The sequence below is a fragment of the Oikopleura dioica genome, chromosome PAR, assembly GCF_907165135.1.
Source record: "Oikopleura dioica chromosome PAR, OKI2018_I68_1.0, whole genome shotgun sequence".
NCBI classification, from domain to species: Eukaryota; Metazoa; Chordata; class Appendicularia; order Copelata; family Oikopleuridae; genus Oikopleura; species Oikopleura dioica.
In genome coordinates, this window is record NC_137293.1 from 14,761,472 (window position 1) to 15,005,264 (window position 243,793).

Here is a 243,793-nt window from a genome sequence, read left to right on the forward strand (position 1 = left end):
GATACCTTGTTCCTTGCAGAATCCATCTGGTGAAGGCTCAACCAGGATCACATCCTCGAGCTCGTCTTCACCGACAGGAACTTTCACTCTGATTGGCATTAAGGACTCAGGACCAATGGTAGCCGCGACCAAATTGTTTAGTGCAAGGTGTCGGCCAGTTTGAACCATATCGTAGGTCTCTCCGTCAATCTGGATCGTTTCTGTGTCTCGGTTGATCCTCAATTCTTTCCAGCTGTTCATTCCAAGGATACATTCGTGGTTGAGGCCAGGGACGATGAGGAAACTCTGGTAACGAACTCTTCCGTTCAGGCACAATGGTAGAATGATCTTTTCCTTGCAGCGCATCTTGTCAGAATTCGCAACGACAATGCTCGCTTCCACAGGCTCACGGCGCGCGTTAGGGAATTTAGCAGCGAGTTCTTGGGCCAAAATCGAGCAGTTGGCTCCCGAATCAACGAGAGTAAGAAGTTCAGTGTCGAGAATTTGTAGTCTGATTTTCGGAAGCAGGGAAGGCAGCGAGATTTCATGACAGGCGAGTTTTTGGCTTTCTGAGCCTGGAGAATCCCCGCCTAGTCAATGCTGGGATTTTGTTGGGCACATTTGCTTGAAGTGACGAGGCGGGTAACCAGTTGGCAAAAGTGGGCACACCTCACAGTAAGGCTTCGTGTTGCGATGATTCTTGCTCCCACCCTGTCCTTGCTTCTGGCCTTGTGATTGCTGCTGCTGCTGCGTCGAGTTGTAAGCGGACTGGTTCTCAGCAATCATTTCTATTTTGTTCAGAAGCCGCTCAAAAGACGAGTCTTGCTTTATTGCGATCGCTTCCAACTGGTCCAGTCGCGACGTGATTGTTGAAATCTGCCTGATTCCAGTCATCAAGGAACAGTTTCTCATCACGTGCCCATTTTCGCCGCACAGGTGGCAGACGATTTCGCGATTTGCTGCATTCAAATCGTACTCGTCATTCTCGAGATCCACGGCTTCGGCTGGGCTAGCGAAAGTTCCCTCAAGAAGGCTGAGGATTTCTGCTACCGAGGAAAGATTGGTTGGCATCTGCTGGGCGATCCAAGCGAGATAGAAGGACTGAAATTCGCTTGGGCGGAGGATTCTTCGCAGTGCCTGGCGCAACACCGTTTGCTTGGCTTCTTCAGGCAGATTTGGGAAAACGGATCCAGCAGAAGAGAGAAGATTGATAAGTCGCGAAAAGGCAGCAGTCACGGTCTCTTGACGTCCACGAGAGAGCTTTTCGATCAACAACGTCAGCTTCTGATGACTGAATCCCAATCTTTTACGGAGGCGTTCCGCGGCATCTTCGAAGTTTCCAAGACCCGAAATTCCGATTTCTCGCTGAATTTGCGGGCTGAGCTTAGTTCGAAGCACGATCATGCGCTGCGCGTCGCTCCACTCGTAGATACTTCCCAAATTCAGAATTTGGTCAAGCAGATTCTCGATCTCTTGCGGCTCTCGCGAAACAACGAGTTTGATGTCGGAACTTTCCTTTCTTAAGTTGTCTCTGGCTTTTCCAGTGCTTGCACCAGCAGAGTTGACTGCGAATTGATTCATCGGCGGCGTCAGAGGAGGCGAAGTTTTCGCAAATTGCGCTGATTGACCAATCACGTTCCTATTCGAGGCCAATCCAGAATTTAGGCGATTTCCGAAAAGACCATATTGACCACCAAATGCTGCCGATGTAGTAGTAGTAGATCCACCAAGGATGCGGGAGACCGAATCGGCTCTGGAATTGCTCTCCTGAGGAGTAAACATCGAGGACGCAGTCATTGAATCAAGACTTGTCGTCGAGATCGGCACCGTTGAGCAAGGCTGCGGAAATGCAAAGGACGATGATGAAACAGGCGCTGGACTTGTTACCGATGGCAACTCCGTCGTGGGTACTGAAATGATCGAGGACGACAGTAATAGAGCAGGATCAGCGCTACTGACAGTCGTTACTGGTGCATCCTGGTTCTCAGTATCGATGTTATCTGTATTGATAACAAAGTCTTTAAGATCGTCCGTTCGGCGATATCCAATTTTCTTAGCATGAGCCCGAAGTGTTTGTTGTAATTCAGCCTTTAGGCCTTTAGTGTCCAACTTGAGGCGTTTGCAGACTGCTCGAAGTTCGGCAACAGTGAGTTCAGCAACAGGTTTGAGGCCCATGTTGACTTTAGGAGAGGCGCGCTTTTGCTTAGATGAGTGTCCGACGAATCGACAAGCTAGCGAGCGTTTTTTCGGGTAAACGAGTGATACCCTTAAGTTTCGACTGGGAGAAATGGTGTCAGTCGCAGCAGAAAGTTTGCGTGCGAGCTCAGCTCAGCGGGTTCCAGAAATGACAGGACGCTGCTAATGAAGAGTTCTGCGGGATACTTCGTTTGATTGCAACGAGAACAGCAGGAGACTGATAATGAGCAGCGGAATTCTGCGGGTAATCGACACGTGCGACCGTCGTTGTGATCACTCAACGGGTTGCTGATGATCGAGGTTGATAGTCGTGATTTGTGTTAACGGAACCACGCGGGAGCTTGTTACCAAAATCAAAGCGCAGCGTATAGTTGACTACTTCTGTAACTGAGTAGATGTGTATCTGCGTGGCAGGAGAACAACGCAAGTTACGGTAGCGCAGTAGGAAATCAGTCGTGCGGCGATACGGTGCTAAAAATCGGCGCGGCTCGGTTGGAGACCACTCGCGGAAGTTTTTCCGGCGTCGCGGTAGGAAGTCACTCGTGCGGCGATGCGGCGCTCGGAATCGGCGCGGCTCGGTTGGAGACCACTAGCGCGTGTGAGATCGCAACGATAAAGAAGTCCAGGCAATCCAAAGATCCAATAAAGGCGTCCACCAAAAGATAAAACACTTTTCCCAAATTGCCTTTCTTCCCACTCCCAAGATTCACACTTTAACTTACAAGTTTCAGCAACAGGATCTGGATTCGGCACAATTGGAGAGTTCTCTTGATGTAGTTTTCAGTCTTCGTTCGGGGGAGGTCTCTGGGTTTTTTATCTGTGCAGTCGCCAGTGATATACTTGGCTCTTGCGTATATATATTTCTTGATTCAACTGGTGAAAAAGTCGTCCAACTTATACAAGCTCACTTTATTGAATGATCCTAAATGGATCTTGCACAGGGAAGAGCGCGGGAAAAGCAGCTGATTAAGGTGCGCACAGTTGATAAAGAGCGGAAGTGTGCTAATTAATCTAGGTTGCCCGGGAGATTAATTGAGGACTTTATGTCAACACACATCAGCAGTAGTCTTTATTTGTTGCGAGTTCTTTACATGTATTTCTTAGTTCAATTCGGACTCATTTTCTTGAATAAATTTCCAATTAAACCCGATGAAATGTGTAGGAATCTCTCTTCCTGGGCGCTTGAATCACTATTTGAATGTTAATTTCACGATTTACCCGCTTCGTAATTCGCCTGTCATCTTGTAAGAGGCCATTATTAAGCTTTGTAAAGAGAAATTGAAGAATATATGACCGATCAGATATTCAATCTATTCAAATATGTTGCTTTATGAAGTAACAGAATCTTTTTTATATGATGGAAAGATGGGTGAAACAACTTTTTATTCTTGTGATAGAGATGAAATCTTTGGAGCTTATGTTACTGCTTGGCTGTGGATTTGGTACAGTTTCTTACTACTACCTGCTGCCGGAAATGACTCTGAACTCTTGTCCGGTATTTGCGGTTTATCGGGAATTTTCGCGTCTTCCTTTACACTACATACCTACATTAGCAGTAAAAGATCCGATATGGAGCTTGTTTACTTGAGGGCTTCGTTGGCATTGAGCTGTATAACTTATACAGTATAAGTGAGTATTTACGTCCTACGGCGAAAATACGGTGAATAAATTTAGGCTTTATTTTTTCTTTTTGCGCGTTTGCTAACGGAATCCGGAGATTATGTTTGATAAAGAATAAAGAAGTTTTGGAGTATTCAAATCAGCAAGTTGTGCCTCAAAATCACATTATCCTCCAACCCACGGTTCAAACGATTGTACCGGCTCAACCGGTTGTTCCGATTCAACCGGTTGTTCCGAACCCGTACGATGAAGACGCTCCTCCAGGTTCGTGTTTTTCAAGCGTTCATATGATTATTTTCCATAAAGCATACAATGATGTCGTTGAAGGACAAGTTCCCAGTTCACAGCAACCTCAAGTTTTCCCCATTTATGTTCAAGTTGCAGCACCTGGAAATGACGATAGTGCCGGAAAAAGCGATTGCTTTGATTGCTCACTCGTTATGAGTGTTATTGTCACGATGATGCTGAACATCCTCTTCAGTGTGCTCTGCGTTGTGTATTTGTCCATTGGACTAGGAAGATGCAAGCATTAGCGATTTCATGCTTCTGAATTTCCTGTGACCGTTTGTCTTCAATAAAATTTATGAATCTCAATAGAGCACACACGATTCTGATCTCCGCAAATATAAAAATTTTTTGATTCTGAGAGACGGCGAGAGAAATGGAAAGCATTATTCCTGCTTATTCCTCAAGCTGCAGGTATTCAGACATTTTTGGAGCATTTGTTACTGCATGCATTTGGTTTGCATTCAATAAAGTGATTGTTGGAGTGTCTCTTTGCTTGGGAAGCTCTGTGACTCATAAAAATGTTTTCATGGAATACGTTCTTGTTTGGGTGATTTGCGCATTGAATATAACCGCCGCCGTTTTGATTATTGTTGTTTATGCTGATGGATACTACTCTCTTCATTTGCCGATATTGAGAGCATCAATGGCGATGTCCTGCATCGATCTCATTGTCTCTCTGATATTTACACTACAGATAATCAAACTGTTCTGCTCATTCAAAAATCGGCAAGTCAGGGAAAATGAGCAGCAAGGACAAAATAATTGCGAGCCCGAGGAAATTGTCCCTTCCGCGCCCAACCGGTCGGCTTTTGCTACTACAACTGCGCCACCTAGACCACCACGTAAGGATTTTACTTGTCCAAAATCATAAAAAATAAGCACCAAATACAACGACATTCGCCTCGCCACAAAGCCAAGCTGCTGTTCCAGTTTCATTACCCGTCACTGGGCCTGCACCCCAGACAATTCCAGGTTGCTTTCAAAGAATTCAAAATTTGAATTTCAAAAATATAACTTGATTTTTAGTCGCCAACAGCTTACCAACTTACGTTCAACTTCCGAATGGTCAACTGCAGATGGTGCAGCCAATTCAACAACCAACAGTCCAAACAATTTATGTTGCTCCACCACCACCTCGACCAGTCGTCCCTGTCCAAACAAGCGAGGATTTTCTCTATCGCTTTGTGATCGCTCAAATACTTCGTAAGATAAATTATATAATGAAAGGTTTCTATTTTCGATGTTTTAAGTGATGCTGACGAACATTGCCTTTGCTGGAGTTTGTGTTGGATATCTCGCTCATGGAATTTTATCCTGCAAACATGCAACATGAATATAATAAAAAATATTTGAAAATGGGAATTTATTTAGAAATATACAGATAGAAAAGATCGCAAACTGGTGTCAGTTGCGTCAGGCAAGTAGAATGACAGAGAAGTGTTTTTTTTACAAGAAGGGTTTATACTTTTGAGTGTCCATTTGATTGTCTCGAATGAACATGATTCCACTTGAGGATTATTTAAAGAAAAGCCAAGCATAATTTTAAAATTGTGAAAATTATAATTTTACAAGGGGCATGTTCCGATCGCCTTTGTACTTCCATCTTTGCAGCATTCTTGACGCTCCGGGTTAAAGAGATTCACCTGAAGTCCCTTCCCGCAACAATTTTTCACCACTGGTTCTTTGGCGCCAACCGCTGGTCGAGGAGACGTTTCCTTTTGACCGGCACGAATGAGGTCCATTGCATCTGGGTGAGAATCTTCGTGATGAGGAGCACATTGAGTTGATCGATCAAACCCTCCTCGCTGCGTGTATTCTTCATTCCAGGTATCCTCGACTTCTGCGATTTCCTTGGCAAAGTCGGTGTCACACTCGCAAAGATCTCGGCCGCATCCGGTGTCGTTTTCGGCTAGAAATCAATGCTGTCTTAGAAGAGCAAAATATATCTTACAGCAAGCTCCGTGGAGACTGTATGGGCTCTGGGATGGGCAATCATGGTACGTCTTGTGGATGCATTTGTAGCAGTTGATTAGTTTTTGGCAAACTCTATCAATGGCATCGACTGGCTTTCCTTTGCCGATTGTATCGTGCCACTGGAAATCTTTGTGGTACAACTCACTAGCGAAAAAATACCTTAAATGGCCGTGTCACTTTCTTTCTTACCTTGGAAGACAGTAGCATCCGTAGTATTTCAGCTTCCCACTATCCTGAAAACCAGCTTGCTCGATCATCGCATTGAGCGCAAGAGATTTTCCGACAGCTTTGTATTTGACTTTCAGATCATGGTCCTAAATTCAATCAGATTTCCGCTGCCGATATATTTGCTTACCGCTGATGGATGCTCGAAATACCCAGTCTGCTTTTGCCAATCGCCGATTTGGTTGAAAAGACTGAGGCCGATTCTTTCATCAGAGAGCTTGAACAAGTTCTTTGAAAGGATCGCGACGTTGGTCTTTGGATTAGAAAAGGTCGATTGAGGAGCGTTGGAGTCGATTTGCACCACGTGATTTCGATACGCTGCTTTTAGCTCGACGGTTTCTGGAGCAGTTGTAGTGTCATTTCGGTCTGGAGCAGCTGTTGATTCGTCAGCTCTGCAAAAAGCTAGAAAAAAAGGTTGATTAATTCTCTGTTGGAATCTCTTTTTGGGCAATTTACCGAAAACAAACGGAAGCACGCGCATTTTATTGTTCTAAAAAGCCTAAAAATTGAAAACCCTTCTTTTGCGGAATTATCATTATTTCTGTCCTTTTATTGCGCTATTGGTCTTATCTGACAATGTAAAACATAGTCCACGTTCTTGAGATGTAGCTTTTCGTTTTAGCGGATCACGTTCAATCGATATCATCAATTGACATCCTTTTTTTAGGCGATATACTTTCGCCCAAATTATCAATTTAGAACGGCATTTTTTTGATTTAGTAAATATTTTTCAAGCTTTTCGATTTCAAGAGCTTAAGGGTGTCGCCATAAAGATTCAAAACTTAAGCATTTGTAAATAACATCAAACAATCACGCCTCCCAGTTCTGAGCGTTGTCTCCAGCTTTAATATTAACTTGGCATCTACTTAATATTTTGCGCAGAAGAACAAACTATTCTGACCTTTTCAGCGCATTACGCTTGCCCAGAACAATTTTCGTAAAAATGCGAAAATGCGTGGAATATATTTTGATACTTTTTGGAGCATGTTCGATTTCGGTGGGAATCAGCATGGGTGTTTTGTACGGAGCATATGATGATGCGCTGCCAGAGAAAGTTTATGACATAATTGACGGCTTCACAACTCCTACTTCCCAACCAAGCTCTTCAACTTCTCAACCAGAAATAGAGTATTACGAAGTTGATTTTGGAGCGCTAGGAACGATCCGTGGTTACTTGAATCCAGACTATCCGGATGTTGTCGTTATGCGCGGTATCCCTTTTATGAAGCCTCCTGTCGGCGACCTCCGCTGGAAAGCCCCTGTCATCGAGCGCAGCCTTGAGGGATATCCAAGGTCGGAAATCATCGACGACGAATGGACCGGAGTTTACATTGCTGAAGAAGCTACTCCGAGCTGTCCGAATGCATTCAATGTCAATCCTTCAATAACGGAAGACTGCACGTACTTGGATATTTTCGTCCCTCGGAGAGCAATTGAGAACAAAGAAAAATTGAAAATCTTTCTTTACTTCCATGGCGGCGCGTTTTTGGGAGGCACCAACAAAGTCATTTCTCCAAATAAGGGGTCGATTATTGCTCTGGAGCAGAACATCGTCGTCATGTCAGCAAATTATCGACTTGGCGCTTTCGGGTTTTTGTTTTCCGAGTTGCTCGATGACCGAATTGACAAAGAACACGGTCTTGAGTATTACGACGATAAAATTACTTCTGGAAATCAAGGATTAATGGACCAGCAGATGGCGATGATCTGGACTGGCGAATATTCGAAGGTAGGTTGTCATATCGGTTTTTGATAATTCAATATTTCTAGTACTTTGGTGGCGATAAAGACGATATCACCATCGGCGGAATGAGCGCAGGCGGGCAAAGTGTACATGCTCATTTAGTTATGCCGAGCAGGTAATGACCAGCAGTAGTAAAAATTTGCGTACGCTCTTTAAATCAAACGACATATTTGCATATTCCAACTAAATCTGTCATTTCAGCGAAAAATTGTTTCATAAAGCAATCGCCTTCTCCGGACCAAATGGCATTCCGTATTATAATGATACTGAAGGTGAACAAATCCTGCAAGGAATAGCGGAATTGACGGATTGCTGCGAAGGACCTGAGGATGTTGAAGGCATCGAAGGACTTATTCCCACCTGTGATGGGCCAACAACTCCCGAAATAATCTCCTGTATGATGGGTAAGACAACGCTGCAGATAAACCGAGCTGCCTGGACTTTGAGCCAAGCTGCTCCAATCGGAAATTTTGAGCGATTAACGATGATTGCTGAGCCCTACGCGCCAATTATCAACACTGGAACGCTCCAAGACATGCCGTACTTTCACTTTCAACGAGGAGAGCTTCATGACAAGCCAACCATCATCGATGTCGCAGACAATGAAGGCTACGGTTTCGTAGAACCAGTTTTCAACGGATTTTTGTGTCCAAATGAAACGTATCCATCTTCTCAAAAAGTATGCGAAGAAAACTGGGACGCATTCTTGGCTGCACTTTTGTCCCCTTCAGATTTTATAAAGATCATAAACGCTGGCTTTTATAACTGTCCTGAGGATGGCTCTGAATGTCTGCATAAAGTCGATGAATTTTTAACAGACTTTACTTGGTACTGCAATGCAAGACGTTGTCTCGAAGACGGTTACCCTACTCAAGGAGCCGGAAGAACTCGGTGAGATTTGACTCTTTAATTATATTTATCGATTTATTAAAGATTCGGCCGAAGCGACCGTAAAACGGGCCTCTACATCGCACGTGTGAGCCAACGACTTCCATGGGACAAAATTGAAGAGGGAGTTCGACATGGAGTCGGCGAACACTGGTACTTCCACGATGCGCTTCGCAATGATCCACGATACGCTGATGATAAACCCTTCCAGTACAGCTATGTTCAATACTTGTCGAATTTTATTCGAACTGGCGATCCAAACAGTAAGACAAATTTTAAAGCGTGGCGTTATCAAAATTCTAGGGTGCGCGTCGTTTGCTACGGTTTGGGGGGTTTGCGTATATAATATACGGTATATTTCTACGATGCGTATATTTCTACGGTGCGTATATTTCTACGGTCAAAAATGAGTCATAGGGACCGTAGCAATTGACGCACAGTTTAGGGTGGGCAAAAAGCCGGGTCGGTTTTGTCGGTTATTAATAATATTAAAAGAATTTAAAGCTATCTAAGTCGGTCGGAACGAGTGTCTTGTCAGTTTTCCCTTACAAAAAGATAAATAAGTATCATACTTTGACAATGCTTATTGAACCAAGGCTTAAAATTATTTTCCTACATATTGTTTTCATTTTTGTAAGCGGAAACCGACCACACTATCGTTCCGACCGACTAAGATAGCTTTAAATTATTTTAATTTTATTAATAACTGACAAAACCGACCCGGCTTTTTCCCCACCCTAAACTTTGCGTCAATTGCTACGGTCCCTATGACTCATTTTTGACCGTAGAAATATACGCACCGTAGAAATATACGCATCGTAGAAATATACGCAAACCCCCCAAACCGTAGCAAACGACGCGCACCCAAAATTCTAGACTACCTTGGGAACCCTGTCGAAAATGAACACAAAGATCAGGCTGATTGGGAAGAGTGGTCAGTCGGTAACAAGTTGCTCGATGTCGGAGCAGAAGGTAGTGACAGATAAAGATAGTAAATGGTGAAAATAAATTTCAGCAACACGTGGTTTCCAGATGCAAACATCCGATCCCCGCGAAGCTCGCTGCGATTTTATAGACTCTCTCGATCTGTACATGACTATTTAACATTCTGATAAAAGTTCGCAATTAAACTTTTCCAAAACTTTTCAATTCCGATCACGCCCATAATTCTGGAACGCCTTCTTGCATTCCTGAGATTCCACAAGATGAAAAAGTGGCTTGAATATTTGTTGATTATATTTTTTTCATGTTTGATTTCGGTTGGGATCATCACGGGGGTTTTGTATGGCGCATACGATAAAGATGTCGAAGAGAAAATCTACAGTATTGTTTCCGACTCTTTTGACAAGACAACAACGACGGAGCATTCCTCAGTAACTGCAACAACCCAATCGAGTACAAGCTCAACACAAAGACCAACAACATCGACGATTTCTTCAACAACGACAACGAAGACAACTCAAGCTACTCAAACAAGCTCTTCACAAACCACATTGTCTACAGAGGCTCCTGATGAAACAAATTGGTACACTGTTGATTTCGGCCCTCTCGGAAAGATACAGGTTTGTTAACATCAAGTGATATACAAAACAATTATGAGTTAGGGCTATCGACATGAAATCAACGAGGAAGTCGTCGTTCTTCGGGGTGTTCCTTACGCAAAACCTCCAGTAGGGGAACGTCGTTGGATGGCGCCAGAAATCGAAAGGGATTTGAAAAACTATGAGCGGTTTGATTCAGTTGAAGGGGTTTATAAAGCGAAGGAAGCATCGCAAAGATGCATTCAAGGTTTTACGTCTGGCGAGAGGCTGACTGAAGACTGTCTCTATCTCGATATTCATGCTCCTATTGAGGCGATCGAAAGTGGTAGAAAACTCAGTGTTCTGATTTATTTTCATGGCGGGGCATTTTTCTTTGGCAGCAATACTATTGCAGTCACGCCTGAAAAGGGGGCTTTTATTGCGGCTACTCAAGATGTCATCGTTATCTCCGTTAATTATCGACTTGGCGCCTTTGGTTTCATGTTTTCAGAAGCTCTTCAGAAAAAACTAGCCGACGAACATGGAGTGCAATACAGCGATAAACCAGTTTCTGGAAACCAAGGACTGATGGATCAACAAATGGCGATGATATGGGTTGCAGAAAACGCCAAATACTTTGGTGGAAATGAAAATGATATCACAATCGGCGGGATGAGCGCTGGAGGACAAAGTGTTCATGCACATATGGTGATGGAATCGAGTAAGAATTTCTTCCACAAGGCTATTGCTTTCTCTGGCCCTCAGGGGCTACCGTATTATAATGCTGATGAGGGAGAATTGATCACGGAAGGGATCGCGAATCTTGTCGAATGCTGCGATGATCCTTTGGCACCTAGCATTTCCCCTAGGTGTAGAAACAAAATTGACGAAGACACTGTCGCTTGCATGAAAAACAAGACAGCAGAAGAGATCAACAAAGCAGCCTGGACGCTTCAACAGTTTCTACCGATCGGGAACTTTGACCGACTAACGATGATTGCAGAGCCTTACTCGCCGATAATCAACACAGGAATGCTCGAGGAAATGCCCTTTTACTCATTCTCAAAGGGAGAAATCCACGACAAGCCTCTGATCATCGATGTTTCCAACAACGAAGGAGCATTTTTCATCAATTTGATGATGTGGGGAGTTCAATGCGAAGAACCTGGAATTACTGTCTGTGAGACAAATTGGAATTGGCTGCTTGACCATTTGCTCGAAGAGGATGATTTGAAGAAAGTAAAGGATGCTGGTTTTTACAACTGCCCCGACGATCCAAAAGAAGAGTGTCTTCCTCAAGCAGATAAATTTTTAACTGATTTCACATGGTACTGCAATATGAACAGATGCATGACAGATGGATTCCCTGGTATAGAATAAGCGCTAAAAATAAGAAAATATTATTTTAGCTTCGGAGAGAAAATTCAAACGAAGAAATAGCGAGATATTCCTTTCTCTGACTACTCAAGTTTTGCCCTGGCAGCAAGTTGTTCATCATGGTTCAGCAGAATACTGGTTTTTCTCAAGAATAACGGAAACTGATGATAGCGACGAAGATGATCAAGATTTTCAGAAAGCCTATCAAAATTATATCGGCAACTTTATTAGAACGGGAAGTCCGAATGGTAAGCTCAATCTTCTGATTTATTTAAATTTTTGTTTCCACAGATGGAACCGAAGCAGTTCAATGGGAAAGCTGGCTGAAAAATAACGAGTGGTTTGACTCAGGCGATAAAAGTAAGACTTGATCAAATTCAAATTAAAAATGAAAATTTCAGATTCCTACAAATTCGCCATGCAAGAAAATGATCCACGTGATCCCCGCTGCGACCTCCTTGACGAGCTCAATCTGTACATGACCATTTGAAAAATTGTAAATAAATCAGAAAACATTTTGCCTAGTGTGAATTTACGAATTTCGAGAACACCATTATTTTGATGTACGATGTCACCGTAATTACTTCAGTTGCTTGTTTTCGCGTAAAAAAGGGAACAAAAATGAGTTGTGGCAGAATTGTCGCAGGTTTCGTTTGCCTTCTCGTCGTTGTCGCTGTTGTTATCATTACAATACTTTTTCTCGGCGATAAACCAAGAATCCAAAAGAAAATCTCTCAAATATTTTTTGATTAGAATTAGTTGTGACATAAATTGAGAACATTGAAAAGCCTTACACAAACATTTGCCAGGAAGGTTCCACTGCTCAGCAACCTGTTTACTTCTTTGTTGGTGGAGAAGAATGGAATACCACAACATATCCTGATGCAGAAGATAATACGTTCCTCATCGCGTAAGTAAATATTGTAGCCCTGAGGTCGTAGATTTTTTATAAGCTCGCCGAATCTGTTCAACGAAGAAGGAGAAGTTCTGAATGACGAAGAAATGGCCGCGGAAATGTCTGGTGATCCAAAGATTCCCGTAAGCGACTGCTACCTCAAATTGATTCCTGAGGGTGATCAGAAGATCATTGTTGCTTCAACGAATTTTGTCTTCAATCCAAATAGCAATGAATTCACAGGAATGGGCTCAATATTATTAAATAGCATCTTCCAAATAGTTAGGCTTACCGCGGTGTTTTCTATTTTTCAGGCTCTTTTGAAAAATCTCCCCATACTTTCAGAACATATGCATCAAGACAAGCCTTGAAAAACTGCACTTGCAGAATTTTCGATATGAGTCATCTTACCCCCTTTTTTGGGGGATTTTTAGCAAGAAAAAAAGCACTAGTTTGATTAGAAGCGGCTTTTGAGTGCGTGCTAGATCGATTTTGATAATTTGATGCCTACCATGTGAAAGATAAGCGCAAGATGCATCGATACATATGAAATTTATTATTGCGGAGTACTTCCTTCATATGATTCTAGAGCTCCAAAGTTGACGCAAGCAGCCAGATACGATAATCCAATATTATCAACTTCTGATATAAGCATGGTATGATGATGTTTTATAGCTCAAATTGAAGCTTATAAATTACTGAACAAAATGGAGTGGTATTTTTTTGACCAGCCGGTTGTGCTTCCGGTTCGTCGCGGTTCATACCCGGAAATAGGTCAAAATGTAGAAATATGTATATCAAATGAATTAATTTTCAACAGCGAATCTTTTGAACATATTCAGAAGTTCAACCGCCCGGTTATTATTGCGGTTCATGGTGGTTCATGGTGGTTCAAGCGCAGAAATGAACAAAATAGCAGCAATATGTATATCAAATTGAAACATAAATTAAGAACATTCATAAAATCATTTAATAAGCCCGAAGCAACCGGTTGTTCTCCCGGTAAATGGCGGTTCCAAACGGTTCAAGCCGGTTCAAGCTAAAAACATGCTCAAAGTGGTTCAATATGGTTATCAAATGTATTCATTTACAATAGCGAAGCTTTCTAGCATATTAAGAAATTCAACCGCCCGGTTATTCTTGCGGTTCATGGTGGTTAATCGTGGTTCAAGCCCAGACATGAACAAAATAGCATCAATATGCATATCAAATTGAATCTTGTATTAAGTACATTCGTCGAATCATTGAATAAGCCCAAACTACCCGTTAACTCTCGTGGAAAAAGGCGGTTTCTGACGGTTCAAGCCGGTTAAAGCCGAATATATGCTCAAAATGGTTCAATATGTATATCAAATGAAAAATTATTCAAAAGAACGTCTTTTGAAACTTTAACGAGATCCGGACGCGTGATAAAACACTGAATATGCGCAAACCGCCCGGTTTTAATCGATTTTGATCGAGGCCAGGCCCGTTTATTCAATTCAGTCTGAGACGGGGCCAAGCCGACCCGAAGGAGAGGCCAGGCCCGTTTATTCAATTCAGTCTGCGACGGGGCCAAGCCGACCCGGAGGAAAGGCCAGGCCCGTTCAAACAATTCAGTCTGAGACGGGGCCAAGCCGACCCGAAGAGGTGGCCAGGCCCGTTTATACATTCAGTCTGAGACGGGGCAAAGCCGACCCGAATGGGAGGCCAGGCCCGTTCAAACAATTCAGTCTGAGACGGGGCCAAGCCGACCCGAAGGGAGGCCAGGCCCGTTTATTCAATTCAGTCTGAGACGGGGCCAAGCCGACCCGAAGGGGAGGCCAGGCCCGTTTATGCAATTCAGTCTGAGACGGGGCAAAGCCAACCCGAAGGGAAGGCCAGGCGCGTTCATACAATTCAGTCTGCGACGAGGCCAAGCCGACCCGAAGGGGAGGCCAGGCCCGTTTAAACAATTCAGTCTGCGACGGGGCCAAGCCGACCCGAAGGGGAGGCCAGGCCCGTTTATACCATTCAATCTGCGACGGGGCCAAGCCGACCCGAAGAGGAGGCCAGGCCCGTTGAAACGATTCAGTCTGCGACGAGCCGAAGCCGACCCGAAGGAAAGACCAGGCCCGTTTATTTAATTCAGTTTGCGACGGGGCCAAGCCGACCCGAAGAGGAGGCAAGGCCCGTTTATTCAATTCAGTCTGCCACGGATGAATTGTATGATCGCGCCTGGCCTCCCCTTCGGGTCGGCTTGGTTCCGTCGCAGACTGAATTGAATAAACGGGCCTGGTCTCCCCTTCGGGTCGGCTTGGCCCCGTCTCAGACTGAATTGAATAAACGGGCTTTGCCTCCCCTTCGGGTCGGCTTGGCCCCGTCTCAGACTGAATTGTTTGAACGGGCCTGGCCTCCCCTTCGGGTCGGCTTGGCCCCGTCTCAGACTGAATTGTTTAAACGGGCCTGGCCTCCCTTCGGGTCGGCTTGGCCTCGTCGCAGACTGAATTGTATGAACGCGCCTGGCCTTCCCTTCGGCTTGGCTTTGCCCCGTCTCAGACTGAATGTATAAACGCGCCTGGCCTCCCTTCGGGTCGGCTTGGCCCCGTCTCAGACTGAATTCTTTGAACGAGCCTGGCCTCCCCTTCGGGTCGGCTTGGCCCCGTCTCAGACTGAATTGAATAAACGGGCCTTGCCTCCCCTTCGGGTCGGCTTGGCCCCGTCTCAGACTGAATTGAATAATTGGGCCTGGCCTCCCCTTATTTTCGCCCGTTTAAAGAGACAAAATCGATTAAAACCGGGCGGTTTGCGCATATTCAGTGTTTTATCACGCGTCCGGATCTCGTTAAAGTTTCAAAAGACGTGCTTTTGAATAATTCTTCATTTGATATACATATTGAACCATTTTGAGCATATATTCGGCTTTAACCGGCTTGAACCGTCAGAAACCGCCTTTTTCCACGAGAGTTACCGGGTGGTTTGGGCTTATTCAATGATTCGACGAATGTACTTAATACAAGATTCAATTTGATATGCATATTGATGCTATTTTGTTCATGTCTGGGCTTGAACCACGATTAACCACCATGAACCGCAAGAATAACCGGGCGGTTGAATTTCTTAATATGCTAGAAAGCTTCGCTATTGTAAATGAATACATTTGATAACCATATTGAACCACTTTGAGCATGTTTTTAGCTTGAACCGGCTTGAACCGTTTGGAACCGCCATTTACCGGGAGAACAACCGGTTGCTTCGGGCTTATTAAATGATTTTATGAATGTTCTTAATTTATGTTTCAATTTGATATACATATTGCTGCTATTTTGTTCATTTCTGCGCTTGAACCACCATGAACCACCATGAACCGCAATAATAACCGGGCGGTTGAACTTCTGAATATGTTCAAAAGATTCGCTGTTGAAAATTAATTCATTTGATATACATATTTCTACATTTTGACCTATTTCCGGGTATGAACCGCGACGAACCGGAAGCACAACCGGCTGGTCAAAAAAATACCACTCCATTTTGTTCAGTAATTTATAAGCTTCAATTTGAGCTATAAAACATCATCATACCATGCTTATATCAGAAGTTGATAATATTGGATTATCGTATCTGGCTGCTTGCGTCAACTTTGGAGCTCTAGAATCATATGAAGGAAGTACTCCGCAATAATAAATTTCATATGTATCGATGCATCTTGCGCTTATCTTTCACATGGTAGGCATCAAATTATCAAAATCGATCTAGCACGCACTCAAAAGCCGCTTCTAATCAAACTAGTGCTTTTTTTCTTGCTAAAAATCCCCCAAAAAAGGGGGTAAGATGACTCATATCGAAAATTCTGCAAGTGCAGTTTTTCAAGGCTTGTCTTGATGCATATGTTCTGAAAGTATGGGGAGATTTTTCAAAAGAGCCTGAAAAATCGAAAAACACCGCGGTAAGCCTACAAATAGTACAACAAAAAACCCTAAATAAGATCTAACCACTGATATGACCTCCTGTGGAAATCAATATTTGGCGATCAATGGCAACGAAAAATGCGGCGGAATAAATATGGAGGATCCGGATTTTTCCATGACCGATTTCGCAAACGTTGAGCTTGGTGACGCTGGCGAACCGGTTCTTTTGCATCTTAAAAATGACAGCCCTTCTGATGGATATTTCATTTTCATGTTCACAACCGAATAATAACGAGTTATTAATTAAGTAAAATCTTCGATTTTTCGTTTATCGTATTTTTTTTCGTTTTATTAGGGTTACACAGTGCAACTTACACTATAATTGTCACAGAAAAAGCCTTAGGAAGTAGATACCATTCGTTCTTTTTTTGATCAGTTTCATAGGAAAAAGTCGGTCTGTTTGTGGGGATCTGAATCGTTTCACTCCAGTTCTTGAGAACGTACTCATTGTTTTCGATACTGTCAAGAACCATTTGATGAAATCTGGTGGCGCCTGATTCTGGTGAAGATGCAGCAGTTACAGTTAGAGGTCGAGTAAATAGAAAAGATGAGTCAAAGACAACTGAAAAAAATTTGAATGGGTTTTTGTTATAATTAAAATTTACCTCTTTCGAACGAAAATTTTGACTTTGGAAGTTTAAGACAGCTCCTGAGGATTTCCCACCCACTAGCATTCACGTACGTTGGATATTTGAGTCTTCTGAGAAATTTTTCTATTTCTCTTTCTTGACTGTCAGGGTGGAGATTGAATCGAGCCAAACTTCGGGGGTAAATAATCATCGTCAGAATGGAAAATACTTTGAAGAAGATGGAATCATCAGTTTTATATTCAAGGTCGTTTTTGAGAGCATCACAGATTAAGGTTGCGACGGAAATTGGCACACAAAGATGTCCATTAGGATGATCAAGATGACTTCTGAAGATACTCTCTTTCATGACTGACATTTCTCGCAACTTTGTCAATTTCGGGTCATCGAAGTATGCTTCACCCGAGGTAGAAATACAGGCGATTCCAGTAGCTTCCTGCAACTTTGCCTTGAACGGAAATGTTTTTGTATGATTGATAATACCGCAGCCTTTTCCCTCTTTGTCGAATTTTACCAAGTTACATTCCTAAATAAATCAGCAATCAATTCAGCACAGTATTTCAACCTCTAAAATCTCGTCGAGCAGAGCCTTCTCATCTTCGTCAATAGGATCAAATAAAAGACTCCAGGCAGTTTTCCATTCACAAAAGATAAAACGGATGATGTTGTCGACCGAGTAACCTTGGTTGCCAATGATTTGCATCGAGTCGGAAAAGCCAGGAGTTCCAGAATCTAAAGAGGTTCATATGAAAACCCAGGACTTTCTGCTAAAATTGACTTACATAGTGATTGAGCCAGTCTAAACTTCGATCCTCGTCGTGCGTATCCCATTTTTCTATAACTCAATCGATTGGTTTTGTCGGATATGATTCCAAAATCGGCGATCTTGGCAACTTTTCCGATCAACAGAACATTTTCTAGTTTCAAGTCGTAGTGGGAAATCCCCACTGCGCCGAGATATTCGACAGCTCGTTTTATTCCGATCGCAATATTTTTTCTTTCTTCAAGATCTATCGTTCCCAATTCTCTTCTGTTCGAAGGCTACCGTCAGCTTTCTCCATGACAGTCAGCCATCCCAAACAGTCGGATAAATCAGTATCATCTGGGTCGTAAAACTCAATGTTCGCAAAGTGCTGGATTATGTTTTCGTGAAACGGAATGTATCTACTGTACTCTCTCCCTCTCGACATGAAAATGTCGGTCTTGATTTTTGTTGCTTGCTTGTAATCTCCTATAATAAAGAATTATCGAAGTATTTCTACCAAAATTCGGACAAAATCAATTCATGGAAGTGCATTTTTGGATTACCAATAAGATTGCTGTATTTGGCCTACCGGCCAATCAAAACCCGGATCTTTAAAATCACTTCCATAAATTGGTTTAACCCTAAAATTCCTACCTGAAGAAAAGTTGAAGACAAGCTTGACTTCGCCCAAAAAATGATCAGTGAAAAGCGCAGAGTCAAATGCCTGAATTCTCACAGCAAAAGGGCGTTGATTAAAGAATTTCTCGAAGACGATTGCTTCCCCTCCTTCCTGGACACATTCAGAGCCCAGCAAAGTCAAGTCCCATTTTCCTTCTTCTTCCTTGATTTCATCTCGATATATTTCTTTGCCAAGCAAGTGAATGTGTTCTTGGAGTAATTTCTGCTGAAAAACTGTCGATTTCCATTTGTGTGGATTTTCTGGAAGAGGAATGCCATTTGCGAAGAGTTGACAAGTATTTTCATCGTGGAAGATGAAACTGGTGAATTTTCTCGCTGTACTGTCTCTTTCAAACTCGTGTCTTTCCATGGATAGAATCAGACGGCACTTGGCAGTTCTCGTTGTTGTTCTCTTGAGCAGAGGAATTAGATCTTCGGCCCAATATCTGACATCATATCCAGGTAGTCCCGCAGGATAGTGATTTCTCAGCAGAGTTCTAAATTTGGTTAGCTAGCAGCTCAGCTATTTTTCAAGTAATTTACTTGAAGCTTTAAGCTCTCGTCAAATCTTCAAAATTTAGAACTCTGTCCCTCAGGGATTCACATTTTTTCTGGTCAACCCCGTTCATCAGTAAAAAGGCTGTAAAACTGCTGAAATTTCGACTTCAAAAAAGCTCAAATTTTCTTATTTGCTGATGCCAAATAGCGGTTTACTTCTGGCCTACTAGTCATGCTCCAATAATTTCGGTTCTAGTAAAATCTACCTATTTTGAATGGTCAAATCAAAAGGAAAATTCTCCCAACTTTCAATTGAAAAATTCACCTTTTATTCTTTGAAAGATGGCAGCTTTTCTCTCTAAAGTAATATCGTGTCTTTGAAAGGATTTTTATATTTTGCACAGTAAGAATAGATCGTCGACTGTAGCTCGCCCTGTTTCCCGAGCAAAGTCCTGGTCCGGCGTTGGTTCTATTTAAAATCCACCAGACCAAGATTCTGCACTCAGGGTCGCAGAGACGAGCCATCAAAGAACCAGTTCTCCACAATCTGCGTTTCCCATTTTTTCCCTCAGAAGAGAGAGAGCGTGTGCCCAAAGAGAAAGAGCGTGCTCGTTTTATTTTTCCTTTTTCGCTGTCAGTGTCACGTGAAAGTAGAAAATCGTCGCCGCGGGGCAAGCTTGACGCCGCCTCGGGTGCAAAATACACAGAATAGGGCATTGGAATCTATTATTTATTTTGTCGGCGAAATAGCCTTAGCTTGATCTTTCCAATTTGGAAGAAAAAGCTTCAATATAAATTCAATTAAAAACTATACAAAGTAATTATTTCGATAGTTATTTTCTCTATTCTCTATTTTTACAAAAGATTGCGATTGAAAAGTGAAGAATAAAGAACGGTGAAGTGTGTGGCTAGCTAGTGCGAGGGGACTTTATTGAGCTGAGTGCGAGATTTGCCCGGCGGAGGCGAATCTGGAGGTGGCGACCGGTTTACCAGAGCAGCTGAAAACCTGCTAAATGGCAGGGACACACGCTTACCCGCTTATTTGCGGTCTTAGTACAGTAACTACAGCTGCTTTAGTAATTCTAGCATGTTACTTCTTTTTTGGTTGATTATTTTGTAAAATAAAATTGTAAAATAGTATTAATATTATTACTATTTTTAATACGGGTGTCACTAAGTAATCTAAAATAACAATGGTCCGGCTATTATATCGTGAAAAAAATTTCTTTATTTAATTATCTATATTTTTTTTGAAAGAAATTTTCTCTTTTTTTTTGAAAAAAATAAGATTTGGCTCTGAAAAAAAGCCGGGTAACCAAAGCATAATTTGCCTTGTTATTTGCGCTGAGTTGAGCTTCTATGTACTTATGTTCTCACGTGACACTCGATAGTTCTTTTGTTCGCTTGTTAATTAGGTTTTGTGGTTTTTGAAATTTTCTACGAATCGCCTTTTGGGCAATTGGAAAACGCCCCCTGGGTAGTGAGAAAACGCGTGGGAAGAAAATAAGGGTGTGTTCACACATTTTACACATTTTAATCCTTTTTTACAAAAAAATTCGGAGCGATAAATTGAAGATTTGGATGACAGTTTTAGAAAATTTTGGGTTGTAAAAAGCGTCTCTGAAAAGCTCTGAATTTTGCGCGGCGGCAAGAAAAGGAAGAGGAAAAAATGAAGTGACTGGTGTGCCAAGACTGAGGCCCGGTGAGGTCAAGTGCGGCAGGGCGCACGTCCGAGCCGTCGCCTCTCAGCCGTCTTTACTTGCCAAATCTGATTTTGCACTGGACAAAAAAAACGCCAGTTTTTGGAAACTTTTCTCTTAGTCGCTCTTTCGCGGATTGAAGTGTTCTGACATTCTGATCTGAGGCTCCGAATTTCAAATTGGGTCTTCCCAAGTTGTCTAGAAACGATGATAAAATTTCAGTCTAGAATTTTTTCTAAAAAAAATAGAAAGTCTGGAAAGTTAAGTTTAAAACTTTGAAAATTCGAAAATTAAGCGCTTGATGAATTTAAAATCCTGAAGAAAGAAATCTAACCCTGTGAAAAAGGCTTTTTCTCAAGATTAGTCTTCCTTGATTTCAATAGAAGAGAAGTGGGAACACTAAAGATTCCTGCATATTGACGTTAACAGAATCTGATTAGATACTTTCCCATCATTTTAATCCTTGTCACAAAGCTAAGGCTTTTTTTAACAAAGAAATAAACAGGTTACCCATTCCCGAATAGGGTCGATATTTTAGTAATGAAAACTTAAGACTGTAAAAAAACTTTGATCTTAATTCATTTCTGTCCATCAGACCTCGTTTTAATTACGAATTAGCAAGAAAAAGGATCAAGTACTAAGCGCTAGAATTTTTACAACACAAACTAACACCGTAAATGATAGTTTCGCGCTAAACGGTTAAACAACAGCAAACTTGACCAAGACGCTGGCGATGTTTGACAGGAGAATGAGCGATCAGAGCAAGATGAACGTTGATCTTTTCAAACATCAGCATCTTTTATGAATAAAAATATGAGAAAGTCTCAAATAAATTTATTAATTGCTGAATTTCTCTTTTCGCTTGAAAATGAAGTCTAAAAAATTCATCCTTATTGATGCTTTTAGAACCTAAGCCTTCCCGTAAAAGATATGGTGAAAGAATTTACGATCGAGAAGACTAGTTATAGCCAGGAATACTCTTTCCAAAACTATATTATCTTTGAGTTAATTGCAGAAATAAATGGCACAATAAGTCAGATACATTCAAAAATTGAGCGGTAAATTTGACGCTTATAAAATTATTAAACGAGCGAATGAAGCGAAAATTTATTGAACCAAGAGGTGGAATTTTTGATGAAGCAAGGCGAAATAAAATAATAAATAATAATACCAGTTTTATCATGTTTTTATTGCTGAACAACAGTGTAGCGGAGATACTGTTCTAGTGCATTGTGGGCTCGGCAACCTGAGTCAGGATATCTACACAGGATGACTGAACAATATCTGATAATGAAATGATGATGAGGATATCTTTCTAAAAAAAGAGGATCCACTCATGCAAGTCAAACTCCTGTGTATAATTTTCAAATGTTTCTTACGACAGTCACGTCAAAATTTCACGAAAGCCCTCGCATGCGCTGCCTCCACGCTGTCTTCTCGTTCTGTCATCCATCAACTTGTCAAATGTCAAGACCGAAGTGGGCATGTTTCTTTTTGCGGAAGTTCGATGTTTTTGCTCGAACTTGGTTCTTCTCAGCATCGTTTCTAGAACTTTGGTTGATTTGATGATTCGTGGTTCTTTGATTTAAGTCTTTAATGAAAACAGATATGACAACTCAGGAGAATGAAATAAAACAGAAGAGTCCAATGGACTATGGAATGTACCCGCTGTTTGATTGTGGCATTGAGACTCCTGTCAGAATCAACAAAGAATACATCACAGACCGCGGACACTACGGCTTTTGTGAAAGATGCGAACGGTAAGTTAAATGGTCTTGTGAAATTTTCATTAAGGGGGTAGAAACAGCTTTTTCCCGAAAATGGCGATTTTTGACCGGCGCTACAGACAAGAGAATCTTACATTTTCAAATTTTCTCTCCAGATTAAGATAGATACATCTTAGATCTAGGAACATCTCCCTCGAAATTTGTTTTAGTTATCAATTTTTTGAGTAGACGGGCTCAGAAGCAACTCATCTCTCCGAAATTCTCGATTTTCGCCACTTTTCAAACACGAATATCTCGATTCACCTAATAGTTAAATAAATTTCATTCAAAGTTTTGTAAACCTCTACCCCTTTTCTAAGAACATTTATGAGGAATTTTCGTTAACATAAATAAATCTTATGTTTTCTTTTATGTAGCTACAGTCCAAAATCGAGAAAGCTGTTTCTACCCCCTTAAGTCAACTATCATTCTAGTGGGGTTTTAGAAACAACTGATCAACAAGCCATTGACGAATCGGAAGATAGTTCTTTTGAAGAATCGGAAATTGAAAGAATCTGTCGGCATTGCTGTTCTAACAAGTTTCGCTACCTCTATGACGACGATGAATTTAAATACACACCTTCCGATGCGAAATTTCGATGCCCTGCTTTTAAAAGTGGAAAGGGATGCAACGCCAAAGATTTGAATTACCAGCAGTTCGTGGTGGGCCTTTGCTGCGACGCTGGAATTGAGTGGACTGCCGAACCAGAAGGTAAAAATACAGGAAGACGTGAAAATATATTTTTTAAATTTAGAGCAGAGATACAAGCTTGCCTATCTTCAGCAATGCTTTGAGAAGTCGGAGATTGAGCTCATTCAAGCTGAGAAAAATTACTATGGAATGTTCAAAGAGCGAACAGAAAAAGGAGGTAAACTTTATTTGGCAAAGAAAAAGGCAGAAGAGGCGGAAAAAGCGATCGAAACCGCAAAAGAAAACGCGAAAAAAGCTCAAAATGAAATCAAAAGATGGAAAAAGCGGCCAAAAAAGCTTAAGAAGAATTGAAAAAGGCTCAGGATGAGGAAGATACGAGCATGGCGAAATTCAAGATCATCTGGGGAAAAGTAGAAGAACAGGAAAAAATTCACAGCCGTACGAGAAAACGATTCAGCTTCTGCAGCTACAAATATTCGGAAAGATGTCAGTGGGAACCTCCTCGAAAATTCAGAAAAACTCGTGAGCCTTAAAATGCTTACACCTTATTTTCCCTAACAAATATTTTATAGACAGCATGAAAAATTTCTGCTCACTTTGCCCACTTCCGTATTACAACGCCGATGGCCACCAAAAAGCGCTTCTTCCATGCGGACATAGCTTTGGCTACACATGCATCCAAACAAGACGAACCTGCCCGAAAAATGGTTGCAACAGGCGATTCACTTATAAACAAATCTATGTAGAGGCGGAATCTGACTCCGACGAGTAATTCTTTGAATTTTATTTTATACACTGCACAACTGTTATAATTCCAATAAAAATACTGTATTTAGCAATTCAAGAGCTTGTTTCGATCGTTTATAAAAGCGTTTCTGTTCACATATCAACAATTTGGTAGAACCTTAATAGTCTTTAATACGATTATGTCCGCGATAATTGAGAGTCCGGAGTCCGGACTATTTTGACCCATTACATCTAAATAGTTTATCAAAAATTGGGTTTCTATTCGCGCGAAAACACAAAACAAACCTCAAAAATGACCTCTTTTACTTGGTAATATTACTCCACATCTTAGAATCTACCATAATAACTGGCGAAGTCGGTCAATGCCTTGATTTAACCAAAAACACTCGTTGATAATTGACAACAAATTCGATTTTAAGGATCTGCGAAATAGAAAAATTCAAGAAAGACGAGTAGAAAGACATCTTTATTTGCAGGAACTTAAAAAAAAAATCTAAAAAAGAAGGAACAAATAAATATGAAATGAAAGGTTTCTACGCTACGAAATTGAGTTTATACGGAATCAAAGAGGTCAGCCATCATGGTGCTTATCGGCAATGGAAACATGTTGTTGAAGAGCATTCGATCCATTGACTCTTTGTTTACTAAAAATATTCAATGAAAAAGGAGGAAGCAAAACATTCATCAAGCCAGTTACTCAATAATGGTAAGATGGTGCTTTCTGTTCAAAATTAGACAGTGCTGACAATCGAATTATTAACTAATATTCTTCAATAAGTCCTCCAGAAAAACAAATGATCCTGCTCCTTTGCTTTGGGCAAACTCAAAGTTATCCAAGGAACAAATTTTGGGCAAAACAAATTATGCATGTTTCAATTTAGTATTTTGTTCAACAAGTAGCATACAGGAATAATCAACAATTACACTCGAATAACGGATTACTATCACTTCTAATTCAAATGAAAAATTACGTAATTGCTAAGCCAATTACAGTATTAATGGCACTTACCGTCTCGTAATCGAGAGACCAGGGAATCAGTTGTTACGTCATGAATTCCAGAGCTGTTGAAAAAGTCCGACATGGCTGAAAAGAAACGATGATAAAATGGGATTAGCGAAATCTTCATTTAGAACGAAATTATTAGAGTCTCTCAGAGAAGTTCCAGAAAATGATAATACCGAAATAGAATTGACGCAAATTAGGCGCGAAAACAATGGGTTCTTACCGTAGAGAACCAAGAGCCCGCGGGTGGTGATTTTCTCAGTCAAATTAAGCGATTGAACTTCTTCGACCAAGTCCCAAAAGGAAAGTCTGAAAATAGCATTAGAAAATGTGGCTAGTTGAAAATGACTTACGATTGCTGCTCGGAAGTAAGTCGAATCTGCGCTTTGATCATCGGAGTCAACCATTCAACCATTTCAAGCATCATAAACGAGGCCCAGAAATCTTCTAGCATCGCGATCTTAATTTTGATAGAAATAAGGGTGTCAGTCCTTTAACAGCAGGAAGAATTCGATGATCTGGTATTCATCACTTCTCTTACCTTATTTTCCTTAGGCACGGCCGACAAGTAGGGTTGATTCTTCACCCAGCGAATGCAATCAAAGAGCGATTTTGACGAAAATTCAGCAAGCAGCATCCGAAAAGTATGAAGCCCGGCTCTGAGTTGAGCCGCTTGCGGACTCATCTCTGCCGAAGTCGAGTTGTCTTCGTCCTCGCTTTCTTGGGAATTGCCCATGTCGACTACCTAGCAAAAAGACAAAATTATGAAACTCTTATTCGTTTTCGAGTAATTACCTCTACATCGTGGTTTGTCGAGGATGTAACAAGTTCCTCCTCGTTTCCACTTTCCGAGGAAGTGTCCTGGACCTGGCTCGCGGTAGACGAGTTGATATTGCTCGGCAATTCGGGAAGAGTTCTCGGTGGCATCGCGCTCGGTATAGCTTGAACTGGATTCTGGATTGAAAAAAGCGAGTTACTTGATATATGAATGTTTTTAGTCGTTATTCAGCCGTGAAGCAACTAGCTTTTACGTGCTTACTAAACGGTTGATTCGAACTTCTAAGGTAGCAAAAATTAATGATGAAAAAAGTAAGTTTTCAATAAAAAAAGATAAGTTATTATTTCGAAGCGCACATGTTTTATCAAGATTGAATCCTTATTGGAAATCAGCAATAAATAAACAATTTGCGCCGATATACAATCAGTAACTTTCTTTCTCTGATAAACGATAAACTAATAACACTTCTTTATCATTATGATTTATCAAGCGTAAAATAAGAATTTCCATTTTTATGGACAAAAACCGAATTGGTATATATTGCAGAATCCGATCCTGTTTGCGTAGGGGGCAATCTCGTCCGCGCCTGCCCAGGAAACGAAAAGGGCAATCCGACATTACCAAAGCCAAGATTGAGTCCTAGACTCCCATGGGGAGACTGGCCAGCGATACTTCCTTGCTGCATCAATCCGGGAAACGAGTGACCGGTTTTGGCCTGCATCGAAGCCAAGTGCTTGCGAATCGTGGACGTTCGAGGACCACGTTCGTTCTGGACAGCGTCGCGATTCATCCGCACCTGAGTGAGTTAGTCAGTTTGAAAGAGTGACACTATCAGCACTTAAAAAGGCCTTGTCCCGACATTAGACCGAGTGCTGCTAAAGTCGGGACGTCTTCGGTATTAGCCGTGCGATATGACGAATTATCAACGTCGTATCTTATAAGCTTCTTGATCTTTTTCCCGAAACTCAAAATAAAAAAAATAATCAATGAAACTAATTCTTGATTCCGAATTTTCAGATTCATTGTCAACTAGACTCCAACGCAGTTATTAAGTTGAGAATTGTCAATTTTTCTGCTCTAAAATGTGGTCAATCCAGGAAAATAATTCAGTTAGTCAAATTCCTGACTGTACTGAATTATTTTGCCGGAATATGCCCCTTGTTTTCGGCTCGAAATCCTGAGTCAGGGTCCTGAAAGAGACCGTCAATTGACTGAGCCGATCTTTCTGGACCCTGACTCAGGTTTTCTACACAGGGTCCAGCCCTGAGTTCGATTGAAAAGTTCGAGACTTGAACTTGAGAATTCTAGTAGTTCGAGTTCTTGTTTTACTATTTTTCGACTAACCCTCTTTCTTTCCCGGCTAGATAATCCCAAGCACACATCTAAAATTGCTATTATTATATTAGTTTTACCTTCAAACAGCGTTCTAATCTGCAGGCGCGGCACTGGTTCCTGTGCGCCTTATCGATTGGACATTGTCCTTGGATTACGCCCTTGCAAATGTAGCTTCGGCACTTCCTGATGGATCTCTAAAGGATCAGATTTCGCGTTTTTTGATTTATGCGTTCTGGACAAACCTTGAAGAATCCGCTACATCCATCACAAGCATACACACCGTAGTGCTTGCCGGAGCTGTTGTCACCACAAACGCGACAAGGAACCTCTAATATTCGTCCTGAAATAGCAAAATTAATGTTCCCGCCACTGTCTAAACTTCCCCTTGACAAGGGTCCAACAGAGTAGGCTCTTCCGACCTCATTTTAGAATCAAGTACTTTTCACGATAAATAGGGGTCAGAAACTTTCAGAGAAATAAGGGATATAAAAATATCCTATTCAATAGGGTTAGGCTTAGGGTTATGATTTGGGCACAAATCAAGAAAAGGAAGTGCATTTTTGGGCGACCAATAAGATTGCTGTATATGGCCTTCCGGCCAATTAAAACCCAGATCGAGAAAATGCTTTCTTTTCTTGGTGGTAGTAGGGGGTTATCATTCGAGCTGCCCCTAACCTTTAACCTAACCCAGGGGGCTACGCCCCCCAGGACCTCCCACCTAAGGTCTTAACTAGGGGGCTTCGCCCCCCGAAACCCCCCTTGAAAGTTCCTAGTCCCTAACCCTAGCCACTAGCCCAGATTCTAAGATATTGTATGGCTCGAATCATAGGCGCGAATGATAACCCCTCTCTACGTTCTTGGTTCTGCCCATGATTCGGAAGTCCCAACACTGTTTTTTTTTGCGAATGATAATATCTCAAGATCAGAGAAACAATATCCGCTTGTAGATCGATTCTCACTCGCCTAAGGCGGTGCTCTTGAAGTCGCAAAGCGCGCGATTAACTCACCGGAGAGTGGATTACTTTACTCGAAAGGAAATTCACTTAAAAGGTTGAAGCGAAGTCTTAGCCTTCCGTGCAAATCACTAAGTCCAGATTTACATCTTATCCGCCAAAAGAGCACTACTACCTTTCAAACAGGTGCGCTGCTTGAAACAATCAAGCCAAGAGGCCACTGCTCTCAGCTACTGTATAAACGACAATTAGGGAGTTCTTCGTCAAAAGAAAATTCAATTGACACTGTTGTTAATTTTTGGCAAACATGCTTTCTTGCCGTACTAAGGGGCTGTTTTTGTGGGGCGCAGCAGGAGGAGCAGTTTCTTGTCAAGGAGGGCACTTGTAAAGTGAATGACAGCAGGAAACTGGCGTCACTGCTAGAGCCATACATTCAAGATCGACTGACGGTCGGGCGGATAGACTGACTGGAATGTTTGGAACTAGAAAATCTAAGAACAATGTTCTGTCATTTCACATAGAGTAGAAATATGCAGTCTCTAATTTATCATCAGAAGTTTTTAATTAAAAACTTGAACATCGAATCTTAGCCTCGTAATAAAGATAGAATAAATATGATAACAATGAAATTACAAATCAAACGCTTTATTGCTTCATAAAAAATAATTTGCGTCGAAAAAATATGGTGCCTTTCTACATTTTGCTTTTCTGAAGAAGATTTAACATATTTCTTTTGATTTAAAGTTGAGCTTGATTCATAATTTCCGATTTTTAAATTGAAGAATATAGTATGATTGTAATCATTGTGGTCAATTATCGAGAAAAAAGAACGAATTTGATGCAAAACATCGTGAAATTGGGGTTTTTGGATAGATTCAATCGACATTTCAGATCTTTTCTTATGTCAGTTTACGACTTTTCTGTCTGTCAAAGACTTGAAACAGTAAAGCAGACAAATTAAAATATGCACTTTACCTCCGATTTTTCGAGTGTCCATAACTTTCGACTTCTTGGTTTTCGTTGACTTTGACTTTTTAAAAGAAAAGTTTAAAGAAGAAGTGCCAAGTTGCTCTTGCGAAGTCGAAGTTACCCAAATCTAGTCATGGAAAGGAGAAAAGCGCCATCTGTGATGGAAAGTGGCGCCGCTAGTTTTCGAAAATTCTGGTATTGAGATTGTCCAAGATGGACCAGCATGGTGCCAGGAAGCGATTAACAATCGACCTGCCTCGCCATTCGCGTGGCCTCGTATTGGAAAAACTCGATGGAAATCCGCCCGACATCAGGAAGTTAAGCCAGCTTAGAAAAAGGGGATGAAGAAGGCAAGAAGCAGATTTAACGGAAATGAGAGCTTGCTTCCGTTGTCAAAGCATCTTCTTTTCTACGGTAGGAATTCGCAAGGAACCGGGGTCAATTGAAGAAAATGAGATTTTTCTCGATTAGGGATTAGGGAATAGTGCTACTGAGGGGTCCCAGGAGGCGAAGCCTTAGCTTAGGGTTAGGGTTAGGGTTAGGTGCTGGCCCGACCAATGAACTCCTAGTACTCAATTTTAAAGAAAAGAGTAGACGTTTTTACCTAATTTTAACGCCGGAACGCATAAAATTTTTTCAAGGTGGAACGCAGATCGTACCAATTAATTGGTACGCCCCTTTTACCCCTTTTTAACAATGAAACTGATAAGTCTACTGAATAAATGATACAGATAAATATTTCTCAGACGCTTAGCTTCAATTTCATCCCCATATTATATTCATATCATAACATAAATATGAGTAAATATGCGTATTTCCAAATGTGCCGAATTACGACGTAATGGCGATTTATTGTTGAAAGAATATATAAATATCCGAGTTCAAAACTTTGTTCAATAGCTAAAATCAAAAATTTTCAAAAAAAAATTTTTCTGACACCGGAATCAAATTCCTCGATAAAAAGTAGCTCCATAAGTGGGGGTTCATTTTTTTCTACCATAAAGTAAAAGTTGAGTTATGGGGCATTAAAGGGCCCTGTACCAATTAATTGGTCGCCCTGCGTTTCGGCGTTAATTATCTGCTCAGCTGAGCTCAAATTTGAATATGAATCATCAGATAATATCATTTTATTGTGATAATTATTGGTATTATTGGCACGTGGTTTTCATCTTATAGATGAAAGCTTTGCTTATCTATCGATTGTATATTGAGTCTGGTATTTATTATATAAGAAATACAGTAGCTTCCCTGATACAGTAATGAATAAAGGCTTTAAAATTTTAATCAGATTTGTTTGAAAGCAATTTTGAGGCTGTAAAAACTGAAGTCACAACAATTTAGCTTGCTTCAAAATCTGAACTATTGAAATCGCTTTTTTGATAATTAAAACACTTTTTCTTGTTCCGTTTTATTTTGCCGATTGAACAGAAAGACATTTCTATTTCTTACAATTCAAGTTTTCAGCGTAGAAGTGTTGTAAATTGATAACTAGAAAAATGATTCAGTGAACGTAACAAGCAGTACGGAAGTTTAAGATAAGCCCAGGCTCGTTTTGAAACAGAATACGCGAGTCGCTGGATTTTATGAAACGTTTTTAAGCCAATTTTCGGCGAAAATCTAGGCAAGCGTAGAAGCGTAGAACTCGTAAATTTTCGATGCGAGATTTATTTTTTGCCCGGAATATCAACCATTGGTTGATCACTAGAAAATCTAAGCAATTGTGAAACCAATGCTGTTTTGCTTATCAGGAGAATGGCGCTCTCTCAAAATTCGGCGATAAGAAGCTCCTGCTGCGTTTATCTATTTTTACGCCACGACAGCACACTACCAACAGCCAATTAACAATTAACGAGACAAGCTTGCTACTCGAAAAACAGTCGATTTTCTAAAAGACATATTTTTTTTCATTTCAGAAAATTTCCAGTGTAATGTCGAAATATTACACTGAAAGATTTTGAAGAGCGGTAGAGGATGGAGCAGCTCCGCGGTAGTCTTTGACAGGTAGCATCACTCCACTTGTCACTGGCTGTTAATCCTTTCGTTCAAGCAACGTCATGAGGCCCATTAGAAGTCATACATTTCCATAAATTTTCGTCTTCAATATCTCTCCTTTGTAAGGGATCCCGCTTCTACCGTCCAAAAGTAGGTTTTTCATACACAAAAAATTTAAATTTTAGACAACCGAAAAAACATGCTTTGTAAAAACAATCAATTCTTTTTCTCCCGGAAATAATTTTCCTTTATTTATTAATCATTTCAGCGAACAAACGAGTCTGAAAATTATTTGTTGCCGCAAGTACCAAAGCTGATTGACCGTTTTTACTGCTCCCGTTTGTTTTGGAATCAGAATAATTCAATTCAATTGTCATTATTCAATTTTCAACGCCCAGTGTTTTAACAGTTCGGATTTTGACGGGGTTAACATCGTGAAAAAATACATTATCTTCGATGATTAAGGCGGTAGATATCGAGAATCGCCATTTCGCTGCAGCTTTTTCTCCAGAATTTTACGAAGTGACACCCTTATTTTTCTCCAGCAACTAAAAGTTTAGACCTTTTTCTATTTCCTAAAAAGACAAAATCAAAATTTCGAAAATTTTTTTCACAAAATGTACCATCAAAAATCCCCAACATTGCTAAAACTCTTATTTTGACGACAATCCAAGGTGACAGATTCGCATTGTAGCACCTTGAAAACACAAGAAATCGAAATTTTTGGCTTCCATAGAAAATATATTATTGCCTGAAATGTATTTTGAGCAGAAAAAATAAGGGGGTCACTATGATAAAAATTCGAAAAAAAATAGTGCAAAGAAATCTGATTCCTGAGATCTACCCCCTTAATTGTTTGGGAAAATTTTCTTCTGAGGATATTTTGATAAGTTTAATTCTAGCGAAAAAATGTTTTATAAATTTTCTGATTCTTTCCATTGTGCACGTAAACGGTTTATCTAACATTTGGTCGGTTTCAATATTTATTATTGCACACCTTGGCGCGAGTAAATTTAAATAAACTGGATTGAGAACTGCAGAATTTCGAATTTCGTGAGATATCACGACTGCCAGGTGCGCCACAAAATCGGGGACTCATCTTTTTCGTGGAAAAAAAACTGCTTTGAAATCGGAGCCAACGCTCATTTGTAAGGTCACAAATCTCATTGCGCACTAGAAACTTACCAGTTTTAGATCTGAAAGGTCTGCGTTTACCAGCAGAAGATCTGATTTTAGAATTCGGGTTTAGATTAAAGCTCCCAATCAATTCAAAAAGAACACTTCTTTGGTCCAAAAATTAATGTTGATGCTGGTACATTAATTTTGCACTTGATAAGGGCGGAAGAAGCATTTCTGATAAGGTTTCTCTTCCTATCCGATTACACCATCGACAGAACTTCTTCTAGGATTCTAATCTCAAATTCAGATCTATCAAAAAAATGCCGGTTTCGATTTGGATCCCAAGAAAAAACATAATTATTGCGGGCAATTTTCAGATTCAAAATAAGCGCGCTCATCTTTGATTGGCCATTTTTTATTATTCTTTCCTAACAATTTTGAGCAGAAAAAAAAACAAGAAAAAGACATGAAGATTTTCGCAATTGTCTTCAAAGAGTCCAGAAATAAGAAAATTAGGGCACCGGCAAATCGAATTTCGCTGCGAAAAGTTCACGTCAAGATAACACTCTGGACGACTGACCATTGTATTCCGACCACGTTGGTCTATTTTTGCCAGAATCAAGTTGCTCAAATTGATGAAAACAATAACGATGCAGCCGAGTATTGCTAGAAAACAGAAATAATTAAATTGACTTGATTGGATCTATTTCTCGGAACATGATGAGGGTTAATTGTCAATAATACGAGTATAATTGGTAAATGTGCCTTTTACGATCGATTGAAAAGTTTTAATGAGGGAAAGTTTTAATCTCAAGTAGCAGCTGTCTAAAGCGTAGGGCAAACCACCTGACCACAAGCTTTTAAGATATGCTCCTCCTCCTCCTCATCATCCTAGCCTTTCCTCTTTGCAAGTAGATAATCACGTGATACAGCAACTATTCATCCTACGATCCGAGCTGACTTCGGCGACCTGTGTAGAAAACCTGAGTCAGGTTCCTGAGTAGCAATTATGAAATCCCGAGCGCCTATACGACTTTCTATTATAGCTTTTTTAGAAACCTGAGTCAGGTTTTCTACACAGAAAACAGATCTCTAGACTTCAGTTAACCTTCTTTTAACCTTAAAATTCATTTGATCTTTGAACAATATAAAATTCATCAGAAGCCTAATCATACGCGTTATAAAACGCTTCAAAACACATCGGTATGAAATAAAACTAATTGTGATCCTAGTGACGAATTTACTGCTGAGGCAATAAGGGTATCCCTCCCAAAAAAGCGCCGCAGATGGAGAAACGGTAATGAAACGATACATAATTCTGTTCGAAAATTTCGACAGAATTTTAATTAAAAAGTATTCCTTGGCCACTTGATCCGCGCGGCGCTTTAGAAGTTCGCCGCCGCAAGAGTCGCAACGTATTTTACAGGAGCAAATTATGGCGCGTAATTACTCCCGTCTTGCAAGTTGCAGCTTCTGTGGTTCCAGCACACGGGCTTCTATTTGGCGCGAGAAAAAAGAAGTGGGTTAACGTGTGAGGCGAATTAGAAATTGCTCACTAATTAGCACCAACATCGTCGAGAGCAACATCAGCTGCCGTCGGACAAACCGCAAATTACTCAACTCCCAGTTTGCGGTGGAAGACATGAAAAAGCAGGCTGTTCCCAGACTTTTCGCTGTGACACCCTTAATCTATCTCTTACCAAAATAGTGGGTTGGCGTCAGGAACCGACAAAAAATTTCGACAAATTTTGCGTGGGCGACTACTCGGCTACTGATTGGCCGGTGAGCCAAATCCGGGCTTCTGATTGGCTGAAAATTTCAACGCGAAATTTGTCGAAATTTTGGCGGTTCTCTTTGTAGGGATCTGTAAGTCATTATTTATCATCGTCAAAAGCATAATTTCCGAACGTCTTTTTCTAAGTTATCTTCATCCGCTAATTCATCAAATGAAACCGCCAACCGTCGAGTTCGGAGTCCGGCTCAACGCAAATTCTGCCTTTCGCGGATTTTTTCTTATCCATAATCGCCCAGTTCCCGGATTAACACGATTGCAAGAGATAAAATTTAAGCGCTAGAATAAGCAGGAAATAGACAATGTCAAATAAGTTTCTCTTTAAAAATTTTTAAGTAACCAACTTTGGGAGTCTAAAAAGAAGCATCTAAAAATGAGAAATTTTGACCAAAACTTTACTGAAAATTTTCGACCAATCAGATGTCGGCATTCGGCCGGTTAGCCAATCAGATTCCAGAAAAAAATGTCGCAAAAAATAAACGATTTTTTGTCGCGTTTTTCGTCGATTTCTGTCGCAAGCCCTAGATTATTTGAAGAAAATCGACAATTTAGGAAAATAATAGGAAGTTTTTCCGATAATTTAGGGAATTAACTTTTTCAGAAAATCGCCTCAAAAGGCTTTATCAAATTCAGGCCATTTCCCTGGTACTGTAGTATAAATAATTTTCTTATGAAAAAGTTTGAAGTAATTATTTGAAACATCGAAAATAATAGACAATGGAACATTTTAGATAGACATATCGTTGCGCTCGTGCTAAGACTTTTTGTACAGATATCTTGCGGGCTGCAAAACATGTTCATGGAAATTGGAAAAAAGCGACGAAGAAGAGGGCGGAGAAAGTTGTTACTACTAACCGCCAGCGACTCTCTGGGCTACGTACAGGCGTATGTGTTGCCATCACAAAAGTTGAGCTGCAGTTTGAGATTTTTGGATAGACATGGATTTATTTTTAGAACGTTTGGCCGAAGCGAAATTTGCGAAGAAAGTTAGTCACTGAAAATAGAAGAAAGATAGATTCTTATTGGCAATATGTTATTGCATAAAATCATATATCTATCTAATAACTCGAGCATTCAAATTAATACTTTTTGTTTATTGAAATTCGACTTGCTGCAGTTGTTTTTACGAAATGAAAATTGTTTTACAATCGATAATGAAGCGAAAATTAAATCAGATCAGAAGTTATCTTTGGATATGTATATGCTTCTTTTCACGAACAAAAAAGATTGAATATGCTTGTGGCAAGAGATACCATTTTTCTGTTTTCATGTTGAATTGTTCATTTGTCAATTCTAAAAACTCATTATTTGGTCCATAGTAGACGAAATCCTTGTAGCAGTTGTAACAATCTTTCATCATTTCTTCAGAAGCGTAGTACTTGTGAGAAACAGGAATTCTAATTTGAGAGCCGGAATGGTCAATGAGAGTGTTTTGAAGAATGAAGTCGGAATTTTCGAGTCGGTCCAGGACCATCTGATGGAAAAATATTGAGCCGTCGGGATTTAGGTAGGCGCCGGTGACGGTTAGGGGACGGGAAAAGGCGAAGTTGGAATGAAGAAGAACTACAAATACTAGGGTATAATAAAATTTATCATTGATAGATTATAACTTTGGCTTTTTTTTACCTTTCTCAAAATCGAAGTTTCTATTTGTACTGCTGGCATATGTGAGTATCTCCCATCCACTTTCATTCAAATATGTTCTGAATTTCATTCTTTTGAGAAGAAATTCAATTTCATTTTTTTGAAATTCTTGTTCTTCTTTTTTCGGGTTGAGATTGAAGCCAGCCAAACTGCGCGGATAAATAATCATCGTCAGTTGAGTGAAGATGTATTCGAGAGTTAAACTTTGCAGCATACCCCATCCTCTCCAATCATTTTTGAGTGCCCATCTCAAAAGAACTGAAACTGAAATTGGAACACAAAGATCGCTTTCTTTTTGGTTTAAAACATTCTTCGTCACATTTTCGAAGTCGAAATTGATCTGTCTGGTCAGTTTCTGTTTGAGATTTGCCATTGCTAAAGACTTCGTCAAGTTCGGATCGTCCAAAGAAAAATCAGAAGCCGCGTTTTTTAGAGAAATTATTTTTGATAATTTTTTGATTTCTTCGGTCGAAGGAGTTTTGTTTGATAGCCACGCAGCACGACCTGCCTAAAAATATTTCTTCATTCGCAGAAAACAAGCTCTTACTTTTAGTTTTTTCTCTGATTCTCTCCCTTTCGTCTTTTTCTAGTGGCTTGAAAAGAAGACTCCACGCTGTATTCCAGTCACACAAAATAAAAACGTGTAGTGGTGATTCAGATCTTCGGAACTCCCCATAAAGTTGATATTCTTTCGAAAAAGCAGCAGATCCAGCATCTAAGAAAAATTAAAATCAAGAACAAATTTTCTTCATAAACTAACGCAAATACGCTATTGTTCTAAATTTGCTCCCTCTCCTCGCGTAGCCCATTCTTCTGTAGCTTTTTCTTCCAGTTATTTCCCAAATTGTCCCGAAATCTATCCATTTGCATTCTCTATTTTTTAATAAAATATTCTCCGGTTTCCGATCCTCATGAGAAATTCCAATTTTTCTCAAATACTCTCTCCCTTCTTCAACTTCAATCGCTATTCTCTTTCTTTCTTCTAAACTCAAATCTTCGTTTTTCAATCTGCTTCTCAAATCTGAGTCGCACTTCTCCATAATCGTTATCCATCCAAGGCAGTCCTCTCTCTTCTCGTCCTTGATTGAGAAAATTTCGATGTTGCAGAAATTTTTGATCACGTTTGGATGAAGAGGAATTACTTGAGCGTTGTTTTTTTATTTTGTCCTGAGCCATTTTGAAATCTTAATTGAAAATTTAGAATTTCTAGCAAAAATTTCAATAACCTTCAGAAAGATTAATCTCAAACTCCAACTCCTTATCCTCTCCCGTAAACAGGGCTGAGTCAAAAGCCTGAACCCGAACCGCAACTTCCAATTCTCCAAAATTTCCTCCCAAAACAATCGCCTCTCCTCCAGAAGAAATCAATTTTGATTGAAAAAAATCATCAAAAATCCATTCTCCTGTTTCTTCTTTTAGTTCCGAACGTTCAATTTTTCGTCCTTCTACGAAAGGATTTTTGTCGATGATCATTTTCTGAAATGACGTTATCGCATATTCTTCCAAGTATTTTCCAACAGAGAGTTTTCCTTTTCCATTTTCAAAAATAACCGCCTCCCACTCAGCATGAGAATGATATTCAAAATCGCTTCTCTCCACGGACAAAATCAATCTGTCCAAATCGTCTCTACTCGTCGTTCTCTTCAACTTCTTTTTAAAATCTTCTAACCATTTCTCAACAGCTTCTCTTGTCAACTCTTTTGGGTGCGTCGTTACTCTCATGTTGCCAATCTTCTAACTAGAAGTTGTCTTTTTCAGTTTTTTGCTCTATTCGCTCATTTCTTGCGTAAGATATACAATTAAATCCATTTTGATATTTACGTTTTGGCGTCAACTTGTTGATTTTACTCGTTCTCCTCAATATTTATTCTGAACTTTTACTGACTGTATTTATCAAGAATCCCTAGTAGGAAATTTAATCTTTTCTGAGAAAAAAAATTGACGTGCGAGTAAACTCGATGCCCTTAAATTTCCTCCAGCGGAAATTTCATTTTTATTTTTATGTCAAAAAAAATCTAGCGATTCTAGCGCGGATGTCATTATCCTCCAAATTCTATAAAAAGCGACATCCATTTTCTAAAACGCCCAGCTTCCGAATAAATTCAATAAAGAAGTTTTGCATTCAAACAAATCGACACCACTACCGTTTTCGCTCGACAGAAATACTAACAAACACAACTACTAGTAAAGAGAGAAGCCAAGGCAGTGTGTGAGCAGCAAGTTCAAACGAATTCGTGTGGTTGGTACTAACCTCGAGCTGAATCCGAAATTTGATGGACAAACAAAAAAATTGATGCAATTCCAAGCTGATTTTAGATATCCGGGAAAATTTTTCTGAGAAAAAAAATATAACTTTTCTCTGAGCTCGATAAACTGCGTAGAAAACCTGAGTCAGGGTCTAAAAGATCGATTGAACTTTAAAATAGATTGGAATGCGTTTTTTTGGGAAGCCGCTTCGCGGCTTCGTTTTTAAAAAAGCCGCTGCGCGGCTTTTCAGTAGAAATCTTTCAAACCCTGACTCAGGTTTTCTACGCAGGTTTTCGAGCTAAGAGTGTACCAAGATAAACTCCCTCACTTTTTAGTAATTGGATTTTGCTTCAATCAAATCTGCTCCAAAAAATCGTGAGGAGAGCCTTAAATCCTCTCTGTCGACCTGAATAAGCACCGAAGAATCACCTGTTAGATTTTCGCGCTTAGCTGACGAAGGTGCCTCTAAAATCAGTTTTGGACACGGTGAGCCTAAATTGATTCTGTGGAAAGCTCAACCAGACGGCTGGAGAGTGATATTTAGGCGCAAACCGCCACTCATCACCACAAAAAGAAGCCCAAAGTCACAATTATGGCGTTCTCTCTCAAGTGCTTAGAATATCGAATATACGAAATTTGGAGAATAAAGGTGAACAGAGGGCAGTTATTTTGACCCCCACTATGGGCTTGGCTACCTGTGTAGAAAACCTGAGTCAGGGTCTGAAAGAGCTAAAACGAAAAGCCGCATAGCGGCTTTTAATGAAGCCGCAAAGCTACGCGGCTCTTCAATTCTGCTTTCTAGGCCCTGACTCAGGTTTTCTACACAGGTTGCTGAGCCCGGCCTCCATTCGAAATTTTTGGGGGAGAATTAAGTGCAGTCTTTTTGGCTTTCAGAAAAATCTGAATCTAAGTTTTGAAAGGAACAAGATTTTTCTGGAACTCTTTGTTCAAAGGTCGAGTTTTTGACATCAGACTGTACTATTTTCCGAGGTTTAGGCACTTTGCTCATCTGTTTTCAAAGCAAACTACTTCTTATTTGATCAGAGGAGATGATGAGCTTCTTTCCTTTAGAAATATTCATTAAGGATATACCCGATTAAATTGAACTTTCATAGCGTCGAAATGCGACGTAGGATCATTTATATTTCAAAAGCAATTCTAGGTTAAAATGCGCGTAGAACTCAAATTTGGTACTTATTTATATTTTCTCATTTGAATTTTTCTCTTTAGAGCGATTTCAAATCTTACTCTCTCGATTACTCGAAATTTTTGGACTAAATCGGTCGAGATTTTTCGATAGATAAGTTCTTTAGACCTTTATCTACAATTTTGATGGTTTACTTTTCGTTAATTCCGAAGGAAACCGATTCTAGAGCCATTTCATTGAGGGCTACTCAGCGCGTAAAAGCTCTACAAAGCGGCGCGCTGGGAGCTCGCTCACTCGAGTCCTCTTTTCCGAGAGAATGTGCGTGGTTGAGCGCGACGCTCTGATTGGTAGCACGCGAAAAAACGCGCAGAGAAGAAAAACAAGGGTATAAAAGAAGAGAACACTAGAATGAAAATTCGATCGAGTTTAAGAATTTAATCCCATCAATTTTGTAGTTTAGCATCATGGCAATACAGAATACGGTTCAGTTTTAGCGATTTAGTGGAAAAATTTCGAGAAATCGAGAGAGTTTGTTTTCAAATCGCTCTTGAGAGGAAAATTCTTATGAAAATTTCCAAAAAAATACCAGAATTTAATTTAACGCACAATTTTAAGTAGGATTGCTTTTGAAATAAAAATAATCCGACTTCGTATTTAGGCGCTATGAAAGTTCAATTTTATCGGGTATATCCTTAACAGAACGAAGTGTTTACTGATCTTCCTGAAAAAAGTATCATTCTTCCGGGTAAAATTACCATCCGGTCGGTTCACTTTTGCTCTCCTTCTCATCCTCCTCTTATCATTATCTCACGCTCTGAGCACACGTCTCGTTGAAGAAACGTAAACCGCTTGAGAAAAATAATAACCACTTACTTACCACTCCTCTCAGAGAAAGAAAAAAAAGAAGACAAGCGCAAAAAATGACAATTGAGAAATGACGGGTTAACCCCTGCCCGCATATCGACCTACGCGTAGGTAAATTGACTTTTAAACGCGATTATCTCGCGATTGGTAAATGTTTTCTATAAAGCTGACCCCCACATATCGGGCTACTTTTTAATGGAGAATCAGGATCTAAGGTCTAAATAACATTTATTCAAAGATTTAAGATTTTAGCAATTGAGCGAAATTTTGATCTCGGGTCAACATGACAAAACCCAACTTTGATTCAACTGTTCTCGGCAAGATCTATTTGATCAAATTAATGCTCAGTAGATAATAAAAGTTCGGAATTCTAAATTTTTACTGTATTTATGACTGCATGAAAATATTTAAATTTATTTTAGACGAGATTTGGAGCGCTGACGACTTATTCTTTTATCAAAAATGAGTACTTTTGAAAAGATGACATTTGTTGACATTTGACATCTGACATTTGACATTTGATCATGTCCAGGAGAAAGCTCAGCCTTTAATCTTTCCATCCATGTCTTTTGGAAAATTTTATCCCGACTAAAAGACCCCAAAAAGGCCCGACCTACGCGTAGGTCGATATGCGGGCAGGGGTGACCAATTTTTCATGCGGGCAGGGGTTAATGAAAGCAGGGTTGATTGCGAAGATTGTCGATTTTATTTGAGAAAAAAGGAAAAAGATCGTCAATTTTTTCTGCTTAGATAATTTGGTCACCTGGCGCAGAATGTTTTGAAAGAGTAGATGTGTGATAATCGATGTTTGGCGAAATATTCCGCGCCGTTTGGAAATCCCCCGTCGCCCTGTTGCCAAAACTGCGTCTTCGAAAGAGTAGAAGGCGCTTCCCTTTTCTTTTTCGGAAGAACGGGAGATAAAGAATCGATAGATTAAGAAATTTAATCATTCGTAAGATTGATTTACGATCAACCTGGCATATTTAAAACGAAGGAGTTTGTTCTCAAAGTGGCTCATAATCATAAATAATGAGCATCCACTAAATGCCTCTACTAATAAAAGCAGCTGGAAATTCTCAAACAAGATGTCATTGTATAATCAAGCTGAGCCCTTGGTTATCACAAGTGCGGGAGAACAACATGAAAAAGTAACCCTGTCAATTGGTGGTTGATGCGTTTAGATTGCCACTAAAATTCGCATAACTGACCACAGTTATTAGTGAATGTCAGAATATGAAATTCAGAGTCGAAATACTTTCAATTTTGCACGTGCTATTAAATAACTACTTGTCTCGATTATAACGACTTCTGGGAGGATTCTTCAATTTATAGACATTTACAATTTTCCTCCTTGTTGCGGGTAAAAACAGAACAAGGACAATGGTAGAGTCTATTCGTTTTAAGGAACCCCCCCCCCCGTCAACAATTTTCGAAAAATGTATTTTCGGAATTTCAAAATTTTGACCCCAGAAATAGATTCTACAGGTAAAAAAACGATTTTATGGCTTCATTTTTTGGGGGTCTATCTCGACTCTAACACCCTCGCGTTTGAAAATATGACTTTTTGGCGAAAAATGACGAAAAAGTCCCAATTTTGATAAAATTTTAGATTTTTATTGGTCAAAAATTGCTCCGCCAAAATATGGTTGTTTTGAAATTTTGGATTTTTGAGGAAAATTGTTGACGGGGGGGTCTTTAAGCCAAGTTAATTTGCTTTACTGACACGTGATCAAGCTTTTTTGGATGCTCTAATTGGAATTGCTCGAAAATACGAAACAGCAATTTTGAAATGCCGCGAAATGTTCATACTCATACTCCGGTTTTTTACAGTTGAAGTTGTAATTTGCACCTGTCACGTGGGAAAGTAGAAAAAGAATGTCTTGCGCGAAAAAAATATCTTGCAAATTTACACTGTTCTAGTTTCGTGAGCACGTGATTGTCTTATCGCTTGTTCATTAATATCAAATGGAAGATGATAAGAAGTAATTGACGTGTAGGATCTGGGCATAGAAGGTTCATCCCTTTTTAATCACGTTTTTATCTGGGTGAATATCGTGCACTGTTCCGGATTGTGGCAGATTAAAAGGTTCATTTTGAAACTAAAATTTTTGACAGTAGATTTTTTTTGCGTCCTTACGAGATCTTTAGTCGTTGAATCTTGCGTTCAGGCTGATTTCTATCGTGGAGTTTTGTTTGAGTGCCCGTATAATGATGGGAATCGAGCAGTGTATCTTTGTAAAGAGTGCGATAATTATAGATACTTTCGAAAGATGCATCTGGGCAAACAATCTGTATAATTATATTCAGGAGCTTTGTTATTCCGAACACTCATTTAGATTAGATCCAATCTTCGGTAATCTTCTGTTTAAAAATTTCCATAGTCCGTATTCTTTCTTCATTCTAGCGGAAAAATCGAGATAAAGATCGAGATGAAGGTCTGAACTCTTGTTAAAGAAAATGAAATAAGGGAGTCAAAACGTAAAATTTCGAAGACATATCATCTTAAATATCTCGATTAATGATGCCTACCCCCTTAAAATCGACCCCCGGTCGACGAGAATTTTTTCAGGGGTGATCGTTATTTCGCTTATACACATAGTCAGGAATCCTGACTCAGGATATGAATCTTATATTTTCATTTGATAAAAATTAGATTTAGGGGTCGAAATGAACAAAATTGTAAAAAAATTGACCATTTTTGGTGCATTTTCGCGAAAATGGCCCTACTTTGACGGGATTTTTGACCTATTTTTTCTGGCCAAAATTTTTTCTAGTTTTCGCCGCCTGATTTTTACAACCCTTTTCTATCTATCAGTAAAATCAGATTTCGCCTATCTTATCAAGTTTTTCGCATTTTTGGTCACGGAAATTCCGAAGCTCGTCGACTGGGCTCGGCAAACTGAGCTGTGTAAAAACCTGTAACAGGTCCTGTTTCCTGTTTTTGAGGAACCTGTCTGAGTACCTGTGTAAAATCGGGTAATAATTTGGGCCTGTCCTGTGTACCTGTGTAAAATTGGGGAAAAAATTTTCTTTAGCTGTCCCTGCTCCTGTTTCTGTCTTAAACAGGCCTGTGTTTCCCGCTCAGGTCCTGACCATAGACAGGTTCGTGTGTAACAAGGTCAGGAACTGCATAAGTCAGGGAAAATGTATAACCTTAGCCCGCCAAGGTACACCACGACTCTTGAATCGGTCACATATTCGCTCATTGCGCTCGACGCTAAAATGTTTTTCGAAAACTGAGGAAACGCTGAGACGGCATGATCGATTATCTATCGACCAAGGGCTTTTAGGCCTGTTTCTGATAGACCTTTGCGTCTGTAGACCCTTAATTTTCCAAAAAGTCCATGCACCATATTTTCCAACGAAGATATTTGGTAAAATATTGAGAAATTAAATATGGACGCGCTTTTTTTAAGGTTGTGCAAGTTATTTCTCCCACTTTTTCTTTGAAATACCCATAACATCATATATATTTGGAATTAGTGAGAAATATCAAAAACCGTGACCTTTTTGTTTTTCGAAAATCATTTCCGGTTCCGATTCTAGAGCCGGAAGTTGGCGAAATTAATGAGAATGTTATGCTTGAGAACTATCAAATTCAAGCTTAGAACGTTTAAAATCATTTTATCGCGTTCAGATTTGGTTCTCTTTGGTTTAGTGCGCCCTTTTTTCAGTTTGAAATTCGTAAAAATATGCAAAATATCGATTTTTTTTTCTCGTTTGACCGGTCGTTCTGGCCGCGGTTTGATTTAATTTCTCTTCCAAGAGACTGGAAATGTTCTATGCTCCAGTTTGATAGGTCACATGCATGCCATTCTCATAAATTTCGCCAACTTCCGGCTCTAGAATCGCAACCGGAAGTGATTTTCTTGAAACAAAAAAGGTCACGGTTCTAGATTTTTTCTGCTGATTCCAAATATGTATTGCATGCCAGGTTTCGGAATCAATAAGTGGGTCAAATAACTTGCACAACCTTAAAAAAAGCGCGTCATGGTGAAGCAATACAATGGAAGATGCACCATATATGGTGTTTTTGGCGGGTACCCCAGAAAATCCACTTTTGGCGGGCTAAGGTTAAGGAAATCAATAGCGAAAGACGCAAAAAAGAGTTCAACAGTCAAAATAACCGATAAGTTCGCGTCTTTTTGTTTCTTTGTAATATTTTTTTAGGGCCTGTTTCCTGTTTTCTGACCTGCTCAGACCTGTTTAGACAGGCCCTGACCTGTGTAACCTGTTTGATAAGCTGTGTAAAAAAACCTGTCTGAGTACCTGTCTAAAATCAGGATATTTTTGCTTCCTGACCTGTGTACCTGTGTAAAATATGGTACAGAAATTATTTTTCCTGTTCCTGTGTCTGTTCCTGACACAGTTTGCCGAGCCCAGCTCGTCGACCCCCTCCTTAAGGGGATAGCTGATAAAAGACTTCGAATTCTTTTAAATGGGTCAACCCTTTTTTCGCATAAGTAAGCAGTTTTCCTGATTTTATCAAAAAAATGAGCTTTATTCGGGCGTCGATTCGGGGAGTACCAGGTAGTCGCATTTATCTAACGGTGCCCAGCAGCGTGCGAAACTGGCCATAATCGTTATTTTGTTATCGTTGGCCGCTGAGCAGGATAACACGCGGACTCCCATTTTTAGCGTGTGCGCGCCGTGGCGGTGGAGCGCGGCGTTGCTCCTCCGCCGCGCCCTCTCCGCTCCACCTCGCGCGCGCCACCAAGGCGGAGCGGCGTCAACACCAAGCAGCGAACATGGCCGAAAAAATCCAGCGTTAATATTAATTCTACATTTTATACCACTGGCTTCGTAAAGAGCGTCACTTGAACTTGGAGAAAAATTTTCACCGCGAAGACGAATTTTTGAATTATTGAATAGAGAATTTTAATCCAGCTGAAATCAAGGAAGAAAAACAGCAATAACTGACGTCAGGTAAGATTCTCAAAAGATAAATCTCAATTCCGGACACGCGTTTTAGTTAATTTTTCGATTCAAAAATAATTTTTCAAAAATTTTGATAATTAAAATTAGAGAAAAATTCACCCGACTTTTTTGCTCAAAAAAAAAATATTTTTTTCATAAGGGTGTCAACATCGATTTTGCCATTTTAAGCATGACGAAATCCTTATATTTTTTTGCCAAAATAAAGTCGGGACCTTTATCTTTCAAATTTTACCGATGAGTACCCCCTTATTAATCAATTTTTATATCGCTTGGGGTCTCCTTAATCAAATTAGATGAAAACTTATAGCGTACTTTATGACGAGATTAAACCGCTCTACCGGTCATTTCGATCCTCTGATCAGATCTCAAAAGCCACAACATAAAGTCCAATCCGCTTTGGGCTCGATTGCATAAGGCCCCGGTTCGGATGATCTTCGAAAAACCGTAAATTGCCCTTTTCACGGTCAGCCCAGCGACCGTTCATTGCGGCGAGCCACTGTTTTTTGGGTTCAGCGCTAGAATCGATCTCTTCTCAGCTCGAGCATTTTTCGCGCCGCAAAAGGCCGTGAATAAAATTCCGATTCAACCCTTTAATCCAGTTGCCACGTGTGCGCTGCAGAATTCTAGTGGTCGTTTTGATTTTGACTCAAATTTAGCAGATTGAATATTCAGAAAAAGAAAACCGCCTTTATTTTTATTCGTGATTTATGTTGATTTGGCCGTGTGTTAATTTGCGATCAGTAACTTTATTAGCCGCCTAGCCTGCCAACGTTACGCCCATAAACTTCTTCTACAACCAGATACAGACAGCTTGCATTTTAGAAACAGCTCTGTTTTTTGCAAGGCAAAAGTTAAAAGTTGCTTTTAGAAGTTTATCCAAATATTCTTTTGGACAAATAAAAGGATGCTTCTTCCAAATTGTCTGCCAGAAATCATCATTAATTTTCGCCATAAAATGCCGATAAACCTTCATACTATTTTCCTAAAATGTCGACTCTCAGCAAAACTCTCTCTGATTGCGCAGTTGTTGGTGATTCTAGAAATGGACAATCTTTGGGAGTCGTTTTTAAACCTCTATCGACTATCTTGAACCCTGAAATCCGAGTCGAAAAACGGCAAGGCTTGCTAGACCCACTATGTACAGGTCCTTCTGTCGGTAAATAAGCAGGGCAGTAAGTTCATTAGATCAGTAGCAAGTTCAGAAGCGGATTTTCCATCGCTAAAGCAGCAGGTTCAGTTGAAGCTACTGATCGCTATCCATATTTTCGCATCCGATGGCGTACTCACAAAAGCCCCCGCTCCCTAATCAGCTTACGATGTGGTCAAATCTCGAAATCTTCCTCTAGATAAATCCTTACGACCCTTGTGCGCACTGCACAGGGGAGCTCTTATCATCAAAATTATTCTCTTCCTCGTACACTTGGCCGCTAAAAGAATCGGCTCTCGCTCTCGTAACTCGGCAAAACTGCTGTAACAAGCAAAAGTGCCCTTGATCATGCGATGTTTTCATATTAGCGTGTTTGATTAGCCGGAGAACCCTCCTCTTCAACAAATCAAACTTCAAGTGGGACTCAAGCGAGTCCGGCCGACCGGGATTTTCAAAATTGCCAGTACCGGTTTTTTCTTTTTCGGCCATGAGAAAACTTTCTTCTCAGCGGCTTAAAAAAAGTGGCTGACTGAGTCAGAACACTCTTTCTCGCCTTTTTTCTAATCTCGTTTTCTGTCAGAATTGTCTCTCACCTGAGATATTACTATTTGGCTGGTTCGTTCTCTCGAGCATGTTAATGAGGTGTTGCTTTATGTAACGGAGGATGGATTACAATGTCGCGCATATCATTATCGCGCGTGTTAGAGCCGCTGAATCTGTATCGAGTTGATACAGTCTCTCTCTCTTCAGAATGATACTGTTGATTGAGTACAAGTCGTTGTTTTGTTTGATGTCTAACTACCACATTTTTCGTGTGTCGAAACGGTATCTAATCCATTACTGTTTTTGGTCCTCGATAAGAAGGAGGAGCGTTCTCCGAAATTTACAACTATCGTCCGTCAAATTATTTTGTTGTAAAAACCGGCAAATCGTTGATCCATGAGGTTCTGTCATTTGTAGGAAGCCTGATTCAGATTTTGAAAAGTCTTTGATGAAAAGCCGCGGAGCGGCTTTTTTAGAAACGAAGCCGCGAAGCGGCTTCGCCAGAGTTTAACAATTGATTCTAAAAGTAAATTTGAGAAGCCGCTCTGCGGCTTTAATGAAAAAAAGCCGCTTCGCGGCTTTTCCTTAAAGATCTTTCAGACCCTGCCTTAGGTTTTATCATTACGAAAATTTCGTAACGAAAGGTCAAATGTCGTGAAATGATTGATCTGATAATGCAAATCCTCTTCCTCAAAACTAGAAGTTCTGATAAGCCAGGTTCATCAAAGAAAAAGTTGCAGATTGCGAGATTTCTTAAAATCAGTCGCAACCGCCGTAAGCCCTTTTACCAGGGTGTGTGGCTTGTGCTGGTGTTTTTTTGGAAGACCGGTCAGATAACCATGTCTACATCTAAACAAGCGGCTTGAACCACGTTCGTTCTTTTTGCACAAGATCGCAGCTCTGATCTCGCCGACTCAGTAGAGCCAAAGTCTTCAAATCATGTCTTGAATATGTACATTACCGCCGGTGGCTGCGGCTGGGCAAATATGCGCTCTGGGAAAAATTATAAGGAAATGGTTACGACGTTCAAGTCATCTCCAAATTGGCGACTATTAGTGGCCAATTTATCATGGACGTGGCGTGTTCAACCAACTCTTTGGATGATTGACATTCGCTACAAAAGCTGCTGATTATAAAAGACAATCCCAATAATCAAGAAAATAAAAAAAAATGTTCTCAAGAATTGTTTTGACTCATTTTTCTTCAAATTTCCAAGGGAAAAGCTGTCAATAATCGCAATATTCGAATTGAAATCATTTCTCGGAAAATTATCATTGTGACACCCTTATTTTGGAGAGTTTAGTCCCCCTTTTCGTCAATTCGTAAAGTTGATTGTCTAAAATTTCTCCGGAAAGATTCGCTTTTGGGTTCAAAATTCCCGAAAAAATTATGCGAAAATACAGTTGAAAGAATTGAACCACGTCCTTTCCTTCAAGCGACCCCTTGGTTCCTTGGCTCATCATTACGACAAACAGAGCTCGTCCTCGAAAAGCGGAAGGACGTAACCCTTGAGATGCATTTCTGAGTAGTTTTATTGTCTTCTTTTGCTTCTCAGGAGTTGTTTCCGTTTGGTGTATGCACGCGTGTAAACAACTACGTTCGGCCCTTCCCGTCTTAGATCATCAAGGTCAGGGAACCCTCCGGGGTTGGCTGATGTCATCCGGGTATTCGTACCGACAAGGGCTTGTTTCTTTTGGTGGAGCAGAGTTAAAGTGCACTTGCGCTCAGATTGTTGAGGCGGATAGGCCCCGGCTTAGCCGTTTTTTGTTCCGGGAGACAATGACACTTCAGGGTGAAACTTATTCTAGCAGGTTCTTGATTCTCCACAAAGAGAATTTCTTAATGAAGAAAGAACGACTGTAACTATTACTGTACAGGCGGTACGTACTGAATTTTAAGAAAAGAGGGGGCGGTATTTTGAGTCGAAATTAAGGGTGTCAACAACGATTTCGAATAAAAATAGCAAAATCGTTGTTGACACCCTTAAAGCGCTAGAAACAAAGAACCGCTCTTAATTCCGACAAAAAAGAAACATCACGAGTTTTTTCTGAAGTTTCTTTTTGTCTGAGAAAAACAAGTTGTTGAGGTGTCTTTTCCGATAATTTTAGAAAGTGTTGAAGCGTTATGAACGCGGCGCACGCTGTTAAGAACACATTATTTTATAAAAATTTGTGGGTATGCGGCGTGCACCTGCCGCGAAACGGCGCAGGGTGAAAATTGCTGTGCGCATTTTTTTCTTGCTTTTTGCGAAGGCCAAATCGACTCTCTAAATGCGACAAAAATCACCTGAGCCGTGACGACTTCAAATGCCTCATTTTCAACTTGGGCCTTCGATATTGGCTAAATTTGGATTTTAGCCAATAAGAAGCCCGTATTTGTCGTCTCAGCCAATCAAAAAGCAAGTCTTTAAATCAGGCGCTCGAGTAGAATCAAGCAACCATTATGAAAATTCGCCGAGTTTTATCAGCTTTAAAGAAGTTCGAACACGTTCGTTATCAGCCTTCTGCCAGTCTTCCTTTTATCAGCTGAGCTGTGTTTTCCCTTTTTCGACGGCCCGGATGCGATATCTTTAAGAAAACATTTTTTTGAAAAAATAATTCCAGCAGCGTTTTTCTACTGATTTTCTCGCCAAAAATCCTCTTCCAGGACCAAATAAAATCCCGGTTTTACGTCATCAAGGAATTAATTTCTAAGCTCCAGCTGAAATAGAGGGGGAAATAAGCGACGTTGCTAGAATTTCTGATCAGCTTTAACTGGGTCTTCTAAAGATGCGCCATCTAAGGATTCTAAAAGCAAGAATTAAAAGCCGAAAATTGAAACGAAGAAATGGCATACAACTGAAAAGCAAGCCTTTTAAAATTGCGCCTCTCTAAAATGTTCAGAACTGTAAAAAATATCATTACTGATCTGAACTTTTAAACAGGAAGAAAAAGCTAGAATCGGCGATTTCTTGGTTTTCTGTAACGGTTCCTTTTTCTGCCATTTAGACGCCCTTGCTTGTAATTAGCAGAAAAGGTCTTTTTCTTTTCCTTCTTTTTTGGATTCAAATTGAGATTTCCAGCTTCTCCTCCTTTTTCCACGTGTTTAACATGGCCTTACACGTCGCGCTAGAATTGCTCCTATTCGGGATCAATCATTATCGTGAAACTTCGTTTTCCGGATTTAGCCGCGACAAAGAGATTTTTCTCGAAGCTACATCAGATACGTTCCACTGCGCCGGAACTGAACGCTGCTTTTATTTTCCCGATACTCGATTTAGAATACTGGGATCGATACTATTTGTTTAGTAGGTATACAAATTGGCTTCTACGCCTGCCGATCCTATCTACAAGAACCGAACGGGCGAGCATCTAAATGAATGTGTGTGCTGATAATACTATCCCGAAACACACAATTTTGAATGTCCACTTACGTGAAATTCAAGTCCGCGGAGGAGAAACTCCCCCGCACGAGATCCGGATATAATGGCAACGCAATAATCCCGATTAAAAATAGATCAAGTTTAGGCCGGGTTTATCAACTCGAAAATTTCAAGTACGCGATCGTGCAGAAAGTTGCTGGAATAGCTCTTCATGCAAGAATTGTGACTCTTTTTAAAGAATTACAATGGCAGTTAATTTAATCGACATATTTTTACTTTACCTTCGAAAAATAGCATATACGCAAAATATACAAAGAAAAATTTAAAATATTAATTATGGTCTTATTTTGATCGCTATTGGAAAAAAATCGTTATGTTTAATTCTAAAAAAACTTAAAATAGGGTATTTATTCTAGTCAAAATAATAGGGAGGTATATTTATTGCAGATAAAAATTCTACTCAGGTCAAAAGTAACTAGTCATTTTTGATGACAAAAAAAAACTCAGGCAAGAAAAATGAAAAAGCAATTTACGGTGTCTTATTCTAATACTTATCTTCTACCCTTGAAATTTACCTTCCTTGTCCTACTCCGTCAGAGCAGTGTTATCTGTTCTCGGAAGCTATCTGTCCTCTGTCGCTAGGCTGCCCGGAATCTCCTTCATCCCGCATGGGAAAAACTTCGAAAACTTTCGAAATATTTCAAAATCTGACAATCCTAAAATTTGCCGCTAGAACTTCCGACTAGCTCGAGTTCCTTGAAGCTGATTCTTCATTTTTTTAAAAAGAAGATCGTCGCTTCCGGAGGCTTTCATAACAATTATCGGCCCGCTTTCAGATTATTTGAACGAGACTGTCTTCTTTTCTAGCGCTGAAATCTCAGAAACGGGAACGAAAAAAGAGACTTTCGTCCCATTCAAATCGCGTTTGTAGAACGATAATCCGCTTGTCGCACAAATATTACGCTTTTCGGTATTTTCTAAAATAATATTCTCCAGAAAACTTCATGTCAATGCAAGAAAAATATACCTCTTGGTATATCTCTAATACCATCGCACCAAAAATTGTTGAAAATATGGACTAAACTAATTTTTGGAAGTGAATTTCTGGATAACCAATAAGATTGCTGTATTTGGCCTACCAGCCAATCAAAACCCTTTCCATAAATATCTGTTCCAAAAATTGGTTCTACCCGAAAATTTGGGTAAAACCAATTTACAGAAGTGATTTTATGGATCAGGGTTTTGATTGGTCGGTAGGCCGAATAAACCAATCTTATTGGTTATTGAAAAATGAACTTTTATTTTTTGGTTTCGTCCAAAAAATGAGATTTTTTGTTTAAGTTTTTCTAATTTTCTTTCAAAAATTCTTTCGAATTTCGCTCAAAAGTGATTTCAAGTTCGAAGGCGAGGTGCAAAGTGGAGAACTTGACGCTCTGGTTTTCATGAATATTAAAGGAGCTGCAAGAAAATTTTTTTCTAGAGCTCCTCTTGAAAATGCTGAATTTAGCATTCTTAGTCTTTTCGATTATATTTGTTATGGGATTCATTTTTTCTACGAAGGAAGCCGTAGAGTTTAAACTTTTGTTCAACGAAAAGTTTACTGTAAATATTAGCAACCCAAACAAGCCATAGAAAGAACTAGAAATGATAAAAAGTTGCATAACTTGTTGTAGTGTTTCTCATTAGTCATCCGCCACTTGTGTTCACCGCGCCGCGCCGCGCGCAGTTCACGACCCGCGAAGCGCATTTCACCACGCGCAAACGCTCCGCCGCAAACCGCGAAAGCACAGCTCACCACGGACTAGGATCAACTCACGACTCACGAAAAAGTCACTCACCACGATCTAACAGCTCACCACGGTTTATGAAAACCATATATAAACGATCATATTTCTCACTGACAAACAGCTCACACAACACACTCAAAACTACTTGCTCAGAGACATCACAATAAAACTTGCTCTTTTAACACAACGTTCGTCGCTCACTATTTGTATTCCCGCTCGCGAATACGATAAACGCAATTAGTTATCCAACTTATGTACTGTGAGAAACACGTACATATTTTGGTGACTGAAGAAAACGCTTCGCCCATGTAGAGATTAACGATCGAAGAGAGCTGCTCATGAAACATGACTCGATATTTCAAACTTGCCGCTGATCTGAACCGACAAGAACTGCTCACGATCTTTGAAAATTTGAATCAGTCGTTTCCGCCACAGCATTTAATTACAGATAAGCAATCAATTGTTCTGAACATCCATAAATTGGATGAGGGGGTTTTCGCCAAAAATCGCAAGTTCGTGTTCCGCGATAATGGTGAAATCATCAATAACTTACCGAATGATGACGCTTTTGTTATTGATCAAAAGTTCGCTTATAAGAATCACCGTCTGGATGTTACCAAGATCCTCGCCTCTGCTAGAGCAACGACACTTGCAGAGCTTATGGCCTTGATGAAATTGGAAGATCAAAAAGAACGTGAAAACTTAGAAGAATCCCTCTTGGACTCATATTCTCCGGACTGGTGCGAAATTGATAATTATCGACAAAAACAACGATCACATCTGAAGAAGAATAAAAAACACCAAGGACCGAACGCGGAACCAGAAGATCAAAGTCCTAAAAGTTCATATTGAGGATCATTCGAAGCCAAATGAAAGAAATCGAAAACAAACCAGAATCGACACATCAAAGATCAATAGATTCTGTATAAGCTTCGTGAAATGGAGATCATGCATATACGGCTCGAAATGCAAATTTTTCCACTCAGACTATGCTCCAAGTCACATAAAGCAATTGATCAAAAACGAAGATTAAACAATTCGCTCAATTTCAAGTTCATCTCGAACCCGTATTCGACTTAAACTGCTCAATATTCTTCGACCTTCGTTCATCGAAGACGGACAATTTTCCAAATTCGTCACATCACAACAACTGTTAACTACTCGAGATGAAATGGAAAATGCAATAAATATCTACCGTCAATTTTATTAAAAGCTCAAAGCTCAACTCGCAGCGAATCGCCCATGGAAGCCTTGATAGACTGCCAAGCAATCAATGTGTATTTGGACGACAATCATATGTTCCGTTTCCGCTCAAAGAAGCTGCCGTCGACACCTCGGAATCGTTCATCAAAAGAATAAATCGATACATGATGACAATTCATCCTGCTCCGCTCAACTTCCAAAATCAACAATACCAGAAGCTCCTAAAAAGGGACAAGAAAAATTGCCCAACGCTCGAGATCTGCACATCTGTTCTCTGCTGAAAACCAGATCTGTTCCCTGGAAAGTTACCTTTTCAAATGCCCGCTTACACCTAAGACATATCAGCCTGACCCGACCGCTCCAACTGAAACGGCTGAAGATCAAACAAAATTTGTTCTCAATGAAAATGAGGATCAAGAAGCGGAAGAAGATCAGCTCGATCAAAATCTTGCTCCAGCTCCTGCTCATAATGATACGAAAGGAAGATCAAAGTATCAGAAGCCCTCATATAGATCAACATGAGCCTGTTGATAGAGATGATGGACTTTAAGTTCTAGCTCCGAAATGGAAACATCGCCTTCGTTCACGACGATGTTAATCAAGCCATTAAGCTCCTGCTCCTACTCCTAATCACACTTGATTACGAAGTTCGCTCAACATCTGTTTTTCGAAGTCCTGTTCTTAAGGTATACTTGAAGCTCGTTTATTGGATCAAAAACTTCGGCAATGTTTATGCACACTGGAATGGCTCACTTCAGAGCTCGAAGTAATCCCCGCTGATGATCAAAGGGAATCCAGTTCCGCTCATTTGCTGTGAAGAAGTTTAATACAGGCCTCTTTGGACTTGTGTTCTCATGACCCAGCTAATGTGTTTATCAATTGCGCACACGATGGACACCGCTTATCTGAACCTTGGCCCACTCCTCTAAAGATGTGAAGCAATGCGTGCAGTTGCTTTGTCACATTCAGATAATTCATAATCAAGTTACTCAAGGATGATTCTGCTCGCTCGAAGATTCATCTGCTCAAACGATCGAGATCAAGTTGTTCAAATACGTTTCTGCTCGCTCATGGGACCGTCTGCTCAATTCATAATCAAAGACGATTATGACGTTCATGGGATCGTCTTCTCTAACAATCAAGCAACAATTAAGCTCACAAACGATTTTTACGCTCATGAAGTCGTCCTCTTAATGAAATAAGCTGATTCTTATCAAGTTGCTCATAGACGATTTTGATGCTTATTGAATTGTCCTCTCAATCAGCGAAGTTTATTCTTTTAAAGCTGCTCACCGACGATCTTGAAGCTCATTATGTTCAAGTTACTGGCGCCCTCTACTTGCACCGCTATTCCTAACCTTGCGCCGCACTTCCGCAGATGTTGGCGATTGTGTGCAGTTGCCAATCACCTTATTCGAAAATATGTTCTTGCCGCATTCTCCCAGCTCAAATGGAACGATGCGAATCTCCTTGTTCTAAAAGGGGGAAGAAAAGAAATGAAAACTGCTCGTTTGCTCGCAAATGTTCAATTGCTCACTTGGTTTTTCAAAAAGCTCCTGCTCGAGCTCGCAGTCGAAAATCCAAATCGATGAAAATGGCTGTTCAAACAGAAAAACATCTCTGCGCGCTGCAACGCTCGTTAATCTCCCGCGCCAGGACAAAAGGGACCCGTCGTTTCATCCCTAACGTCAAATGGAAATGCACCGACTAAAACAAGCCAAATCGAAAAATGACTTTACAAAAAGAGACAAGAAGCTCAACGGATCAACCACGCTAGTCACAGTTCCTACGATCACACTTATCCGTGTTTCAAGTGGCAAAAAGAGAAGTCCGGAAGTAATTAAAAGAAAAATTGTTTCTATCATGTTAATTGCTAAGCAGAAGAGAAATGCCGACTTACCTTGAAACAGTTATTTTCACCTTCAGAGATGCTGCATAAAACGAAGATACCAACGATTCGCGCTGAATTTCGTCATGGGGATTAAAATACCCATTGTGGAAGAATTTAATTGTGAGAAAACCTTTGTTATCAGAGAGCTCCTCGAAGAAATCGAAGTATCTATCAAAGAAAAGCCTGATTGGTTCCAAATATTGACTCAAAAATCACTCAATCTCAGCACGATCGACAGCAATCTGAAGTGTCTTCTTATCTTCTCTTGCAAAGGCCTCATACTCACCGCTCAAGGATCAAATCCTGAAACAAGAAATTTGATTGTCTCCGAATATGCAAGGAAATGGGCAAAACAAAGGTCCGTTTGGAGAAGATTGGAAAACATCGAAATAACCGATTTACGAATTCTCAAATCAGAAGTCTGCTTTATAATTCACGAACATCTGAAGCACCTAGGGTTAAAAGACTCATCGACAAACACCATGGCTCGTTCAGAAATACAGTTCATCGAAGAAGTAAATGATGTTCCGGTCGGCCAAGCTCAACAGCCGCCCGTTGACTCTCCTGTCAACCAAAACGATTCTTTCCAAACAATCACTGCTTATGGACAAAATGCACTCGATGAAATTATTGGCTTTAAAACACAGGACATTCCTCTACCAGAAAGACAAACGATCTAAAAATAAATGGAGGAGGAATTATGTAGTGTTTCTCATTAGTCATCCGCCACTTGTGTTCACCGCGCCGCGCCGCGCGCAGTTCACGACCCGCGAAGCGCATTTCACCACGCGCAAACGCTCCGCCGCAAACCGCGAAAGCACAGCTCACCACGGACTAGGATCAACTCACGACTCACGAAAAAGTCACTCACCACGATCTAACAGCTCACCACGGTTTATGAAAACCATATATAAACGATCATATTTCTCACTGACAAACAGCTCACACAACACACTCAAAACTACTTGCTCAGAGACATCACAATAAAACTTGCTCTTTTTAACACAACGTTCGTCGCTCACTATTTGTATTCCCGCTCGCGAATACGATAAACGCAATTAGTTATCCAACTTATGTACTGTGAGAAACACGTACATTGTGACTCTTATTTTGGGATCCTAATTACAAAAGTCTGAAAACAAATACAAATAGATAAAATTCTACCTGCGCAAGAACTGGTAACTCATCAAATTGTCCAAATTCTAGGGCGAATGTTATGCATCAGAGGCGCATAACAAATTCCGGACGTTTGAATCTGAATCGATCATTGTCCTTTCTGACGTGCATTTCGCATCAGCACCACGTGTCGATTTTCGACAAGATTAATTGCGCTCTTTTTTTTCGTGTTGTTATCTTAGCCCGGCTTTTTTGAGTTCAGGAGCTTCTTCTTTTACGCGCTGATTTTCGAAGAGTTTTTTTTTGAAAAATCTGAATTTTGGCAAAAAAATCGCCAAAAAATCAACTAATCAAAAAGTCGAAAAAATCAAATTTATCCGGGACATTCGAACAAGCCGGCGACAAGGTCAGGTTTGTCCGTAATTGACCGAAGCTCCCCCAATTTCGAAAAACACGTCTTGATTCGTTCCACAAGTCTTGGACAGCAAGGAAATCATAGAAAGAGCGCCGTGGCTAAATTGCTTCCTCCGGAGGATATAAATAACGAAAGCGACTCGAGACTTATGTTCTTTCGTTATTATGACCTTCGGATTGAGCCGGCTCGCTGGATCCAAAAAATATGACGACTTACATTGACCTCTAAAAATATCTTTAATAAAAAGCCGCGTAGCGGCTTTTTTAACAACGAAGCCGCTCTGCGGCTTCGCAAATATTTGATAATAGATCGAAAATTTCGATTCGAAATTGTTGAGTTGCGAAGCGGCTTCGTTTTGAAAAAAGCCGCAACGCGGCTTCAATAAAAGATCTTTCAGACCCTGACTCAAGTTTCCCATACAGGTTGCCAATTCTGAATTTAAAATCTAAATCTAATTAGAAGTTTATTATGATTATTTCTGTAAGAATTGGGTAACACTTTGTCGAGACATTGATTATCCCTTGATTGCGCTGATCCAGACATATTTTGCTGACGAGGCTGTTTTGCCAGTCTCGAGGACTTAGCATCTTTAGTAACTGCTTGGATATTTGTTCTGTCAGTGAGCTTACAGCTCTAATGATCTACAGTTGATTATCCAGACGAGACAGAAGGTTTAGAGGAGGTCAAAAATAAGGGCGAGAGAGGGTAAATGTCTGTTGCAATCAGATTTTTTAAAGAAAATTCGCGCTTTGAATTTTCATGGTTGGCGAAATTTCGCGAAGGGATTGACCGCGAAATTCACCATCCGGTTCACTTTCTTCGTCATTAATGAAACCACGGCGTGTTCATCTTAAGAATCTGATTCCGTCACAGCGGTCGCTCCTCGCTCTTTTTCCAGCGACTTGGATATTTAAAATTTGGCAACTTTGAGATCCTTGTTGGGAAGAAAAAGTGGACTGGCGCCGCGGGGAGCCTCTGTAATGATATGATTTCTGGATTTGGGATTTCACGTTGGCCAGGAATCGAGCTCAAAACAGCACTGTTTTTGATTTAAGACTTCTACGGAATGTGCTGATTTTAAGACCATCCTGAATAATGTGGTTTCGAAATCGTTTGAGAGCATTTTCGAGCTTGAAATATTTCGTGATGAATTTTTGCTAACAAATATCGAGAAAAGGAACCATTTTCAAGCAGGCTTTACTACCTTATTTTTCATATTGACGACCTTATTTTTTGCCGTCAAAAGTAACCCAGCTTGTTTCGCGAGTATTAACAGGCCTACCAAGTTATTAGATTTATATTCTAAAATTGATATAATTAATAAAACAGGATTGATAACAGCTCGATTTCTTTCTAATCTGATTATCATCAAAGAAAGCCATTTCCATTGCAAAACGCCAGTTTTTGGAAATCTGATAATTAAACTTCAATAATTCAACATCGGCGTCTGAAAAGTGAAACCACTTGCGTCATGTTTAAAAGTTGTGTTGACAACAAGCAGAGAGCGCGCGCAATGTTCACATTTTGGACTAACCTTTCTAACCCAGCGCCGGGCAACGTTACGATTTGTGTTTATGTTCGATACGCTTGATGAAAACAAACGCTAAAATTATTGTCACGAACGCGTTTTTTTCAGTGTACTCTAAAACAGAGCCAAGTGACTTTTCGCGAAAATAAGAAATAGAAAAGCGAGGAATTTATGTTTTCTTGTAATTAGACGTTCCTCGCTTCAATTAGTAGCTCAAGAAAATCGGAGAAAGAAAAAATGAGGAGATTAGAAATCAATGGTGAAACAAATGGTTATGAAACCTGGCCCGGCCGCGAAACCGCAAATTAATAATGTTTATTTTTGGTCGATCACAAGTGCCAAGTCCAACTCTGACAGAAGTTGTTCTAACTGAAGTTCCAAGCTAAACCAGCGAAAATTGACTCAACCCAACTAAGAAGAATTTTAAAAACGCTTTCAAACTATCGCTAAGTTTCGCCAGACTTGGATAAGACTTACTCGAGACCTTGATAACCTCTCGCTAGAATCGCTGACGTTTCCTTTTCACGGACTTAGCTCTACCTTGGTGTTGATAGACTGATTAGCTACAGTACTACAGTAGCTGGAAAACAGATGGGGAAGAGGAATGATCTACGGATTGTCGAGGCAGGGAAGAGGAGGTCAGAAAGAGACTCGCTTCCAGAACTGCTAAGGATGTCTCTTGACATCATTTTCTAGCGCTGCGATAGGGTGAGCAGCTGTTGCGGCAGGTACAGACAGAGTCGAACCCCGACGAACTGGCTGGTGTGGACAGCTGAAGAGAGCCAGCCCGGCAATGATAGACAGGCTACACTTATCGGGAGCACCATGTGTTTATTGTCTCAGTTAGTAGACGCTAGAAGTTAGATGAGGTTGATTCTTTTTCGCAATTTGAACCAAGATGATGGGTTTTTCTTGCTGGGTCGTTGTTGTCTTCACTTTTGGGGTCTAATAAGTTCAAAAAGAGCCTTTTTAAAAAGCTTTTTCTTCAAAATATAGGTTTATTTTTGCTTAAATTGACTAAAAATCCTTATCTTTATTCGCGAATAAATGCGGTACTGAATGACATAATCTCTCCAATTTCAATTACGATAAGCCGGATTAGAAGGACATGTATTGTTTCCTTAAATTTTTCTTGGGCCGCTACGAGTTGACTTCCTGCGGGAGCCGTGCGCCACATTTGTGCGGCCAGATCGGCGGTTAGATAGTTATTCCGACTTATTACGTGGTGCTGCGGTGGAGGGGTGCCCGAGCCTCTCGACCTTTTCAGGGCGACTTGCGGCAGGTCCTTGTGCTCTGATAAGCTTCTTCAAGAGGTGGCTTTGCGCGAAAAAAATTCCGGGAAAATAAGTCGACTAAAAAAGGACTTGGAAATCCAAAATTGCGCAATAATCAGAAAATTCAAAAAAGAAGTCTATTTTCCCTTTTATTTAGTCGTATCAAAAAGTTTTTAAAATAAACTTTTCAAAAAACAACTAAAATTTAATCAAAATTGATTATTGTCCTGAAAACAGGCGTTCTATTAAATGAAAAATAAAAAAAATCAAGTTTTTAGTAAAAACAAAAGTTGGTTACAATTGTTGAATAACTTTTCCATTCTTTGCATCTGCTCATTGCTCACTTGATTACATAAAAAGCAACAAGTTTAGAAAATAAAATCGAGGATTTAGAGGGGAGAAATCGATCCATGCAATTCTCTTTAGATATTTTGGGTCTTAACAAAGGTCCTTTTTTCTGAGTTTTCATGAAAAAAAAATAATGAAGGGGAATTACTCTTTTTATTAACAAAATGAGCTGTTATCGAGTCAAAAAAGACGTTTCATCAATAATTCTAGCGTTTTAATCGTATTTATGATCTAGAACGCGTGTCCTTTCTCATGAGCTTATCTTCCTCCTTCTCTTCACTCTTCTTTCTAAATTTTCATTACATCCTTTAACAGATTATTTTAGAAACAGAAGATACGCCGCCTGATTCACCGACCTGGTTCACCATTATCTCATTTTAATTTTTATCCGCTCAGGGTCAATTCACATCAAGCTCAAATTCGCTATAAGCTACAAATCCGCTAGTTACTTCTAATTCTTGCAAAAACGCAATTTTTACATTTCTTGCAATTTCGTTTTTGATCTTGGTGCGTTTTTTGATCGGAGTTAATTGCGGCTCGAAAATTTACTGGCTTGTTTTTAGACGTTTTCAATCCCGTACAGTTGTAAAAAGTAAGTTGGGCAATTATTTTTTTATTTTTATCAAAATGAAAGCTCGTTTATGCTAATTGAAATTAAGGGTTGTCTTTTTTTAATTGTTCTTAATTATCTTGATGATTTTGATGAGCAGGAACCGACAAAAAATTCGACAAATTTTGCGTTGAAATTTTCAACCAATCAAAAGCCTGGATTCGGCTTACCGGCCAATCAACAGCCGAGTAGCCGCCCACGCAAAATTTTTCGAAAGTTTTTTGTTGATTCGTGACACCCCCTTAGGGACCCGTCTTTTTAGCCAACCCTAACCCTAACTTTTTCAGTAGGTAAAATTTTAAGACATCAAAACCTCACTTTTATTTTTTTACAACTGAACTACTGGTACTTTCGAGTACTGCCAATAATCATAAAAGTAAGCCATTAAAATCCCCCTGAAAGGATGTAACTAATAAATCAGCCGATGAAGAATGTTGATCTCAATAAAATGATTTACCAGGCTTTAATTCTAAATTTACACCTTGTTTTTGCTTTTTAAGCTATTTCAATATAATAAAAAATCAGCGAGGAAAAAAGTTGATTCCGTAATTTCTTCATACTCGGCCGTAAAATGGGAATATGCCCGATAAATTAAGATTTTATGGCCGTTTGGGCGGATATAAAGGAGTTTTACTTATGTGTACTTGAAGTTGAACTCAGTCTTCAAGACGTTTGCTCATTTTTGTCGAGACGTGATGAGCCTCTAGTAATCCTATTATAAAACAGCACTTTGTTTTTCAAAGCCTTTTGATGCTGAAAAATGAAGATACATCCGTAGTTTCTACCCTGACTTGAGCTCCGGCTACCTGTTGCTAAAACCTGAGTCAGGCCATTTGAGGACCCTGACTCAGGTTTTCCACATAGGCTTTCCTAACCCTAACCTTTTGATGATTGGCCGAATGTAAAAATGGAGCCGTCTTATTGGCTAAAATTCTTGCCAAGAATAGAAGAGTTCAATTCTTATACTTGCCGTTGCAAAAAAAGTAAAATAGTCTTACTGCGCTGGCGACCTCACCAATTAGCATAGAATATTCTGGGTTTTGCGGGTTCTTCGCAAGTTAACCACAGTAAAAACCTGCGCCACATTTCTAAACGAACCTTGTTCGAATATTCATGCCTATCTGAACACGTACTCTAGCCACTGGTCCAAAAAAGGGGCAAGAAAAATTAATACCCAGCGAAATATTAACGACTGTACTTTAGTCTGACGAAAAGATGAGCTCTTGACCAGCACTTGGCGATCCGACAAAAAGAAACGAAAAATCGACGACTTCAGTTCTTAAATCCTGAAAATTGAACCCCTTTTATAAATAATTTTTTTTTATAAAATAACTAAATTTAAAATTTACTAACGCTGTAAATAACCATTTTTCCTGCCCTAAATCTTGCAGCTTATCACCTGGCGAAGAAGATAATAAGGTAAGCTAGAATCTTCTGAAACTGTTACCCATGCCTGCTTAACCCGGGACTAACCTTTTACGCTCAGAATTGTCATTCAGAAAAAAAAATGATTCAATGATTTTACATCTATGACCAAGGCTGCATATCTTTCTTTCTAGAAAATTCAACCCTTTTTTCGAAGTCAAGAGATTTTAAAATTTTGAAGAACAAATCGGTTAGTACTAATTATATCTGTTATTTAATTTGATAAGGAGCACCCATCTTAACGGATAAACCCCCTTAAAATGGGGGAGGTGTCTGGAACCAACAAAAAAATTTCGACAAATTTTGCGTGGAAATTTTCAACCAATCAGAAGCCTTGATTCGGCAAACCGGCCAATCAGCAGCCGAGTAGCCGCCTACGCAAAATTTGTCGAAATTTTTTTGTCGGTTCCAGACACCTCCCCGTTAAAATGTCCTCATTTTAACAGATTGATGATTCCTCAAAAGGATCGTCATTTTAACCATTAAAATGACGACCTTCTTGATGTCTCATAAATCCGCTAAAATGAGGACATTCTGGAGGGGGTCTCCTTATTCATTTTCACAGAATGGAAAGTTAAAGTTTATCACTAAAACTCAATTATGTAGTTAATGACTTCCAGACTCGACAACACCATTACTTCCATATTTGCCCCCAAAAAGCGCCAAAATAAAAGTCCCACCTAAAAGCCAAGTCTAGCGGACTTCGTCAACACGGTGTCATTCTTTTGGTTGTTTACCTAGACACAGCAAAATAGTATGTATTTAAAATTGTCTTGATTGAAAATTGGCTGAATTCACGAGTTGTAGCTGAGCACGAAAACAAGAGACGATGCGATTTCCTTTTCTCAGTATTGTCGCCACCTTTCTTTTTGGCAGACGGGGTCAACCCGCGTGCTCGAGTTTGAGTTTGCCCCGCCCGAATTCACCTCTCGATTGTTGCTTTATTTGATTTACGAATTATTAGTAGAAGCAGCTGATCATCAGACTGAGTAGACTCACTATGAGGTCAACTAATCCGTCATTTATGACCTCTTATGAGACTTTTTATAGAGCATAAAAATTAAGGGCTATAACAGCCACTAACTACAGGAACATTATGATTATCTATGAAAACCTTAATTAAGATTTGACACCCTTAAGATTAGGCCTTCTTTGATGTTTACTCCCTTAAAATAAGGACCCCTTATTTTATCACAGTGATCCCCTTATTGTACCTAGCCAAAAATAAGCAACACTTATCCACAAATCGGTTTATCGAAGGCTACTCCCTTAATAATGAACCCTTATTGTACCACCTTGATCATGAGTTCGAAACTGGACCCATCGAATAAAATTTGATGGGGTCATTTTATTGATGCCCGCATCACATTTTTATTTAATCTTCTGAGTTGGAAGACAAAGGTCAGCCGAGTTTGCTCAAGATTCAAAAGGCCTTGCCAATTCTTCTTTTTCGTAATTTATGAAATTCAAATTTTCATTAAAAATTCGATTTGGATTCGATTTTGCCACTTGATTCATTTTCTTCCTGAATTTTGGGGCGATTTTTTAATTAAAAGAATATTGGATTTTTTTCAATCATTTTTCGAAACGGGCTTTTTGGCGAAGATTTCGTAAAAAGAAAATAAAAGAAAATGCTAAGCTCTTCTAATGCACGGGTATTAGCTGAAAGTTTTACTAAAATAATAAATTATCAGCGCAAAAGGCGCTCTTTTTCATCTCGCTCGCGCTCATTTTTACGATAGTCTCTCTCTCTTCTTCTGAGCCCAGTGATTTAGAACATACAAAGCAAACCCACCCCTTGTCTCAGACTTGGAGTTATTTTTCTCGATCATTTTTAGATGAAGCTTATTTTGGAGAGAAAAATTTAAAAGAAAGAAAAAGGTAAAATAAAGAAATGATGTTTTTCTTTATCAAATAATAATTAAGGGTTTCACCTTTTTAACAGCTTAATTCTTTAAGGGTATCATCATGTTAATGAACTCATTATTCCTCAAAAGGAATACCATTTTAACGGACTTTTGACCTTGAGGATTTCAAAATCCGTTAAAATGGCAACCGTTTTGAGAAAGAATAAATCCGTTAAGATGGGGATACCCTTAAAGAATTCCCTATTTTTCTGTTAAAATAGGGACCATCGAATCCTACTAACTTGAACCGAGGTTAACAGATAAACTCAAGTCAGATAAAATTATATAACATTTAATTTATCCCCTTCTGGCTTCATAATTCTCAGCGGGTGACGTATCGTTCTGCTGATAAGGGCGGCGCGGGTGCGGATAAGAACATGTCGAGCGGACCACATCGCTCATCTGTCGCTCCGCGCGTACTGATTTCCGTCATAATGGTTATCATTATCTTGCCCAAGCAGTCGGGCTCTATTTCCAGTACTCAACCGCCCATTTAAAACTTTCAAAAAGAGCTGTCAGAAATGAAACAGCAAATCCAAACAGTCAATAATCTTAATCCTGGGAGCATTACTTTCTTTCGGCGACTTTTTGGAAATTACGCAAAATACGGGTAATTATGTTTGGTTTCCCAAGCTCCGGAAAATAGACGAAAGAGGGTCTGGCTAATTCCGGACTACATCATATGTCGAAATCGATCAAAACAGCCATTTTAGTCGAGTTTTAGTCAAATTTATGAAAACCAATCAAAAGCTCTAAAAATGACCTGCTCTGATTGGATAAACCGGTGCTTCTCAGAAAAGGTCAAAAAGGCTTTTGATTGGCCCAAAAAAATTTGACTAAAACTTGGCTAAAATGCTAAATTTTCGAAAGCGTTGTTCAAAAGGGTCAAATTTTAGTCATTTATTTCCGAAAAATCTTCCTCAAAAAGAAAGGAGTTTCAAAATGCCCACTTTGCATAAAAAATTTTACTACTGCCACAAAAAGAAAACCAACGAAAAAAACAATAAAACGCAAAACCCGCGGACTTTTTCTGGGCATTATTTATCGAGCAAAGTCTGAGTGCTGTAATTTACGCTTTGCAAATATTAGCGCAGCTTAGTCTTCCCGAAAAAAAAACGTTACGATTGAATTGAGTATTTTTCTGTGAGTAAGAAAGAAACTGAATCGAGGCGAGTTCTGTTGAGTGCGCGCGCGCCCCAGGGCAGGACTCGCTCGACTTCGGGCGCCCGAGAGTTAGCGCACGCTGGCATCACGTGAGGCGATAATTTTTATGCGCTAAATTCTTTTTGCGCTATACAGAAAAGCGAAAGAAATCCAAACGAAAATAAGAAAAAGAGATTGAGAGTTTCTAGCTTCTCTTTTTCGTCTCTTCTAGAGAAAATAGGCCCAAATTAACAGAAAAAGGATATCAACTGTAAGTGAATAAATGGCGAACCGGAAATGAACCGCCAACAATTCGCTCTTTATTTTTATTAGAGAGGATACTGAGGAAATCTCTTTATAAATACCTTTTTTCAACAGCTTTGGATAGAGCAGTCGCTTTTGTCGAGAAAGAGATCCGAGGTCAAGAATAGTTTGATCAACCAAAGGTGTGGCCTTGAGCTGCTCTTACTATTGATAAAAGGAACAAGAGAGAGTAAATCGCGACATTGCTGAAAATGTCACGAATGTCACGAATGTACCGAATGTCACGAATGTCACGAAAACATGTTTCTTTTTCGTGACAATTTCAGCAAAATCGTGACATTCGTGACTTTCGTGACATTCGTGACATTCGTGACATTTTCAGTACTGACCGTAAATCGGGCCTCAGCAAACTGTGTAGAAAGCCTGAGCCAGGGTCTGAAAGATCTGAAAAAAGGTCTTCAGACCCTGACTCAGGCTTTCTACACAGGTTGCCGAGCCAAAGAGTACACTCATCAAGAGCTTAATTAGTCCATTCAGCATCTTGGCATTGAGTATTTTATTAGTAGTAGCCAGGACTAATTATAGATTCTCATTCTTGTGGAAAAAGAAACTCGTAAAAACAGATTTTCTTGTGCTAATTTTAACACTTTCACAAAGAAAGTCAAATTGCGGAAATTTGAAATTTTACGTCTTTTTTTCACACATTTTTGCAAAAAAAAAGAAAGTGAGTGAAATGATGATTTTTCGTATAAGAGCAAAATTTTTCGAGAATTTTCGTCACCTTTTTGCAGAAAAATTTTTGAGAAATGAAAATCATTCTTGACTCATTTGAGAGAAAGAAAATTACGAGTCCGGCACTTGATCATAACCTCATTTATAAATCGTCAACCCGCGGCCCACTCAACCCTTTTTTCCCAAAAAACGGAGCACTTGAATATCATCTCAATCGTCTCTTTTTAGAAACACGCAACGACTTCGACTTTGAAAGACACGAAGACAGCAACAAAACGACAACAGAAACAACGATCTTCGAAGGAAGAAAAAGAATGATCCAAGAAAGCATGAACACTGAAGTTTCCGCTGCGGCGCGATTCATCACTTCAACCCTTTACGGAAAACTCCCTCGCCGACGAGCCGATCTTTTCGGCGGCGAGTTCGAAATTGCTGTGAAAAAGAAGTTCCAGGTAAATAAAAATAACGGAGATAAGGGTGTAAGCTTCAATTTCAGGGCAGAAAATAAGGGTGTCACTACGTTAACTCTGTTAGAAATACGGCCTTAAAAATCGTGTTAAAAAAGCATAATGATTACCAATCATTACACAATGAAAAAACGGCACAATGGCTAAATTGGCGCCAAGGTCAATGAGTTTCTTGAGTCATTTACGAGCCACTTAAAAATATTTCTGATTTGTAGGCAGATTAACGTGTCATCTTTTACACGCCATAAAATTTCAACAACCTTTAGTAAATTACGAAATACATCTACCATTGTAGCCGTTTTAAATAATGAATATTTTGGAACGAAAGATAGTTCAACTTTCTCTCTCTGGAATCGTTTAAATCAAGGGCCATCTTTGAATAATTGATTTTGAACAAGTTAAAGGCACGTTTTTCTATGTTTTGCTCAATACAGCCTCGACCCAGATGAGTTAAAATTTGATGAATCTTGTTCTCTGGAGCTCTTTCTAAAAGACTTAATTCTAGTGGCGAATCAAACATGAAAGCATTCTCCCCTTTAGTCACAAAAATTAAGGGTGTCACAACGCTATTTTTAAGCGCAAAGATTTGGGTTCTTTTTCTCTTAATTTTGCCCCCTCTTGACCTCTTTTTCTTACAGTAGAACTGGACGTGATTAGAACAAACATTTCGGAGACAGATTGGAACTGAAAAAACTCAGCGTGTCTTTGAATATGTCAAAGCCATCAAACCGGAAACGCAATAACGAGCAGCGCTGCTGAATCAGCAGCCTCTCTCAATTTGACATTTTTATTTTCTGGGAAGCCCAAGAAAGAAGCAAATACAATTTGATAATTACTTAATTTGATCTTCAGGGACATTGGTACCCCGAGGAACCAGCTCGAGGAAGCGCTCATAGATGCATCAATTTTACGTCGAAAGAAGTCGATCCTGTTTTTCACCAAGCTGCGGAATCTGCTTCCATCGCCTTTTCCGAAATCAAGGTTTGTTTTTCTTTACAAAATTTACTTGGTTAGGGGTAGGGTTAGGTATTATGCTCGGTTCAAAATAACGATAGGTTTCGGGACGAATATGTGGGTTTTTGGCCTTTTTGATTGGCTGAAGTCAAGAATGCGAGTTTCTTATTGGCTGTGGTAAAGAATGCTTGTTTTTGATTGGCTCAAAACCCTCTCAAACATCTAAAAATCTACATTCGATTTCGAGAAAATTCCGGCTCATTGAGTAAATAGTCGATTCATAAATGAGCTGTCTCACGTGCCTCGGGCAAGCCCACACATTTGTGTGTCAGCAGTACTTGCCGAAACATTCTTCTTCCGGCTTTAAAAATGTTTGAGCAAATTTCGCGCAGGTGCTTCGCTGAAAGATCAACAACAACTGTTGATATCGAGCTTATTTTCAAGTGCTTGTGTTTTCGAATGCAAACACATTTTTGCAATTTCCGATCAACGAGTTCGCCAATTTGGCCATTGACCTTTTCGTGGAAGTTCGGATTCGGCAGCATTCGAGCTTCGAATTTTATTTTTGCTACGTAAGGTTTTGAATTTACCGACCAGACGTTGCCCCACGTGGCTAATTGACATCGAGCTCAACGAAGACGGAACAAAGTAAATTCGATTTGTTCGCCTTTCCCTAGACTGTCATCTTGAATGCCAAGAAACTCACTTTCCCCGAATTCTGCCAATAAGATAACTGATCACTTTTGACCAATAAGAACCCATAAAAATGCCCAAATCGCTAATCAAATCAGTCCAATCAGAAGCTGCCATTTCGACCCAATTAATAACTTGATTTTGAGAAAGAAGCCAATCAGATTAAAGCTCTTTTTGACCAATAAGAAACCAAAGATTTTTTTGGAACTTTTGTTAAAATTTATTATAAAATCGTGGTCAAAATATGTCCACGTTATCGTTTTTTCGTAATGATTTCTTAAAAAAATCAAAAGAAAAAACGTTCTTTGGTTTGTTTTTGCAGAAAATAGGAATTATCGTAGGGCCGAGGGACGGAAGTTAGACAACGATGACGGACGAGGCCACGTGGGTGCTCGTGTGATGTTATAAAAAGCGCTTGTCTTGGGCGATAAGGAAGCGTAATCAGCTTGTCTTGGCCATGTCCCTTCTCGGGATTCATGCGCTTCCCCAGCTCTAGTAATTATTTATTAATATTACCAGCAGTCAAGAGTTATTCAATCAAACTATCATAATCTTGTTCTTCAAAAGGGGGCGAAAAAATTTCGCGAAAATGTGAATCGCCAAGTTCCCAGACACACGCGCACTTACAGACGTTTAAATCCACCTCAATCTTGTCAGAGGAGAGTGTCACCTGGCTCAGATTTCTCGAGTATTAATCCAGCGCGTTCATCTCAACCGATTATCCGGAATTCAAGAATTTTCCTCTCGCGTTTCATTTTCTTTTATTTTTCGCGAAAGCTGACGCTAAGAGCTTGGGCTTGGCGCGTTTGTTTGTTAATCCAGCTTATTAATTATCTCTTTCTAGGAAAATCTGCCAGCGGAGTTGAGAATCTGGATCGACCCTGACGAGGTCAGCTATCAAATTGGAGAAAAGGGGACGACTTCGATTTTGTACAAGAAAAAAGGAGCTGAGATCGAATATGGAGCTGATATTACTGCTTCTGTTCAGCCACAGGTACAGTAAAAGAAATGACTCATTTGACCTTTGAACAAACTTTTAAACACGAAATATAGAATTTTCGCGAAAAGCAAATAGGGCCATAAAAATCTTGATTTTGAAAGAAGGGCGGTAGTCGTTGTTGATTGTCCGAAAGACAGGTCGTCTACTGGGAAGACAGTCAGCTGCCCCTCGTTATAGTTTGCCCTTGCTCTCTTTCTGTTTGCTTCAAAGGTCAGCTATGCTCAAGGCAAGCAAGTAAAGTCTCTTTCGAAAATCTTACGCAAAGTTGACTTAGTTCAAGATAAGACCAACATTACATTTACACAGCTTTAGCGTAATAGCTCTCTGTTGCTTTAGGGCTTAGCCGGGCCATACAGTATTTAGTGGATCAGTTTCTTGAGAAACTTTTTGATACAGCCCTTTCTGATAACTGTTACATGTAGATGTAGACCAGGGCTGGTGAAAAGGCCTCTCACGTGGGCTCAAGCCGTTGCACTTGAGCTTGAGTAGATAACGTAGATAATGCGAAAATCAAATCCTTAGGCAGCTTTTTCTTTCGCAGCAGATTTTTAAGTGGCCCTTCAATGGGAGCCTTACCGCCGCGAATTGCCTACCTCTCCAATATCAGGAGAAAATTGTCCTTTCTTGTCTGACCGACACAATATTCATTTTCTAATCTGTTCTTTTCTAGGTTTCCCCAATCCGAGCCCAGCATCAGCGAGTCCAGTACCAGCAGCGTCCATTAATGACTGTTGACGAATTCATGAGCACCAAATTCGGTTCGATGAAAAACCGTGGCGCCCGACGAGGCCAGCACAGCTCTACCCACCGGCCACCTGCATACCCCGCTCCAGGATCGCCCACCGGCTTCACACCACAACAACAGCAGCTTCATCAGCAGCAGAGCCAAAACATGAATGCGCACAATTTGCAGCAAGCCGCAAATCTCGCCCGAGCTATTCCCCAAAGTCTCCAGCTGCCGCAACTCAGCGTCCAGCAAATCCAACTCCTCCAGCAACAGCTCCTTCTTCAGCAATTGGCCAACTCACAACAACAACAGCAGGTACAGTTGAAAGTAAAATTTTGACCCCGAAATTCAATCGTAAATCATGAATGAATCTGTCGCCCCTTCTTCCATTAACTCAAATTTGCTCTTCTGAAATGTTCAATTATTTGTTCAGAGCCCCGTGCAGAGCCCTGTCGAGTCCAAGTGCTTCCAGCCGTTTCCCCGTTCGCCGATCAACCCCAACGCGCGGGTCTTCGAGCCCCAGGTGCAGCTCCACCAGACGCCCTCTGGCGGCCTCTCCCCAAGCTACTCCTTCAACTCCTTCCCGCCCAAGGCTGATTCTGAGTCCTCATTGTCCAGTTCGTTCGACTCCCTCAAAAAGAGCTCGTCCTACAACTTCGAGCACGCCTGGCGAGACATTTCCTCCTCTCCCACGAGATGGAGCCCGACCCATTCCGATCCAATGCACTCCGGCGACGATTCCGGCTTCGACAACGCTTCAGTCGACGAAGAAGCCGATCTTGATCCTCTCTTCTTGAATCACATTTCATCACTTCGAATTGAAACGTAAATCGATGAATCAAATCTTTTTTATATTTATATCTACTGCTACTATCTTTTCCCCCCTTTTTTCTTTCCTAAATGAAGTAACGAATTACTTGTGACAATAACAACTGTTTAAATTTTTAACTGTTTATTTTTTTTCTTCTTTCAAAAGAAAAAGGAATCGAAAAGTCTTTTCATCCCTTTTTTAGCTGCTGGAACGGCCCAAGGTCTACTAGAAAACTGCCTCTAGAATAACCCCGTTTCTAGTGAACCCTTTTTATACAGAACTATATTAATATTGTAATTATGGTGTGTATTTTTAATCAGAAAACCCGAAAACCGGAATTGTCCAAAAACCAAAACCACCCAAAAAAAACCATTTGCCAAAAAAAAGAAACATCGCAATAGTCAAATTCAATTTCCAATAGTTCAATTAACCCTTTTTATACAATTCCCAAAGACTAGAATCTCGAAATAATTGAGAAAAAAGTCGCGTTTTCAACATTTTTTTATCCATTTATCTTTCTACTTTCGGTGTATTTTCAGGTGCTTTTCCGCTCTTTTGATTGGCCCTTTGCTTTTTTGAGCAGCGCTATCAAGCGGAAAACACTATATTTAAAAAAGAAATGGAGCATTTTAAACTTACTTGTAACATAGAATTTAATACTGAACTGTCTACTGAATATTTTTTAATAAAAAAATGATCTGCATCAAAATATCAAAGCTAGAAAAGTGTGTTTGCTTATCATCAAGAGCCGAGGTTTTTTTCGAATTGCAAAAACAACAAAAAACAGCCGCAGGATCTGAATTAGGGTTTTCTCGGCAAGCAGATCTCAGCAAGGAAAATATTGAGCATCGGAGAAAAAGACGAAATAGAGAAGAAAAATGACGCCGAAGAATTATGATTCGATGGGTGAGTTTAAAAACTTCCGCCTTTTTTGAGAGGAACTCTATCGCCAGACAATTGTCTAAGACTATTTCCGCCATTTTTTTAGATAATCAATTGGTCAGTCAATAATCCTCCAGACTGATTTTAAGGTCTTATCGTGTTTGAATACCAGAGAGGGAATTTTGAAGGAAAAAATTTGTACAATGATAGATCAACATAAGTTTACAAGAAAATAGACCGGAAATACTCAGCTTTTAGGACTAAACCAATCCAAGGAAGTATATTTTTGGAAGACCAATAAAATTGCTGTACTTGGCCTACTGGCCAATCAAAACCTTGATCCACAAAATCACTTCCATAAATTGGTTTAACCCGCTTTTTCGACACAAAAAATGATGATCATTAATTCCGATTTTCTTTAATAAAGTTATTTTCAAACCGTTTTTAGTGTTTAAAAAAGGACGCCATAAAGGAAGCTCATTTGGAAAAGAATCAATGCTGGGAGCTTCCTTTGTAGATATTCGGAGTTATTCTTCCTTTATATTTGATTTCCGCTGCTTCTTTATCGTTGAGTATATTTGATTATGCTGGTTATAAAAAGTTACTGTTTCCACAAGTCGGTGAAAATGACTCTTTCAACTACGAGTTGTACAGTCAGCAGAATGGCAGTTTTTTCTTTCGCTAAGTTTAGTTGATGGATTTGTTGTTCTGGGAAATCCCACGATCGTAATTCCTAATGACGATAGTGCCCCGTATCGTAATTCTTCCCAAATATAAACCAGTCTTTTTCCGATAAGCAGCACAAATGTTCCTCGAGAAATAATGACAACATGTCCTGGAAGCAAGTTTCCCTTATATGTTGCGATGTTTAATTTAAATTCCAGCGATTTCTTCATGAACCAAGGAATGTTCTTTTCTGACTGCAACTACAAATTTTCTGACAACATTTTCTGACGTAGCTACTTTCTCATGATGAAGAAGAACTTCTAAAATGATCATCAAAATTATAAATTTAGAAATTTGAGTCAAAAAGGCTTTGGAAAAATCTTTCGTTTTTGTCTGCCAGACATTTCTGCAAGAGATGAGGTTGTTGCATCACTGTTTTCAGTGGTTAGTTAGCTTGCGATCTTGCGGAATAACTGGCGATGTAATCTACCGTTGATGTGGGCAAAGCCCGTATCTAGTTTCAATATCTCCGGTAGTACGAAGGTAGAGAAGGTCCTCCTCTCTGTACGCTCCACCGCCTGATTGGCTCGAAAAAATATACGTTCCAAGGTCTTTAACTCTCGATTCCGGCGTTTTCAGGGATTTTTCACTGAAGAGAAATGAAAGATAAGGGTCTAAAAAGTCTGAAAACCGTCAAATCAATGTTTTTACTCGAGCGATAAGCCAAAAATACCATAAATGAAAGCACTGGAGTTGCCCGCGGGAGGGTCCGCTAGGTTACCGGGCAGAGTGCTGATTCGTGCAGCAAAATTCCTATTTTTCTTCAATCAGGCCTAGAAACGGTGCAATCAGTCTATTCCTAGGCGATACAAGACTCAGGTACTATTTTTCATATTTTCACTTTTCCTCCAATCGTTTGAAACTGTAACAAACACTAGAGCATAAAAAATAAACAGAGAGTTGGAAAACTGGTTCAATTTTTGGATTATCCGCGTGGCGGGAACTCTAGGGACTCTTCTGTCCAGGGTTGATCTTTTGAAAGCATCTATTTTTTGGAGAAGGAGGAATTCTAGCGCGGCGCAATCAAAGCACCGCGAAATGGCAAATGGAACACTCGCCGGCCCCTCAGCCTCTTTTCCCCCTTTCCGGTCATTCATTTTTCACATTCCATTTTTGCCACTTTTTATTGATTTTAATCAGGGTCATTATTACGGCGTTTATTACGCGTGAGATAGAGAGAAAATAAATCAAAGCGCCGAACGATGGCGCATATGAGCGCGCAGAGCCAATCAGCGCTCAGTATGGCTTCGTCGAGGAGCAAGAGATCAATTGCTATTTCGGTTGTTGGGGTGAGATTTTTGACACTAGAATTTTCGCATTTTTTGGATGGCTCCTTTGTCGAAAAAAGAGCTAGAATCGTTGCAAACGATCAAAGGAGAGTTGCAAACGAGACGAGAAAATATTCTAGCGCTGCTGCGAGAAAGAGAAAAAGAAAACCTAGAGATAGAGAAGCAAAAATGTCACTCACCCCAATATCAGGAGTACTCGCAAAACGGCGATTACTCGGAGCTGAGATTCGATCAAAATATTCAAAATGGAAGGGGTCGACTCCCGCCGCTTTCGAACAAGTCCTCGACTTATTCTGGCCGGACAAATGGGACTAGTTACACTTCTGGCACCCCGACGCAGTCTAATTATAGCGCTACTACGGCAACTAATCAATCCTATTCCAACTACAGGCTCGGTTCTTTCCTTCTCCACAATTTTTTTTCATGCTTTCAAAGGGTCAACCTGGCATGGGATTATGAAAACTACTCTTTAGAAAATAAAGTATAATACAGTATTATTAATACTTTAGACAACAGTGACTTGTCTCTGTTCTTTTTCAGAAGCCATAATAATCGTTTACGTGTCACACCTTTATATTAATATTATTTAATAGATATGAACTAATATAATTATGATCATCCCGCAAGTGACGAAGCATAGAACTAGAAATTCCTAAGAACCCAATCTCAAGTCATAGTAGTTTCCAACCCACTACTACTCACAACACACACACCGTAAATACCACTATCTTGAACCAACGGCGTAATTCAGACGGCGACGGCACTAGTAGCGCCGTTCAACAACTTCAGCGAAACTACGAAGCTCGCTCCGGCCCTTATCTAACACAAGCACTTGGCTACCTCGACCCGGCGACACGGGCAAATCTTTCAAAATCTAGCGGCGCGATAAATCAAATGGCGGATAACGTTTCCCTGTCTTCGCGATCGTCTACTCTTGCTGCTAATCAGAAAGGAGGCAGTATGGGGCTCTCCAACAACGTCGACCCCGCGGCAATCCTTCTCCAGCAGCAACTCGCCGGCGGCGCTCCATCAAAGCCACCAGCCGGCGGCTACACCGGCGGTGCCATTCAAAACGGCACAGCCTCCACCACCGCCATCGCACCAATTCCAGAAGTCGTAAAGGCCCCCGAATTCCAACTCTTCAAAGAAGCAGAGCACAATGCTGAGCTTCTATCGGGCCTAAACGAGCTGCGAAACGAGAACTTTCTCTGCGACGTCACTTTAATGGCTGATGACAAACCCTTTTCCGCCCACCGCGCTGTCCTTGCTGCTACCAGTCCCTATCTGAAAACTCTCTTCAGCGACATGAGCGGAGGCAAAATCGAACACGAAGTCGTCGAAATCCGAGGCGTTTCTGCCGAAGGTCTCAAACACATCATCAACTACATCTACACTTCTGAGCTCAAATTGAACATGACAAACATTCGAGAGGTTCTCGCTGCTGCGGCGCATATGCAATTAAAGGCCGCTACTAACTTCGCCATCACTTTTCTCAAGGTAAAATTTGAAATTTGAAAAATCATAAACTCGATCATATTTTTCTGAGTAGATAATTTAGCTTGATTATTATTATGAAATAAGCTTTATAGAATTACAAACAGGGCAACGCCGAAGATTTCGCAGGCGATCATTGATAGTAAAAATTTTAGCACGAAATCTCCGTCTTCAATTGTGTCGACATCATCCAAATCTCCGAGCAATTCGAACTCCCAGAAGTCGAAGAGAAAGCCTACTCCTTCATTGCTCAACACTTGAATGAGCTCGTGAAAACCGAAGAAATCCAAAAACTCTCGATCGAGAACATGAGTTTCCTCCTTGATTCCAACGGCCTGAAAAACGTCTCCGAGCTCGAACTTTTCGAAGCCACTCGACAATGGCTCATGTTCGACCAAAACCGATACCAGTACATTCGGCCGCTTATGGAGAAGATCCGCTTCCCACAGATACCCCCGCGTGACCTCCTGAGATATGTCAACTTTGTTGACTTCATGCGCATCGAGTGCAATTATTTGCTCCTCGAGGCGTCCAACTACCACATGCTGCCACATTCCCAGCCGATTTTGCAATCTGTGAGAACCCAAGTGAGGTCAAACGATTTCCGTATGGTCGTCGTTGGTGGTGTCGACCAACAAGATCGCGTGTCCAATCAGCTTCTCGCTCTTACACCAGATGTTTCCAAGTCCGACTTCTTGCCACCAATGCACGAAGGTCTCTGCTCTCACTGCGTCGCTGTGTTAAATAACTTCCTCTACGTCCTTGGTGGTCAGAATCTCTTTGATGAGCGAGGCAACACAGCTGTGAACAGCGTTGTCCGATACGATCCTCGATTCAATATTTGGATGCGAATCGCGTCCATGAACGATAAGCGAGCTGGTTTCACCGTTTCCGTCGTCGACAACCGCCTCTATGCTCTTGGTGGTGTCAATGCTGCTGGTCGATTGAGCTCTATGGAATGCTACAGCTTGGAAGACGATAGATGGAGATATGTTGCTTCCGTTCAAACTGTAAGTCGCTTCTTCTTGCTTCTATAACTAATCAATAATTTTAGGGATTGTGCGACCATGCTGAATCTGTCCACGGAAATCTGCTCTACGTTTCAGGAGGATTCAAGGAAGGCCGATTTTCTAACCAACTGTTGGCTTATTCTCCTCGACACGATACTTGGCATGAACGAGCTCCGATGAATGTTCCTCGAGGATGGCATACAATGATCGCTTTTGGCGAGGTGGGATTCATTGAAGTTTAAATTTCTAGTTAAAATCTAGAGCATCTTTGTTACTGGTGGTAACGCTGGCCTGAACAAGCGAGTGGACATCCACGAAACTGAAATCTACTCTGTCATGTCTAACCAGTGGACAATGGTCTCCCCACTTCCGCTGCCTCAATCTGAGGGTGGTGTATGCTACCATAACAACAAGTAAATGTCCTTTATAAGTTCAAGTTTTTATCTGCTCCTTCAGAATCGTCATCATTGGTGGCTACTCCTGGACTCATCAGAAATGCGTCAACACAATTCAAGCCTACGATCCAGTCAAAGACACTTGGGAGCGACCCGGAAATCTTCCAATTGAACTTTCTGGTGTCAAAGCTGCTGTCCTTTCTATTCCATACTCACTCTCGTCTGGTGGCAAAAAACCTTCCTCGGTATGATTTTTCAAAGAATCGCAAGTAATAATTTTGAATCAAGGGAATGTCTTGGCCTCCTCGATCGAGCAGATCTCTCAACAACACTGGCATGGGTGCAAACAGCCTTCCACTCGGATCTCTTAACGATCCAATGAACATGGGCGCTCTTCGGGATTCTTTGGGATCAATGTCAAAGGTATAATAGCGAATAAAGGCTAAGACTAAATTATACATTTCAGACCGGAACTGGCGGTTTCGGCGGAGGAAATCGAGGCTACGCCCCATCTGAAGTTGGTTCCATCGCTCCATCGATGAGCCGTCCCGGAACTTTTGGAGATTCTGCATCACGTGCTCAGTCTGTCGCTGGTGAAGACCTTGGTGAAGGAAGTGGAGCTCGAGGATCCTACCGAGGCGCCCCTGCTTTCGGCTCTGGACCTTCTGAGCGCGGTTACAATGGACAGTACTAGTTAGACAAGCTCTAGAAACAAGCTTCCGTATGCTCTCTTCTTCCTTTTCCCTACATTTCTTTTTGCTACATAAACTCATCAACATAAAAAGTTACTGTAAATAGAAAATATTACCACTTCTTTAAAACTGTATCAATACTTCCTGTTCGCTAAGTTTCAAAAGATAGAACACATCAACAATCATCAATATTCGCGATTTACTCTACAACTTTACACGAATAAAATTGCTGGATAAATTTTGATTGAAATGACTTTTATATAGACTTTCAGAGAATAATAAATAGTTGGAGAAAAAAGAGAATTATAAAGATAAAAAGAATTGAGTGAGTTTTGATGATCCCGGAAAAAGGATGAATGCCGTGAATTCCAAAACGGCATATTCACTCGTGCTCTGAGGGATCTTATTCCGACTGCACCATTTATCAAAGTCTTTTATGTACATCTTCATTGAGGACCTTTTTCAACTCCTCGTTTATCAAACAAATGATAGGCTCATAAAATCATTTCTTCAAATGTAGAGTGATTACTTCCGGCCTTTGCTTTTTCCGAATACAGGATTTCGTACTCCTCCTTGTCTTCCGGCAAAAATTCACCCCAGAAGTAATAATTGAATTTGTAAGAGTCTGGTCGATAAAGAATTCAAAAAACTAAATTATTCCTTCTGACGAGGAAAAATGTCTGTTTTCTTAACCTGAGTAAAGTCCGAGTCAAATTCATGGAATCAATATCGTCTCAAGATTGTTATCTCTTCTTCTTTATATAGGATAAGTACGAATAATCACGTGATACTTCGGAGCAGACATATTCTCCATTAGAAAGTCGGCGATTCGCGCTGGAAAATCGGCTTATTCACGAGGCATCTGCCCACTTCTGGAACGAGAAGTACATTTATGAGTATGATCGGTGGACAATGGCGCCCCACTCGTCTGCTTTATTCCACTTTCCTCTTCTGACAAGCGATTTCGGTCTTTGAGTGACTTTGATTTATATTTTATTGGGAACATTTTGGACTGAACCTCTTTGCGCCCCAATCTCATTTTCAAACGCTGAATCTGTCAATTGGAATACACCGCGATTTACCGTTTTGAACTCAGAGAATAAATCGAGCCAGTCAATCTACGACGGATTCAACTTTTGGAAGCCCACAGTCTTCGAAGAGAAAACTCGTTAAAAGACGAAAAAAAAGCGGATACGGAAATATCTTCAGAAAACTAAAGGAAAAACTACAAACAAGACGATGAATCTGAAAATATTCTTGGAAAGTGTTCAAATTAATCAATTTTTACTAAAACCAGACGGCTAAACTTGAAGATTATTTTAATAAATACTCTCATTTTTCCTTCAAAAAAGTCATTTTCGAATGATTTTCGGCTCTAAAATTTTGATGACTAGCCAGAGAAATGATGTCCTAACGATTACGACCTAACCCTAACTCTAATTATGCCAGTGAAAGTCAGGGCCTGACTGTAAGTATCATAAATACATTAAGATTTATGAAATAAAACACTAAAATAAATTGAACACTAAAAGATTTCTACAATAACTGCCATCTCTCAAAAAGCTTGCAAGGAGGGAATATGTATTGCGGTAAGAATTTAATTTCACCTTTTCCTTCATAATTCCTTAATTCTAGTGCTACGAAAAAGTGTTTATCAATTTGGAGAAAAGCCCGATTGCTGAAAAATGCGGGATGTTGTTGCGGAAGCAGTGCTGTATTCAGTATTTGATCGTTTCAAATGGAATGGGCTTGCCCGCTCATGTAAGTTGGCATGGCAAAAACACCGCTTATTTGTAGGAGACGTTTTATGTTAATTATCCCTTCTGTTATAGAACAAATTCAATCAGCTAGCATAATTGTCTAGGCTCAATTAGATTTAATTGCTCTTAGATTTTCGTTTACTATTTTAGCAATAATTGATGATTCATGACTTTTTCTAGGGAAAAACTAATTGCAAAAATCTACCCGAAGAAAATGGACCTCTGATGAACATTTTTTCCACCGAGGAAGAAAAAAAACCAAGCCAAGGAAAGGTTCAAAAATTGAGAAAACCTTAGATCTAATTTATCTTTAAATTTTGACGGCCAGGTCGGTTTCTGCGGATTATGTGCTGCGGTGTGAATTTAGCTCAGCCGGGTTCTTCAAATTGATTGGCCCAAAAAACGAACACAGGCTTTTGATTGGCTGAAAACCCCCATAAAGATCCCATAAAGATCCCATGAAGATTTACCCGATTTACCAATGAAAAAACAAAATTTTTGCTTCAAAATACAAAACATTTTTGAGCTTTTTCACAGAGGAAATTGAACTCGGCCTTGAAAACCTGGACGAAATCGCCGGAGATTACTCGGACACCTATCAAGAAGACCTTGAACGCTGCGCAGCCGAACGAATCGCCCAAAGAGAATCTCAAGGAAAGTGACAGTAATTCGTCTAAGCCCCCTCTAGGGACGTTCTCTTGGCAGCATTGAACTAGAAATTGTCCTACTAACGTACTCGTTGTTTGGCTACAAGGAGGGAGTTCCATACAAAGTGGATTCTACTCAGCTCCGTCGACTTGCGACAGCTTTTTTTGAAGAAGGCAGTGAATTTCGGCAGCTTTAATGAGGTCTAAAACCGATGACTGGCGGTTAAAATAGGAGACAATCACTTATCTCAAATTGGAAGGCTTCTCCAAAAAAATCAGAACTGAAGTAGAAATAAGATAATGCAGTCTTTTAGTTGTAGTTAGTTTAGTTGGTTTTACAAAGGATTTATTTCTCAAAACGAAAACTCTGCGATTTTCTTAGCACTTGGGGAGATGACCACTTGTCAAGGAGCAGTAATGACTTTCTCAAATATAATATTCTGGCGTCAAAAGAGTCACCTGATAAAGTAATCAATATGATGATTTATGTTCTTCCATTGACGGTGACGATTATGACGATTTCTTTCATTACTTACAGGTAAAACAAAAAAGACGATTAATGAACTGAAATTAACAAATGATCAATTAATATTTCAGGTATCGAAAAGGAAATATGCCAACTCTCGGTTCAATAAGAAAATATCCCAAGAGTCCCGTTTTGACCGCAAGTCAGGTAAGAACATCTTGCCGGAAATACGCAACGGTTTCTGTAATTTGATAATTTAGAGTGCGGTCTTTACAGCGGTCGCAGCTACAGATGTCTCAAAGTGAAAAATTTTCTTTCGATTTCTTGCGAATAAAAAAAATCTCAATTCAAAGTTCTTGATTCAAAATTTTGACCAAAAATTGTCAATTTTCCCTTCCCTAACCCTAACCCTAACCGAGAATATCGAGCTAAGCTTCTGAAAAAGCAAAAGTTCAAAACCAAAATTCATCAAAAAATTGGATCGCCAGATGGGTCATAAAGCCGCTGCTGGATTGTCGCTTTCCAGAAATAACGGGGGTCGTTATAAATCGGTTATTGTTTTATTCGTAAAAGCGTAAGTCCCCAACGTCTGACTTTCGCGATCATATTTTTACGATCATTTTGCGAGAGATGAATTCTGCTTCGCTTCGCATTCATCATCAACTTGATAGAGACTCGATAACAATCCTGAAAGCCGACTGAAAACTCCCACTCATCTCAAAGGCAGATTCATAAAGAAGAAAGGAGAAAAAGACAAGAGAAAGAGAGAAACCACCCACGAAGCGTAAAGGTTATTATAAAAATAAAATCAGCAAAGTAAAGATATTTTTCTTCGCCAGATCTTTGAATAAAAGCCGCGCAGCGGCTTTTTCTTGGAATGAAGCCGCGAAGCGGCTTTCCCAAAATGACCATTTTGTTTCGAGACTCTGAGTCAGGGCCTGACTCAGGTTTTAAACACAGGCTGCCGACTCAGCTAATAAAATTAAAATTGAAAATTAAAAGTGAAGCAAAAATCGTTTTTATGGTCCGATCTTGGTCTGGGAAGTTGAGTTTCTAACGCTAGAATCAAAAATATTAATTATCAAATGAAAAAAATATGTTACATGTGCAAATGGAACGTGTTGACCTGCGACGCGAGATCGTCACATTTTCGGCGTTTTCTAAAGTTTTGAAAAGAGTCAATTATGAAATAACTCGCTTGAATTTTAGCTTCTGTTGTGGTTCGTGAAGGTGCGAAGATAGGCTCAAGACGGGTGTCAAGTCCCTCTACCTCTGAAGAAGCTAAGGAGCTAAGGAAGTGGAGATAATGCATTGAGAGAGGAACACACACAGCGAAACGAAACCATGTTCAAGGAGGGCTGAGCCATTCTCTACTAGGTGGCCCTAAAAACATAATTCCAAATAAATTTGAGCAAATTAACAGCGTCAAATAATGCTGGTTAATCTACTTTGAAAGTAGTACTTTCCAGTGGCTTTCTCACAGACTGGAATTGTTTATCAAAGACAGTCTATGATTAAAAGTCTCTGAATTCCGCCCAAATTACTTATTTGAAAATACCTTATCAACTCTTATCAAAATATAAGCGCTTTCAGCCAATCAAAACGCTCCTCGAACCCATCCAAAATAAAAAAAATAAAGGGCCCTTCTCCCTAACCCTAACCAACAGATTGAATCTCTGACCCTAACCCAAATCTTTGTTGGAACCTCTCTTATTCGAAAAGGAAAATATGAATCAGCCCGCTAAAAGGGGGGTGTCGTAAAAAGGCTGAACGGAACATTCAAAAGGAAAAAACAAAACAAAGGTGAATTCTTTATTTTTCAAAAATACAACAACATATCATTCTCTTTCCATAATTGGCCTTTTCCGCGAAATAATGAAGTCGATTAAAAATTGTTTGTGTTGGTCCAAATCAGCGTCAATTTGTCAATTACGATCCATAATTGGTAATAATAGTCCATTCTTTTGGCTCGAGCAATTGATCACTTCTATTTACTAAGAGTTATTTAGGGATAAATAAAGCCACTACCACTACCATTGTAATTCGCAATATGCTATTTACAATCGACAACTGTTACAGTTGTTTTAGCTTGTTTCAAAATTGAGTCCAGAGAGTCCAGTTTTTTTGGAGAGTATTTTTGAAACATCGTGGTTACAAGATATATTCTCAAAATGATAAAATGCAAAACGCATAGTATTACCCCTGCGAGTTATTTATGCCCCTTTCTAACATGCCGCTAGAGACGGAAGTGAAACGATCAAGCGACATGTCAACACAAACCGATCTTCCCACAGAAATTCCTCAACCGCAGCAGATGTTATCGACGCCTTCTCAATGCTTTCTCCTTCAGTTATCCGGGTTGAAACGATAAATATTTTTCAAAAAAATGACTATTTGCTAAGTTTAACTTTCAAAGTTCTACCGGCTTTCAAAAAAATGATAAAACTCAGTTTTTTTCTATCCTGGGCTCCGAAACCTGTGTAGAAAACCTGAGTCAGGGTCCTAAAAGATCTTTGAGAAAAGCGGCAAAGCGGCTTTCTTAATTAAGAAGCCGCAAAGCGGCTTCGCCATAATCACCAATTTTGACGAAGCTTTTCTCAGGTTTTCTCAGTACCCTGACTCAGGTTTTCTGAACAGGTCTCTGTAGAAGCCAGTTTCAACCCGTTTCAAGCCCCAAGTTTGCAACGTTTTGGAAAACTCGCTGGAAGCTACCCTCAGACTCAGCGGCGAGTCCCTCCAGAAATTTCTTCCTTACAATGGTAAATTTTCAAGGCCAGGAAAAATGAGGAAATTTTATTCTAGGAAGCGATTTGCGATCGCGAAAACGCGACCGCTCAGCGTTGGACTTGTCGAGCTCGCTTGAATTTTCGGAATTTTTACGAAGCTCTCAAGAACGCTCGGCTCGAAACTCGACGGCCGATTCTTTCTGCCATTCGAATGCATTCACGCACTCCCACCAGGCGACGACTTTTGGCTTCAATCCGGCGCACAGTCACAGTCAAATGCAAATGCCGATTACCCATATGCAAGCTTATCAAAATAGTAAGTTTCATTCAAGTAATGATTTAAGCGAATTTTAGCGAATTCAATTAACTCAAACTAGGAAAGTATCAATTGGCCAATTGGTTTTGTTTCGCGGCGAAACTTTTGCCTATTATTTTCACGATTGTTTCGAGTGCTTAGTAAACGGGGGAGAACAAGATGTCCGACTAAGACTCGTTTATTTTCCTTCAATGAAAAACATATCTTGTACGGACGTAGAAAAGACCAACATTTCAATGACTTTGCTATTTTAACCAGAGTTGCAAATTTTGCTTTATTTTTGCTGAGCTGAGCTGATCTGAGTAAAAATTTCTCTGATCGGAGCTGAGCTGAGCAGACCTTTTTTTAAGCTGGTTGAGCTGAGCGTACCCTAATTAGAGCTGAGCGGACCTGGTTGAGCAGAGCTGAGCTGAGCTTTTTTTACTGTATTTTAGTAAGTGATAAGTAAAGTGATAATTGTCTGAGCTGAGCAGAACAGATCACGGTCGAGAATAATTGAGCTGAGCTGAGCTGAGTGAAAATAGTGTGAGCTGAGCTGAGAAGATCATATCATTTTCAAAAATCACTGAGCTGAACTGAGCGACTGCTCAGCTCAGTCAGCTAGCTTAGCTCATTGAGCTCAGCAAATTTGAAACTCTGATTTTAACACATTAAAAATATATAAATTATGCTTTACTTAGTTTAAAAAATTATCATGATAACTCATTAATTTTTTTTGGCTATATGATTTGCCCTAAAAAGGATCGCACGATAAATAAAATAATACAAAAATAAGTGACGCAAGAAGCAGGAGTGCTTATTCATTCAGCCACGATCCGCTTACGTTTAATATCGGAAATTCAAGAATTTAATTTTCAGTGTATCAGCAAGCAAACGTTTATGCAGCCTCTCATCCCGTGACGCCAAAGCTTGAGCCGGGCGCAACTCAGCAAAACGCGCATTTGACAGTCGAAAGTGACGAGCAATTCTCCTGCAATTGGGGTAGCTGCGCTGTCGTTCATCACCAAATCAACGATCTCGTCGAGCACATCAACAAAGATCACTTGGAAAGAGATGGAAGAAGAGACCTTGTTTGTCATTGGCAGGGTTGTTCAAGGGGCAAGAAACCGTTCAAGGTAAGATCGTTTAATAACATTTAAAAGCTTAGTTTATTTTCAAAATTTTCTCAAAAACGCCACGGTTAAATTCAAATCCCATGAGCAGAAGATTCGACTCCTCCCTGTTGATATAACGACACTTATTACGTGCACGACAAAATTTCGGAAATTTTGAAAACTCGAAACTTCCTGTTTCAAAGTAGCCTTTTTGGAAGTCCGGAATTAAGTCACTTTATTTTGTTATGTAGGGATTTTGTTTACAATTTATTTACCGCAATTAATCGCATAAAATGGCCAAGAGGTGGCGCTATTTTTAGAAAAGCGCCATCAGCTTTGATTTGATTGGTTGAGCGAAAATTAAGGGCTCTTACCTAAAAAAAGGCTTTTTTTGGAAAAATTCGAAAAATAAAAGAGACTGTATAATTCTGGTACTGTAGTTGGCTGTGTTTGCAATAACTGAGTATTGTTAGAAAGCAACGAATAAGAGGTTCGGGGGATTCAGACAGAAACATACGATTTGTTGGTTTTTAATCTAACTGGCTTGTTTCAGGCATTATACATGTTGCGGATTCATATGCGTAGCCACAGCGGCGAAAAACCTTGCGAATGCCCGTATCCCGGCTGCGGAAAACGTTATTCACGTCACGAAAACTTGAAAACTCACATGCGCAGCCACACAAACGAGCGACCTTACGAGTGCCAAATGCCAGGTTTGAGACCCTTTTTTCTTTTTTTTGATAATCTAAGATTTAAGATTTTCAGCTATAAATCAAGTGATATATAATTGAAAAATAAGCGGCCTTGGAATTTTTATTTTTCCGTTAGAAACTGTTCAATGTGTGTAAATTAGTGATAACATGATTCAAGGGTGCCACAAAACATTTACGAACGCATCGGATCGGGCCAAACACCAAAACAGGACTCATACGACTGAGAAGCGCTACATTTGTGATTTTCCAAACTGCGAGAAGAGATACACAGATCCAAGGTAAAAACCATCATTCTTTCAGAAACAAGATGATAAATTGTGGGGGAGACCAAAGATGGTCAAGCCAAAAATGCTCGGCGGTCAGAAACAATAGATAATGACTAAATTAGCTTCGTCACTGAAATTCCGAACTTGACCGCAGTTCAATTTTGAATAAGAAAAGTTTGATGTAATCTGATTGAAAAATCGGTAAAATTTCATGCTCAGTAATTTTATATTCGTTTGATTGAACTAAAAATCAACGACTCAACGTGAGTCACTGAAGTTCATTCCTCTAACTGTATTTCTAAATCCACTATAAAAATCTCCTTGTAGCTCGCTGCGAAAACACAAGAAAACAGTGCACGGAGATGACTCCCATCGTCCACCAAATCGAAAAATTCGAAAAACAGAGCCGAAGCCAGACTCGATGGGGCAGTTCACAACTCAAGCGCAGCGGAAAATCTCCACTTACCAACCAAAAACCCGTCCTAGCACAGTCCTCGGTTAGTTATCCCTCCAATTGGATACGTAAAAACGATTAATTCAGGTTCAACCGGCTCTCCAATGGGCCAAGATTCGGGAATGGAACGCGACGGCTCTGGATCGGACATCGTCGTTGATCGACTTCATGGCACCGCTGCTACTGGCGACGTGATGACAGTAACGCAGCAAAGTTCCAAGCTATCCGTAGTTGGTCAACGAGCACGATCTGTTTTCAAAAATTTGAAAACGGGCGTCAGCAGCTTGATGAGCCAGAAGAAAGATTCCGCGATTTATATGTCCGAATCAATGCAGAGGTACTTTTTTATTGCTCATTCGTGAATTAAAATATATTCAGTAGTTCTGAATGCGATTTGAACCAGGAGGAATCATCGATTTCTGGATCCCCTAGCAAGGAAAAGGTCCTTACAACATGTGAAATGCAATAGTTTTTAGCGTGAACTTGAATTTAAAGCTTAACCCATCCTTTAATTCGGAGCAGAAAATGCAGTTTTTTAAAGGTTTCAGCATTTACTCCTCTAATTAAAAAGATTATCCTACTTGACCTTAAGCAACAGCCGCTGAAAACCATAATAAGCGCTGAGCAACGGTACCAGGAATGGAATTAATTTTTACGAAATAAATAAATTAAAGATTGAATTGATTAATTAAGCTTGGTTTTGCTTCGGATTTGTCACGTTTTTGCTGGATAATTAGCGGCGTTTTGGACAATAATAAGCTTGAATCGCATCTGTTTGACCCGAAACAAGGGTGGGAAGATTTGATAATTGCTCCATTCTCATCTTCAGAATACAATAATTATCCTTTTTTTTTATTTGAAAAATATCAATTTTAAATTCCAAAAAAGCTTGAAAATCTGCACAATCGAAGCCAAAATCTCCCCCCAACTCCCTCCGCTGCTTCTAGCAGCTATGTCCCCTCAGTCGACGAATACTGGCAAGATCCCTCATCACCATCCTGGCCGATTTCGCCCAAAAACCAGCAAAAACAAAGCCCGACTGCTCCTGCGCAAGCTCCGCGGCTTCACGAATTGGAGCCGCTCTCTTGCAAATCCGAGCGAAAAGAAAATCCATGCCATTCGCTTGGAGCCCCTCAGCGTGATTTTCATCCCGCAAATCAAACTGCAAACCGAAACCATTGGATGGCAATGATGGGGCATCATTCTCCGCACCCAGCAGCGTCGCCCTCAAATTACGGCGCTTATCCATCGCCACCTCCTCAAGCCGAAAGTAATCCATACGTCCATTACCAACCACAAGGTCCCGCGATGGGCTATCATCATCCGTGGGGACAACCTTGGCCGTACAGTCCTTCTAGCGACCCAAATTCGCCTTCCAATTATCCGATGAGTACTGTTTTCAACCCAGAAGGTACGTATCCTAACGTGAGAAACTTCAATGTTTTTTTGATTACTTAGTAAAAAGAAAAACCGTATTTTTATTCGGAAAGAAAAAAACAAGGTGGAAGATTGTTTTACTCACTACAAAGGAACAATTTGCTGAGCGGCCGATCCACGTTTTCAAAACATTCAGGATCTTAAATGTCTAAATTTCGTAGAGAGCTATTAAAACGAACGACTTTTAGGAGCATCATAACAAATATCTATTTCTTATTCCCTTTATTAAATTAACGAAACCAAAAAACGACGATTTTATAAAGGAATACCATGTTTTCCTTCTTTTGTTAAAAAATTTACTTATATTATAAATTATTGTAACAAAATATAAATTATTATTTATATTTTTTTTTATTTTTTTATATCATAAAAAATATTTTTTTTTTCTAATTTTTTTATTTGATAAAAAATTTATTTTATAAAAAATTTTATATTATATTATATTATATTATATCATTAAAAAATTTATTAAATTTATTTATTTTTTAATTTTCTTTATTTGAAAAGTAAATTTTATCCAAAAATTCAGGCTTCAATAAAATGAATGTGATGACCCGAGAAGGCCTGTGGCAAATGTACAACCGAGAAAACAATCTCTACAGTCAGATGCTTTCGGACCAGAATCGACAGAAGCAGAGCTAGAATAATTGTGACACTGAAATTGAAAGTTCATTTGCTGAAAGAAAATTATGTTCAGAGCTGCGTATACTGCCGCGAATTAATAAAATATGAGAAAAATTCAATTTTTTTTTTATTCTAAAAAATGTATTCTTAAAAAATATATTTTCATGATTGAAAATATTTTTCATAATCAGGACGATTTGTCAACACTCTAAAATATTTGCTCAGATAAAAATCGTTCTAGCAAGCCGCAAAACTACAACGAAAAACACCCCTACGTCTTCAAAAAGAATCTTCAAAAAAGTTTCGCGCGCGAAACATTCAATCGCGCCGTGGCGATCAAGACCGCTCATGGTGGCGCTAAGGTCGGCGCGGCGCTCTTATATTTTTTATAGATTTAAAAATTATTGTTTTCTGGTTCTCATTATCAAAAACCAAGTCTAACCATCAGTCTTTTTCTCGAATAGATGGTCGGGCTTTGGCTTCTTCTTTTTATACGTAAGTTTCAAGCAAAAAAAAAGAGAGATCTCAAAAAAATTATCCAAAAATGTCGACAAAAATGTCGACAAAAATCGACAATGCAAACCCTAAATTGTCGACAAATGTTAAAATTAGACTTAATAGGAGTAGGGCATTGTCGACAATTTAGGGTTTCCATCTCGAAAAATTTTCGATAAAATTGTTCAATCAAAAATTTAGACGAGAGCCATGGTCTCTCAAAACTCGAAAGAGACCTTTTCAACGATGCCTGTGTCCCAAAAACAGAAGAAGACTTCCAAATCCTAGAGAAATTCATCGTCCCTCACGAAGACCGACCCGATTTCTTCATCAACAACCCAGCCACGAACAACCAGCTCAAAACCAAATTCAACGGCCGCTCCTATGCCAAATCCAACGGCTACTGCGACATCGGGACATTCGACAGCTGGCAAAGCTGTAGCGAAGTCGGCGAGTGTTACGAAGATTGCTGGGACGGAAAGTGCCACGAGTTCAAGAAAAACGGCACGACTCCCTTTCCGAAAAACTTTTCCGAAGATGGAAAATGCCGGGAAAAAATGCTGCTGTGCGCGAAACAATGTGCAGACAATCCAGACTGCGACGCGTTCTCGTTTTTGATGCTGGAGAAGTCGAGCTACTATCAAGTGTTCAGATGCAACCTCATGGCCGGAGGGCTCTGTAAACCATCAACTATTGATCCAATTCCACCACGCGCTGTCTATCACGTCAAAAGATCCTTCTACGAGACATTGAAACCAGAACAGCTAGAAAATGACGACTCCTTGCAGCAATTTTGGACATCGTGGAGCCAGTGCCAAACCAAGGCAAAGTGCGGAGAAGGAGTCGAAAACAGATCGAGGCGGAAAGAAGATGGCGGAAAGCAGTGGAATGCAAGAAAGTGCCATCAAATGACAAGTACTGGAGAGCCGATTCTCTGTCCGAAAGAAATCGTACTTCCCACAATCGCTCATGGCCTGACTCAATGGTCTGAATGGGGATCCTGTTCAAAAACCTGCTTTGACCCGTTCCGAAAAACTTTCACAGAAAAAGGCCAGCGATTGAGAACCAGATCTTGTGGAACCTGCCAAAATCCCGATTCGTCCAATTTCTGCGAAAACCCAAGTAACTTGCTGTTTTCCGAAGAAAAAGAAGGGCAAGACCTGCCATATTGTGAAGGAGAAAAAGTCGAAATAGAAGAATGCAACGTCCACCAATGCCTTCCGCACTCGAACCTCGGTTGGGCCGAAGATGGCAAAACTAGGGACTATTATAAAGTCGAAGGTTGGGCAACTGCGCCAGAAAATTCCGAAACCGACAACGCCCAGTTTCAAGGAAAATGCCCAAATTACGCGACTGATGCTTACAAAAGTGTCCTAATCAATGGGGATGTTCGAAGAAACCTGAACGCAAAGATCAATCGAAAGAGAAAAGCTGCTTTTGCAGAGTGCATGAAATTGTGCCGCAACGAGTCTGCCAAGTGCAAGGCTGTTACGTTCAAACTTGAATTCGACAGCGAGAGCGGCAGCCCTAATTGTTTCCTTCACGAGACCAGGTGCCACGAGAGCAGCGATTTCACAACAGACGATGCGCAAGTTTGGTACGCTTACAAAAACCACTGCTTTGCGAAAAACTTCTGCGCTCACGCAGGTGACAATTGGCGATCCAAATGCGACGCGTCCGGAGAATTCGCCTATCCAAACTTGCCCAAGTGCTCTTGTCAGGGATCGAAAGACAAGCACACGTCTGGGCGATTCTTCGGAAACGCTCTTGGATGGCGAGAATTCAACGAAACAACTAACATGTACCAGCCGCGAATTCCCGCACCGAAATTTTACAATGAAAAACAGTACTCTCGAATTTTCAACACTGAATCCACGACTGAGCAATATTTGCAAGCCTACGAAGATAATCTGCTGATGTGTCACAGTAAGTCCAATTTTCAGAAAAAGAGACTCTTGAAATGAACTTCTCGATCATTTTTTCTATTTAAATTAAGCTTGATATGATAATTATATAACAATAAGGTTAAATCAGCGCGCAAAATGGCTCAATTTCAAAGTATTATAAAATAATTATCGCGATTGTATTTTTGCCAAGCGATTAGTTCATCATTGAGACAAGAATTATAATCATCATTCAAGAGCAAAAACAGATAGCTCTTAATTTTCCTTTCCGCTAGAATGTAACAACACGTTGTTATAATTCAATTTCTTAGACCCTTGCGCCCATCATCGTTGTGGAGAAAACAGCATCTGCGAACTAGACGCAACCGAGACGACTGGATATCGTTGCAACTGCAAACACCCTTACATAATCAATCCAGAGTTTGACTACAACCACAATGCTTGCGTCCAAAACATGGACAATCGAAACGTGCGCGCCGACTTTTCAGACAGCAAAATTCTCTTTGGCGGCGGCTGGCATCGTCAACCACCACCTGGATTTCAAATCAACGACGAACCAATGCCCAGCGATAGATACTACGGCCTTGAGTCGACGGACGAGCCCGGAACGGTCCAAATCATGCATTTGAAGAATCACGCTCCCAGTCCAACAAGAGAACAAAGAATTGGAAAATTTTACGGCTGCATGATGCACCTCGACGAAAAATCAGTCATGTTGGCTGGAGGAAAATGGGGAGACAGTTTCAACCAGTACGACGATCAAACATCCGTCTTCCGATTTAACAACCACGTCAGCGATGGAAAATGGATCGACACCCAGGGTAACGAAATGCAAAGCTCTCCTGAATCCTGCCAAGGCGAGAGCGGCTGCGTCAGGGGAAATGATTGGCCAGATCTTCCTTCAACCTCAGTTCTTCGTTGCGAAGGACAATGTCGAAATGGCGAAGCGGGAGTAGGCCCGACCAATGTTTATTGGATAGCAGAGTATTGCTACATCAAAACCGAGTTCTTCAACAGCGAATCAAGAAATATGGAAGAGATGGAATTTAATCTCTGTGAATACAAACTCGTTGCGGACGAAGAAAACGGAGAATTCGTCCCAAAACTCGGCGGAAAATACAGATCCGAAAAGCAACCAGAAGCTGTCTGGCGATCGAATGTTGCTGATTACCAACGTGCGTTCTTGAACACGACTGGTGAAAAATTCCGAGGAAAACTCAACCGAATCAAATGGAGTGAAAACGAAGACGTAACGAACAACAGAACAACGGAACATGTTTGGAAAGATTACCCAAGCCCAGAACTCTTTTCTCCCGCTGTTGGCCCCCAAGATCCAGTTAAAAAATTCTACAGAGGTTCAAATTTCATCGACGTGCTGATCAAAGAAGCAAGAAACAACAACGCCCAAGGACAGCCTGTTTGCGGAATTCTCGGTGATAGAGCTTATCTTGGCTCTGGAACCGGCGGTTTTTTGTACTCGATCCCTCGAAATGCATCTCAGCTGTCTATGGAGCCAGTTTGGCGAAGAGAAAATTCATCACGATTTCCTCAAGCGTACAGTAGAGTCGACGGAAGAAGATGCACCGCTCGAAGAATCCCGGATAAGGATACTTACGATCTGTTCCCAATTCAGCGACAGTCTCTCGGAATTGCTTCTACAACGGAAGGTCTCTGGATGCTCGGTGGTCTGGTTCATCCATCAGCTGACGTAGAAAACACCCTCGGCAACATCAAGTACGCAGATGTCGAAGGATGCACCAAAGGCGCGATGTACAGCGATGTCTGGGTGTTCAACCCTCGAGGCTGGAATCGACAGGCAGTTCTCGGCGACGCGGCGGAAAAATACAAAGGACAAAGCGCAAGACAAATTCTTCCCGAAAGATACGGTTTCGGAGATGGAATCGACGAAAAACCCTTCCCTCAGAGCTTCGAGGACTTTACCTTGTGGGACGAAGAATCTTCAGAGAATGGACTGACAATCCAACGAGCAGAAGAAGAGGGTTGGGAATGTTCAGCTGTTCAGGGCGGCTGGTGTAGAAAGCCGTTTTTACCACATCATACAAAAGGTAATTGCGACCCTAAAAATCCTCTCCCCTAAAAATCCTATCTAGCGCCTGAAGTTGTGACTCTCTGTTTCGAATACGACGAAGGAGAGGAAATCTATCAGCCAGAGCACGTCGATGTTTTCGGTAACACGTACTGGGGCCAACCTAAAAAGACGCAAAAAAGACCGCGAGTATGTTCAATCGAAGAAACTAAAAACGACGATAACGATTGCATCTGCTACCTCTTTGCTGTCGGCGGCCAAGCTGGGCGCAAAATGCCCCGAATATGGTAAAATTGATTTTCAACAATTGAATATTTTTTCGATGAAATTTTTTGATCCCTTTTTTCTAGAGCGGCTTCCGAAGAGAAGTCTTCTACCTAGAAATCCGGCGCGCAGATGGCACTTATGGATCCGATCGTCCAAAATACTCCTCTTCTGTTTCTGAAAACTGCCCGAATGCGGAGAAGCTCCATGCTGAAGATGCAGATCTTGTCGTCGATGAAACATCTGCCGTCGCCGACTTCAGTGAATGCACCGACTCTTGCTCCAGCGAAACCTGCAATAGAAAATGGGACAAGACCCTACTCCGGCGAAAGTGGCACGAAGCAGGGCGAATTCGTTTCCCAAGATTGGGATTTTTGTCCGGAACGCTCAAGGGCGAGATCTTCCTCTGGGGCGGCGAGTGCGCTGGATTCTCCAAAGACGACGGAAAATCGGCAAATATGGAGCTCAACGGCACCTGCCGAAGTTGCTACAAGACGCATTTGTGCAAGGCGAAAATCGACGAGAACGGAGTCGCGGACAATCAAGACTACATGGAGCGCTTCGTCATTTTCCGAATGAACAAAGCCGGCTTCTTATTCGGAGCGCCACGGCATGTCGAAATGAAGGGTTGGTATCCGGGAACTGTGACAAATGACGAGTCTCAAGTTTCGCAGCAATTCTCGGCCATCAACAACAATAACGCGTTTTACAGTTAGAAGCAACCTTTGTGCAAACAAAATGCCTGTAAAATAAGTCTGTTAAATATTCTGTAATTATTACTGTACATAAATCTATCGACGGTTTCTTTTCAATAAAGGACCAAACTTATAAGTCTCATGTGTTTTATTCGTGAAAATAATCATTTACATAAAATATAATAACAAATAATATCAAAAATATCGAAGGTACACCAATCTTCGTAGCAATTGTCGCAGCATCCGTCTGAACAAAAATATAGAATTTCAAGAAATTCGATAAAAATGAAATCTCCTCGATTTCCATCAGCAACATTACCGTCATCATCATCGATATCAATCGTAGTCGAGGTGGTAGTAGATGAAGTGCATGAAACTTAATAAAAATTAACTAAAATTTCGTCTTTTTCTCCACTCTTAAAACCTTCAGCAGAGGATTTTGGTTTCACTTCATTTTTCCGACCCATTTTAGCTTCTCAAAAATGCTTCACTCTCCTGCTTGGTACCTGCAAATCAAAGCGTGATAATAAATAGAGGAAGGTGACATTTAAACTGGCAAATAAAATGTACTCAAGGACCAAAATGAAATTTGGAGAAGATTTTCCTGCAGAATACTGTCGCCGCTATGTACTCAAATGGCGAAATAAAATGACGAAAATAGAGTTTAACAACTTTCCGTAGAGTTAAAGCCATACGTTGCTATAGCATAGGCGATAGTTATTGCGATCTGTAGAAAATAATAATGTTTCTATCGCAACTCTCGAGTCTGAACTCGCAAATTTTTTTGAAGAATTTTTTATGCCAGATGATGATTCATTATCAGGACAGCAAACGTACAGGACGCCTCCTACATTATCGAACAGCAACATTGCTCGTCGTCTGAAAACAAATTTCGTCTCTTCTTAGATATTTTCGATTAAGAATGAACAAGGAGATGAGAGCCTCTCTTACCTTCTTCATCACCGTATCTAGTCGAATTATCACTGATCGTTGAATTTGAAGTCGTGTACGATGAAGCTAAATTGAGCAAAAAAAATATATTTTCCGATAATATTTTATTCTTACCTTCCGAAGAACTATCAACCTCCACCAATGCAAAAATTTGGGGCATTTATTCTATCGAAAAATCTTTCTCACTCAGAGTAGACTCTACTGTCAGACAGTAAATAGAAGACAACCCCGCTTGTTCTTTGCAACAAAAAAGAACGAAAGTAATGAATTTTAATCGACAAATAAAGCATTCAAGAAGAGATATAAAATTGACCAAAATTGACTTTTCTTTGCAGTAGATCGAAATTTTTCGCTTTATTTACAGAATGAAAATGTACAGAAGTAAAAAAGTCAATATAAAATCATATGAAGATTTTGCTTCAACCAGTCTTCAAAAGCTCGGATCAACTTTTGAGATGAATAATATTTCTTGAAAAATATTATTTTAAAAATCTGTTAATATTTGAAAACATACAAGTTCGAAGACGAGTCATTGTTCCAGCAGTCGAATTCATAAATCGATTTGAACTTTTTAGGGCTTTTTCGGAATTTTGCGAAAACTTTCTTGTTAAATTATTTTCTGCAAAAACATATCTATATTTTGCACTTGTACTACAAGTTGTAACGTTGCAATGAAAGAGATCAATGAAGAGAAAAAAAACTCATGTAAAAATATTCAACGGTTTTTTCGCAAAAGTGTTTTGGATAAAGCCGTGGCTTGAACGCGGCGTATTATTGGCAATAAGCATATTCAGACTATCGGAGACCGCGCCCAATCTTTCTCCGAATTATTTGAGCAAACACGAATGTGAGGATGATTTTTCCAAAAATAAAGAAAAACGTAACGTTTGCTTTTAATTTAATTCGCCTCCTAGAAGAATATTTTCCAGTCGATTGAGTCAGAGCGGTTGAAGAAGAAACGCTTCCATAGGAATTTGGGGATAAAGAAGGAACTCTGTAGGATCGATCGTAGCGGCCATAAGATGAATAAGAAGACCCTTAAAACAGGTCTTAAGGGGGTGAATTAGATTTTTCGAAAAACCGTGATTTTCGGGAGGCACTTTAAATAAGGAAAACCTGTTTTTACTTATGATTACGCAATTTCCTTAACAATGTTGCTAGATAAAGGGTTAAAATATCTTAAAATGAGATTTAAAAAATTCGGCTAGTCACGTGACTGGAGAAATTTGAGGACGCGAATTTGCGAAAATTGCGATTTTCGAAGAGGTGGGTTGACGTTTCGCTCTCAAGCGCCAAAATGTGTTGACGAAAAAAATATTTAAGAAAAATGTTGTTAGATCTAAGTTTGTTCTATCCTCAGCCGAAGAGAGAATTTGAAAATCTAAGCTCTCCTGGCTTTGAGCGCCGGTCTAGAATCGGCTATTTTCGAAAAACCTAGTTCTACCGCCTTAAAGGTAAAAGGGGTTCAAAAGCCGGTCAGCCCTAACCCTAACCTAGGGGGCCCGGGACCCCCCCAGCGGGAACCCCTCTTTTTTGAAGATTTTTCGCTTTATTTCATCGAAAGTCAAACCTGCTGTCGATGATGAAGATGATGAAGAATAAGAGTTGACAACTGTTTGAACTCGAGTTTTCCGCTCAATGGAATCAGACCTTCTGAAGTATGGAGATCTTTCTCGGCCAAGACCAGAAGAACTAATCGTATTCGACCGGGTGATCGAAGAAGCTGTCCCTGGTGAAATCTGTTGTCTTCCACTTCTTGGTCGATCAGCGGCGTAAATGGAAGAAGCAGAAAGAAGGGAGCTTTTTGATGTATCCGTTCGGAAAGAATAGCCTGAATCGATCGACATATCCGAGATATCGCTTTCTCTTCTTCCGTCTTTTCTGAAAGATCTTCTTGTCGAACTTGCTCTCGGAATTGATGAAGTTTTCGCACTCTGGTTTTTCTCAATAACTTTTTCAAACCCAGCTGATCTTTCCGCAACGGTAACGATTTTCGACTCCTCCGCTGGTTTTGATTTCTTCGCCAATTTTTCTCGAAGACGGGAGAGAATATTTTGATTTCCGGAATTTCCAACTTCTTTTGGCTTTTTCTGCGAGCCCAGATTTGTAATTGTTGAAAGAACTTGAGGCCTAGCAGCTTTTTCTCCATTCTTCAGAATTTGAAGTTGATTATTGTAGGTTTCAAAGAGTTCGTTAGCCAGAGCGATTTCGCTTTTCTTGAGTGACTTGACCAGATGGTATTTTATTGGATATCGTTCTCGACAAAGACGGAAGTCTAGTTCTGCAATTTCGTTCTTTAAAAAAGGTCATCAATAAGCAAAAAAAACCACCATCAATTTTAGTAGTAGAAATTGACGCCTTTTGCCTTGAGCTTTTCTTTAATCGATTCTGTCAGATGAACATAAAAATGCTTCAACGCAATTTTCGTTTTTTGGTTGACACCCATTCTTTCTTTAATTTGCAAAATCGTGGATTCTTTCGTTGTTCCCGGGAGAAGAAATGCTAAGGCTGCTTGATGAAGGTCTGTTGTTAACTCATCGCCAGTTTTTTGCAAGAAAAAGGAGTCGAGGTGGAGATCTTGGACGATTTCTTTTCGTTCCCTGATCGAGACATGCAGATCATCGTAAGAGCAATAAGCGCCAGAAGCTTTGATGCCTGTATCTTGAACCAGCCGAGGCGAAATATCCAGCCGTGCTGATTTATTTTCTCCTGCTGATAAAACAAAACCGTATTTCAGGAAAAGCTGACGATCCGAAAAGTCGCCATAAGACAACTTTAATTCTTCTCCTTTGGTGATATTTTTCTTGGCTTCAAGAGAAAGAAGATATTTTTCAGAGAAGTGGATCTTTTTGGTTTTATCCCAGACATGTTTTCTTCGAATATTTAGGAAGACGTTCGGAGTGGAAGAGTGATTGATTAGGTCAAAGATCGGGAGGAAGCCGAATGACCTCAAGTCGGTAGGGTCGCTTCTTTCAAGCCACTTTGGCAAGCTTGCACTTTGAGATGAACTTTCAGGAAATTCAGGCAACTCGTAAAGACGACTTGACCAGACAGAGTAGGCCCACGCTTTTTGAATGAGGTGATAAAGAGACGGAAATAACTCTACCTAAATTATCATTGTTCCCCTCATTGACCTAATGTATCCCTTGAGAATTTGACGTCATCAATGACAGAACAGTAATGCTCGAAGCGAGAGACGAGCGCGTCAAACTGAGCAGCTTCTTCTTTCATTGCTTTCTGAAGAGACTCGTCGCAAACACATCTGAATTCAAGCTGTCACTGCGGTCACAACTGCACGGTGTGGAAATTGATTGAAAATTACAACGTGCAAAACTCTTAAAGACTTTTCTTGAGAAGATCTTTGAGAAATGTTTGTATTGTCTCCTTACTTTCGAATGTCGATAGGCCAGTTGAATGGTAGATGATTGCTTTCCCGAGGAAAAGAGCCGATCCAACCAGCTACTCGTGATGCATTTTTCTGTGCTGCTTCAGCGATCAAGAAGTGGATAAATATGTCTTGATGGGGAATTGAAACTTTTTGAGGGAATCTGCTGACGGTGTAGGTATCGAAGAACTCATAGGTACTGCAACATTCGTCGAGAATGAATGGAAGATCGATGATGAGCCCAGTGGGAACTGAATTACTACAGTAAGGAGGCAACAGTTCTGATTCAATCGCCTGGTGAACTACTCTACTTTCGAAGGTTGAGTTGTTAACGAGCTCCAATTATTTATCGTGTCCTTGTTGATAAGTACAAATGACGATGCGTTTGGCAAAAGTTCAGCATTACAGTACCTTGCAAGAGTGGTTCGCCTTTTCGAACTGATTTTGGGGAATAAAGGCCTCTTCCAGTGATGTGATTGACATCTTGGTTGAAAGTTATTTCTGATTTTAGACGATTTTTCTTTTTTGAGGATAAAATTCATCAATTGTTTCTTCTATCATTCTCCGGTTTTAATAAAAAAATTGAGAGAAAAAGTCGATTTTACCCATTTTCCTTCGACCAAATTTTCAGTTCTTCCATTTCTTTATTTTTTTTTAGTAAATGACTCTTTATTTATATTTTTGTTGCTCTAAATAATTCTGTAAAATTGGGAAAACATGCGGGAGTGGATACCACTTGAGGTCGCGTGGCCGTGAGAGCCTGTCCAACGTGATAAGTTGATGGTGATAAGCGAATGATAATAACGTGTCACCTGGTTAAGGGTACTTCCGATTCTTTCTGAGTCAAAATTTGTTTTCGAATTATCATAATGAAATGTTCTGCTTAGATTGATCATTTTATTTTGTTGGAAATTTCAACTTGAAATCAAGGAAGAATAAAAACGACACTGAAAGAAACAATTTCTTTAATGATTCGAAAAAATGAACTTTAAAGGATCATAATTATCGATGGTGATCTGGTGATCCAAACATTTTCGATCAACAAAGTCGTGTGATTATGGTCAGGGCAGGGGTGGATATTTTGATGTCAAATCACTTTTTCGACCACTCTTTATTTGAAATTTAAAGAGATAATCTCTATTTCACTTTCTACTATCATGAAGAGGGCTCGCCTTGGGAGCGTAATACGCTTCCACCCTCTTATCCGACTCAGTTATACTTTGCATATACAGTGATTTTCCGAAATACGTAATAAGAGGACTTTTCGTCAGCCCCTGTCATCCAAAAAAGCCTCTTATTTTGGAAGACCACTGTCCATACTTACCCTCTACTTTGGGTTCATTACTTCTGAATTATTAGTTACTAACAGGTTTCGGAATTTCCGGAAATTCAAAAAAGGAACTAAAGAAAGGATTAACTTCTCAATACACGTTGTCGGTAAAACTGACCACGGTGACTTATGCCCTCAATAACTTCGAAGTTGGTAATCCGTTTGACCTAGTTTTTGCAAATTTCAACATGAACATTATGTTCAAGCGCATGACCCGCCCCGGGCGCAGGGTAGGCTTCACTTGGACAAGAACTTCATTTAGACAGAGCTTCACTTTGACTTCACTTTTTTACGAATTTGAAAAACGAGTATATATGAATAACCTTGTTAATAGTAAAAAATTATGGCGAAATTAAATTAATTTCGTTTAATTTCGCTCAGTCTAAATAAAGCTTTTCTCCAAGTGAAGCCTACCCGAGAAAGGGTCAAAGAAAGAAAGGGATGAAACGCAAAGAGATCTTTTAGATACTAAAACATGCCTTTTTCAGTTGAAATTGAAAATGCAGCTCTTCCACCATGGGCAAACGTTGCTCCAGGGTTCGGTAATTTGAGCTCACGCTAAAACTCAAGGAAACAAAGCTTGAGACTCACGTTTTTTAACTTGAGTTTTGAGAACTCAGAGATGAGAGCTCACGTGAGAAATCAATTCTGGCGATCCATGAGCCAATCAAGGAAGCGCTCGCTTAATTTGAGTTTTGAAAACTCAAAACTCTCAAATCTCCCAAAAACTCAAAATTCTCAAAACTCTCAAATCTTCTCAAAATGATTTCTCAAGTCACTTTGAGTTCTCAATTTGAGGAAATTTGAGCGTCTAGCCAAAATGAGTTATAGCTTGAGCTCAAATTACCGAACCCTGCGTTGCTCACAGTGTTAGAGATTTTCCTCTGTTGTGGCACCATCTTCGGCTGGCCAAACTTGATCAAGATCTTGAAAGAAGAAGGTTTCTACTGGACAGAGCGGGGGTGGATATTTTGAAATCAACCATTATTCCATTTTATTCTAGAGCAATTTTGGCTTGATGAATCGGCTTTAAATTTCGCATGTTATCATGCTTTATATATTCGAATCAGTTCTGAAAATTTCAGACTGATTCAATCAAGTTTTGCTCTGGAAAAAAATTATATAATGATTTGATTTCAAATTATCCACCCCTGGGACAGAGACTGGGAACTTTTCCGTCGCCATTACAGAAGCGCCAGAAGAACCAGCTAAAGAAGATGAGAAAAGCGCGCAAGAGATTCAGGACGCCGCATTTACCGCTATTTTCACTCTTGGTAAGTGAATCGAATTGAATCGGGAATGAATCAAGCGAATTCTAGCAATGACGTTCTTCGCCGTTGCAGCATTTCTTGCTGGCTTTCTGATGGACAGCTTTGGATCGATGAAAACTCGACTTGTCGGGCTTGTTCTTTTCCTTGCTGGGTCGGTGATGGTCACTATTGCAACTCCCGGCGAAACTGATGAGTAGGAATTCAATTAATTGGAGGCTTATTTTATTTCTTCTTTAAAGTTATTTAAAATACGGCTGGACATCAATCAGCTGTGCGGGTATCTTTCTGCTCGTCACTCAATTTCAAGTGGCAAACTACTACGAAGCCGCCCGTGGCCGAGTTCTCTGCGTTTTCAATGGTACAATCGATTCCAGCTCTTGCTCTGCGCTGCTCTTCCTGGCAATCTACAACGCTCTTGGATATTCCATGACATGGGCGATTTATGCTGCTCTCTCCGCTCTTATAATTTTTAGAACCTTCTTCTTGCTTCCAATTAACGCTATTCCATATTTATGGTTCAAAATTATTATCTTGAATAATAATAATAATAATAATAATAATAATAATAATAATAATAATAATAATAATAATAATAATAATAATAATAATAATAATAATAATAATAATAATAATAATAATAATAATAATAATAATAATAATAATAATAATAATAATAATAATAATAATAATAATAATAATAATAATAATAATAATAATAATAATAATAAATATTTAAATTTTTCATTTTACGAAAGAGCCTTATTTGAACCGCTTGTGAAGCCCCTTCCTGCCGATTATAAAACTGTCCCTGGTTACAAATCGCTCTGCTCAAAGCCTGAATCTGGAACTGATGAAAACAAGAACAACGTAGAACTGGATGACGTAGAAAAGAACCCCCATTCCAAAGAGGAAAAGAACGGAGCTGAGGAAAATGAGAAGGAAGTTCCAGCATTTTTCAGCTCCGAAGTCGCTCTCTCCCCGCTTTTTATTTCAACGATGTTGTTTTTCATCATTCAGGTGACGCGAGTGTACTTTTATCTCGGCGGCATCGCTCCTGGAACGCAAGAGCTTGTTCAACTCGATCAAAACTGTACTCAGGAAGAAGCAGAATCGATTACCGGAACGATGATGACGAACTTTGCTATTTTTCAATTCGGTGGTGCTGGATATGCTTTTTGACTGGCTTGGTCGTTGATTCAAGTCAGTTCATAAGCTCTTTCCGTCGATTTTCATTCGCTTTTTTCAGTTCTCGCCAAAACTGGCGACAAAAATAAAGCTCTCGCCGCTGGAGTCTTTTTGACAACGATTTTTGGAATTTCTTTTACCGCTCTGACGCTCATCGCAAACACCGCTTTACAGTACGCAACTTTCATCTTATCTGTTCTTCACAAATCTTTTACTTACGGCATCAATGCTACTGTTATCGGCCTTTCGTTCCCGAACGAGCACTTTGGAAAGCTTTACGGAACGACCCAGGTAAGAAGTCACTTCTTATCTTAACGTTACATAGCATTTTCTAGATCTTCACGATTATTTCTGCTCAGGCCACCGACTGGCTCTTCTCATACGCCAACGCGAACAGCTTCGTCGAAGCAAACCGAATTCTCTTCTATTTAGAAATTATCTCGCTCTTCCATTTCTGCTTATTTCTGTACCTCATCCGAAGGAATCCTAATTAATATTAGTTTTTAATATTAAATATTTTATATAATTAATTTTATTAAAATATAATTATTTATTAATAAGATTTATTATTGGATAAGACAATTCTCTTTTGCCTATCAGTATATTTTTTTGCTTTGCAGTGTTACCATGACAAAATCCAAGATTCCAGTTGCCATACTTTCGATAACGAATTGTCTTCAGAAATTGTAAAATGCAAAGAATACTCTGAGGCTCAGAGTCTGAGCATACTTCACGTCAGTTATCCATGCTTAGAGAACTTACAAATCGAGAATTTCGAGACATTGAAGCTAAATTAAAACGCTTATCATCAAAGCGCTTTCCTTCTTTCTATCCCTGAGCATTTTCTTATTTTTATGAGTAATAATAGTATTTTATTATACTGTACTTGCAAATGCATCAATCGTAATAAAAATCAATTGATTTTTATTAAATGACTCTAAATTATTCGACGCTAATCTATTCTAGCTATACTTTCTCTTCAAATTCCTGAATCAAATAAAATCTCACAAACAAAAGTACAATGCTTGATCTTGAAAGTCTTTGAAAAAATTAATTTTTATTTCAAGAAATTGATTTAAAGGCCGGCCTGGTCCCGAGTCCACTGGTTGAACTCTGGGTACCAGAGGTTGGACCAACCCTGTGGGTAGCCGTTGGAGTTGCAGTAAACGTGTGCCCAGGAAGTGGCACCGACGAGCTGGTATTCGCCGTTGACCTTGTAGACGAGGGGTCCGCCGGAGTCACCGGAGCAGATGGAGGCACCGCCGACATCAGCGCACTGGACGGAGTTGTCGATGGTCTGTCCCTGCCAGAAAGCCTTGCATCTAAGAAATTATGATGAGACAGAGAACAATCACAATAATGGGTTTGTTGAAGACCTTAATACTTACCGCTGGACGGAGACGTATTCAGTATCAAGCCATCGGAGGTATCGGGAAGTCTGGCGGTCTGGGAGGACACCGTTGGACTGGTACTGGTAGTAACCGAATCCAGAGGTCATGAGTGGCTAGAAAGGATAGCTTTTCGGCTTCAAGAGTCTTTGCTTACGGTTCGGTCAGGAAGTCGCTCAGCGGAGGGAGCAATGAGCTGGATTGGCTGAGCGAAGTCGTTGAAGGTGATTGGGCTGGAAAGTCGAATGACACCGAAATCGTTGATGATGAGGGAGCCGTTGTATCGGGGGTGAGCGATGAACTGGGCGGTGGTGATTCGCTGACCGGATCGGTTGTCAACGTCACCGACCTGGACGGTGAAGTTGGTGTTCTGCTTGCAGTGAGCAGCAGTGTTGACGAAGGTGGAGCTCAAGATGGAGCCACCGCAGAAGTGACCAGAGGTCTGGAGGGACGCCTGCCATGGGATCTGGCCGTTGACAGCCAACTCGCAACCAATGCAGAAGGGAGAGGTGGTATCGACGGTCTTGATACCGGGGTGGGCGGCTGAAAAGTAAAATAATTATCTCAGACTTTTTTCGACTCAAAAGAGTCTTCTTCGTGTAACTTACCGGAGGCCAAAGCAACGACAGCAGATTTGAGCATCATCTTGAAATTAGATCTCAATGATGAGCTGCGTCAATTCAGAGCGCTGAATTTATATCCGCGCCAGATGGACCCTTCCCATAACACGGTCTACCGGCAATTTGCAATTTCTTGAGCCATTTTTTTACAGGCCACGTGGCGGAGCTCCCATGCGAATACAATAGATTAACGTTAATTTATAATGAAAATACTGGTATTTTATTTCAACAGTGGAATATTTTTTCTCACACTGAAAGTTCCTCTGCTTTTGCGTAGAGCTTTACCAATGAACTAAAATTGAAAATAAGCATGATTTTTTTGTTATGACGATTTACTTGTAATATTCGGCCTTTGAATTGATTGGCGACGCCAGTTTTTCCAGTTCTCCAATCTTTGCAGTTGCTTCTTCGTAGCTTTGCGGTGGATTTCGAGTTGAATGATAAGCTCTGTATGCAGCACCGACAGCAGCGGAGTGCTCTGTTTCGGGTTGATGGAAGATGTCCGCCTGAAAATTAGAACGGGATGCTGAGAAAAGCGATCTTACCTGGAAAATATCAGAGATAATTTGAACAAGTTCTCGATTTTTGCTCGCACCGCCAGTGACAATGAGTCTCTTAGTTGACTTGAATCCAAACTTCTCCACGTGACATCTTTTCGCTAGAATTTGTCCCGTAACGAAAGAGACGATATCTTCACGCATCGTTAATTCCCCGTCAAAGGTCTTCAAAACTCCAGCAGCATCAATCTCATACAGCCATTTTCCTTGCTTGTTTGACGGCGTTATTTCCGGCAGAGGGAAATTGAGTTGAATAATTTTTCGATCTTGAGAATTTTCTTCCAATAATATTTTTCCGAATTCTTCCCAAGAAAGATTGTACTTGTTCTTGATTTCTTCTCGAGCTAGTGATCCATTTTTGTAACAAAGAAGACCCATGAATTTCTTCTTCTCAAGGGGGTTGATAAAGATATGCCCTAAACAGAGTTTCATAGTTAATTCCATTAGTTGTTCACAGACCTTCTGGCTGGGGGACAGCAGAATCAAGTGAGAGCATAACTGTATCAGAAGTCCCAAGAGAAAGACACAAATCGCCAGGAGTGAGTCTCAGTCCTGCCAAGCTCGAAGGATTGTCTCCAGTTGCAGCGACGATTTGGCAGTTTTCCGGAATTCCATATCTTTTCGTCCAGTAAGAATGAATCTTTCCACAGATAGTATCCGACGGAACTGGTCTTGCAAGTTTTTCGCAAACGCTGTCAAAGGACATTGAAATAGCATTTACGCCGCACCAGTAGCTTTTTGCATCGGTTTTGTTGATATTTCCGCTGTTTATTCGCAAGAAATTCATTCCAGAGCCATCAGAAAAATCGATCTGAAAGCAGATTCTCTCATAAAACCATGAATAAAAGCACTTACAGGTGCATAATCGCCAAGAAAAAGGGAGACTGCGAAGGATGAGATGAGCGAGATTCTTTCCGTATTTTTGTAATCGTCTGGATTTTCTTCCGCAAACTTGCTGATCTGGTGAATCGTGAATCTTTCATACGCACTGGAGCCGGTGGCAGCGGCAAGCTGCATCTTTCCGCCGTACGCTGACTCCATTTTCTTGCAATATTCGCTGGTTGAAGAATCCATCCAGATTGGAGACAGGGGTTTTTGAAGGAGCCTTGGAGATTTTCCTTCAAAGTTTTGTCTGATGAAAGATTTCTCAAAGAATGAGCATTTCGCCAGTAAACGGATCCATGTTGTTGACCGGATGCAGAGATTGCTACAACGCGGGATAGCAAATTTTTGTCAAGCTTAGAGAAAAGAACATCGAAGGCTTCAACGAACATCATTGTTGGAGCTCCTACTTCTTTGCCTTTCTTTGGTTCAATACTATACTTTATGTGATGAAGAAAGAATCTGTCGCGGTAACCGATCTTTTTGAATATATCCATCAGTTGATCCATAATTTAAGTCATCAAATCGCACAGTCTGGCAATCCTGAACTTTTAGCGAGCAGTCCACAAATATTGCTGTCCGTTAATTAAAGAAGACAAGCGATCATTATGAAAATAATAAATTATATCAAAATTTTTTAATTTTTCCTTTCAGCTGCTGCGTTGACAAATCAAGCCCCAAGTAAAGCTCTTCGCTCATTTTCTCCAGATTTTAATGATCTTTTTTCTCTCTGTTACGCCCAAAAGCTAATGTTTACTTTTTTGTTGCTGATCTGACTGGGAGAAATTCGGAGACTGATTTTAAGACAAGGCGTGGGCTTTTATCTTGCAAAACATGGAAATTTTCTTGCTCAAGAACATCTAGAATTACTTTCGATAAGAGACAAGGGGCTTTGATCTTGTTGTATTGAAAATTATCGTTTTAGGAAGAAAAAGATGAGGATAAGAAAAAGGGCAGAAAAACCGCTGGTTTCCGCGGCACTCGTAGTCGTGGTTTTCGGACGTTTTGTAGTAGGCATTGGCTTTGATGGAAATCCACAGAGAGACCAGTCGCATCCCTGCTTCTCACCGACTCCAATCATCAAATCGCGAAGGAATTTCTTGTGCTCGTCGTCGATGAATCCACATTGCGCTAGAAAGAATGTTAAACAGGGTTTCGAATAGGGCACAAGTACGTATGTATCTCGCAGTCTCTCTGTAAATATAGTCGCATTCAAGTTCTTCATCCTGCAAAAGGTAAAAGAGATTGTCGATCAGTAAGGTTCCCATTTTCGCTTTCAAAAAGAGCTAGCTTTCTTGGGTTGTATTTCGGCACGAGTCGCTTGGCATTTGAAAATAATCCTTTTGACTTCAAGTCACAATGCGAGCCATACCAGTGCGATGAAGATATTCCGTTGTAAAAATACTTTACAAGATTTACGAAGGTGCAAAGATAACAAATAAAAATGATTAATACTACTAGTAAACAGAATTTATTGGTGACAAATAAACTTTTTCAGGTTGATGGAATTCTGCAAGAAAATGCCCTTTTGTAATAAGACCAGCATGGCAAATCATTCATAAACGATGAGCCAGTTGAATCGTCCCAATAGACCTCTGTACAATCTTCTCCGCCACTTGGTGATCCAGAACCCCAATTAAGAAAGAAATCTGAAGAGCCATCAGGTGCGACCCATTCCGAGCCACTCAACGTATAACCTAAGAATTCTTTCTGCTCCCCACTGTCTGTTGTTCGTCGATTTTTTCGAAGCAAATGATGATAATTAAATTCTGCTTCGTTCTTCCAGAACATGACGTGTCCTCCACGATTTCCGCATTCCGTGACTGCTTCAGCCTTCGTATACTCGCCATCAAAAAACTGAATATCAGGATAATCTACTTTCTTCAGACGCGATGAGCAGGAAACTAGAAATGCTGTCACAATGTCGATGCGTGTAGAAAATCGTTTGAATTTGAACTCGGACGAAGATGTAATTGTTCCTCCCAATTTCTTTCCGACTTCAGATAAAGCTCCATTGGTAAGAACCTCAACTTAGCTAAGTTCAACATAATCAAGTAGTTATGCTAGGGTTAGGGTTAGGGTTAGGGTTAAGGGACCACCCGCACCGAGCTCGCGCGGCTTTTCAAAAGCGCAGAACTTTTTCTTATCTTCCCCAAATTTTATGAACTCCTCATCTCTAGTGTAGTTTTTTATCATCATTCATATCCAGTTCGAATTTTTTTTCATAGCATTATTTTGGATTCAGGAGAGAAAAAGTGATGCTCAACTTCAAAGGCATCAGCTCCTAGAATACTTGTCACTCGAAGTTATAAATACCCTCATTAAAAAGCGCATTCAATTTTGACCAGGACCAAGCTGTGTGGTCTTCGAATTTTATTTGCATTAGATTGTAATCAGGGGATTTATCAAGGAACACCATTCGTGCGGCGGAGAATTTGCCCTATTTGGGCTGAAAAGGCGCGATTCACGCTGCGCAACAGCGTTTTCACACCGAGTCATTGCACTAATCCCCCGATTCTGACCGGATATTCGCAAAATTCGAAGACCACGCGAGCTAAGCCCTGGTCAAAATTGAATGCGCTTTTTAATGAGGGTATTTATAACTTCGAGTGACAAGTATTCTAGGAGCTGATGCCTTTTGAAGTTGAGCATCACTTTCTCTCTCTTCAGAATCCAAAAATTATGCTATGAAAAAAACTCGAACAGGATATGAATGAGGAGAAAAAACTACACTAGAGATGAGAAATTCATAAAATTTGGGGAAAATAAGAAAAAGTGCTGCGCTATTGAAAAGCCGCGCGAGCTCGGTGCGGGTGGTCCCTTAAGCCTGCATTATAATCCTCATTATTTTGAACTTAAAAATGTACGGCCATCCGATGTGACATTGCAATCAACAAGTTCTTGGTTAAAAAGAAGATCATCGGTAAATTCTGCAATTGAGACGATCACATCACTGTTAAGCGTTTCCCCACCTTTAGATTTGATTTATTTCATCAAAATACCATTATATATATATAAATACCATTGACTTCTATTTGCATCTCCCGTGTCTCTTGAGGCATTTGGCCACTGGCTTTCTCATTGAGAAGTAAACGGGCTATAAGAATATTTGAAAAAATAAGGGGGCCCCCTTAAGGGTACTACCTTCGATTTCCCCAATTTTACCATTGAATAACTCAAAACATATCAATAATGATGGAGAACACATAGGCTCTTAAAGTACCTCTATCTTAGATCTTCAATCTGTCAGAAGCGTTTTCGGTTTGCTCAATAAAAACTCGGTTATTTTCTAGCTCAAAGTAATCAACTATTCAAAAATGGCCTAAATAAACGGTCGAATAGCTCAAAATTCGCCTGAAAACTGAGTAATATTATGATTTAAATATTTAATTTGAACCTTTATCTTAAAAATGACAGAAGGTTTTTGTGATTGATAAATTACTTATACCAAAACAATTTTTTTGAAAATTGTGTCTCTACGATTTTGCTAAAATTAAGCATTTTTCAAAACTTGGCGACGCATTCTTGTCTCTAGAAGCTAAAATATCTAACTGTAAGAATTAATAAAGTCACCATGAAAGTCACCTTGCTCTGAGCTTCAAAACAAGCACTTATTTGAAAGAATCAGACAGGAAAAATCTTTTCGGAAAAAATACCTTTTAGTACTGAAATCGATTAAAAATCGTATTTTTATGAAAACGGTAAACGTCATGAATGAAATTTTCGGACCTTTTTAGATCAAAATTTTATGAAGAATCCATTTTCGATGAAAAATTAAACATTCACAGTCATTGGGGAAATCGAAGGTAGTACCCTTAAATTGAACCAACCATCTTTTGAGATGTCCAATGAGATGTTCGGCTCACAAAAGATCTCTCCATAGTTGCCGATTGTTAGATTTGTTCCCTTGATATTAACACTGTTAAGAATATTCGCTGTATAATTCGCTAAAGATTTAATTAATAAACATTGAAATTCTGAAAAAGTTATAACCTTTCGAAGAACTTTCTTGAAAGCATTTATTGTAATCGACGAGATTAGAGTTTGCTACTCGACACTCTGTAGTGGTTTTCCTACTGTTTTCGCTCCGAAATATGGAATTCTAGCGCGCGTGGTCAACGTAATTATGCTCAGTGAGCCGTGACGCGCTCAACGCCAAGGCTTTCACTCCATCATACCTTGACAGCTCGCCCCTCTCTTTTCCAGCGTTGGCGATATGGCCAACGCCGAGTTCATACGACCAAGTCTAAGTCCGTGCCACCGATGGGTGGTGTCCTACACTATAAAAACGACTGTACCCCTATAATTTTATCATTCTTTTCCCTGACTTCACAGGTATAACATAAAATATAATATATATATTTTATTATTTTCTGCTCACACCTATCAGGGTTAATAAACACATTCGAGATTGATTCCCGTGTTCCAATTACTTTCAGTATAAAACCACCATATATTTTGGTGACTGAAATAATCGGTACGCCCATCAATAGAGATATTAGAGATTATTTGACATCCGGTAAGTTTAACAGTTTAGAGACAATTCATCCATCATGGCTGAAGAAATCTATTTCAAAATTAATGTCGATCTTACGGCAAAAGAACTCATGGTCATTTATGACAGGCATCCTAGCCGTGAATATCCACTTCCGATTCCAAGATTCGATAAAACGGGCATTGTTTTGAACCTTTTGGCAATTCAACCCGATTTTCTCGAAGACCGTGAAAAGAAGTTTTACTTCCGGAAAAATGGTGATATTCTCGGATATGATCCTGAATATGTTGGTGAGGCGGTTCAAAAGACTGCCAGATCCGATCATAGAATTGACATTGATAAGATAAACGAAATTGTGACAATGGACCAATTTGGATCAATTATGAAGAAAGTTGATGAAGACTCTAAAATCGATGTCAAAGCGGAACCTCAAAACTCTCAAGAGCAAAAATCTCGCACCTCGACCGGAAACCAAACTGGAAATCAGTTCTCTGGAAATGCCAAGCAGAACGCTCAATCTTCTGCGAAAAATCCTCATGGCAGCTCCCCAAAAGCTGACCCAATTAACACCTCTGGAAAATTCAAGATGAAAACTCCAAAGTTTGACTCTCAATTACCAGTTGAAAATTGGATTAATGCGATGGAGTTGTTCAAGGCATGCTCAATCATCTCTGAAGAAGAACTTATCAAAGTCGCCCTGTCTCAGCTCCTGACAGAAGAAAGCGGAACTTCTTTGATTGAAGCAATCACTCCAGAAGAACTAAAAAATTGGAATGCGTTCAAGACCAAACTTTCTGACGTTCTTGGAAAAGACTCAGAATACTACAAACATCTCTACAACTCATTCCAAAGAGGTGGCGAAACTCAAGCAATGGCTCTGACAAAGTTGCAAGCCTACTTCAAAAAAGGCTATGGTAAACAAACTTTGGATGCAGCTGACGAGTCAATTATCTGTGAACGGTTCATTACAGCTCAAGAACCGCGACTTATGGAACTGCTCAAACGGGAAAAGTCATTACTCAATCTCCGAAACATTGCTCAGCGTGCAACAGAACTTGAACGATCCTTCTTCAAGAGAGAAAATATTTTCGCCGCTGATGATCAATCAAAAGTTCAAAACTCAGAACTTTCACAGCTCTGCTCGAAGCTTAAAGAAATCGTCGCGACTATGTCAAATGCTCCAGAAAAGAAGCAAAAAGTCTCAAGGCGACGACTTTCAAAGGAAATTATGAAGAAACTTGACGGACACTGCATCACCTACACGAAGCATCAAAAGTGTAGATTCGGCTCAAAATGCAAGTACATTCACAGCGACAAGGTCCCAAAAGAAATCAAGGACGCGCTTAAAAATGAGGCATGACTAGCTCAGTCAACAGAAACGTGTAAATACGTTAACTTTGCTCCCGCCTCGCTTAAATATGTCAAAATCTTGCTTAATGGACTCCGATTACCCGCTCTCATTGATTCTGGTTGCAGTAGAACATGCATCCGCTCAGATGTTCTCGCTCTTCTTCCTGCATCCATCCATCAAAAACCGTCAAATATCACTCTTAAGTGTGCGAATTCTGAAATCGTAACAGTGAAGACGCTCGATTCACTAATTGAGGCCACACTTGAGACATCATCAGCACCGCTCAAGCTGAAACTGAACCCGCTCATAGTTCAGAATTTATCATGTCCAATTATTCTTGGTATGGACACGCTTAAAAATGTCACGATTGGAGATAACTCAATCACACTCCAAAACAAAACCATACCAACAATTGATCCCTACTCATCAGACTTACTTCTAACAGGTATTATTGAAATAGATAAGAACTCTGGTGAAGAAAAACAAAAATATAAGGAATTCATCGAAAGAAGATCTAAACTCGCTCAGAAGACAAACTTCTTTCCGGAAATTGGTTCATACGGCTCATCGAATCCTCGACAAAAAGCTCAATTAGATAAACTCATTCACAAGTACAGGCTAAGCTTCAATATGGATAGCGATGATCTTGGCAGACTATTTGGATTTCGATATACACTTCCGCTCTTCGATGAAACAAAATCCTCTCACCAGCCTCCAAGGCCCATTCCGATCCATTCACAAGCACAAGTTCAAGAAGAAATCGAAAAATGGAAGCAACTCAAAATTATTCAAGAAACTCAATCCTCATTCAATATTCCACTTATAATTCTTCGTAAAGGCGATAATACGATCAGAATCAGCCTTGATGCACGAGGAATAAACTCGCTTCTCGAGAAAGATCGATTCCCACTCGCTCACATGCAAACTATTTTCACTGCAATAGGGGAACGACTCACAAGTGGTAAAGAGTGCTTCATAAGTTCAGTCGATTTTCACAGGGGATATTGGCAAGTCTTAATCAACGAGTCTGATGCGCACAAAATGGCATTCAGTTATGATAATCAGCATTTTCAATGCAACCGGATGCTTTATGGATCATGCAACGCTCCTGCAGCATTCAGCCGAATCATGAAGAAACTCATGAACCATCCATCAATCATCCTCTATCTTGATGATTTGATTATCATTGACTCTAATTGGGAAGATCATTTACGCTCATTAGAATATGTCTTCAAAACATGCTTGGATTATGGACTTATCCTCAGTGCAAAGAAGTGTAAGCTTGCAAGTGAAGAACTTGACTTCATTGGTCACAGAATAACTGCAGCTGGCATCAAACCCCTTAAAAAGCATCTTGAAGCCGTGAAAAATATGATGCCACCAAAAGACAAAGCTGAACTTAAAAGACTTCTTGGAATGCTCGCCTTTAACTTAAAATATGTTCACCGAGGAAGTGAAATTTTGGCACCTCTCTATCGTCTCACATCTGCCAAAGCCGTATACGAATGGACACCTACTCATCAAGAAGCATTCGACAAAGTTAAAATGGAACTTCTAAAGGAACCGACACTAGCTCATTTCAAGCCCGGAAGTAAACTCATACTCGTCACTGACTCTTCCGGTCAAGCTGTTGGTGGAACTCTTTATCAAGTTGAAAATGACCAATTCACAACTATCGGATACTTCTCAAAAGCTCTCCAGGGTCCCGATCTCAAAAGACCAATGCGCATTAAAGAACTTTTTGCATTGTGTTGGGGTATTCAGTTCTTTGAATACTACCTAATTAACACTGAATTCGATGTTTATGTGGATCATAAAAGTTTGCTCTTCCTGTTCCGTGAAGCACGCCGATCAAAATTGGACATAAAGTTAGTGAATGTTCATCACTACCTGCTCTCATTTAATTTCAACATCATACATAAAAGTGGATCAAGTCCGGAAATGGCATCTGCCGACTTCTTCAGCAGATTACCGAAATCAAAGTCCGTTGATCTAGAAAGAGAGTCAGAAGACTACTTCGATGTCGCTGACACAACATTTGCTGCTCACGCTCTTTCACAAGATGATGTTATATTCTCTTTCGAAAATCGCTCATTTTCGTCAGAAGAAATGGCAACTGCTCAGAATGCCTGCTCAGACACGAGAAATTTAATTGTCAAATCGCAAATTAATCCAAATCAGAAGCGATTCACGATCAAGGACAATGTGCTCTATTCTCGTGATCGACTTGTTCTCCCAAGTTCGCTTGCTGATGAATTTATACAATACTTGCACACAATAACTGCTCACGCTGGAAGTCAACAGCTAGTGCAAATGCTCACAAGGTTTTACATCAGTAATGTTCAACAAAAGTCAGAGCGATCACCAGCTCGTGTGAAACATGCATCCGACTTAAACCGCTCAAAGAACTTCGTCCATCGCTCATTAAGGACAGAATTTTCGCTCAATTACCCTTTGAAAAAGTATTCATAGATCTCGTCGATTATGGACGAACTGATCGCAATGGAAAACGATACCTGCTCACGTGTGTCGATAGTTTAACTGGATATTTGGATGGCGAACCACTTTCGAACAAAACTGATAACTTAGTGGCAAAAGCTTTCCTCAAATTAGTTCTGCGTCATGGCATATCTCAGAACTGTGTTTCTGATAATGGTGGTGAGTTTGGACCAAAAACAAGAGCGATACTTCATCGATTCGAAATTCGTCACTCAACTACTACAGCTTATCACAGTAAGGCGAATGGAAAAGTTGAACGAGCTCATCGCGACTTGCACCAAAAACTCAAGGTCCTACTCGCAACAAGCCGCTCATGGTCTGATTACTGGCCGTTTGCTCAGTATTATCTAAATAACATGCCAAAAGGAAGTCTCGATGGAATCTCAAGTAATGAAGCTGTCTCCGGGAGACAATTTCACACTCCATTCACGCTTAAAGATCCAGTTGCTGAAAACTCCAAACCATTCATAACTGCTCTGAATGAATATATGAAGAAACTCCATCCTGCGATACTTAACTTCCAAGTTCAAAGATACCAAAAACTCCTTCAAAGAGACAAAAATAATTGCCCTGTTCTCGAAATTGGCACTTCCGTACTCTGTTGGAAACCAGACTTATACTCTGGAAAACTTGGAATTCATTGGTCAGGTCCATTCAAAGTTCACCGACGATTATCAAAGGACAGCTACATAATCAAATGTCCATTCACGAAGAAAGAATATCGGCGTCATATCAGTCTGATTCGACCGCTCAAACGAAAGACTGCCTTAAACAGAACTGAAATTATCAAGGAAGATGACGTGGCCGAATCACAAGGGAAAGTCCTAAAAGACGAAGTTAAGAACAAGTCTGAAATTAATTCTCATAAAGATCAACCGCTCCTTGTTGATAGAGATGAGATCATTCCTGCTCAGAAGAATGAAAAGTCAAAAATTAGCTCTCATAAAGATCAACCGCTCCTTGTTGATAGAGATGAGATCATTCCTGCTCAGAAGAATGAAAAGAAGTTAACGAGTCATAAAGATCATAAAGAGCCAAGTGATAGAGATGACTCAGCTCACGACAACGTTTGGAAAGATCGTCTCCGCTCACGACGATAGTGTTGTCCTGTGATTAGCTGCTCGACTAATCCTTTAATGGTCTAGAAGTTTTGCTCATAACTCGACCTGATTCACAGATAGCTGCTCGACTATCTCGCTCTCAAATCGTCACATTTTCACGACGTGGTGGTGCTCAGATATGCGTTCCCATTATCTAGCCACCGTTTACTCATAACTGGATTGCTCGCTCTCTCTGTAGTCTAAAGCCCTGCTCACACGACATCGATGTCAATTGGTTAATTGGTTCCTCACAACTTCGGCGATTCAATGCACAACTGAAATTGGCTCATAAGAAAAATTTCACTTCCCCGATCAAGCTCAAATGGGAATCCAGCTTACTGGTAATGCTCAACCAGATCGTTATTACGAAGTTTTCATGCAGGCCTCTGTGGATTTATGTTCTCATAACACAGGTAATGTGTTTATCAATTGCGCACACGATAAGCACCTCTTTCCTGAACCTTGGCCCATCCTTCTGCAGATGTTTGGCAATGGGTGCAGTTGCCAAAATCACACACAGAAAGTCCTTTTATGAAAAATTAGGCATCTAACTCACAAGTTCCACTCAAAGCTTCGCTCAATAGCTTTACATTTTCACGAACTTAATCTCGCTCAAGTAACTTATTGTTCTGCTCACAGCAATTTCGGTCTATTGCTCTACTATTTTAATCACATGCCTAAAAGTTTATTGGAAGCAATATCGCTCACTTGCTTCAAAGTTTATCACAAGAGAGTATTTGTTATTCACATTTGCTTAAATATTCTAATCACAAGCAAATTATTCACATTCTCACAGCTCTGTTCACAGCTTTATATCACTCATAATGTAACACTCTCTTCTTGTTGGAACTCGCTCTTAGTTCTATATGTAGTCTGTTCAGTTCTACTAGATTACTGGTCCGATAACAGGTACAAATTAACGATCACCTGCTCGTGATGATCAAATGCTCAATAATTGGCGTTCATTAACGATCTCCTGCTCGTGAAGATCATCCGCTCAAAAATAAAAAGGGGAAAGAAGTAAAAGAAAAATACCCATCACAATAGGCCCAACTCACGACTTTGACTACTTATCACTGGTCACAAATGTTCACAAGAAAAGACATCGGAATGACCTCACAACGTCCGGAAGAAACACTCGATGGCGCATTCTAGCCTTAAAAAATGGTTCTGAACGGAGTACTGGTTGGTCCAATACTCATTTTTAAAAGAGAAAAAATCGAAAATGACCTCTCTTCAAAATGATTTCTTCCTGCTCAACGACGCTCCTCCAAAGCGGCTCATTCAACGCTTTATCATTCCTGCTCTATTTGATGTCACCATTCCAATCCACTTCTTACCGAACTCAACTTCAAAAGAAAACTTGCAATCGCTGCTCGACTTTTTGCAAGAATTGAAAAACGAAGCTAAGTCCCTTAAAGATCACTTTCACTTTGATATCAACCACCTCCAGGAATTGCTTTTTGAAAATCATGACAGTTTGCTCAACTGGATAAGTGAGACAGCAATTCTCTATCAGCTTTTGGTCGATAAAAACACTCGCATCGAATTGATGAAACAATTTCAAACAATCTATGAAAAACGATATTACACCTCAAGGATCGCTTTCAAATTTCTAGAAGCCGATTCAAAATCGTTTTCCGACCAGCTCGAATACGCGAGGACTCACATCAAAATTTTCACAAATGATCTTGCTCACAATTACTCGACTTACCGAATCAATCATGCAGAAACTTCACATTCGGAATCTCTACAAGTCGTAAACTCCATCCAGCACAATTCTCTACCAGAAAATGTTTGGGACTTCATTGAAGAACAATAAAAATTTCTACGCTCAACGGACGCTTCGCTTCAAAAATAAAAAGGGGAAAATATGTAGTGGTTTTCCTACTGTTTTCGCTCCGAAATATGGAATTCTAGCGCGCGTGGTCAACGTAATTATGCTCAGTGAGCCGTGACGCGCTCAACGCCAAGGCTTTCACTCCATCATACCTTGACAGCTCGCCCCTCTCTTTTCCAGCGTTGGCGATATGGCCAACGCCGAGTTCATACGACCAAGTCTAAGTCCGTGCCACCGATGGGTGGTGTCCTACACTATAAAAACGACTGTACCCCTATAATTTTATCATTCTTTTCCCTGACTTCACAGGTATAACATAAAATATAATATATATATTTTATTATTTTCTGCTCACACCTATCAGGGTTAATAAACACATTCGAGATTGATTCCCGTGTTCCAATTACTTTCAGTATAAAACCACCATAACTCTTCTGTAATCACTGTCTCGTTCCCTGATTTGGCTAGGTAGACTACTGATAGATCGGCCGAGAAACTTGGAGAAAGAGCACTTCAAGGCGGTCAACTCATTTGAAACCATTGGAATCACTGACAGTAAAGATTAGATTAGAGACAGATTCTTTATAGAAAATTTGACAAATAAATATGATGATTTGACCAAATCTGTAACAGTCGGTGTCAAGAGTGAGCAAAGCACCAGTGTCACTGCATTCAACGTTGAATAAATCACAGTTTCCATCAGATCTCTTGAGTATAAAAAGTAAAAAGACGAGCATACTTCTCTGTAGTTTCCTCTTTTAACTATTCGCGAAGTAAGAAACTTTATAACTGAAGATAATTAGGTGTTTTGAATGGTATTCAATACAATATGACTTCCGACATGTTGACAGATAATGAGCGCTCAGAGAAATAATTATCATACGACAAATCTGACCACTAAATTAACAGTCTCGAGTTGAGACTCTCAACAGCTCGTATTCTTGGATCGGAAAGGTTTCTATTTTACTAAGATTTTTATCCGATGTATTTCAATGCCCAAAAATATTGGCAAAAACGACTTCAAGCAATAAAGACACGTTACTTATTTTAACTGTCAATTTCTTACAGTAATTGGGTCAGCACTTGATGAAGCAATTTTCATCAACTTCTAAGCCCATCCATCTGTCCTGTAAGTCATTCAATTTGCGCCGTATTGATCCAAGTTGCTTATTTAGATTTATCGGTTTTCAATATGACAAAGACTGTATGAAGTTGTCGGACGGTCGCCGTCGGTCGAGCGCGAGTCTCGTTGCGTGCAGTAGCTTCTAGGCGTAGGTGTCGCAAAAACTTAGGCACAGTCCGAGAGCGAGGGCGCTACATTCGCAACTGTCAGGAGGGTGTAGCTCGTTTTTACCTTGAAACCATGAGCCCCTTCTCGGCACTAAACAGAGAATAAAGAACGCCAAAGATTCACCGCCAATAAAAATACTTTATCATCGTGCAATTAAAGTAATGCACGAGGCGCTACTAGCTGCTTTTGTCGGTATATACTCGGGTTAGAAAGAGACAGAAAAAGAGATGATAGAAGATTCATCTTCAGATGAGGAAGACGAGTTTCGCGACAGGTGGGAAAATAATCATAATTATTTAATTAAAAAATGAATCAGCATCACTGCGATTTCTAATAGTGGAAAAAAAAATACTTTCAACATAAATTCAGTAGGCGCCATATTTTCCGACAACGAGAACTGCATAAAAAATCCATTATAAATTATTATTTATAAATTATAATAAATAGTTTAAATAATAAAAAGGACAAATTTGAGACCATGGTTTATTAATTTTATAAATAAAATATTTGTTATTTTATAAAATTTTAAAAAATTACTTAATGATAGCATGCTGATTCTCCTCCATGATTGCATTTAAATGAGACTTGCCTATTATTTCTTGAAATTCGTCTTGGAAAGAATCTTGAATAATAAGTTAAGCAATAAGAAAGAGAGACATTTTTAATAATTGCATTCATGCGTCATTGACGCACTGTGCGACATGAATATATAAACTCGCTTCAAGTTGATCAATTAATCTTTCAGAGTCTTCGAGCCCGTTGGAACTCGAACAAGCAGTTCCCCGTCTCAGTCTATTACAGTCGATGGGTTTTCCATTTCTTCGTCAGGAACTGGGCTCGTTACGGTTTAAAATTAGGGTCCCTGGGGGATGTGTTGTTTCGACTTGAGAATGACACGAGATATCACATTTATTTCAATCAGAATGCAAGCAAATAGCAAAAAGGGGGAGGTGAGGGATTATAAATATTTATCTTAATTAATATCCGATCTCAATGATTCAGATTTATTGCGCAAACATTAGCAGCTGCAAAACCACATAAATATTAAAAGTAGAGGGTAGATAGGGTTAGTTTGATTGAAATTCTGTTTGATTTTTGCCCTTCAAGTCACAGTAAGAAAATTTTCTTTGGGCAGTCGTCTATGGAAATCGATGTAACAGTGAATGGATCAGTGAGATGTCAGTCAGCCCGATTTTATGCCATAATTTATCACTGCATCTAATAAAGCTGATACCCGAGCCCTTAAAAAGATCACCACTCTGATGAACCCGTTGCTAATGGATTTTCCGACTTGACTCTAAGGAAAAAGTCGACATAAGCTTATGTTGCTTGCAATGTTCAGTGATTTTGACTTTTTGAGCAGTAACACTGGGACGAACAGTAACACAACCGCCACGGATTTTTCCTCGAAAACACAGACAATCGGAAAAGAGAAAACAGAACAACTGGTAAATGGAAGAAAGAGTAGCACGCCGAGTGGGAAGATGTCAGATCAACAGCAGGAGTACCAAGCGATTTTGCAAGCTCCAGACGACGAAGAAAAACAAAGAGAGATAGCGAAGAAACGGATTCAGCTCTATGTCTTTTGTCTCAGAGCCATTGCGTATCCATTTAATGCAAAGGTAAAATAGCCGCAGTTCTAACTCATTTATCCGTTGATCTACCATTGAAAGTGCTGAATTAATTATACTTGATCCCCGCTGGCATATGCCCCGTGAGAGGTTCATCGGCTCAGCTTCTAAAAAGTAGAGCGTCTAAAAAAATCTCATTTTATTTTTCGGTCTTCGATCCAGCATAGAATCATTATTTTAGCAACCAACAGATCTGGTCCGACGGCAATGCAAGATCACCCCCCAACAACTCGAAGTCATCCGCGAGCGATTCCACTCCTTCCTCGCTGGCCATTCAAATATCGTCGCCGACGAAGCCTTTTTCAACGCGATGCAAAGTTTTTACGAAGTATTTATGCAAAGCCCTCGGATCAATCGAATGGTTGAATCTGGCGGCGCCACTGCTTCGGATTTCCGAGAAGTGTTCAAAACGAATGTGCAGAAAAGAATCAACTTGCTTCCTGAAATTGATGGAATGGGCAAAGACAACTTGATCCACAGTTGGCTGACAAAGTTCGACGCAATTTACTTTGGCGAAGATGAGTCGGCCGTCGATGGCAAGCGAAAACGTGCCAAAGAAACTGCTCAATCCGAGCTCATCCTCACCAAAGAGCAATTATACGATATGTTTCAATATATTCTCGGCATTCAACGATACGAGCATCAGCAACTTGCGCAAGGGTGTCAGGTAAGAAAAGATTACAAGAGGCTTTATAAAAGATTGTCGATTAAAAATTGAAATTGATTGTCGTAAATTATCGATTAATCATCAAAAATACGCCCCTAATTGTCAATTTTCGATTTAAAAATCGACAGTCTCATTGAAATCTTAAAAATTGACAACTTTTAGCATATTTTTCGACGAATTATCGACAATTTACGAGGCTAAATATCGATTTTTAATTAACAATCATGGAAGAGCCTGTATAAACAGAAGTAGCGTTTTTGTTATTCGAGTCGGGTAGATGATCGCTGTGGCGATTTCAGAAGATTGACGGTTTCTTCCAACTCGCTGAAGCCTCGGTCTCGGTTTTCCTTGAGCTTGGAGGAGGCTTAGCATTTGTGCGTGAATTAATGAATTATTAATGAAAAAAGTCAAGTTGGTTCCTTGCTAGCCATTCCTTGTTGAGAAGAGTTAGAGCTGATTGACTATTTATCGGGCTGTTATTTTTCTAACACCCCTTTATTCCCACCTATTGAACTCGCTCTCGCTTTAAAATTAAAATATTTTCAACTGAGGTTGATTTAAATTATTATTCACGCCCGAATGCCTTTCTGCGGGTTTCACCTGCTGTGTGGTCGTTGTTGCGTCGCCATGAATACTGAAAAATAATTAAAAGCACTGCATTCGGGCGAAAAATAAAAGCGATAAATCGAGCTAAAAAAGAAGAAGCGCGCGGGAATTGGGAGAAAATTACCTATTAATGAGGTCGTCGATCAGTTCAAGTTCGCCCTTAGTGTCGGCGACATCCTTTTCGGTTTGGAGCAGACGATTGCGGAATCGCTCGTTGTCCGCGATTAGCGCATCGTTCCGTCTAATCAGGATTTCTTTCTCGCCTCAGAAATTGCTATAGATTTGATCAATAGGGGAACATGGAAAAAATGGAATTTTCCTGGAGGAAATCAAGGAAGAGAATCGGCTTTTCTATAACATTTCCTTGAATAGCTAATTGCTTGGAATGCGCCTCCTTGAGCTCTTCTTTCACTGCCTGCGTCCTTGAAAACGTTAATCCCGTGAAATCAAGCAATTTTATTTACCTCAAATTAGCGCGCTTTACATCTTCTTTTAGCTTTTGAACTTGCTTCTCCTTGATTTCCATCATTTCTTCGGCGCAGCAGAGCTCTTCAAGTTTGCTTTTTCGCTTCTTGATCGACTCTAACATGTAATTGTCGACGACTACTATGAGCGAAAATTGCCGGTTTTCTTACCTTTGAGAGTGTCGTTTTTTCCGCACAAGGTGGCGATTTCTTTGTCTTTATTTCTTTCAAGTTCGTTCTGAGTTTGATCATGGTTAGCCGTTAAGGGAGGGGTCGACGAGAATTTTTTCAGGTGTGATCGTAATTTCGCGTATACACATGGTCTGTGCATGAATCTTATATTTTGGAATCTACAGATCCTCACGAATCTGTTGAGCCTAAAATCATTCGATAAAAATAAGATTTAGGGGTTGAAATTAAGAAAAATGTAAAAAAAATGACTATTTTTTGTGCATTTTCGCGAAAATGCCCCTACTTTGACGGCATTTTTGACCGATTTTTTCTGGCCAAAATTTTTTCTACTTCTCGCCGGTTAAATTTTTCAACCCTTTTCTATTTGCCAGTAAATTCAGATTTTGCCTATCTGATCAGGTTTTCCCGCATTTTTGGTCACGGAAATCCTGATTCTCGTCGACCCCCTCCTTAAAGATTCAACATAATAGACTTTAGGGTGAAACAGCCGTTAGAAAAACGAATCTTAGATTGATAGAGAGCCTTAATGAATGATGGAAATCGGATAAAAACTCGTTAATATTAGATTTGAAGTCAGATCTGAACGATTTCCTGAGCGTAGCCATCAGCTTGTTCACATGTTCTTGGTAAATCCTCAAATCTGAAACAAAAGAAAATGTTATTTATGAAAGACTTGGGTCAAAGGCTGACAGCGGGGCAATAAGTAGCGCTCACCTGTAGTGACAGTAGCGTGATGAGCTGCGGCATCAGCTCGCATTTCTGCTGCGATCTTCTTTGGTGAGATTCCTGACATTTGCGGCATTTCTCTGGCGTCGTTGTTGAATGTGGGGTAAATGAGGGCACGCGAGTTTGAACAGTCCGAGAGGGGAAGATATTGATAGAGTAGAAAGTTGTGTACAAATGCAATGGGATAAAAAGAATTCTAGAAATAATTTACAATTTGATTTAGCTTGAAAATGGGGATGAACAAGCTGCGGCGATAAGAAGGGAGCTGGATGGTCGACGACAATATTGTGATAAGGTAAATACAGATGCAAGAAAAAAATCAATAAAATAAGCTAAAATTTTGGTATCTGTCAATAAGAACAGTTCCATTTACGAGTCTAACGGACCAAATCTAACGTAATCGCTATCAATCAGGTAGAGGCAAAAATATACTAAAATGCAGCGCAAGATAAAATATCAAATACAGTATGAGCGAAACTCTTCAATAAAGCCCATTCACGTCGCATTTTTCTTCTTTCGTAAATATTTTTCTCGATTGGAAAAACACTGTTTTTGTGGGTCTGATTTTTTGGACTAAAATTGGATGACTGTATATTATACAGTGTATAACAAAAAAATTAAATGGCCACGTAGCTTTGATTTGAAGCCTTTGAATTTTCGACATATCCGATCTCTAAGATGATTCCGATAAGCAATGAATGGGCTCATGGAATGTAGCTCATTTTAAGAAATGATATCCAGGATATCATATCCTTCATCTGATGAAGTTTATCATACAATACGTAGTGTACAACTTTTCAATCAAGAATTTAGGTGATGCGGGATAGAAAGTTTCCCAAGTTTCTCGTTCCCGATGGGAAGAGTCAACTCGAATGGAACAAAATCTACGTCGAGGAGTTACGGCAGGCCGTCAACGTCCTCATGCAGAATTTGGAATCGATGCCAGTCACGAAACGATTGGAAAACGCAACGTACGGAGCTCGGGCACTTCAAAACATGTCCGGAGTGGTGAAGCCTTTGTCGAGAATCGACAAAGTCAGCGAAACGGACGACTCTACTTTGGCCAAGAGCCATATTAGCTTGATGTTCACGATAGAACTTGTCGTCCAGGTATGTTTCTACAAGCCTTCTTGCCAGTAATCAATTATTAAAAGGAAGTGACAAATATCAAAAACGCCGATGCCAAGCGCAAAGTGTACTGCACGATGGAAATGGACGGTGGCGAGAAAATGGCGACAGATGCGGTTCCCTCTACCGGAGCAAAATGGGATTGCCAAGCCGATTTTCGCTCGAACCAGATTCGGCCTTGTCTGAAAGTCAAATTGTTTCAAAAGTCGAAGAACAAGCTGGCGATTGAGGACAAAGAACTGGGTCGCGTTTTGATCAAGCCTTTGCCAAACACGCCGACTTGTACGGAGTGGTACACGATGTATACAGGTCAAAAGAATAAACCCGAAGCAGATTGCGCTAGAATACGACTTGGTATTCGAATCGACAAGCCTGCGAATCTGAAACACTGTGGATATCTCTACGCTCAAGGAAAACAAGCTTGGAAGAAGTGGAAGATGCGCTTTTTCGCTCTTGTCCAAGTTTCGCAGTACACATTCGCCATGTGTTCTTTTCAAGAAAGAAAGACAGAGCCTCATGAAATGGTCCAGCTGGATGGATTCACCGTAGATTACAGTCTTCCAGAGCCAGGTCTTGAAGGAGGAAATGTCTTTTTCAACGCGATGAAGGAGTCGGATTCGATTATCTTTTCTTGCCAAGGAATTGGTCTTTTTTCATTTTTTGTTCTCCATTTGTATTCAATTAAATTTCGCCAGAAATAGACCACAATCAAAGACGACGAAGACCGCAATTTATGGGTTCAAGCAATTTACCGCGCAACTGGACAGAGCTATAAACCACAAATCCCTTCCAATAATACGCCAAAGTTGAGACCCACATCGATCGAGGCAATTTCCACCTCAAACGCGGCTACAACAAATAGTTCAAGTTCAAGCAAAACGCTTCCGAAGAATCCATATCTAGACGAGTTTATTCAAATTGATCCGACTTCTTGCGATCAAACGCTGCTTTTTGAAGATCTTCTCCGGGAAACACTCAGGTAAACCCTGAGGGCGAAGCCCCTGCGTTAGGCTTAGGCTTAGGGGTTAGGGTTAGCGTTAGGGTTACGACTGGGTAACTCCGTAACAAATTCTAGACGTTTCTCTCGTTGTTACCTGCTAATAGACGATGCTATAGTAGAAAAGGATAAGCCACTGTCGCACTGGCGTCACTAATCCGGCTTTAGGCATCGGTTAAATGACCAGTATGCATGTTTGGGATGGCTCAGCCCTGGCCAACTTTTCCTCATGGACGAATACTGCGCTCGCTACGGCGTACGCGGCGTAATTCGCCAAATCCTGTATCTGAACGAGCTACTGGATCACGCGGAAAAGGGATCAATGATTGACCCAACACTGCTGCATTACTGCTACGCGTACATTTCTTCCCACAACTTTGGCAACAGCCCTGAAGGATACCAAACAGTCACGGTCAACGAAATGGCGCAGTTCTACTCTGTCAGGGAGCGACTTCAGGCATACTTGGAATCTCAACTTGCGAACATTCGATATTCATTCCCATTCGGCAGACCTGAGGGAGCACTGAAAGCGACTCTCTCCCTTCTGGAACGGGTAATTAAACCAAATTACTTTCCCCTGCAACTGACGTCGTTACTTTTTCATCAACGCCTTCAGGTTTTGATGAACGACCTTTCAACCCAAGTCCCCGTGGAAGAAATCAAAGGAATCGTGACGGCGAATTTGGAGAAAGCGGCGAAGTTGAATTTTGCCCAAGTCCAACAGGAATCACGCCTGGAGGGTAAGTCTGTCGAAAAATAGCGCCACCTATGCCGAACCAAGCAAGGTGCCGTGTGTGCCCAAAACGGCAGTCCCTGCTTTTTAGGAATCCTAATTTTCCCGGATTGGTAAAAGCAAGGTCTTGGGGAAAATTGTTTGGAAAACACCGTTTTCCCCAAAATCACCCATTTACCAATCGAGAAATGCAAGACTTTTGGAAAAACAGGGCTGTCGAAAAAGCTAATCATTCTGTTGAATTTTTGCTGTTCCTCCATCCCGTGTGCCTAGGGCTGCCACATAAAAATCGGCCCAACTCAACCTCTTAGAATTCGATTTTTCTAACCCTACCACGTTTTAGGGTAAGTCTTGAAGTTTTCCAGAAAAATAAAATTTTTCGAAATTTTAAGGGTGTAGCCCCCGAAAAATCGATTTTTTCGCATTTTTTTCGGTTTTTTTGCCTCCGGAGCCCGAATTTTCAACTTTTTTCAATTTTTATTTTGGGATCATCAAATTCAGGGCATTTAACAACCCCAGAGAGTGCAGCTCTGAAAAATTCAAATTTTTGCTTAGGAAATTTTTTTTTCAAAAAAATCGAAAATTATGATTTTCTTAAAAAAGCTTTCTTAAATAATTTAAATCATCAAAAAAGAGAGAAAACTGTTTAAAGTTTAAACAGTTTTCTCTCTTTTTTGACTTTTTTAAACTTTAAACTGAATCAGAACCTATGAAAAAGCCCGAGTCTGGCCCCTGAGATAATTTAACAATTCAGACATAAATTTAAGAAAATATCAACGAAAACCATAACAGAGCTTAAAATTTGGATAATATTGATTTTAACATCCAATGGAGGTGGGTGGGGTTGGGGACGAAACTGAGAATGATCAACTCAGATTTCCCAGCCTTTGTCAAGCCCCTTAAATTAAGAAATCAAGGAACGGGGCTAAGACGGCCCGAAGGGCCGTCAAGCCCCTTAAATTAAGAAATCAAGGAACGGGGCTGAGACGGCCCGAAGGGCCGTCAAGCCCCTTAAATTAAGAAATCAAGGAATGGGGCTGAGACGGCCCGAAGGGCCGTCAAGCCCCTTAAATTAAGAAATCAAGGAATGGGGCTGAGACGGCCCGAAGGGCCGTCAAGCCCCTTAAATTAAGAAATCAAGGAACGGGGCTGAGACGGCCCGAAAAATATTTTTTTGACCCAAAAAATAAAGTCAAAATTGTTTTAAAAAAATTTGAAAAAAAAAAATGAAATTTTTCGAAAAAATAAAATTTTCTATCCATTTTTTTAGCGACCATGGTTGATCATACTTTTAGCTGCACTCACTGTTGATGCGTTAGCTTCTGTTCTTTCAAAATCAAGAAAGAAAACAAAAAAATTCAATATCACGTGACTCCGCTGGCCATTTTGATGATTTTTGGCTATTTTGGCTATTTTTCGGACTTTTTGGCTCATTTTTCTCAAAAAAACTCCATTATGTATCATTATTTTTCTGCTTTATATGATTCTACTAATCACGTAGAATATTCCAGGGGGTTTCGGGGGTTTAGGGGGTCCGATTTTTATGTGGCAGCCCTACGTGTGCCTGAAAATTCCGTGTCAACTATTTTTTCTTTTCTTTGAAAAAGTTGTAACATTTTCACCCTCGCCGTAACATTTTCTCACGCTTCTGCCATCTTGTGCTCAAAACTAAAAAAATAATAATCTTTTTCTTGCCTAGCGCTTTACGCGAAGCTGAGCAGACTTAGAAGGACTGAGGTAGATACAGTAATGTGAGCTCTAAGGTGGCTAACGAGCATTTTTAATTCAAGGTTGATACGGGCGCTTTGGCCGAAGAGGTGCATCCAATTCATAGGGCACGGGGTGGATGAATAAGCCACGGATTACGCGAGCGAGTTTTTTTGCAGGGAGAATTGAGTTTTGTGGTCAAATTAGACACCATTTTCCAATTATCCTACCTGGCCAACTGACGCGTTCCGTTTTGCTGTCTTTGATTTTAACCTATTTTGCGTGTCTAGCAGTTCTACAAGAAGGGAACAAGATCTTAGATTATGACGTGATCCTTTCCACCCCCGAAAAACGACTAGACGAGCTTGTTCATCTTGCTGAGTTGTGTATAGAAGTTCATCAGCAAAATGAAGAGTACCATGCCGAGGTGACCAGAAATTCCTTTTCCACCAAAGTTACTTTCTTCTTTTAGGGTCGCGAAGCATTCACGTGGTTTCCGATGGCAATGCGAGACCATAATGAGCTTTTTTGGTTTCAATTTTCGGTCGAGATGGATTTGATCCTCGAAGCACAGCCTTCCGATTGCTGGGACTCGTTTCCGCTTTTCCAGCTTCTGAATGATTTCTTTGCTTCATCCGGTCACGTGCTGTTCAAAGGAAGATTTCACAAGCATCTCATGGATGTCTACGCGCCAATGGTCATTCGCTACATAGGTAAACTTGAATAAGAATGCCAAATAAATTAGTTAGTTCGTCAAAATTTGCGTCCAAGATATCTTGTTTCAAAAATGACGTTTCAAATTTAGATCTAATGGAAACTTCCATCGCCCAGGCAGTTTATCGGGGCCTTGAAAATGAAACCTGGCAGCCTTGTCAATACGGTTCTCAGACTACGGACGATGTAAGCAGCAATCTTATAAACAGAAACGTCAACGGCTTCATTTAGGTTTTATGGAAGCTCGACGCGTTGCAAACCTTCATTTTCGATTTACACTGGCCTGAAGACGTTTTCGCGACGCATTTGCAGAGTCGGCTGAAGGTCATGGCGAATGACATGATTCACTCGATTATAAATAATATTTTGGAGAAGATGGAGGTCTCTGGAAGGATCGTTTTCAATCAGCAAGATTTCAGGCCAAAATTAGAAATAATAGCTATCAAATTTGAGACATTTTTGAAAACAAAACTAAGAAATTTGTCGAAATCATCGACAATGCGAATTCCAATTTCCATCATCGTCATGTTAAATTCCGTCAACGACTGCCAAAAGCGCTTTCTCAAGCTTTGCGGCTCGACAGAAGCGATGGTCAGTAGTGGAATGAAGGGAATCGACACGGATGAAACGATGGTTGACCTTGAAAACTGCCAGAAAAATGCGGTTGGGACGATTATTGAAAGTCTGATGAGAGTGATGGAGACGACGCTGAATAAACTTGGCAGATATGATGAAGGGTCGTTGACCAAGACTTTCCTGAGCTTTACGAAGCCGAGTATGGATACGGCAAATTCATTTATTCAGGTTTATTGTTAAAATTGAACACAAAATTGATTTTTAATTTAGTTCATTCGTCAAAATCAAGACATCATCAGAGAAAAAATCAACGATGAAGATGTCGTCGAAGAGTTTTTCAGCGAATGGTAAAAATTTCCCTTTCCATCCTCTTTTCTATCGCCTCTTTAGGTACACAGCCTACCTCAAAGCCCTGAACGAGTGGCTCAAGACTCGCGCGGGCACTTCCCTAAATGTGCACCAGCTCAAGTCGCTGATAAAAATATTTAAAAAGATGACAAAAGACTTCGAGCTCCAAGGAGTCCTCAATGTTCGCGACGAGCCTTATGGAAATATTGCTGTAAGAAAATCTTTTGATTGCTGAATTATTATCAATTTTTTAGAATCGCCTGAAAGTCGAAGAAGCAACAGCTTCCGTTACCCAAGGACCTTTGGGTGAAGGAGTTTCGATGGAGGATTCTGACGGAGAAGGAAGCTAGTCTTGTTTAAAAAAGGATAAATTCGTAAACTGCCCAATTCTGCTCAAATAAATCTGCTCACAAAAGTACTTTCTCAATAACTACCATTGTCTCGTTGTTTATTACCAGAACTTCTGGTCCAGAAGGTCGTACACTATGAGTCGTTAGTTTTACTATTGCTAGTTTTATTGTTGAGTTTTTTTTGTGCAACTTAAGTAAATTTATTACCGGAAGATTATACATCCTTGAACAAAAAGACACTTTTTTCTTACACCGATCTATCTTTATCAACAGAGATGGGAATGAAGACAATGAAGAATGCATTTTATACAGGTAATTAATTGCCAAGTTTCTTGAGCACGGCGGGGGCGCTGTTAATTTCATCCATGAATAAGGATCACACCTCGCTTCTACCGCCTCTCGCCCCGCATGAATTTAACCCTCCCAAAGTATATTTTTCTAGGCCTGTCGATATGCTTTATTTTAATCTTGGTCAAAGAAAAAGAATATATTTTGAAGCTAAAAGAAGAGAGCTACTATGATCGAGCGGAACGAAAGCAGGAGATAAACTATGAAACAGAGAAGGGTTTTACGACGGCGAAGAGTCCAGCTGTAGAGAATGCCGAAGAAAATGAGATTCAAATGAAGTGGACGCCAAGTACCGAGGAGTGCAGACCAGTAGACAATTTTGTATTTCTGAAAAAGCACAAAGTCGCCAGCACCACTTTCAAAGCTATTTTTCGTAAATTTGCCAAGTACCGAGAGATTCCTCTTGAGCAAACTTTAATTGGGCCACAAGGTAGGTCTCGATGATAAACTGAAAATAAATGTAAAATTTGTCCATTTTTTTGCTTTCGTGGATTTTTTCTTTTCGAAAATTATCTCATTTTCAGGTGGATGTTATCCGGCGCGCATAAACGAGGACTGCTGGCCCAGACGTCATTATCATCCGGCAAATGGGTTGACTTATCACTTTCGTTGGAACATAGAACAAGCTCACAAGATCTTTGATTTGAAAAACACAGCGATTTTTACGACAATCAGGAACCCGATGACTTGCTTTGAATCCGTCTACAATTACTTTTACTTCAAGCGATCGAGAAAATTGGATTATTCGTGCGATTCGCCTTGCTGGAACCGCCCGTTTTACCAATTCAACGGAGATAGATTGGGAATCTCCACCGGCGAATTCTTGGATTCCCTTCCGGAAAATTTCGACCCGACAGTTTCCAGAAATTTTCGAGCAAAGAACTTTCAATCGTTCGAACTTGGGCTAGACCATTTGAATGACGACCCTGCTTATATAAAATCGCAAATGGAGCTGCTGGAGACACAATTTGATCTTGTCATTATTCTAGAGCACTACATGGAATCGATCGTCCTTCTCAAACATCGCCTCTGCGTTCCTTACGAAATTTTGTACATCAAGGCGAAAAACACGGCGAGTTATACGCCACAGCCGCTGAACGAAAGACAACAAGCCACCTTCAACGAGTTTTTCAAGCAAGATCTCGAAATGTACAAATTCTTCAACGAGACTCTTCACAAGAAAATCGACGCGTTTGGACGGGATCGAATGCGCGAGGAGATCATAATTGCAAAGAGAATATTTGAACAGTGTGCGAAGCTCTCTGACGAGCATAAAAATGCATGCAAAATTAAAAGACCTGAAAGTGAACCACCGGTATGATAACTTTTCCTGACAGTTTTATCTAAATTTCAGGCAAATATAACTAGCGAAATCGTCCAATACCCGTCCCTTGACCCGAAGATCTACCTCAAATACATGGACGAAAACTTTGGACACTGCTCTAATCCGTCTAGTTCTTATGGAAAAATCAAATCTATTCACGAAACGGGAGTTTTCCACAGTACATGTCGATCTATTGACCAACCTCTGCGATCAAACTTTGGTGATTACATTAAAAGTACTGTAGAGTTGGGAGACAAAGTCGATAACTATACGAATATAATAAATTCTTAGCATTTTTGACTATGTTTGTTCAAATTAAGAGCTTTACTGTACAAGGTTTTAAAAACATGAATATTTATTTTGATGAGTTGAAGTGATTCGCAGATTTCTCAACAAAAGAAAAAAATTGACTGATTACATGAAGATAAATTTATATTAATTGCATCTATTAGTTGTTCTCGTCTTTGGCCATTCGATAGTCTGGGTGACGTCAGTAATCCTGTTGGTCCTTATCGAGGCCCTCAACGAAAGCATTCTCCTTTGCTCGTAGCTCGTCGAGTTGAGCTCGCTCCTCATCAGTGAGTTTTTCGAGGAAGTCCTTCTCGTCCTTGATCTGGTGATAGTCTCGGTAACGCCAATAATCGCTCTGGTCCCTGAGGCTTCTCATATGATATGAGTCATATCCAGTCCACAGATTGATTTTGCCAGTTGACGACCTTCTGGCTCAAGCCTTCTCTTTCACTCGAAATCATTTTTGACAAAAATGTACTCCTTCAATTATCCTAATGTGATGCTCATAAAAAGTATTTTCTTACGAATCGCAACAAAAGAGGCTATTTACGAAGTCATTGTTGACTTTGACGACGTCAACTCATTGGATCTCGCTTTTATGGGTCAGAGTCATTAATGCCGACCGTCGTGACGAAATATCCTTATGCCAAGATATGGATAAACAACCATGAGAAATCAGTTTAAAATATTTTGTATCATCGGTAGGAGTACCAGAGAATAATTCGGCATTTTACTGGGCTAAGATAGGAGAGAGTTTAGGGAGGTTTGGTTCTTGCTGCATGGTTATCAGTCGTTTTCGTTCCTTGACCCGGCGGCCAGTCATTCAATTTCATGGATTTCCGAAATAACTGTGGTTTCTGACTTCGAGGGGGCCAAATGCCCCCAGGATACCAAATAGCTCCACAATATCAACATTGAAAATGATCCCCACGACCAAAACTTTCCAAGACTTTACTATTTATTAACTAGTAATAGTCTTACCCTAACCCTAACCAACTTTAGCCCAGTAAAATGTCGAACTATTCTCCGGTTCTCCTAATCATAGTCTTTCCACTTACATTTTTGCTCTACTACGGAAGTTTTAAATATTTGAGAGAAAATCAAGCAAATCAAGTTAGAGATGATCATTACAGAAGAAATATCGCCGATCAGAATAAAATATCAGGAAGGTTTTAAAAAACAGGAACATTTTGCCAATTTAATTGAAAGAAATCTGTTTGAAACCATACTAAGACGATTTATCATTTATTAAAAACGAGCTGATCAAAATAAAAGAAGCACAAAACATCCACCCGAAGCAAAAAGCAAAAGAAAATCAACTAAACCCGGTCGAGGACGAACAAACAGGCATGTTTTCAGCCTCTTTATAAAAAAATGTCACGCATCGACAGCCAATATATTTTCATATTTACATTGCGGGGACTCACTCAACAACGCGATTGAGCCAGGCCTGCGAGATTAGTGAAAGAAAAAAGAAAGAGTTAATGAAATTTAACAAGGGATTTTGTCTTGCTTTTTGCCTTGTTATCGTTGTGTTGTTTTTATGGTTTTCTAGCTATAAGAATTTCAAAAGCGATTTACAAGTAGCATCTTACAGAAAACTTCAAATTTCTGATGATCTTCTTAAACTTCTCGATTTCCAAGAAGAGCTCAGTAAAATTAGAGAGATTGTTGAGGATATCACAATTGAAAAGAAACAAAATTCTTTGAACCATAATTACGAGAAAAGTAATGAAAACATCAAAGTTGTCGAGAAAATTGTCGAGAAAAAAATTTTCATTTACGATGAACACCCTCATAAACCATGGAAGAATCAACAGCTCAACGAATATATTGGCGAATTTGGAAGGACGGATTCAAATTTCTGCCAGAAAAAGGAGCACATCTACTTTTTGAAAACGTCCAAAACTGGAGGAACCACCTTTGCAAATATCTTGCAACGATTTGGGTAAGTCAAATATACTTAATGATAAGAGTCCAATGACAAGACTCTTATCAATTAACAGAAGGCCCTTATGATAGGGTTCCCATTTTAATGAACAAATACTGTATTAGGGTTAGGGTTAGAGTTAGGGATATTAAATTCGCTAAAATAGCATTTGCATCTTTTAATAATACCCTTCTATTTTATTAACAACAAAAATAGATACAGAAGGCCCGGAACAAATTTTCTCATGGGTGAATGTGGCAATGGAGCGATGTTCTTCGCGAACGGCGAGTTACCATTTAACCTCGATGTATGCTTTGTCGGTCGAGATTTCAAGCAAAGACCAAAGTTCGATCTCAGTTTTGTGCACATGAAGTACAATCGCACCGCTGTGGATGAATTAATGCAGCCAGATACGTTCAAAGTGTCGATTTTGCGCGACCCGGTTGAAAATTTTATCTCTTCTTGGAGATATTACAATGGGCTTATTAAAGACTTGAGAGGCAAAGTTATGAATGATGTTCCAGGTGAGAACGGGAGAATAAAAACGGAAAATAAAGGAAATTAAAGTTGACAAAAGACCAGCGGAAGGGGAAGATCCTGACTATTTTCTTGAAATCGAACAGTTCTTGACGAAGCCCGCTGACTACCTCGAAGACTACGCGTACTCTCATGCTGGTCATCTGATGGTGATGAATCCGCAGCTGATATTCTTCGGTGTTCCTTCTTATCTATTAAAAATGAACTATCAATTTGGCCATCAACTTGTCGACACTTGGCTGCATAACATTGCCGATGATTTCGACCATATTCTGATCTTGGAAGACATTGACCGGTCGTTGGCGATTTTGATGCTCAAACTTTGCTGGTCCATTGAAGATGTCGCTCATCTCAAGGTTTTTAGGCAGAAGGAGGTGATACTAATCTATTTCAGTTAAATTCAATGAAGAAAAACGACCAAAAACTAAGTGCTGGAAGCAACAAACGACTTCGCGACTTCAACTGGGGCGATGTCCGATTATACAATTATTTCAAATCGATTCATGATCGACAGAGTAAGAAGTGCTCCTCATTGATCAATAAAGTAAACAAATTTCTAGTAAAAGAAATCGGGGAAGACCGAATCAACGAAATCGCAAAGCGTATCGAAGCAAGAGCAAATCAAATTTCTGATGAATGCCTCGAAACGGTCAAATCTGGAGACACGTGGATTCAAACGCTGAAATTGAAAGAAGAAAAGAGGAAAAATCAAACTTGTTTTATGATGACGAAAGACATGGGGCCGTATATTCACGAAGACCAGGTGACGAGATGGAAGCAGGAATATCCGACCTGGAGAATGCCGGAAAAGGACCTCGAAAAAATGCAGTTCAAAGGAAGTCAGACGCCGGATTTCTGCTCGAAAGACAGTAAGTTAATTTGAAATCGAACAATCAAATAATTTTCTTTTTCAGAATTCGCCGAATTTCTAACAAAGCGAGAGAAAAACTACAGGGCATTTCTCAACTGGGAAACGAACGAGTACGACTTTTTGCCAACGCCGCCTAAATACCTAGACGAGTTTCGCAAACCAACAGGAAAAGAAGAGTTTTTCCGAATTTTAAATTGAGCTGGTAAATATTTGGATCTGTACAAACATTGTTCTTCTGTATTTTCTGTTGCGATTTATCTTCAATATACCTAACTACTACAAAAAAATAGAGTTTTCGACATTTTTTTCTCGGTAATAAAAAGAAAGCTGTTTTATGCTTGCTCATCAAATAAATCGAATTTATTTGTATTCCAATATTTGCATTTACGTTTTATCCCGGAAAATTTAAAGAAATAAAGCTGTTGAACGGATCTAAGGTTACTTCTGAGAGAAAAGCAACTGGCCCTGCTGGGTAACAAATTAGAATGAATTCTTTCAAGGTCGATTCTGAGAATGAGCTTTGGCCGACTGATAATGAGGGGTGGTTCATGTTCACTTGGATTATAATTTCTGGGTTGATTGGCTGCATTGGTTTTCCGCTTGTGATTTGCATTCTTGGATTTACCGTGCAAGGAGTAAGGAGAAAGTCTTGCGCGTCTGGAGTACAGAGCACCTATTATCGTGGCGAAACAGGTAACAACGACCAACAAAAAAAATATTTGAAAAATATTGAAGGCGGATGCTTTAGCTGCTGCCAGTCGTTAGGGACAAGCATTTTTGTCATGGTTATAATCGGATTCGTTATTGGCGCTGTTTCTGGAGGATTTATTGCACATGGAGTTTACGAAAACCACCATCCATCGAATGAAACTCTCACATTTGAAAAATTTTCAACTTGACGAAAAAAGCTATCTGAATAAACTTGATCGAAACCGTCATTTTCCGCGTAAATTCGTAGCTTGTTATTGAGATCATCTTTTGAGCATGGTCCATGCTGCATGGACCAAGTTCTAGATCACAAGTGTTGTTGAGTAGGGAGTAAGTTGGGCTTATCAAAAAGTCAAATTACTTTCAAAATGGATCCTGCCGAGAACATAATCTTAAAAGACCTTGCACAGAATGTTGGAGAACATGCAAGGGCATGCATTGAAGGAAAACCCGTCAAGGCAAACAACCCACCGGTAAATTTATTAAAAACGGTTTTTAAAACCTTTAACTTGAGAATTCATGTCTTTTAGGCATCTGCAACATTGGCTGGAAAAGAGAACCTCCCCGAGGATAAAATAACAGAGGATTGCCAAGCTATTCCTCCTCTTGAAATTGTCCCTGTTGACAGCAACCCTACCATTAAAAGCGAGCCAGCAGAAGACTCGACAACGGGAGTCAAACAAGAGGAAACTACAGAAAAGAAAACGGCTAAAAGAACTGCAAGAACTTCCACCAATGCTCCCCCGAGAAAGAAGAGGGCATCAAGCAAGAAAAATGAAATCAATGACGAAAACCTCGATAAGAAAATCAAAGAGTTGCAGATAAAGGAAACGGTGTAATTTCTAAAACTTCTCGAAATTGTTACACCGAGGTAAACTATTTTAAAACCGACAGAAAGGTAGACAAGCAAAAGAAAGTCTTTGATGCTGCCTTGCTAGAACTGGATTCTGCAATCAAGTTAAAACAAATGAAAAAGGAAGAAGAACTCAAGATTGTCGAGAAAAGCATTCGAGAGCTTCAAAACCGACGAAAAGAACTCCAAGAAACACTTGATAAAAACTAATGATTATTTTAATACTTCCTATAAATATAATTTTGATAATAAACGACCTTTCTAGATCTCACGTGTTGTTCATCATTTCGTAAAAAATATTGCAGTTATTATTATTTTCTTAATAAAAATGGCATTTGGAGTTTACCTACGACTACTTGGCGAAGCGAAAAGTATTGAAGAATACAACAAATCAGCTCCCGTGCCGCAGTTTCATTTGCGCGAAATGAACAGTGAAGGTTGGATCGTGGAAATTCAGGGCCCTATGGATAGTGCATTCGAGGGAAGAACGGTCCAATTCGAGTTGACGTTCACGGAAGAGTATCCGTTTGTGCCACCGATGATTCGATGCCTCGACGAGATGGAGGGCACTTCTTTCCAAAAAAATGAACTGTTGCCTTTTGAAGGATTCAGGTGAAAAATATTCAAATTTCTATAAAAAAATAAAGTCTTAAGTCACGACGAGTGGTCGCACACAATAAAAGTAGTTCAAATTCTTCTGACGATTCAAGGCATAATGGGAACTACGAAAAAGAAACCGACAAAGGACGCAGAGAATCATCGAGCCGCCAGTCCCCAGCATGAGGAATCTCTTCGACCGATGCCCATTTACCAAGAAAGTACACAGTCGGAAAATGAAAATCAGGAAGTTGATGATTATCAAAACCTGGAAATTGTGGATATAAAAAGCGAACAAGAGCGAAGTCCAGAGAAAACCAAAGAAGAGCCCACGAAGCGCAGAGTCCGGAAAAGATCAGCGAAAAATGCCCTGCTTCCAGTCAAGGTCCCCGATCAAAGAAAACTGCTCCGGGCTGGAATCTCATAAAAGTCGCAGATACCGAATCTTGGGTAAAAATGGCACAAGAAAAGGAAACGGTTGAAATAAATTCTTGCTACATACATGTATTGCTAGAATATGTTAAAAACTATACCGGTATTTTAACCAACACTAAGGTAGATTTGGCGAAAATAGAATACGATCGTGCCGTCAAAGAGCTTAACGATGCTCTAGCATCGAAAAAGAAACATGATGAGCTGACAGAAATCGAAGAAAATCTTCGAGAGCTGGAAAAAAGACGAAATGAGCTGAAGAAGTCGCTTCGAAAATTGTAAGCATCTAACTTTCTATCTTTTCATCTCTGATAAAATTCTTCAATTCTTTCCTCCTTTCATGGCAAATAATCAACTGAAATTTCAAACTCTTGTTCTGAGAAAAATATATTCTCTAAATCACAAGATATATTTTTCACGGGTTTCTTTTATTTGTAGCTTTGATTCGTCAAGGAAGTAAAACATCAAGCATGTTTAGTCAGTAAAGAAAAATGGCGTAAAAGATTTAGCCAAAACATAAATGAATTGAAATGAGGGCAGTCTAAGAATTCTCATCTTGGAGATATTTTTTTCGTAAATTCTTCTAATAGTAGCCACCGCGGCCTCGACCCCGGCCGCGTCCTCGTCCGCGAGTTCCTCCTCGTTGATTTTGGTTGCCGCCGTTGTTGTAAAACTAGAAGGATAATTTGAATGATAGATGATTTATAAGGAGCTCTAACGGATGTTCCGTTTGTTTCTTCAAGTCTGTCGAGGTAGTTGTTCGCGTTACGTCTGTTTCCTTGCATTCCTTGTCTTCCAGTGCGCGAAGGCATCATCGAAGCCCCCGAATTTCCAACAAGATTGGCGTACTTGGCAGCTTCCCTGAAAGATACAAATGTAATTACCCTATCTTTCTTACAAGGATCCTACTTGATCGCAGCTTGAAGCGTTCTCTTCGCTTGTAAAAGTTTTTGGCGGGCGGCAGCTTCAGACATTCCAGCGTTGCCTCCACGCCCGCCTCCTCGGAAGGCCTTGGTAGGGCTTCCTCGCCCGTTGCTCTGACGTTTTTGAACGGCCCCTCCGCGAGATCTGGCACCGCCTCGACCTCGTCCGCCACCACGTCTGTTCTGTGGTGTGGGGTTCTTTCTTGAGGGCATGGTCTTGTTACCAGCATTGCCTGAAAAAACCGTTAGCGGAAGAAAGCTAGGGGAAGCTCGGTACCTTTGTTGAAAGGAGCTCCGCCTCTCCTTCCTCGAGAAGAGATCTGATTCTTCTTTGCGTAGTCGTCTAGGGAAGGGAGCAAAAAGCATGTTAAAAGTAGCTAAAACAGGGAAGTTTTCTTACCAAGAGACAAATCCATTCTAAATTAGACAGGGAACTTATTACTCCGAAATTTTGCGATTTGAAAAGAATTGCGCAGAACAGAAGAAACACGAATAAAATCGCAATATCCTACGCCTTTATTTATTTATTTTGTATGTTTTATACAGGGCCTTTGTTTTCTGCCAAGTGACATTTTTTGTACAAAATTCAACCACACTTCGGTCCAGAGAAAAATTTACTGCTGGACCGAATCTACATATCAAGCTCAGAGATAGATGTTTTCAGCTTCTTGTACAAAACTCTACTACTGTACTTGCAACGAGCAATACTCAGAGAGAAGGATCACGTGGAGGAAGAAGTAACTCCCTGATCTAGAAATTCAGAAGCAAAGAAAGAATCTATGAATTGTCTGTTACATGTGTTTCTGTCCGTGTGTTTGTGTTCGTTCCCGACACTCCTTTTAAGAATTAGGTAAAAGCAATTATTTCAACACGAGAGTACTTAGAATGTCATTTGGAGCGGGGGTTGATCTTTCTTAGTTATCTGGGCTATTTGACGAAAAATAGATAGATAATTAATCGAGATTGAAGCGGGAGTGTGGCGGAATCGAAGTTCCAAAATCTCTCTTCTGAAAAAAGTGATAGGAATCAACATTAGCAGTCGTAAAGTAATGATGAGCTTCCTTGGAAACAACAAGGTAAACTGACTTGTCTAGAGAATAGTCTCGGATTTTTTACAGTCTGTAAGACAGATAAAATGCCGATTACTAATCGGCGATTAGAGACCTCTCAAACTTATCAATGAACTATCCTTATTTTAGATTTTTTACCAAATAAAATTAATATTACGACTGCCTTCCGAGTATCCAGAGGGCTCGTATTGTATGAGAACATAAAGGGCCTTCAGAAAAGCCACACAGTCCTGCTTCAATCCAACTTTACTGTACTGTTTTTAAAAAATGTAGTTTGTGAGTCACAGAAATAGAAATTTGTTTGATTCACGAAAATGCACTTGAACGGGCGATATTGCAGAAATGAATGAAGCCCACCTCGTCTCAACCTTTCCTCTCTCTCTCTTTTTCTGTTTCTTGTAGGCGCGACTGTAAGAAGAGTTCAGAGCACAGGCACAAAATTCAGAAGGAATAATAACAACAAAGAATACTACAACAGAGCAAACGAATTCTTCGTTTCTTTGAGAATTTAACTTACATAAACACAAATAGAATGAATTAGAAAATAACTATAAGATCTAACGATCAGAATTTCTTTAAATTTAGTGATTGGAAAGAGAAAAAGTTGAGACTGAAAGTGAGATCGTTTGTTTAGTGAACTTTGTTTTGGCAGTGATCATTTCATTTTTCTTCTTAGGCAGTGTTCACAGCTAAACATTTTTAATAGAACAAGCTGACCGAGCTTTTGCTGACCTTGGTTATCTTTCTCTTGGATCGGCGGAGCCACTGACTGGTGGTGCGATTGATACATGTTGTAGCCCATTTGACTGAATGGATTTTAATGAAGGAGATTGCGACTGAAGCTTACCCAGGATGTTGTTGAGGGTGTTGCTGATAGTGATTGTGAGCTTGCTGCATAACCATAGGCTATAATAACGAAGGAATCATGAATAGTTAGCCCAAGAACAAATTACCGGCTGCTGCATCATCTGCTGTGGCATAATAATCGGCTGGTTAACCACCATGTTCTGGTCGACATTGTTTCCTTGTATGTAAGGCTGGTAAACCGGTCCATGGTGGTATAAATACTACAGAAAGAATAATGATAAGGTACCTACTAGCGCCTTACTTGTGGATAGACGTGCTGGTTCTGATAGTGCGGAAAGTACTGTTGGATATGATTCGTAATAGGTATCTGAAAGTATTTTTGCAGTTAGGCTTTTGAGAGAATTTAGTACCGATTGCCCATAATGACTTTTCATTATTTCTGGCGAGACGGGAGCAGTAGTGGAGCGGGCCGAGTCCGTTGCGTGTTTGATCCTTCCTGGTCCACCAGGGTGGTGTCTATCACGCGTCTTGTTCGAGATTCTCTTCTTCTCCACTCTCAATATTCTGTTGTTCACTGAATGCTGCTCCCTTGATTCCAAGCACTTATTTCTATCCTTCAAGAATACTGTTAATCGCACATGGAAAGACCGAAAAAAAGCAAACCTCCTTTGACTGAAAAGTAACGAATGCGAACCCTCTTGGCTCCTGGTTATCCTTGTTCTTGGCGACAGAGACGGCTTCGACAATTCCAAAGCGCGAAAAGTGCGAGGTAAGGTCTTGCTCAGAAGCCATGTGTGGAACTCCACCGACGTAGACGCTCAATTCGTCGTCGAATCTTGAAATGAGATATTGAATGATTAGATTAGATTTTTGTTACTTGTTAGGCGTGTTGGTTCTGGGCGTCGCGTTGTTGCGGTGGCTGTTGTTACTTTTTGTGCTCATCGAGTCTGCTTGGTGGTGGAGGTGCTCTGGGGAGTGGTGAGAATTCATATATGGCCGGCCATTATGTCCACCCCAGTGCATGTGCTGCATCGGGCCTCCTCTACCGTAATATCCACCCTGAACGTAGGAATAAATAAACATGATCTCGATCAGAGATTATCACGTGATTCTGATACTGATGATGTCCAGGGCTTCGTTGATAGTGATTCTGATAATTTGGGCTGCTGCTGTAAGAGCTGTTCTGGTAGGGTCGCCCGCCATGTCGCTCTTTTTCTTTACAATTCTGAACGGAAGGGCATGAAAGATTGTATGTTCGTCATTTCTTACCTTGACAGAGATGCTTCTTCCTTCAATAAAGTGTTGCGTTTGGTTGAGACAGGCAGAAGCGCTGTCTACTTGTTCGAATGTTACGAAGCCGTATCCCTTTGACCGCTGTGTCGCGTCCTGAAAGACAACTAGAAAAAGGGTAGTTTGAGGTTTCTACCTTGATGAGCGCAAATGAGAGCACCTTGCCCCATTTGGAGAAATACTCTTCGAGCATTTCATTCGTATGATTGAGATTCGCCAGGCCGCCGACAAAGAGCTTGTTCGAGGAGGCAACGTAATTTGAATTTGTTGTTTCCGCTTTGGTGCTATTCACAGTTGTATTTGCTTCGGGAGTTTTAGCAACTTTTGGCGGCTGAGCTGGGGCTGCCTCTTGCTCCACCGACGATGGTGGCATTGGATTAGTGCTTGCTTGAGGAGTTTTCACCTCATTGTTCGTCTGGGCGCTCTCTGTCATGTCCGATGATGGACCGACGATACGCCTTCCAGTCTACAAGACCAACGATTGACTGAGTGCCTACTGATGCCTTGCTTTGCTTTTCGAATGAAAACAATGTGTTTTGCTGTGGCAAAAATGAATTGATATATTTCATTATGAATATAAAATAATATAAAGTAAGAAGAAACAGTTTTGAAGAATAATCGAGGGAAACGATATCTATGTGGAGATGAATCTCCCATTATAACATCACCCATTTTCAACATGAGAAATTTTCAAAAATTGTGACAGACAGCCATTACCAGTTATTACAGGTTTTAATGAACTTCTTAAAGCAGTTGGGAAAAATAAAAAAAGAAACAGAACGCATGGATGAAAAAGATGAAAAAGAAAGATTCTAAGACTACTCTTTTTTATTGTTATCAATCGAAAGGGATATCATCAGCTGCTCATACAGTAGCTTCAGTCGTCGCTACAGACTGTAGCCTACAGTTATAAGAATCAGCCTCATAAGTATAAATATATAAAGAACAAGCAATAGCAGAGGAAAAATTTTATAAATACGCAATACTGTGTCAGAATCAGATAGGTTCGTTGATGATGAACTTCACAAAAATAAACTACCTAATCATCATTTGGAAGAGAGTCGATCAATTTATTCAGATCAAGGCTCGTGGAAGAGCTGGTCGTTGAGGGAGGTGCCCAAATGTCTCTGGAGCCGTAGCCAGTACCAAGAGCGGGATCCCAAAACGGACTAAAGGAATGGATTTATTAGGCATTTTCAGTCGGGCTTACCTGAGCTTTCGATCATATGAGTCAGGGTCTAAAACCGGTTTACTGGTTGAGTAACCAGAAGTTGTGGGAAAGTACAAATTAGAGCTAGCTCCAGACGGAGTCGGCGCCTTCAAGTTCACAGGGCGATTCGATCCGATCGGCTGTGTAGTACTGACTGGCTGTTCCGGGAAGGAGAATGGGCTCTCTCCTGGTGGGAAGAAATCTGTTCCCCCAGGACTTGATGGTCCTCTTCGATGAGTTTGCCAAGGCTCGCGTTGTCTGGGCTTACTCATCTCTGGTGGAGTTATGTCGCTTGTAGAGGAACTTGTTGTATGAAAGGCCGGTCGAAGCGGTTGAGAAGACGATGATGATGAAGCAGGTTGGAAAATAGTTGACGAGAATGACGGATTAAATGGATCTGACGAAGAATTGAAGGACGGGGAAATTTTTGAATATTGGCTTGAACTTGTGTGTGGGATGTTGCCTGTGTGGAAGTTGTGGCTTGGCGGAGGAGCCATTGGCGCCTTTGGTGTTTGGCCAAATGGACCGGCTAATGGTGGCTCGTGCGCTGGAGGAGCGCTCGATGCTGGTGTGCTTCCTGGTGGCGTCGGAGGAAACGATGGAGGTGGTATGTGTCTGAGGAAATCCATGATGTTGGCGGGGATATTCATGTCGCCACTTGGACTCATGTTGGACTGCATTGGCAATCGTTGCGGTGGGAGATGTGGTGGTGGCATACTCATCCGTGGCGGCGGAATCGACGGTGGTGGTCCCTTGTAAGAGCGCAGGTGAGGCGCCATTTCGGGACCGGTAGCTTGAAGCAAAGGGGTCTTGTATTCTTGGACAAGGTTTGGCGGTGGGCCAGGCGGGTAAAAAGGTGGAGGAGGCCGCGTGTCGATTGACAGATCTTGTAAACGAAAATTTCTGACTAGATTTAATGAGATTTTTACCTTTCGGACGAACAGGAGCGGGCGGCTGCCCCTGCATAAAATGCTGAGGTGGCGGCGGAGGCATCGACGGTGCAATCGGGGGAGGATTCGGAACCGTCTGCAATGTTGGTGGAGGAGGGACGGTTGGATACACTGCGACTGGAGGTGGTGGTTGAATCGGAATAGGACCGTGTTCTTGAATTCCAGGGCTCAACGGCTTGATTGGACTGACAAAAATGCAGTTTTCAAGCTTGAGAACTTGTTGATCTTTCGTGTGAGCGATTTGCCACGAAATGTAGAGAATTCTCTCAGCGCGCGCATCAGCTTGATCACTTTTAAAATAACGATAACACAGCCGATAAGCTAAACCTTACCTCTCAGAAGAAACCTGGCCGACGATCGACTCCTTTGGGGGCATGTTCCACAACGTCCAGCCCTTGAAATCAAGGTCTAAAATGTTTCTTAGCTTGAGTTCTAGAAGTTTCTTAGCTAACCTTCAGGAAGAAGTGAAATTTTCGGCTCCCAAGAAGGACCCCATTTCGGCGGCAAGGTGTTATTCAGCCGACTTGCAAGGTTAATCCATGTTCTCGACTTGAATAATTGATTGATTTCCAGGTCAAAACGCATGTTTATTACCTTGTTGTTTTCAAGAAATTGCAAGTTCTGCTGTAAAAACTGAAGAATCGCCAATACCGAGGGAAGATGACGCTGGGGATCGACGGGGAGTTGAATAAGAATGTCCAGGTATTCCAAAAGAAAATCAAGCATTTCTTCGTGAAGCTCAAAGTTGGTCGTAACCGCACGGTGATAGTTAGCGATCGTTATGAAGCTCATTTGCAAAAGTTGCCGTTTGGAGAGCGAGGAGCCCAACGACCGGTGAAATTCCAATGCTTGGACTAACCGCCTATTTTTTAAAAAATGAAATGATGAAAAATGCTTAAACAATATGCATACGTTTTGGTTTCTGAGAAATTTTCTTTTCGCTTCAAGAAGCAGAGAGCTTGGAATTTCAGGAATAGTCGCATAAGCTCAAGAATCGATATTTGCGAAGGTTTTTTGCTGACTTTTGACTTTGCCGACTTGAGAACTTTCTCCAGTTGACGGGAGAGGTTATCTTTCGAGACAGGAAAAGGGCATTTGACATACATAGCGCGGAAATAATAATAAACTAAAACAATAGTGAACAATCGAAGTTTAAACAAGTTTAAATCTTACCAGTTTGAAGATTATCAGGCGAAGTAGCGGCGAGAATAGCGAGTTGATTATACGGGTGGCCGCTGGAAGGCACAAGTTGTGAAGCTTTTCGATAGAATGAGTCGGCGATTTTTTGCTTGTGTCTGTATCGAGCGATGTCGCCGAGATGGATCAGACAATGTTGAGCGATGTACAAACTAGAGGTTGCGCGCGGAGGAGGCTGGTCCCCAGCTGGAGCAGTTTCTGAAAGAAATGAAAGGGGTTTTAATGGCTGAAAAGAACCTTGGACGCAAGGCATGAGCTTGAGCTGACGATCCGTCGCACGATTTGGCAATTGAAGAGAATACGCTTCGCAAATGTCATCGAGAAGTTGAAGATAGAAGGCATATGCAGATTCGAGCAGTTCCGTGTAGTTGAAAGCCGATTCTTGCTTGAATTCAGCTTTGGACGCGGAGGACTAAAATGAGTATGATTGTTTTGATTCAATAGGAGATTGATAGAATTACCCGCTGAGCTTCGAGAAGTTCATTGATCGGATTTTTAAAGCAATTGTTCCAAAGATCTTGTTCAATCTTTTGATCTAACGCCAGTTCCAAGTCAGCGACGAGCAATGATCGGTAGATGTCCCGCAGACGGGTTCTAGAGCCGACGATTTCGCAGTAAGGTAAGTCATTATCGATTTTTGCCTAATTTTCAATATAACATAACAGAGAAGCGGGAAAAGTACCTCTTTGATGGACAATTGTAAGTCCCTTGCTTCTTCAATAAGTTTTCTAGGACTGTCTGTTAGCCGCCACGGCTGTACCTCAACCATTCTTCATTCCTTTTCTAAAAGATAACTGATCAATAAATGTAACCATCACAATCGAAACAGGCCACAATAATTGGTCCTATTCTAGAGAGGCAAAGACTCATCAAAACTGTCACAGGTAACTAGCTAGAATTGGCCAGAATTAGCGATACAGCGTTCTTTATTGTCTATAAATTATATGCTATAAAAGAATGTTGTATCATTTTATATAAGAAGAAATATACTGTTTTTTATCTGTATTATGCAGTCTTTGAAGTTGGTATTTGATTTTAACGGGGCTCAATAAAGGTAAATCTGATTGTCTTTCTTTCAGTTCTTTCGCTTTCTCCTTCCTCTAGTACGCTTCGTGCTCGGCTCTGACGAGGAGCTTGTAGATCCCACTGTAGAAGTCGTAGCGCGCTCAAGTCGCTCATCCAGCTCAGCCAGACTTAACTCTTCAGTAGACCCAGTTTTCGCCGCGTCAGACTCTTCTTGCAAGCGAATGTTTAGCTTCGGGAATTGTCTCTTTGTTCCTGTGGTGGCAAAGTTTCTGTGGCGCAGGGACAAAGAGGACGAGGAGCTTGGAAGCTTTGTCAGCCCAGAACTTTGACCTTCTTCTCCTGAGCTGTCATAGTCTTCTTTCAGCTGAAGTTGGAGGGACGTAGCGATCAGATTTAGGTCGTTTCCTCTGATCTCTCGAATGATATCTAGTATCTTCTGATTCGCGTGTTGGAAAACACTCTTTGTCTCCGAGCAAATCTACAAAAATATAATAAAAAAGTTGATTTACCACCACGAGACAAACCTCACGCATGCGTTTGTCCGCTTCTTTTGCTATTTGCGTCATTTTGCGCAAAAGTCTGAGGGAAAAAGCAGGAGATCTTCGACCAAGGAGGACTTCGATTTCGAGCTTGGTCGTTCCGCTACTGAGCAATTGATCCATGGAAAGGAATAATCGACGGCCAAAGCCACGCAAGTCGTTGAATTTGTCGAACAAAACGAGTTCTATTCGTTGGGTTTCGAAAATTGAAATGAAAATGAAAGTAAATACCGCGGAAGTCAACGATAATCATATTACTTGTTTATATGAAAGCATAAACCCTTCCTAATAAGTCATTTGAAGCATCTTTCGCAACGATTAAAGCCGACATTGGCGGGGACATCGTTCCCCTCGTGCTCTCCTCTTGCCAAATAATCACCGACAAGTGTTCAACATCGTCCCCTTCCCAACCGCCGACGCGGTGCTGATTCAACAGTCCAACATCGACATACCAGTCTCTGTCGCCAACTCGCATCGTCTACAAGTATAATTACACTAATCCTGATCTCGTAATTATAATTACTCACTTTTGAATGCCTGGGAGACGTCTCCAGCTCGAGTTGTCTTATGTCATCAATTTTCAACACAAAGGTCGCATCATTGTCCGTCGTTTCAGACGAGTCAGCCCACTCGCCCGTCAGAAATTCGAACACTTTGTTCTTTGATGCGTCGGTCACTTCTGATGCCAGTTTCTTAGGAATCAGGACTTTGATCTCATTGAGCGCATTGGCGGTTGCGCTCATATGCTGCTGGAGGATTTTTATTTGATCGTCCAGGTTCCGCCGCAGCTTTTCAAAAGGTTCGAGGGTGACGAAATCTATTCCCGGTAGGTCATTCGAGTATTCGGGTTACCTACTTTAGGTCGATAAAAACACGGTCATCTGGGTGTGGATTTCCTGCGCGTCACATGGGACGTGCAAGCTGATTCGTTTGCATAACCTCTAGCGCTAGAATGAAGACATATATAAGGAAACTACGAATACCTCGACCATAAAATTAAAAGGCTTCTAATATGACATTCGAAAACGCATCACTGCGCATTTACAAGCTCGAGCAGACAATTTCAACAAGCGGAGATGACTGTAGCTCATGGAGCCATGAAGTACAGTCATATGAGACGAATACATAGCAGTTTTCCGACTTGGATAAAATGTTTTATGAACTGGATAAATTGAACAAGCCAATGTTTAAACAAATGAAGAAAATCAAAAAAATTGCAGCCGTAATTGACAAGAATGAGAAAAAACTCATTTTGGAGCCTGGCGAAATAATGGGCAAGAAAAGAAAGAGGAAAATATCTCGAATGATTCAAAACCGGAAAAAGAAAATGAAAAATGAGGAGGAAGAGTTATCAATACTGGTGGATATGAAAACGACACTAGAAAGCAAGCTCTACTGTATTCTAAATGGCAAAAGCCATTATGACAGAGCACAGTTCTTTCAATTTATTGAAACGATGGCAGAACATCTAAGTGAAGAAGAGAGTAGTCCCGCGAAAAAGAGAAGATATAACTAGCGAGCCTGGGAAAACAACGAAGCGTATCAAGACTTGATATGAATCGACCCAGGATTTAATTTTAATGCTCTCACAATATTTACTGCGGCCTCAAATTCCAATTTCGCCAATAACAAAATAAAAACTGTGTCATATGAGCACGAAATCAAGCCAATTTGAACAGCTGTGTGGAGGCAAGATGACTGTGATTGCCAATTGAGATAGCCCCCAGCTGTTTTGGCATTCGCTATCTTTTAAAAAGGCAGCGCTAAAGAGGGCCCAATAAATACGAAGATACGGGGCACCCTACTCGCAAAAATCAGAAAAAAATGAATTCCTTCTTTGAAATTTTTGAACTACGAAAAGTGCCGAAAAATGGCGACAGAGTTGAATGGCAAAGAACGAAAAAATTCAGCGAATTATGGACAGAAGAAGATTTCCGAAAATTTCAACAAATGATGAAATGCAAAGAAACGTCGGAAAAATACATCAAGAGTCGAGAACGCAAAATGAAAGAGCACGAAGAAAACGTCAAAAAGCTCGAGGAAGAAATCTTCGAACTCGATGAAGAATCGCGAAGTCCTGGCTCACTGGGGGAGGCCGTTTATTTCCGCAAAAAGGACGCAAAAGAGGAAATAATTTTGGCCGAAAGTACGAAAATGATCTCTTGCGAGAACCAAGTGGAAGAGAATCAAAAGAAAATTAGAACCCAGGAAAGTCGGATGTACTGTTTGCTGACGAATACGGAATGGATCGATGTAGCTGACCGATTGAAGATGATCAGGAAAAAATCAAGTAAACGAAGAAGATCATCCATAGCGCGAAATTCTATGCCTGTTGGAAGTGAATCGCCAGAACTGTACACTCGAACTGTAAAATATGTCCCAAAGCAATAAAAATGAGCTGAAAAATCCAAACTGAACAATTTTTAGGAGAATATAAGTTTGATTTTCTACGATTGAATCAACAGTCACTCAGCTTAAAAACAACTGTAATTCAGGAAATTACAGGACTCTTTTTAATTGAGTAATTTTTGAACCTTTCCTCGAGGCAAATATCCTTTTGATTTTGCGTAAAGTCGGATATTCTTCGCTTCATCTTGAGTTGATTGTTCCAGTAGTTTTGCGTCTCTTTTTCGATGTTCTTGATTTCATCGTGGATGTTTTTCTCTTTCTCCTGGGCTGCTTCGTCCAACGATCGAATCGTGTGTTTGTTGAGGTTAGATTTTGGAATTTCTGACACGCACAGCTCGCAAGCTGGCTTTTTGTTTATTGTATCAAAGTGCGTCATATACTGAACAAAAGATGAAGGAAATGATCAGGAAAGAAGGTCTTTAGTCAGGCTTCGACAACCTGTGCAGAAACCTGAGTCAGGGTCTTGTTAGGACGTGTAGCTTCGCGACCCTGAGTCAGGGCCTGGATCAAGTTTTCGCACAGTCTCCCGAACCGAAGTTTTAAATTTTCTTACTTTGTCATGATGAACTGCGCATTTTCGTAAAGATTCGCCAGCTTTTGCCGCCATTTGACAAACATCATTCAGCCACGGGCACCGGACGAGATTTTCAGTCTCTGTTCTTCACAAATTTTAGGTTCTTTTTCGGGTTTTCAAAGTGACACTTACGGGCTTCTACAATAGGGACATTTGCCGTTGTGGCTCAGGGAGACTTTGATACAGCCGTAGCAGAAGGCTTTTGAGCATTTTGGGCATTGGTGCGCGTCCCGGGGACTCTGAATTAGGACGATAAGGAGGGTTGAAAGGAGGTGGATTTAGAAATTCATAATATAAGACTGTATAAATGAGCATTACCACCCAACAAACAGGACATTTGACCAGCTCCAGCATCTCTTCTAGCGCCTTTTCAGCCATTTCAAGATGTTAAGTTGATCAAGCAGTGAGTCAATTCGATGAGGAAAGGGTGAAGCGTGTTATTACAGTAAATACACTGTATTTCAGTTTAATAAAACAGCATTTTTTGAACAGAAAATCAAAATAATTGAAAGTTTTGAAATCTTCTTTTATGGTTTTTCGAAATATTTTTTTCTCGCTTCGAAAACTTTTCTTTTCGAAGAAGGGATCAAGTATGGAAAAGGGTTTATGTTTGAAACTAGGGAGGATCGCTCGCGGCGACGTTTTTTCAATTTTAGGGAAGCGCGCGTGGTTGGTCGCGTTGAGCGCGCGACGCGGACTGGCGCGCCTACGAAACCAGCTCCGAATTGACGCTAGAGTCGATTCCAATGAACAGACTCCTTCAGGACACAGGTCATTTCCGCCAATATCTCCCATGATACCCGCTTTATGTGATAGAGAAGACTTCCACGCTGGCGCTAAGAGTCTGAATGACTGCGTTTCTCGTGTTTTACAGCTCTAGAATCGATAAAATCGCTCCATTTCTCAAAAATTATGGTTTTCTCTCTCAGTTATCTATTCACCAAGTCTTGATTTTTAAACGTAAATACGCTTTTACGTCGTTTTCCCATGAAATTTAGCGATAAATTATAGAAAAATAATAGTCAATTATTGAAAAAAAGCTGTTTTTATACCGAAATTCTCATTAATGTATTCGCACTGTAATTCGTTATAACCTGTTCCCAGAGCTCGGCAACATCCGGCTTCCTGTACTTTTGCGGCGACGTTTCAGCCAACAAAATGTCCGAAATGCATCTGGCCCGAGCACCGACGAACGGAAAGTAAAGTGCTCTAATCAGCGCAAAAACTCATCGAAAAGAGAGAGAAATGGGATCCGTGGAGAAGTTTACGTTTTTCGACAATTGGCATTTTCTGGGTTGGGCCCTACGTCAGATTTGCGCTCAATAGGATCAATTCTCTCACTAAACTTTGGCCAGTAAAGGATGGGATTCTTTTTCGATTTTTACGATTTCTCCATCGGACCATACTTCGATCGGGCCATATTTTCTGACTCATAACTTTCAATACAGTACATCCCATTGAAGATCCTCCTGGACCAGACGTTTTTGATGCCCGTAAACATGCTTGTCGTCAACACAGTTTACCCCCTCCTGTCAGGCTTCAATTTCGATGAAGCACGGGCGATTTGCTCCGAGAAAGTCTTCGGAATCATCCAGTACGGTTGGTGCTACTGGACGCCTGTTTCATTTGTCCTGTTCGTGTTGATCAAAAATGAAGTTAAACGTTTCTACCTCTTCAATTGTTTCGCCTATTTCTGGCAAATTTTTCTAGCCTTTGCTGTTAACAACCAATTTACCTAGTTCCTACATTTCCAACTATACTATCTACTATTTATGTTTTCACATTTATCCGGAACTTGAAATGTTCAGATGAATGGCTTGGACGACGAAATGGACCCACTCGTCAAACTAAAATTCACGAGCTCCAAGCGGAAGATACGCGAAAAGTCACCCGCGGACAGTGAGAAGCCAGTTTCTAAGAAGCCCGTGATTTCGTCCTCAAACCTATCTGCCGAGCAGAAGTTTGATGCCCTCTTCGGCAGTACTGGTAGCTTCAATTCTGCTCCTTCAAAAGTAGAACCGACTCCAAGAACAAGCCCACAGGACAAGAGATTTAGCCCAAAGAAAGAGACAGTAAAGCCGTTAAGTCAGAGGCCGAAACAAAGTGCTCCAGTGATAAAAGCAACGAAAAAACGCTCGAAGTTGGATAAAAATAGCCCATTTGCCCTTGCCTTCGGCTGCGTCGACTCTGATGATGATGATAATGACGACAGTACCTTCGTCGCAGACGAGAAAGAGGACGAAATGAGCGCGCAGGATCAGTGGGATACGATCATGAACGAGACGGTGAAAAATGCTTCTGATCCACCAACTCCAAAAATCAGCAGTTTACGATCTTTGGCGAGAAATTCCAAATCTCCCGAAAAGAAAGAGTCAACAGAAAAATCAAACGGACACAAAACTGAAGAGAAAAGCCTTCGTGTCTTCTCTTCAGCGACAATAGATCTTCCCGTGAAGCCAAAAGTGATGAACAAAAATACTGAATCAACAAAAGTCAAGAAAGAGAAGCTCCAAACAAAGGCGGAATTCGAAATGGGTAAAACACTGTTTTTTTTAGGTTGACCCTCGGGTTTTCCGACCCCCTTAATTTGGCTCAGGGTATGAGCTACCCCCTTATAATCAATAGTCGAAATGATCCCCGTGATCTGGCGGTTCTAAAAATGCATTATGTCAGTGTCTGCCAACACTAGAATCCAAGCAATTTTATGCTAGTTTTCCTTTAAAAATCACTATTTTCCGCTTCGCCTCTCTTCAAAGGGGTCATTTGAGGTCATATGACCTCGCCAAGGTCACAAGACCCCGTCGAGGCAACGCAGTAGAGTCTGGGCTTTCAGAAAATGTATAGAAGTATGGGGCTACCACATAAGGATTTTGAATACGGTTGGGACAAAGTCAGGGTCAACCTAAAAAAACAGTGTTTAAGGCGTAGTTAGCAAATCATTTGTTAAATTTTATTTAGAAATCTCACCTATCAAGCCTGATTCAAACGCTCCCGCTTCTGAAGCCTCCAAGCCATCTCCCTTTCCTCCGCCGTCTTTGAAAGCTCCTACTGCCAGTAAAACTAACAGTAAGGAAGATGCAGCAAAGCCAGAAGCGCCGGGAAGACCCTTCCGCGAAAAGCGATTTTTCAAGAGCAAAACGAAGATCGACTACCAAGAAGATGCGAATGACCCGTACAGTATGGATCAGAATCAATTCGACGATTTTAAGAAACCAACACTTCCGAAAGCAGGAAGGGCGAAAAAGTACAAGGCCCGGCGGAAATACGAGTTCCGATTGCAGACAAAATGAGCGACGAGCAAATTTCCAACGAGGGACTCCAAGACGATGCGAAATTCTACCTCGACGGGGTCAAACCTGGAACAAATGATATCAGTTCCCGAGCGCTCACGGCTATTAGCTTTGCGAAAAGATTGAATGATGAAGAGTTTCGCGTCTTTCTCGCGAAGAATAAGCTGCCAGCTCCGAGCAAGGCGCATAATCTTGGCCAATTGATTGTTTTGTATCTTGGGGATGCAACTGATCCTGAAAAAACTACTGGTAAAAACATCGAAACCGCTACTCATCAATTTTAATGCTTTTCAGCCTCTTATGCGCTAGCTGCTGCGATTGCTCTTCATAAAGTGTGTCTGTACAAAAATATTGGCTGTTCAAAAATCATTCTTGGTAAGTTCAAACGAAAAAGAGCTACTGAAGCATCTTATTTTAAGGACTTTCCCATCCAGCTTTATCTAGCAGTAGCAGTTGAAGTTGAGCTTCTTGAATTTAAAAGTAACTAACTTGACATTTAGCACTTATCGTAAAACTGCTCAAACTCAAGCTGCCAAGTTCCAAAGCACAAGACAAAGATTTGCCAAGAATCCAGCGCGATGCCGATTCCATCATCAAGGATTCCGCTTCTGTTAACCCCGATATTCCCTGGTAATCAGATAGCCCGATATTTTTAAATAGACTCATTTTACGCTTGGCCAGCCCAGCCGGCCTATATCATAAACTGAAGAAACTCGACTGAAATTCAATTAATCCGTCTTTGTTTAGTATCAAACCTATCTCGAGCGGGTGGACCCACAATACAGTAGCTGCCGAAACCGTCTATCTCCTTTGTATAAATACGAAAAAGCCTGTGTTCAATACAATCTGTATTATCTCAAAAATGCTCAACTTCCTTGTCGAGAAAGTGGTCGAAATCATTTCCGTCAAAAGCACAAGTGAAATTAATCGAACCGAGTTCAACAAAATCTTTGACGCGTTTGAAGCGCAAACGAAGCCTTATAAGAAAGCTCTTGGTAATTTTAAAAAAGCGAAAATGTATGGTATTAATATTGAACTAGAAGTGGTGGTGAATGAAACGGAGTACTTGGAAGCTGTGGGGAAATTTTTGAAGATCACCGGTCCAGAAAATATGAAAACGAATGGATACGCCAACAGGATAACGAGGCATCTTATCAACTTGTGCTGCGAGTCTGATCATGCTTGCTTCAAAATGGCACAGCTGGAATTTCTGCCTTATATTCTTGATATGATCGTCAAATTTCCAAAGAGCTCATTGTTGACAAGCCAAGATGAAAAGAAACATTCCTTGAAGGTACTCAATCATAAATCCTGCCCATGATTTTCGACTAAATATTCACATTTTCGCCCCTCGATTATCAATAGAACTTCGGAAATCCGGCAAAAGATCTTTCATTTTTGGGAGTGCATATTGACTCTTATCCCAACTTCTGAAGTTTTATCGACAATTCTTTAGAATTGCTTAAGCATAGTTTCTGTGGTTAAACTTCTGGTATCTATTCTCATTTTCTATAATTCAAGATCGGAGTTGCTATTCTACTGAATTTAACAATGAGATCCCCCGCTTGCCGAATGAAAATGCAAAAGGAAGAAAACTTCCGAATTATTTTGGACGTTTTGAACGACGAAATGACAGAGCTCAAGCGAATTCACGACGGCGATGTGAGCATGGCAATGTCCAAGACGACGTAATTCGATCGAGCTGTTTTTATTTTGATTATTTTTTCTGTAGGCTGGACGCGGAATTCGGTGAGGACATCAAGGGAATGTCGGAAGAGGAGCAGCAGCAACTGGGAAAGATGGTGAACAAGGCTGATGCGCATGTCAAGGGTTGTATGACCGTGGCCTACTGTGCTATTATGGTAGCCAAGCTTATTCAAGGTAAGAGTGGGCGGATGAAAACAAGGGGGAAACAGTCCATTATTCGAAAATAAATGATCGACATGGGCTCATTTGAATTTTTAGCGAATCAGTTTATTCTCGACGATGTGCGAGGCTATCTGTCAGACGGCGCAATCAAATACTCCCTCCAGTGCTTCGACGAAGTCGACAATATACTCAAGCTATCTGGAAAAGAAGACGACGTCTCAGCAGAATACATGAAGGAAGCACGAGAAATCTTCGCCGCCAACAATTTAACAAACTAATCACAAAATCGAAAAATTTTCTATCGAATTCAAGAGTCAATTGCATTTGTTCCTCTCATTTTTTTAAGTTCACTACATTTTTCATCATTCCACTGCCCATTTTATAGCTCTTACATCTCTTTTTCTAAGGTGATTCTATGATGCGTCAATTTTATTAATTCAGAATGGCTGTGAGAAAGATTGAAATTGCCGTAGAAATTCCAGAGGAAACGGAAACAGTGTTCTGTTCCATGATCAGACTTGGCCGGGCGGTGATGATTTGGGCTGGATTGAATCAGAATTTGGGGAGCATGGCAATGGCAGTTCCGGCTAGAGATGGGAAGACTGCGCTTTGGTGAGTCCTTGTTGATTTTTAGCGGAAGTCTGGTGATCTTGAGGGATCTTTTCGGACGATTTTGTATTGTGGAAACACTTTTCAATTGAAAAACTTTGCCGAAAAGATCAATTTTAGCTGATAATAAGACTTATTCTCATTTTATAAGTAATCATCCACGAATATAGTCAGTCTATTCAATATCGATTGATTATTTATAAAAATTTTTGCTATATCTAATTTTAAAATAAGCACCGCGCTGAAAGACCCTTCTGCACGTGGCTGTCAGCTGGCTACCCGGCTATCCTCTCGCGTCAAACTGCAAGTTCTCTTCTGTGGCAATCTAGACGAAGGGCAGGATATTATGTGGAAATGTCTTGAAGCGAGACTGAGCGAAGAAATCGCATGCAATCCCGATTTCTTCGCCATTTGACCATGATCATTTGATTTTTGTAACTAAATAAACATTTTCTTTCTCATTGCCCAGTTACTTCCTGTTTTGTTCTTTATTTTGTTGTTCAGACACTCAATATTCGGTTATATGACTAAAAAAGAACTCTTCATAGGCAGAATAAATGCGGCGGTGACCAACGAGCAACTGGATCACTACTTCAACAGTTTTGGCCGAGTGAACTCATTCAAGCGACCGGTCGATCGCCGTACCGGCCGCAACAGAGACTTTGCCTTTGTCAGCTTTGTTGAAAATAACGTTTTTGAAAGTAAATATATCGCATGCTCGAAATTCAATTCCTACTTATTTTTACGTTGATTGATCAATAATCAAAATTAATAATTGCATGAAAAAAACTAACAAAGAAAGAAAGTTTGACAAACGGTTAAAATCCTCGTTGATTTTTGCTGATTCTGAATGATGTTTACTCAATTTTTTTTCTTGTCTATTTCGCAACATCTGTAATTGATTTTTAAGGGGTTCGCAATTTCCAGAAACATAGCATCAACGGCTTCCCCATTGACGTGCGCGTTTCCATTCCAAAGGAAGACTTCCGAGCGAAGCGCAAAGAGGAATCTCTCGGTGTTGTCGAGCTCGATCAATCCGAAATCGGAAAAAAGTTCTACAAGAATTCTATGCTAGAGGATCCTTGGCGGAACTGCAATCCTCAACAAGTAAAAACATTTCCCTCTTTTTCTTATCCTAACCCACTTTAGTCAGATCCGTCGCGAGCAAGGCTCGATCAGAAGGTTAAACATCGCAACCGGCTCTTCCACCGAGTCGGCCAACAAGAGCACCAACAACAACTGCAACAGCAACACCAGCCAAACCACCACCATCAACAGCACCCGCATCATCAGCAGCACCACTTCCCTCCCAACCAACGACCGCCGCATCCGAAAACTTTAAGCAACCAAATTCATCATCAAAACAGTCCAAAGCAAAGCAAAACGCAATCGCCGCAAAAAGTTCCCCCCGTCGCCGTCTTCTTCCTTCTCAAGCAACTCTCAACTTCCAGTACAAAGTCCAAAAGACAGCCCTACTTCTCGCCCGGCTGTAATTCCCGCCACGCAGCCTCAAAAAGCGGTGCCGACAAGTCCCGCCAGCGAAGCCGCACGGTCCCAATCCGCCCCACAAGAGGTCTCATCTCCGCCCCAGCTCCAACGCTCCGCCATATCAGCCAGCAGTAGTCAGAATATATCGCCGGCTCCTGTTTCCGCTCCGCCCCAAGAAGAACCGAAAATCGAGAAGGCAGAGGAAGAAAGCGTGCAGAAATCTATGCCAAACATTCAATCACAAAAGCAGGCTTCTCCGGCTACAGGCCCCAAGTCGCCTCTAAGTCATGCTAAATCTGGGACAAGGCAGCAGCCTGTCTCTCCTTTCCGCCCACAAAATCCTAATTTCCACTCGAGCACGCCTCCGTCACTCAGGCCTCCGATACTAAGGTAAACCAAACACGAACATTAATTTTAAAAGCGAAAGTAAAAAGCAACTTCATTTTTTTCAAACTGTTCTTAATCAGAGCTCCTCCCGGCCAACAAGCGCAGGCATCGCCTTTGAGCAAGCAAAATCCACCGCCACCACCGCCGCTGAAAAGAGCCCCGCAACTGGCCCCGAATCGCTCGGAGCCGCCTGCACAAATGCCAAAAATCACGAGCTTCACGAGTACCACTGGTAACCCACTACAACAGCAACAACAACAGACAAACACACAACAAAAACAACCACAAACAATTCCTGCCAGCAATTCTGAAAATCACCAATCGCCCAGAATCCCGAAGAACGGGGAGCAATTTAATCTTTATTTAAACAACAAACTGCCAACGTCAAAGGTTTTTGAAGATCCCCCTTCATCCCCATTTCTATCAAACTTATTTCTAGGACGATTTCACCGTCGATAAACATCAAGGAATCAATCTCGCCTCCAACGTGGATAAAAGATTACTGGAATATTTTATTCGCATCTTTTTAAATAACACGAACAGGGATGTCATCAAGTTCAGCAAATTGACCCCCCAGCAACAGGATATTCTTGAGGCAATTGCTGATAAACACGATTTGGGCACGCGGGCTTGAAAAAAACTACATATTTTTGAAGGACTCAATAAGGGATCGTAAGATAGGGAAACAACCCCTATTATCATTTTTTGGAAAGACCTATTTCAAGCCCCGAAAACAGAAAATAGCCAAGAGAAAACTGGTTTTGTCATAAGAAAAAATTCTTAATCTTCTATTGCCTTTACAAAAAGTGTGCCAAATTCATTTTCGCTGCTTTGATACAATCTTCGTTACAACAAAAAGTGCATATCTATATCGAACGCGCCTATCCTTTTCTGAAATGAATAAACCTTCTTTTAGAAAATGGAACAAAATGAGCAGCAATTCGGCCATTCAAGAGGCCGTATGAGGCCATACCGTGGAAGGCCGCGCGGAAATCGAGGATTTCACAGAGGCGGGCCAAGAGCACCCAAACATTTTCAAAATAATGATCGCGTACAAGTTTGGGGTGATAACACCCACTTGGAGCCCGATTACAATTACATGGTAAGTCGTGGGTTCGTGGAAGTTAAAAGTTCGTTAAGCCCGAATACCGTAGATTGTTCAATAGCCAAAATCCTGGACTAAGGAAGCATCAGCCCTTATCGCCCCTCCGTTATCTAATTATTATGTTCAGAGCCAAGGACGGGGACGTGGCCGCGGTTCCGGGAATAATCGAGCTCGCTACGGCACTTATCAGCAATTCCATTATCGCCAGTCGAAGCCAAGGCTCCAGGCGCCCGTGGAGTCCTATTTTAAACCTGACATGCTTGAAGACCCCTGGAAGGACTGTACGCCCATTCAAGTGTCCGAAGTGACGAAAATACAAGCAGCAAGCTCGTTTCACAAGAATAGGCTTTATCTAAAGCTTAATCAGTTCGAGGGTGGCGAGCGCGACGGGCTAGGTACTTAATCTACTTCCGTATTAGTTGAATTTTGTCGATAGTGAAAACAAGCTCGAGTTCATACAGAAATAACCGTATTTTAAGACGATTTGGACGAAAATTCTGAGCAAAGCGCCGCGCCCGATGGTAAAAAGATTAAAGTAGAAGGGACAACTCCAAGTTGGATGAACCCACAAGAAGAGAATCCCGACGAAATCAACCTCGATTCTAGCGATGACGATGAAGAGGACGTTGAGCCAAAAGTCAAAAAGGCGAAAAAAGAGGAAACGCCCAAGGAAGAAGATCCAGAAGAAGAGGAGCTCAACGACTGGAAAGACGCAACTCTGGACCCGCAACTTATCGACCTCGATCCTTATGAAGTTCAAGAAGCAAGAGCAGCGAATGATATGGGATCTTACTAGCCATTCATCATCTTGTATTACAATAAAATCACCATCATCAACAACCAAAAAAATGAAATAAAGGATAAACTGTCAATGTATTTTACTATTATCTTTTTGATAAATAAATGAAAAAAAATTTTCTTACATTGAGAATGGTTTTGCCCAACATCCTGATTTGTGGCACCCCTGGCGTAGGAAAAAGCACAGTTGTTGAGCAATTAGTCGAGGCGACAGGCTGGAAGAGCATCAATGTAGGCCAGTTTGCGAAAGATCACGGGCACATTTGCGAGCAAGACGAGGAGCGAAATTGCGGCGTGTTAGATGAAGATCCGTTGCTTGATGATCTCGAGGAGATTCAAAAGAATGGAGGGAACATTTTTGAGTTTCACGGATCGGAAATGTTCCCAGAGCGGTGGTTCAAATTGGTGGTTGTTTTGAAGACAGGTATGTGCGATCTTTGAACTGCTGGAAGCAATCAAGGGCCTGATGCATATCAGAGCTTTCTTACCATCTGCGACACATAGTTATTCTGTAACAGCTGCGCGGCGGCGCTAGAATTTCATATAAAAGAGGCCATGAATCAGAAAGAATCACCAAATAACAAAAATGTCTAATTCAACAAATTATTTTGCCAGCGATGTACCAGCTCTTTCTCCGACCAAAAAGCGAAAATCTTCCGGTGACACTTATCAGCCCAAGAAAATGATCATGCTGGAAGATCGAAGCAGTCCACTTGATGACCGTCTCAGCGAAATCTTCAACTGCATCGCCCAACCCGCAAAAGAAGAAGAGTCTTCCGAAAACACGTCTCCAGCCACGTATAAGGAACGAATGCTTTACCGCGCGCTGTTTCAGCTTCATACTATTTTGGCACAGCATGATGATAATGGACGGCCGAACCTTGTTGTACGAAATGCGGAGGATAAAGACTGGAAGACTGATAAAAAGTTGAAGAAGTATTCCCGACAGGTCAAGGAATCGAAGAAGTTGCATCCGTTCATCAAAGCGTCGTTGAAGAGGATTGAAAAGAAACAGTCTCCAAAATGAGTCTTTATCTGTTGTGATAATTACAAAATCATCCATGTAAACACAAAATGAATAAAATATACTGAATCATGAAATATGTAATCTTTTTAAAATCTTATTCAAACGCTCACATTTACTGTCAAGATAACAAGATCCTGTACGAGCGTCTTGAAAAACGAGGCTACTCCGAGGCCAAAATCCAAGAAAACGTAACGTGCGAGATCATGGAAGTCCTTGTTGCGGAGGCGCGGCAAAGTTACAAGCCGGAGGTTGTTGAAGTGGTTGAAAGTAACACTCCGGAAGATATCGACAATATTGTCTCTGTAATTACCAACTGGATCAATCAGCAATGAAAACCTATAGAAGCTCGTCAAACTGTCGTGTTTAGAATGTGCCAGGTAGATAGATCGAAATCGTTTGAAGAAGCGCTTTCGAAATATCGAAAACTCGATGGATTGAAGAAAGACATTCTGAGAAATCGGAAGCGCTCCGCCTTGTCAAAAACGCTTCATGAAGTTACGAAGCAGCTAAATATTCTCAAACGAAAGTCGAGGAAGTGTTCTTCCGAAGATGAAGAATTTCTTGAAGAAGTTAACTGGGTTTCGCAAGAACTACTGGCGCTGAAGGCTGCTGAAGTGTCGGGAAGTCTCGCAAATGACCATCGCAATATTGCAGTGTCTACGTTGGAGGCAGCCCTAAAGGATATAGTTTCCACTTATCAGAAAAATATCACAAAGGCTAGAAGAAGGATGAAATTGTCAACAAAGCCGGCTCATCAGCATGTCAAAGTCCAGCCTGTTGTTCAAGGTAGGAGAAGAAATGATCGTACGTGAATTACTTGAAAATATAGAGTTTGACCAAAAAGATATTTCAAACGAGGAGGAAGAAAGATATCTGGCAGAAGCTCTTGCTCTCAAAGAAGGTCTGTTCTCTTTTGTAAAATGTGAATTTTACTTTGATTCTTCAGACTTTGATGAAGTGGCTTTGATCGAATCGAAGGTTACGGATATTGCTCAATTGCAACATAAAATCGCTGAGAATATTAATCTCCAAGCCGAAGTTGCCGACAATATTCAAAGCAATGTAAGTCTTTCCCAATCCGCTAATCCGCCGCATCCTCTTGCTCAATAACTTATTTTTTTAGGTTCAACAATCCAACGAAAACGTGCGGGACGGGAACGAGCAAATTCTAGAGGCAACTCGTCGCCAATCCGATTGGCGCGTGTTTTCGATGATCTTTCTTTTGGGCTGTTCTCTTACCTTACTCCTTCTGGACTCTTACAAATAATTCTATGTGCAATAAAGTGTACAATAAAGTTAAATACATTTAAACAGAGCTAAAAGTAAGCAGGTTTTATGCGGGTTTTATTCAGAGTAAATATGGCGGAAGAAAGCGGCGAGACAAAGCCATTTGAAAACAACTTCGAATTCTGGGCAGACAAGGCCAATTACGAGAAAGACACATGTTTGAAGCTCAAGAAAATCAGGAGAAAAGTGTCGATCCCACCTTCGTACATGGGAAATTTGAAATCTGCTTGCACCACGATCCTCAACAAAAGCCTAACAAAGTATATAAAATTTTACTCTATCCATTTCATCGAGATCGGTTAGATACGATGCTGATATAAGCGGAACTTTGGTTGCCTACAACGACAAGTCCTTCAAGTCTGTTGAACAAACGGTCTCCTTGAAAAATCGTCCGGGAGAGGCGTATTTGAATTTCACCTTGGAAGTTGACGTCGTTATTTTCAGCCCCGAACCTGGGTCTTTTCTCAGAGCTGTCTGTAAAGAGGTAGCTTTACCTTGTATTGAATCAAATCATATTCTTTCTCTAAGAATCGGGAGACAAACAAAAGCCACACGGCTCTCTTGGCGATGGATACATTCAACTGCGTCCTCTCGCACTTGAATGAAGAAGGAATAAAGAGCGAAGAAATAAGCGTCGATCAATGTGTACGATTTGAAGTGGAAAGCATCGAAATTGATTGGAACGGATTGCTGATGGTCAAAGGAAACTCGCAGTCGTTTATTATTTGCTGAAAACAAAAATTTGAAAGCTGACGATAATAACGTCTACTTTCTGTTAAGAATGTCGGGCGAAGATAAAGAGTATGATATTTATCGAGACTCGCTGCTTAGATACGCGGGATATGCAAATGAAGTCGGCGAGGCATTTCGAGCACAGACCGCCAAGTACACCGTAGGCGGTTTCAACGGGCCAGTTTCACTGACTTATGCAATTTCTGTTGGGTACTGCGCTGCTGATGCTTACGATAAATGTAAGTGTGATGCAAATAAAAGTATTCTTAAATTGACAAGTAAATTCATTTTTATTTCATAAAAAATAAGAAACGCAGATATTGATGTCATACATACGAGAACTTAGCTTCAATGGTATAGAATCTCATTTTATGATTTTGGTAATAATTCTAATCGAGACCTTATATTGAGCTGCTCTCTTGAAAGAGGGCGCCAAGCGTCATAGCTTCTCAGCTGGATATGCGAATGCTATTCGTAAATGATAGCAATCTTAAATAAAATCGAACCAAACTTTATTTTCAGACAAGAAAACCGGTAAGTTTACCGGTTTCGTAGACGCTCTCGGATGGCAATTAGCCGCTTCGGTCATCATTCCCGGCTTCACAATTCACCAAGTTTGCCATTACTCCGGCCTTGGTCTGGCAAAGACCCTACCCAAAGTGCCTCTTCCACGCCGTCAACTGATGGTCTCTGCCATCGGCCTCGCAACAATACCCTTCATCATTCACCCAATTGATCACGCAGTCGACTGGGCCTTCGACAAGTTTCCAAGAAAATATCTCTACACTCTTGACTAGCTTTTCTTCGCTGTTCCACCTTTTTATTTATTTTTCCTTCTGAACCTACTGAGCTTCAACTGACACATGAACAGAAAAGACCATTACTCAGAAATTCAATCCTTCCAATTTTGATTAAAAGCGTGCCATAAGCTAATAAACCATTGACCATTGTCAATATTAATTTGAAAGAACAATTTTCGCTTGTCAGGGCTTGATCGATAAATTCGCGCTATACAATATGTAAGGCAGGCCTTTTATTATTTGCATACAAAAAGAAAAAAAGAGTCATTTCTTATTATATAGATTGGAAAAGAAAAATCAAGGAATCTTTTCATTCAAAAATGTCGGATAAGAGCATTGAAGAAATGGAGCACGAGTTGTTTCTAGCACGGCAGAGAATCGTGGCAGGAAAGGAAAATGCTATCTTTGACGAGATAAATGTCCGACAAAAAGTCATGTCAAGAGCAGTTGCTGATATTCAAGCCATTGACGAGGACATTGGTGAGTCACCTAACCTTTTCTTTTTTGGCTGACAGATGCAGAATAGAGCAATAATTAAATACTGATGCAACTGTACCTGATTCTAATTGCTTTAACTCAGAGCACGCAAAAACCGACGTCAAGCAAGAATACGAAAAAAGCGTTGCAGAGCTCAAAGAAATCTCCGAGAAGGTCAAGGAACAATTGAACCGATTCAAGACCACGCAGAAAGATGCTCCCAAAGAAGAGTAAAAACAATCAACAAGGAATTTTCTTTATAGACATATCTTTTTCTACCTGCCACTTATCTCAATATATTTTTCTAAATCCTTCAAATAACCATGAAATTATTCAGAAGTGAATTAAACGCACGATGGATTTTTTCGGTGACGAAAGTGCGGCCGCCCAGCCAGCAGTCCAGGCGACTTCGGACCCAGCAGCTGATTTTCTTTCTGGTGAACAAAGTGAAATCGCAAATATTGAAGGAGCTGTTTATGACGAGCCACCAGCCCAAGCAGAAGCTTCAAATGGTACTTTCGTTTACCAATCTTTTATTTCATTGGGCAAGCTAATAAAACTTATGTTGGCTTTTATGGGGTCCAAATTTATGGAATAAAGACCCGTTTTTGATGGAAAGTACGCTTTAGAGGATATTTGGTCTCGTTTACTCCTGAAATTATCGGTTGATATTTGCAGTTATGCAGCTTTTTCCAGCTTTTATCCTCATTTTAACCTGATATAGCCCTGAATTACTCCCGGAGAAATGCTGCAGCTAGTACTCCCAAGTCGGGGTTAAATTAACCTGCTCAAGTATGCGGAGGGCATTATAAGCTCTCCGGCGTTGTGCAGAGGAGGTAAAACAATCCGCACTTTCTTATCCTTTGTTCTAGACTTTGATCCCTTTGGCGCTGGGGAAGCTCCCGCGGGGGAAGGGGCTGAAACTGAACCTGTCACCGCCGCTGCCGAAACCGCCGACGAGGAGTTTCTCTTCGAACAAGCAACTGTCCAAGCGCCCGTTGAGGAAATGTCAAATCTTGAAGTAGCCGCCGAGCCCGAGCCGAGTACGTCTCTCTGTGATTTTTAATGATTCTCTTTACACGCGCTGTTTAGTCGCGCTGAGCCAGCCAGAACCAGTTTACACAATGCCAGTCATGGAGCCAGAAAGCATCAAATTATGGAGAGAACAGTTCAAAACGAGAATCGAGGACATTGAAACAGATGCATCTGCACAGGTAATTCGCGCATTAGCACCTTTTTTGCTTGTTTAAAAATTTGAAAAATCTTGACCTAATTATGCAGGAACAAATTTGGAAGGACGAGGCCAAGGAGCAGATTAAAAAGTTCTACAAAGAAAGAGAGCAAAAACTCGCAGCAAACAAGGTAATTCGATCAGTTAGAAGTGAACCCTTTTGAACTTTATTTGATAGGCGAGAAATCGAGAAGATCCAAATGCGTTGAAGTTGGAACAGGAGAACTTTGACCCGACAGAAGGCATGACTGACCAGGAGAAGTGGGAAAAGGTCACTGCTAGAATAGATTTCAATGCCAAAGGTACAGTTCCCCGTCCTCTCCGCCTCTTATCATCGATTCAGGATCCTGTACTAAGGATACAAGCCGAATGCGCCAAGTCCTGCTCCACTGCAAATCCGGCGCTGCCGAGAATTGAATTCAATCCCTCGCTTCAAGACAATCCAGTTCCGTAATCCTGTATTTAGACAAAAATTAAACAAAAAACATCAAATTTTAAGTACTCCTTTCTAAATCTGCAATTAACTGAAACTTTCCTGAAATTTTTATTTTTATCGATAAATATTATGCTTATATTTTACCTTGCCAAGTCTTATTATTATTTTAACTTTGTAACAACTCAGTTGTCCTCGGAATTCCGAATAAATTATTCAAAACAATAATCCCGAATATGTCTTATAAGCCGAGTCATACTGTATCTACTTTAGTACGAGTATAAAACGTCTAATGTCTATAACAATAAACAGGAAAATATATATCAAATATGAACCTGTTGGCCTTTGTGTCGCAGCATCCCACGAAATATATCAAGCACTCAAATAGCTCTCATTTTCTTTTTTCGCCAGGGCAGGAAATACAAAAAAAACCTACAGTAAGCTCTTCCAATCGCGACTTTTACCATCAACCCATCAACCAATAAGAAATATTGATGGGAAAATTCGCTATCGTAAGAACTGATTGTAAGCTTATTTTCTCCCTGAATATCCCTACTAGGGATTCCCTAGCATATTTATTGTCCAATTTTTATTTTATTCAATGTTTTCAGTTTTCAGCTTTTCTTTATCTATTTTTAAGTTCTTATTTTTCAAAATATGGCCTTACCACCTAATGACATCTTGTTCCAACTTTAATCTCCCTGTATGAGATCTCTCAGTGTAAGAGATAAATACCTGGCTCTCTTAAACTCAACTCGGGCATCCTACTTGGGATTATGTGCAAATATTCTTCTTTATTTTCTTATTTATGGTGAATTTTTCGTATTTACCACAATTCAATCTCTGATGATCAAAAACTCTAATCAAACCTTATGTCTTGTCTTTTCTGGTAGTACATTTTTCTCCTCTTTCAGTCTATACTTTGCCTTCTGTAATGGCAGCTTGTTCTTACTACTATCACAGAGCAAAATCCTCTTTTAATATTATTTTTAGACTAATGACTGCTTAGTATTATGTTTACAATCTGTAATGATCCCTTCTTTCAATAATATTTCATAAAAAATGCGAGCACTTCTTTCTTATTTCTCATTTTCAGACAAAATGAAAGAGGCTAAAGAAAGTGAAGAAATACGCTTCCTGAAAAGGTACCTAGCAAAGCATGGGCGGCTCCGAACGCTCAAGGCACTGAACAAAGATCTTGAAAGAAAGAAAAAGAAAGGTAAGAAAGCAAAATGCGTTCTTGTCATATTCATAAATATTTTAGACGAAAGAAAGCCTATAGCGCTGAGTTTCACGATACTGAAAGCTCCTAAACGAAAGATAGAAGAATTAGCACCGGTCAAGCCGAAGAAGAAAGCCAAAGACGGCGAAGAAGAGAAAACTGTCACCATTCCGAAAGAATTCAAGAAGCTCGCAAAGAACTTCGGACTCCCAGAAAAACAACTTGAATTTTTCTACGAAAACAGATCGTCCTTCAACTGGGAATGTAAAGATAAAACGAAAATTTACTGTGCCGAACAAAACTGTAAATTTAAAATTAAAAACTCAAAAAGGTGCCTTGTTGATCATGTTGTTACTGAGCACAATTATGAAGACATTCCTTGTGATCACGTCGATTGTTCTTTCGTCGCTCATTCTCGGACAAATTTACTCCGTCACAAGCAACGATTCCATGGTCACGGAAAGAAAATAGCCAAGAATAACAACTTCAACTGCCCATACGAATCCTGTAAAAATTCATTTTCCACGGCTATTGCTTTGCGCAGACATCTTTGCGTCCACGAGAACAAGTTCTTTTTCTGCCAATACTGCCCGTTCAAAGTCGCAACTAAGTATAATTTCTTTGCTCATATGAGTGTTCATTTTAATATCAAAAACTTTTCGTGCGAAATTTGTTCAAAGACATTTTACTTGCGAGATACGATGGAAACCCACATCCGCGATGTCCATAGTAATGATGATTATGTTTGCGAGGACTGTGGTTTTGTAGCACAGAAACGTAATCAGTACCGCAAGCACAGAGAAACATGTGCCAAACGACTCGAATACTCAAGGATTCTTTGAATTGTGATCTTGTGCTCTACTTCTTGAATAATATTTCATAAAAATATATCCGACTTTTTCTCATTTGTCATTTTAAGACAAAATGGAAGAGGCTGAAGAAAGTGAAGAAATACGCTTCGTGAAAAAGTACCTAGCAAAGAATGGTCGATTACGAGCGCTGAAAGCACTGAACAAAGATCTTGAAAGAAAGAAAAAGAATGGTAAGAAAACGGTCAATTCTTGATGAAGAACTCCTTAGACGAACGTAAACCTGTTACGCTGAGTTTTGCGATACAGAAAGCTTCTGATGGAAAGAGAGAAAATGCGGAAGGGCGTGAAGCAAAGAAGGGAAGTACGGAAGCCAAAAAAGTCGAAGAGAAAGAAAATGCCAGCATTTCAAAAGACGCAGATCAAAATTCAAATAAGAAGAACGCAGACAATGGTATTGAGTTATTCTGCTCTTACTAATTCTCAACTTGATTGTAGTCGGCCGAAAGCCTGTATCTCTGAGTTTTACGATACTGAAGGCTCCTAAAAGAAAGATAGAAGAATTAGCGCCAGTCAAGCCAAAGAAGAGCATGGTCAAGAAAGCCAAAGATGTGGATGAAGAGAAACGTGTAACCATTCCAAAAGAATTCAAGATACTCGCCAAGAACTTTGGACTGCCGGAAGAACATCTTGAATTTTTCTATGAAAATAGATCATCGTTCAACTGGGAGTGTAAAGATACAACTGAAATTCACTGTGCTGAAAAAAACTGTAACTTTAAAATGAAAGCGTCAAAAGGTTGTTTGGTAGAGCACACTATATCTGCGCATAATTATGAAGATATTCCTTGTGATCATGTTGATTGTAAATTTGTCACATACTCACGGAAAAATTTTAATCTTCATAAAAGCCGTTTCCATAGCCATGGGAAAAAACCAACTTTATACGGCGATCACAAGTGTCCTTATCCATCATGTAAAAACTCTTTTCTGACTCCGCATATATTGCGGCTGCATCTTGATGTCCATGAAAATAACGTTTTTTCCTGCAAATATTGCCCTTACAGAGTCGTGTACAAGGACTACATATTTACTCATTTAAAGGTTCACTTCAATATAAAAAATTTCGAGTGCGATATTTGTTGTAAGAAATTTCACAGGCGTCAGCACTTGGCAGATCATATGACTATTGTTCATAGCAATGACGATTTTGAATGTATTCACTGTGGATTTAAGACTCCAAAGCGAAATAAATTGATAACCCATAGAAAAACATGCGCAAAGCGCCTTGAAAACTCTAGGATTCTTTGAGCTACTTCCTTACTGCACTTTTTCCCACAAACAAGCATTTTCGAGAGGATCTATCGTTATTTTTTATAAGCAAATTATTATTTTAGATGAGATGGGTCTTTTTATTCCTATCTCTGTCGGCTAGCTCGGAATCGGAAGATAACACCGATCCCGCCACTGATGCGAGTCCACTTCCAACATCTTCGCCGTCTAATCTGACATCAACGACCTACGGCTTCGGTGATGTTTTGGGGTAACTCAATCCAGTTAACGACGTTCGAAAGATACCCAGGAATAAAAGAACTTGTTCAGGAAAGAAAATGGAATTCTTATTCGCGGTGCTGTTACGGTCGTTGTTGTAGGGTTGATTATTCTTGCTTCAATTTTAGTCAAAAGGTGTTCTTGTAAAAAACCTACTCGAAAGTAAGCTGCTTTCATTTTAATCTATTCTAACGTTATTCGGATTCAGATACGAAATTATCGAAGCTAACCAGCTCATTGGTGACGATTCAGATAGTGATTCTGAAGTAGACATCTTTCAAAAACGTATGCCTGAAAATATATTCATTTCTTGCTAAAAATACTACGCGCATCACTGATTATTCATTAATTCAAAAGTACCACTATCGCTTTGCACGACCGATATGCTCTAGTTCTCTCAGTTTTCATCAATTTTCTTGTGTGCGCGTCTTTTCTGGCATTTTTGAGAAATGCGTCTTTTCTGGCATCGTGTTCTTTCTGGCAGTCGCGTCTTTTCTGGCACTGGAGTCTGATTCATTTTACTCTGATATTGAGTAGGGTCTACCAAATCTAATAAGCTGATATGAATAGCATAAAACCTTTACCTTCAATAGCAACTTGCCACAGGCAAAACTTTTTATTTGATTTATAAGTTTTTATCATCAAAGAAAATAGTGCTGATCATTTACATAATTTAAAAGATTTTCAGCATTTATTATGATGATCTAATAATTCTTTATTCGATTCTAGTGCCAAGAAATTGGTCCCCTCAATCATATTCAAAACTACGGGTTCTTCTTCTTGAAGATAATTTAAGAAGGAAATAACAGTTGATTAGATTTGGTAGACCCTACTTGATATTAGAATTCAATGAATCAGACTTCAATGCCAGAAAAGACGCGACTGCCAGAAAGAACGCGATGCCTGAAAAGACGCATTTCCCAAAAATGCCAGAAAAACGCGCACCCAATTTTCTTCTGTACGAATACTCCTGTATGAATACTTTGTGCTTTGTATGTTAATTAAACCTTCTTCCTTTCTGCAGAATCTTAATTATCGAGCAGTTCTGGTTCTCTTGGATTCGAACAACAGTTTCAACTTTTCACTTCTTCGCTAAAATATAATTTATAAATAACAAAAATTTCTCCCTCTTCTTTCCCAGAATGGCCAAGGGTAAGAAAGGAAAGAAGAACCAACAAGACGAAGATGCCGAGTGGGATCGTCTTGAAAAAGAAGCCGCGGCGAAAAAAGCCGCTGCGGCTAGTTCCACTGGTGGTGGCGACGCTGAGCCGCAAATGAGCAAATCACAGATGAAGAAACTAAAACGAGAGGCGAAGAAAGGCAACAAACAGCAAGGTTTTGCCCAGCTTGAAGTCGAAGACGAAGAGCCAGAAATCGAGGAAAGCGAGGAAGATATTCCAGCGCCCCTTCCAGCCAAAGGAAAGAAAAACAAGAAGAACAAGAAAAAGGGCGGCTTCGCTGCTTTGGACCTTTCAGATGAAGAAGAGGAGGAAGAAGAAGAAGAGATCGTCTCGCCTCCTCCACAAAAGAAAGGCGGAAAGAAAAATAAAGGAAAGGGGGCTAAAGGAGGTTTCGCTGCTCTGGAAATGTCAGAGGAATCAGAGGAGGAAGTCTCCGAGGCTGAATCAGAGGAAGAAGTTAAGCCGCAAAAGGACAAAAAAGGTAAAAAGGGCAAAAATCGCGAGCCCTCGCCTGAACCCGAATTGAAATCGAAAAAGAAGGGTAAAAAGGGAAAACGATCGCCGACACCTGAACCGGAACCTGAACCGGAGCCAGTTGTGGAAAGCAAATCCTCAAAGAAAAAGGATAAGAAATCGAAGAAAAAGTCAAAGTGGGAGGAACTCGCCGAGCCCGAACCGGAACCAGAGGCTGAGCCGGAACCTGAGCCAGAGCCCGAAAAGAAATCTTCGAAAAAAGACAAAAAGAAAGACAAGAAATCGAAAAAATCAGCTTTTGAACAGTTGGCGGATGAAATGGACGAGGAAGAAGTTGAAGATGTTGTTGAGGAAATGGAGGATTTGAGCATTTCAAAGAAAAAGAAGCGTGGAGGTAAGAAAAATGCAGATAACGATTCCCGGGACATTGCCGGGGACGCCGAAGATCACGATGGTCTTATCTATTTTGATGCCGAGGAGGAGAAACTGCGCAAAAAGGAAGCTGAGGCCGAAAAACGTCGAGCCGAGGCGGAGGTTATTACTGCTCTTGCTTGACTGTAATGATGCTGTTTTTAGGAAGCGATGAAAACGATGACCAGGAAGGAAAAGAAAAAATTCTTGGCTAAAATGGCATTGGAAGATGAGCTGCGGAAAATCGAGGAGAATACGGCTAACATGGGATCTTTTGCGGTCTCGCAGCAAGAATCTGCCGGAAAAGAAGTTGAGGGAGATGATATCAAGATTGATAATTTCTCTATTTCCGGTAATAAGCTTGACAGGGAATATTATTTGATAATTTGAATGGACAATTTTTACCACGAATAGGGAAAAAGATATTTCTGTTGCGTTTTCTTCTGATTCATTTTGAGTTTTTCTTTTTTCGGCGTTAGAATGTAACAAGTCATACATTTTGTATCATTTTGAAAATGGTCAAAAGCGGGTTTATGATTTTAAAGATTTTTACGCGTGAACCTTTCCCTAAATACCTCGAAATCGAACCAAGATAAGACGGTAAACCGCAGAGCGCACAGTAGGGGACCAATATTCTCGCCATGAAGTTCGATCCTTTTATCGAACCCAAAGCATAAAATTTCATCTGGATTCCATATTTGCTTGGTTGCGGTGTTGTAAAGTTAAATTTTAGCTGGTGGCCGAGAACTGTTCAAAGACGCAAAGTTGAAAATTACGGCCGGACGGCGATACGGTCTCGTTGGCCCCAACGGCCGCGGTAAGACCACCCTTCTTCGGCACATTGGCAACCGAGCTCTCAGGATCCCAAAGCATATTGACACACTCTATTGCGAACAAGAGGTCAAGGCTGATGAGACGCCAGCCATTGAAGCGGTCCTCTCTTCTGATGTCAAAAGGTAAGACTCACTACTCGACAAATAAACCAACAAAAAACAACACTAGAACGGAACTGATCGCCGAGCAAAAGCGAATTCAAGCCCGATTGGAACGAGGCGACACATCCGTTTTGGAAAGATTGCAAGAAATCGATGAGGAACTTATCGCCATTGGAGCAGAGTCGGCTGAAGGTCGCGCCAGGCGAATCTTATCCGGTCTTGGTTTTACTAAGAAAATGCAGGTAACTTTCTTTGCCTTCTTTTATCCAGGCATAAAGGTCAAAGAGTCCCAGTAAACCTTGTTTGACCCCTCTTTTGAAAGCCTGCTTATGAGAATAATATCAAAAGACACATTGTATGACGTTCAATTTATCAATCTTTTTGTAAATATTTAATACAGGTTGCGAGGGTCAAACTCTTTTTCCTAGCCAAAGGAAAGATCAACTGTATCTCTTATAAACTGGTCAGCTAAACGAACTCATGCAAATTAAACAAGCTAAGGTGGGTTTTGAATTTAATCGGGCAATCTTGGTCCTGCTCTCTCCCTGATATTGAAAACATAAACCAAACATATCATACATGTATGGATAGAGCCTTTAAAGATCTAGCAACTCTGCATTGGAATTCCAAAAATATCAAATATAATCAGTTTTATCGGAGTTTTTCCTTCAAAACTGGGTTGCATTTTTTGAAAATTGAACAGTGCGAGACATGAATTCAGATTAGATTTCAACATTTTAAACGCCTGAAAACCGGTAATTTTTGGCTGATTTGTTATTCAAATGCAGAGTTTATCAACCTGTAGGAGATCGAAAAGGATCTGATTGTCAATTTTGGTGAAAACCGGCAATTCAGATAAAAATCCGGGAGTAAAAACCGGGAATTTCTATAGATTTCGGAAATTCCAATGCAGAGTTTGTAGAGCTCAAAAAGCTCTTTCCAACCATGTGTCATATGGTTTATTAGAAATTTCGGAGCTACAGCCAAAGAAAGATTGCCCGATTAAATTCAAAACCCACCTAAGAGAAAATCATTTTGATCGTACATAAAACAACCAGACTTTGACTTTTCAAACACAAGAAAAGAGCCATTGACGACAATTTGAATTTAACAAGACTAAAGTACAATTGTAGCCACTAGACATGAACTTTGAATTATTTGCTGAACACTAGACATTTGTGAGACGCAACCAATTTACATTTCTTACAGGCCCGGGCGACCAAAGATTTCTCTGGCGGTTGGCGAATGCGAGTTTCCCTCGCACGTGCTCTTTTCATCGAGCCAACGTTGTTGCTGCTCGATGAACCTACAAACCATCTCGATTTGAACGCCGTCATTTGGCTGGACAACTATCTTTGTGGATGGAAAAAGACGCTGTTGGTCGTTTCTCACGACGCCGGCTTTTTGGACAATATCTGTACCGATATCATGCACCTGGAGAACAAGAAGCTCGTCTATTACAAGGGCAACTACAGTCAGTTCCAGTGTATGCACGAGCAGCATATGAAGGAAATGCAGAAAGCATATGAAAAGCAGCAGAAGAATATTAAAGCTAGCAAGGTTAGTTTCTCATGAAAAAAAGCACTCATGTGACCCGGGAACAATAAGATGTCAATTTTTAATGTTGAAATTGTGAAGGTGCTTAAATCGACATTAATAATTCAAAAACAATAAAATGAGGGGTATTTTTTAAGTTAAAATTCACTTTCAAAATTCTCCTTTACGATTTTTATCCTATTTGCCTCCAATGCCAAAAAGATTGCTTGAAAGCGGGCGACTGGGGCACGTGAAGGCACGTTGAAGGACACTGACCTTAAGAATGTTACTTAGGCAAAAGGCCAAAGCAAAGCCAAAGCTGAGACGAAGGCCCGCGAAGCTCTTACGAAAAAGCAAGCAAAGAATCGGGCAAAGCTCGCTGGTAATATGGAATCGTCTCAAGGACAGGGCAAGCTAAATTTTTTTCATTAAAAAAATCCTCTATTTGAAAATTTCTAATCAATAAAATTGAATTTTCTCAGTGATCGAAAAAAGTTCAAGGTCTGACCTTTGCCTTCATCCGTACTCGTCTAAAAAGCTAGCCCACGGTCAGACACACAGACAGAACTCATCGAAAGACCGAAAGAATACTCCGTCAAGTTCCGCTTTCCAGAAGTTCAAAATCTCAATCCGCCGATTCTTGGTCTCTACGACGCGTATTTTGGGTATCCAGGGCAGAAACCACTTTTCAAAAATGTCAACTTTGGTATCGACATGGGATCAAGGATATCAATCGTGGGTCCAAATGGTGTTGGCAAGTCTACATTCCTCAAACTGCTCATAGGAGAGGAGCAACCGACGGATGGTGAGTTACGATTGTTTTTATGTTTTTGTATGGTTGGAGAATCTTTTAATCTTGACAAAAAGTCAACCAGTATTTGAAATGGCGGGAAGTTAGGCTACTGTTCTAAATGCTAGAATCAAGGAAAAAAGGTTAAAAAGATATGTTGACCGATAAAAGGAGTTAGCGGAATAATATTTGAAATTTACGTTTGTCATTACGAATAAGTTTCAACTAGCAGTAAAATGGACGGTATTTTGTTTGACTAGACAGTGGCCGTCGTTCAGACCAATTTAAGTTTTTAAGCCATACCTTGAATTCATTTCTTCCCCGAAAAATTTGATCGCATTTCAAGGTGGTTTTTCACTAAACCACAAACCACCAAAGTTCTACGAATCCCAAGTACTGCCTGTTTAAATATTTTTTACTGTTTGTAAAAGAAAAACTATCTTATTTTCAATAGAAAATTGCCGCGTGTTTTTCTAATTCCAAAAGCGGGCATTTAATGCTTGCTTCTTTTCTAAGCTTATTTCGGACTGAAATTGAATTTTTATGACCCTTAACAATTTTGGATTTCACGGTAGATTTCACGATCATTGAGTTTATTTTTAGGCGAAATGAAGAAATCACATCGTGTTCGAATCGGGTACTACTCGCAGCACTCGGCGGAACAGCTCGATCTTAATAAATCGCCCGCCGAGTATCTGGTCTCAAAGGTAAGCTAATCAGAAAGTAGAGGACCTGGAGAGTACAAGAGCTGATGTTTAAATTGTTAAAATATAAGTTAAAAGCTTTGTTTATAATTTAAATGAATGCATGAATACGCCGTTGTATTCTAACGTCAAACCACTCACGTAATGCCTAAAGAATGAGTAGCAGGGTAATTGAGAATTTCAATTATAAATTGACTTCGCGGAGAAACAAAAGCTTCTTACTTGACTTTTACGCGAAGTGAATCAATATCCTAAAAGGATCGAGAAAAGATGAAGGGCTATCTACTCGCTCATCTTTCAACGATCACTTTAATGAAAGAAATAGCATGCCTAGGGGAAATCACTAATAATTGAGCTTTTTTTTAGGCTTAGTAGGGTAGGCATATAATACAGTTTTAGAAAGCCCAGAAGCTGGGGATCATTTTGACTATTGATACTGGGGGGTGATCTCGTACCCTGAGGGCATTTAGCTACCTCCAAAGTCCCAAAATCTGGCCAACTTCGGAAATTTGAATTTTTGAGTGCCTGGAGTGGCCTTTCAGAGCCAGCGCTTATGCTAGAATTGTAGCCCAGGCTCTGACGGTCATTTTGAGATATAGAAAAGTACTGAGACCCCGGGGTTCCTGAGGAGCTAGAGGCCCTTGAAGTTGGGGAACTCGACAAAAAATTAGTACTTTTTCACAAAAAGTACACCATTTGTGTCAAAAATGCCTCCCAAAGACTTTTTATAGATGTTTCTTCATGAAAAAATGTTCAAGAAATCATTTGGGGTCATCTGAGGTCACTCTAGGTCAGAAATTATCAAAAATTTAGAAAACTGTCATGAGTGACCCGATCTGACCTCAGATGACCCCAAATGATTTCTTGAACATTTTTTCATGAAGAAACATATATATAAAGTCTTTGGGAGGCATTTTTGACACAAATGGTGTACTTTTTGTGAAAAAGTACTAATTTTTTGTCGAGTTCCCCAACTTCAAGGGCCTCTAGCTCCTCAGGAACCCCGGGGTCTCAGTACTTTTCTATATCTCAAAATGACCGTCAGAGCCTGGGCTACAATTCTAGCATAAGCGCTGGCTCTGAAAGGCCACTCCAGGCACTCAAAAATTCAAATTTCCGAAGTTGGCCAGATTTTGGGACTTTGGAGGTAGCTAAATGCCCTCAGGGTACAAGATAACCCCCTGGTATCAATAGTCAAAATGATCCCCAGCTTCTGGGCTTTCTAAAAGTGTATCATATGCCTACCCTACTAAGCCCAAAAAAAAGCTCAATTATTAGTGATTTCCCCTAAGCATGCCGCGCTTCCGACAGGCTGTAAGGCTATGGTATTCTGCATATCTTGGTCAAGTCGGTCGTGCCAAGTCGTTAGTCTATCATTTTCCTTTCAGACATGTCATACGAAAGGACTGAATTGAAAAGAATGGGGTTGCATTTTTTCACAATTTCTGGATTTAATTGGTAAATTGTTTTCTAACCAATTTACGTTCTTTGAAACATTCTTTCTTTAAATTCTTCGGTCGAAGATTTTAAATAGCACTTTCCTAAAGTTCATATACGAGCCGACTAACCCCGTCCATGATCGACCATGATGATCGATCAACACTTGACGTTCGTGAAGAACTTTTCAAGTTTGTTGGCTTCGCTAGAATATGTGCGTCGTCATCTGCTCAAGTGAGGGTCACTTAGTGACTTGTACGATTTTAAACAAAGATTGATGAAGCAGTGCCTAATCTGAATTTGTTCTTTTGATCGGGGGTCGCAATTCTAACCGGAGCAATTTCAATCGAGTCATGTAGGCAAGGGTAGAAATGTTCTTAAAATTGAATTAATGAAAGCGCTGAAGTTAAAATTGTAGAAAAATTCCGCAAAGCTGTTTTGGCCAAAAACATATTTATGAGTCTAACTCTGAATCAGAAAATCCCTGATCATGAAAATGAAGCGAAAAGAAGCCCCGGACTTTTTATCATTATTTTCTTTTTTCTTAGACTCCTGAAAAGTCTTAAAGAGAAACAAATGAAGTGTTTAATTTTTATGTCAAGGATAAAAAATCCGCTCTTGTTTATGGATTTGGCGAGCACTGGTATTTTAACAACCCGATTTTGACCGACTTGTCTGACATTCTCAGAAGGTCTGTTTTCGACGTTAAAAACATGGTTCAGCTGAATTGCTTGCATAAGTGTTTTCTTGTCGCGGGCTCGTCCAGTATTGCACGTGGCGTTGCTTTGAGCTGAGGTCGATCAATATTGGTTTTATATATTCTGAACATGATCCGCTTTTGGCTTTGCGCCGAGGGCGCCTTGAAAGCCAGCCTCAGCGCCCGCGCACACAAAGAGAACTCCGCCGAGAACTCAGTCGCCAAACCAGACTGTACGTGAGCAACTACGGCACCACGGCCATTATTATAGAATTTCTGCTAGCAGCTACAGTATCTATTCGCTGTCATTGCCACTGTATAAACATTAGATCAGACGCGTCTTTTTGCTTCCATAAAAACAGCTCAAAACTAGGATTTTACCGTATATTCTATTTTAAAAATTAAAATCTTTTGATCAACAATTATTTTCAGTTTTCCGCTGATGACGATCTCAAAATTACAACTCAACAAGCTCGAAAACACCTCGGATCCGTGGGATTAGAAAGTCATGCGCATACTATTCCAAACAGAGATTTATCAGGTAATTATGTGTTACGAAAGACTACTTTACTCTTGTTTAAATCTTTATAAGATTTAAAAGGTAAAATAAGATATAGATTCTTCTAAAACTCATACATAAAAGATAATAAAAAACTTGAGTCTGAAGACTTGGCGCTTTTCCAAAATCGAACTAATTGGAATTGACGATGGAGTTTAAAAAAGCTTAAAAGATGAGATGCGGCTTAATTCTGAGAATGATAATTTAGGTGGCCAGAAATCACGAGTTGCGCTCGCTGAGCTCATTATCATGGCGCCGGACATCATTATCCTCGACGAACCGACTAACAACTTGGACTTGGAGTCGATCGACGCGCTCGGAGAAGCTATTAACGAATATGAGGTAACTTAAATTAGACACGAGTCACGGGAAGAGCTAATTACGGGGTAAACCTTACTCTGAATGACAGCTCGTTCAGAAAATAGCTCTCTCAGAGGGCTAAAGGTCAGCCAAGGTAGATATTTCGATTGGAGTTAATGGGAGACAAGATGTTCAAATTATCCCTGGGTGAAACCGGCCCACATTCATTCTCATTCGAATTTTACCGGATTATGGAAGTAGTAATATCTACCCTACCCAGCCAAAATCTACACATTTGGGTAGGGTAGATCCCGACCCCAGATGTAGGAAGCAGGTTTATACAGTATTGACCGACTTTTCGGGAAGTGCTTCAACTACTAGGATTACTAGCTAGGTATCTGTTCTTGCACCACAAATAATTCAACATGTCGCTGTGAGAGTTTTTTTGGCCCCGATCTTTTTAGTCCCATCAAATGAGTGCCAAGTTATCTGATGAATTTTTAACGCTTCGCAATAAAATATGCAGCTCGCTTTCTTTCTGATACAGTATCCTTGAACTGGGTTCTACGTAGAAATTAATAATTTATCGGATAAGAGCAAGACTTGCTTTCAACCCTGATAACAACACTTGACCCGCTCTGACTCCCGATGCTGCTGAATAATGCAGCCTTGTTTCCATCATTGATCCCTTTTCTTTCCAATATTATATTTTGATACTCACAATAATCCACGTATCTGGGCCAGCTTTCTGAAGATTTAGACAGTGGACAGATTCAAGAGGAAGACACAATAATGAGCCTATTTCGCAAAAAAACCAAATGGGCTTGCCCAAGGGCGGGCTTAATCTTGAGTCTGCTTTTGTTTTTGAAGCATCGAGCCAACACCACCAAAAATGCTCCACACCAGACTGCGAATGCTGGTACTACACCGGACCTATGAATGATGGGCACTTGTTTCTCTTGATGTAGTCTTATGATTCGATCAATCATTTTCGTGACTAAAGCATGACGTTGACAGAACTTGGACACTTTTTATAATTTCAATCCTTGGCATTTTCTACAGATGTGCTCTTAATCGCCCTTCATAGATCATGTTTTTACATATGTAAAGCATCTTTTCCGTGATGAAAGAATATAAAGTCTTTTATTCTGCTGTAAAGAATGATATAAACAAAGGCTTTCGAGTTTGGGTAGTCTATATTTTAGTAAATGAATGTTTGATTTAAAAATTGTTTATAAGAATAATGTTTTTGCTTAAAACTTGTCCTTCTTTCCCTCGCATCGTGCCTTCGTTATTTTCTGCAATAACATTTTCGTAATAATTCTTCAAAAATGCCATGTAATTTCGAAAAAGCAAGACGCTCAAAAGCAAAATGAAAAGTTGACTCAAGTTTAGTGATCACGAGGTGCCACTCCTTGGACATAAGCGTCCAGGTTTACCGACGGATTCGGTTCCCCTAGCCCGTTGCCAATATGTTCAGTAAATTTGAGGGTTAAGGTTTTGTTAATACCCGTGGTTTTGAATTTACAGAATAGAAGGTGTCGTACTCGAAGTTGGCCCCATTGTTGTTACAGACTGTAACTTACAGTACCGATGATCGTTTGGGCAAATGCCATTGTATTTTTACTGGAGTCTTAGTCAATGACCGACGATTAAAACGATGAGGTCGATGTTTATTTATTTAAGCATGGTCATCAAAACGAGGGACACTGACTCTGTTTGTGACCGCAAAATGATTTAAAAACATCCAAAATAAAGGTCTCTCTTTTTCCTTCAATGTTTGATTAATCGAACTTCGCTTTCCTTGTAGCAAACTCGCCTAACATGCAGATAGCAAGCGATAGGCAGTAAATTTGCCGACGTTAGCTGAAAGTTATTGTCCCTCTATTTACCCGTAAGCTGACCTCTTACTACGAAGTGCATGTGGACGTTCTTACTTTAGTTGAATCGTGCATCCTTCTAACGTCAGCGGATGACTTTGAAAGCACGTGATCAATAAACCCAAGAGGCGACACCGGTTGGGTACGATCGAATGTGCAACCTTTCTGTTTCGACGCATATTTTCATAATTCGAAAATTATCATTCTTCTTCCTCTCCTCCGACATACCGTACGTTCTTTCCATTACGATACGTTCAGCAGAACTAATTCGAATACTGGAAATCCAAAGAGTCAGAATTCTGCTGATAATTCAATTAATTTTAAGTTATCTTTTCAAACAAAGTTTGAAATTATTCAATTTCACGTAGTCCTTCGAAACTTTACATGGTTAATCCAATTGGTTTCAATGATGAACTTTTATGTTCAATCGAGCTTGTTTTGACTGGCTTGGAATGAAGTCTCGATGAATTTGAAACTGTCTCCAATCTGCGTCCATCGACTAGGAGCCAGGAACGCTGGCGTCACTGCCATTTGTATTGGTGAATCGACAGAGAATCTTTCTACAGTTTTTGTCGGAGAAAGACTGACATTTTGATCACTGAAAAGCCGTCCCATGCCCCTTTCGATGTAAATTGCGCTTGACTCTGCTCATTGCGCGTTTTTCTCAAGGGTAACTACTGAACCCGAGGTCGGTGAGGTAGCTGGGTAGTGTGTGGTGGCTTCACTGCACTTCAATTCTCTGAGCGGAGTCATAGGCCGTCGCGGTGGCGCTCAGCGCGATGCCGCAGCGCCACCTCCGCGCTTGAACTTGGCGATGTCTTTTATGGCGCAGGGATGTTATGATCTTGCCTCGCCAATCGGGTTCTAATTTTCTTGGCACTGCCACAACGCACTCGCCACGCGCCCAGAGAGGACCAGAAGAGCCCCACAAAAATGAGGAAAAGGACCTATATTTTTAAGCCTTGTCTGCGAACCTCACCAAGAGCGGTGAGGTAGAGAGCTGTTAACCCCACATGGCCTCATGCAGCGGGCAAGTTCCATGAGGCCCATGTGCTCCTGAACCAGCACCGCAGGGAAAGAAGCTTCTCGAGCCTGCTGAGGCCGATGACGAGAGCTTACAATTGAGTTTTTGAGAGAAGAACGCTGAAAACACTGGGGTCACCTGTCAGAGATGCTCGCTCTATTTGAACGTGGCCGGGCAGCGTGCCAGATGAGGGCGTTGGCGAGTAGCCAGCAGAGGACCGCGCACAAGTAGAACAGTAAAGAGATAAAAGCCGGGGAATAGCCGTGATATTCAATGTTCTACCAGATTTACTGTAAGTTTTGCATTTTCCTCAAGAGATTTTTTTCTTCATTGAGCTTAATACGGCCGGAAACGATTTCCTTACGTTATTTTATGAAACGGAAATGGTCCGTTGTCGATTTTTAAATTTGCTTTGAATACCTTATTCCAACGGGACGGGTACAGCCGTTGTCAGGAGGCCAGGAATTAGTCAAGTCAGAACTAGTGCAGGCCAGCATCGTAATCCCTTGTTTTGTTTGGTTTGCGCAAATGCTTACGTTCCTAGTTAAGATCTTGTTTATCAAGGACTTAAATTTCTACACTTTGTTGTTGATAAGCACAATGGATTAGATGACTATCCTCGAACCTTTTATCCACATCATGTGGATGATGTTTTTATGAAAAATATCCTTATAACGAGGCTTAAAATGTAGCTGGAAAGGGAGCTTTGTTTATTTTGGGGAAACCCTTTCTGGATCCACCGTAGAGAATAGATGTTTATGATCATTTCTGTACTAATCGTTCTTTTTAGGGAGGTGTAGTGATTGTTTCTCACGACTCCAGACTCATCTGCGAAACGGAATGCCAACTTTGGGTTGTTGAAGAACAAACCATCAACGAAATCGACGGCGACTTCGACGACTACAGAGAAGAGATCCTCAAGGAACTTGGTGAAGAGATCAACGCCCTTGGTGCTACAGGAGATAACCGAGATGATTCCGATTCCTATTCAGACTGAGCCTTCATGCTGTCAAGCGCCGGTCATTTCAGGAGCTACCAAAGTTAAACTCTGTACAAATCGATAACCAGAGCAAAAGCTCCTACCTAGGCTAATTCTAATTAAACCTATTTATTCGTAAATATATACGTTTACGCCTCGAGATCCATCTGGTGATGGGTCTATTTTTTATTTATGAAAAAGTTCAGTTTCCCAATCTTTAAAAAGAGAATCTTCTTCATAACTTCTTTCTGTTGCTCAATCCCCCTAATATAGGTTATTTTTCTTTCTATGCCATGAATCAGCCACTCAACCATGAAATATTTATTACATAAAAATCATGCTAAGTATCCAAAATTAATCCTCGTTGATTTCAGATCGTTCTCATGAACTCAAATGGAGTTATAATGGAACCAGGCGTAATCGTTCTCGGTGTCACCTCACTAGATGGGAGTAAAAAGCACAGATTCAGAATTCGAGATGTAAGTCGCCCAGGTCACATGACCCCAAAGTAAATAATGTATGTCTAACTCTCTCTTTTCAGACGGATACTATGCGAAAACTGATCGAAACATATGCTAAAATGGAAAACGTCTCTCCCGATTCAATCCAACTAATCCACAAGGGCCAGCCTGTGAACGGCTCTGATGTGCCCAAAATGCTCGACCTGCAGTCGATGGAGATACTCGAAGTCTGTCGAGTTCCCGGAGTCGACACAACCCCACCGCCGCCACCAAAGTCAGCGAGCCCCGCGGCCAATCACATGAGTGTGGAAGAAAAGTCAGGTACTACTACAACTACTACCGTCGCGCATTGGTACGATGCCAGCGCCCTTGTATGTGGTCAAAACAATGCAGGCTTGTTCGACATGTTCGATTAGCCTGCCTTGGGTTGAAATTGTCACTAGCGAGAAAAACATAGAACGAGAAAAGCGAGAGCGCGAAATAAATTGATAAATAGATTTTTAAAAAGATGTCTTCAGGAAGCAGCGCCTCGCCAGAAGAAATCAACAAGCCAATTTTAAACGGGCTCCAGGACATTGAGTCGAAGCCGCTCCTTCAGAACCTCCAGTCAGAGTACATCAACCGAATCCTGTCAAACACGCTGGCGGCGAACCAGAACGGGGTTCAACCACCCGCCCGTGCATCCCCTAAACGGCCCGCTCCGCCACCAGATCCCCCAATGAAGAACTCTCATCTCAACCTCGAGATGTTCAACTATCCCTTCCCAGCCAACGTGTCTCCAAATCAAGTAAACCCACTCCTAACCTCAAACAACAACAACAGCCGGAAGATAAACGAACTCGAGCTCGAACTCACCCAGGCCAAAGTAAAACTTATCGAAATGATGCGCCATATGCAATTTCTCCAAGCTAAGCTAATTCTCACCGAAAATGAAAACAAAGAAAAGGAGCGCCTTCTCAAGCAAAAAGACAAGACAATGGACAACTTGCGGATGGAGCTGCAGCGGAGAGAGCAGATCTTCCGCGCATATGGCCTCGCCAGCGATTCCCACCGCTCCAAAGCTAATCACAACCCAAATACTAGCTCCGCCCTGGCCTCGGTCAATCCAAAGCCGATCGCCAACGCCAGAACAAGAACTTCCAGTACAAGCCAGCCGACGCCGAATTACATGTCTGTAATTCAAACGCTCGACAGCGCAGCCCGAAACTCACCCAAAAGCGCAGGCAGCGCGGGCAGCAATGTCTCCAGGTAATAATAATGACAGTTTAACGATGACATAGCTACAGTAGAAATGACCTTGGCGAAGGCGTCCTCCGCGGAGAGCCAGAACTAATGAATTATCGCAAAAGGACCGAAATTAGCCTAGTAAAACCAATAGCCGCAGACTCGAGATAATATGCATAAAGGCCAACTCCGCAATCCCTTTCCACTTGATACGGATTTACGTTTTCGCTAATCTCACTCGTGCTCAAAAATCAGGTAGTACTTGTACTGAAACAAGTTCACCCACGCGGCCGTAGTTGGAATCACAGTCTAGTTTATTTCTCATGCTGACATTTTCGTTTTAGGCAAAGCGACATCGTGCTGAATCGCACCGCCCCGGGTCCAAGTTGGAAATGAGCCTCACCGTCAAAAATGTCTTCTCATCCGCTCCTTATTTATTTCTTCAATATCGCTTGAACGCTTTCGCTTCACTCAAGTTGTGGATGAAAAACAAGGTGACTTACAAAACAGCTAGAATGATGACCCAGGATCAGCAAGCTCTCACATCACTTCTTGTGCTACCGTATTTATTAATTTTATCATCAACAAAAACAAAACAAAAGGGAAAACACTTGTGCTTCTTAAAAAATTCTTGACTTCTACAAAAACAAAAACAACTTTCAACTTCTATTCTATATCTACTGTTCTTTCGCGGCCTAAATTATTCTTCTTTTATATATTTTTCTTTCCACCGATACACCTCGTTTTTGAAGTTATCAAATGTATTGAATTGGGAAAAGTAAAGTTACTTCCTGAAACAGATAAATTGGTGAGGCATGCTTTCACTCATCTTGTACCCAAACATAATGACAATTTTACTACTGGTGACTACTGTATTTTCTAACTGCCTCGCGCTTGGATTTCAACCACCCTATTTTTCTGAAAATGGCCATTTAATTACAATTTTGTTCTCCTATAAATATTTTTTCCTCCTCTTCTTGGCTCCAATGCGTGGCGCACAATAAATCTTCTACCGTTTGGCTCCCTTTTTTGGCAGCCGGAAAAACTTTGAAACTGCTTGAAATTTTTCATTTTCTGGACCCCTCTTTTTGAATCTGAACTGCACTCTTCTCTGTTCCATAAATGAAGTTTCAATATATTTACAATACTTCTTTTTGTTCAAAAAATATTATTCAAAAACCTTGTTTGACTTCTTTCTTTTTGAAAATGGCAAATGCAAGCAATTGAAATCAAGGAAGAGTACCTCATTATAGCTCATCAGGCTCTATTTTCTCGCTCATATTTGACAGTAGTCATTCCAATAAAATTCAACCTCAATCAGCAGATATCATTTTGCAAGCTTTTCGCTCTAAGTATCCCTGGTGCCAAAAATGATCTTTCATAGCTCCTCAAAAAGACCTGAAATATTGAACCTCAGCTCCGAAAAAGTTTCCAACACAAAATCAATTTTATGATCTCAAAGTAAATTTTTCGTTCTCGCTCTCTTTTCGTACAGTTTTTTTTCTTCCTGCACTAAATACTCCTTGTTTTCAAAAAGATAAGACTGCCCTATTATTAGCAAAGTGCTATCAGGTACTCAGTACTGTATTTTTCTTAATCATTCTTACTATTTAATTGTGACCGCAGATTCTGAATTCATCCTTTGTCGATTGTTCAATTTTATGTAATAAAAGTATATATTTATGCAAAATCAGTCGGTTTTCTAGGCCAATTTCATACCTCATCATCATGATTAGGTATTATGATAAACTCTTGGGAAAGAGACATTACTGTCAAACGGAGGACAAGTCATTATTATGATTAAAAATAGCCTAAAAAAGACTATCATAATTATAGACGATAATTAGTCTCAAAACAAAGTCCACGTTTTCATATCAAAGTTATCTCCGGAGAAAAACCTGATTTAATGATCATTAGCATAAACTGACTTAGTGACAAAGTGTCTATCATTTCTCTTTCTGTTTTCAGGCTCAACAGGAGCTCACACTATTGCGAAATCAGCCTGTTCTTTTTCAGAATTAACATGGAAGAGTTACAAGAAAATATTCACCAGGCACGCGAATTCGCCTTGAAAAATAATTACGACTCAAGGCAGGTTGTAATTCTGAAAGATCGTGTCTGTTTTGGTCCTCAAAAACAGTCGTTTCTGTACTTGAGATAAAGAGCATAATCATGTTAAAAACCGCGGACAAGATGTAGGCTGTAAAACCATGAAACAACCTAAACTCAGCGTCATCTACTATCAAGGAGCGATAACAGCCATCCCCCGCTTAGCCCGGGATCCATCAACGACGCCCTCGGATCAAAACCTCTTGTGGCAAGTCAAGGTACCGTTAATCAGTCTGTGGCTATGTTTAGTGGCCGCAAATCTCCCTTCAAATTGGTATTGATAAATTGTCTATTTCCTTGCCTCAATTTCTTAACAATTACAACCGCGGGATGTGAAAATACTTCCTGTCTATTTATCAGTCTTTCCGGTCTAATTTTCATCCCTCCGTATATTACTGAGCGGATACTGCAAAAATAAATAGCAAAAATAGCATTTGACAATTTCTTATGTTCTATTTACAGATTTTCTCAGGATATGTGTAATGAAGAATTATCGGAAGTCAAGAAAATCCAGAAAACATTACAGTCAATGCGACAACCCTCTCGGCAAGAAGCAGATTACAGTCAACAAGTTACTTCTCAATCGTCTGCGGCAAGTCAGCCCAATAGGAACAAGGCTCTTCAATATTAGCCCGATTTAATTCCAAAAGTTTACAAACAAAAGCATTTGTGTCCACAAGCTGTTTATAAACTTGTGTATATCAATATTTCAAAACGCAATAATGAACATGGCGCGTGTTGAGCCACATTCAGGCAAAAACGGGATCCGGATGTTTGGGACCCTCCACCACCACGAGCAAAACCAACGAGTCGAGCTCCACCGCGTCGTAGCGTGGCGCCAAGTTCCCGATCCGCCGCGCCATCACATGCTTCTCGTGGCCCGAGCAGTAATCCCACTCGAAGAACAGGCGCTAGCCGACCGCAGGAATCAAACAGAAGCCAAGTTAGAGCGCAAGGAAGTAAACAGACGGATGAAAAGAAATTCGACCCAGTTGGATATGACAAAGAATTGGTTGAAGCTCTTGAGCGAGACATTGTGCAGCGAAATCCAAATGTCTCTTGGGATTCCGTTGCTGGGCTTGAAGAGCCAAAGAAGTTGCTCAAAGAAGCAGTCATTCTTCCTCTGATCATGCCAGACTTCTTCAAGGGCATCCGCAGACCGTGGAAAGGCGTCCTCATGCACGGCCCTCCTGGAACTGGAAAAACCCTTCTAGCAAAAGCAGTCGCGACTGAGTGCAATACAACCTTTTTCAACGTCTCCAGCTCGACCTTAGGATCAAAGTACCGCGGAGAGTCGGAAAAACTTGTTCGTCTTTTGTTCGATATGGCACGATTTTACGCTCCTTCTACGATATTTATTGACGAAATTGACTCGATAGGAAGCAAGCGAGGCGGAAGTGACGAGCATGAATCATCGAGGAGGGTGAAGAGCGAGTTGCTTGTGCAAATGGATGGTGTTGATGGAGCAGTTGGAGGAGATGATGCGACCAAGATGGTCATGGTTTTGGCCGCTACGAACTATCCTTGGGATATTGATGAGGTCACTAGAACTATTCTCACACACATTCAAACGTTGTTAGGCTCTGAGAAGACGTCTGGAGAAGCGAATTTATATTCCTCTGCCCTGCGCAATGGCAAGGTCACAGCTGCTAAAGATTAATCTCAAAGATGTCGCTATTGCCGAAGATGTCGATTTAGGTAAAAACAATTTCAAACGACGTTTTTTCTGAGCTTATTTTCAGAGGAGATCGCAAAAAAGATGGAGAACTATTCCGGCGCTGATATCACTAATGTATCACGTGATACAGCAATGATGTCGATGAGAAGGGCTATTGAAGGCTTGGCACCAGATGAAATCAGAAAGCTTTCCAAGGTAGACTTCATCGAAGATTGCTAAGTTTAACTTTGATTTCAGGAACAGCTCAATCTTCCGATATCCAAAAAAGACTTTCTTGATGCTATCAAAAAGGTAAAGTTCACATTCACTAGACACAAGTCTCACTGTATGTATCTGTAGGTCAACAGATCAGTGTCCGACGACGACTTGGAAAAGCACAAAAAGTGGAGCGACGAGTTCGGCTCCGTTTAGTCACCATCAACAGTATTTCACTACAGTTCACAATTCTAGTACGAAAATCACCTTCATCTGCAATCGCGTGTTCACATAGTTGCCTTTTAACTATCTTCATTCCGTTTTTATACTGCATAAAATTATACTTCACTATTTTCATACATCACAGAGAATTAAATAATAAAATTGATTTTTTTACTGGTTTTGTTTTAATCGTGCCTGTTTATGATGCGGTGGTCTTCTTGAGCAGCGAGTTGTGAAGGCTTTTTTTTATATTGTGGGAAGCTGATTGAGTTGAAAATACCATGTGAATCGATCAATTAATTGTGAATCACCGTCAAAATGAACTTTTGGTTGCAAAATCTACTGATGTCAGCGTTCCCATTGCAGGTGATAATCCATGTCCCGGATTCTAACCCTAGCAAGAGCGCCAAAACTTGCGCCGTCCGCAAGTTGAACTCGTAGACTCTGCTTTTCCTCATCACTTCTCTTTTCGAAAAAGTTGAAAAAAGTCGAGAGAAATGCCACTGGCGCAGTTTGTTGCTTTGAAGCTCGAAAGTCCCGAAGATTCTGCTTGCGAATTTCAAACAAAGATTCTTCACTACGATTCCGAGCGCACAGTGTATTTTGAGTTCAGTTGTGGCTGCGTTTTCAAAGTAGATAGAACGACTTCTATTTCTCTAAGATACTATACCTTCTATGGTGAATGCCCGGTGCCTTGCGAAATTTTCCTGGAGACGTACAATGCTGCATTGGAAAAATTCTTCAAGACGACGATTATACGAAAAGAAAAATCGCTTTGGAAAAGACAAGATTTCAAAAAGACAACCCACCGATTCTGTCCTGCTGATCCGGATTTTTATGTGAAAATGCACTCTATGATGACAAACTCCGAACAAGACATCATTAAAGCATTTCCTGTGCTTCCACTTTACTGGAATGAATTGACAGTTTTCTGGAGGAGCTTATGCCATCAAAAGAAGCTTGACTTTATCTGGACCGTCTGGTGCACGATTTTTCTTAATACTTCTACGATGCCGGTAGAAATGGCTACCATTCGAAAAAGTCGACGGCTCCCGAAAAAGGCAAAGGAAGCTCTCCAAATCGTCGAAAGCCTAGATGAGAACCCAACGCAGACTGATGAACTTGTGCCCCTCTTTGCGGATGTATCTGTCAATGAGAAGAAGAAGAAGCAAAAGAAGAAGAACCCAAACAAGGGCAAGGCTCCGAATGCCATCCGGAAGTCTCAGAAGCCAGCGCGGCTCTAACTTTACAAAAGTAAGCAAAGATTTCCAAATTATCATTAAAATGCTTTCAGGGTCTAAATCGCTGTAAATACTACCAGAATATCCAGTAACCTGCCTCTCCTTTCCTTGTTAATAAGAAAACATCTTTCACTCCTATCGACGCAAGAAGAAGGTCAAAAAGTCTTTTACCAACAGCTCTCTGCTAAGGCATCATTTTCCCGCCAAAAATCTCCGTTCTTCATATATTGAAACCTCTCTCTTTCAAACTTCATATTGATCCTCTTCATTCCATTTGTTATTCATCGCGAAGCATAAAACAATAAACTTGATCTTTCAATTTTCTTTGTTTCACAAGTAGCTGACATTTATGATTATGGTTTTTATGAGTTTTGGTATTGTTTTGTTGTCAATCAGAAATTATCAAGTTTAGACGGGAGCTTGAGATGTCAGATTTGCAGGTCACTTGTTTGGGAACCGCTTCCCAGCAACCAAGGTAGATCTTAGGGATTATATCCGTCGTTGAAGCAATATTCTAGCGTAAAGAGAGCGTTGAACAGCTGCGTTTACAGAAATAAAGGAATCTCCTATCTTGTCGATTGTGGTGAAGGTACTCAGTCTCAATTAACCGCGTCAGGGGTTCGTCCGAGTTCGATTAAAACAGTCCTGATCACGCACTTACACGGGGACCATTGTTTTGGCTTACCAGGCAGCGAAGAAAAAAACATTTGAAACTTTCAAATTCAAAGGTTAAATTCAATCCTGCCCTTTTCGGGCTACGCCCTTAATTTATGACTTTTTCTCAATCGAAAAGAGGGATGATGTGTCTGCTAGACGGCTCGCATCAACCAGACACAAAGCTTGTTTCCGAAGCTAGAGATACGAATTCGTTGATGGAAGCGGTAAAGAAAGTGAAATACGAATACCCAACGATAGAAGTTTACGGCCCAGTCGGTCTTCGGAGATATCTAAGAGTAGCTCTGCAGCTTTCCCGCTCTCGTCTCGCCTGTAAATATGTCGTGCATGAACTTGTTCCAACAAAAGCTCAAGTCGAGGGATCTCATCCTTCCTTTGAATCCTGGAATCCTCCAGCAAACGACGATTTCGAACGGTATTACAACGAGCTTCCTGGTAAGTAGTCAATAAATACTGGAAAGTAACTGCTCCTTGCCAGGGCGGCAAATCTACCCAGAAAACTTCCACGGGCAAAATATCTGGAAACTGTGCAAAGATGGAAATAACGTGACAGTCACGGCAGTTGAGCTTCTCCATCACGCGCCTTCCTTCGGATTTGTCTTCGAAGAATCATCGGTGAAAGGTCTTTTAGATAAAGACAGATTAGCTGAATTTGGACTGAGAAATTCTCCGCTTTGCGGAAAACTTGCGCGAGGAATGGAGGTCGAACATGATGGGAGGATTATTAAACCATGTGATGTGCAGCGGCCGGAAGTGAAAGGAAGAAAAGTAGCAATTTTGGGCGATTCTCGTGATAGGTAAAGAGAAGATCCTCTTTCTTGGAAGATTAAGTCTTCAGTAATTTAGCGAGTAACTACTGTCATGAAGCAGATTTGATCATGCACGAGGCGACGCTAGAAAATGACCTGGAAAGTACGGCTATTGAGCATGGTCATTCAACACCAAGGTATGAATTATTGTTCCCAGTCTACCAGTTCCGCCGTTTGCTAGTATAAGCACTTATAAAAGAAATCGTAACAAAAGGCCGCAAAATAAGATTTTCTTAGATTGGCTGTAGAATTTGCTAGAAAGTGCGGCGCGAGAAAGCTCGTTTTGAACCACTTTTCACAGCGCTACAGATCGGAGAAAGATGAAAAATACGATTTAGAGGAGAGCATTACTGACCGAATTTTATTGACACAAGGTGACTTTTCAATTTGTCGAATATCAGCTTATGAATTTTTATAGCGAAACAAAGCGCGCTGGAACTTGGCGAGAGTGAAGACTTTGTTGACATTGCGAGAGACTTGAAAGTGATTGACGTGCTACGCGCAAAGTAGCTTTTGACATTTTTAGTGACGATTTTTTTCTTTTAGAATTTGATCTGTGGAAGTTGAATTTTCGGAGCTCAAAAATGATCGGTGTCAGTTTTTCGTTTTTGACCTTGTTGGCGGTGTCAAAGGCGCAGGAAGAGATCACGAGCGCGACGATAGAAGCAAAGCCGATTGAGAAGTCGAGATGTGGAAGAGAGTACTTTTGCTTCAGGTTTGTTTTACGTTGAAAATGACAATTCTATCCCTTTTAGTTTTGATTGCGAGTTTGGCGAAGAAAATTGCCCTTATGTAGCTTGGAAAGAAACAGAAGAAAATGAAGACTTCGTGACAGTCAAGCTGTTCTACAACTCTCCAAGCCCCGCCTATGTTGCTATTGGATTCAGTAGAGATAAATCAATGGGCCAAGATGATATCTTTTTCTGTCAAAGAAATGAGCAGAATCAAGTTGCCATTGTTTCGTCGTTCTCGAGAGGAATGTCGAAACCGACGAATCTGGGAAGTACAAATGTTGAACCAGAAACAAGTAAGTATTCAGTCCTTTTTTGTGTTTTTTATCTCTTTCTATTAAGGGTTGACGAATATCGGACTTGGAAGTGATGGAAATACATTTTTCTGCGAATTTGATCGACCGAAGAGCCTCGTCAAGGACAATATTGTTTACGATCTTGCTGACGGGGACTGGTTCGTTCTTCTTGCCACTGGTGCTGTTGGTGGCAGTCAAGCATACCACGGTGGAGTAAACAGAGCAGCGTCTTCAATTTCATGGAAACTTTCGGATCCTCCACTGGATTTCTTCGGCGACGCGCTTGATATTTCTGCGATGAAGATTCATGCGATTTTGATGTTCGTCGCTTGGGGCATTCTAGTCCCGTCCGGGTATGAAAAAACAAGTTTGAGGAACTTCAGTTTTGAAATTTTAGCTTGTTTATCGGTCGTTTTTTCAAACGCGGTTATCCAAAGAAAATGGTAAAATCGAAGCCAATCTGGTTTCAATTTCATCGATTATTGATGGTCCTCTCTGGTGAGAAAAAAACAGCCGCGAGCTACAAGCACTAACTTTTTGATTCTAGTGATTTTGACGATCGTGGGAATCATCCTCATTTTTGTGAATCGACAGGGTTGGTCTGAAAGCGCCGCTGAAAATGGACATGCTTTTGCTGGAATCATCGTTTTTGCTTTTGGATTGATGAATCCGATTATTGCCATGTTCCGTCCTGATCCTGACTCAGGCAAGAAACGATAATCATTTTCAAGAGAAATACTGTTTCTTAGAAAACCGAAAGTACTTCAACGTCTGCCACCATTCCATCGGCTACCTCGCTCAAGTAGGCGCCGTTGTAGCAATTTTCCTCGGATTCGATCTAGCCGTCTACGACTTGGAATTCGTCTCCACTCAAATCTACGCAGCTTTCATCGTCATTTCTGCGATCATTTCAATCTTACTCGAGCTCTTCAAGGGAAGAGTGGAAAAGGCTTCCTTCGCTGGAATCAATGTGTATTCCATTTGTTCTGCTGTTTATTTTATGATTCTTTTGCCGTTTACTATCACTCTTCTTGTTCATATCGGAAGATTTGACGGATCTACTGATGAATAAAAAATACCTATCGCTTTAATTTATTTCCCATTCCAATTACCGAAGAAATCTTCTTTCTGGAAAGATTTTTTCTCTGCGAAAGACTATTTTCACAAAGATAGAGTGCATCAAGATCGTTGATTTCCGCGGTAATCATTTTTTCTAGTAAACTAATCCTAAATCAATACTTATCCCAGCCAATACTTCATTACGAGCTTGAATCCGACCATTTTTTCCGATAACAATCACTTCTATCTTCATCTTTAATGCATGAAACATCGGGTGCTTCTTTTGCATGCATTCTATCCTTTCTTTGCGAAACTGTACATAATTTCTTTTTACTGATCTTATCCTTCAACAATCTGATGCAATAAAAATATTTCTTATTTATCTTAAAAACAAAAATCTAAAGACTTATTAAGTCTTCAAGAAAGCCGGACTCGAATATTGTAAATTATAATGAATGGCGAGGCACACAGTCTTCAAAACTAATCCCTGTGAGGCGTTGGGTCAAATTTTCAGCGCGTTATCCTACATTGGTGATATAAGGTGAGAAAATTTTCAAACTGGGGCAGCTTTTGACATATTTTAGTACGGACATAGTCGTCGCGTACTTTTACTTTACAAATGACCACTTTTACTGGGGAATTATCACTCTGCTCCTCGTCTTGGTGCCTGGATGGATCGTAGCCTTCTTCTCGCTTTACTGGCTTGTAGAAGACCAGAGAAAACCCTCCCCAATGGTTATTTTTCTCCACATCATCTGCTGCGGTCCCCTGTGGCGCTACTGGCAAGCTTTCAATGCGCTTCGTTATCAAAGACCTACCTTTACGGGGACATTCTCTGAAGCACTTTCGGATGTTTCTATGTTGAGATTGATCGAGGGAATCTTAGAGTCTGCTCCTCAGGTATTTCTCTCTTCTTGCCGTTGACTTTAGCAATTATTTAGCTGATGCTTCAAATGTATATTATTATTTCGAAAACAGGTGATGATGAAGACAAGACCTTGGTGGCGGCTCTTGTCTCCGCAACATTTTCCATGGTCTCAATTTCCTGGGGAATGGCTTCTTACGCTCGTGCTCTCCGAAAAGCAGCTCCAGAAACAACCGGGCAAATGACCAAGAAGGGCGTTTTCTTCTATTTTCTTTGGGTAAGAAAAATGTCATCTACAACTTATAAAGAAAAATTTTCAGCGTTTCTTCGAATTTACCTCTCGAATTTTGACTCTTGTGCTCTTCGCTTACGCTTATAAGCTCTTCGTCTTGGTGCCGATTTTCACCCATTGGCTCTTTATGATCATTTGGCAAATTTATCTTGGTGCGAACTTTCATGACACTCAGAATTCCTGCGTTGAAGGTAACTCAAGAAATATTCCGCTTTCCTTATCATTTTTAGGCTTTTTTCAAATGGTGATGGCGTTTCTTCAAGTATTTCTTTTCTTCCATCTTTGCGAAGGCCCCAGTCGCGAAAATATGTGCAAGGTAAGACTAGAAGGGTTCTTAGAACGGAAGGCGTAATCGATTTCTAGTATTACATTCTCGTTTTACTCGAGAATGCAGTAATGCTATGTCTGTGGTATCCGAAAGCAGGCCAACTCAGCCAAACGCATGGCAAGAATTTCAACGAACTTCTGATCACGATAATCGTGGCTTCCTTCATTCTAGCGCTGCTATTTTGCGTCTTCTACTATGTCGTTTGGCATCCAAAGGCGAAGATCAAAAAGATGGCTTCAAAATCGAAGCTGAAAGAAAAGGGAAAACGGAGGAAAGAGGAGAGTGTTTCAATGATCGAAATAGGTAAAAACTGTCGACTTTAAATTCTTCCTAGAATCTTATTTTTAGATGGACGCAGTCGACAACTAACAAGTGAGACAGAATACCCGACTCTTCGTCGCAAGATGCAGACTAAATTCGGTCTCCAAACGCTCGAAAGAAATCCTCATTTACAAAACCCAATGAATCCTGTTCCACTAAAGAAGAGCAAGAAAACTGTGCCTAACCTATCCATCGTCCGTGAATCAGAGAATCGTTCTTCAATCGTCAGCAGCGCCGCTTCATCAAAATCGTCAACGAATTGGAATCGGCCGTCTAAACAATCGCTCAAATCGTACAACAGCAAATCGAAAACGAAATACAACACAATGACGCGTGATTAAAACACTTACAACATTCAAATTGAAATTTTTATATTCTTGCCAGCTTTTACCTGCACTTGTCTCATTACCTGCATTCATTCCTACACCTCTCTGCATTCTTTCTAGATCCATTGTGACTATTTCAACGCCTTTTTGACAAACAATGCCTTCCTCAGTTCCAAAAATACAAACACCTGTTACATAACGCATTTACACCGTTCATTTACCAACTAACATGGAGGCTAACTCAGATTTGGCCCCTGACTCTTCTGAGCCAGAGGAAAACGCCCAAATGACGGAGGACAATCATGAAGTCGAAGTCACGCCAGAGCAGACAGAGCAAATCGTGACGTTTTCTATGTCGACTGGAAATGAGGATTTAGACGAGTGTGCTAGGGTTCTAAGGGTACGAAGCTTTTCACAATGACGATCTTTTCATTTAATTTTAGGAAAATAACTGGGATTTGGACAGAGCCGTTAATTCTTCATTAGCAGGGACATCTAGCCCTTCTCAAACGAATAATCCACCTCAAAATGTTGCTAGAACGAGGTAAAATTTTCTTTGTTGATTTTCGAGTAACTTTGAAATTAGCTCCAATGATAGCAATATTCTCAACCTATCCGACGATGAGGAGTACCCCGAAATCAGAAGGCGGAGACCTCCGATGGCGGTGGCTGATGATGACAGTAATATTCCACCTCCACCTCCAATCGGTCCAGAACTTGAGCCGACCGTCACATCGATGGTAATCAACTAAAAGCCATTTCTTCCTTTAATATTTATCAGAGCTCGCAAACTGTCGCAAGAAGACCCTCTGGAACTGTTGTTTCCATGATCTTCTCTTTTATGAGCCTCGCAGTGAAATCGCCTTGGACCATCGTCAAAAATACATTCTCGTTAGTTACTTCTTGGTGGCGAAATCTTGGCCCGGAGTTGACACCTGCCCAGCAAGTGGACGATTTCGCTGTTAAATTTAACAAGAAATATGATGAAGTAATTACTTTCTTTGATTTCTTTATTTACTAGTTGCTTTAAAGATAACTTGGATGAAATGTCCATACAACGCCGCTGTTAACGCTGTGAGATCAAATCTGAGACCCGTTATCGTCTATCTCGCCAATGAATTAAAAACTGAAAAGAGTACGCAAATCATTTTTTGAAAAGATGTTTGATGAGTTTAGGTGATAATTTCGCGCAACTTCTGGTGACGTTGAATACCGAATTATCTGGTAGAATCGACTTCTGGGGCTGCGATATCATGAGTCCAGAAGCGGTCAGAACAGCTGACCAAGTTCGCGCGACAATTTTTCCATGCGTTCTGATTCTCGGGCTTCACAAGGATCAGCAGTCAATTATCTGGAGAACAGCTCTTGACAATATCGATGTCGAGGACTTGAAACTTCAAGTTGAAAGAGGTAAGGCGTAATCAACGAAATATCGTCTATCATTTCCTTCAGCCGAAGCCGAACTGGTAACCGCCAGGCATGAGGCTCAAGTCCGGCAAATGGACCGTTCTCTTCGTGAACAACAAGATGCTGAATTTGAGAGAACGATGGAAGCCGATCGGTAAGAATCTCTACTCGTCAGATCTCATCCTTACCATTTTTTGTAGAAAGCGACTTGAAGAAGCGCGACTGAAAAAGGAAGCCGAAGAGCGTAAAGCTCAAGAGGCGGAAGAAAAGAAAGAACTTGCGCAACGACGATTGACCGAAACTCGAGATCGGAAGATTTCTGCAAGAAACAATCTCGCGGCAGAGCCCGAAAACGGCATTCGTCTTCAATTCAAACTTCCAAACGGCTCTAAATTCATCAGAAAGTTCGTCGAGGATGCTCCGATTTCGGATATTTTCCGTAAGTTTGTTTAAAGAGAAACTAAATCACCTCTTTCTTTAGTTTATGTCGAATCGCTGGAAGATTCGCCCGGGCAGTGCTTTATTTCTACAGTCTTTCCAGTTCGAAAAATAACGCCTTCAGAAACTCGCTCTCTTGCTGAACTAGGAATTAAAAACAATGATCAACTCATGATTCAGGAAAGGGTCTTTAATTTTCATCGTAATGGTATTTTTCTTTGAATAAAAGCAATTGACAAAACCCCCGAAAAGGCAGTGGAACTGTTCTCCTCCTCCGATGACGATGAATCAGACGAAAGTGACTAGATTGACCTTCGAAAATTATTTTCCTCTCTTTTAGAATTTTCTTAATGCTTACTGTTCTCGTGTTTGATTTTTCTTCAAGCTACCTTATTTTGTCCAAACAAGCACTTTTTAATTTTCTGTAAACATAAAATATAAAGGATAGAAAAAACAAAAGTACAAGCAAAATGTTTTCGTCCAGAATGCAGGCTGGAAATATTTTGCCCAGTTTCAAGGCGAAATTCGATGGGCACTCGACATCGGAAGAGGTGCTCAGGGATGTGGATTTGAGTGGCAAGAGGTATATTGTCACTGGAGCAACTACCGGTCTCGGCTTTTACTCGGCGAAAATGATCGCAGCTAAGGGAGGAAAAGTGACGATCACAGCTAGATCAGGCGACCGGGCGAGGGAGACAATCAAATCTTTGAGAGAGGAGCTCGGTTCGGAAATAGACGCTGATACTTTTGACTTCCTTGTCATGGATCAGATGGATCTTGCACAGGTCAAAGCTGCGGCTGAGGATTTTCTTTCAAGGAATCGCCAGCTGGATGGCTTGCTCTTGAATGCTGGTTGGTTTGGTAGTGAATACAAACTTTCTGGAACGGTTTGAAGCGGTTTATTTACAGTAGCAAGAAGAGAATAACTGGCAAGCTAAGCAAAAGAGAAGACGCATTATCATGCAGCATAAAAGCAGACACTGTTTTAATCTTGCTTATTTGATGAGGGCAGCGTTGAGTTTCAGTCGAAATTTGATCATATCTAGCTCTGCAGTGCTCTTCTTTGCTCAGTTTGCAAGCAGAGTTACCATTGAAGCTATCTGAAGTGCAAAGCCGGACATCACAAGTCACTGTAACGTTCATCGAGCCACTTCCATTTCCGCGAGGACTGAATATGTTTGGGAGAAGAAATTGTTCTCTCTTCAGCATAATCTCATTTGTAGAATAGTCAGTTCGATTCGATGTCATCTCGAAACGTTTACTGGCATACTGCCCAGACAAGACGAACTCCGGATACAAAAGGCAACCATCCTTTATAAACTCCTCGTCAATTTCTTCATATCGCCAGTAATTCGTGTTGTATGGGTCTTCCCTCGAATAAGCATATGAAGTTGTTCGACAGGAGTCCAGATGCATAATGTTATATTTTAGCTCACTTTCAGGCTCAAACTTATTCGAGATTTCCATAAAGAAGTCGCTCTCGATTTCCGGTCTCAGCAATTTTCCATCCCAATCATTAATCTCTCCAGTATTTTTGTCGCGTAGCCTTACACTGATTTCCAAATCGTAGTCTGTGTCAAAGAGAATCTTATCTTCACAATGTTCTGATGGAGCAGGTGTGATGCCTTTTGTAAATTGAAAGTCGACTTTCTTTTTGAATTCGTCAGACCGGTCATATTCTCCTCCAGTCGATCGTGACAAGAATAAATTGTCATATCTATCATCACATGATTCGACTCTTGATTCTTCTTGTGAGAGTCGGCACACTTGTCCGCCCGGGCTATCTTGAATCTGAAATGCTTCCGATGGGCAGAGAGCGTATTTGCACATATAACTCAGCTGATACGACCCGTCCGGAAAGTATGAAGGATAGAAGACAAACTGATCTTTGTTGAACATTCTATCATTCGTGGTCCATTCTGTTCGTTTCTCTTTCATCTTCAAGATATGATTCGTATCTTTCATCGGACATCCATTGTCGAGAAAGACAAACTCGTTGAATACTTCATACTCAAGAGTGGTTTCGTTGAACTTGTTTATGTAAGCCGTGCACTCAGTAATGTGCAGTAGATGATTGCCAAGCTCGTCTCCAGATGAAAGCCCGTGTTCAATTTGCACGTATAGATTCGTGAACTGGCTGCCTTCGGATAAGTCAATGGGCTGGCCACTCCATCTTTGGGTATATTCACGATCTATGTAAAGTCCAAAATCGAAGGGAATCACTGTATCATCGACGATGTGTTCATATGGAGGTCTTCCTCCAGTGCCCAAGTCCCAACCGCTATCCCAATCTTCGGCGAGCAATCGGCAGGTGTAGATGTCTGATCGACCATACGAAATTTGCCCTAGGAATGAATTGCTTAATTTTTAAGCCAATTAAGCTTCTACCTGGAACAGGCTCGCCACCAATGCTCGCAAAAAGGTCATCATATCCGATAGCAAAGTCAATGTGGACCCACTGTTTATTTTGCGAATCGCTTACATAGCTAAAGTCAAACATCTCTTTACAGTCATCGTTGAGCTGAATCTGATTCAAATTGAAATGCCAATGCCCATAAGTGTCCTCGATTCCGATGCATGAAGATTTTCCGAATCGCTTGAAAGGGGGGACGTCAATGAATTGTTGATGTTCAGATTTGGAAATGAGCGCCATGACTCGGTCATCCTACAAACTATATTTCTTGTCACTTTTAAGCTTCAAACCTTTCCGAAAGACTCATCTCTTTTGATAGGCTTTTTGGTGACGAAAAGTCCGAATCCATCTGCATCAAACTGGCATTTCAATACAGGCGACTCGCTGCAGTAATAGCCTTGGCCTGAGGAAGACGTTGCTTTATTTCGCGTCTATAAAATCTTCTTACCTTCATTTGTAACGTGATTATTATTGTTGGTCAAGTCCGATGAGGGATGAAACTCAGAGTAAATTAACCCGTGTTCAGCACATTGATCGGGCAATGAACACGCATATCCATTACAATCATTTACAGCACATGCATAATTCTCGCTACATCTCATTTCTGGGCAATTTTGAAAATCACCGAGTGGATTTTCATACTACAAGGTCTTGATTTTCGGGTTTCTCTTCAAAGTTACCTTGAGTACTTCCAAACAATCGGTTCCATTCGAGCCTTCTGCAGAATTATAAAGCAAAAAGTATTTCAACAAATGCATGATTGAGTATAGAATGTGTAAGGCCTGCTCTCGTGAATTTAAATCAAGACAGTTTGTCTTACATATTTGCATGCTCCTATCTCAGGAAATTACACTAAAGGGAAAATCTGTAAATAGTACGCAGAATTCAAACCAATGTGAAGCTCAGGGATACGAGTCGCACTTTGCTATCAACCACCTGAGTCACTGGTTATTTGCACATTTGCTAATGGATAAACTAGCGGAAAACTCAACTCGAAGGTAAGAACTCAAAGTTGAACCCTGTTAATTTCGCCATAGCAATCCTGCTCGACTGGTCATTCTTTCTTCCGAAAGCCATCGCCAACCTAAAATGGCTACGATAAATCTCTCCCAGCTTTCGTGCCCGAAGGAAAACTACTTCAGTGTTCTCCAGTATAATCGCTCAAAATACTGCAACGTTCTACACATGCATTATCTTGCGTCGAAGTTAGCCGAGCGTCATGTTGTCGTTCACTCTGTTCACCCGGGTAACATGGTTCGAACTGGTATTCAACGAAGATGGTGGGGATGGAAGCTTCTCTTTGCTCTTGCAAGTCCTTTCACGAAATCTGTCTCTCAAGGTAGCGTCTTCTTTCATTCAATCGATATCATAATTGGTAGTTCTGAAGGTGCCGCAACACAACTATACGCCCTCTGCCACCCCACCACTGCGGAATTCACTGGTGTTTATTGGAACAACTGCGCTCCTTGTGAGCCGATCGCTCCTGCAATCAACGATGACAACTCCCTTCAGCTGGAACTCCTTTCCAAAAAACTTTGCGCCGACTTTATACAAGCATGATTTTAGAACTGCAAAACCTGTGATTACCAAAATGATTCGAATTCTTCAAATAAAAAAAAATAAAAAATCGCTCATGAGATGTTATTATATTTGGCATTTTATTTATAAACAGGCGATATGCTTTTATTTGCTTTATCCCAAGATTTTCTTGATATCAGCATCCTTGACAACCCAACAGTTCTTATTTCTTGCATGTTGGTGAAATGAAACATCATATGCATCGCCATTCGCAACAAAAGTTCCGGTCTCTCCATCGGCTGAAATTACCTCGTAGGCTCCAGATCTGAGGAATCGCCCGAGAACGCCAGTTGTAGCCGGTTCATCTGCAAACTTGTGCTCCATGAGCTTGAAGTTGACGTTTCCGTGAACGCTTCCAATCTCGATCCTAGAAAGTTTTTGAATTCTGTTTTCAATAATTTTTCTTACAGGAATGTGGGACCGCCACCAAGGGTTACGAAAGACATTTTGTATCCCTTAGGAAGTTTTTGGTAATCAAAAGTGACGAAGTCGCCGTATTTCATTGCGCCAGTGAACCAGTCGAACTCGGGCTCGGCAGTTATTCTTGAGTCGAATTTCCAGCCGGTAGCGTCGATGTAAAGAGAGTTTCGCCCGTGGGTAGTGATTTTTAGGTTGCGGAAATAGATGCCTTTCTCGGCCTTAATTTTTGTCAAAAGCTGTCGATAGTGGTTGTTCCTACCTCGTTCGGCTTGAAAAGCTCTCCTCCAACTCTGAAGCTCGGGTGATCGATGAGGACCATTTCTTTTCCAGGCTCGAGATTGTAGTCGAAGCAAATGTCTGGCTGATCAGCGGAGAGTCCCTCAATATGAAAGTGGGGGTCTCCGTAAGAAGCGGATCCTCCAGAACCTCCAGATGATCCTCCACCAGGTGCATAAGGATTGTAGCCAGGAGTAGTGGTGGTTTCTGTTGTTGTTTCTGGAGCGTACGAAGTAGCTGCATATTTTGCTGCCTTCTTTTTCTTGCCTCTCTCTATCCAAGTAATGAGCACTTTTTCAACGACAAAAATACTTACCAAGAAGACCGAGACCAGTTGTCGTGGTGAAATCTTGAGCCAGGGTAGAGGCTAAAATTGCGGATGCGATTTTCATGTTTCAGAAAAAAAAATTTTGCAAATTCAAATTCTTCAAAAAATGGACAGTCCTGAACAGCAGCTCGAGTTTTTATAGTTAATAAATTATTCAAATGAGTTCATTTGAAGGCGATAAAAGCGGATTCTAACGCTGACCACTAGGTGTCACTGGTAGGACCAGGAGTTGACAAATCAGGATGAAATGGGGCGATTGATTTGGGCGAGGCGAATTGAGGATTATCCGAAAACACGTGTAGCGTAGAATCAAGAAAATGGTCTGGGGCTGCTCTCTAAATTAGAACCGAAGAAAACCGGAATCGCTGTTAATTGCATAACTACCGGATAAAGCGTGAAGGCCGTGAAATCGGGGACACTTATTTTGATGAAAATATGCATAATTCGTGGATTTTAAATGTTCATCTTTTGAAGTCTGAAGAAAGTTCATCAAGAATTTTAAAATTGAATTTAGTTCAGTAGATGATTTCCAGCCTTGTTGATTTATTGTCCGTGATATTGATCAATCTGACAGTCAAATTATGAAAGTAAATTTGAACAAGGTGAGTTTGGTGCTCGTTTTTGTTTCTTGGTAAGAACAGAATTCAAGAATTGTTCTTACTAATCCAATTACGTGCCTCCTTCCTTTATTCCAGAGAGAAAAGCAAAGGAACGACACTGAGAGAAAAAATATAGTTTTACAGAAGCACAAATATTGGGAGATTATTCTGTTTGTATAACGCCGCAAATGCGATACTGGCACTCATAACTGTAAGCTTGGTGGTTTCTAAGAGGGTTATTTTCGTTTCAAATTTTGCTAGAAAAAATTTAACTGTTTAATAAATTTTGATTTTCAAGTGTAAACTTCCTCCTGAAGATAATTTTTGTCAAGTTCACTAATTCAAGATAAAAAGAGTTTGCTTAGGGTTAGCCGTTTAGGTGGTTAAAGCATAATGCAGAGAAGGGAACGTGGCGTGTTTCTTTTGTTGTCACGATTATTTGAATGGGACAAGAAAGGCGCCCAGAAAGTCAGATTTCACAAGGTCAAGAGATTTTTTCTGACAAGTTTTGACTTTTTAGCAATTTTTTGACAATAAAGTGCATCCGGTAGAGAAGTTTTTATATTGTCCAATAAGAAGCCTGCATTTTCGATTTAGACCAATAAGAAGCTCTGAATTTCATTTTCAATATTTGACTGAAATTTGAGTCGAGAGTTTCAAGCTGATTCCATAAAAATCTACCTGCCACTCTGTCTAATCAAATCAAATCTCAAGTTCAAGTGCTCACTGCTGAAAAGAGTCTCTGTCTCAGTTCAAGAACATCTCAGCGGGACTTGAACGGCGTGAAGAGGAAAACGTTTGTTTAGATTTATTTCAGAAGAGAGTTTGATTCGTTGCCCGGACGAGTTTGCTCTTCTGAAATAATCATTATTGTCAGCTGCATGGTGCTTCCGAAGAAGCTTTAGAAGATTTGAGAGAGATCTGAGGTAGAGGAAGAAGAAGAAGAAGGAAAGATTTGAACGATGGAACATCTTCAAGGTCAATGTTGAAAAGTAAGCCTTCTAAGATGGGATTTTCTTCGGTAACTAGGTAGCAAATTTTAATCTTCTTTATGCGGTAATGATAGGAAATCAGAGATACAATGTCAAGTGACATTTGCCAATACTCCCCCTGAACGTATCAGTAGCAGATAGTCGCAAAAAAGTCAATAGTAACGAGACAAAGAACTTCATATTTCTATACAGTAGGGATTTTACTACTCACTATATTTGTCAACATTTACAAGCCGCAAGGGAAGACAAGCATTCGTCAATAAAGAACATTTTAATCGACGGTAAGTTCCGGTTTCAAGTATGCTCTCGAGGAAAAAAATCCATTCAGACGTAGAGCGTGTTTGGGCCGCCTTTTGTGAACACATCCTAAAGCAACTTACGGAACAAGTCGGAGTCAAGGTCAAAAATTTGGGAATAATCACTGTCAAAAGGTAAGACATGTTTCAGCTTATTTATGAGAGTTGGAACCCAGACGAAATATACAGTTAGGGTTAGGGTTAGAAAATTGACTATCTCGGAGTGATATTCTTAGGCGTAATTGACAGTTCATGTTAGGTCTATGTTTAATCAACTACTTTTTGGACGGGCATCTTGTTACATGTTTATAAATAGATTGTTTTGTCAAATTTAAAATCCTTTATTTGATCAAAAGTTCATCTTCTTTCTTCTTTTTTAGCTTGAATCTTGACGTTGGCAGAAGGAATTTGAGCATCACCAAACCAACTTTCATCTTGGACGAAAAACAATCCCAGCATTATGGCATCAAATACGGTCGACCGTTTACGTCTTATCAAAAGAACCAGCCAGTTAATTTCGCTGAAATCGCGTCTGAAGCGAACACAACTCGTGACATTGCGGAATGTAGGTTGCTTCGTTATTAGCATACGTAATTTGACAGTAACTGACGTTGAATTGATAAGTGGTCATCAACGAGCTAGTAATGGCTTTTTGGAAGAAGTTCGCAGAAAAACAACGTGCCAATTTCACCATCACCGATGTCCTCACGATTCATCTCAAAGACGATGTCGTGCGAGCAATTTTCACGGGAAAAGTCGTGGAACTCTTCGAATTCGCTCCGACAAAGAAAACAGTTCATTTTCGTCGTGAATACACGCTCCCAGGCAAGTACAGTTATTAACTTCAAAAGAATGTTGATTCAAGAGGAGTATAAAATAAAGTTATGTTTCTTATTTAGTCGTCTCGCAGTCAGTAGAGACAGAATTTCAGGAAAAAGTTCAAATATAAATTTTATTGCTCAGTCAGTTAGACATCGATTTTGATTATCGAAATTTCCGATAAAGCATTTTGAACCTTTTCATAAGCCACAGATGCCCCAAAAGTCCAAATCCGACCTCGACGACAAGTGGTAAGTAACTGCATTACTAGACGCTGAGAGAGTTTCCATGTGATTTTCGGTATATTTCAAGAGTTCGTGAAATGATCTTCAAATATCATCTCCCTAAAGTGGCGTCCGGTGGACGTAACTGATCGCTTCCGGGTTTTTTTGTATATGCTATGTTTTAGCTTGCAACGAAGGGGACTCCCTTTATGAGCTTTCTTCCTATGATAAGGAAATGGCAACAGTCAAAGAAGTATCATAAGCGAAGCAAGAGGTCGATAATTTTTCCGTTCTTGTAAGAAAGTAGCTAATTGCGCAGTTTGCAAAGATAAAAGGCCGCCCCGTAAATGCTTTCCAGTTCTGCAAATAGTCAAAAAAGCAGAAAGACTGTAGCTGGAAAGGCTCCACCGTGTGCTTGTGTTTTAACAGCAGCCGCGGACTACTCTTTCTGCCCTTTGATACAAGTTGATTTATTTTAACTTTTTTCTTTATTTCCTTTTTTTTATTTGGCCCGGTGGGAAACCGAGTTGAAAAGAAGAATTGAAAGTGGAACTGAATACAGTAGAACTGTACTGTAAAGAGATTTTCGATCATGGAGACAACATATCAGAGATCACATGATACAGCGTTTAATTACAAGGATAGTTCCAAAACTTTGAGTGTCAGTAATTTTGATTCTAGTGAAAATGGCCCATATAATATGGGTCAGGGCTAGGGTTATAGTTAGGGTCGAGGTTAGGGTTAGGATTAGGGGCCATCGAGCCTAATTTTTATGATTTATTTCCAAGTATTAGCATGTTGAAACCGAGATATTTAAATATGACACATAAATAAAAAATGACACTAAATCGAAAGTTATAATTTGAAGGTTTCGATTTTAATCACCGCTCATTTGATGCAAATTTGGAACTTGCGTCTAGCCCGAATTCCATAACCTGAATAAACCCGTTTTCCACAAGCGTCATCAATTCGATGAAGGGCATGCCACTCTGCGGCGTAATTATACCGATCTTCGCCATTCCAGATCATTTTGGATGCCCTCCTCCAAGCCTGTTGTGAGATACAGTGACTCTAGGTACAGGCTCTCTACAAAATCAGCAAGGTACAAGCGCTTTTCTTTGAATTGCAAAATATAACTCCATCACTTCAAATTCCACGGCCGTAAAGATTGCCATATGTTTATAGAGAGTAATAAACAGAGTTCACTTTCAGAGTATTGCATCTTTCTGTTTATTTTTCTGATTCTCAGACAGATGCACACCTGCCCATGTCATCTTTGTTTTTCGAACCCCGTGGTAAGGAAAGATATTGTATATTGCTCTCAAGAGTTCAAATACCTTTTCTCGCTCCTGAACACACCAGTTTTTTTCAAAACTCAAGTCATCGTCCTTGATTAGTAAGCGAAAATCTTCGATAGGGAAAAATAACCACTTGAGCCTCCACTTTGAGTGATGAGTTCCATAATGTGGGAGGTACAGTAGAGTCGATACAAACAGTAATTTACCCGGCCAATTGTTACTCCGTGGATTGAATTTCGCCCTTTTTGAGAAGCGTGCTTCAAGAGAGAGGAAGCTGCCGGGAGAGCAATAAATTATTGCCAATAATTACAGATAATTATTTTTTCACAATTATGATACCGACAAAGAGACTTCAATCGGCGGTGTCATTATCTATTGGAGAGGTTCCCGGGGCTCTACGTCAAGAGCAAAGACCTAATACCGACTGGAGAAAATACTGTCAAGGGCGAAGATTTGAGTTTGAGAAAATCATCTATCTAATTTGAAAAAGTTTTCGATTTTCAACTCATAATAAGAGAAATAAAAAGACTCGGTCCTATCGAAACCAGCCTCTATCTTTTCGGCCCCGAGGTTCAAGAATGCATGAGTCCAGATTTCGACCGCGACCGGCCAAGTCACATGATCAGACGACCGGTTACATCTGGTCACCTGAACAGAATAGCATCGCGCTATGGCTTGGCGAGCGCAAAAACTAGCAGAAAACAAACACCCTTTTCTTACCCACTTCTTGAATCAAGGAAGAAACAAAGATTTGACTCAGATACAATTGAAAATCCAAACAAGAAATTTACATTTTCTGAGATAAAAATAAGCCACCATCTTTTGCCGGACGACCTTTTACGTCGTTTCAATGCGGAATTGTTCTGTCTGATCCTTCAAAATTTATAAAAGAACTCCCATCAGAGGATGCCTCGGAAATTGACCAAATAACAGTTCTGAACTCTGATTTCCCTGAAAATGAAAATGAAGCAAACGAAGGGGAGAAAGAAAAGTCCGAAAATACCGAAAATCCCATTGAATCCGAAGATCCAGCTGATGCTGGAATCGACCAGGAAGTTGATGAAGATGAAAATAACGATGATAAATTAAGTGTTTCTTCTATGTCCACAACCCGGGAAAATGCGGCAGAAGTAGAAATTGAGCGACCTGCTGAGCCTCAACCACCTGTTGTCACTGAAGCGCCAAAAGAAAGCCCACCAAAGGAGTTTTCTCCACCACCGGTCGAAGAACCAGGCAAGGGTTTTTTTTGAATGAACATGGAAACAGACAATCAAGTTGATGGCCATCAACCGCAATAAAAAACCCAAAAAGCTCCTATCAAGCGCGTTTCCATCGCCCAGCCAGTTCTATCAGAGCGCCCTCAGGTTCTCGAGCGACCGCAGTTTTCCGAAGCTAAGTCAAAATGGGACTCTTCAAGATTCGTTCGATCCCTGGATTTTCGTTCACGAGAATATCCAACTCGAGTCTCTTATCACAGAATGGTCGCTCAAAAGCAAAAGGAGCTGTCAAAGCAGTGTCACGAGAAGAAATGCCAAAAGTAAAGAGATTATGCAAAAAAGCTATGAAGATAACATTTTAGGGAAATGTGCTACGTTTGCACCCAGCGAGCAGAACGTAACGTGCCCGTGTACACGCGCAAATTGGAGGAAGAGGAGGATAAAAAGATGGCAAAGATCTTGCTCGATGCGGAGCAGAAATTGGCAGAGGAGTCTATTCGGCTGGACAAAGTCAAAATGTAAAAAATCTTATTTCTATCAGCTTCTCAACTTTCCTTTCTAGGCAAGAGCAGAGGCAAATCAACAAAGAATACTCGTCATACAATTTCGAAGAGGGACAGTTTGTCAACGAAAAGCGAAAGATCGAAAACCAACATCCACTTCCTCATGTAAGCAAAAACCTAAAAGCCCTCTCGAACATATTCTAGGCGAGTTATGTGATGCGAGAACGACCTCTCACGCCACACAAATCAGTCGGCCACAAGCTCGTCGCTGGAGAACTAACCGGTCAGATTAACTTGAGGGAATCAAGGAAGAACAAAACACAGAAAGACAAGAAACTGATCGAAAAAGTCTACCAACTGCAACTTGCTGAAGAGTAAGCTAGAAATTCCCGTCAACACAAAATAATTTCCCATAGAATCGCAAGAGAAAGAGAAGAATTCTGGCGAGAAAAGCAGGAAAACAAAAACAAGCTTCATGCAACTTATCAATATCAAATTTCAACGAGAGAGCCACAACTTCCAAGAGCTTATTCTGATGGCAAAGTCTTTGGAAAACATGATCTCAACAAAGAAAAACTCGAGAAAATCAAAGAAAGAAACCGTCTTTTCGCAAGTGATAATTTCAATATTCATCAAGTAAGTTGCTCCTTTTCAAATTGTCTTCTACTTTAATTCTAGCGTCATATGACCGCGCGAAAAGCATCTATTGATAGAAGCCGTCAAGCTGAAATTATGATGCTCAAAAGAACCAAGACTGAGTAAGAAAGTCAACCGAAAGAAAATTTTCTTATCGACTCCTTTTAGTCTTGAAAATGACACCCTTAGACGAGGAAAGCACAAAGTCAGCATCAGAAAAGATCTCGAAAATAATTGGGCCGATTTGCATATGCAAAAGAGGGAGCGCGAGTTTGAAGAGAAAGTTGGAATTCCTGAAAAGATTACTGTTACCGAGCAGCTCGACCATTACAGGTACTAGACTAAAATAAGAATGCTCGTTATCAAAATATTTTCAGACGCTGTGGTCAGTGCAAAAGAGCACCTAACCAACGAGCTGGGCAAACAAACATCTGGAAAGAGTCCTACTACGTCCCAGGCTCAAGAATCGTCGTCTAGGCGCGATTTTCTAGTGCTGATGATATTTTATATTCTCTTATGCGAAATTTTCTTCACAACAACTAAATTTGTATTATTCCAAACCTAACTTTTATACATAAAACAGTATATTTTTCCAATAAAACGACAAAAGTGTGTGCATTTTCTTTTTATTTTATTGAGCATTTATGAACTTTTTTGAATAGAAACATTAGGGACCTCGGCTCCTTGATTTTGGTCTTGAAATAATTGAAGGAGAAAAGTCTTAATGCTTTCTGTAAAGAATTGACCATGATGGGCATATGAAAATTATGGGCAAAGTATTTTGTGTTCTGAAGCGATTTATGCTAGATTTTTCGGGTCTTCCTTCCAATCACCCAGCTTCGGGTTTTGGCTTACGGTTCCAATCGTGCAGGTTCCCATGAAGTCATGGATACCCGCGCCAGCTGGGTGATATCCTTTTTCTGGGCGATTCTTGGGGTGCGGAAGAGGAGTCCAGGAGCCTAAGTCGACGGTTTGAAGATTGTCGAAGCCGTCTTTGCCCATTCCGGTGGTGCGCTCGCGATCCCATGCGGGAACGTCTCCGGCAAATTTAGGCCCCTCTGAATAAAAACCGTGAGTATTCTATAAAACCATTGCTTATTTTACCGTCGGCGACTTCGTTTTTCTTTTGAATTTCTGATAGAGAAAAGTTCCAGCGCAGAGACTTGCGAGAACGAAGAGAATTAGACCAATTTGTGCAGTTGGACCGAGACCTCCTTTCGTGGCGTCACAAGTTGCCATGTCCTTAATTGCATGGATTAACAAAATTAATCTTACAAGAACATGTAAATGTTAAAAGGGCTAAGAGGTTATTTTTATAAAATTATATTTTGGGACAAAACACCGCTAAAAGTAGAGTGAACGAAATTATAGACAGAGAAACGTTGACGTATATATGCAAAAATTTGCACAACGAGCAACAATGCCTCTAAAATTAAGGGTGTCTCTCCTGTACAAAAGAGAATTACCATATTTCATAAAAGAAAAACAAATTTTTAAGAAGCAGAATTTTCAGCGGCTATCAATTCTAAAATTAACAAAAAAATTCTGAAAAGCGATCAGTTCTTTATATTGTGTAATCATTATTTCATCATGAAATTGAATAGAATGTATTCTATAAATATATCAAGCTATCAAAATGGCAAAAAAGATACACAATCTTGTACGTGCTACATCATTTAGCCCCTCTCTTATCCTCCCTTTTAGTATGTCAAAACATAACACTTACCAATTCTGTGTCCCATCCACCAGTTTGGCACGTGATAACATCTGGCGTTGCATATGCAGCAGTACAGATAATCTTGCACGTTGTTCCCGGTACGATTCCTGAAGCGTCTGCTATTCCAGTACAGATGATGTCTCCATCTGTCGGCGCAAAGAACAAATCGCCATTGCAAGGAGCCTGCTTCATCTCTTCTTTGTTATTCTCTTTTTATAAAAAACGGTTTCTGGGCTTTGTGGATCTATCAGACGAGCGCTAGAAAAATGGGTGACGAGCAGTGCGAATGGTTTCCTGCCGCGGGCGCTTTTCGAGAGATACCGTATCCTATCATTCGTCCATTTCTCCACAATTCTAGCGTGGTCCAATCCGTGGGGATATAGTACAATTTTGTACATGTAAGCACACTTTCCATAATCGCTAAATATCACTACAATATTGTACTCAACGTAGCTCAGATCCTTATCAGCTTCGGAGTACAGACGTACTTAGATAAAAATGACATGACCTGTTTATTTTTAAATTTATTTCAGGCGAATTTGCGTGAAAATTTTTCAATTTTTTCATTCAAATTTATTTTCAATGTTTTTTTCTGATAAAAATGCTTTATGAATCATAAATGACTATTATTTTTTCCAAGTTTTTTTATTGTAGAATTTCATTAATATGAAAGGTAGGTCTCACATAAATTATTAAAAATAATAATTTATATATTGGTTGTAGTTATCGTTGTCGTTGTTGTTGTTTCTGTTGGCTAAAAATGAAATGATTTGAAAGTTATAATTTGTAAGAGTCTTACAAATGTTTGGTAGAAGAAGTTGCGAACGTGATAGTTAGTAACTATTGGGCCTCCAACGTACGCATAAAGTTCTCCAGACGTTTTTGTATCACTTTGGTCATATGTGCCTACGTGTTGTTGAACACCATCGATCGAAACAATATACTGCAATCTTGAGCTAGCGTCGATTTGTCGGACTTCCACTGAGAAGGTATTCCACTCGCCTTGCGTGCACGTTGTTGGATAGAATCTATACTGATACCAAGTTCTATATGGATCAGTAACGCTGAAGTAGTACTGATTGTCGAGTGGCATGCGCCAGAGGCCAAAAGTGCGGTCGCCAACAACTTGGTTGTTTCCACCTGCAGTGACTCGGAAGATAAGGCTCCATTTTTCGGCAATTGACGCGTTGATGTCATTAGACTTGTCACAGAGAACGTCAGCAGAGAATTTGTAGTTAACTGTTGCGGAGAGAGTTGCAAGAAGATTATTCTGCGAAGGGGCAATGGCGCAGCCATCGACGATAGACACGCAGCTTTCAAGTCCAGCACATGGATTAGTTGCACAGAGAGGCGTGTCCTCAAATCTTTGAAAGTAGAAATTTCGAACACTGTACGACGATCCACTCGGCCACCAGGGGTCGGAAACCCAGGCAGAAAGCTCACCAGTTGTCTTGGCGTCACTTATGTCATATGTGCCGTCAATGATCCCTACACCATCAACGCGTACAGAATAATGAAGATTTGATGGCGAATCAACAACTTGGCGAACCTCTACAGAGTAATTATTCCAGGATCCGTCAGTGCACTCAAACTCTTTTTCCTGAGTGTGATGAGAAGCTCCAGCTAAATTGATGCCGTTTGGGTCATTGACGCCGATAATGAGATTTTTATATGGAGCCCAGCGAGTTCTATATATGGCGAATGTTCTATCGCCGGCTGAGCCGTAATCATTTCCGCCGGAAACATGAAGAATTTGCTTCCACTGACCATCCTTCGGCATGCTATGATCGCAGAAAACGTCAGCGGAAACTTTGTAGTTGATGGCAGCAGAGACTTTAGCTACTTGAGTATTTTTCACCGGGCTTACGGGGCATCCGTTAACGAAGATCTCGCAGCTTTCATGTCCAGCGCATGGGTCGACATCGCAAAGAGTTTTATCATGAATCTGTCCATTCTGGCATATTGCGTAGAACTTGTTATTACAGTCTTTGGGTCCATCTCTCCAACCGTAGCCTCGATCGATCCCGAATAACTCTTGAGCATAGCATTCGCCTTCAGTCTTTCGCCAAGAATCAAACCAAACGTTGCTCCCGATTGTTATACCTTTTATAAGACCAGCAGCTTCATCATAGTCCTTAGGATTAGCGAGCCACATATTTTTGACAAAACAGTAAGCTCGTGCTTGATCGTAAGTCATTTTGTTTTTTGAAACGTGGTAGGAAACATCTTGATCTTGGTTGATTTTTCTCCTGGAAATCTTGAACAGTGCTTGAATTGATTGTAAAATTTTCATGTAGGCTTCACCGCTAGAATCTTCCACACACGCGTATGATGTTGTCCAACGATCCAGCAAATCCGCAAAAGCATACACATTTTCTCCTACGCTGGCTGTCTTGTCAAAAACAGCATCGAAGGTCACTGCCTTGTATGTCGGAGAAGTAATCGTCGACTCACATAATCCGTCGCTTTGATAAAACTTCAAAACATTTTTGATTTCTTCGTAATGTCTCCAAAACAGTTTAAAATTTCCGGGGCGTTTTCTTGTGAAAGAGAAGCGAATTCGGTAAGCAAAAAGATTACTCTCTCTCCAAAAATCAAGAAAGTCCGCTTGAATCAAGCTGCCAAATAATGGCAGAAAAAGGTAAATTTTCATTGCCTTGTTCCCTCTATAAGTAAACTCAGTTGCTTCATTGCTCTTATATAGCAAAGATTTAATCCTTACTTCTAAAGTTCGCTTCATATTCTCAATCCTTTGAGCGCCTTATTTTCTTATAAGATTCAGATCAAATCATTTAAGAATGTAATTTGATGATCTTGAATGTACACGGGTCTAACTAGAACAAAGGGTTAAAGTGCAAACAGTCAGCTTTTCGGAAAAAAAGAATCTTCCGCCCTCGTAAAGTCTAAAGCTTTTATGATCCCTCCAATCAAGCATAAACAAAAGATAAACGTTCAGCTGAGCGAAAAACCGGCATCTCAGGCTGAAAAGATAAAAGTTAAAATTTTCAAATGAAAAGTGGCCGCTCTTATAATTGTCGAATATTTTTTCTTGTTGCTTTGATACTTTTGCTGACGCAGTTGACGAGAAATGAAGTTATTTTCAAAGCGCTGGTAGAGCATGAATTGAAGAAAGAAAGTAACTATGAAAATTATAAGGAGCAGTTGCTGAAACAAAATTCATTTGACAAAAAATCAGAAATAAAACTAGAAGAGAAAGTGGTGAAAAAGAAAGAAGAACCCAAAATCCTCAAGGAAATTATTCCAATAATTGACGGAACTCACGTGAACCAGCTCCCTCGTTTTTGGCAAAAAGATCGACCTTGGACAGTCGGATTTAGCGGGCCAAGATGTAAAGGCTCTGAGTTTCTCGTTCTCATCAATTCAGCACCAGGAAATTTCAATTTTCGTCAAGTTCACCGCCAGTATTTGAGGAGAATGATGAAGAGATTCAGCATGGAGTATAAATTTCTCATCGGAGAAGCAATTCTTGAGAAGGAATATGATAACAACAAAGACATGGTTTTTGGAAATCTCCAGGATTCTTACGTAAGTTCGAGCTTCATTGACGACCTTAATTTTTCCTCTTCAGAAAAATCTTCCTTTGAAGACCAAAGTTGCTTATGAATACCTTGCATCCTGCCATTCGCCTCCTAAATACTTCCTTCTCATCGACGACGACACTTGGTTCGCAGTAGAACCTATTCGGAAAACTCTACAAGATTCAAAAGCACTAAATCAAATCTACGGGAACATGCGGCGAGGATCTCCAAGAGGGCCCTGGTCAGAGAAGACGAAGTTAGTCGTGAACACGACGATTTGGGAGCCAGATAAATGGCCAACATGGGTTGATGGCCCATGCACGTTTATGAGGGGTGACGCTGCTATGAAAATTGCCAAAACTGCAAGGTATAAAAATCCATTGACATTTCCTTCCGAATAAGGTAATTCAGCAAAACAAACTGGCTGGAAGCAATCCCGGTCGAAGACGTTTTCTTCAGCGGAATCGTAAGACTGAAGGCCAAACTCAAAGAACCACTGACGAAGGCTAAATTCAATCCTGAAAGAATTCACTGCCGCCACTTGAAAAACAACTTGCCCCAGCTCAAAAAATTGATGAATTACAAGCCTGTTCCTAGTACCTAACAATAAACAAATGCTCGAAAGTTTTATAAGAAAATTTATTATAATTCGCACGCTAGTGACATTTAGCGATTAGTGTCGTTAGTGACTACAACTACTGATGAATAGAATAAGGAATTTCTGCTTCAAAACATGTTTTTTCGATGATTTGAAGATGTATATTTTTTACAGCTTAGTACGCACAGTTTGTATTTTTACTTTGATTAGCTGATACCAGTTACTGTGGGCTACAATGAATTGCGGGGCCAAAACAACGAATGGCCGAATAAATAAGAGTTTCAGTTTTTTTTCCTCAGACACAAAACAGGCAAAATTTTTAGTAGTTGGATTTTTAGAAAGGTTTTTTTGTTGAACGTAAGGGAAGAGAGGGAGGTTTGTGCATGTAGGTGCATTATTTTAATAAATTATTGAACAACAGGAACGGAGGTGAGAAAAGGGAACACACAAGCTTTAAGGACAACAGTTTTTCTTTGTGAAAGGAATCAGTACTTTGTAAGTGATAGAATAGGTGGCTTATTTGTACAATCGACCCTTGGCACCCTTTCGGAAAGCGTCGTTCATGAACTTGTCCTGCTCGATCTTGTGAACCTGAAACGCAAAATAGCTTTTGCAAATTTGGCTGAAATCTTACTTGTTTGGAACCAGCAGCGGCGGAGGCGGCGGAGTCTCGGCCAGCGTAGTGGACTCGGCGGGACCAGTTGGATGCAGTTCGCAGTCTAGGCTTGCAGAAGTCGTAGAAACCCATGTTCTTGTGCTCTTCCTGGACCCAGTAGACTTCAGCGTTCTTGTATTTCTCGAGCTCGGGAATGACGAGATCGTATGGGAATGGAGCGACCTATTAGAACAAGTAGCTATTGATTTATCAAAGCTAGAAATACCTGTTCAACTCGAGCAATAGCGATGTCGTTTTCGAAGCCTCGGGCAGCTCGCTCCTTGACGAGATCGTAGTAGACCTTTCCAGAGCAGAACATCAGTCGCTTGACGTTATCTGGGTTCTGAATGGCATTGAGTTAAATTACGAATTAAGGGTATTATTTTACCTTGGAGGCAGCACCTTCTTCACCGATGAGTCGTCTGTACTGTGTGCCAGGGCCCATTTCTGACCATTCAGATCGAGCTTCTGGAAGTCGAAGAAGAGATTTGGGAGTCATGAGAATGAGCGGCTTTCGGAATGGAAGAGCGATCTGTCGTCGATGGACGTGCATGACGTTGGCTAGAATTTTATTGAAGAAAGATTTTATTGGGAAGCTTTACCTGGAGTAGTTGGGTTGCAAATAATCCAGTTGGCGTCGTAAAGCTGCTTGATGCCGAAGTCAGCTTCCTTCCAGTCGCTGGGGAAAAGATCGGGATCGTCGTTCTGCATTTGCAAGAATCGTTCGATTCGGCAAGAGGAGTGCTCGGGTCCCATACCTTGTGAAATTGTTTCAAAACGGTTTAAAATGCTATTACTAACCTTCGTAACCGTGAGGAAGCTGCATGGTAAGACCACACTGTCGGACCCACTTGGTCTGTCCAGATGAAAGGAACTGATCGATGATGCACTGAGCAGTGTTGGCGAAATCACCGAACTGGGCCTCCCAGATAACGTGAGAGTTAGGGTTGACCATTGAGTAGCCGAGCTCGAATCCAAGAACACCGTACTCAGAGAGTGCAGAGTTGCAGACGGTATATTTGCCCTAGTTTATCTACTAGAAATGTAGAGTATAGATTGCGGTTTACCTGGTCCTCGGAGAGGTTGGACATCGGAAGGTAGATTCCCTTATCTTTCTTCTGGCAATGAAGAACGTGATGTCTATGAGAGAAGGTTCCTCGCTCAACATCTTGGCCAGAGAGTCGGACATGGTTTCCATCCATAAGAAGAGAGCCGTAACCGAAAGACTCGCCCATTGCCCAGTCAGCAGTCTTAGTGCTGGCAAGGCCGGCTCGTCCCTTCAAGACTCGCTTGAGACCGCCGTGAAGGGTGATATCTGCTGGTGGGACAGAGATGGCGTCGGAAATGCGCTGAAGAGTCTCCATTGGAACACCAGTATCGGGAAGCTTCTCGGCAACCCAGGTTCCCTGGTCGTCCTTGAAGAATCCCTTCCATGGGGAGTCGAGCCAGTGTCGGAACTCGAGTTTAGTTTCCGTCTTGGCTTTGGCGAGAGCATCTTCGCAGATCTTCTCATACTGAGCGATGAGCTCCTGAATGTCTCCATCGTCGACGACGCCTTGTTCCTTGAGGGAGTCGCCGTACTTGTCGAGGACGTTCTTGTGCTTCTTGATGGCCTGGTACATTCGTGGCTGGGTGAACATGGGCTCGTCGATTTCGTTGTGACCGTGTCGTCGGTAACCGATCAAATCAATGACAACGTCGGTATTGAAGGTCTGTCGGAATTCAGCGGCGACCTTGGAGACGTAGACAACGGCATCGGGATCGTCAGCGTTGACGTGGAAGATAGGGGCATTGACGACTCGGCCAACGTCGGTACAGTAAGGAGAGGCTCGGGAGTGTCGAGGATCAGTGGTGAAACCGATCTGGTTGTTGCACACGAGATGGATGGCACCACCGACGGAATAGAAAGGAAGATGGCTCAAGTGAAGAGTCTCGTAGACGACACCCTGTCCAGCGAAAGCAGCGTCACCGTGGAGAAGCATTGGAATGACAGTTTTACCCTAGTAAGGAATAAGATATTGAATGAGTATTTTTATAAATTACCTCGTCATCATTTCTGTAGAACTGTTCGGCCTTGCACTTGCCAACAACAATGGGATCGACTGCTTCAAGATGTGATGGGTTGGCACAGAGCGAGACGTTGATGAGTTCCTTGGAAGCGTGGTTGATAGTTTCGTGGGACATACCTAAACTCAAGTTAGCGGGTTTAATAAGTGCGTTAGAGCTTATTCATTGCTATTTCGCAAATTGCAATCATGATCAGGTCAATACGAGCATTAGAGCAGTTCGTGCGTAAGCAGAGCGTAAAATCTTCTTGAACATAAGTCTGCAACATATGTCCAAGATGATAAGCGAGCGATAAGCGTGAGAAATGTGCCAAAAAAGGAGATTGATAAGAATGATGATGATCAAGTTCCGGTTGGAAATTGACTCACCGGGAATGTTCACCGAGTGACAGAAAACACCAAAAATCATGATGCAATTTTAGAACACCCGTCCCAGTAAATCCCTTTCACAACAGCCAGACTAGGTAGCGTTCTATCTATCTACAGAACTGGTAGTGAAAGGTATCTACAAATACGTCACCAGTTATATCTGGTAAATATTCACCGATCATTTCTGTCATTTACCCTCTTCAGAGTTTATTTCTTGTTCGACTGATGCTCCTATTTAAATGGAAAAGGTGAATTAAGCGTTTTTTCTCCATGCATGATGATTCGTTAGACGAAGAAAATATTGGAAGAACTTACCGAGATGATATTTGACGTCGCCAGACTGGCCGACGTCGGTGGGTTCGAGCTTGGGGTCGAATTGGCAGAAGATCTGGTCGAGATCTTTTCGGATAATGTTAGCCAGAACATTGAGACGGCCTCGATGGGGCATTCCCATGACGTACGATCGTCCGCCGAGTTGAGTAAGAGTGTCGATCAAAGTCTTCATGCAAGGAATGATCATTTCGAGACCTTCAAGACCGAATCGCTTTTCAGAAACCCACTTCTTTGCCAAAAACTCTTCGAATTTCGTCGATCGGACGAGTCGCTCAAGAGTGAGCTTCTGTTCTTCTGGAGTGATTCTTCGTGCTTCGGGGTTTTCGAACTTTCGTCGGATCCATTCTTTCTGGTCCTGGCTGGTGATGTGCATGAATTCGACACCGATGGACCCGCAGTAAGCAGCTTCCAAGCGGTTTTTAATTTCGCTGAGAGGGAGGGAAGTTTCGCCTTCTCTGAAAAGAAACACTTGAGATATCAATAAAAGGTAATTTGCTTACCGTCCAACGTGACACTTTTCTGGAAGGTTGAAAACTTTATCGTCAGCTCCGGCCAAGATGTCAGGGACGGTAAGTCGAGCAGCATCTTCGGCTTCAGTGATGGCAAAAGACTTTGGACCCTCGCTGATTCCGAGAGGGTCGAGGTTGGCCTTGAAGTGACCTCTGACTTGGTAGGCTCGGATGAGGTTTTCAAGGGCGATGTACTGTTCCACATTTTTGCTGATGTCGCCAGAGGATTCGGCGGCGCCTCCGACGGATCCTTCGATTTTGTAAACAGCTCCGGTGGTGATGGAAGGGGGCGCCTGTCAGTGGGTTAGATTCTAACCGTTAGAACTTTAGAAATGCAGTAGAATTCAAGGAAGAGTACAAAAGAAAAGAAAAATATCAACCCATTCCTGATAGGCAGCGCCGAGAGGAGCACCCTTTTGAACCTGTTTGAAGTAAGCGTTCCAGCTTGGGTGAACTGAGTTGGGGTCTTCCATCCAGGTCAAGTACATTTCTTCGATGTATCCAGCGCTAGTTCCATTAGCGAAGGACTCGGACTAGAAAAAATCGATCATAAGACTGAAAGAAAGTAATCATATGTACCTTTGAAGCGACGGAGGCAGCGACATTTGTATTCGACCGGGTCAACTGCCGTATCACTTTCCCCGCTTTCCCCTTCATCATTCTAAAAACAATTTTCGTAAATTTCAAATTTCGGCGGAAAATTCTTATGAGAATAGCACATATGTGTCTGTCTGACGCAAGAATTCGTGAGTCATTTGCGCTCTCGTAAAACTGGTCTGTTACTATTTGATCGTGAAAATTCTAGTAAACAAACCCGCTGACCCGCTAAATGAAGAATAAGTTGAATTTTATTAAAAATGCACCGGTGAATTGAACACTCATGAGTGGATACAGAAATATAAGAAACTGCTCATTAGGTTGATTTCTCTAGGGAAAAAAATGATCTTTGAAAAAGAATTAGTGGCTAGAAAGATACGTAAAGGAACTGGGATCACCCGCAGGTGATAAGGCGCGATTCTTATCAGAACAAGGGATAAGGATGAAAGCAAGACTCAAACAGTTGAAAATATTAAAAGTAACTTTTATGGTTTCTGGTTAAAATTGGTTATTTCGAGCTACGTATTAGCGTTGATTACCTTTACTTGTCGATAAAAAAATAGGATGAGCACAAAAAAGAGCGATCAGCCGCTGCGTCCCTTTCTCTGATTGGGCAAAGTGACGCATTCAATCAACAAAAAATCACTGTTGATGTTCTAGAATCTACGATTACGTTACTAATGCTAGCTTAAAGTTTAGGTGATAGTAAGGTTGAGCGATTTGAGGAATGATTTGGGCAAGGAGCGAGTTGAACGGACGTTGCGGAAAGTGAATGAAATTCGCGTTTGTCGGGGGAGAATGAAGTTGTCATTTTCAGGAGGGCAGGAGAGGCAGGAGAAGTTGGAGACGGAAGAGATGTCGTCGGATAGGTTTTCTTCGATTTCATGGAGCTCGTTGTAGAGACGCCCGTGGAGGATGCTCAGTGCGCCAGGTTCAAGATAAACTAGACGCAATTGAATAGCTGCAGAAAATAGCGCCTTTGAAGGGAAAGAAAGAAACAAAAACTTACCAGAATACAGTAGCTCCTTGTTTTGCTTCTTTCTTATATTCAAAATCTGTCCAGATCCGGTCGAAATCGTCGCGACCACAGAAGAATAAGCCGGTCCATCGGTATGCGCCATGATTCCCTGCCCCGGTAAATATTCGTTGATAAGAACATGGTTCATTTCTTCCACTATTTCTATTTGAAACTTCTTTCTTTGACCTTCAAGTTGAAGAAAATCTTCGATTTTCGACTTAACTTTTTGAAGATATTCGGGAAAGGGCGTTCTGATCATCGGCCTGCCATCGTCAGGAACTGTCCCACCTCAGAAGTGGATTCATGAAGTTGAACTTGATGATGCTCCTGGTTACCGATTTTTTGAAGCCTTCGGTTTGCCAATTTTGTCCAGCGGCCTTTTGAAGCTTTTTGAAAGAGGTCTTTTTCTTCTTCAGAAGGTAGGAAATTCGGGATGTAGGAGAAACCTGGCACAGACCACTCCATTCTTGAAAGGGATTATTCATAAAGATCATGGATAATTTCAAAAAAATTCTTTCAGGCATGAAAATCCTGAAAAAACTGCGGGTGTAGGTCAATAGAGCTCGCTGAGACGAGTCGATTGCTACCTCTTGCTCCGAAAAACTCAAAGATTTTCGGCCCCTACGAGTGATAAGAAGGTCTCTTATCAAAAATTTTGATTCCAGCGCCGTTTTGTTCTAGAATAGCAGGAATCACGTGTGACCCCGGAAAATGATCCTCATGATCGGCTCTATTGACAGGCGAAGTTTCTGACCTTCATCATTTGTCCCGCCGAGTTTATCAGCAAAAACCGTTTGCGGAAAAATGGGACTGAAAATGGGCCGAAAATTAGGAACGTGCAGCTACAACAAAATGCATGGAAATTCGGTATTTTTGCTGATAAACTCGGCGGGACAAATGATGAAGGTCAGAAACTTCGCCTGTCAATAGAGCCGATCATGAGGATCATTTTCCGGGGTCACACGTGATTCCTGCTATTCTAGAACAAAAACGGCGCTGGAATCAAAATTTTTGATAAGAGACCTTCTTATCACTCGTAGGGGCCGAAAATCTTTGAGTTTTTCGGAGCAAGAGGTAGCAATCGACTCGTCTCAGCGAGCTCTATTGACCTACACCCGCAGTTTTTTCAGGATTTTCATGCCTGAAAGAATTTTTTTGAAATTATCTTGATAAGCTTCCTGTTATTCCTGAACTGTAACAGCTTGGAAATACAACACTTTCTCTCTTTCAAAATCAAAATTATAATCAATTGTACCCTCTTATTTTACCAAAAACCAAGTAAGTCCGCTGATTATTACGTAACTATTCTTCATCCCTTCGAATCTTCCCGAAATCTACAGTAAAATACTGACAACAAAGTTCTCTTTCCAAACTTTTCTCTGAACAATTGTCTATTTATCTCTCACAAAATCTAGTGACGGACATAAAGGGATGACACTGGGAAGCTCTGGTGGAGGAGGGGTAAAATCAGTTCGTTCCTCAAAAGAAGCTTGGGCTAGGAGACAGCGATTGGTGCCCAGCACCCGGACCAATGGCGCTCCATTTTTCCGGGTCGCTAAATTTTCTTTTCATAAAAAATGAAAGAAAGAAGACAATCAATGATTTACCTTTGCTAACCTTTTTTCCCGGTTACTGGGTCAACGAGCTTTTCCGCCCCTCCCACATTTTTATCAAAAAATTGAGAGCTAAAATGAAGAAAATATCAAAATAGAGATATAAATTTAAGAAGCTATTAATTATAAAATGATACTAATTCACCTGTTAGCTTTAACAGGTTACTGACTTTGCAATGAGTGTGTACCAGTAAATATTGATTTGATCTGATTATTTGACCTGAGATTATTGACTTACTGTACTGTAAAATTCGCGTTTCTGCCCGTCCCGATTCTCCAATTTCTAAATTTTCCTATTTTTTATTCAGAGAAAAGAATGGCAGCGAAAAAAGAAAAATCTGCAGCGGAAACATTTTTCATCGTAAGTTTTTTTAATGTTTTGGGAATCAACCGCTATTTTCGACTTTAGAACTTGATGCTTGGTGGAACCGCTGGAGGTATTTCAAAGACTGTCGTTGCTCCGATTGAGCGAGTCAAGCTCCTCCTCCAGGTCCAGGATGCCTCGCATCAGATGAAGGGCGCTGGTGTCAAGCCCTACACTGGAATGATGAACTGTTTCTCCCGAGTTTACGCCGTAAGTTCTCAAAAAGTGATGAAGACTTTCCAATCATTCCTCTTTCAGGAACAAGGATTGGCCTCTTTCTGGCGAGGAAACATGGCAAATGTTATCCGATACTTTCCTACACAGGCCCTCAACTTCGCCTTCAAAGAGCGATACCAGAAGTTCTTCATCCGACACGACAAGAAAACCGACTTCTGGAAGTTTTTCGCCGGTATGTTGGCCGCTGGTGGTGCCGCCGGTGCTACATCCATGGCTTTCGTTTATCCCCTCGACTTTGCCAGAACTCGATTGGGCGCTGATGTCGGAAAGGTAACCAAAAATCATGCGGCTCGGGAACTAATGCGTGATTTCAGAGCGCTTCTGAGCGACAATTCAACGGAATCGGCGACTGTATGAGAAAGATCTACAAGGCGGACGGTATCACCGGTCTCTACCAGGGCTTCACCATCTCCGTTGTCGGAATCATCATCTACAGAGCTTGCTTCTTCGGTCTCTACGACACCATCAAGGTACGATTTTTAACAAACCTTTCTCTCTATCTCTTCTTCATAGGCGATGGCCTTCGATGATCCCAAGAAATCAAACTTCATCTTCTCTTTCTGCGTTGGTTTCGCTGTCGAAACTCTGGCTGGAATTATTGCTTACCCAATCGATACTGTCAGACGTCGAATGATGATGCAGTCTGGAGAGGTACTTGCTCTTATCATATGATCAAACAAGAGCCATTTCTCTTGATTCTGACAAAAGAAAATTGTCCTAAATTTTCTCTAAACATAACTTTTTAGGGCTCTCAACGAATGTACAGCGGTTCTATCGACTGCGCTAGAAAGATCCTCGCCAACGAAGGAGGTGTCCCTGCTTTCTTCAAGGGCTGCTTCTCGAATATCCTCCGTGGTCTTGGAGGAGCCATCGTTTTGGTCATGTACGACGAGATGAAAAAATACGTCTAAGACGAGCGATTTATCCGAATCCTTGAATCCTGAAACTGAACTTCATTTACGTATTTGCTCACAACCTTACTCTCCTGAACAATTCCAGAACAAACTGTATTTTAATTCAATTTATAATGGACATTAGTTCCTCCTTCTCTGGCGAAATGCAATTATTTGAAAAGAAATTTTTGAAAGCCAAAAACTTACTCCTCCCCCTCTCTCTTTGTACTTTTCTTTCAAAAAAATACAAAACTGAACAATTGTGAAAAGACGCAACTATCGAAACTTGTTTCATTGTCCATGTGATATCCTGATATTATATCAGTGATATATAGTATCGATACTATCAATAGATAGGCCATTAGAAAAAAAAATGAATTAATAAACAAATGCTTTAAATAAATAAGCAAGAAGAATGTGTCTTGGTGTCATTTTTTGCAGGAAATCTGATCCCGGCAACTTGTATAGAAAACCTGAGCCAGGGTTTTATCTCAAATGAAAAGCCGCGTTCGAAATGGTGATCTTGTGAAGCCGCTTTGCGGCTTCGTTTTTTAAAAAACCGCATATACCGTATATGATAAACGGCTTCTCATTCATGATATTTCAGACTCTGGCTCAGGTTTTCTCCGTAGGTTTTCAACATAAAAGGATCAATAATTTTATTCATACGATTAATATGTAATGTTGTTAATGATTCCAGAGGACTTCCGCTCAACATAAAAGAAATCATTTTCCTTTGATGAATAAACAGAGTACCTGAAGAAAAAAAAACGTTTATAAACGAATTTTTGTTGGAAGAGATGATACTTAGTTGTGATTTAATTTCTTGGGCGATTTATCGATTGTTTTATTACAGTAAGTCGATGCGTAAATACCGATACGTAGTTCTTAGATTAGGAAGTCGACAAATGCCCATTTTGGTGAATTTTTTTACTCAGACATGAAAAGTGCATCAGAGAAGTTCTTGTACTTTGCATTTGGTTCGAATTTACTCGAGAGCCGAGTAAAGATCAACTCCCCCAGCGCAGAATTCATCTGCTACGCGACGCTCAAGAATTACGAGCTTGTCTTTGCTGGCTGGTCTGAAAGATGGCAAGGGGCTTCTGGCACAGTTCAAACTAAACAAAGTCTTCTGATAAGAAGTGAATAACTCATTGTTGAACTTGAAGTAAGCAACGATCATCGAAAGCCAAGAAAACGATGTGATTGGTTGTGTGTACTCAATTGATAAGGAAAATCTCGCAGAACTGGATCGTCAAGAAGGAGTTCATCAAAATATTTACGAGCCCTTGGAGATTTCTGCTTTGGGAAGTGATGGAAAGAATTATCTCTGCAGGACGTATTATAAAAAGGACGTGGCTGAAGGGAGAACGAAACAGGATCCACCAAGCAAGGTTAAAAATGCTGATAGAATATGTGACTCAAGTAATTTTTAGGCTTACGTGAGTGTGATCATTTCCGGAGCAAAAGAGCACAAATTCCCTGAGCCGTACATTTCCCAATTAGAAACAATCGAACACAACGGAATATTCGACATTCCAATGTTGAAAAATATCGAAGAAGGGAGGAAAGAAGATGATGAGCCTGATCAATGATTACCTTTCTATTTCTGTACAAATTTTTAAAATACTCTATAGATTCGAATGCTTTACTGAAATCAATAATAAAATCAAATTTTTCTTCCGAAAGTCATATTTTCTTTCTAAATTTTAGAATGGAAAATTGATTCCTATTGATTCGATATTTTACCAAAAGAAAGACGCAAAAAGCGAAATTGAAGATGGCGGATTTTTGACAAAGACAGTATCGCTGTAATATGGACGGAAATATAAAACTGGACACTGACAGTATAAGCATGACTGTTGTTAACATGACGGATCATGACAAAGAGCGTCTGGCGAAGGAAAACCACTCCGATATCGAAAGACGGCGGAGGAACAAAATGACGCAGTTTATAAACGAGTTGGCAGAACTCATCCCTGCTTGCAACAGTCAGGTACTCAGCGTTAATTTTTTCTTTCTCAAGTCAATTTTTGTAGCCAACGCAAACGAAGCCCGACAAATTGTCGATTCTTAAATGGGCGGCCGACCATGCCGAGCAACTTCCAGGCGCTTTCAACCGCGCTTATCCCTATCTAGTCACGCTGGAAATGTTCGATCACATCATGTACACGGCCACGAGAGGATGCTTTTTACTTCTCGGGAAGTTTGATCTTGAAATTATCAATCACAGCGAAACAGCGGTCGAAATCTTCGGAAAAAGCAACATGACGCAAATGAAATTCTTGGATTTCGTGCATGAAAAGGACAAAGAAATCGTCAGAAATTTGGTTAGTTAATCGGAAAAATGCTTTTATTTACGATGATTGAAGCTCTGCGCGACGATCAATTTCGACCAGAATATGCTGGATATGAAGAGTTTCACTGTTAGAACGACTTCGGCGCAGCTTCCAAGGGGGCCACCAATAGAAGGAGTTACAGCTGGCGCGAATAATAATAAAAGAGAGTGCATATGCAGGCTGAAGACTGAAAAAGCACAGGTAGAAACGCTCATATTTCCTAAGAACGAAACCAAACTTTTGCAGTTCTTAAACGCGTCGAACAGCCCTAGCTCCGCAGATGGGTATTGCGTCGCGACCATCACTGCTTCTTTGATTCCGGCAATCGAAGCTGGCCCCTACAATGAAACCTGGGCAGTGCTTATCCGCCAAGAACAACCGATCGAACCTCAAACCAGCTCTGGCCTTGTACACGTCAATGGCGGCGCAGTCAATCCTCTTTCAAAGTAACCCTCTTTTCAATTTCAAATTCATCAATTCAACTTTAGATGCACGGTGAAGATTGGCCTCGATGGCACGATAGCGTACTGCGACGATTTTATCGTGAAGTTGCTCGATCTCGAGGCCGGCGCGCAGAAAAGGATAATTGGCAAGAAGTTTTGGGAAGTGTTTTCTGAAAAACTCGGCAGCTCTCAAGCGGAGAACGATTTAAAATGTAAGTCCTAACAATTCGCCAAGATCTATCGCTCATTCTAGCGTTGATAATGGAAGGCTGCACGCGAGAAAGAGAGGCCAAGATCGTCCTCAACAAAAACGGCCAGGTGCTGATGTGCCTGCGCCCAATCGTGAACCCTTCCTCGAAGAAAACCGAATTCATCATCGCCAGTCTCAAACAAGTTCCACACTCCTGACCTAGGTCCGAAATCCCGCGTGTTTGGCTTGTGGCGTGTGAGTGGGGGCGCTATCCACGCCGCGCCAACTTTGTGAAGCAGCCCGCGCGCCGCAAAAATCGTGATGCGTATACGCCGCAAATCGAAAATGGCGCGCAACATTTTCAATGTGTAGCGTTTTTGATACTGGGCGAGCGCGCGCATTCAAAATATTCGTATATGCTACATCTGAGGACAATTATTGAACTAAACCACGTTAGGTTGATAGAACAGATTGAAGATATTCAACAGAATAAATAGACATCGATAATAGAATACTTCTGAAACTTATATATACGAAGGCAACTATAGAAAAAAGCCATACATGGTAGTCAATCATGAGAAAGTCTCATAAAAATAATATATTTATGAGATTTCTCTTTAAACAAAAATGGTCAGTTTTGCCATTACTAATATTAGTAAATTCTTATAATAACGAATAATTGGCACAGAAACTTATTGTCAATAAGACATTCACCAGTGTTAAAATTATCTGCGAAGACTGATCGAGAATTTTTTATTACTCTTGACAAAATTATGAAGCTTTACACTTCTTGAAAAATTTAGTTCAAATCACCCGGGGTTATTTGCATCAGTTTTAGCGCGGTAGGTAAAAGGAACCACTCGAATATTGGTGCGTTCCGGGGCTTTACGGGAATACAAGGCTGCCAGCACAAGCTTAGGGCCTACGCCTTGAGCGCTTGGCGCTAGTAATCAACCCTGGAAGCGAGAGCGGAAAATTGGGCCTCAATCGAGCCTGGCGTAAAATTTACGCCGCAAAATTTTTGCTGCGTGAAGAGCGCCCCCACTCACGCGCCACAAGCCAAACACGCGGGATTTCGGACCTAGCTCCTGACCAGTCTTCTTCTCAAACTACTGTTCTATAATATTTTAAATATTCTTGCTCCTCATTGTTCCTGCTTTCAAATATAAATATTTCTTGAAATCTGTCATATTCAAAAAGCTGTCTGAATAGAAGAGCTTTTTTTAGAGAAGTGTTTACAAAAATAAATCTTTATTTATAAATAACTTATTTATATAAAGCCAGAAATATGTGCAGGAATATCGTTTTACAGCTTGAGAATATTGGTTATAAACTGGTGCGGGTCAAAGGTCTCATCCTCGCTAATGTTCGCCATTCCGCACAGCTTTTCGATGCATTTGCTGATCTCGCTTGAGCTCATCTTTTCGCCGAAATTCTGAAGAAGGCGTTTTCAAAGGGGATTTTCAAAGAAGACGCAAGTACCTCTAAATTATGACGGAACTCTTTGTACGTCATTGAATCGCCCTTTTCGGACTCTAAGAGAGTTTCGAAAGCTTGCTGCACGTCATCCATATTAATTTGATCCACTGAAGATAAAGTTAAAAATGCTCTTATGAAAACAGCTCTATCTTAAAAAAATGTAAATATAAAATAAGCTCCTTCTACAATTATCATTCACTCACGATCACTTGAGAATTTAAAGTCGACTGAAATTGATTTGAATTATTTCAAAGCCTAATTCTGGGGATGAAAAACAGCCTACCTGGTTTGTGATTGACATAAAACTTGATGAAGTCGTCCATTTCGATTTCCTTGACTTGTTTCTGCGTCTTGTGGAACTGGGAGAACTTGATTTCCGTTAGAAGCTCCTCGATTTGCTGCTCGGTCGGGAACCAGCCCAGAGCGCGGACTGCTTCGGCGATTCTATTCAGCGGGATAGTTCGGGCTACATCACGGGTTACTTCGGCGTTGAGGCCCTGCTCCTCCAGTCGGCAAAAGTAGAATACGTCTTTCAACAGCTCAAACTCGTCCGGCTTCAGCATGTTGTAGAAAGGAGTCATTCCGACGCCGCCGCGAAGTTTTTGCTCTTCCAAACTGTCCAAGTCGATGTCCCAAGCAGTGACGATTCCCTCGCCACAGGAAATGATTTTCGACTTTCAAGAGTTTTCAAGTTTTCTTTGTTGCTTTTGATCTTGGCAAAAGCTGATGCAATATTTATGCGGTACATATTATCAGAGTCAAGTTAAAACTCTTTCCTTGATGGCTGTAATTGATGAGACGCCAGCGGGATTGGCGACAACTGCATATTCCTTGTTTGGGTTTCCATCAAGTGGCAACAAAACGACGCCAAGACAGGTCTCTGTCGAGAAAACAATTGAATCCGTTCCGCAAGGTCGCGAAATGAGTTCTGTGATCGGCGAGTCGTACTTGCTGATGCTGATCATTCGTCGAGGAAGCTTGGTGCTCTGATTGTAGAATCGAAATTTATATCTGTCGTTTGTCGTAAGCTAGGAATATCTTTATGAAAACAACGAAGAACCGAAATTTGTTTTACCAAGAATTCTTCTTCGTCTTTATTTCCTGGATATTTAATAAAATTCGTTGGCGTCGCTTCGGACTCAATTCTGTACTGCGAGTGAATCTTCAATTTATCCTCGATAGCGTATTCCACCAGCTTCCGGTCGCGGCTGATTGACAATAATCGGTCAGTTCCATATTCTTGGATGAAGAGTAGACACTTGACTTCTTCCGAGTGAGGGCGGAATCTTCCCATGCATCTCCAGCCGTCTTTTGGACTTAAAAATTGATAGATATTTCGCTTGTAACTTGCTTTAATCTTACTTGGAAGCATCATCCCTTTCCCAGAGATTGACAGCATGGCTAGCATCAGAAGCGGCAAAGTAATTTCCATCGTCGTTGAAAGTTGTCGCCACAATCGCGTGATCAGAGCCTTGAAGTCGAGTGAACTCTTTCAGGGAGAACGCGTCGTAAATGATAGCTTTTGAATGGTTTTATATCTATAAAGGATTTAATTGCCTCCGTCTTAAAATTTTTTCAAACATTTGATTTCGCGAATGTTTAAAACCAATTCCTTGACCCTTGCTGCTTCCAACGGCGACTTCGTTACCATTGCTCGAATATTCGATGCTTTGGATCTTCTCGCTTGTAAGTTTGACCTTCGATAAACACTTGAAGGAGCCATCTTCCAATGACATGAGTCTGAGCTCATGATCTCCGCTGATAATCACAAGATCGCGATGAGGATGAGCCTTGATCCTGACGTGACCTTTTGGTGGGCCTTCGAACACCATTGTAGGAACGCCCTTGACCATTTGATGCACGATGCCTTCGTTTGTGCAGGTGATAAATGGTGGAGCTTCGAAAACAGGCTGATCAAGCGTCGCTTCTCTCATTTCTGCCCCAGCGCCAACGGTGACTGCAGGCAAGTCCGCGAAAGTTAGCGAAACACAGCCGGCAAGCTTGGGCTTTTTCACCCAGTACAGCAATTTCAGCTCGCTCGACAAAAATCGGATATGGCCAGACAAATCGGCAATCGTAACAACTGTGCCTTCTTTGCTCTCATACTTGTCAATCGTAGTGATGGGCCGCTCACTGAATCGGATGAGCTTCTGGCACCGCCAATGCCACTTTGGTCGCGCTTCCGAGGGTGGAGCGCGTTTGCACATGAGAACAGCGCCGTAACCGGCCCCGAGAGATGTGGCGATCTCGGTGTTTGAAACAAAGACAGATTGACCGAGAGCCCAGCCCTCGCGCATCGCTCCGACGTCGTTTTCTTCATCATCTAAAGATTCTTGTAATTGCTGAAATCGATCGCAATTAAAGATTTAGATGCTTTGGTGCTTTGATTCATTACTTCGTGAAATTCTAAGGCCCCACGTGACATGTAGTCTAACTTATAAAGAATGTGAATGGTAAAGAGTTTCGCTCTTCTTATTGATTCAAAAATAGCTTACTTTCAAAATTTTCTTCGAAAAAATCGGCTTGAAACTTTTTATGAAAACCATCAAGGTCTTTTTATCAATCATTTACCTGGAAGAAGAGTCTCCATATCATAAGTACAAATCTGTTTCTTGAGCAAATCTCCATCTTGATTGACAGTTTCTACTCTACTGTGGTACGTCAGGATTACGATTTTCTGAGGAAATGTGATGACCGCGCTTTGGTGATCGGCTTCGATGGCTTTGTTGACTGTGATTTTAGGAAGAAATCCATAAGGAATGACGGCGTTTAGTTGAATTTCTTCGTATTTCAAGGGGATGTCATCCGCCCAGCGCCACATGGTAAGTCGCGAGTCGCCATAAAGGACGAGCTAAAAATCTGTCATTTTAAAGTTCTCATAAATGTTAATAGCTCATTCCAAATTGGAAGTCCCAATTCAAGTACAGCAAAAAAGCCAAAAGAAAGGATTTACGACCAATATATTAATGATTTATCGACGGCACTGCCCAAAGGGTCGACGTGTAGTTATTGAAAAATAGATGAAGAGAGTCAAGATCTAATTAGAAATGATGATCACTACCAATTTCAAAGTCTCAGACACAGATGATTTTCTTCATGATACACTTTCATAAAAATGTAATTACCAAGGTCGCTGAGTCGGTCGAGAAGCTGAGAGAAACGACATCAGATGAAGCTCGAGTGTCGATAGTTTGGAGACCTTGTTTTTGCTCCACATCCCAGATGATGATCGAAGCGCTGTTGCCGATTTCTGAGGAGGCGAGCCAGCGTTTGCAGGGCGAGACGGCGAGATTTTGGACGATATTTCGATGACCGACGAGCGGGTAGTGTTTTTCGCTATTTATTGTCTTACGAAGGGACGAATATATCAAAAAGTTGTTGGTTTCTTGGGCACAGAATTGCCACAAAGAAAGCCTTGGGCTATGACCCAGAAACTGGTGATTGGATTAAGGGTTTAAAGAAGGGTTAAGAAATAAGATTCTTATTTTTGTAGAATGATGAATTACTTCCAAAAGGATTGGCTGTTAGACAAACCACAGTTCTCGTTGTTGTACTGTAGGACGAGTCTCAGGACGTTGAGATCATGTTGAAGCAAATTGATGCGGTTAGTTTGTGTGAATAATCGAGTATTTGGCCCTTTCCTGTATTACGACGATGTGGTTATTTGCGTATGCCACAGTATGTTCTCCATCTTGTGTCAAATCCACGAAACCAAGTCTCGGATTCACTCCGCAAACCCATGATAGCTCTGGTTTTTCAGTTCATTATCAAAATTATCTATTAACATAACTGTCAAATCTCGGGTTTTAAACAGGAGTTCTCCTAACTTACTTTCTCAGCAAATTCAAGTGCGAACTGTTCCTAACGGTCTTCTACTTACTTCGGGAGATTCTTGCTGTGCCGTCTTTGCATCGTTTTTCTCTGGCATTTTGAAAAAACAATATTCACAGCGCAGCGTTGACTAATTTTTCCCACTGTCGTCGGGGCAACCGTAGATTTGATAAATAATCATTCTAGAGAATTTTCGAAAAAAATGAGTATTGAAGAACATTTACGGTAAAAACATAGGCTAGTTTGAGAATCCTTGATTCAGCATTTTAGGATATCCCGGATAGGCTATCCGGGAACAGTTCCTTGATGAATTTGGTTATAAATTATAGCTAAAGTTCAGCCTGAACTATCAAGGAACTAAGAGCGAAAGTAGTTATAGTAGTGACTGTTGTTCAGGCGTTTTTCTCTGTCGCTCATTGGCTGATGAAAATGGATCACTGTTCCCTGGCACTCACGGCCCGAGGCGGCTCTCTGGCCTGGTTTTGCTCTTCAGACTGCAATGTACTCATGGTGGGGATGACCCAAAAGGGATGAACCCAAAAAATGGATGAACCCAAAAAAGGGATGAACCCAAAAAGGGATGAATCATAATTAGTGTTAGTTCGATTTTTCCATACTAAATTGATAAAATATTAAAATTCAATTTATTTACATATTTACATATTTATACATTCAACTAATCATATTTTAGGTTTATGGTTCTTCGACTCAACAAAAATAAAGAAAAAAGAAGTTGCTGTGCTTTCAAAAGTGAAAAAGTCCAAACTGATCTGTTGGCTTGGAGCGAGTGACGGCGGTGGACCAGTGCTACAAAGCTGCGGATTAACCTTCACGATGTGTTCACGCTGTGTTCACGCTGTGTTCACGTGAGCGCTCGTTTCTAGAACATTCGCTCCGCTGCATGGTTACATAAGTTGGAAACAGTAAGTTGCTTTTCTCTCATCCTTTTAAAAAGTATGAAAAAAAGGGTTTAGCTAGATACCATAACGTGATGCGCAATTCAACCTCAGCTACAGTCATCCTTCGTCCTCGCTAATTGCACAAATGAAGCGCAGTTTTTCTCCGTCCAGGCAACTGGATCTTGAGAGCGAAAAGGTACTCAACCCTTAAACCATAATTTGCATATTTCTCTATTTTATAAATAGTTTATAACGAAAAAGGGCTTGACACACAAAAGTGTGCTCTACCAAAACTAATCGGAGATGCAGTAGCTAATATGCAATTTAGATAAACTTCAACCCAACCTCAATTCCAGCCAAGTTCACCCCTCGCCGCCGAAATCGCCTCAATGATTCGTCTCTTGCGCAAACTGTATTTTGAACGCCATAATTTGCATTTCTCTCAATTTTTTAATAATTTATAATGAAAAAAAGCGTTCGACACACAGTTACTTGCTCAAGAGTCAAATCAACCTCAGCCAGTTTCATCCCTCGCCTCCAAAGATCGTCTTCTAACAAACGTCATCTGTGCAAATAGTATCGCCAACGCCATAACACCTTTTCTCATCTCAGACCAACTCAAAAATAAAACGAAAAAGAGAATGTTAAAATGAAGCACTATTGCAAGATTGAGTATAACACATGTCGTGGAAAAGCAATTAATTTATTTCTCTCTCAATAGAACATAAAATAAAACATAATAAGACTGAATCATCGCAAAACGAAAATTATGAAATAAAGTCGTTTTCTTCGTTGTCTTCAATATTATAATTTATATGAAAGGCTTCAAGGCGCCGGGCAAGTTCTTCCATAATTCTATCAAAATAAAGGGGATTCTGCATTTTCTGTTATTAAAAATAATCGAATAATCAGGACGCAAGAGATTAGCAGCTTTTATATGATTATACAGTATTTATTTCAGATAACAGTAGGTAGGAAGTTTTTTTCCATCAAATGACTATTGACAGTTTCGCTTCATTTTAAAATCATCAATAATTAATCAAATACTCTAAATTTTGTGTGCCTATCGCTGTTTTTGCTCATCATTTTATCAAATTAAAAAGTCATCAATTTTGTGATTTTCCTTCATTCATATTTTGCTTCATTTTTTTTTATAAAAAAGCTTGTTTCAAGCCTGTTTTATACTCTCTGCTAGTGCGCCGCAAAGTATTGATATATTGACGGTCAATTTTCCAGTTTGGATTTTTCGGAAGTGACCTGAAGAAACTGTCGATTATAAGGTCAATCCCATAAAAGGACTCAACGAGCAAACGAGACTTCTCGAACTCGATTTGTCTTTAAGACCTTCTATAAAATTGATCCTATGCTTTGTCAAGAAATCGTCGTCGTCGAATGGGATGCATGAGCTTAGGAATTGAGCCATAGTACTGCTAGATTCATTTTACTTCCGTCTAACAGTCCTCGTGGTATTCCTTGACTCCAAAAGCATCATTACAAGATTGTGTCGAAATGACTCTCCTCTCTCTCGCATATATCTCTTGGCAAACGAGTGTGGTGGAGCGCTGATTCTAGTTGCTAGTAGATGATGGCGCGTTTTCTCGACTCTTGAAAAGGCAAGTTTTCACTCAGCTAATTACTTTGTACAGGTACAAATCCAACGATCAGTATCTTTATTTTTGGCTTTGTGCCTTATCTGAAATCGAGGAATGAGTACAATCATAAATTAATGATTTTTGATCGAATGAGTGCAGTGGTTGATTTACTAACGCGGTATGAAAGTTACGATCGGCGACAACAACGACGACAGACGAGGAAGGATAACTCGAGCGCAGCCCGTTTGGGCGTACAAAGTCTTTTCTTTTGTTAGGCATTCTTAGTGTTAAGTGTTAGCTGTTAGTTACAAACATAAAACTTTTTGGTAAATTCGTTTACTTAGTTTTTATGTTTGGGGAATCTTTGGTTAGGGCCTCTATGTGGTTCAATTAGTCAACTTAACAACTAAAAGACTGATTTCTGTATTTGTTAATTTTTTGATTTTTATCCTTTGCTGGGTCCTGCTACATGGTCCAGTGAAATGCTCGAATGAACTTTTGTCCAAATTATTAAATGTGTATTTTCAATTTACTTCATGATGAAGCTGTAGCTCAATGTTCTCTCGTTACTTTCCGTGTTAAATGTTCAATGTTAAATGAGTTTACTTCTTTGATCTATTGCATACTTTATGAAAAGATCAGTTTTTATTTGAGAAAAATCTATATGAAAAAGACCATTTTTAAAAAAGATACTGAAGAAAATATGTAAATGATTTCTTTGAATTCTTCCTCCTGTTATTTTACCAGTGCGCAGTTTTCAAAACTTGTAGATTAGCAAATTTCTTCGTTGATTTTCTACAAGTTTTTTCTGTACAGACTATTCGAATAAACCTTTCAAATATTCTAGAACGTCGTGTTTATTTCTCCACAAAGTCTATATAAGCGGTTGAAAATCGCATTTCAATCAGTTTTTGTTTAACAAGCGAAGTAGCAAGAGCAAAAAACGTCAATTTTCAATGGCAAGAAAGGCTGCTAAAAAGGTAGATTTCGTGCATTTATTCTCATTTATTCTATTTTATACAGTCAACCGCGCCGATCAAGCGATGCGGCAATGCTGGCCGAGTTGAAAAGCCCCGTGCCGACGTCAACGAAACCATTTTGGACTCTCCAGATGCCCTTCCGCCGATGGTCGATGATGAACCTCGCCGCTTTCGCCGCCATCTCGATTTCGATGCCCCACCTCAAGATGTTGGCTCTGATGAAACTATTTTAGTTTCAGGCAATGTCGACGGGGACGAAACGCTGATCGACATGGATGCTTGCCTTGACGAAGACGCCATACTCCACACCCAGGCTCTTCTCAACGACGCCGAGGAAGAGGAACGCGAAACTCAAACCGAGTTCGCAGCTGGCGTTACTGCCAATCAACGGCGCGAGGGCAACTTCCTCGAAGAGTCCCGCTTCCACCGACCTGGCGACAACCCGGAGCGAGACGAATTCTACCATCGAATCGACGATATTGCGTCTGTTTCGATTGCTGGCTCCGAGGTCGCCGATCCCGAACTGTCCAAGCGAAAAGCCACTCAGGTCGATGTCACTTATGGGGTCTTTTCAAAAGATCCTGAAAAGGCCAACACCGAAGTCCTTCGCTACAAGGACTGGAAAAACAACACGGCCACTCGCTGGCTTTTCGCTCCGATCAGTAACCGCATGGGTCGCACGACCTATGGTTACATGCACTACGATAGTTGCAGTAAGTTTTTATTTTAAAATTTTCAAAGATTTTTGATTAAAAAACCTTTTTAGTTAATCGAGTGCCCGACAAGCTCACCCGAGCCGTCAACATCTTGGAACAAGTGATGGCGAACAGAAACAAGGAGTTAGCGGCGCTTATTGCGGAACTCGAGTTCCAAGAAACCGCCGTTTTCATGGAGACGACCGAGTTCATCTTCTCCCTCAAAAATGGCGAATATGGACATGCGCGGGTTTCTGACTCCCCTCTTCGAGTCACTGGACGACGGCCTGACGATTTGCCCCCTCTCTTCAAGGTCAAGAAGACTGGTGCTCCTGCTTTTCAATAAAGAAACACCTTCTTTTCCTTTTACAAGCTGTCAGAGATAATCGCTTGTTAAATAAAAACTTTTTGTATTCTAGAAATTTAAAAGATTCTATGTAAAATAGATTCTTTGTGTTTACGTGTCACAATTTATAAATCGTGATTTATCGCATTTGGCAGGTCAAAATCTCGAAATCAAAATAGTCGAGTAGCAGGTTTAGTGTGAAGTCTAGAAGGAACGGCGGCGCACGCACGCGTCTGGAAAAAGGAAAATCGACTTTCGAGATTTTCAAATTCGCTCCTCGCCACTCATAAATACTCACACTTTGCATTTTTCGAAGCCGGCTTTTTCAATTTCGGAAAGAGAGAATCGCTGCTCATGAGAGAAAAACCTGCTGATTCTGTTTCTTTTATTGCCGATAATCAGTTTTTTAATTCTCAGCTCTCTGTAAATCGAATCTTTACGGTAGTAACAGATTCATTCTTTCAGATAATCGGCCAAGGGTATGTTTTTGATGGATCCGCCTACCGCTCGTTCCCAACAATCGCTATCGGCGCGAGCAGATTCTCGGCCATCAACCCCTCGACACCAGCGCCATCGCCGTAATTCTGGTGGCAGCCGACGGGCGGATAGCCCAACTTCTTCCCTTCGGTCCATTCCTCCCTGGAGAGAAGAGAGTGTTACCGCTCCTGACGATTTTCAATTCGCTCGCCCTCGGACTCCACGGTAATTGATTTTTAAAAATCCGTTTTTACGGCAATAATTAGAACTTCTATGCCCTTGCACCCTTCGTTCTCGCGAATGTCCTCCACCACCGCCGCTCCTAACGAGGAGCACCATCTCGATGCAGCCTTTTCTTCCGAGGAGCTCGGTGTTGAGCCCACTGCGCCGGGAACAACAACTACAACGGCGTCTCAAGTACCACCGCTGCAGGAACCGACTCATTTTGAGTCTCCAATGGGCCAGCATTCTCGACGAGTGCTCACTGAAAGACCGAGCGCTTTTGTCGCTCCTCACACTAGCAACGGTGCTGGTGGAGCCGTCCTTGTTACGACTCCTGCACCAACTCGAGCGCCTACTCATGCCCCCTGTGCATCCTCCGAAATCGTAAGTGAAAGAGCAATATTTCAAATTTTGAAATAATTTTCAAGAAAACGATGTTTGGATGCACTCCGCGCTTCGATATTGGGTGCTTGGCGGTCGCCTGTGCTACAGCTGCAGTCGCTGCCGTAGCGATTTATATTCTCATTGCCGCTAGTCGCTCCTGCTTGCCGTCTACTTATGGCATCGTCGGGGCTGGAAAGAGTTCTGGGTAAGTTTTTTAAAAACTTTAAGAATCAATTTTTCTTTAAAACAGCGGTCAATCATCTCCTACTCCGCCGCCAAACGACGACCTTATTCGCACCCGACGATCCTATCCTGTCGATGAAGGGCGAGTTCGACGATCCCTTACTCACGAGTGCAAGGAAGTTGGCAATATCTGCGATTGCCAGTGTGCTTTCTCCGTCGACAACGCTCGATGGAGCATTTCCCTGTCTCAATCGCCTCCCTCACCAACTGGCAAGGATGATGCCAACGAGGAAGGCGCCAACGCGGACGATGCTATCTCCAACCCCTCCACCAAATGGGCTAGTAACAGCGACTTTACTAGCTACTCCAAGCTTCTAGGTAAATTTTAAAAATTTTGAAAATGCAATTACTATTGCATTTCATAGATCGCGCAGAAGCTAATCGCCGAATCGCAGAGGACTTTGGTAGCGACCAGGTGGACACTGGTTTCCACGAGCGTGCCTGGAGCTCCTACGAACTTGTGGCCGACCCGGAGGAGATCACCGACGAGCTCGCTGACGCCGTAAACAACTCCGATCCCGTCGTAACCGCAGCGCCAAATGCTCAAGACGCACCAGTTCTCATCGCGGGCGAAGAGGCTGCAGTTGACGCTATGACGGGCTCCAACGACACTGTTGCTGGCCCCACTGACGCTGATGCTGACCTCGTCGACGCTGTTGTCGAATACATCGACGATAACGACCAGGCGCCAGAAGAAGGTTCCGGAGAGAACAAGACTGGCTCGGACCCCACACCTCGACAAGGTCCGAATTTGAAACTTATTGTAGCAATATTAATTTTGTTTTATATCTAGAGCCTGCCGCCGCATTTGTTACTCTCTGAGTGACTGTTCAAAGCCTTCTAAGTTCCTGACTAGTGTATACCGTTGCAACCAAATTCGCTTCAGTAAATTCCGCTGCTTATCAGCCACTTTTTATCATTTATCCCTTTAACATCTACTGACCTAAATCACTCGTTTTGCCCCTCTCACGCGCCTTTATCTCTACAATTTATTAAAATGATCTCAACTGACTGAAAAAATGATCTAATTTTCGCTCCTTGCGTTCCAACGTCCCTTTCCAAACTCACCTTTCGACTGACAACCAATTACGGCCTTTATCTGTCAATGAAGCGCATCTTATCCTTCAGCTGAAATGCAAATTCTCCATTTTAGCATGTCCTGGAGCTGTGATGATTATCGAGTATCGGGAACAGAGGTAGAGGAATCTCTGTCAGCGCAACGGCAGGAGCAACAAAGAGGACTTGTTTTCACTTCGGCCGACAATGTAAACCATTTCAAATTGGTAAGTTCCAAGCGTCCCAAAAACAACCATAAAAATCTTTTAGTTTGGCAAAACATCGTTCCTTCCCGTCAAATTCTCAAAAGGAATTTTTCATTATCGAAAACTCATGCTAAATGACTGGCTCCGGCAACAAATTATCTTCACAATCTCCAATCACAAGGTAAATTCGCTTGCTTATAAAGAAGGAGTTAACTTTGAATCAAGGAAGACGACCTGGACCTTCCGTTGGAAATGATGGGCCTTGCAAAAATGTGTGATTGCGAGTTCCAATACTGGCGTATCGAAAGTTGGCTCTATTTCAATTGTTTCTACAATTCCCCAGTGTAAATTCGCTTTGTAATTTGTGCGCTTACTAACCCTTTTGCATTTATGTTTTCATCCTTTACCGTTACTAATCATCTGCTTGTAATTAAATGCAAAATTATTCGTAAATACTTGTCAATTTGTTTTACTAATAGACGTCGTAGCGGATAATGAATCGATTAATCAAGGCTAAGAAACCGCGGCCGGATACTCCGATTTTCCGTTCCAAAAAGCGAGGGGTTCTCGCCGATGCTTTGGAAATGGCTTCCCAATCGCCTATCGCCGCTAAACTGTTCCAAAAGGCTACAGAGCAAGGCGAAAAGTAAGTTAACTGAATCAAAAAGAAATTATGCCTTTTGTAGTTTGCTTGGCAAGGTGATTGGATCAGCGCGAAAGGCCACGCGAGGCGCGCCATTGCAAACACTGCCACGCTGTTCTCCTATCTTCGAATATCGAGGTAAGCGGCAATTTAAAACGATTAAGAATAATAACTTGTTTTCTAGCCGGAAAACGTAAACGAACCTCTTCTGGCCGGAAATCACCAAGCTCCGCCTCGCCTCGGTACTCGCCCGAAAAGAAGAAGAAAAGAGGGCTTATCAAGCGAGCCAAAAAGCGCGCTACGCTTTATGGAAAATCTGCGCTCCAGATTGCTAATGGTAAATCTTTAACGCCACGTTTAATTTGAATAACCGGGTTTTTAGCGGTCCGAAAAACCCACCCACATTGATGACTACGATGCTGTGTGGGTATTATACGGCCGAGTTCAAGCTTACGCCGACAAAATTTGCGGCAATCGAGCAAGCGGCGAAGAAGCAAATTCGGCAAAAACTCCTTCGCCAAAAAACAAAAAGCGTTGGCCATTCTTGGCATCGATCAAAAGCCAGCCGCCACTGCTGACGAGTATCCCAAAGTCGTCGCAAATGAGGGGCTGCTTTTTCCCTTCCATTACTTCGATCCAGCGCAAAAAGGTTTTTCAAATATTAACTTTCAATTTTTACAGTTTTTTATAGAAGGCAGTGCAATGATGGGCGCTCTCCCAGCTGATCACGTCTTCAAGCCAGGTCCGGAGATTTGCCACGCGCAAATGATCGATGAGCTCAAGAAGAATTTTGGTGAGAAATAATTCTCTCTCCGTCATTTACTGCACCTTTATCACTCAATCAGTTACACATTTAACTGTTCATTTGAGCTTGATTAGAACTACACGCCCACTGACACAGTGTCAAAAAATAACACTTTAAGGATGTTTACGTTCCCCAACTATCGACGGCGTCGGTCGCCACCGCGCAAAGATGCTGACACGAAATCCCGCAACAAGACAAAGAGTTGCTCTGATGACGGTGCCGATGAAAACCGAAATCCCGCCATTCAGGTAAAAGAAAAGAAGTCGCGTTAATTTAATTTATTATAGGGTGGACGCACGGCAGCCATTGTTCACCCAAAGGCAACGCCTAAACGTACTCTGAAGGAGTATATCAACCCCGAGTCCCCTCCACAGCTGTCGCCGCTATCGGACAAAGGAAGTTGCAGAAAGTGATAATGATATTTTACATTTTCGAGATCATTTTCGCATCCTTTAGAAACCAAAACGTCGAGCAAGTCCAACTTTACTCGTCGACCCGGTTTTGACGATTTGCCAGTGGTTATCAAGCCCTCTTCTCGCCGGAACAGCCGACGTCGTCGGCGTGTCACTCCTGAAGCCATCCGCGCCCTTCTGGTTGGCAAATCGTCCCAGGGACAATCGCAGAAATCGTCTCAAGAAGAGCAGAAAGAACGATCGCCTTCGCCGCCGCGAAATTGCATTGTGAGAAGAGCGTCGACTGTCGCAGGTGTTCACGAACGGCGATTTCGCCGAGAATTGTCGCCAACATCCGAGCGCTATTTTGGTGACATGCTCGACGATGCTGTTGCTGGAGTCGGGCCTTGCATTTCTCTTGGTCATGTTTGGACCGAGAAGGAACAAGAAGAGGCTCGCCGTATTCGACGCGAAGAAGAAGCGGAAAAAGAGCGCGCCAAAAATAGCAAAGAGCGAGCTAAACGTGCCCGGGAAAATGCAAAAAAAGCTGCTGCTTCCTCCGACGAGTCGCTGCCAGAACAATTTGGTCAAATGGGCTTTCAACAGTCCATGGTTGATGGACCAAAAGAACCAATTCCTACTCCGAGTGCGCAAGTTGTTGTTGGTGGTCGACGCGCTCCTTTTGAGCTAAACTGGACTGACGATTGCGACGCGGCGTGCCCCGTCGATGGCAAGCCAAAACGATGGCAATTGACGCTCAAGGATCTTCAGCGAATTTTTGCAACTGCGGTGGATACCTGCGATGGCATTCCTGCGTCGCTGGCGGATACACGACTTGGCTGGTATCTTCAGCAACTCGGCAAGATCGCTAAGGTCTCTGACGATGTCTCCGAACAGCGCAAACAACTTCGGGCGCTGCTCGCGAGCCTCAACCGCAATTCGCCCCGATTTATCTGTGGCTACCCTTCGTATGGCATTCTGGAGCCTAGCAAGCCTTGGCATACATTGGGAAGTTTTTATCCTGTATTTGCCCAGGATCTTTTTGGCCGATACATTGTCCGACAACTCTACGTTTGGGCGTTCTTTGGAGACGACGATTGGCGTTTGATCAATATCGACCAAAGCGGAGTGCTTGGCCATATCAGCAAACTTGTCGATGTGATCAACGCTCTCGGAGTCAAAACGGTCTTTCCTTGGCCGTCGAAGGAGACGACGTCGTTTGCTGCTTACAAAGCAATGTTTTTGCTCGCTGCTGGCTTCATCCCAACAACTATGAAACAGCCATACGCTCTCGAAGCTTCAATGGCAAATGAGCAGGTTATATTCCCCCAAAAATAAATTCCATTTTAATTTAATTTAGACCTTCAAAATTCTTTGCCTTGGCGACGAAATCAAGCAGCCTCCTTGCGCAAAACAACTTCGCGCTATCGAACGATCCCTTGAACTCCGAATTTGGCGATCGGTTCCGGAGTGTATGAATGCTGTTTACCATCTCGAAGCAAAGAAGCAGCATGCGACCGACTCTTCGGAGGAGCTCTGGACGTTGACCTTCGGAGAGCTTCAAAAGCGTCTCAATCGGTCAATTGGGATCAACGCGTTGTCTCGTCAACGCAACCTCACAAAAGCGCAAGTCGGAGAGCTTGCGCTTATTCGCGCAATGGATGCAGTCTACGATGCTCTGCCTCCCATTTTCACCAACTTCAAATTTGGTGTCACGGATGAATTGGTGGCCATGTTTCTGTTTGGCAATACGATTTTGCCGCCGACCGAGGATCCAAATTTCCTCCATTTAGTACGTAAAATTTAATTATTTAATAGTAATTAATTTTATTTTAAAGTTTGGCGTTGTGGATCCGATTACTGCTGGTCTCGCGGATTTCTACATGCGTGGCGAGGTCAGATGCGAGGATTATATCGCAGCAGTGGACTCTGCAAAGAAAACGCGAGAGGCCGTCTTGGATGAGCTCTTTCAGAATATGCTCGACATGGACGTCTTTGGGATCAAAGAAAACGATCTCATTGACACTAACGTTCGCAACGCTGGACCCGATGAAGACTCATCTTTGTCTTCGGAAGCAGAACGCCGTCGAGATCTTGCAGTCATTGAGCCATTTTCGACTTCCATGTCTTCGTCCGCGACTCAGGCCCGGGGCGAAAAGAAAAAGAAGGACAAAAAAGCTGACAAGAATGGCCCTCGATCGTCCTTTGGAGCGTCCCAGCTTGGTGCGCAAACTCTTGATACGGTTAGCGAAAGCTCCTTCCCCACCTGTGACCCCTTCAAAGAAGCCGTCATTTCTTTGGTCAGCAGCGACAGCAGCTCTTCCGAATCCGACGCCGGCTAAAAATAAAAATTTCCGCTTTATGATGTAAACTTGCACAAGTTTTTTCCATAAAAGGAAATTTAAAAAATGTTATTGTTTTGTTATTTTTTAGACAATTAATGGGATCGAGTCAAAGGCTTTTTATTTTCGCAGCTGCTGTCGCAGTTGTCGGACCGTATGATATCTCGGATTGTTTACAAGTTCATGGCTCGCCGTGGGTAGCGCATGAAATTTATTGCGATCCAGAGTTAGGACATGCGTACAGCGATCATTGCAGAGATACACCGGATTCGACAACACCTGTGAGTACTACGAGCAGTACTACAACGTCAAGCGAGTCTACTACTACTACTTCGACGACTACGCCAGAGCCGACTACAACGAGCACAAGTGAAAAAACGAACACTGCTACGATAAAACCTCCACCTCCAGTGCCTTCATCCACTTCCAAGACCTCTTCTTCCACGAATTCGCCGATTCCATTGCCGGAGCCAACAATTTCCCCGGAAGAAAAGCAAAATGACTCAATGTATGTTAAGATATAAGGGTATACTTGAGAACAATGTCATATTTTTTTGCATGGTATAAGTAAATTTTTTGTTAAATAACTTTTTATGTGTTCAAGTTTTAAAACTTGCTAGGTGCCACATGGCAATTTTAGTATACCATGCGATCAAAGTACACCTAGCAACTTTTGATACCATGCAATTCTAATTTTTATTTTTGAGTTTAAAATTTGGGAAATGAGGAGAACTCCATGGGCCATTAGTTTAAATAGTGACGAAAATTATGGAAACGTTAATCCTTTTGAACTTTTTCTTTGTGCTAGAATTAAAGTTTCCATCATTCTCGGAAATTAGCATTTATTATTCCATGGAATATTTTCATAATCCCAAAACACGTGATTTTGCCTTATGGAATTTTAAGTTTTCTACGAATTCTATGGATTTTTGCCGCTATTATTGTTGGTCTTGGATTTTGTCCTGTGATGTGCTTGAAGTACAAGTACCGACACGAATCAATACCAAAGATCATTCGTGTTTGGAGCCGTCAACTGCGTGACTTTATGTTGGATTTGATATTTTTCCCCTTTGATTTTGTTGCATACTACTGTTGCAACAAGCAAAGCGGTCAAGAAAATCAAATCATTTGGGGAGCGCGAAGAGCAGAACGTCTTTTGTACTTTTGCCCCCCGTGCTGCCGAGAAGAACGACGTCCAGGCGAGATTTTGGAAGAAATCGTTCAATTTAGCCGCAACAGTAGTCGATACGGAAGTGGCAGCCGTATTTACCACGGAGAATTCAGCGGCGGTCGATATGCAGGTATTTTCTTTTAATGTTTTCAAAGACTAAATTACGCTTTAGCAAACCGATCTACGCGGCACATGCGACGGGACGATCGGTACTTTCAAGCGCAGCAGCAGCGGAATGCCGCAAGTACTCTTCAATATCAGCGTTTGGTGAATGAGCAGGAAAGAACTCGACGGGAAGCGACTCGTCAACGGGAAGAACAAACCCTACAACATCAAGATCAGCAGAGGCTTCAACAACGACTCGAAGAGCTTGAAATGGAAGAGCGACGGCAGCAGCAGCAGCAGCCAAGCACTTCTCAAGCTCAGTCTCAACAAAAACCACCGCGACCTGTTAGACCAAAGCAATGTGCGCCTCCTCGTCGTTTCAGCTGGCTCCCCAATCGCTCGAGAGACAATGATGATGACGAAAGCGATAATCCTGGTAACTGGTCAACTGCCAGTTCTAATAACAGAAGCGCATCTCGTGGCAGCTCTTTGTTCCGCTTGTTTTCCTTTAGGAAAAAAAAATCTTCGGGCGGTCCAAACGATTCTCCAGAGGGGTCAATTGTCCGTGAAACGACAACACTCTCAGAGCAAACTCCGCCGGAGCGACGACCGTCTATTCCAGACGAAAGCCCACCAACGTATGCATCAATTAATTTCGATGGACCTGCAACGCGAGATCGTCACCACCGACAAGAAGAATTTCAACTCTCAATTACAACTGATGAGTCCGATGTCGAAGAATACGAATCGCCGAAAATGACAGGTGCTCAAGCAGCCGCGGAAATGGACAAGCAGTGGAAGCGATCGACACTCTCAATTTGTAGTGAAAAAAGCAGCTCTAGCAGCGATATTTCAGCAACTACAATGAGCGAGTTGGAGCGTCTTAATCCAATCTCTTCCGAGAAAAATAACGAAGATGGTAAACAAGAAAAGGAAGAACCTGCTTCGCCTTCACAAGAAGACAACACCGATCAAAAGAAGGAAGTAAAAGCAGAGGCGGAAGAAGGGGATAAGCACGAATCGACATTTGAGGCTCCAGTCAATACATCTACTCCAATCTCAGCTGTCCGTGTAAATCCTCGATTGAACCATCTAAAACGCCGCGAGATGCCAGTACCTCCGAGTCCACTTGCTTCAAACAGCTTCGATGGTCGTCTGAATACAATCATCGAAGATTCTTCCGATGAGGCAAGTGTAGTAAAAAACGCGCTGGATCGACTAGACATTACAGTGTCAGTGCGCTTTTTCCGTCGGGCTTTTCCACTTGGCTTGACGCACGGTTAGTGATTCGACCGGATGGCTTAGGGTGAGCTGTTGCGGTTACCCCACAGATGCTGTGGCAATCCTTAAATATCCGTTTCCATTCAAACCAGGGTGGTTTTTTCCATCACATATGGTCCCCTGACCTTTCCGTCGAGGCTTACTTTTTCCGTCGGGCTAGTGACTGGACAAGATGGCTCCGTGGTTTCCATACAGATGCAGTGACGATCCGGAAAGTTATATTTCCATCCTAACCAGTGCATTCGTTCACTACACTTGTACTTTCCGTTTTACTAGACTAGAATCTTAAAATCGCAATTGCAGCTTTGAAATTAGAATACACACCTAAACCCTTGTAAAACTTTCCACTTGAAAGGCTATCAGATCGCCCGCACCTAATATCGATCAAAATCGCGCGCGAAATTTGTACTTGAAACATCAAATGTTTTTACCGGATATTGATATTGTTTTATGGTTAGATTGATCTCGCGGGAGTACCTAGTGGGCACAACTGCCATAAACCCTTTTTATATAGCAGATCAATTTAGAGTAGAGTCAAACAAAAATGATTGTCCCTGTTGAGCAAATCAAACCACAAAAAAAGGGCGTCGCCAAAAAAGTTGCGAGATTTTTTAAACGCCAATTTGCTACATATCAATACCCGGTGAAGGAAATCAATCGAAAAGCACTCTGGATCGACACTCATGCCAATACAAACCTCGGAGCCATGACTAAAGCGTCCGTCAAAGCAGTCACGAATGTTCCACCATCAAGCCCTCAAGTTAACCCAAAAGCGTTCGGACTGACCCCGCTCGTGACCAAAGAGGAGCCGCCAATGTATTCCCATTTCTCCGACGAAACGCTAAAATATGCCACAATAAGAAGGTCCTATTCTGTTCGATGCCGCACGGCTTCTCGATTCTACTAACAAGCGTTTCACTTGCTCTCATTTTTCTTATTTTACAGCCATTTGCCCTAACTATGCTTGCGATTTCCCTCAATAAATTATTCTGAAAAACCCAAGTGTTTTGTTAAGGAAAGCGATGTTAAAGATTCACCAACTTTGACCAAGCTGCTCGACGAGACCCGTGCAAGATACAAGGCGATGAAGGAAGACACGGTCAAGGGCGAGACAAAGCCGTATGCCAGCCTTACTGCGGATAGCCCTATGACGCTTAAATTCAAAAGTGCAGCTGCGGATAAACTGTTGGGGGCGGCCAATGAAAAAAACCCGGTTTTAATGTCACAAGCTGCGTCAGTTTCCGTCAGTCACCAAAAAGACAACGTGGCGGACAAGGAAAATATGAAGCCGCTTCGCCAAGATCTGAACTCGAACTACACTGAAAGCCTTATGCATGTGACCCCGAGCGATGATGAGTTTTTCAGCTTTGATAGCATCACCTCGCCCGCCGAATTTTCTAAAAGGTACTGTTTGGTTTCTGTTGTAATGTTATTTACATTACTTTTAATTAGTCTTATGGCGCCTTCTC

The 243,793-nt window shown here is 40.8% G+C and overlaps 58 protein-coding genes and 4 long non-coding RNA genes across 68 annotated transcripts; 40 read left to right on the forward strand and 22 right to left on the reverse strand.

Annotated features, from left to right (window-relative positions):
* Nucleotides 1–4,233: 4,233 nt before the first annotated feature.
* On the forward strand, nucleotides 4,234–5,416 carry LOC145702053 (uncharacterized). The gene is made up of 4 exons (XM_081779265.1): nucleotides 4,234–4,925; nucleotides 4,963–5,055; nucleotides 5,110–5,286; nucleotides 5,334–5,416. The coding sequence occupies exons 1-4, from the start codon at nucleotides 4,457–4,459 to the stop codon at nucleotides 5,414–5,416; spliced, it is 822 nt and encodes a 273-aa protein (XP_081635391.1). The 5' UTR covers nucleotides 4,234–4,456.
* A 221-nt stretch (nucleotides 5,417–5,637) lies between these two features.
* Nucleotides 5,638–6,798, reverse strand: LOC145703733 (uncharacterized). Its single transcript, XM_081781127.1, has 5 exons — nucleotides 6,739–6,798; nucleotides 6,413–6,684; nucleotides 6,247–6,371; nucleotides 6,035–6,201; nucleotides 5,638–5,992 (listed from the first exon to the last, which is right to left on the reverse strand). The coding sequence occupies exons 1-5, from the start codon at nucleotides 6,761–6,763 to the stop codon at nucleotides 5,649–5,651; spliced, it is 933 nt and encodes a 310-aa protein (XP_081637253.1). The 5' UTR covers nucleotides 6,764–6,798; the 3' UTR covers nucleotides 5,638–5,648.
* Nucleotides 6,799–7,206: 408 nt separating this feature from the next.
* On the forward strand, nucleotides 7,207–10,073 carry LOC145703953 (cAMP-regulated D2 protein-like). The gene is made up of 6 exons (XM_081781368.1): nucleotides 7,207–8,011; nucleotides 8,053–8,141; nucleotides 8,228–8,917; nucleotides 8,960–9,177; nucleotides 9,791–9,886; nucleotides 9,930–10,073. Exons 1-6 carry the CDS (start codon nucleotides 7,226–7,228, stop codon nucleotides 10,016–10,018), a joined length of 1,968 nt encoding a protein of 655 aa, XP_081637494.1. The 5' UTR covers nucleotides 7,207–7,225; the 3' UTR covers nucleotides 10,019–10,073.
* Nucleotides 10,027–12,330, forward strand: LOC145703952 (crystal protein-like). Its single transcript, XM_081781367.1, has 5 exons — nucleotides 10,027–10,476; nucleotides 10,519–11,803; nucleotides 11,844–12,059; nucleotides 12,103–12,171; nucleotides 12,213–12,330. Exons 1-5 carry the CDS (start codon nucleotides 10,120–10,122, stop codon nucleotides 12,299–12,301), a joined length of 2,016 nt encoding a protein of 671 aa, XP_081637493.1. The 5' UTR covers nucleotides 10,027–10,119; the 3' UTR covers nucleotides 12,302–12,330.
* A 42-nt stretch (nucleotides 12,331–12,372) lies between these two features.
* LOC145702054 (uncharacterized) lies at nucleotides 12,373–16,861 on the forward strand. The gene is made up of 4 exons (XM_081779266.1): nucleotides 12,373–12,387; nucleotides 12,600–12,721; nucleotides 12,765–12,956; nucleotides 16,657–16,861. The coding sequence occupies exons 1-4, from the start codon at nucleotides 12,373–12,375 to the stop codon at nucleotides 16,859–16,861; spliced, it is 534 nt and encodes a 177-aa protein (XP_081635392.1).
* A 934-nt stretch (nucleotides 16,862–17,795) lies between these two features.
* Nucleotides 17,796–21,354, reverse strand: LOC145702055 (uncharacterized). The gene is made up of 5 exons (XM_081779267.1): nucleotides 21,351–21,354; nucleotides 20,900–21,038; nucleotides 18,619–19,139; nucleotides 18,002–18,450; nucleotides 17,796–17,951 (listed from the first exon to the last, which is right to left on the reverse strand). The coding sequence occupies exons 1-4, from the start codon at nucleotides 21,352–21,354 to the stop codon at nucleotides 18,230–18,232; spliced, it is 885 nt and encodes a 294-aa protein (XP_081635393.1). The 3' UTR covers nucleotides 17,796–17,951; nucleotides 18,002–18,229.
* A 3,203-nt stretch (nucleotides 21,355–24,557) lies between these two features.
* LOC145702056 (protein tailless-like) lies at nucleotides 24,558–27,457 on the reverse strand. The gene is made up of 9 exons (XM_081779268.1): nucleotides 27,364–27,457; nucleotides 27,199–27,315; nucleotides 26,313–26,582; nucleotides 25,804–25,962; nucleotides 25,550–25,753; nucleotides 25,362–25,468; nucleotides 25,232–25,317; nucleotides 25,015–25,089; nucleotides 24,558–24,649 (listed from the first exon to the last, which is right to left on the reverse strand). Exons 3-9 carry the CDS (start codon nucleotides 26,574–26,576, stop codon nucleotides 24,558–24,560), a joined length of 987 nt encoding a protein of 328 aa, XP_081635394.1. The 5' UTR covers nucleotides 26,577–26,582; nucleotides 27,199–27,315; nucleotides 27,364–27,457.
* Nucleotides 27,458–44,623: 17,166 nt separating this feature from the next.
* Nucleotides 44,624–70,269, forward strand: LOC145704018 (uncharacterized). Of its 4 annotated transcripts, XM_081781439.1 has the most exons (9): nucleotides 44,624–44,774; nucleotides 59,725–59,758; nucleotides 59,963–59,991; nucleotides 61,213–61,428; nucleotides 65,709–65,932; nucleotides 66,800–66,928; nucleotides 68,439–68,588; nucleotides 69,265–69,636; nucleotides 69,755–70,269. In XM_081781439.1, the coding sequence occupies exons 5-9, from the start codon at nucleotides 65,795–65,797 to the stop codon at nucleotides 70,148–70,150; spliced, it is 1,185 nt and encodes a 394-aa protein (XP_081637565.1). In that variant the 5' UTR covers nucleotides 44,624–44,774; nucleotides 59,725–59,758; nucleotides 59,963–59,991; nucleotides 61,213–61,428; nucleotides 65,709–65,794; the 3' UTR covers nucleotides 70,151–70,269. The 4 variants fall into 4 exon arrangements, with proteins under 4 accessions (XP_081637565.1, XP_081637566.1, XP_081637568.1 ...); XM_081781440.1 differs by lacking the exons at nucleotides 59,725–59,758; nucleotides 59,963–59,991; XM_081781442.1 differs by lacking the exons at nucleotides 44,624–44,774; nucleotides 59,725–59,758; nucleotides 59,963–59,991; nucleotides 61,213–61,428 and adding an exon at nucleotides 61,517–61,624.
* A 3,435-nt stretch (nucleotides 70,270–73,704) lies between these two features.
* On the forward strand, nucleotides 73,705–76,840 carry LOC145704006 (kelch-like protein 9). The gene is made up of 7 exons (XM_081781425.1): nucleotides 73,705–74,526; nucleotides 74,679–75,533; nucleotides 75,578–75,754; nucleotides 75,795–75,946; nucleotides 75,990–76,173; nucleotides 76,217–76,351; nucleotides 76,395–76,840. The coding sequence occupies exons 1-7, from the start codon at nucleotides 73,924–73,926 to the stop codon at nucleotides 76,620–76,622; spliced, it is 2,334 nt and encodes a 777-aa protein (XP_081637551.1). The 5' UTR covers nucleotides 73,705–73,923; the 3' UTR covers nucleotides 76,623–76,840.
* Nucleotides 76,841–78,151: 1,311 nt separating this feature from the next.
* On the forward strand, nucleotides 78,152–78,648 carry LOC145704045 (uncharacterized). The gene is made up of 3 exons (XR_014134408.1): nucleotides 78,152–78,209; nucleotides 78,256–78,381; nucleotides 78,561–78,648. It is a non-coding gene; the product is annotated as an uncharacterized LOC145704045 (long non-coding RNA).
* Nucleotides 78,649–82,168: 3,520 nt separating this feature from the next.
* On the forward strand, nucleotides 82,169–85,553 carry LOC145704022 (uncharacterized). The gene is made up of 8 exons (XM_081781445.1): nucleotides 82,169–82,252; nucleotides 82,296–82,535; nucleotides 83,394–83,650; nucleotides 84,183–84,342; nucleotides 84,500–84,620; nucleotides 84,936–85,105; nucleotides 85,150–85,399; nucleotides 85,441–85,553. The coding sequence occupies exons 2-8, from the start codon at nucleotides 82,496–82,498 to the stop codon at nucleotides 85,529–85,531; spliced, it is 1,089 nt and encodes a 362-aa protein (XP_081637571.1). The 5' UTR covers nucleotides 82,169–82,252; nucleotides 82,296–82,495; the 3' UTR covers nucleotides 85,532–85,553.
* A 381-nt stretch (nucleotides 85,554–85,934) lies between these two features.
* Nucleotides 85,935–87,209, forward strand: LOC145704039 (uncharacterized). Its single transcript, XM_081781465.1, has 2 exons — nucleotides 85,935–86,473; nucleotides 87,029–87,209. Exons 1-2 carry the CDS (start codon nucleotides 86,245–86,247, stop codon nucleotides 87,139–87,141), a joined length of 342 nt encoding a protein of 113 aa, XP_081637591.1. The 5' UTR covers nucleotides 85,935–86,244; the 3' UTR covers nucleotides 87,142–87,209.
* Nucleotides 87,210–87,551: 342 nt separating this feature from the next.
* Nucleotides 87,552–92,060, forward strand: LOC145704003 (uncharacterized). Its single transcript, XM_081781420.1, has 5 exons — nucleotides 87,552–87,618; nucleotides 87,820–89,544; nucleotides 89,834–91,588; nucleotides 91,634–91,856; nucleotides 91,920–92,060. Coding segments are annotated over exons 1-5 (3,735 nt in total). The 5' UTR covers nucleotides 87,552–87,587; the 3' UTR covers nucleotides 91,921–92,060.
* Nucleotides 92,061–92,658: 598 nt separating this feature from the next.
* Nucleotides 92,659–93,038, reverse strand: LOC145704042 (uncharacterized). Its single transcript, XR_014134406.1, has 3 exons — nucleotides 92,953–93,038; nucleotides 92,848–92,904; nucleotides 92,659–92,775 (listed from the first exon to the last, which is right to left on the reverse strand). It is a non-coding gene; the product is annotated as an uncharacterized LOC145704042 (long non-coding RNA).
* A 2,779-nt stretch (nucleotides 93,039–95,817) lies between these two features.
* On the reverse strand, nucleotides 95,818–97,381 carry LOC145702058 (uncharacterized). Its single transcript, XM_081779269.1, has 4 exons — nucleotides 97,276–97,381; nucleotides 96,869–97,115; nucleotides 96,614–96,741; nucleotides 95,818–96,545 (listed from the first exon to the last, which is right to left on the reverse strand). Exons 3-4 carry the CDS (start codon nucleotides 96,708–96,710, stop codon nucleotides 95,818–95,820), a joined length of 825 nt encoding a protein of 274 aa, XP_081635395.1. The 5' UTR covers nucleotides 96,711–96,741; nucleotides 96,869–97,115; nucleotides 97,276–97,381.
* A 1,976-nt stretch (nucleotides 97,382–99,357) lies between these two features.
* On the forward strand, nucleotides 99,358–100,232 carry LOC145702059 (equilibrative nucleobase transporter 1-like). The gene is made up of 4 exons (XM_081779270.1): nucleotides 99,358–99,468; nucleotides 99,514–99,658; nucleotides 99,705–99,980; nucleotides 100,223–100,232. The coding sequence occupies exons 2-4, from the start codon at nucleotides 99,516–99,518 to the stop codon at nucleotides 100,230–100,232; spliced, it is 429 nt and encodes a 142-aa protein (XP_081635396.1). The 5' UTR covers nucleotides 99,358–99,468; nucleotides 99,514–99,515.
* A 16-nt stretch (nucleotides 100,233–100,248) lies between these two features.
* Nucleotides 100,249–101,479, forward strand: LOC145704044 (uncharacterized). Its single transcript, XR_014134407.1, has 3 exons — nucleotides 100,249–100,665; nucleotides 100,712–100,941; nucleotides 100,986–101,479. It is a non-coding gene; the product is annotated as an uncharacterized LOC145704044 (long non-coding RNA).
* Nucleotides 101,480–101,688: 209 nt separating this feature from the next.
* LOC145704026 (chymotrypsinogen A-like) lies at nucleotides 101,689–102,701 on the reverse strand. The gene is made up of 4 exons (XM_081781450.1): nucleotides 102,647–102,701; nucleotides 102,196–102,581; nucleotides 102,039–102,154; nucleotides 101,689–101,972 (listed from the first exon to the last, which is right to left on the reverse strand). Exons 1-4 carry the CDS (start codon nucleotides 102,681–102,683, stop codon nucleotides 101,726–101,728), a joined length of 786 nt encoding a protein of 261 aa, XP_081637576.1. The 5' UTR covers nucleotides 102,684–102,701; the 3' UTR covers nucleotides 101,689–101,725.
* Nucleotides 102,702–102,862: 161 nt separating this feature from the next.
* LOC145704014 (xylulose kinase-like) lies at nucleotides 102,863–104,513 on the reverse strand. The gene is given in 6 exon segments (XM_081781433.1): nucleotides 102,863–102,950; nucleotides 102,995–103,164; nucleotides 103,204–103,631; nucleotides 103,675–104,026; nucleotides 104,071–104,301; nucleotides 104,304–104,513. Coding segments are annotated over 6 exon segments (1,416 nt in total). The 5' UTR covers nucleotides 104,493–104,513; the 3' UTR covers nucleotides 102,863–102,904.
* Nucleotides 104,514–104,993: 480 nt separating this feature from the next.
* Nucleotides 104,994–105,395, reverse strand: LOC145704040 (uncharacterized). The gene is made up of 2 exons (XM_081781466.1): nucleotides 105,272–105,395; nucleotides 104,994–105,228 (listed from the first exon to the last, which is right to left on the reverse strand). The coding sequence occupies exons 1-2, from the start codon at nucleotides 105,363–105,365 to the stop codon at nucleotides 105,011–105,013; spliced, it is 312 nt and encodes a 103-aa protein (XP_081637592.1). The 5' UTR covers nucleotides 105,366–105,395; the 3' UTR covers nucleotides 104,994–105,010.
* Nucleotides 105,396–118,109: 12,714 nt separating this feature from the next.
* On the forward strand, nucleotides 118,110–127,554 carry LOC145705451 (calcium-dependent secretion activator 2-like). Its single transcript, XM_081782928.1, has 16 exons — nucleotides 118,110–118,295; nucleotides 118,486–118,971; nucleotides 121,183–121,254; nucleotides 121,773–122,069; nucleotides 122,114–122,732; nucleotides 122,802–123,066; nucleotides 123,253–123,637; nucleotides 123,701–123,824; nucleotides 125,815–125,951; nucleotides 125,997–126,237; nucleotides 126,330–126,424; nucleotides 126,470–126,657; nucleotides 126,715–127,042; nucleotides 127,085–127,161; nucleotides 127,205–127,373; nucleotides 127,417–127,554. The coding sequence occupies exons 1-16, from the start codon at nucleotides 118,158–118,160 to the stop codon at nucleotides 127,510–127,512; spliced, it is 3,717 nt and encodes a 1,238-aa protein (XP_081639054.1). The 5' UTR covers nucleotides 118,110–118,157; the 3' UTR covers nucleotides 127,513–127,554.
* Nucleotides 119,232–120,261, reverse strand: LOC145705453 (uncharacterized). Its single transcript, XM_081782929.1, has 6 exons — nucleotides 120,213–120,261; nucleotides 120,042–120,180; nucleotides 119,936–119,999; nucleotides 119,702–119,835; nucleotides 119,545–119,605; nucleotides 119,232–119,324 (listed from the first exon to the last, which is right to left on the reverse strand). The coding sequence occupies exons 2-6, from the start codon at nucleotides 120,164–120,166 to the stop codon at nucleotides 119,232–119,234; spliced, it is 477 nt and encodes a 158-aa protein (XP_081639055.1). The 5' UTR covers nucleotides 120,167–120,180; nucleotides 120,213–120,261.
* Nucleotides 127,555–127,787: 233 nt separating the features above from the next.
* Nucleotides 127,788–129,475, forward strand: LOC145705455 (galactosylceramide sulfotransferase-like). Its single transcript, XM_081782931.1, has 4 exons — nucleotides 127,788–127,824; nucleotides 127,955–128,290; nucleotides 128,385–129,175; nucleotides 129,215–129,475. Exons 1-4 carry the CDS (start codon nucleotides 127,788–127,790, stop codon nucleotides 129,473–129,475), a joined length of 1,425 nt encoding a protein of 474 aa, XP_081639057.1.
* A 1,237-nt stretch (nucleotides 129,476–130,712) lies between these two features.
* LOC145704017 (galactose-3-O-sulfotransferase 2-like) lies at nucleotides 130,713–133,115 on the forward strand. The gene is made up of 7 exons (XM_081781438.1): nucleotides 130,713–130,822; nucleotides 131,222–131,423; nucleotides 131,622–131,929; nucleotides 131,973–132,298; nucleotides 132,337–132,457; nucleotides 132,503–132,811; nucleotides 132,857–133,115. Exons 3-7 carry the CDS (start codon nucleotides 131,650–131,652, stop codon nucleotides 133,009–133,011), a joined length of 1,191 nt encoding a protein of 396 aa, XP_081637564.1. The 5' UTR covers nucleotides 130,713–130,822; nucleotides 131,222–131,423; nucleotides 131,622–131,649; the 3' UTR covers nucleotides 133,012–133,115.
* A 767-nt stretch (nucleotides 133,116–133,882) lies between these two features.
* Nucleotides 133,883–134,375, forward strand: LOC145704038 (uncharacterized). Its single transcript, XM_081781464.1, has 2 exons — nucleotides 133,883–133,994; nucleotides 134,052–134,375. The coding sequence occupies exons 1-2, from the start codon at nucleotides 133,890–133,892 to the stop codon at nucleotides 134,358–134,360; spliced, it is 414 nt and encodes a 137-aa protein (XP_081637590.1). The 5' UTR covers nucleotides 133,883–133,889; the 3' UTR covers nucleotides 134,361–134,375.
* A 1,450-nt stretch (nucleotides 134,376–135,825) lies between these two features.
* On the reverse strand, nucleotides 135,826–136,803 carry LOC145704033 (uncharacterized). Its single transcript, XM_081781457.1, has 5 exons — nucleotides 136,727–136,803; nucleotides 136,604–136,669; nucleotides 136,313–136,559; nucleotides 136,123–136,264; nucleotides 135,826–136,076 (listed from the first exon to the last, which is right to left on the reverse strand). The coding sequence occupies exons 1-5, from the start codon at nucleotides 136,740–136,742 to the stop codon at nucleotides 135,987–135,989; spliced, it is 561 nt and encodes a 186-aa protein (XP_081637583.1). The 5' UTR covers nucleotides 136,743–136,803; the 3' UTR covers nucleotides 135,826–135,986.
* A 29-nt stretch (nucleotides 136,804–136,832) lies between these two features.
* Nucleotides 136,833–139,968, reverse strand: LOC145704013 (uncharacterized). Its single transcript, XM_081781432.1, has 11 exons — nucleotides 139,630–139,968; nucleotides 139,473–139,589; nucleotides 139,309–139,428; nucleotides 139,081–139,262; nucleotides 138,867–139,038; nucleotides 138,614–138,817; nucleotides 138,505–138,570; nucleotides 138,350–138,463; nucleotides 138,244–138,302; nucleotides 138,129–138,202; nucleotides 136,833–138,085 (listed from the first exon to the last, which is right to left on the reverse strand). Exons 1-11 carry the CDS (start codon nucleotides 139,924–139,926, stop codon nucleotides 138,069–138,071), a joined length of 1,422 nt encoding a protein of 473 aa, XP_081637558.1. The 5' UTR covers nucleotides 139,927–139,968; the 3' UTR covers nucleotides 136,833–138,068.
* Nucleotides 139,969–140,033: 65 nt separating this feature from the next.
* On the reverse strand, nucleotides 140,034–143,682 carry LOC145704005 (uncharacterized). The gene is made up of 11 exons (XM_081781424.1): nucleotides 143,533–143,682; nucleotides 143,312–143,491; nucleotides 143,088–143,262; nucleotides 142,827–143,048; nucleotides 142,566–142,779; nucleotides 142,248–142,515; nucleotides 142,106–142,202; nucleotides 141,986–142,061; nucleotides 141,633–141,943; nucleotides 140,704–141,589; nucleotides 140,034–140,662 (listed from the first exon to the last, which is right to left on the reverse strand). The coding sequence occupies exons 1-11, from the start codon at nucleotides 143,617–143,619 to the stop codon at nucleotides 140,533–140,535; spliced, it is 2,646 nt and encodes an 881-aa protein (XP_081637550.1). The 5' UTR covers nucleotides 143,620–143,682; the 3' UTR covers nucleotides 140,034–140,532.
* A 109-nt stretch (nucleotides 143,683–143,791) lies between these two features.
* LOC145704032 (uncharacterized) lies at nucleotides 143,792–144,621 on the reverse strand. Its single transcript, XM_081781456.1, has 2 exons — nucleotides 144,401–144,621; nucleotides 143,792–144,354 (listed from the first exon to the last, which is right to left on the reverse strand). Exons 1-2 carry the CDS (start codon nucleotides 144,536–144,538, stop codon nucleotides 143,926–143,928), a joined length of 567 nt encoding a protein of 188 aa, XP_081637582.1. The 5' UTR covers nucleotides 144,539–144,621; the 3' UTR covers nucleotides 143,792–143,925.
* Nucleotides 144,622–144,662: 41 nt separating this feature from the next.
* Nucleotides 144,663–145,224, reverse strand: LOC145704037 (uncharacterized). The gene is made up of 2 exons (XM_081781463.1): nucleotides 144,943–145,224; nucleotides 144,663–144,893 (listed from the first exon to the last, which is right to left on the reverse strand). Exons 1-2 carry the CDS (start codon nucleotides 145,156–145,158, stop codon nucleotides 144,678–144,680), a joined length of 432 nt encoding a protein of 143 aa, XP_081637589.1. The 5' UTR covers nucleotides 145,159–145,224; the 3' UTR covers nucleotides 144,663–144,677.
* Nucleotides 145,225–146,906: 1,682 nt separating this feature from the next.
* On the reverse strand, nucleotides 146,907–148,042 carry LOC145702060 (E3 ubiquitin-protein ligase TRIM37-like). Its single transcript, XM_081779271.1, has 4 exons — nucleotides 147,717–148,042; nucleotides 147,531–147,637; nucleotides 147,378–147,483; nucleotides 146,907–147,203 (listed from the first exon to the last, which is right to left on the reverse strand). Exons 1-4 carry the CDS (start codon nucleotides 147,774–147,776, stop codon nucleotides 146,907–146,909), a joined length of 570 nt encoding a protein of 189 aa, XP_081635397.1. The 5' UTR covers nucleotides 147,777–148,042.
* Nucleotides 148,043–150,542: 2,500 nt separating this feature from the next.
* On the forward strand, nucleotides 150,543–153,751 carry LOC145704009 (wings apart-like protein homolog 1). Of its 2 annotated transcripts, none has more exons than XM_081781428.1 (9): nucleotides 150,543–150,937; nucleotides 150,983–151,063; nucleotides 151,189–151,318; nucleotides 151,436–151,683; nucleotides 151,729–151,982; nucleotides 152,210–152,376; nucleotides 152,421–152,569; nucleotides 152,654–153,169; nucleotides 153,401–153,751. In XM_081781428.1, the coding sequence occupies exons 1-8, from the start codon at nucleotides 150,685–150,687 to the stop codon at nucleotides 152,833–152,835; spliced, it is 1,464 nt and encodes a 487-aa protein (XP_081637554.1). In that variant the 5' UTR covers nucleotides 150,543–150,684; the 3' UTR covers nucleotides 152,836–153,169; nucleotides 153,401–153,751. The 2 variants fall into 2 exon arrangements, with proteins under 2 accessions (XP_081637554.1, XP_081637555.1); XM_081781429.1 differs by having other exon boundaries at nucleotides 151,732–151,982.
* Nucleotides 153,752–154,787: 1,036 nt separating this feature from the next.
* LOC145704027 (uncharacterized) lies at nucleotides 154,788–157,022 on the forward strand. 2 transcript variants are annotated; one of them, XM_081781452.1, is made up of 7 exons: nucleotides 154,788–155,044; nucleotides 155,122–155,431; nucleotides 155,481–155,661; nucleotides 155,779–156,143; nucleotides 156,274–156,541; nucleotides 156,626–156,667; nucleotides 156,753–157,022. In XM_081781452.1, exons 4-7 carry the CDS (start codon nucleotides 155,961–155,963, stop codon nucleotides 157,001–157,003), a joined length of 744 nt encoding a protein of 247 aa, XP_081637578.1. In that variant the 5' UTR covers nucleotides 154,788–155,044; nucleotides 155,122–155,431; nucleotides 155,481–155,661; nucleotides 155,779–155,960; the 3' UTR covers nucleotides 157,004–157,022. The 2 variants fall into 2 exon arrangements, with proteins under 2 accessions (XP_081637578.1, XP_081637577.1); XM_081781451.1 differs by having other exon boundaries at nucleotides 156,626–157,022.
* Nucleotides 157,023–157,051: 29 nt separating this feature from the next.
* Nucleotides 157,052–158,307, forward strand: LOC145704034 (adenylate kinase isoenzyme 6-like). The gene is made up of 2 exons (XM_081781458.1): nucleotides 157,052–157,368; nucleotides 158,095–158,307. The coding sequence occupies exons 1-2, from the start codon at nucleotides 157,077–157,079 to the stop codon at nucleotides 158,301–158,303; spliced, it is 501 nt and encodes a 166-aa protein (XP_081637584.1). The 5' UTR covers nucleotides 157,052–157,076; the 3' UTR covers nucleotides 158,304–158,307.
* LOC145704028 (uncharacterized) lies at nucleotides 158,302–159,281 on the forward strand. Its single transcript, XM_081781453.1, has 4 exons — nucleotides 158,302–158,757; nucleotides 158,801–158,872; nucleotides 158,918–159,033; nucleotides 159,095–159,281. Exons 1-4 carry the CDS (start codon nucleotides 158,340–158,342, stop codon nucleotides 159,236–159,238), a joined length of 750 nt encoding a protein of 249 aa, XP_081637579.1. The 5' UTR covers nucleotides 158,302–158,339; the 3' UTR covers nucleotides 159,239–159,281.
* A 45-nt stretch (nucleotides 159,282–159,326) lies between these two features.
* LOC145704030 (DNA-directed RNA polymerase I subunit RPA43-like) lies at nucleotides 159,327–160,011 on the forward strand. Its single transcript, XM_081781455.1, has 3 exons — nucleotides 159,327–159,518; nucleotides 159,562–159,742; nucleotides 159,787–160,011. The coding sequence occupies exons 1-3, from the start codon at nucleotides 159,331–159,333 to the stop codon at nucleotides 159,988–159,990; spliced, it is 573 nt and encodes a 190-aa protein (XP_081637581.1). The 5' UTR covers nucleotides 159,327–159,330; the 3' UTR covers nucleotides 159,991–160,011.
* Nucleotides 160,012–160,017: 6 nt separating this feature from the next.
* LOC145704036 (mitochondrial fission process protein 1-like) lies at nucleotides 160,018–160,886 on the forward strand. Its single transcript, XM_081781462.1, has 2 exons — nucleotides 160,018–160,229; nucleotides 160,513–160,886. Exons 1-2 carry the CDS (start codon nucleotides 160,040–160,042, stop codon nucleotides 160,785–160,787), a joined length of 465 nt encoding a protein of 154 aa, XP_081637588.1. The 5' UTR covers nucleotides 160,018–160,039; the 3' UTR covers nucleotides 160,788–160,886.
* Nucleotides 160,887–161,076: 190 nt separating this feature from the next.
* LOC145704041 (uncharacterized) lies at nucleotides 161,077–161,579 on the forward strand. Its single transcript, XR_014134405.1, has 2 exons — nucleotides 161,077–161,270; nucleotides 161,371–161,579. It is a non-coding gene; the product is annotated as an uncharacterized LOC145704041 (long non-coding RNA).
* Nucleotides 161,580–161,607: 28 nt separating this feature from the next.
* LOC145704029 (clathrin light chain B-like) lies at nucleotides 161,608–163,999 on the forward strand. Its single transcript, XM_081781454.1, has 6 exons — nucleotides 161,608–161,779; nucleotides 162,140–162,310; nucleotides 162,360–162,481; nucleotides 162,549–162,629; nucleotides 162,677–162,800; nucleotides 162,842–163,999. The coding sequence occupies exons 1-6, from the start codon at nucleotides 161,623–161,625 to the stop codon at nucleotides 162,913–162,915; spliced, it is 729 nt and encodes a 242-aa protein (XP_081637580.1). The 5' UTR covers nucleotides 161,608–161,622; the 3' UTR covers nucleotides 162,916–163,999.
* On the forward strand, nucleotides 163,994–165,041 carry LOC145704023 (uncharacterized). The gene is made up of 2 exons (XM_081781446.1): nucleotides 163,994–164,150; nucleotides 164,196–165,041. The coding sequence occupies exons 1-2, from the start codon at nucleotides 163,994–163,996 to the stop codon at nucleotides 164,993–164,995; spliced, it is 957 nt and encodes a 318-aa protein (XP_081637572.1). The 3' UTR covers nucleotides 164,996–165,041.
* Nucleotides 165,042–165,051: 10 nt separating this feature from the next.
* On the forward strand, nucleotides 165,052–166,508 carry LOC145704020 (uncharacterized). Its single transcript, XM_081781444.1, has 3 exons — nucleotides 165,052–165,195; nucleotides 165,234–165,416; nucleotides 165,461–166,508. Exons 1-3 carry the CDS (start codon nucleotides 165,078–165,080, stop codon nucleotides 166,270–166,272), a joined length of 1,113 nt encoding a protein of 370 aa, XP_081637570.1. The 5' UTR covers nucleotides 165,052–165,077; the 3' UTR covers nucleotides 166,273–166,508.
* Nucleotides 166,359–167,623, forward strand: LOC145704043 (uncharacterized). The gene is made up of 3 exons (XM_081781468.1): nucleotides 166,359–166,504; nucleotides 166,564–166,674; nucleotides 166,721–167,623. The coding sequence occupies exons 1-3, from the start codon at nucleotides 166,359–166,361 to the stop codon at nucleotides 166,827–166,829; spliced, it is 366 nt and encodes a 121-aa protein (XP_081637594.1). The 3' UTR covers nucleotides 166,830–167,623.
* A 24-nt stretch (nucleotides 167,624–167,647) lies between these two features.
* LOC145704004 (ATP-binding cassette sub-family F member 1-like) lies at nucleotides 167,648–179,766 on the forward strand. 2 transcript variants are annotated; one of them, XM_081781422.1, is made up of 11 exons: nucleotides 167,648–168,701; nucleotides 168,744–168,930; nucleotides 169,312–169,534; nucleotides 169,581–169,755; nucleotides 170,723–171,073; nucleotides 171,344–171,450; nucleotides 171,601–171,854; nucleotides 172,443–172,546; nucleotides 175,110–175,218; nucleotides 175,445–175,578; nucleotides 179,231–179,766. In XM_081781422.1, the coding sequence occupies exons 1-11, from the start codon at nucleotides 167,655–167,657 to the stop codon at nucleotides 179,435–179,437; spliced, it is 2,898 nt and encodes a 965-aa protein (XP_081637548.1). In that variant the 5' UTR covers nucleotides 167,648–167,654; the 3' UTR covers nucleotides 179,438–179,766. The 2 variants fall into 2 exon arrangements, with proteins under 2 accessions (XP_081637548.1, XP_081637547.1); XM_081781421.1 differs by having other exon boundaries at nucleotides 171,344–171,446; nucleotides 171,597–171,854.
* Nucleotides 179,750–182,296, forward strand: LOC145704019 (uncharacterized). The gene is made up of 4 exons (XM_081781443.1): nucleotides 179,750–179,898; nucleotides 179,961–180,201; nucleotides 180,399–181,128; nucleotides 181,449–182,296. The coding sequence occupies exons 1-4, from the start codon at nucleotides 179,803–179,805 to the stop codon at nucleotides 181,498–181,500; spliced, it is 1,119 nt and encodes a 372-aa protein (XP_081637569.1). The 5' UTR covers nucleotides 179,750–179,802; the 3' UTR covers nucleotides 181,501–182,296.
* Nucleotides 182,297–183,115: 819 nt separating this feature from the next.
* Nucleotides 183,116–185,482, forward strand: LOC145704010 (katanin p60 ATPase-containing subunit A-like 1). Its single transcript, XM_081781430.1, has 8 exons — nucleotides 183,116–183,195; nucleotides 183,335–183,431; nucleotides 183,686–183,830; nucleotides 183,975–184,753; nucleotides 184,794–184,911; nucleotides 184,956–185,086; nucleotides 185,129–185,182; nucleotides 185,231–185,482. The coding sequence occupies exons 1-8, from the start codon at nucleotides 183,128–183,130 to the stop codon at nucleotides 185,300–185,302; spliced, it is 1,464 nt and encodes a 487-aa protein (XP_081637556.1). The 5' UTR covers nucleotides 183,116–183,127; the 3' UTR covers nucleotides 185,303–185,482.
* A 1,478-nt stretch (nucleotides 185,483–186,960) lies between these two features.
* LOC145704016 (zinc phosphodiesterase ELAC protein 1-like) lies at nucleotides 186,961–188,552 on the forward strand. The gene is made up of 7 exons (XM_081781437.1): nucleotides 186,961–187,024; nucleotides 187,068–187,237; nucleotides 187,345–187,659; nucleotides 187,703–188,021; nucleotides 188,063–188,170; nucleotides 188,271–188,407; nucleotides 188,452–188,552. The coding sequence occupies exons 1-7, from the start codon at nucleotides 186,975–186,977 to the stop codon at nucleotides 188,541–188,543; spliced, it is 1,191 nt and encodes a 396-aa protein (XP_081637563.1). The 5' UTR covers nucleotides 186,961–186,974; the 3' UTR covers nucleotides 188,544–188,552.
* Nucleotides 188,553–188,557: 5 nt separating this feature from the next.
* Nucleotides 188,558–190,501, forward strand: LOC145704015 (ferric reductase 1-like). The gene is made up of 6 exons (XM_081781434.1): nucleotides 188,558–188,748; nucleotides 188,789–189,060; nucleotides 189,107–189,413; nucleotides 189,458–189,558; nucleotides 189,608–189,766; nucleotides 189,810–190,501. Exons 1-6 carry the CDS (start codon nucleotides 188,618–188,620, stop codon nucleotides 190,130–190,132), a joined length of 1,293 nt encoding a protein of 430 aa, XP_081637560.1. The 5' UTR covers nucleotides 188,558–188,617; the 3' UTR covers nucleotides 190,133–190,501.
* A 33-nt stretch (nucleotides 190,502–190,534) lies between these two features.
* Nucleotides 190,535–192,454, forward strand: LOC145704011 (XK-related protein 6-like). Its single transcript, XM_081781431.1, has 7 exons — nucleotides 190,535–190,660; nucleotides 190,704–191,019; nucleotides 191,061–191,261; nucleotides 191,305–191,467; nucleotides 191,507–191,592; nucleotides 191,640–191,907; nucleotides 191,953–192,454. The coding sequence occupies exons 1-7, from the start codon at nucleotides 190,575–190,577 to the stop codon at nucleotides 192,264–192,266; spliced, it is 1,434 nt and encodes a 477-aa protein (XP_081637557.1). The 5' UTR covers nucleotides 190,535–190,574; the 3' UTR covers nucleotides 192,267–192,454.
* On the forward strand, nucleotides 192,447–194,539 carry LOC145704008 (FAS-associated factor 2-like). Its single transcript, XM_081781427.1, has 10 exons — nucleotides 192,447–192,651; nucleotides 192,695–192,795; nucleotides 192,838–192,991; nucleotides 193,033–193,239; nucleotides 193,284–193,386; nucleotides 193,428–193,661; nucleotides 193,704–193,812; nucleotides 193,859–194,097; nucleotides 194,140–194,274; nucleotides 194,347–194,539. The coding sequence occupies exons 1-10, from the start codon at nucleotides 192,481–192,483 to the stop codon at nucleotides 194,400–194,402; spliced, it is 1,509 nt and encodes a 502-aa protein (XP_081637553.1). The 5' UTR covers nucleotides 192,447–192,480; the 3' UTR covers nucleotides 194,403–194,539.
* A 42-nt stretch (nucleotides 194,540–194,581) lies between these two features.
* On the forward strand, nucleotides 194,582–198,123 carry LOC145704025 (WW domain-containing oxidoreductase-like). The gene is made up of 4 exons (XM_081781449.1): nucleotides 194,582–194,983; nucleotides 197,416–197,507; nucleotides 197,547–197,848; nucleotides 197,897–198,123. Exons 1-4 carry the CDS (start codon nucleotides 194,582–194,584, stop codon nucleotides 198,067–198,069), a joined length of 969 nt encoding a protein of 322 aa, XP_081637575.1. The 3' UTR covers nucleotides 198,070–198,123.
* On the reverse strand, nucleotides 194,986–197,379 carry LOC145704007 (uncharacterized). Its single transcript, XM_081781426.1, has 5 exons — nucleotides 197,190–197,379; nucleotides 196,958–197,150; nucleotides 196,800–196,912; nucleotides 196,485–196,761; nucleotides 194,986–196,441 (listed from the first exon to the last, which is right to left on the reverse strand). The coding sequence occupies exons 1-5, from the start codon at nucleotides 197,337–197,339 to the stop codon at nucleotides 195,000–195,002; spliced, it is 2,175 nt and encodes a 724-aa protein (XP_081637552.1). The 5' UTR covers nucleotides 197,340–197,379; the 3' UTR covers nucleotides 194,986–194,999.
* Nucleotides 198,124–198,148: 25 nt separating the features above from the next.
* On the reverse strand, nucleotides 198,149–199,267 carry LOC145704024 (uncharacterized). Its single transcript, XM_081781447.1, has 4 exons — nucleotides 199,100–199,267; nucleotides 198,767–199,056; nucleotides 198,496–198,725; nucleotides 198,149–198,454 (listed from the first exon to the last, which is right to left on the reverse strand). Exons 1-4 carry the CDS (start codon nucleotides 199,173–199,175, stop codon nucleotides 198,202–198,204), a joined length of 849 nt encoding a protein of 282 aa, XP_081637573.1. The 5' UTR covers nucleotides 199,176–199,267; the 3' UTR covers nucleotides 198,149–198,201.
* A 1,189-nt stretch (nucleotides 199,268–200,456) lies between these two features.
* On the forward strand, nucleotides 200,457–206,308 carry LOC145703426 (coiled-coil domain-containing protein 81-like). The gene is made up of 16 exons (XM_081780783.1): nucleotides 200,457–200,688; nucleotides 200,936–200,983; nucleotides 201,031–201,133; nucleotides 201,379–201,563; nucleotides 201,623–201,823; nucleotides 201,898–201,935; nucleotides 202,031–202,068; nucleotides 204,430–204,572; nucleotides 204,651–204,876; nucleotides 204,919–205,074; nucleotides 205,119–205,224; nucleotides 205,264–205,433; nucleotides 205,476–205,695; nucleotides 205,738–205,817; nucleotides 205,864–206,028; nucleotides 206,073–206,308. The coding sequence occupies exons 1-16, from the start codon at nucleotides 200,673–200,675 to the stop codon at nucleotides 206,170–206,172; spliced, it is 1,995 nt and encodes a 664-aa protein (XP_081636909.1). The 5' UTR covers nucleotides 200,457–200,672; the 3' UTR covers nucleotides 206,173–206,308.
* A 5-nt stretch (nucleotides 206,309–206,313) lies between these two features.
* Nucleotides 206,314–207,687, reverse strand: LOC145703433 (uncharacterized). The gene is made up of 3 exons (XM_081780790.1): nucleotides 207,422–207,687; nucleotides 206,800–206,937; nucleotides 206,314–206,753 (listed from the first exon to the last, which is right to left on the reverse strand). Exons 1-3 carry the CDS (start codon nucleotides 207,602–207,604, stop codon nucleotides 206,655–206,657), a joined length of 420 nt encoding a protein of 139 aa, XP_081636916.1. The 5' UTR covers nucleotides 207,605–207,687; the 3' UTR covers nucleotides 206,314–206,654.
* A 338-nt stretch (nucleotides 207,688–208,025) lies between these two features.
* On the reverse strand, nucleotides 208,026–211,409 carry LOC145703428 (uncharacterized). Its single transcript, XM_081780784.1, has 2 exons — nucleotides 208,212–211,409; nucleotides 208,026–208,166 (listed from the first exon to the last, which is right to left on the reverse strand). Exons 1-2 carry the CDS (start codon nucleotides 210,150–210,152, stop codon nucleotides 208,119–208,121), a joined length of 1,989 nt encoding a protein of 662 aa, XP_081636910.1. The 5' UTR covers nucleotides 210,153–211,409; the 3' UTR covers nucleotides 208,026–208,118.
* On the forward strand, nucleotides 210,136–211,566 carry LOC145703430 (beta-1,3-galactosyltransferase bre-2-like). Its single transcript, XM_081780786.1, has 3 exons — nucleotides 210,136–210,958; nucleotides 211,002–211,318; nucleotides 211,363–211,566. The coding sequence occupies exons 1-3, from the start codon at nucleotides 210,422–210,424 to the stop codon at nucleotides 211,553–211,555; spliced, it is 1,047 nt and encodes a 348-aa protein (XP_081636912.1). The 5' UTR covers nucleotides 210,136–210,421; the 3' UTR covers nucleotides 211,556–211,566.
* A 10-nt stretch (nucleotides 211,567–211,576) lies between these two features.
* LOC145703425 (2-oxoglutarate dehydrogenase complex component E1-like) lies at nucleotides 211,577–216,169 on the reverse strand. Its single transcript, XM_081780782.1, has 12 exons — nucleotides 216,061–216,169; nucleotides 215,867–216,014; nucleotides 215,473–215,773; nucleotides 214,955–215,427; nucleotides 214,248–214,390; nucleotides 213,272–214,204; nucleotides 213,006–213,228; nucleotides 212,807–212,962; nucleotides 212,593–212,765; nucleotides 212,431–212,547; nucleotides 212,184–212,387; nucleotides 211,577–212,140 (listed from the first exon to the last, which is right to left on the reverse strand). Exons 1-12 carry the CDS (start codon nucleotides 216,139–216,141, stop codon nucleotides 212,066–212,068), a joined length of 3,027 nt encoding a protein of 1,008 aa, XP_081636908.1. The 5' UTR covers nucleotides 216,142–216,169; the 3' UTR covers nucleotides 211,577–212,065.
* A 7-nt stretch (nucleotides 216,170–216,176) lies between these two features.
* On the reverse strand, nucleotides 216,177–217,575 carry LOC145703432 (putative RNA/DNA demethylase ALKBH6). The gene is made up of 3 exons (XM_081780789.1): nucleotides 217,432–217,575; nucleotides 217,088–217,384; nucleotides 216,177–217,021 (listed from the first exon to the last, which is right to left on the reverse strand). The coding sequence occupies exons 1-3, from the start codon at nucleotides 217,559–217,561 to the stop codon at nucleotides 216,774–216,776; spliced, it is 675 nt and encodes a 224-aa protein (XP_081636915.1). The 5' UTR covers nucleotides 217,562–217,575; the 3' UTR covers nucleotides 216,177–216,773.
* A 1,449-nt stretch (nucleotides 217,576–219,024) lies between these two features.
* On the forward strand, nucleotides 219,025–220,472 carry LOC145703431 (ADP/ATP translocase 3-like). Its single transcript, XM_081780788.1, has 6 exons — nucleotides 219,025–219,070; nucleotides 219,119–219,283; nucleotides 219,332–219,580; nucleotides 219,625–219,780; nucleotides 219,824–219,961; nucleotides 220,057–220,472. Exons 1-6 carry the CDS (start codon nucleotides 219,026–219,028, stop codon nucleotides 220,219–220,221), a joined length of 918 nt encoding a protein of 305 aa, XP_081636914.1. The 5' UTR covers nucleotide 219,025; the 3' UTR covers nucleotides 220,222–220,472.
* Nucleotides 220,473–221,143: 671 nt separating this feature from the next.
* On the forward strand, nucleotides 221,144–221,891 carry LOC145703434 (gamma-glutamylcyclotransferase-like). The gene is made up of 3 exons (XM_081780791.1): nucleotides 221,144–221,309; nucleotides 221,377–221,597; nucleotides 221,640–221,891. Exons 1-3 carry the CDS (start codon nucleotides 221,144–221,146, stop codon nucleotides 221,796–221,798), a joined length of 546 nt encoding a protein of 181 aa, XP_081636917.1. The 3' UTR covers nucleotides 221,799–221,891.
* A 29-nt stretch (nucleotides 221,892–221,920) lies between these two features.
* LOC145703429 (aryl hydrocarbon receptor nuclear translocator homolog) lies at nucleotides 221,921–224,376 on the forward strand. The gene is made up of 7 exons (XM_081780785.1): nucleotides 221,921–222,199; nucleotides 222,243–222,533; nucleotides 222,576–222,743; nucleotides 222,789–222,988; nucleotides 223,031–223,197; nucleotides 223,239–223,394; nucleotides 224,269–224,376. Exons 1-6 carry the CDS (start codon nucleotides 222,020–222,022, stop codon nucleotides 223,391–223,393), a joined length of 1,161 nt encoding a protein of 386 aa, XP_081636911.1. The 5' UTR covers nucleotides 221,921–222,019; the 3' UTR covers nucleotide 223,394; nucleotides 224,269–224,376.
* A 62-nt stretch (nucleotides 224,377–224,438) lies between these two features.
* Nucleotides 224,439–228,582, reverse strand: LOC145702061 (cilia- and flagella-associated protein 251-like). The gene is made up of 10 exons (XM_081779272.1): nucleotides 228,535–228,582; nucleotides 227,780–228,088; nucleotides 227,226–227,505; nucleotides 226,267–226,977; nucleotides 226,017–226,173; nucleotides 225,730–225,970; nucleotides 225,425–225,682; nucleotides 224,938–225,328; nucleotides 224,658–224,761; nucleotides 224,439–224,610 (listed from the first exon to the last, which is right to left on the reverse strand). The coding sequence occupies exons 1-10, from the start codon at nucleotides 228,580–228,582 to the stop codon at nucleotides 224,482–224,484; spliced, it is 2,628 nt and encodes an 875-aa protein (XP_081635398.1). The 3' UTR covers nucleotides 224,439–224,481.
* Nucleotides 228,583–243,793: the final 15,211 nt, after the last annotated feature.

Bases quoted from the DNA above. Each gene is read 5' to 3' on its own strand.
- LOC145703733 (XM_081781127.1), bottom strand. From the start codon at position 6,763: ATGCGCGTGCTTCCGTTTGTTTTCG. The intron at 6,685-6,738 runs GTAAATTGCCCA...CTTTTTTTCTAG, and splicing joins CGTGCTTCCGTTTGTTTTCG to CTTTTTGCAGAGCTGACGAA. The intron at 6,372-6,412 runs GTAAGCAAATAT...GATTGAATTTAG, and splicing joins ATTTCGAGCATCCATCAGCG to GACCATGATCTGAAAGTCAA.
- LOC145704019 (XM_081781443.1), top strand. From the start codon at position 179,803: ATGAACTCAAATGGAGTTATAATGGAACCAGGCGTAATCGTTCTCGGT. The intron at 179,899-179,960 runs GTAAGTCGCCCA...CTCTCTTTTCAG, and splicing joins ACAGATTCAGAATTCGAGAT to ACGGATACTATGCGAAAACT. The intron at 181,129-181,448 runs GTAATAATAATG...TTTTCGTTTTAG, and splicing joins GCGGGCAGCAATGTCTCCAG to GCAAAGCGACATCGTGCTGA.
- LOC145702059 (XM_081779270.1), top strand. From the start codon at position 99,516: ATGACGTTCTTCGCCGTTGCAGCATTTCTTGCTGGCTTTCTGATGGAC. The intron at 99,659-99,704 runs GTAGGAATTCAA...TCTTCTTTAAAG, and splicing joins ACTCCCGGCGAAACTGATGA to TTATTTAAAATACGGCTGGA.
- LOC145702055 (XM_081779267.1), bottom strand. The intron at 19,140-20,899 runs GTAAAGACGGCT...AACCAAATTTAG, and splicing joins TGCAAAATCAGATTTGGCAA to AACTCTGCTGAGAAATCACT. The intron at 18,451-18,618 runs GTAGGAATTTTA...TCTTTATTATAG, and splicing joins TGTCTTCAACTTTTCTTCAG to GAGATTACAAGCAAGCAACA.
- LOC145704016 (XM_081781437.1), top strand. From the start codon at position 186,975: ATGTCAGATTTGCAGGTCACTTGTTTGGGAACCGCTTCCCAGCAACCA. The intron at 187,660-187,702 runs GTAAGTAGTCAA...GCTCCTTGCCAG, and splicing joins GTATTACAACGAGCTTCCTG to GGCGGCAAATCTACCCAGAA. The intron at 188,171-188,270 runs GTATGAATTATT...AGATTTTCTTAG, and splicing joins CATGGTCATTCAACACCAAG to ATTGGCTGTAGAATTTGCTA.
- LOC145704010 (XM_081781430.1), top strand. From the start codon at position 183,128: ATGGAAGAGTTACAAGAAAATATTCACCAGGCACGCGAATTCGCCTTG. The intron at 183,196-183,334 runs GCAGGTTGTAAT...ACCTAAACTCAG, and splicing joins AAAAATAATTACGACTCAAG to CGTCATCTACTATCAAGGAG. The intron at 183,432-183,685 runs GTACCGTTAATC...AGATTTTCTCAG, and splicing joins ACCTCTTGTGGCAAGTCAAG to GATATGTGTAATGAAGAATT.
- LOC145704024 (XM_081781447.1), bottom strand. From the start codon at position 199,175: ATGAAAATCGCATCCGCAATTTTAGCCTCTACCCTGGCTCAAGATTTC. The intron at 199,057-199,099 runs GTAAGTATTTTT...TTACTTGGATAG, and splicing joins AACTGGTCTCGGTCTTCTTG to AGAGAGGCAAGAAAAAGAAG. The intron at 198,726-198,766 runs GTAGGAACAACC...ACAAAAATTAAG, and splicing joins AGCTTTTCAAGCCGAACGAG to GCCGAGAAAGGCATCTATTT.
- LOC145703426 (XM_081780783.1), top strand. The intron at 201,564-201,622 runs GTAGGTTGCTTC...TGAATTGATAAG, and splicing joins AACTCGTGACATTGCGGAAT to TGGTCATCAACGAGCTAGTA. The intron at 206,029-206,072 runs GTACTAGACTAA...AAATATTTTCAG, and splicing joins GAGCAGCTCGACCATTACAG to ACGCTGTGGTCAGTGCAAAA.
- LOC145704038 (XM_081781464.1), top strand. From the start codon at position 133,890: ATGGATCCTGCCGAGAACATAATCTTAAAAGACCTTGCACAGAATGTT. The intron at 133,995-134,051 runs GTAAATTTATTA...CATGTCTTTTAG, and splicing joins TCAAGGCAAACAACCCACCG to GCATCTGCAACATTGGCTGG.
- LOC145705451 (XM_081782928.1), top strand. From the start codon at position 118,158: ATGTCAGATCAACAGCAGGAGTACCAAGCGATTTTGCAAGCTCCAGAC. The intron at 122,733-122,801 runs GTCTTTTTTCAT...CCACAATCAAAG, and splicing joins CTTTTCTTGCCAAGGAATTG to ACGACGAAGACCGCAATTTA. The intron at 126,658-126,714 runs GCCAAAATTAGA...AACAAAACTAAG, and splicing joins TTCAATCAGCAAGATTTCAG to AAATTTGTCGAAATCATCGA.
- LOC145703433 (XM_081780790.1), bottom strand. From the start codon at position 207,604: ATGAAGCAGGCTCCTTGCAATGGCGATTTGTTCTTTGCGCCGACAGAT. The intron at 206,938-207,421 runs GTAAGTGTTATG...CATGCAATTAAG, and splicing joins GTGGATGGGACACAGAATTG to GACATGGCAACTTGTGACGC. The intron at 206,754-206,799 runs GTAAAATAAGCA...GTTTTTATTCAG, and splicing joins GAAAAACGAAGTCGCCGACG to AGGGGCCTAAATTTGCCGGA.
- LOC145704030 (XM_081781455.1), top strand. From the start codon at position 159,331: ATGGCGGAAGAAAGCGGCGAGACAAAGCCATTTGAAAACAACTTCGAA. The intron at 159,519-159,561 runs GTATATAAAATT...GAGATCGGTTAG, and splicing joins CTCAACAAAAGCCTAACAAA to ATACGATGCTGATATAAGCG. The intron at 159,743-159,786 runs GTAGCTTTACCT...TCTTTCTCTAAG, and splicing joins TCAGAGCTGTCTGTAAAGAG to AATCGGGAGACAAACAAAAG.
- LOC145704028 (XM_081781453.1), top strand. From the start codon at position 158,340: ATGTGCCAGGTAGATAGATCGAAATCGTTTGAAGAAGCGCTTTCGAAA. The intron at 158,758-158,800 runs GTAGGAGAAGAA...TTGAAAATATAG, and splicing joins AGTCCAGCCTGTTGTTCAAG to AGTTTGACCAAAAAGATATT. The intron at 159,034-159,094 runs GTAAGTCTTTCC...TTATTTTTTTAG, and splicing joins CCGACAATATTCAAAGCAAT to GTTCAACAATCCAACGAAAA.
- LOC145704025 (XM_081781449.1), top strand. From the start codon at position 194,582: ATGCAGGCTGGAAATATTTTGCCCAGTTTCAAGGCGAAATTCGATGGG. The intron at 194,984-197,415 runs GTTTGAAGCGGT...TGTGAAGCTCAG, and splicing joins AATACAAACTTTCTGGAACG to GGATACGAGTCGCACTTTGC. The intron at 197,849-197,896 runs GTAGCGTCTTCT...GTAGTTCTGAAG, and splicing joins CACGAAATCTGTCTCTCAAG to GTGCCGCAACACAACTATAC.
- LOC145704032 (XM_081781456.1), bottom strand. From the start codon at position 144,538: ATGGATCAATTGCTCAGTAGCGGAACGACCAAGCTCGAAATCGAAGTC. The intron at 144,355-144,400 runs GTTTGTCTCGTG...ATATTTTTGTAG, and splicing joins CGGACAAACGCATGCGTGAG to ATTTGCTCGGAGACAAAGAG.
- LOC145705455 (XM_081782931.1), top strand. From the start codon at position 127,788: ATGGGAATGAAGACAATGAAGAATGCATTTTATACAG. The intron at 127,825-127,954 runs GTAATTAATTGC...ATATTTTTCTAG, and splicing joins GAAGAATGCATTTTATACAG to GCCTGTCGATATGCTTTATT. The intron at 129,176-129,214 runs GTATGATAACTT...TCTAAATTTCAG, and splicing joins GACCTGAAAGTGAACCACCG to GCAAATATAACTAGCGAAAT.
- LOC145704034 (XM_081781458.1), top strand. From the start codon at position 157,077: ATGGTTTTGCCCAACATCCTGATTTGTGGCACCCCTGGCGTAGGAAAA. The intron at 157,369-158,094 runs GTATGTGCGATC...TTTACTGTCAAG, and splicing joins GGTGGTTGTTTTGAAGACAG to ATAACAAGATCCTGTACGAG.
- LOC145704043 (XM_081781468.1), top strand. From the start codon at position 166,359: ATGAGATGGGTCTTTTTATTCCTATCTCTGTCGGCTAGCTCGGAATCG. The intron at 166,505-166,563 runs GTAACTCAATCC...GAACTTGTTCAG, and splicing joins GGCTTCGGTGATGTTTTGGG to GAAAGAAAATGGAATTCTTA. The intron at 166,675-166,720 runs GTAAGCTGCTTT...ATTCGGATTCAG, and splicing joins TGTAAAAAACCTACTCGAAA to ATACGAAATTATCGAAGCTA.
- LOC145704007 (XM_081781426.1), bottom strand. From the start codon at position 197,339: ATGCAAATATGTAAGACAAACTGTCTTGATTTAAATTCACGAGAGCAG. The intron at 197,151-197,189 runs GTAACTTTGAAG...AAGACCTTGTAG, and splicing joins ATTGTTTGGAAGTACTCAAG to TATGAAAATCCACTCGGTGA. The intron at 196,442-196,484 runs GTAGAAGCTTAA...ATTCATTCCTAG, and splicing joins TGGTGGCGAGCCTGTTCCAG to GGCAAATTTCGTATGGTCGA.
- LOC145702058 (XM_081779269.1), bottom strand. From the start codon at position 96,710: ATGAAAGAAGAAGCTGCTCAGTTTGACGCGCTCGTCTCTCGCTTCGAG. The intron at 96,546-96,613 runs GTCAATGAGGGG...TCATTCAAAAAG, and splicing joins ATTCTCAAGGGATACATTAG to CGTGGGCCTACTCTGTCTGG.
- LOC145704015 (XM_081781434.1), top strand. From the start codon at position 188,618: ATGATCGGTGTCAGTTTTTCGTTTTTGACCTTGTTGGCGGTGTCAAAG. The intron at 188,749-188,788 runs GTTTGTTTTACG...TATCCCTTTTAG, and splicing joins AGAGAGTACTTTTGCTTCAG to TTTTGATTGCGAGTTTGGCG. The intron at 189,061-189,106 runs GTAAGTATTCAG...CTTTCTATTAAG, and splicing joins AAATGTTGAACCAGAAACAA to GGTTGACGAATATCGGACTT.
- LOC145703952 (XM_081781367.1), top strand. From the start codon at position 10,120: ATGAAAAAGTGGCTTGAATATTTGTTGATTATATTTTTTTCATGTTTG. The intron at 11,804-11,843 runs GTATAGAATAAG...ATATTATTTTAG, and splicing joins CATGACAGATGGATTCCCTG to CTTCGGAGAGAAAATTCAAA. The intron at 12,060-12,102 runs GTAAGCTCAATC...TTGTTTCCACAG, and splicing joins TAGAACGGGAAGTCCGAATG to ATGGAACCGAAGCAGTTCAA.
- LOC145702060 (XM_081779271.1), bottom strand. From the start codon at position 147,776: ATGGCTGAAAAGGCGCTAGAAGAGATGCTGGAGCTGGTCAAATGTCCT. The intron at 147,638-147,716 runs GTAATGCTCATT...GTCCTAATTCAG, and splicing joins AATGTCCTGTTTGTTGGGTG to AGTCCCCGGGACGCGCACCA. The intron at 147,204-147,377 runs GTAAGAAAATTT...TCTTTTGTTCAG, and splicing joins GCGCAGTTCATCATGACAAA to TATATGACGCACTTTGATAC.
- LOC145704023 (XM_081781446.1), top strand. From the start codon at position 163,994: ATGCGAGCACTTCTTTCTTATTTCTCATTTTCAGACAAAATGAAAGAG. The intron at 164,151-164,195 runs GTAAGAAAGCAA...TAAATATTTTAG, and splicing joins TGAAAGAAAGAAAAAGAAAG to ACGAAAGAAAGCCTATAGCG.
- LOC145703429 (XM_081780785.1), top strand. From the start codon at position 222,020: ATGGACGGAAATATAAAACTGGACACTGACAGTATAAGCATGACTGTT. The intron at 222,200-222,242 runs GTACTCAGCGTT...CAATTTTTGTAG, and splicing joins TCCCTGCTTGCAACAGTCAG to CCAACGCAAACGAAGCCCGA. The intron at 222,744-222,788 runs GTAGAAACGCTC...AAACTTTTGCAG, and splicing joins TGAAGACTGAAAAAGCACAG to TTCTTAAACGCGTCGAACAG.
- LOC145704033 (XM_081781457.1), bottom strand. The intron at 136,560-136,603 runs GTACCGAGCTTC...CGGTTTTTTCAG, and splicing joins CGGAGCTCCTTTCAACAAAG to GCAATGCTGGTAACAAGACC. The intron at 136,265-136,312 runs GTAGGATCCTTG...TGTATCTTTCAG, and splicing joins ACGCTTCAAGCTGCGATCAA to GGAAGCTGCCAAGTACGCCA.
- LOC145703432 (XM_081780789.1), bottom strand. From the start codon at position 217,561: ATGGAGTGGTCTGTGCCAGGTTTCTCCTACATCCCGAATTTCCTACCT. The intron at 217,385-217,431 runs GTAACCAGGAGC...TCCACTTCTGAG, and splicing joins CCGAAGGCTTCAAAAAATCG to GTGGGACAGTTCCTGACGAT. The intron at 217,022-217,087 runs GTAAGTTTTTGT...AATTGCGTCTAG, and splicing joins CAAGGAGCTACTGTATTCTG to TTTATCTTGAACCTGGCGCA.
- LOC145704026 (XM_081781450.1), bottom strand. From the start codon at position 102,683: ATGATGCTCAAATCTGCTGTCGTTGCTTTGGCCTCCG. The intron at 102,155-102,195 runs GTAAGCAAAGAC...TATCCTTTCTAG, and splicing joins AGCGACTTCCTGACCGAACC to CCACTCATGACCTCTGGATT. The intron at 101,973-102,038 runs GTAAGTATTAAG...ATAATTTCTTAG, and splicing joins GAATACGTCTCCGTCCAGCG to ATGCAAGGCTTTCTGGCAGG.
- LOC145703431 (XM_081780788.1), top strand. From the start codon at position 219,026: ATGGCAGCGAAAAAAGAAAAATCTGCAGCGGAAACATTTTTCATC. The intron at 219,071-219,118 runs GTAAGTTTTTTT...TTTCGACTTTAG, and splicing joins CAGCGGAAACATTTTTCATC to AACTTGATGCTTGGTGGAAC. The intron at 219,781-219,823 runs GTACGATTTTTA...TCTTCTTCATAG, and splicing joins GTCTCTACGACACCATCAAG to GCGATGGCCTTCGATGATCC.
- LOC145704013 (XM_081781432.1), bottom strand. From the start codon at position 139,926: ATGACAGAGAGCGCCCAGACGAACAATGAGGTGAAAACTCCTCAAGCA. The intron at 138,571-138,613 runs GTACTAAATTCT...AAATACTTTCAG, and splicing joins AAAGTCATTATGGGCAATCG to ATACCTATTACGAATCATAT. The intron at 138,203-138,243 runs GTAAGCTTCAGT...AAATCCATTCAG, and splicing joins CACCCTCAACAACATCCTGG to TCAAATGGGCTACAACATGT.
- LOC145704005 (XM_081781424.1), bottom strand. From the start codon at position 143,619: ATGGTTGAGGTACAGCCGTGGCGGCTAACAGACAGTCCTAGAAAACTT. The intron at 142,516-142,565 runs GTATGCATATTG...TTTAAAAAATAG, and splicing joins AATTTCTCAGAAACCAAAAC to GCGGTTAGTCCAAGCATTGG. The intron at 142,203-142,247 runs GTAATAAACATG...CAATTATTCAAG, and splicing joins AATTTCTTGAAAACAACAAG to TCGAGAACATGGATTAACCT.
- LOC145703428 (XM_081780784.1), bottom strand. From the start codon at position 210,152: ATGAAGCGAACTTTAGAAGTAAGGATTAAATCTTTGCTATATAAGAGC. The intron at 208,167-208,211 runs GTAAGACTCTTA...TTTCATTTTTAG, and splicing joins ACTTCTTCTACCAAACATTT to CCAACAGAAACAACAACAAC.
- LOC145704027 (XM_081781451.1), top strand. From the start codon at position 155,961: ATGGAACAAAATGAGCAGCAATTCGGCCATTCAAGAGGCCGTATGAGG. The intron at 156,144-156,273 runs GTAAGTCGTGGG...TATTATGTTCAG, and splicing joins AGCCCGATTACAATTACATG to AGCCAAGGACGGGGACGTGG. The intron at 156,542-156,625 runs GTACTTAATCTA...CCGTATTTTAAG, and splicing joins TGGCGAGCGCGACGGGCTAG to ACGATTTGGACGAAAATTCT.
- LOC145703953 (XM_081781368.1), top strand. From the start codon at position 7,226: ATGCGAAAATGCGTGGAATATATTTTGATACTTTTTGGAGCATGTTCG. The intron at 8,012-8,052 runs GTAGGTTGTCAT...CAATATTTCTAG, and splicing joins GGACTGGCGAATATTCGAAG to TACTTTGGTGGCGATAAAGA. The intron at 8,918-8,959 runs GTGAGATTTGAC...GATTTATTAAAG, and splicing joins CAAGGAGCCGGAAGAACTCG to ATTCGGCCGAAGCGACCGTA.
- LOC145705453 (XM_081782929.1), bottom strand. From the start codon at position 120,166: ATGTTAGAGTCGATCAAGAAGCGAAAAAGCAAACTTGAAGAGCTCTGC. The intron at 120,000-120,041 runs GTAAATAAAATT...AACGTTTTCAAG, and splicing joins GTAAAGCGCGCTAATTTGAG to GACGCAGGCAGTGAAAGAAG. The intron at 119,836-119,935 runs GTTATAGAAAAG...TTCTGAGGCGAG, and splicing joins AATTAGCTATTCAAGGAAAT to AAAGAAATCCTGATTAGACG.
- LOC145704029 (XM_081781454.1), top strand. From the start codon at position 161,623: ATGGATTTTTTCGGTGACGAAAGTGCGGCCGCCCAGCCAGCAGTCCAG. The intron at 162,311-162,359 runs GTACGTCTCTCT...CGCGCTGTTTAG, and splicing joins AGCCGCCGAGCCCGAGCCGA to TCGCGCTGAGCCAGCCAGAA. The intron at 162,801-162,841 runs GTACAGTTCCCC...TCATCGATTCAG, and splicing joins AATAGATTTCAATGCCAAAG to GATCCTGTACTAAGGATACA.
- LOC145704004 (XM_081781422.1), top strand. From the start codon at position 167,655: ATGGCCAAGGGTAAGAAAGGAAAGAAGAACCAACAAGACGAAGATGCC. The intron at 168,702-168,743 runs GTTATTACTGCT...TGCTGTTTTTAG, and splicing joins AACGTCGAGCCGAGGCGGAG to GAAGCGATGAAAACGATGAC. The intron at 168,931-169,311 runs GTAATAAGCTTG...GTTAAATTTTAG, and splicing joins TGATAATTTCTCTATTTCCG to CTGGTGGCCGAGAACTGTTC.
- LOC145702054 (XM_081779266.1), top strand. The intron at 12,722-12,764 runs GTAAGTAAATAT...ATTTTTTATAAG, and splicing joins GATAATACGTTCCTCATCGC to CTCGCCGAATCTGTTCAACG. The intron at 12,957-16,656 runs CTCAATATTATT...ATAAGATCTAAC, and splicing joins AATGAATTCACAGGAATGGG to CACTGATATGACCTCCTGTG.
- LOC145702061 (XM_081779272.1), bottom strand. From the start codon at position 228,582: ATGCCAGAGAAAAACGATGCAAAGACGGCACAGCAAGAATCTCCCGAA. The intron at 226,174-226,266 runs GAATTGGTTTTA...ACCATTCAAAAG, and splicing joins TGGAAGCAGCAAGGGTCAAG to CTATCATTTACGACGCGTTC. The intron at 225,683-225,729 runs GTAAAACAAATT...AGATATTCCTAG, and splicing joins AAGACGAAGAAGAATTCTTG to CTTACGACAAACGACAGATA.
- LOC145704006 (XM_081781425.1), top strand. From the start codon at position 73,924: ATGGCGGATAACGTTTCCCTGTCTTCGCGATCGTCTACTCTTGCTGCT. The intron at 74,527-74,678 runs GTAAAATTTGAA...TAAAAATTTTAG, and splicing joins TCGCCATCACTTTTCTCAAG to CACGAAATCTCCGTCTTCAA. The intron at 75,534-75,577 runs GTAAGTCGCTTC...CAATAATTTTAG, and splicing joins ATGTTGCTTCCGTTCAAACT to GGATTGTGCGACCATGCTGA.
- LOC145702053 (XM_081779265.1), top strand. From the start codon at position 4,457: ATGGAAAGCATTATTCCTGCTTATTCCTCAAGCTGCAGGTATTCAGAC. The intron at 4,926-4,962 runs GTAAGGATTTTA...ATAAAAAATAAG, and splicing joins TGCGCCACCTAGACCACCAC to CACCAAATACAACGACATTC. The intron at 5,056-5,109 runs GTTGCTTTCAAA...CTTGATTTTTAG, and splicing joins TGCACCCCAGACAATTCCAG to TCGCCAACAGCTTACCAACT.
- LOC145704037 (XM_081781463.1), bottom strand. From the start codon at position 145,158: ATGAGCGCAACCGCCAATGCGCTCAATGAGATCAAAGTCCTGATTCCT. The intron at 144,894-144,942 runs GTGAGTAATTAT...TTATACTTGTAG, and splicing joins CGTCTCCCAGGCATTCAAAA to ACGATGCGAGTTGGCGACAG.
- LOC145703430 (XM_081780786.1), top strand. From the start codon at position 210,422: ATGAAAAGTGGCCGCTCTTATAATTGTCGAATATTTTTTCTTGTTGCT. The intron at 210,959-211,001 runs GTAAGTTCGAGC...TTTCCTCTTCAG, and splicing joins GAAATCTCCAGGATTCTTAC to AAAAATCTTCCTTTGAAGAC. The intron at 211,319-211,362 runs GTATAAAAATCC...AAGGTAATTCAG, and splicing joins AAAATTGCCAAAACTGCAAG to CAAAACAAACTGGCTGGAAG.
- LOC145704011 (XM_081781431.1), top strand. From the start codon at position 190,575: ATGGCGAGGCACACAGTCTTCAAAACTAATCCCTGTGAGGCGTTGGGT. The intron at 191,262-191,304 runs GTAAGAAAAATG...AAAAATTTTCAG, and splicing joins TTTTCTTCTATTTTCTTTGG to CGTTTCTTCGAATTTACCTC. The intron at 191,468-191,506 runs GTAACTCAAGAA...TATCATTTTTAG, and splicing joins TCAGAATTCCTGCGTTGAAG to GCTTTTTTCAAATGGTGATG.
- LOC145702056 (XM_081779268.1), bottom strand. From the start codon at position 26,576: ATGAATCGCGACGCTGTCCAGAACGAACGTGGTCCTCGAACGTCCACG. The intron at 25,963-26,312 runs GTTTTTGTCCAT...TTTTCAATCCAG, and splicing joins CTGCAATATATACCAATTCG to AATCCAGTTCAAGCTATACC. The intron at 24,650-25,014 runs GTAAGTGCCATT...GAATATTTTTAG, and splicing joins GGTCTCTCGATTACGAGACG to TAAACAAAGAGTCAATGGAT.
- LOC145704020 (XM_081781444.1), top strand. From the start codon at position 165,078: ATGGAAGAGGCTGAAGAAAGTGAAGAAATACGCTTCGTGAAAAAGTAC. The intron at 165,196-165,233 runs GTAAGAAAACGG...AGAACTCCTTAG, and splicing joins TGAAAGAAAGAAAAAGAATG to ACGAACGTAAACCTGTTACG. The intron at 165,417-165,460 runs GTATTGAGTTAT...ACTTGATTGTAG, and splicing joins TAAGAAGAACGCAGACAATG to TCGGCCGAAAGCCTGTATCT.
- LOC145704009 (XM_081781428.1), top strand. From the start codon at position 150,685: ATGAGCGACGAGCAAATTTCCAACGAGGGACTCCAAGACGATGCGAAA. The intron at 151,064-151,188 runs GTAAGTTCAAAC...CTTGACATTTAG, and splicing joins CTGTTCAAAAATCATTCTTG to CACTTATCGTAAAACTGCTC. The intron at 152,377-152,420 runs GTAATTCGATCG...TTTTTTCTGTAG, and splicing joins ATGGCAATGTCCAAGACGAC to GCTGGACGCGGAATTCGGTG.
- LOC145703434 (XM_081780791.1), top strand. From the start codon at position 221,144: ATGAAAAGTGCATCAGAGAAGTTCTTGTACTTTGCATTTGGTTCGAAT. The intron at 221,310-221,376 runs GCACAGTTCAAA...ACTTGAAGTAAG, and splicing joins AAGATGGCAAGGGGCTTCTG to CAACGATCATCGAAAGCCAA. The intron at 221,598-221,639 runs GTTAAAAATGCT...AGTAATTTTTAG, and splicing joins AACAGGATCCACCAAGCAAG to GCTTACGTGAGTGTGATCAT.
- LOC145704003 (XM_081781420.1), top strand. From the start codon at position 87,588: ATGGTCGGGCTTTGGCTTCTTCTTTTTATAC. The intron at 87,619-87,819 runs GTAAGTTTCAAG...TCAAAAATTTAG, and splicing joins TTGGCTTCTTCTTTTTATAC to ACGAGAGCCATGGTCTCTCA. The intron at 91,589-91,633 runs GTAATTGCGACC...AATCCTATCTAG, and splicing joins TTTACCACATCATACAAAAG to CGCCTGAAGTTGTGACTCTC.
- LOC145703425 (XM_081780782.1), bottom strand. From the start codon at position 216,141: ATGATGAAGGGGAAAGCGGGGAAAGTGATACGGCAGTTGACCCGGTCG. The intron at 216,015-216,060 runs GTACATATGATT...GATTTTTTCTAG, and splicing joins CTGCCTCCGTCGCTTCAAAG to TCCGAGTCCTTCGCTAATGG. The intron at 212,766-212,806 runs GTAAAGCTTCCC...ATAAAATTCTAG, and splicing joins TTGCAACCCAACTACTCCAG to CCAACGTCATGCACGTCCAT.
- LOC145704008 (XM_081781427.1), top strand. From the start codon at position 192,481: ATGGAGGCTAACTCAGATTTGGCCCCTGACTCTTCTGAGCCAGAGGAA. The intron at 192,796-192,837 runs GTAAAATTTTCT...CTTTGAAATTAG, and splicing joins CAAAATGTTGCTAGAACGAG to CTCCAATGATAGCAATATTC. The intron at 192,992-193,032 runs GTAATCAACTAA...AATATTTATCAG, and splicing joins AGCCGACCGTCACATCGATG to AGCTCGCAAACTGTCGCAAG.
- LOC145704018 (XM_081781439.1), top strand. From the start codon at position 65,795: ATGATCCAAGAAAGCATGAACACTGAAGTTTCCGCTGCGGCGCGATTC. The intron at 65,933-66,799 runs GTAAATAAAAAT...TTTGATCTTCAG, and splicing joins CTGTGAAAAAGAAGTTCCAG to GGACATTGGTACCCCGAGGA. The intron at 68,589-69,264 runs GTACAGTAAAAG...GTTCTTTTCTAG, and splicing joins CTGCTTCTGTTCAGCCACAG to GTTTCCCCAATCCGAGCCCA.
- LOC145704039 (XM_081781465.1), top strand. From the start codon at position 86,245: ATGGCAATGATGGGGCATCATTCTCCGCACCCAGCAGCGTCGCCCTCA. The intron at 86,474-87,028 runs GTACGTATCCTA...CCAAAAATTCAG, and splicing joins TACTGTTTTCAACCCAGAAG to GCTTCAATAAAATGAATGTG.
- LOC145704017 (XM_081781438.1), top strand. From the start codon at position 131,650: ATGGGTGAATGTGGCAATGGAGCGATGTTCTTCGCGAACGGCGAGTTA. The intron at 131,930-131,972 runs GTGAGAACGGGA...AGGAAATTAAAG, and splicing joins AGTTATGAATGATGTTCCAG to TTGACAAAAGACCAGCGGAA. The intron at 132,299-132,336 runs GTTTTTAGGCAG...AATCTATTTCAG, and splicing joins AAGATGTCGCTCATCTCAAG to TTAAATTCAATGAAGAAAAA.
- LOC145704040 (XM_081781466.1), bottom strand. From the start codon at position 105,365: ATGGGAACCTTACTGATCGACAATCTCTTTTACCTTTTGCAGGATGAA. The intron at 105,229-105,271 runs GTACTTGTGCCC...CATTCTTTCTAG, and splicing joins AGAGACTGCGAGATACATAC to CGCAATGTGGATTCATCGAC.
- LOC145704036 (XM_081781462.1), top strand. From the start codon at position 160,040: ATGTCGGGCGAAGATAAAGAGTATGATATTTATCGAGACTCGCTGCTT. The intron at 160,230-160,512 runs GTAAGTGTGATG...CTTTATTTTCAG, and splicing joins TGCTGATGCTTACGATAAAT to ACAAGAAAACCGGTAAGTTT.
- LOC145704022 (XM_081781445.1), top strand. From the start codon at position 82,496: ATGCAAATGCCGATTACCCATATGCAAGCTTATCAAAATA. The intron at 82,536-83,393 runs GTAAGTTTCATT...TTTAATTTTCAG, and splicing joins TATGCAAGCTTATCAAAATA to TGTATCAGCAAGCAAACGTT. The intron at 83,651-84,182 runs GTAAGATCGTTT...GGCTTGTTTCAG, and splicing joins GGGGCAAGAAACCGTTCAAG to GCATTATACATGTTGCGGAT.